Consider the following 288,358-nt stretch of genomic DNA (forward strand, 5'->3'; position numbering starts at 1 on the left):
GATATGTGGGCATTTGTTTATGACCAGCAATGTTGCACTGAAAAAGTTAGTTTACCTTTTGGGCTTCAATATTCTCATTTGTGAAGATGAGAGGGTCTCTAAGTTCTTTTCTAATATTGCAAGAATTATAATGTTCTCCTCCAGTGTAGACACAATCCATAATGGTCTAGGTTGTCCTAGTGAGTGTAAATGTGTGAAGCACAGGGTCTCTATCCAGTGCCTAGAATATGGTCAGAGCTATATTAATAATCATTGAGTTCTTATGCAATTATACCTCAACTTTGAAACAGCTGAAGGGGTGTGCCTTGGGCCTACTCTTTACATAGGTATTCTTTGCCACCCTCGTTGCCAGAAAATTATGTATAAATTGACCCATTACCAAGAACCAGCTTAGCCTGAAGAAGCAGGCCCTGCTGGGAGTGTCAGCGTGGGTGCCGATGCTTTGCCTGCTTGCTCTTGGACACCCTCATCTGGAAGCAGATTTCCCAGCTACCTTCTAGGCAACACTGTCTGAATGCAGAATGCTGGGTAGGGAGGGATCTTGAATCATAGCTCACAGAGTTGAAAGAAGATCTATAACGCCCCTTGTTTTAAGAACTACCTCTGGGAAGTGGTTTGGGGAGATGGTACCTCAGCCTCATTGTGGTGATCATTTCACAAAGTAATCATATATCAAAAGACCACATTGTATACTTCAAACAATTACATCTCAATGAAGCTGAAAAATATATAAATGAACCAGACCACATATTAGAATATAAAAGCGCTACATTACATATAATATCTTAAAGAATATATTTAATTGGTTAAACATTTTAAAAGGTTTGTAAATAATAAAAATAGCAGGGGACGAGCAAGACCATTCTGCAAATACATCATAGAGGCCACCACCCCTCTGTTCTTGAAAAGTCCAGGAGAAACCCTCAAAATTTTTGCCTTTTAAAACGATGGGATAATTAAAGTAGGAAAGTAAAGTTTAACTTTTCCTATAAACTAAAGCATAGAAAATTTTTTTAAGAAAATAATCATTGTACATTTAGTCAGTAAAAAACTCTTCTGTGATCTAGAGATGGGAATAATGTAACATTTCTTCATTTCTCAAACCAAGATAGACCTGATCCCAGCTGCCAAATACCAGACAGCAGGAAGTCCAGCATTACTTCTGCTCCCTGGGTCTCCAAGAATAACGAGGGCTTGCGCCTTGCTGCTTTGACAGGTTACCACCAGGTGGGAGGCCTGGAGGTGGCACCCTGACTGGACATTATTGCAGACCCAGAGCAAATCTTCATACCAGACTCTGCACATGTCAGGCTGGCACTGAAGCTCCAGGCACATCCAGCCTCCTGCCTGGCCCCCTGCAGATGGCTTCATAGCGAGTACCATTGCCTCATAGCCTATACCACTCACAACTGTCTTGATGATTTATGCCAGACCCTTTAGACACTCTAGGATTTTTAACTGGAGCATTTCAAGGGAGTTGACAGGTCCGGAACCTCCCTTGTGTATAATGACACCATTGTAGAACCAGAATAACCAAAAAAAAAAAAAGAAAGAAAAAAAGAAAATCAGCTACCATGAACTTTGTCAAGATGATGCCAAGATGAACTATAAATGTTAAACAATCTCCTTGCATTCATTATATCTGTTATCATAGGTTCTAGCATTCAGGGTTGTGACCAAAATAAATTTTCTTCCTTTCATTCCATTCTTTGTTTTGTTCTTACTGAGCGAGTCATTCCAAAGTAAGTGGTGGGGGAGGGGAGACTTGAATTTGATTAGAACAAAAATATATAAAATAACATGAACAGAAAAAATAAATGCAAAATAACAGCAGAGAAAAGAAAGAGTAGGAGGTTAATGCAAACTAGTAAGAGGTGAAAATATAACTGTGTGGGCTATAACAACATAAAGCATTGTCATAGTTGTGCCCTGATTTGGTTTTAAGCTTCCTTTTGTTCAACTAAAAAGGGAGTTGTTTACAGTTTGATGAAGAGAGAACATGCTATTTTCCTAGTCCAAACAATAAAAACAAACGGTCTTTTCTAAGGTGTTTAAGTATGATCCCTATAGCCATCTTTCTCATACACTACTTTTCCTAGTAACTCTCTATGAAAATTAAGATGAAAACACCAGAAACTCAGGCAAATTCTTTCTGCAGATGGCCAAAATAACATGGCTGAACTACAAAGAGTTTTCTGATGGTCAATTTTGATCAAAAGAAGATTTTAGAATGTTTTTATAAATGAGACAGAAAAGAAAACATACAGTGGATACTTCAGATGTGAAGATAGCATTCAATCTCCCACCAAGTGAAAAGCTAGATTGGGGAATGAGGTAGAAGCATGCAGGAAATTCTTGAGTCTCTTTGCATAGGCAGCAAAATGGCAAGCAAGTTTAACATGGGCAGAAGCTTCATATCTGTTCTGAAGCATATTACAAAATAAGGACTCTGAGCCATAGAAAATACAAGTGAAGACCCTGGGGTCTTTTACTTCAGATGAGAATTTTCTCAAGGTATCTTTCTTGGAACGTTGGCACCATAAGATGAGCTCTGAAAATGGTTTTGGTGTCAACTTTGGAAAATATTGCAGACCAAGGTTTTCAGAAAATCACAATTTACATTAACACTGAAGATCTTTATAAAGGAAGCTGATTAACTATACATTGTCCAGTGTTTCCCAAACTTATCTGGTCACCAAATTCACATGTTGATATCTCATGTGACTAATATTCTATATAATACACATGAAAAAACATTTTATTTTAATTTGTTTCTGAAGACAGTGACTTAGCGTGCTACTGAGATTAAAAACCCTAAGAAAATGTTACTGGGAAGAATGTCAGGGAAAGAAAAACAGCAGTCATTAACTCAAAGTTCTTACACACCCATAGACAGAATGGAATCCTACTAGGCTGACTTTAAATAAGTATAAAATGAAAGTAAACCTTCCTCAATACTCCAAAGGCTGGTGAAAATTTACATATGTAATGTTAGCCATACAATGATATGCAGAAGGGAAAGCTCCTTTCTATATTATAAAATTTGGTAACTTCAGTTTTGCAATGAATTGTCAATTTAAGGAAAATATGGTAATCTTTTATACAAACATTCTAATAATTTTGTTTTAAACTGAAATAGTCTCGTAATTTCTTAAATGTCCAATTTGCAGGTAAGGGCTTTTCTTTGATACATATGCTAGTGTAAGAATAAATTTTGTGAATGGTCTTTGTGCAGAGACACATAAAGTGAAGTTTGTCATATGTATGTATGTATAAGAAACAGACAGCAAGAGAAACAATAAGAGAGGTAAATAGGGAGCCTACATCCTGGGAACAAATATTTACCCCTCACACTTCAGATAGAGCTTTAATCTCCAGAGTATACAAAGAACTCAAAAAATTAAGCAATGAGAAAACAAATAACTCAATCAACAAATGGGCCAAGGATCTGAACAGACACTTCTCAGAGGAGGATGTACAATCGATCAACCAATACACAAAAAAATGCTCACCATCTCTAGCAATCAGAGAAATGCAAATTAAAACCACTCTAAGATACCATCTCAATCCAGTAAGAATGGCAGCCATTATGAAGTCAAACAATAACAAGTGCTGGCAAGGATGTGGGGAAAAGTGTACACTTGTACATTGCTGGTGGGACTGCAAATTGGTTCAGCCAATGTGGAAAGCAGTATGGAGATTCCTTGGAAAGCTGGGAATGGAACCACCATTGGACCCAGCTATTCCCCTTCTCAGACTATACCCAAAAGACCTAAAAAGAGCATACAACAGGGACACAGCTACATCAATATTCATAGCAGCACAATTCACAATAGCTAGACTTCGGAACCAACCCAAATGCCCTTCAATAGATGAATGGATAAAAAAAAAAATGTGGCATTTATACACAATGTGATATTACTTAGCACTAAAAAATAACAAAATCATGGCATTTGCAGGGAAATGGATGGCATTAGAGCAGATTATGCTAAGTGAAACTAGCCAATCCCTATAAAACAAATGCAGAATGTCTTCTTTGATATAAGGGGGGTGACTCAAAACAGAGCAGGGAGGAAGAGCAGGAGAAGAAGATTCCATTAAATAGGGATGAGAGGTGCGTGGGAATGGGAGAAAGAAGGGGAATTGCACGGAAAATGGTAGGAGACCCTCATTGTTATGCAAAATTACATATAAGATGGTGTGAGGGGGAAGAAAAAAGAGAGAGAGAGAAACATGTCACAGTAGATTGGGTAGAAAGAGGTGACGGGTAGGGAGGGGAGGGGAGGGGGGATAGGAAGGGCAGCACAATACAATAGACACTAGTATGGCCCTATGTAAAACAGGCTGTATAACCAATGTGATCCTGCAATCTGTACACGTGGAAAAATAAGATTACGTACCCCATTTGAATCAAATGTATGATATGTCAAGATCATTGTAATGTTTTGAGCAACTAATAAAAAAATTTTTAAAAAGGCAAGCTTTCTAAATATGTAAGTAAAAAAATTCCAAGTTATGTTTCCCCTAGTAACTGTAATGAATTTCTTTGTGTAAATAATAAAGTAATAATATTAGTATGATGCACCATTGTGCAAAATAAATATAAATGTTGACTTACAAAAAAAGAAACAGACATGATATATATATAATATATATGTATATATACATATACATATATGTGTACATATATATCCACAGGTGTGTGTATGTGTGTGTATATATATATATATATATATATATATAATACACATTAAAAAATTATATATATATATTGCCTGTGATTTTAGGCATCCACTGGAAGTCTTAGAACATATTCCTGTGGATAAGTGGATCAAAATAGTTGGATTTGGAAATCAGATATCTTGAGTCTAATCTAATATTTGATACCACCAATTAATATTTGTGCAATGTTGAACAATCTTGGCTTCTTCCTTTTCAATAAAAACTCACCTTATAGTGTAGTGATAAAACCAATTCCAATAATAGATCTGAAGTTGCTGTGCAAATAAAGAATGACAAATATATGCTGTACTGTGTTCATATAAAAAGCATTCTGATAGTTTGGGTCACTTATGCTCATTTCATAGTCTTTTCTTAATCCTACTGGGTGTTATTATCCTGATATAGGTAAAAATTTAATATATATATTTTTTCATACACAAAGACCTGGGACACATATAAAGCATACCAAAAAACAGCTTTGTGCAGAAAAAAAACACATTTTTAATGGATAAATGACACTGCTTGTATATTGTCTAATCCACTGTAATAGAGTATTTTTCTTCTTGGATAGAACAATATTTTAGGTTTTTTTTTTTTTTTCACAAGAACCAGAGACATGGGGCTGGGGATGTGGCTCAAGCGGTAGCGCGCTCGCCTGGCATGCGTGCGGCCCGGGTTCGATCCTCAGCACCACATACCAACAAAGATGTTGTGTCCGCCGAGAACTAAAAAATAAATATTAAAAATTCTCTCTCTCTCTCTCTCTCTCTCTCTCTCTCTCTCTCTCTCTCTCTCTCTCTCTCTGTCTCTCCCCTCTCTCACTCTCTCTTTAAAAAAAAAAAAAAAAAAAGAACCAGAGACATTATCAGGGCCCTTCTTCAGAAACACATGTGAGGCTGTGAGCAACACATTTCCTGGTTGCTCACATGAGATAAATATCTGGGAAAGGCAAGATGGTAATGTGATTTTCCACATTTCTTTGCAATGCTAAAGCAAGGCTGGGGTGCATCAGGCACCACTGTCAATCTCATAGAATGGGGGCTCTTTTTCAGGTCCAGAGACATCTCAGGGCAAAGAGGAGAGACGGGAAGTACTGCCAAATTTTCCTGGATCTTTGCAGCATGATAGCAAAACTGTCATAGTCAAGTAGAAGCAAAGAACAACTTCCATTTTTCTTTAGTTATTATCTTAATGGAGTAGATGCTTTCTTTCCAAATGCATCTTTTGTGTTCTTAAAAATCTATCATCATTGAGTACTTTCCTATTGTTGCTGTAATAAGTTACCACAAACTTGGTGGCTTAAAACAATACAAAGGTATTACCTTAACAGCGCTGGAAGTCACAAGTCCGAAAGTCAAGGTGTCCCAGGGATGTGTTCCTTCTGGAGGCACTAAAGGAGAGTCGGTTTCCTTGTTTTCACTGGCTTCTAGGGGCTGCGTGATTTCCTTGTTGTGTGGTCCTCCATCTTCAACACCAGCATCATAGCTTTCTTTTTCTCACACCCTCTCTCTCTTCTCTGGGTCTGTCATCACACCTCTTTCTCTAACCCTCCCACCTGCCTCTTATAAGGACCACAGTGAGTACATTGGGTCCACCCAGATGATCCAATTAACTTCTGTGTTAGCTTTCCTTTACTTTCACAAAATACCTGAGGCAATAAACTTAATAAAGGAGAAGGTTTATTTTGGCTCTTGGTTTCATTCCACAGTTGCTAGTCTTCTCGGTGGAACATCATGCATGGGGGCAGAGTGGAAGAGTTCTGTTCACCTCATGGCTGCCGGGAAGTAAAGAGAAAAACAGGAAAGAGCCAGGGTTCCCTTATCCACCTTCAGGGGCACACCCCCATGACCTAACTTCCTTCCACTAGGCCCCACCTCCTATAGGTTCCACCACTTCCCAATAGTGCTGTAGACTTTGGTGGGTATTTAAGATCCATACGATAGCAACTTTCCATCTCAAGGTCCTTAATTTACTAACATCGGCAAAGTTCTTCTTGCCATCTAAATTAACACATTCAGAGGTTCTGGGCATTAGAGTATGAATGTATGTGGCAGGCCGTCGTTTTATTACTATAATCATCTTTGTCATTTTGATTGAATTTTAAAAATCTAGCTTACATATCTGTAAAACTGGAATTATTATATTTACCTCATGGAAATATAGGAAATAAAGGAAATAACCTGAATCAAGCAACAGGAAGAACAGCAGTCAGAGCAAAGCCTTTACACAGTGGCTGCCCAAAGATCTAGTCTTAGTTAGTAGAAATAAGCTTAGATCTGTTTCTATCAAGATCCGAGTGACTGGAGGTCCCTTTGTCTTTATGGTCTCAATGCTAGCCCCTGCAACTTTACTGAAATCCTATTTTAAAATAAAAAAATAAAAAGGACTGGATGTGAAACTTACTGATAGAGAGCCCCAGGGTTTAACCCCCAGTACCACAAAATTAAAAAAAAATTAACATATATATGCATATATATGTATATCTATATACAGAAAGAAAGAGGAAAACAGGGAATGAGCATGGGAACATGTCATATTATCTGAAGAGACAGACAGGATCCCACCCATTATTCATAAACTATTGTCTTTGTACCTTAGACACTACTTCTACGCTGAGCCAATTACCTCCTATACAGCCTGCTAAGTTCTATTGGCCAATAGTTTACCTAAAGATATTCATGAATAGTTTATTTCTCTTCCAATATTTTCTCTACTTCACTACATTTACTGACTGCATTTTTATATGGATAATACATATCCTACCTTAAAAGATTTTGTGGTGCTTCAAGATGGAAGAAATAAGAGGAGCAGTAATGCAGAAGCACAAATGCTTTTTCCTGAAATAACAGCAAGGGAAGCTGCTACGTGCAAGAACAAAGCTGAATTGTTGTGATTCCTAACAATGTGAAGAATTAAGTTAAATAAATGATACAGTACTTTTTCAGAAAAGACCAGCATTTTTCTAAGTGACCTAGTTATAGATTTTTCTAGTTTTTACTTAGAAGTCATTGAAAAAAACAATGAACAATGTAAACAGCCCTTAATAGAAGTTTTTTTGTTTTGCTGTTGTTTTCTTTCCTTTAGAGTAAGAATGATGATGGTGATGATGGTGATGGTGATGATGGTGATGATAGTGAAGTTTTGGACAGAAGAGTCTTTCTATTACTCAGATTTCCATGAGGAAGGATGAATGCTCCCAGCCTCTTCTTACTTTATGCCTTAAGTGGTAGAAGGGCAAGGTGGGTGGCACCCATGATCCGCAGCATTCCTCAACATGTCAGTCTGATAGAAGGAAATCTATCAATGGTCCTGGGCATAAGGAATTTGGTCTCTCCTCTCTCTCTCTCTCTCTCTCTCTCTCTCTCTCTCTCTCTCTCTGTGTGTGTGTGTGTGTGTGTGTGTCTGGAATTGTAGGAGACAGTGACATGAAGGCTGGCTTAGTCAAAGTATCCAGGTGTGGCTATGCTAAGGGTGGACTTTTAAGTTTAAACTCAATAATCCAGGAAGGCTCATGGGGCCTGCTTAAACTTGGGCTAAGTGAGTGTAGGGTCACTCAAAGCACAATGTGGTTTGGATCAGGCCTCCCTCGTCTAATAATTAAGATATGCTTGTGATTTTTAAGGATTGTAGAAGGACAAAGAGGTCCAAGAGTAAGCAGGAAAATAATTAAGAGTACAGTGTTACAGAAGCCCAGGTAAGAATGTATTAAGGAATGATTTCTTAATTTAATAGACCATTTGCACATGTGAAATTGGCATAGTTAAATCCAAACTGAAGGTTTGAAAGATGGAGGTTGGCAAGGAAGCAAAGAAAGCAAGTCTTAGCCAGCTGCTGGGTCAGATGTATAACAATTCTTTTAAAAATGTAAGGAAAAAAACAGTGGTGATTTTATTTATTTTCCTTTTTAGAAGAGGATTGTTATGCTCATATGCTGAAAAAACCAATGTAATCAATGACTAAAGATGTGGGAAGACGAGGGTAAGGAAAACCTGAGGGGAGAGCTGGTAGAAAGAAATGTGAAAGGCAAAAAAAGTAGAGAACTGGAGATTATGTCAGACTCTTCACTCAAGTTGGAGATAATGCCATTGTAGAGTGAGAAGACAGGGCCATGGTGGGACAGGTGGTGGGGTACAGAATCCATTTATTTCTATGGATCAGGGTTTGCCTGGTAGTTCTGTCAGAAGGGACTCTGGATCTTCCTCTTTTTGTTTGATCATCATAGTTGATGGCTTCTGTTACCTAGCTCAAGGTGGCTGCTGGATCTCTATTATCACATCCACAAGCACTGGCTAGAAAGACAAAAAGCAGAAAAAGCTCTTTCTGGTGTCAGCAGGTTTCTTTGAGCAGCCTTTCTGGAAATATTTGACAAAATTTATACTTTTATATATTTGGGTATGTAAGGTACATCTATCTACAAAGAAGGATGGCAAATGTTTCCCCCCACCTCCAGTGTAACCAGCAAAATGTCAGGGCTTTTGTGCTAAAGGAGGGTGAGATGCTATGTCTGTAGGCAATCATCAGTCTCTGCCACAGACATGGTAGGAATCTGGTGAGGTCAATTACTTTAGTATTGTGACTTTTGTCTAGTAAGACTGCTCATCGGGAAAACAAAGTGTTTTGGCCAGGCCCATGGGCTGAAGTGACTGTTATCAATAAGAAAATGAACAAATCCAGGATACAAGTAAAAATACTGCTCAAGTCCTGATACCAAGGCCCAGGCTGGACTAAAAGAGGGCAATGTAAATTTAAGGGTCTGTTGGTCACAGAGGCTAAAGAGTTGAACAAGATTGGGAAATGTTTGGGAAAATGATTAGAAAAGGAAATTTTGAGATGACAGAGGTTAGGCAATTACAAACAGCAGAAGTATGAGGTTGGCTGTACTTAGCTGGATGGAAAATAGGTTATTATAGTTGATGCTAGGAGATCTGAGAATCCAGCTAGAAGGGTCATCGATAAAGATGATATCTGGAGAGCAAAGTGGAAAAGAACATTTTAGGAATTGGAAACCACCTATTTATCAACTCAACTGTCAGCAGAATGAGAAGGACTAGTGGGGTACGGGTATACCTACAAATGAGAAGAGGCTTTTGCAATACCATAGGAAAATATCAAAGGCAGATGCTTATTGGGTACTTGCTATGTGGCGATTAAAAACATTTTTACATGAAAATTCTTAAACGATTGTGAAACAATTTTAAATTGTCAGAAAAGTTGGAAGGGTATGAAAAGAATTCCTTTACCCACCTCCCTCAGTTCCTCTGTTGTTGGTGTGTAATGTAACCATGGTCTTGGTGAAAACTAGAAAACTGACCAAGTGCAATAACTTCACTTAGACTTCTGAAGTTCTCACTAGTGTTCCTTTCCTATTGCCACATGCCACCCAGGGTATGCCTCTTTAGTCTCCTCTGATCTTTGACAATTTCTTGGCCTCTCTTTATCTCTTTCATGACCTTAACATTTTACAGGATGCTCTCAGGAATTTTGTGGAAGGTCCCTAAATTTGGCTTTGTCTGATTTTTTTTTATGCTTAGACTGTTTTTTTTTTTTTAAACTTGATCACTTGGTTAAAATAGTGTTAGATTTCAACAATGTAAAGTTTTTATTTTTTCCTCATCTGTACTCTTATGTTTTGGAAGCAAGTAACTGAGTCTAAGTTAACTTCAAGAAGTTGGTGGAACCAAGGTCCACATTTTGGAGGGTAGAGTAGCTAAAGATATTATTGGGGATTTTTCCAAGGGAATGATTTTTTTCTTTCCTATTTTTTTCCAGGCATTTAACTTAAATAAGGATGTATTAATGAACATTTTATTTTTTAGATTGTAATCTGATACTATCATGATGTTTTGTTGCTCAAATTAATATAGTTTTGGCCACTGAGAGCCAAGTATTTTTACATAAATTTGTTGAATCCTCCAACAATCTAGTGAAATAGGTATTAACTATTATTCTCCTTTTGTAAAAAAGGAAACTCAGGTTCAGGGAATTTAAGAAACTTTTCTACTGATTCATTTCTTGCATGTGTTGGAGCCTGGGTTTGCCTCTCACAGTCTCACTCCAGTCCATGTGATCAGCCTTGTTAAATACTCTGCAAGGAAAAGGATGCTCCACAAATGCCAGAGGTGAGACAGCTTATCACCTCCTTTTACAGGTAAGATAACATTTGAGGGTGTTCCTCTTAGAGATAGTAGCTGCAGAATAGATAAGTATGCATAGAAAGATCATGAATAGTCAAAACTAAGCCTCTTGCCAGATGGGAAGAGGGAAGAGAGACTAACAGAGGGGCAGGGAAGGAATGTTAGGAGTTTGAAGGACAAATAGTATCATGAAACCTAAAGGAAGAAAAATGTTCTTTAAAGTGAAGTCTGGTTGCAGGGCCATAGAAAATCAGCCTTTGGTAAAAAAAAAAGAAAATTTTAAAAAACCCACAAAATCAGATTTAAGGTGACCAAAACTGTTTCTCAGAAAGGAGTCATAAGGTAATTTAGTCAAGAAAAAGGATGGAGTCCCAAGTGTATTTTCCCCAGGAAGAGGGTGACCTGTACACACAGACTAGAAAGAAGTATGAAGAAACTATTTGCATGAGAATGAGAAAGGAAGGGAGAGCCAAAGAGATGAAGGAGTTTGGAGATGAACGTACAGACAGATTTTAGATGAACCTCTCCATGTTATTACCCAAACTGGAAGCACGGACATCTGCAGAGTATTAGAGAAGTATCACCCAGTCCTGTGGGTGGCCAACACTACTGGGTCAGTGTTTGGCGGACTTGGTGAGCTGGGGCCAAGCTGGATTTGTTCATGGTTGAGGGAAGCCACTGGGTTGAGGGCAAGCAGAGATCAGAAACAGATTATGGTGTTGCATTGCTCAAAATCAGGGATCCACTGTGAGAAATGAGATGTGAGATGATTTTGTTGTGTGAATACCACTAAGTATACTTATTTAGATGGTATAGCCCACTACACATGTGTAATAAATGCAATCTGTTGTTGACTGAAACACTGTTATGCAGTGCCTGTTTCTGGAATTTTTTTTTTTTTTTTTTTTTTTTTTTTTTTTACTTTTTCCCCCCTTCAGACCAAGTAGTTAAAAACAAATGGTTTTGCATGCATATGGCCTTGGGTCCAATTTCTAGTATCACAGAAACAAAACAAAATAAAACAAAAAGCCACCAAATGCCTGAAAACCCTGAATATTTTAGGTAATTCTTAAAAGACAGTGTTAGTCTTTCTAAAATGTTCTCCAGTGTGATGTTAACTTATGATCTGGTTTTTGAGAGAAATACCTGAAGGGACACACATAAAACTAAAGTAAAACTAATTGTTACTGGAATGAAAACTTTGCTTATCTCAGGAATTATTCTTCAATGAATTCTAATTTCAGAATTCTTGGAGACTATTTAGCAGTTATGAACTTAAGGTCAAGGTTTCTGTGTCATTTATATTCGTTAACAATAAAGCCCTAGGTTTGGGCAATATTTTTTCTAAAGCAAGCATAAAATATACTTAAAAAGGTTTATTTCAAATTTTTTAGAAGTATTCTTAAATTCTTATTTGTTAAAATGGGGTTTTGGATTTTAGTCTTAGATCCTAATGCCACTACATTTATAACAATGGCAATACAATGATTTTTTAAAACGCTGTCCATTTCACAGGCATTTTAACTTATGAAGTTATTGAAAGTTTGTTTTTTTTATTTTTAAGTAAAGATCAAAATATCTAGGGGAAGGATTGGATAAGAAATTTATGAATTACTGACTTAACACATCCTTAAATATTGTAGGCTACCTTTATCTAATGTAGTTATAACACAATACTACACTGTCTGTAATCATTTCCTTTATGAGAACCAGAAAGAAGAATTTACATAAAAACATTATTCATACTTGGTGACTGTTTTATTATCATATATATCATTATACACAACTTTGATAGGAAGGATAGTTATAAATCATACTCTAAACAAAAATCTATGCATGGCTTATGTAAGCAGTAATAGTTTGAAGGATAGAGAAAAGCCATGAAAATGTTCACCCAAAATTGATTAATAGTGAAAAATGCTAGTTTGTACATATAATGATTGAAAAGCTTCATAATACATTGGAACACTTATAAATCTTCAGGTACCATAAGAACAACCCGGTATAGGAAAGCTCAAATTTGACAGTCACATCCCTAGATGGGTAGGTACATCATCTCAATACAGCAGTTAGCATTCTTTCTTTCTTTGGCACTTAGCAATACAGACAAAGGTATATTTGGTTTAATGTGATTTTTATTATTCTTAAATTTTAGTTATTTTATATAGTTAAAAATATACAATATTGCTTTAAAAACTTTAAATTTTATAAGTGTATAGTTGATTACCATCATATTCACAATTTTAAAAGCCTATTTTTTTCAACTAAACAATTCATCCCATACATGTGAAAGAGACTAACAAAAAATAGTTTATAAGAAGACTTCAATGAGAAGTTTAAACATAAAAATAGAATATTAATCTAGAACACTGGTCTAAATCCTTAGTGATACCTCTGGCTGAAACAAATTATGAAATGTTTAGACGTATTTTTTAACATTTAAATTAATTCTATAAATTCAAAATTGTGACTTAAAAAGTTTAGAATTGAAGAGATTTTGTTTGAAGCCTTATTTATATACATTAATTTACTAAAAAAAGAGAAATGAAAAATAATGTATTCTAATACTACATTTAAGTTTGAGATTCCATCGGATTTTAAAATAATGTATGCACAATGTTTTTACAACCTTCAGGAGTTATATAAAAACAAAGCAAAAGAAGAGTGGCAGATAGTAGCATTTTTTCCTTTAAATCATTTGAGGACAGTAAAATTGGAAGGGTGATTAAATTTGCTTTATGGAATACAGGCCATGATAGCATAAAAACAACCTAATGTTTAAAGGTAAACAAACTGTGTGGCTTTTTCTTAATATCAACTTAAAAATTAAATTCATTATTTAATGTAAGAAGATACACTGATAAAATATGTAAAGCCCAAACAAATTATTTATGTGCATATATAAGGTATTCTTATATGAAAAGTATTTTACAAATAATTTTGTTCATCATATCTACACAATGCACCATTCATTTCACTCTTTACAATACTTTGCATCAAACATTGCTATCTTCAATCTTAACATTCCTCAAATATGAGGAAAAACAAACCATTTCCACTGTTCTAAAAGTGAAATTTATAAAGTCAATATATCATAAAGGATTACAGATCTAAGATAGTTTTTAAAGACATTTATACACATTGAAATGAGTGCTTTGCTTAATTTAATTAAAAAGCTAGACATAAAGCTCTTCTCTTCATTGCGATTCAATAAACATGGTTACATTTAACAGCAATTTTTTTCACACTGAGACATTAACTATCATTGTGGAGACTTTAGTAAAGGTATAAACAGTGATTATCTTTTTGGAAAACACTGTTGAAATATAAGTGCTACAGTCTTAATATTTATATAATAATTAAGAAATAATTTGAAAAGACATTTTACTTTCAAAATTTTTTAACATAAGGCACATAGCAATATTTAGTCTAGAAACAACTAGATTACATAATAAATAATTATCTTTTCAAACATTATTTACCCTTTACCTGAAAACAGAGGGTGAGTAGTGCAGTAAAACATGCCTGAATTACTTAAAATGATTTGATTTAGGAAACAAATAATATTTATGTGCCAAAAGAATGTAATTAGTTTAAAAAAGGAAAGGAACATTTATATAAAATATACATCCTACAGTGTTATAGGTAGGAAAAAATGTGAGGCACTTAGATTAACAGTGTAGGAGGAGAGCATTGAGATTACCTATTTGTAAAGCACCAAACCATTTATTTTAACATCTGAGATAAAAAAGCAGAGGCTAAAAATATAGGGAAATAGGTTAGTCTTGTAACTTTGTACTTAGTCTACTAATGAGAACCCAGAGTTCAAACTGAAAGTGTTTCATTTTTATTCTGACAAATAATTTACATAAAGTTTTCTAATTTGAGAATATCAAAGTTCCCCTGAATAAGTTTTGTGTCTTCTGTAGTGCTCAGGTGATATGAAACGTAGATGGCATCTCACTACTCTGTGGCACCACACTTTCTATTGTAATGATGATAATCTACCACATTGATATGTTTTTAAAACTCCTTTTGTAAAAACAAAGATTAAAATTTGGTTTGGAATATCAGTGCGAACAACATGCATCAGTGCCTCCATGTGAACTTGCTGATGCCCAACATTTACAGTTTTATTGTTCTTTGATCCTTCACAAATTAATCTGATCCAAAAATTCAGGTGAAAATTGGACTTGGCATTATAGGAATCCACCAGGTGGCAAGTCAGGGAAAGGTCTGGCTTCTAATGGATGATGAAGTGGCTGCAGATGAGTGGTGGTCTGAGCATTACTTAAGTTGTTTAATTCAGCTGGATATGTCTCATTTAAAACACCTCCATTCTGAAACTGAAAACAAAAACAATATTGCAACTTATTAGGCAAGATCTTCCAAATGTCTTAAGCCATTTATTAACACATTAATATGTATTAAAAAACAGTCCTGCATATTGTTAAACTTCAAATCCTTTACTACTGCTGAATTTTAAATCTTCCATTCAGTGAAGACATGCTGAGAATATATTGCATATATTAGTTATATTCATAACCTTTTGGTTTTCCCATTAATTTGACAAGAAATTTTGAAGGTGGTACAGATGAGTGATACAACTGTCTCACTTAGGATTGCCTGTGGGTTAGACAGGAATTGCTGGGTCAAAGATTAACAGTCATGAATCACATTAAATATTCTCTGTCACAGTAGGTTTGCATTGACCAGACTTCATCTCAGTAGACTATATGATCAATTAATTTATTATATTCAGGATTGCAGGTGACCTAGGGTTTTTCCAAAAATAGTTCTTGTGGAGAGTGGACAGGTCCCTGATCATTGGCTGATCCTGCGGTATTGGCAAAAGCCAAGCTTGGGAAACATTGCTTGCCAAAAGGCAAGGATAACAGCCCGGAGACTCTGCTCTGATACTTAACAGTTATCAGACATTCCAGTACAATGGGTTTCCTAGGTGCAGCAGGACAATAGCAGGATGTTCCTAACACTGTATGTAACAGGATAGCTGCAAAAATGTTTCTTGCTCTGTAACTTCTTAGTGCACAAAGAAGCCTTTTGATAACTCACAAGCCATGAGCAATTTATAATGTTAAAATGCCCCTATAGCTTAACTTCTGATTATGAGACCATATATACTTCTGGATCACTATTCCTCCATCAGAAGGATGATCTTAGCTTTGCTTAAAAACGTCTCTGTGTTTTCCTCCATCTCCCATCTCCCCTACTCAAGATCCTTTGTGGAAGCTGCACGGGGTGTGTCAAATTCTGATTTTCAAAAGCTTTTTCAATATTCTAAAAATAATACATCATGTGTATGATTTGCTTAACCATTGTTTCTGATTTGTAATATGTTTTTAATTAGTAAATACCACTAAAAGCATTATCCCAATTACAGATCAAGTTACCTATCAAACAGAAATGCTTTTTCCTCGTCTTTTTACACTAAAACTAGTCCCATGCCTAGAACTGCTATTACAAATTCAAAGAGAAAAAAGAAAGGAATGAAGGACATCGAACTACATAGTTCTCTACAGTTTTATAAACTCATATTTATAAGTTTCATATTTTGGGGGGGTTACATTTTAATACATTCATATAATGCATAATGATCAAATAAGGGCAATGAGGATATCCAGTACCTTAAAAAATATCATTTATTTATGATGAAAACATTTGAAGTCCTTCTAGCTATTTTGAAGTTTAGAATAAATTATTGTTAATTAAGTCACCCTTCTGTGCTACAGAACAACAGAACTTATTCCTCTAATCTGTCCATTTGTACATAATAACCTAGCCTCCTGTCCTGGCCTCTGGTAACCTCTACTCCACTCTCTACTTCTATGAAATCAATACTTTCAGTTTCCCTATGTCGTATGTGTCGTCCTATGTCTGGCTTTTTTCACTTAGCATAATGTCTTCCAGTTTCATTCATGTTGACACAAATGACAAAATTTTTTCCTTTTTATAGATGAAAAATATGCCATTGTGTATATAAACCACAGAGTAAGAACTAAAAAAATCTTTACTATCATTTTCTATTAAAAAGTTCATGTATAATTAAACTGAATGTATGAAAAAAGCCAGATAAAACAATTAGAGATAAAGATTCAAGTCACATTTATAAACTGTTGTACTCAAAATATGCAGTGAAGAGAGGTCAGTGAACTTAACTGTAGTCAAGATATTCTTCAAAACTAACTTAGATATACTTTTAAATGAACTAAATATTTTATACACACACACACATGTTGTAAATGGATATAATATTTTAATTTTATATATTTATTTTTATGTGGTGCTAAGGATCGAACCCAGGACCTCACATAATGCTAGGCAAGTGCTCTACCACCCCAGGCCCCATGAACCAAATATTTTGTAACAGAAAGGCATTAATGGAAACATATTCATGGATAGTCAGAGAGTAGATGTTATCATCAATATTAATTAATTTTTTTAAAAAATAACCATTTTTTAATTTAAAGTGTATTTGCTGCTAGAAGGGTTCTAATGACATATCTGAACTATGAATCAAACTTAATTCACATGACAAAAAGCCAACTGGTTTACTTTTTCAAGAATGTGGGCAGGGACAACAAGATAAAATTATATCACAGATATAATTAGAAATTCTATCTCCAAAAACATAGCAGATAATAGATTAAAATCAGGAATTGATGTAAAAAATGTTAACTTACATCTATTTATTTATAAGGTAGGGAGAATCATTGAAAGGGTTTATTTGGCTCTATAAAACCCTTACCTTGTTTAAAAATGACTGTGGGCCTGGAATTGTTGGATTGTATTGCATCTGATCCACATGGGTGTGCTGAGGATCTGGCTGGCACTGATACATTGACATGGCCCCAGCATAACATGTCTGAGGAGTTGTTATGGTTGACTGCAGATTCATTCCATGCTTTTGGTTTTCAGGAACTTGTAAACAAGTGACAAAATCTTCCAAATTAGAAGTAGAAGGGTATAGGGACGGCTCAAAATTTCCTACAGGAAAGTCCAACTGTGTACACTTGGAATGCTGTGGTAACACAGGCTGATTACAGGGAACAAAGTTCTGTGTATAAGGCATAGTGTCTATGTCAGATTTGTAGGAGAACTCTTGACTGGCCCCATGTAAATCTGAAAAGACATTGTATTGTTGTAGGTCTTGCTGAGGACAACTGCAAGGCACAGGCTGGTTAGAGTTCCAATTTGCAAACATGCCATTAACTTGCATATGCTTCATTTTCTGACACAGTTGTTGTTGTGGCTCTGCTACTACTTGCTTTTGGTGGTGCTGTAGATGCTGCTGCTGTTCTAACTGTAGGTGTTCCTGTACCATACAACTTGGGTTCAGAGCCACAGACTGTTGTTGTTGGTAACCAGAACTCAGGAAGGTAGGCTTATTTAAAGAATCTTGGACATATGTTAAGATTTCATCTGTTATGTCAATGTCTCTAAAGTCAACCTCACCAGAAGAGTCAGTTCTGAAAAATTCCTCATTCTGCATGCATTTGATATCTTCAAAATCAATGCCTAGGTTTTTCATAATACTGTATAATTCATTATTTTTATTATCTGGAAAGAGCCCTGTGTGAACTCCAGAAACTGTTGGGTTTATTTCCTGAGAATGTCCAATTTGCTCATGTTTTAGGATATTATCATTTCCCACTGTAATGATATTGCCTTGCGAATTACTGCATTCACTCACAGGTTCATTAAAAAAATTTCTTTCAAAAGGTACAGTACTTGAAGCAGGATAGTGATAAATAGATTCATCTTGTTGCATCATGGCATACAGGATGGAACTGGGATGCAGAGAATCCTTATTTGGAGTTGATGTGGTAGCACAGTCTTTTCCACTAGTGCTGTTTTTATTCCTTATTGGCAAGGCATCCATTATGGGAGGAACAGGGTTGGTAATCTCGTACAACATGGCTTCTCCAGTAGTAAACATAAAAGGCAGCGTCATATTTCGTTTTCGTAAGTGCTCCCTTCCTTCTTCTTCTCTAAAATTGTATATAAGAAAGTCTGCATATATTAGGAAGAGTTTTATCATAAACATTTTAATGAAGATATCAGAAAAGATTAATAGCAAGTAAAGCATACTATAACTGAGTTTAACAGGAGGTAACATGGACTTTATTATTTTGATCTAAATTATTCTCATGACTGATGCTATAATGTTGTTTCTTGGACAAATATATTTAAATAATTTATATTTCCCCCCAAAAATTAGTGTAGTAGTTAATTCCATGCTCATGTGACATGCCTAACCTGATATCCTGCAGAAAAAAATAAACTTTGGTATTAAAAAATGTAAACTGGAACAATTTAGAATCTGAGGACAGGCATGTCTAAATAAAACAAAACAAAGAAGCACTAAAGAAAAAGACTGGTACAACTGGCAATATGAAAACCAAAGATTTTCATATTTTTGCAAAACAATTCATAAATCAAGTTATATAGTTAGAGAAATATTTTAACATATACATGTATTTATAATTTAATATATAAATACAAAATATCATATTTAGCATAGAGAGCTTCAGTGTATCTGACAGGCAAACAATTCAGAAGAAAAACTGGCAAAAACTGGCAATTCATAAAATAAAAGAACTAGAAAAATATGAAGAGATGCCCTGCTCATTAGTAATAAGGAAATGAAAACAACTAATCTCTTAATAATTGATAGAACACACATACAAAATATTAACAAATGTACCAAAAGGCAAGATGAACAAACTAGATCACTGAAACATAAAGAGCACCATACTCCTAAACAGTGGACCATGGGTTGTTTACAAGAGCACATGGAATATTTCAGCAACTCGGACCATATTCTAGAGAACAGAGAATAAAGCCATAACATATTTCAAAGGACTGAAATCCACTCAGAGAATGTTCTGACTACATTGAATTAAGCTAAAAGTCAATTATAAAACAACAGCTAGAAAAGTCCCCTAATGCCAAATACCACAATAATACTATATTTTTAAATAACCCATGAATAAAAAAGTGAAAATTAGCAAAAATATTTTTCAATTTAACAATAAAAATAAGAAAAAAATAATAATGAGTAGACATAATGAAATGGAAAACAAATGTATAATAGGCCAAATCAACAATCAAAAGTTGAATCCTGGAAAAGGATGGTCTTCTAGCAATATTAATTGAGGGGCAAATATTAATTTGCATACAAATATTAATTTGTATAGGTATATACATACTCATGTATTTATATAAGTACATAAATACATTTATACATTCATCATGTTCATGGGATGGAAGACTAGTTCATAATCCACTTCAATCTAGTGAATGAAATATGATATGTCAAGAGCTTTGTAATGTTGTGAACAACCAATAAAAAAAATAAAGAATTAAAAAAAAAAGATATTAATTTTACCCAAAATGATCTATAGTTTCAATATCATCCTAAAGTTCCAACAGATTTTTTGGTGGGACTTGACAACTGATTTCCAAAATGTATATGAAAATAGAAAGGGTAAAGAAGAGCAAAGGCAATTTTGAAAAATAATAATAAAAGCTAAATAAGCAGGTATCAAAACTTATAATAAAGTTAGAATAATTAGGGCAATATCATGGCACAAATAGAAAACTAGACCAATGGAACTAGACCAAGAAATTTTAGAAATAGAACACAAATAAAATTCTCCGATTAATATGCAATGTAGTAGGGAAAAGTCAACCTGTTAATAACTGTCTTTTCAATAAATGTTACTTATCAATTTGATATACATAAAAGAACAAATCATCTTGATCATTACCTCAAGCATATACAGAAAGCAAGTCTACAGAGTGGGAGAAACATCTGCAATGTAAATATTTAACAAGGGACTCATTTATAGATTACATAAAAACTTTCAAATCACTGTTTAAAGAATACATTCTAAAGCAAGCATTGTATTTACAGAGGGCACTAGGTTTCACCTTTCCTTCATAAGCCCAGGAAAACTCAGGAGTTTGTTTTTTCTACAGTATTCCTTGTTCAGCTGTTCAATAAAGTGTATTGATCCTGTCTTCTCAATGTTTCTCACCTGTGCCCTCTTTTTTCTCTACATATTATTTTAGCTTTTCAATGATGATTTCCAGACTCATTTGTCTTAGAATTATTTTAAGTTTTCATTTAAGAGAACTTATAAACCAAGTTATTGTCAAAAAATAAAATTAGGAGATTTCTAAGTCTTTGTACTTACGTTAGAGGTCTCTGGGTTGAGATGATATAATCTGGTCTTCCATTTTTATAAACTAAGCGTGCGTTGGACTGGACCCATGTCCATCCATTGTGTTTTGTAAGAAGCCTGAAAACTGTCATGCCACTTTCTCCAGTCTTAATCACTTAAATAAGATTTAAAAATCAAGTTATCAAACTCCAAACCAATACATTAAAGATAATTTCTGAAACAAGGCCTCTCTGATGTCTTTCTGGATATATTTCATTTATCACTAATTCTGATACATATCTTGACAAATTTTAAAGGCTTTTTAGAAACAGTTCTTTAGACCATTTTGCTCTTGCTCCAGACTAAACATTTGAAATGTTGAAGGGAAGGGTAAGTACCAGTTGAAAGACTTCAGTACCACATGCAAGTCTAGAGAGTAGCTTGTTAGGGAAAAAAGATGAAAAAAATAATTTCATTTTAAATAAGGAATATTTTCCAATGGCTCAATACTTGACAATTTTTAAATTTAAATCTATATTAACATAGATTATGAATTATTAATGCCATTTAAAAATTCCTGAGCAAAACTTCATGGGCCAAATATGTCCGTTTTTGTAGTAATTAAACAGTGTTCCTGTACAGCAGCTGTACAGGAGTTAATAAACAAAAAGTGTAACTCTCATTAATCAAAATAATATTAAGCAGTAGTTTATTCAAATAGTTTCCTTAAATATGGTCCCTAATGTAATAGTTTAAACATGCACTATGATATATTTTTTTCAGGTTTATTGGTAAGGAATTACAACTTACTCCTAATATGTAATTCGGCACAATAAAGCATATCAGCAGCATGAATAAACTGATATCCTGATCCTCTTGAACACAGCTCTGCTTCAGTATAGCCTAAAACAATCTGTCCTCTGTTTAAAAAAAAATGTAGAATAAGAATGAGTTAAAATTTAATATAAGTAATCAGGATAAATTGGTTATATGCTCTTTTCTAGAATATTCTTTACTTGACATTTAGAATTTCACTTTAGTAGGTAGAAAAAATTAACCACATCTATCTAAATTTGCTCTCTTGCTTACAGTCATAAATTTAGGTTTAAGCCTGTTTTCTTCTGGATAAACAATGAAAACTAATACAGCTAAAAGTGAATCTAATAGATCAGACTGTAAAGGTAAAATAAAGTCTTCAGTAAAAATCTAGAATGCTAACACTGGAAGTGCTAACACTTCACTTTGGGGGCACAAGATTTGTCAAATTACCTCTCTGCATTTGCATACTAGAGGAGAAAAGCCCTGACAGTGTTGACATGATATCTGAATGCCTAATATCATTCTATTACATAATTTTTAGAAAAGTACTAAGCTTCTAGAGCTAAAAATTTAAAAGAAATGACAATGTCATCAGAGAATGAACCCTGCAAGTAAAGTACCTTACTTTAATAGGATACACACAAAAAAGTGTAATAATAATGGCTAATACAATAAACAAATAATATTATAACCTACATTGAAACAAAACATAAATTTGATGAAATAAAAGTAGAAAAGTTGTTTTACTCACTTGGCATCACAACCAGTAGGTGTAAAGTCTAGTTTGTGTTTGGTTCTAAAGATGAAATTTTTGGTTCGAATTTCAAGTATGGATGGCGGTTGAAGTGGAGTAGCTATTGCAAACAAAGCCAACTGAGGAGGAAGTATTGACCCGTCTTTCCCTTTCTTGTTCTGTCCATGAAGATATTTTAACCTTCCTTGGAAATTCATTGCCTTAAAAAAACAAAATAGTTCATTAAAATCTACAGTATAAAATGGTTGAAATTTCAGTTTCCAGCCTGGCAGTTATTAGGGTTCTTGAAATTGCATAAAAGTTCCTGAAGCTGAGAACTGCTACTTACTTTCACTGTTCTCTCCACAGAAAGCCAACTAAAACTATCCCAAAAGGTTGAGTGAGAAATATTCTAAAAACCACCCCATGCTTCTAATATCTGTATCATTTTCTAGGCTTGCAATTGCCCTATCATGTTCACCTACCACAGCTCCTTGCATATCATGCACTTGCTAAATGTTTTCTCAATGGAAAAAACATTAATAAGGTCATCAAGAAAAGATCAGTTCTCAAACACACATAAGCTATGTTTCATAGCTCACTGTAATCTTCCTCATGGAGATAAAACACAATTTTGTTAAAACATTAAAATGAATCATGAAATCACATGAAGAATGGAGAGTGCTATTAAAGAATAATTTTTAAAAACAAGAAATAAAGACAATTAAACAAGAAAAGATCAGTTAGTTGATTAAAACAATATCACCCCAGTGGATGATTCTGACATCAATTTGATAGCAGCTCAAGGCAGAATGTCTTTTGCACACAGACATTCCACCTCAAAAATAAATAATAATTAATCATGAGCATCAGTAATAGGAAACTGAAATCAAAGCACAATTCTAACACAGAGTAAGGAAAACTATCTTCAGATATACACTCATAAACACACACAAATCATTGTTTAGTAAAGGTTAATTTAAGATTTGATTATCTGATTTAAATTCTCAAGAATTCACAAAAGATGCAATTTGTTTTATATTCTCTTTTCCTGTATTTGTAGAGTGAACTGTTAAAGGATACAGTTAAGGAATAGACCACTTCCACTCTTGAGTATTCTGCCTAAGCCGTTTCCTACTGTTATTACACACAGGTGTTCAGACTACACAGTGAAACATCATTCCATGTTAGACATGAGTCTGCAATCATCAACATACAATCATTTTTCAGGTATGTAGAAAAGGACACAATATTCTTGTGTAGCAAGCATTAAACCCCAAGATGGTAAGCATTTTCTGATTAAAGAAAGGCTATTTAATTCTCTATGTCAAAACTAAAAAGCCCTAAAATAGCCAAAATACAAGGTTTCATGTTATTTCATTGGATTTTTATTATTAATTATTAATAATTGTTTTATTAAAGAACAGGATTTCTGAGTCAAACTCTGGAATAATGATGTTAAAAAATTACTTTTCTTAAATTATTGAGTAAACTTTTCAGACTGAATTCAATTATGACCAAAGAAGGGCTTCAATGAACTTTTATTTTGTATTTTTTATGCCTTCATAGAAAGAGTCAGTCTAAGATTTTGTACCATACCAGAAAACCAGATGAATTATCCAACAGACACCTTAGCCGACATATGAAGCACCTCTCCATAAAGGAAGAGTTTTCTGGAGGAAGCTGCTCTGGGCTATAATAAACTCCTGGCTGTGTGAGGCCATGAGTTTCTGTAGAAATAAAAGCAACACAAATTTTATTTTCCATTTTGTTGTAAAATCAAATGTTTGAACGGTTATAATTCATGTTAACATGTAAACTGAGTTTATATTCCGAATTTAAAAAATCATTTTCAGAAATGATTCTATTAGGAAAGTGCCTTCCCCCTCTTTCTAGTTAACCCAAACCTAACTTTAGAAACCTACCCTTCCCCAAATCATCTGACCCTCATCGTGAGCCATCTATGGGCTATGTGTGTGAGCTACGTGCACTTGAGTCTATGAGGGGACTGGTCTGGCACGATGCACTTTTGGGGGTGTGTGAAACATGTGTGCCTTTTTCTGTTGCTCTGCCTGTGATCCCACTCAGCACCTGAGATGGGTGTGGCTTTCCAAGATGTCAATCAACCTGCTGACCACAAGACATCACCAAGCAAGACTCCACCCTTTGAAACCCAATCCCTTCCCTTATCTGGGTGGAATATTCTATGAATGACTTTTCCCCAATAAATAAGGGGGTTTCAGATGTGCTCTCTCTTGCCTTGCCTTCCCTTGCCTTCCAGCATGGGAGCTGACATCTGAGTCCTCAGAACTGTCCCTGACCCCACGAAAGATATTTCTGTGTTTGTGTGGTTTTTTAGTTGCCAGCCCAGCCAGCTGGTGACAGACCCTTATAGCCCAACCAAGAATGTTAATCCTGCCCTTTGAAGAAGTGGCAGCAGTTGTTTCCACTAGAAGACGGTCTCCCCTTAAGAAACCCCTTGCAGATTTTCTATAGGTGCAGCACTCTACTCTCAGGGTGTCTACCTGGCAGTCTGCTCCAATTTAATCTTTTATTATATGCAGTGTGGTCTTTCTAGGCAGTTAACCTTATAGATTCAAAAAACCAAAAACTTATTTTAAAACATAGAACTTAATTTTTGTTTACATTTTTTATTGAGCTATCACTGTTAACAATTTCCATATTTTAATGTCTTGTTTTCTTAACATTTTGACAGATTTCTGAAAAAACTGCTTGCATCAAGAAAGGCTTTTCTAAACATACACTGGAGAAAAGATAGCCTCTTCAACAAGTGGTACTGGGAAAACTAGAAATCCATATGCAGTAGATTCAAACTGAACCCCTATATCTCATCTTCCACAAAACTCAACTCAAAGTGATCAAGGACCTTGGCATTAGACCAGAGACCCTGTGCTTACTAGAAGAAAAAGGTAAAGGTTCAACTCTATCATGTCGGCTCAAGAATGGACTTCCTCAATAAGACTTCTAAGCACAAGAAGTAAAATCCTCAATCAATAAATTGGACAATATCAAACTAAAAAGCTTCTTCACAGCAAAGGAAATAATCAAGAACATGAAGAGAGCCTACAGAATGGGAGAAAATCTTCGGCACCTGCACCTCAGATAGAGCATGAATTTCCAAGAAATATAAAAAACTCAAAAAAATTAACACCCCCCCCAAAAAAAATGCAATCAATAAATGGGCAAAGGAACTGAGCAGACACTTCACAGAAGTACAAACGGTCAACAAATTTGAAAAAAAATGTTCAACGGCACTAGCAAATAGAGAAATGTAAATTAAAACTGCACTAAGATTCCATCTCACTCTAGTCAGAATGGCAATTATCAAGAATATAAGTAACAAGTAATGTTGGTGAGGATGTGGAGAAAAGGGTACACTCACACATGGCTGGTGAGGTTGCAAATTGGTGTAACCACTCTGGAAAGCAGAATGGAGATTCCTTAGAAAACTTGGAATGGAACCACCATTTGATCCATTATCCCACTCCTGGGCATATACCCAAAGGACTTAAAGTTAGCATACTACAGTGATGCAACCACATAAATGTTTATAGTAATTCAATTCACAATAGCTAAGCTATGGAACCAACCTAGTTGCCCTTCAACAGATGAATGGATAAAGAAAATGTGGCATATATACACAGTGGAATATTACTCAACCATAAAGAAGAATGGAATTATGGCATTTGCATGTAAATACATGAAGCTGGAGACTATCATGCTAAGTAAAATAAGCGAGTTTCAAAAAACCAGATGCTGAATGTTCTGATATGTGGATGCTAACCCATAACAAGGAAGAGAGGGAGGGGAACTATAGAAGTTCACTGTATTAGACAAAGGGAAATGAAGGGAAGGGAAAGGGTATGTGAATAGAATAGACAGTAGAATGAATAGGACATAACTTTCCTAAGCTCATATATGAATAATTGACCAGTGTGATTCCACATCATGTACAACCACAAGCATAGAATTAAAATTGGATTGGATTGCATTCCATGTAGGGATAATTTTTGAAAATGCATCTTACTGCCATGTATTATCTAAAATCAACAAATAAAAAAAAATGATTAGGCATATACCCAATGGAAATGCCTATCTATGTTTACCATGTAAAAGAATGTTTACAACAGCATTATGTGCAAACTGGAAACAATTCAAATATGTATAAATAATTAAAGAATAAATAAATAAATAAAAGGTCTTTCTATATTTGCTTATGCTAGTTTACTTTTTATTTGGTGCATTTTAATCAGAACAATTTACATATACTCCAACTACAACTTTGTGCTTTCTTCTGATCTTTCATGATGTTGCCAGTTATTTTTATTAAAATGTTTTTATAAAATATATTGCTCTCTTACATGAAACTCCTCAATGGCTCTCATCTGTCAAATATTCCCTAAAGCCCCAGTCTGTGACCTGGCTCTTGCCTGTAGCTACGGCTTCACCTCTTTTACTATTTGCTACCTTTAGCATGGAGTTCTTTACCCTAAAAGTTCCTAGCCTCCTGTCACAGAAACATTCAAAACCACCAACACCATCCTTTGGTAAATATTCTTACCATCAAGTCCTTGTCCAACATCTGTATGCTGAGAAGTGTTCAATGCCCAGTGCAGCTGACGTTGAAATTCAGCTCGGTCTTCAGTATGGATAAGTTCATACACGCTCTGATGTATTACATCAGACTGAAGAAAAAGGACAAAGAAATTAATCAACAGCACTGACTAGGAAATTATATGGCCTATAGAAGTAATTTCAAAACCTATTTAGTGGTGATGAATGTAAATAAAATGATTACCAAAGCTCCCTGTCATCCAAAATAGGAAAAGCTGGAAAGAGAGACTAGCATGTAACTGATAAACTCAATGCTACCTGCCATCACTTTCCACCATGAACGCTTTTTTTCAAATAGATCACCTCCCCATTCCTTAACTGTACAATATTAAGATCTGCTTTTGTTCTTTATCCACTTATTGATCTTTTACATCTGACTTCTTCCATGAATACTTCCATTAACACCCAGGTCTCTTTGACTTCTTTACTCTTAATAGTATTCATTTTGTATTTCCTCCACTGTTCCCTAAAAGTTTTCTTTATATTAAGTTTTTGATACAAGCAGACTCCATTTGTGTAAAGGGATCATGTCTTTACCATATCACGTCCCTCATTCCTCTTGCCTCTCTGCATTTACATCAGTGCTGAGCTCCTTCCTTTAAATTAGTTTTTCCTAGTTTTTTTTTTTTTTAGTGCAACTCATGGTATGATACATATCTGCCATGAGATACAGGATCACACACACACAAAACTTTCATGAAACAATTTTGTGTGTGATGATATTGTGTGCTCTATATTATTATTCCATTTCATTCTAAAATAAAAGGTTGGATAATGATCTGCTATATAAACTGCATTATTATCCATTAATGGGTCACAAGTAGCAACTTTAAAAATGGTGGCTTAAGGGGCTGGAGTTGTGGCTCAGTGGTAGAGTGCTTGCCTCGAATGTGTGAGGTCCTGGGTTAGATCCTCAGCCACCGCATATAAATAAATGATAAAGATCCATTGACAACTAAAAAATATTTTTCAAAAAATGGTGGCTTAATCTACCACATGTTTCTCAGGTACTGAAGTTTTCTTAAATCCAGGCAATGTGAATGCCTGAGAAGTTAAAATGGAACACAAGTTAAGAGTTTCTCAATTGATATAAATCATGATGTCAAATCACGGTTAATATGATTATGTAATTCATTAAGTTTTAAACAAACTTTTTTATGAACATTAATATATTTCTTTTAAAATCACAGAAAACTAAAATTTAGGTTTTGACAGTAGCCAGATTCTATTGCTTTAGTCATTTAAATTTAAATCTCTCTAGGAACTTAATCTACTAGCATTAAATTGTCTCTATGCCATCCATTAGGCAATTGCCAGAATTATCACCTAAATTACAAATTAAAGCACACACATTCCTTTAAATAAAAATCTTTAGTCCATTGTGTTGATAATATAGAAAAAACCACAGTCTGTATAAGAACATTACATAGACAATGTTATTCAGTCCAGCAGTCTGTGAGAATATTAGAAATGCAAACTGAATTAGAATATCTGGGAATGGAGCACAAAGATTTTATCAACTTCTTTAGGTGATTCTTGTGCACATGTTAAGGTCTAGATACATAAGAACAGCTAAGAACAGCAAGCATTTGAATATACTTACAATTTGTTCTCAAATCATACCAGATGTTCTTGTCCATTAAATATGCAAAATACTTTACAACTCCATTTATTCACCCTTCCTTTCAGTGCTGTTAAATGAGCCAAATGTCGACTTCCTCCAATGACTTCCAGATTACTGCTTACAGTGCTTCTAATTCAGCTGGGTTCCCTTATACAGCCATCTGATCACTACACATTTTTTAGTTTGGCTTCAATCCATTTCCTTTAGAGTATTTTCCATAATCCACATAAATCATAATTAAAGGTACAAACCATGACATTTTACATGTACCTTTTCACAGCACCTCACTAATTTCACAGTTGTCATATGTCCTCCGCGAACCATGTTATTTGATGGCAAATATTTTCTTTTTTGCTCCAATAAACTCTACTTGCCTTAAAGTTTGTTATATGAGATTACCGATTAGTGAAACAAGAAACACAATATCCACTAGTCATACAAAATTTCAAGATATCACAGTGCTATAAATTATTAGTATTAAAAATATTGGCTGTAAATATAGCATTTTATTTTTATACCATCTATATATTTTAATTGATATTTTATGTATACAAATGGTTAACTCTGTCCCTGAACTGCAAAATATAAGCAGAAAGTTCATTTTCTTAAAAAGTAGTTTAAATAACAAAAATATACTTACTTGCTGAAAGCCCAGGTAATCTTGTATAGTAGAAGAAGCATAAAAGACCAAAGCATCTGTAGTGACAACCAGCACAAATCCATTCAGAGCCTACAAGGGAAAAATGTTGTAAAATTAGTAATGGAAATTTAAATTGTTATAAATACTGTCAGAGAAAGGCTATTATTTTATCTCTGAAAAATCTCTTCAAATGATTAAAATTATATCTCACAAACATAGACATACCACATAACTTGGTAAAAGAAATTTATACTTCTGATTTGGCAGAGAAAAAAGAGCTCAATTTAAAGCTAAGCCCCAGAAACTTTAATTGGTTTCCTATTTTTCCTCATATTTTAGCTTTTCTGAAATTTAAATATGTTAAACCTATCTTTTTTTTAAACACAAAGTGTACAGAAATCATTCACTATTATCTATCACACTACTTTTTTTTAGAGGAAAACAGCAAGTAAAGATGCAGACTTTGGGATTTTTTTCAAGATGGGAGAATAGAGGAAGTTGCTTTCCTGGCTGTTCTGTGGGTTGAAACAAAGAAAGCAGATAGGCAACTACTTCTCAGCAACGTGGGTGAATGGAAAATTAAAAAAAAAAAAAAAAAGTGGGGATGTTACTGGAGTTTAAAACTGGGCATTCAAAGCGGATCAGGGACTTAGGAGATTGAATATAATAAAACAGGGAAGAAAGCACCAGCACCAGCACCAGATGCACAGCCACTGCTGCTGCTGGGCCAGAAGTACCAGCCAGAGCTGCCCTTCTCTGAGCAAAGTGGAGCCATAAGGGAATTAAAGCAACCCACATTTTTAGGAGGCCTGAGGCGTGTCTGGGTACAGAGAATTTAGAAATCAAGGATTCTGCCCAACTAAACTGAAAGGTGCGCTGCACGATATCCTTGTGCAGGAAAGAAGCCACCATCTCTCCAGGCACCCAGTGAAGGACAAAGGAAGGACCCATTTTGCAGCCAGGATGCAGGGGATGGTAGAAGAAGGAGCTGATTCCTGGCAAAACCGAGTTTGGCCTAAAATACAGGCCCAATAAACACACACTGAACACCAAAGAGTGTGTTTAAGTGACCAGGAGAAAATCAAACACGCAGAGAGGTTTACACAGGAGAAAATGGATCATGGAAACCATCCAGCTATACCCCTCCCCCTCCAACTTAGGTGCTTGCAGGACCAGCCTAGAGACACACCTCTGGTTGGGGATTTGGAAGGCTGCAAGTGGGAGAGAATGAGTTTGGAGACTGAACCTAAGACCAGGAAATGTGGGGGCTGCATGTGTCACAGGGGACTAGGAAATGGCTCCTCCACCAAATGAACAGAACCCAGTAGAAATCCCTGGGTTACAGACTTCCAGTGTGGACTAGCAATTACTGCACCCTGGAGGTGAGCTGATTTAAAATCTCCAGATCCATTGGCATTCATTAAAGAGCCTGGAGCCCACCTAAGCCTAAACCCTGCCTCTAGGAATTCCACCTACAGGATAATCTCTCCTACTCCAGTAATCTGGAGGGTGGAGCATCATGCTCCAGATGACCCCACCTAAAACTGCTGAGAAGCAGCTGAGAATCTCTTGAACTCCAACAGAAAGAATTCTTTAACTTTTCATCAAGAATTATTTTTCTTTTTTTCCCTTTTTTTCCCTCTGTTTAATTGTAACCTTAATGGTACACAGACATTTATACAGCCTCATATTTGTGTTCTCATTTCTAGCATTTTTGAAGCCAGTTATGTTTCACAGATCAGTTTTTTGAGGACTAGAATGTTTGATTAGTATATTTTAGGTGTTTTTTTGTATTCTTTTATTTTTGTTTTAAATTTTAAAAAATTATTACTTCTTATATATTTTTTTCTCTTACCTATTTCCCTTGGTTCTCTCTCTTTTCTTCTGCTAACACCCAATCTCTATTGTCCTCTCTTTCACTCTTCTTTTAATTTTTTACTTCCATCTTCTTTCCTCCCTTATAATCATCACATCCTATATCATTTCTGCTCTCTCCCTATGCACCATTCGAAATTGTAAACCCTTTTGCAACTTACTGTTTTTATTATAGGCAATAACTGATCAGATCATTTATGTTTATTGTATAATTAACATTGTAGACATCATAGAAAGAACTATTTGGTTTAATGTTGATTAGTTGTTGCTATTATTTGTCTCCCCCTTAACAGTGAAGGACTGGAAAACTTCAGGGACACTATAAGTCCACAGGGTAGAATTTCTGACACCTCAGATCCATACTGTAAAATGGGTAGACACACAAACAGAATGAAAAAGCAAAATAACATAATAAAAAAAGTTATTTTATTATTTCATTTTGTTCCATACAAAATAGTAGTAATTTAAGCTAATCTAGAAAGTAAAATATTTAAATTTTTCTTTATTTGTCTTTATTAAAAACAAAGGAAAAGATTTCTAATCCAAAATTTCAGGCCATTTGGTATACTGCACCTCTGGTACTCTCCTTCACATTTTAGTGATTACTAGCTCATAACTACAGGTTGAAAATAAGAAGCAGATGGCTTTATGATAACTATATATATGAAATATGCTATTTTCTCATGTCTTCAATGTTTTCATTCATTTTCTTCACAGAGAGAACAGACAAGCATGGCCCTAATCAAATCACAGTGTGTGATGCTTCCTACTGACCAGCAGTTGAAAAATGGTACCAAACACAATCTGTAATGGGTGGGCTTATTTTAATGATGGAAGCTTTCCTATTTTAGGTAACAAACACATAGATTTCTAGCTTTGCATTAACATTATTCTTATTTATTATGTTTCATTGGTATAAGATATATCATACAGTTTGAATCATAATTTAAACCAATTTAACAACTGTTGTATTAATTAGTCCATATTTTCACTTGAAATAAAGAACTTCATTATCACCTTACTATATAACCGTAAATGTGTTATATCACATTAAGTGGCAATTATTGGAAGGTTTCCCTGTGACCTGAATAAAGAGTATATATTTTAGCTAAAGTAAACACAAAGATTCTCAGCTGGGTGTTGAGAGAGGAATTATGGTGAATATTTTCAATTTACTTAACATAATGGAAGCAGAGTTAATTTTTGCTATCAGCAATTTGGGCACAATTACAGAATAGTAATAAAAACATTACCCATTATTAGGCTATACTGCAGCATTCAATGAATGAATTTATAGAATTACCAAAACTTTTGGCAGCTTTTTGTTACAATAGTAAATTCAGTTCTTCCATTCAGTTCACTATATGGAAGTATAAATTATCATGTAATGGTGACAATTAGACATGGCACATAGTTCCATTCTATCTTCAACGAAATAAATATCTGAGAATGCTAAATGAGAATCTAGCATGCTCTCAGTTCTAAGAAAAAGAAACTACATTTAAAAAAATCTATTTAAAATACTTTTACAGACAGATCTATCAGAAACTCTCCCAGATCTAAAGCATAGAAAGAAGGCTTGCAGTTGTTGAGAAAAATCTATGTAACATATTAAGAAGCCACATACATTTGCTAAAACTAAATGTAAATTATAAGATAATATATTTAAAAACATAAAATTTGTGTTAAGAATAATTTTTAAATTTTAAGTAAATATAGTTAACTATTTTAATTGAGCCACATTCCTGAAAAAAGTGCTTATAAATCCAATGTCTTAAGTGAAAATCTTTAAAATAAGCTAGAGTTCTTCCTATTTGTAGAAACCTAACAGAGGGTGATTAGAGGGTGACCTCTAATTAATCTACTTCACATGATTCCATTTGGTCACATTCACACTACTGTTGCAATTCAGATGAAAGTGGCAGAGAGCACCAGCCAAGTACTACATGAGCTAGGAATCAATAAAGATTAATTGGTTAATCTTGCATTTTCAATTGCTTTTATTTTAAGATATTGTATTTACCTGTAATAAGAATTCTCCTTCTTGCAAGTTCAGGCCTTCTCTGAATTTTCCTCTACTGCTATCCTGGCTTCCATTTCTGTCAGTGGGAGAGGATTTTAATGCAACTGTAGGAAAAAAAAATGACAAAGTAAGTAGATTTTAAAATAATCACTATTAAAAGGTGTAACAGAAAACTTCTGAACACCAAAGAGACAATTTGAAATACTGGTGTCTACAGACACAATCATGATGTAAATAAACCTTTTCACAATGCATGATTTCCAATTCTATGCTCATAACAAAACTGAAGGAGCTAATCAAATTGTCAACAAGTTGACAGACTATTTAAAAATAGTTTTTCATGAACTTATTCTATATGATTTTTACCATACAATTTAGAAGTTCCAAAGAACTGCATGATGCTGCCGTAAGTACTCTCTTCCTGCCCTTGGTCCATTCCTATTCACTTATATTTATGAGACTAAATTTCCTCAGACTGTAACCTAAAAAAATGATTTTAACATCTAAATATCAGGGAAGTAGTGGCAGTGAGGATAAAGAATCAACCATCTCTTATTAGGAGATGTATCTCTAAGTAAAGTTTTGAATCCACTAGTCTAGTTTTGGGGTAAAAACTATTAACATTGTTATTAGCTTCATGTTATATTCATAAATCAACTCATGGAACAATCACATATGAAGGGAAGACTGATGGCATAAGGAAGGCAGAATGTTATAATGCTCTCTTGCTGTGTGTGTGTGTGTGTGTGTGTGTGTGTGTGTGTGTAGGGAGCATTTGTTTGGGAAGCAACACAGCTGAACAGAGATAATAATTATAACAACCATTCTACCAAACATTTTCAAGTATGATCTCATTTAAAAGCACATGACTATTGGTATCTGATGAGCACATATCTTAGCTCTGCTATTTACTAAGTGTGTAAGCTCTTTGAGGATGTTTCCTAAAACAAGTGGTCATTTTTTAAAAAGTCCATCCTATAGGGTTTTGGGGAGGAGGAATAATAATATGTGAGGTTCTTGATATATAGTTGATCAACAGTTCAGTAAATTGTAGCTTTAATTATTAGTATTTCCTGGTGCTTAACAGTCATCTTATTATAAAGCATAATCTTTTAAGTACTTCAAATTTTTATCTTTCTATTTTTCTGACTCTTTTGTAAACTGTGACATTTAAATAAAAGAAACCATTAAACAAAACCACCTTGGCAGTTCTCTGAAGACTCCTTATTTCATTAGATTTTTATATGCCAAAAGAGTCTGGCTCAGTGAAAAGCTCAATTTACTAATAACAAGGTTTTCCTCTCAGTTTCAGCAAATCATCACACAAAGTATTTTCATGTTTGCAGTGTATTTTCTGATAAATCAATGCATGTGTCATATGAGAATCTTAGGCCAAGTTCTTGCCTTTGCTGAAGTTGAAAGACATCTCACTGAAAGAAGAGACCAGAGCTTGGCCTCTGAATGTAACAATTTTGAAAAGGCCAGAGAACAGATTTCCTTAGGCCAAAAAAATGGTTGAACTAAACTGATCTAACAATCAATCAAGACCAAAGGAAATACTTAAACTTTTCTCCCTGAAAGGTAGCAGAGAGAATGGCTTTTCTCCCCTTTCTGTTCTGTAAGTTACATCGTTATTGTTGTTTCTTGCTTTATAATGGCCAAATTTGCTTGAATGTACTAAAACTTTACAATGCCATTAACTAAACTCAGTTCCTTTCCAGATGCTCTAGTATGGGGCATGATTTAAAGTCACACCAAATAGGAAATATTGTTAAAGAGAAAATAACAAAACCCACCCAAACCTTCACATACAAAATCAGCCTTAAAATGGACAGATGATAATTGCCAAATTTAAATGGCTAGATCAATAGGAATATCTTAAAATAATTTTTTTAAAAAAACTTTTTTTTTTTTTAGCGAGAAAGAGAATTTTTTAATATTTATTTTCTAGTTATCGGCGGACACAACATCTTTGTTTGTATGTGGTGGTGAGGATCAAACCCAGGCCTACCGCTTGAGCCACATCCCCAGACTTTAAAATAATTTTTAACCAATGGAATTGATGTCAGTTCCAAGTAGAGTTACTGATAGAAGACAACAACAGATAAACATTGGGAGATGACTTCTTGACCACTGAGAATCTGAATAAGAAATTAAAGAGACTATTTACCTCAGAGTAACTTACAATTTGTTTTGAGGCTTGTACTAAGGTATTTGTTAATGGAATTAGATGTGAGATCCTTTAAGAAGGACATATAAACTAAGAAAATGAAGAACTAGAAAAGAATGCTAAAAATATTAAGTGCTAGAATGGGATTTAAGTAAAGTGTTATGAGAACTTATGGGTGAAAAAAATAATAGGATCAAATTTTCTCTAAATAATTCTTAAAATTCTAAATGTTGAAAGGGTAATATTTACTACAGTACTATTTAATTAATATAACAATATAATAATTCTTATAATTCTAAATACTGAAAGGGCAATACACACACACACACACACACACACAGCTTAAGTAGGAAAAATGACCACAAGAAATAGATGAACTCTAGATAGGGCAGAGGGGTGGGAGGGGAAAGGAGGGTGCAGGGGGGTTAGTAATGATGGTGGAATGTGATAGAAATCATTATCCAAAGTACATGTATGAAGACATGAATTGGTGTCAACAACTTCATATACAGAGATACGAAAAAATTGTGCTCTATATGTGTAACAAGAATTGTAATGCATTGCGCTGTCATGTATTTAAAAAATAAAATCAATAATAAAATAAATAAGAATTGTAAAAAAAAGAAAAAAGAAAAGTGACCACAAGTGTATATAAATGCATTTGGGAATCATCATTGACAGGTTATATCAAAAAACACACAAATAAGTATTTCTGCTGTTCCTGTTAGTCATCAGTAAAGGCTTTAAGTAAATATGTGTAAAGATGAGTTCAGGAAGGGTGCCCTCCCTTGACAGCTCCATCTAAAAAACACTACTGTGACATTTTAGCAAACTGCGCTGGCTGCTCCACCAGATTATGCAATTTTTACCCTTCCATAAACTTTCCCCTCATGTTCTTGAGCTACTACTCTACTACTCTCCCTTCTTAAATCATCAAAAGCTATATTAATTAATACTAGTCACTTTCATGTATGTATTGGTTGCCTTGATTGTAAAGCAACGGAAGAGTAAGATGGTGACAGCACTATTTCTGACCATCAGAGTGACTTTAAATTTATTACTTCATAGCAATAAATGACACCAAGCACATACTCTATGCCCAGTACTTATGTTTTATTTAATTATTGATGCCTTATGATGCTGGCATTGTTTTATTGGAATATGTTAGGAAATCGAGACTTAGGGAAATTTAAGATCTTTTCCAGATTCTTAAACAGAGTTTTAAGTGGTAAAGCCTGGACAAAATCCCAGGTAGCCTGACCCCTGTGTGTGTGGTGGTTTTTCAACTTCCTGCCAGAGAGAGATAATGAACTATATACTGAGTTTACATACTCTGAAACCATCATGGAAAACTTAAAATAAATTGCACATCAGTGGGGTCACGATTTAACTGAGTACTTTCTCATCTCATAGGACTGCTATGATGACTGACTATGAGATACAAATTTGAAAGTACTTCATTCAAAACTGCAAACCATTATATAAATCATATGCCTAATAGGATATATAACACAATTTAAAAAGTACACCACTGAAATTAAATGTATGACAGTTCACATAAATAGAATATATCATCAGAAATCAAGTCATTAGCTAATTCTACTACTTGGGAAGCATCTGTTGTACTGTCACAGACATTTATTAAAATGTCCCCCATTAGTGAGATATGTGCAACCTTCCCAAGCGAAAGGAATACAGATACAATGAAATGCCAAGAAATTTCAACTATTTTCTCATTGAGAGGTCTCCAAAGGAATCACAAAATACAAATAGGAATTAAATCTAATCGATGATGGAATTTAGAATATAAATATATTATAGCATTAACAAATACATCATGTTCCAAATGATTAAAGTCTTATTCCTACATGCATTTAGTCATTTCCATGTTTCTTAATATACTACTTTCCTTCCTTATACATCTAGGTTCAGATGTCCATCTCCCCGTAAGCCAAATACTTTCTCTTAAAAAAAAAATATGTTTTGAATTGTTCAAAAAAGAAAATTCATGAGGAAGAAATATTGGTTTGTGGTAGATATATTTGTATTTTGTTATTATAGTTTGCATTTAAACAGAAAGATTTCATGATAAATTTTGCCAAGGAAAAGCATATGCCGTTTAAGTCCCTATTCACTGCTACAAATTCAATTCATTTTACAATAATATTTGTCATTCCTATTATTACTTTGACAGGGAAAATTAAATTCCATTCCCACGTTGATAGAAGAATAAAAGAGAGCAAAGCAATGACTAATTATAAAATTCAACTTACCACATAAACTTTTATACAAGAGAAAAGGTTAAGTACTGTTGTCTTTTTAGCAAATCTAAAAAATAACCACTATTTTCATTCTGAAAAACTACCTATATAAACAGAGATATGAAAAATTGTGGTATATATGTGTATTAAGAATTGTAAGGCAAATAAATGTATAATGGCATAATTTGGCATGAACATACTTTATATACAGAGTTATGAAAACTTGTGCTATAAATGGGTAATAATGAGCGGAATGCATTCCACTATTGTCATGTATGTAAAAAAAAGGGCCTATTACAACTCTCAAGTGAAAACTGACTTTCAAAAATGTTACTTTAATATTCCTCCAGTTTCATATTCAATTATATACAATTCCTCTGTAACTTGTTATGCCTCTGCATTAATGGAACCAATAAGATTAGTTAATTTAGCTTTTCAGTATGGGAATGAGTTGTATTTAACTTTTCACATATAGAAAAGCAGAATTCAAACTGCACTTTAACTAACATAATATAACTAATCATTTAGAACAGTGATTCTTAAACTTTGCAAGGCATCAGAATTACCTGAAAAGCTTATTAAAATATGTTGCTGGGTCCCTGCCCCCTATAATTTCTGATTCAGTAAGTTTAGGATGGATCCCCACATTCGTATGGATAACAACTCCCAGGTGATGCAGATGACCAGGTGCCACTCTTTATGGGAACAATGACTTAGAACATAAGAACTTAGGAAATAATTTAGAAATATTCTGGATACAACATCTCCATATTTCCTAAATTAAAATTAACATTTAAAGAAAACACTTATTAATATTACTATTGGGAAATAATAACTCTAAAAACAATTTTACAAAGACAGAGACCAAAGTATATAACTTAAGACTGAAGCAGGGCAATAACACAATAGCACATTATGTGACAATAACAATTTTAATTATAAAATTTACTTCACAGATCTAGTATGTCTAGGACTAGTCCACTACAAACCTAAAACAGCAGGCAAGAATTATTATCATCCATGCTGAAAGGATGAAGAGTGTGGAACAGTGAGGTTAAAGATCTTACTGGAACCCACAAAATCAGTGAGCTGGACACTGGCATCTCCTATGCACCAGTGTTCTCACTAAAAGACACTCTTTCCCTCTGACCTCCTGAGGCAAGAGATGGGATGCTGCCTCAGAACACAGAAAGCAGGCACTTGTCACCAGACATGATCAAGAATCCAACTGACAACAGGATATTCTGTGAAACAGACAATAAAAGGTGGCCCCACATCACGTGGGAAAACTTCAGGACAGGAATAAAACACAATGAACAGGAAGAAGTCAGTATGGACAGTTTTAGGTTCATTAAGTCAACCAATCCAATTTGACTGCTTGCCTTTCATCCTCTCGATGAGGTCAACAGAATGATTTTATGACAACCAAGGACCAGAAAATACCCCCTCTTGTATTTACTCTTCAGCATGACTTTCATTTCATTTTGGTTACATTTTCAGGTACAATTTTTCTCTTTGGCCCTGTAACTTAAGAACTTGACACACCAAATGACAGCATCTTAAATGAACTCACCTTAGCACAGTTTCTTACTCCCAAATTTGCTTTCTCCACCTCTGCCCATGCTTAGAACATCTTAGCTTTGACATTTTCCCTCTTACTCTACATGATCTTCACTTAGAATAATCTACTTACTTTCAAGGTTAAAATATTAATAAAACTATTTTACAATAACTCCAAAATCTAAATCTCCAGCTCTGAACAAACAAATGAGTCTGAGCTACTAACTAAAATAAATTGATCAGAAAATCGAAGGCTGTAAGGCAGAATTTAAAAATAATGCATAAATACTATTAACAAAAAGTGACTAGTGTAATGTACCTGTTTGCTTTTGAACTTTAAAATGATTAACTTAATGTTATATGTGAATACAATTTCTAAAATATTAAACAGTTCACAATGCGTCACAAAAGGTCAAAAGGTTAAATGTCTGTATTTGAAAATTTAAGAAAAATAAAAACTGCTTAAAGTTGGCTGGCTTTTCCATGTCAATGGTGCTGCCTAAAAAAAATGAAAAATGTAAAGGCAAAAATTCATGACTAACTCAACCTCTTCATGGCCAATCAAGGACCTCAGAGACATATAACATGAATTAACAATCAAAGGGAACATATCAATAATTAAATTTAAAAGAAAAGAAAAAAATGTACAACACACAAATATAACCCATTTAAGTTCAGTCTGAATCTCAGACAGGGATTTGTCACTTTTAAGTATGCATAAAATTACACCAGCAAGCAAACAAACAAGACACAATCAGGAATGAAAGTGTCCTATATGAAATTATATCATGAAACACTATACTCATTCATAGAATATAATGAACTATATAATGTAAATTGGGATATTTGAAGAAAAAAGAGATTAAGTTCCTGATCCAAAGAGGTCATAATGTTAAATATAAAAGCCAATATTTGAATGTGCTCACTCAATAAGAATGTGTTACTATTCTTTTTATTCATTCATGTTTTGGATTATGTTAAAGTCCATAAATTAAAATCTTAAACAACTTCTAGATTTATAAACTTTAATTATGGAAGTTATCACGAATCTTAGAATTAGACTGCCATGTCTTAGAATGGGCATATATGGTCAAATCACTATCTCAGAACGATAATGCTATTGGTAAATGAAACTCAACAAACATTTAATAATTTCAAATATGTCAAACTGTTATACAAACAAACCTACTTTGGACATCCCTAGAATTAAGAAACCACGTTTGTTGTGACACTGACTTCTTCAAATTACTTAGCATACTACTGCAGATGACTATTGTATAACTTAAAAATTATAGCAAAGCATGTGAAATACAGAATTTCCATGAATGAAAAAGCAGATATATAAATCCATTAGACTTAATGAAACATCAATCCTTGAGAGCAATTTATTATTTAATTCATTTTTACTGATTATTCAAGCTTCTTGGTACACACATACACACACACAAACAGAGTTTTTCAAGAATACTGTTGTAGTTTAAAACAATACAGGACTGAAATTCACATAAATGCACAAGCTGAAGATGAATAAACACAACTGCTCTTTTGTCAAAACCTAATGAACTGGGAATAAACAAAGAATCTGAAAAAGAATGACAAAGAAAAGAGAATTTGTGGGCTTTAACTTAAAATAAATTTCACGAAGATCCATGATAGACAATGAAGTTAAAAAAAAAAAAAATGTTAGGCCAGGCACAGTGGTGCATGCCTGTAATCCCAGTGGCTTAGGAGGGTGAGACAGGAGAGGGCAAGTTCAAAGCCAGCCTTAGCAATGGAAAGGCACTAAGCATCTCAGTGAGATCCTGTCTCTAAATAAAATACAAATAGGGCTGGGGATGTGGCTCAGTGATTAAATGCCCCTGAGTTCAATCCCCAATACCAAAACGAAAAAAAAGGTTAGATAATTACATCTAATATCAAATCTAATAAATGTTAAATCATCACCTCTAATAAGTTAACTGTATCTTCCCTCCCTTTTGCATTTTAAGATTTCATTAATTTAAAATATTCTAGCATATTAATAACTACACTATAAAATGGTGATTTTTTTTAAAAGAGTGAGAGAGAGTAAGAAAGAGGGAGAGAGAGAGAGAACTTTAATATTTATTTTTCAGTATTTGGCGGACACAGCATCTTTGTCTGTATGTGGTGCTGAGGATCGAACCCGGGCCGCACGCATGCCAGGCGAGCGCACTACCACTTGAGCCACATCCCCAGCCCTAAAATGGTGATTATTTTAAGCATGCATAATAAATCAAGACTCAGATGTTCTTCTGCAATACATAGTTCTTAAGCAGAAAACTATTTCTTATGACAATTACAAACGTAGGACTTTAGAATTATACAATCAGATCCTCAAACTCAGTCTGTCAGACTTAAAGGTAACCTAGACAGGAAATCACCTTCTTGTTTGTAAGTTCCTTTTTACAAAGTAAATTTATACATATGAATTACAAGGATGTCATAAAAATAGCCCATGACTCAGGTATAATGGGGGATGTAAAAGATTTCATAATGATTACATTTTAATTTTTACTATGAATATTTTACTGAATTAATAAATGCTGCATGACAGGTAACCTCTACTATTGTAGAAATAAACATTTTTCTGCCTTTTTTAAAACCTCATTAGATATTTGTTTTTAAAAAGATAAGATAGGAATTTCCAAGTGTTTACTTTGTTTTCCAAAATTTAATTTGGGGGGTTGCTATTAAAAAAGCAGAACAATTAGAACATAATACCTACATGATAATGAGCATTTAAAAAGGTAATAAGAAAACCTAACTTTTAAAAAATTAATATATACCAAAATTCCTCTAAGAATAAAACATTGCCATACTCATTAGACAGGTCAATAAGCCCAATGTCTACTGGTCTACTGTTTGACAACTGTTAAGAGACACAATATAATAGGAAACAATTCTTTCCATTGACATCAACAATTTCAAAGGATAGGTTGAAACCACCAAAATCACAGTCTCTGTAAATAAACCTCTACTGATCATAGTCTTATTTAAACTTTTAAAATACTTTCTACCTCAGAGATAATGTGATAATTGAGCTTAACATACAAATAGTTATCAAACTACTTTGAACTTTGCCATAATGATAAATGACTAAGTCCAGTTCAAGTACTTAAAAGTTATATTTTAGAATTTTCAATTAATTAAAAGTACATAAACATTAATGTTATACTCAAATATTAAGTGTTGCTTTTTAGACAGTAACAGCAATACAGTCATGGCTTCAGAGATTAAGAAGATCCATCCAAGTTGGATTATTTAAACGTGCAATAAATAGATGTATTTTCTTGGAAAAATATCTATTGTTGTAGTAAAACTTGAGTTTCCTTTCTAACAAGATTGTATGATTACTCGTTTATATTGTTCTTTCCGCAGGAATTTACACACCCCCTGTTTGCATCCTGTTATTCATTTTGAATTTCCTTCACTTCAATATACTGTTTCCCTAACAGTGGGAGAGTGGATCCAACTGGGCACAAAATCCCATGCAATGTCAGCATGCGCAAGTCTCCTAGTTTGTATTTAGTATTTATTCAGTTTGTAAGGGTGACCTTCAAAATTTTATTCTCTTTGTGCTCTAAAATGTTGTGCTGTCTTCCCTGACCATTAGTGATCTGGAGAAGACTTTGGGATCTCTTGATTTTAATCAATATTTTTTCCCCTTGTTTTCCATCTCATTCTACATTCCTGGACTGAACAACCTAAGATACTAAATCAGATGTGTGCACATCATTAAAATCCAAAGAAATACATTTAGATTCTTCCTAAAATTTTGTATGTTTAAATTTTTCCTTCTACAAGGAAAGCAAATAATTATTTAAAACTAAAAAATAAGGGATAATCAAGGCCAAACTAAGACACTGTCAAAGACTCTGTAACATGCTCATCAAAATACTGATTCCTGAGTTTTACATAAAACCTATTGAATCAGCATATAAGACATCTACCCTAGGATGTGCACTTTAATAAGCTTTCCAGGTAATTTTTAATGCACAGTGAAGTTTGAAACTATTATTATTAAAGATCTAAAATTAAAAGATAATATAATGAATAAAGGAATTAAATGAATAGGTAATGAGATCCTACTGTCAAATGCACTGAACGAAAATTAAAAAAAAAACTCATTGAGAGCTGAGAAAATACTTTTTAACAAATGCTGTAACATTCTTTTGAAGATTAATTCTGGAATCTCCTCTGAGGCATTAAATAACAGGACACCTGGCTATTCGTGTGTGTGTGTGCGTGTGTGTCTTTACACACATACACATATAACATGCTTTAAATGTACATGTGTGTATATCTACATGTTCACATACACACATCTGCCTTGAGGGCAGTAATGATATTAGTATTTAAATGGCTTGCTGGTTACTCCAAGCAGCTTCAGTTCTGGTCCTCTGCTTCGAAATAGGAAAAAACTTGCTAGTTTTTTTTTTTTTTTCCTCTTTTCCATATATGTAGTCTGATTCCTTATTATAAAGGTAAAGAAAAATGATTCAAGTCAGTAAATATTTACCAGAGTCTAAGGACTAAAGCCTTCCATCCTAGTTGAAATACTTAAATTTGCAATACATATATTTTCTTAGCAAAATATCTACTGATAGTAAAAAACAAAACAAAACCAAAAACCTGAAGTCCCTTTCTAACAAGACTGTATGATTACTCATTACTCAAACATTAAAACTCTCTAGTGACAGATGATGTCTTATATGGCATGGAATTCCCCTCTACACAATGAAGCAGTAGGCTCAGCATATTAATAAATGCTAAAGATCAGGACAGAATTCCATGAAGCTGGGCCTGGCTGCAAGGTTAAAATCTATAACAGTGACTCCCAAAATTCAATATGCATCTGGCCCCACAAGCAATGTATGATTCCATGGGTATGTGTGTGTAAGGAGAATTAGCATTTCTAAAAAGTTCCCAGATGATGCTGATACTGCCTGTATGGGTACTACTCTTGTGAACCAGAGATCTAGGGGAAAAGTCCTCAGAGCTTTGCTATATAAGGGTTCCCAGAAAAAAAGAAACAACTGAGAAATGATCAGGAAAAACAATGTAAGGAATCCAGAGACCTGAGTTCTAGTTTCAGATGTATCACAAAAAGACTAGATAACTAAAACACACACTCATGGACACACTACCGAATGTTGCGTAAGTAACCTTCAAGATGAAGGGTTTGATAAGATGAAACTGAAAATTCTAAGACTTTTTATTCAAATCTGAGAAAACCATAGTGTCTACTATGAAACTTTTGAATACATAATCCTTCCTGAAATCACTACTTGTAAATTGGCATATATTAATAGCCCAGACCACAAGTATTATACTATACAGCTTTTGTCCAAAACAAAAAACAAGCAAGCAAACAAGCAAGCAAAAAGATGCTCAGATTAAACACATCAAATCACAGAAATACATACGAATCTAAAGGGAAACTGTTTTACAATATTCTAAACACAAATAACAAATTCAAGTATTTGTAAATGTGTTGTCTAGATACTGCCTAGTGACCTAGACCAGCACTCTCAAATCATCTGGGAGCCTATTAGAAATGCAGAATCTCTGGCCACAGAGAATAAGGATCTGCACCTGCACATGATCCCTGGGTGACTGTAAGTACACAGAAATTTGAGAAGCATAGGTACAGGCCACTTGGAAATTCCCATTAATTCATTTACTATAGTTTGTAAAATAACATTTTAAAAAGATAATTTCCTTGAAAAAAATCTATTTTAAATTTATAAACAGATAAAAGAAATTAAGGAATTATTTTATAGGAGAAAGTCCACTGGATTAGACACAAGAGAATGAAGGGAAGGGGTAAGGAGAGAATAGGAAGAATAGTAGAATTAATCAGATATAACTTTCCTAGCCCTGTATTTGAATACATGACCAAGGTTATGACCACATCATGTACAACCACAAGAATAGGATCCTAATTAGAATAAGTAATACTCCATGTATGTATAATATGCCAAAACACATTCCCTGTCACATATATCTAAAAAAGAGAAAATAAAATAAAAAATTTAAAAAATTTTAAAAATAGACAATTTAATATATATTCAAGACATAAAAAAATCACATTGAAAATAACTGTTTCACATTGAAACACTATTTTCAACAAAAACTTCCATATAAAACACTCTATGATGACAAAATACTGTATTATTAAAAAGACACAAATATCACGTAGGCCCTTATCTCCAAACCCTAACTTTCATGGTTGAGTAAATTGAGATACAGGGATGATACCTGTTTTGGTTAAAGTCAAATAGTTTGTCAGTGGCAAAATGGAGAATGAAATCCAATTCTATTAATTCCTATGCTGAAGAGCTCTTTCCAATGAAGAAAAAAAATTATATTTTCTTGCAGTAAACACATAAAGGAGTAGAAATACATATATAATTTTGAAAGGATAAATGAAATAACATACAAAAAATCCAACAATAATATATCTTTGCCTTCTAAAAAAGAGAGAGTAACTTTAAAAATTAAACTGGAAGATAGAGAACTTGAACATATAATCAGAGCATAACTTCTAGATACATGAATTTCAAAGACTGACAGCATACATCATTCAAGTGGCTGTACCTGTTTAATGAATGAAACTGGAAAACTGATTTTAGAAATAATAAAATTTGGGTTTGTCACCTAAGTTTTTCTACATAGTAGTAAACAAAACTTTCTTTCACAGATGGCTACTTTTTACAGTTATCAACATAGAAATATCCATATTTAATATAAGTATTTTATGTTGTTACAGAAAAATTAAATCCTGCTGTCATACCATCAAAGAAGCTCTTGGCTCGCAGGTAACTGACACTAAGCCTCAGAACTGAAAGTTTGTCCAGCTTATTAATAACATCTTGGGGAAAAGGCAGCAGGCTAGCCAAACGGTCCAATTCTGTATTAAGTCGGTCTCTATGTCGCTTGGAAGGATTTGACTTGATTCCTTCAGCCGGGATTGGCTTTACTCTGAAAAACAAACAAAATACCATAAAAATCCTTTAAAAAATATAAACCAAAAAATTCTATTGCATTATAACATCTCTCAAATATTTCTCTAATAAAACAAACTTTAAAAATCTACTTCAAGTTTACATAAATCTTGCCCAAATCTTCCTTTCATATCTTAATTAAGAAAAACAAGGGAAAGAGTAAGATTCTTCATAATATTTTATTAAAAAGCTTATGAACTCATCATAGGAAAAATGTTAAATATATTGTATGAATACACTTACTTACTAAACTTCATACATATGAAGTGTTGTAATTCCCAACTGACAACTCTACTAGGATATTTTTTCCCTCACCCAAACACAGCCATTGTTAGAGGAAAGAAAATAAATGTATAATAAATTATGTAAAAATTATACTTCCTTTGCTATCTTCCATAAGTATCTTAGCATCATTTATGTTATAGATGAATAGAAAAACCCTATTTAAAAAGTTTATCTTCACCATTCCCAGCTTCCTCTATTTATACATTTCATAATCATTCCAATACTAATGATTTCCCAAGCCCTCTTGGTATTTAGAGATGTTCCTGTAGCCATTGAATGTGGTTCTCAAATATTAAAACAGTAATAAATTCAACCACAGTTATTTATATTTGTTTAATTAAAATTAATAGAGGTTAACTGTGATTACTGGAAACTTTTGCTTTCATTACTAGGCAATAACTCCACTTAATAATAATTAAGCTTTCATGTTTGTAATCTGAATTAGAAAGTTCAATGAAACCTCACTTCAACTTAATCTAGAGATCATCTGACACCCAGAGTGAAATATAGAGAAGACAATAGAAAACCAAAGTGATTTTTAGACTCTATCTCTTTACACCTTTCCAAAGAATTCTTAAAGACATTTTTACAAGCCAAATGGAATTATATTATGTTAAAAAGTGTAAAATAACCTGGGTAGAGTGCTATTAATCTGATTCAATCAAAACATTTTTAGATAATTCATATTTAAAATGATATACATGGAAAATAAATATTTTACATAGAAAGACGATGAAAAAGTAAATATGGAATTTTAACATGTTAATTACTCAACCCTAGCAAGTAATATCTTCAGCGCCTTATTTCTGTTTTTCTCTATAATAGTTCATGTTATTTCTATTTTTAAAATATCAAATTGGTATCAAATTGGCAAAGTAGTATATAGATAAAAGTCAATACTTTCTCTAGACTATTTTCCTATAATCATGCTGTATCGAATCAAATCAGTTTGTAATCAAATTCAAATCACATTTAGTGTATTTCTTTAATTAACCAACTGAATTTCAACCTTTACATAATTCTTGTCTACAGCATTGTATAGTTCTCTACTGTTTAATAACTACTTAACAAATACTTATTCCCACTTATAATATCCTAGATAGCCCAGGAAAACACTCTTCTACATATTCAAAAAATGTGATGGAAGCTATGTAGAAGGAACAAGTACCTTAAGAAAAAGATTTTACAGAAAAAGGTAGCATGAGGGCGGAATCTTGAAAAATGAAAAGGATTTCATAAGGAGGTATAACTGGGGGATGGAACTGTGGGAAGTCTCTATCTGCAATGGGAAGCACAGATTGAAAGTGAGAAGGGGAAAACTGTTGCGGCCACTTTCTTTCAACAATCCTTGAACATCTACCATATACCAGGTGCAGAACACGTAGTAGTGAACAAAACAGAAAACTCCTGTCCTCATGGAGCGTACATTTCAGCTGGAGGACAGGGAAACAGACGAACAAACATAGTTTTTCCAGGTGGTGACTGCTAAGAAAAATAAAGCTGGATAAGGAGTTAAGGAGAGATGGAGGTGCTGGTTTTGACAGCCAGGGAAAGACTCCCAGATGGGACGTTTCAGCAGGGGTATGTATGAAATGAAGGAGGAGCACATGGATATCTGATGAAAACATTTTCGAAATGGAGAAGACACCAGGTTTCCTCAAAGTCCAGGCAGGTAGAAACCTGGATTTTGATGTCTGAGAGTCATCCTAAGCTTTGAGTTGGGGTCTGCATAATCAGCCCTGTTTTGTCCATCTGTCTTTGATGATAGAGAATATGGAAAGCAGGGTAGGGGATTGCTAAAGTTAGGATTTCATCACCAGGAATTTCTTTCCAAAACATACATCTGCTTACGTTTTCCTCCGATTAAAACCTTTTGGTAGCTCTGAACTGTCTTTACTCTCTTCACAAAACCCTTCACAATCTTTCTAGCCTTTGTCTACCCTCTGGCTTCATTTCCTCCATCAGACTTCCTTATCCATTACATCCCAGAACTAAGAAATTTCTTAAGAGTTATCAACATTCACTTTGGTACGTTCAGGCAACCTGTTTTGTCTTACCTACTTTGAGTCTTTGCTCAAGACTTTTATAAAAAGTTATCCCTGGGCTGGGGCTGTAGCTCAGTGGTAGAGCGCCCGCCTCGCATGTGTGGGGCACTGGGTTCGATCCTTAGCACCACATAAAAATAAATAAAGATTTTTTTTTTTTTAAAAAAGTCTTCCCTGACCCGCTTTACAGTGGATTAGATACTCCCAAATGGCTTCTGTATCTTGAACAAATGTTTTACAGAGCCATTACATTAAGGAATACTCTTTACAAATAACTTCACATAAATTGAAAATGTGTACACAGTCTAGTCCTGAACTCTTGGTAACTTTCCAGTGATGATTACAAAACACTGGGGAGAAGAGAGTAACACAAACACTGAATCAAGACAAGTTATATGACACAGGGGAAACAACAGTAGCTCTAAAGCAGTCTCCATGTGTTACTGCTGCCCGTTGAGTGCTGGCTCTTTGTGGTAGTCAACCCTGCACTAGATTCTGAGGCTGTTTCTTTACACAATGCAAAACTGCCCACATCTCTGATGTACTGCTGTATACCTTATGAAATATTTAGCATGAGAATCTAATTTCCAAAAGTCAAGTATTGAGCAACTTCGCTCCATATACTCATCTGTCGCTCACATTACAGCGGAAGCATCCATTTTTTGTAGCCCCAGGGCCCAGCATAGTAGTAGATTTCTCTATTTATACAGGGTAGATTTCTCTATTTATGTTTGCCAGCCAGAGGTGTTGAGAAAAGAAAGGATCAGAGTCTGCCCAGAGGCAGTGATGGTATGGATGGTAAGAAAGGAGTGGCTTGAAGAAAGGTTTAACCCAGACTCAAATGTGCACTGAACTAAGCCTAGTTGGTAAGGGAAGTAAAGGAGAGGAAAGCACTGAGGGAGGAGAGGTATCAAGTGACTCTGGGCTTTGGAGCTTAGAAAAATAACTGTTTCCCAATGGGAGATACATTAAAAAAGAAGAAAAATGGCTTGAGTGATACTTGCGTTTAGGTATAGGCCTGAGGAAGATGTACAGGCAGCAATATCTGCCTTATCACTCCTTATCACCCAGGAGGAATATAAGACAGACTAGAGAAGAACCAGGAAATCTGGAAGCCACAGAAGAAAGTAAAATACACAGAAGAATTAAGTAAGGTCAGGGTAGAGAAGTACTCAGCACTTCAAATCTGCTGTGTTTCCACTAGATTTCAAGCTTTTAAACAGATTGTTAAAGTACTACATTTGGCCCTTATTTGTAAGAAATATTCAGAATCATTTTGTGGAAATATTTCATATATGCTCACACAAATAAAAGCTGCACAGAATAAATGTAAATAACCAACTATAGTTATCATAGGTAATACTAATGTTTTTATTTTTATAATGTCCTTAAACCTATACCATAATACAATGGCAACTAATGTTTAAATAATAGGTTACATTTTAAATATAAATAAACATCACTGGGAGATCTGGAGATCAGAAATCTGAAATAAGAGAGACAATGTAAGATGTTGATGAGGCAAAGAAGCAATTTATTATTTTTTTAAACCTTAACCTCAAAAATTCTGTCCCAACTTGTAAAACAAAACTGTTGTGAAATCAAGGCCCTAGCTGACTGCATGTCATGCTTCTGTTTTACAAGCCCTGCACACAGTAACTACTGGTGGTAACAGGCCCCACAGTATGTCCAATAACAGTCTGAATCTTATCTTAAAGTCTTCATAACCTCCCAATCTAAATGTTAGTCATCATTTATGCCCAGTGTTTGAAGCAAAACCCTCAAAATTGACAATCCAGTTTAATAACAAAATTAGTTGAAGTTTTTTTATATATTTATTATAAAGCATCAAAATGACAATGCAAAGATATAGTTTCAGTGATCCTATAAACTTAAAGTGATGTTTTCTAACTAGAAATTAGCTCTCAGTACTGAGGAGCTTCTTCTGTCACTTCTTTTCTCTGGGCAATTTAATCTACTAACACTGCTTCAATCTACCTGCCAATAACTGAAAATATTTTTATTGTCAGTCCGTGTCCTATATGTACTCATTCATGTTTTCTAGAACTTGGGCCCACTCTTCTCAGCATCTATGATGGTCCTACTTTCCATCCACCAGCTAGGAAATGTGAAATATTCCTCAATACATCCCTCTACCAAACAAACTACACCCAACAAAGCCCAACCTCAACCCACAGTTATTCTTTACTTTCTCCTCTTAGCTCCAGTGTGTATGTACTCATCTCTGAATAAAAAGCTCAAGTGCTTATAAATTATGTGCTTATTATAGTATTACAGTCAAATTTCATTTATATGGTGGATACTGCTGGGTGTTTTCTTCCCTATATGAAGAAAAAATAATTCACAAAAATTTCTGAGATTTCTGGTTGGAAGTCACTTTGAATATGTCGGAATTCTGCCACTATCCTATTGCCGCTTTCTAGTTATGACGGGTTCTTTGCTTTCCCCGTGAGATATAAAAAGCATAATTTCTAGCACAACACATTAAAAATAAGAACCAAGAAAATGAAATATGCCCTAGGAATTGCTAATCTTCCCATAATATTTTAAAAAATCATTATGAATGTTCTCTTAATTTTTCTATGCATGTTTATTTTTTTTTTAAAAAAAATCAATACCCCTTGATCCTACATAAATCTGGATCTTTCATACTAGAATCACTGAAACATGGCCAGAAAAAATTCAAGTGATGGAAACTTGTTAAATTCGTGAATCTCAAATACCTACTATGTGCATGGTACTACATGCACTAGTTCTGACAGCTACAAAGATGAAAGAAGATTCTCTCTTTAAAGGGCTTACTTTTCCTTCTAGGAGGAAATATATACTATACCAAGACAAATCAAGCATAATATATTGCTCAAAAATTTATATGCCATAAAAGTGATGTACCAGATGCTTAGATGAAGATGTGGACATCTAAATCAAGTGTTAAATTCAAGCAAGACATTTCTGGTTTCATGATAGTAGAAAATATAACTTCTACAACTATCTTGCTCTTTCAGAAAAATCACACCAAAATAAGGAAAACAAAGAGAAATACAAACTATCTCCAATAAACCTAAGAAACAGCTAAACCTAGATGTAAATAAATAAAAAGATGGAAAACAGGTAGAAAAGGAATCAACAGTAGCACACAACTAGAAGAAGAATGTAATCATAGCATATGATAATAAGCATAATACTTATTTCAGCAGTAAATAATATTTGTATAATTGAAAATAATGAAATATTGAAAGTGAATGTAATTCAAAATTGCCAGGATGGAGACAGATGAAAAAGGTTAAGGAGAGCTGAAAGAGTCTAAAATCCTTAACTACCACAATAAGACATCAAAGGATAAAGCCTAAATTGCTAAATTTAAGAGAGTACCATAAACACACACATGTATATGCATGCAGGCATATGCACACTACATACATATATATATGTATATATGTGTATATATATATATATGTATATATGTATATATATATACACACATACACACACATATAATTGACTTTTTAAATGTGCATGTATATTATAAATAATAGGAATACATTTTAAAACAATATTTCAATAAAAAGGAGGACCAATTGAAAAACAAAAATGAGATAAAACACATTGATATGTAAAGGACACTTCAAGTAGAATTATATGGAAACCTAAATATTCCTATTATCACACACAAGTGCAATCCCAACATATAAGTGCAATTACCTTCTCAACCTTTATTTGCTTATGAAATTGACAATATTTTTAAAGCAAAATTAAAAGTATATAATCATGTCCACAGACTGCCAATGTAAATATAATTAGCAATCTTTTTGGAACTAATTTGACACTACCTCTTTGAGTGTAATATTTGGTTCAACCCTAAAGGTTCTACCCCCAAATTCCCCTTATAGGAATTTTTCCTAAGGAAATAACTAATAACTAATATAAGAATTTACATATCACAAGGATATTCTCTAAAATACTAGTTAAAATATTGACAGATTGGAGAAACAGAACTTCCCCCCAAATGAAAACAGTGAAAATTATGGAATACATGGCTATGTAGCCATTAAAAAAACAATGTTTTAAACGAAGGAGGTAGGTAACAAATTAGCAAGATAGAAAAAAGAGATTCCAAGAGGAAAGGACATGAATGCAAGCATGGGATGAGCAAGTATAAATCATGATGGGAAATGGGAAATAATTTACTTCAGCCACAATGCTATCTGAGGAGAAACAGTGGACAACAGGAAATCCTTAGGATATGGGTGTACCATATGTATCACTGAACTTTTTCACTAGACAGTACTGTGAAGCTGGTTAAGAACATAAGTTTTAGAACCAAAAGACCTGGGGATCCATCATCCAAACTCAGGTTTTTTATGTACTACCCAAATAATTCTGTACCTAAACTTTGGTATCTATCCATAAAACTTAATATTGTTTCCTTAGTACTACTATAAAAATAAAATAAGGTGGTATATGTAAAACATTGTTTTGTATCAGAGTAAATGCTAATAAACAGTTGATTGTTATATTAAACCACTATGCAAAAAGAAGTGTGGAAGTACAAACGAACTATTGTTAAAGATTTGCATGGTTTTGCCAGGTGCTTTGACAACCTCCATTAGTCCAGTAGTCCCAGAGACTCAGGAAGCTGAGGCAGGAGAATCACAAATTCAATGCCAGCCTCAGCAACTTTGCAAGGCCCTAAGAAACCCTGTCTCAAAATTTTAAAAAGGGCTGGGATGGCATGTAGTTTAGTGTTAAAGGGCCCCTGAGCTCAATCCCCAGTATCAAAATAAATAAATACGTAAATAAAAGATTTGCCTGGTTTTATTTCTATGTAATTGTTTTAATTAAATTCAGGAATAAGCATGTGCTACGTAAGTTTATTCTCAATGAAGTGACACATTTCAGTCGCATCTGAAACTGAGAACACAATCATCTACTGCCTCTCACTGTTTCATAGGAGAATTGATTGTTCTGTGATAATGTAAGCTATAATTATTTAAAGAAAAGGACTTATGTTCCTGTCTCATCTGTATCTTTAATAGTCTTCACAATTTATAAAATGCTCATTGTTCTATTAGTTTTAATTGTGATAGTGGCAGTGTAGGAGTAGACTGTCGTGTTTTAGTCATAAAACTTGACTAGATCTATAACAGTCAGGAAATTCGATCTCAACTTTTACTTCAGATCCAGTGCTTTCAATTTGTACAGTAAACTTTCTTTCTTCTTTTTGTCTTTTAACGTTACCTCTAAACATTTTTACTCACTACAGTTCATAGTCCAAAGTGTGAGAGTATTGATAGCCACAACATATAAACTTTCTGAATAAAGCAATTTGAGAGAAATGATGGAGAAATAGTTATATAATTGAAAAGACCCACCTTTATATTTCAAATGCTTGTTAGAAAATGGCATCACACTACATCTATATGAAACATTTAATGAGGATAATATATTGAAAATAATAATACATAAATAAATGTATTATATAAATGAGGCTCATGATGTTTAAGGAAATGGAACTGCAAGTTAGCAAGAATAGCAAGAAAGACAATGCTTTTATATCAATCTTATTAGTATGTTAATGAAGTCAAAGATTTCATCAGTGTGCATTTTAACAGAGGACCCTCCAATGCTCAGAATATTTCCAGTCCTGACACCTCACCTCACTCTTTCTGGCTTAATCCCCACTACTGCTAGAATCATCTTTCAGTGTGGCTGTCATCAACTCCACAGCTATTCTTTGTAAATATTCAGTACTAACTTCCTAGAAATATGGTAAATTGAAATGCCATTAATTTTTTTCTGTATTAGTGAAACTTCAAAAATATATTCAAATTTATTGTCGCTGAAAGAAAAACAGATTCGATTTAATCCTACAGTGGGCTTTTCAACTCTCTTCATGAGACAACATAGACAAGTACACAGAAACTCTTTCGTCTCCAAAGAGAATAAAAGAACAGGATGTAAATAAAAATGTCTGTTCTCTCTTTTAGAAGGTTTACTAAGCATGGAACAATATTCGAAGAAGAGTTAGTGGATTCTACTCCTAATATTGTCTTTGAGATTTTCTTCTTGAAGGTAGGAACATGGGATTGTATGCAAGGTGGTTACAGATTCTATAAATTCCTAACATTCATTGCTCCAAAAAGAAGGGGAACATCTATTCAGAGTCTACTTTGTACAAGACACTTCAGTGAAATTAAATTTAACACATTTAAAATGTATTTCCTACTAATAAAGATAATTTTCAATGTGACACCTACCACTAGAGGGAGTTTATTTTGCTCAATAAATTCAAATGACTAAAAGAGCTTCAGGTTAAAATTATGTCACCTACTTTATTCCAAAATTTTATGGAATTGTATAAGCAAATGACCACCCTTTTAAACAGTTCTATAATAAATGCCATAAAATAAAATAAAATTGGCTATAATTTAAAGAGTCCAAGTAAAGTAAATCAGAATAGCATAGCATTTTCCAAGTCAATATGTCTTTTTCCCAAGGTTATCATGTTTTAGGCCTCATTAGCTACAAAATAGTAGTTTAATTTAAAAATTCATATTAAATTTACTAGAAAGTTTAATGGTCTCATTCTTTGAGCAAACTTTGATTAACTGCATTTTAATTTTTATTCAGGTAAAAATAACTTCAACACTTTCACTTGCTCATCTAACTGTCAGCACTAGACTTTTCTTATAGAAGAAACTGGTGACACTTAAAACATCTATATGATTAGAAGCAATGCATGGTGATTGGTAAATGTTTGATAAACATCTATAATAACTATTAATATCTATAATAAAGTGTGGATGAATGAGAATACTTATAGTAGAAGAAAGTATTAAACACAAGGATATTAAAGTCTAAGGAAGTATCAAAATGCATTCTACTGCTATGTATAACTAATTAGAACAAATAAAATAAAATAAAATGCATTAAAAAAAGTCTAAGGAAGTACATTAAAATATGAAAATAATATAATAAAAGAACATCTCATTCAAAAGGAAAATGTAGTATATTAAAAGGGAAAATCTTTTATAAAATATTAACTAGAAAACCCCAAATGTTAAAACTTTATAATGAATATAAAATTAAGGTACTTGATTTTGTTTATAAAGCAATCTATGTCCTTTTATAACCTACTGACTGAAACTTAATATCTTTAAAACCATTCAGGGCTTCAAATTTTCTTACCAAACACATAAAAGCCTATTATAAATTATGCTAAGTATATCATTATATTAATAAATACATAGAATAGGCATTATAGAATGCCTCTCAGTTTTAACCATCAAGAACAAAATCAAATTAGAAAAAATGCTTTACTTTACAAAACCTTTCTACAAAATAAAAATATTATAAATCAATGTCTCAGAATTGTCAAGACAGAAAATTGCTGACTAGACAATATTGCTAGATACACTGTATTATAAAACCTCTTTCTATATTATAACCAGTCTATCTACAGAGGGAAATCCTCTGTTAATGCAAAACTATTAAGTCAAAGATCTAAAGACCTATGAGAACTGAAATTTTTAAAGGAAATTAAAGTTCCAGAAATGAAACTTTAGGTAACTAACTTTAAATACTGTATAAATATGAAACTGCTATTTTTCTGGGTTCTCATATAGGGACAGTTAAGTTTTAAGTGAAAAGTACACTTCTGATTTCTTCTGACTAAAAGTTTAAGTGTTTTTAAAATTGTTCACGAAAATTTGAAAAATGCTGATGAAACTCAAAAGACAATAATACATCAATAAGACTCACAAAAGAAAATCTGTCTGAAGCGCTGATTTTTTTTCCTGAAAACATTTTTTTGATGTATTTATTTGTCATCTCATACAAACATTCCACCAAAACAAACACCCCCAACACCACCAAAAAAAAAAAAAAAAGGAAGAAATTCCAGTGTAGTTACACTATTACAATTGACAAAACTTTGAAGTAGGGGAAAAGGGAATTACAGGTAGATATTAAGAATGAAAACTTCTCTCTCAATAAAAACTGTTCTAAATCTTTTACTTTACAGACCCTAAAACCAACCCAAAAGTGATAAGAAAGCTGCTTCTAAAGATAGCTAAGAATACAATCCCCTGTGGAACCTGCCCACTGCACACTCCTACCTGCTCCCATCCCTGTAACTCTTTTTAATGATATTGTCACTACAAAATTACTGCCTAGTAATTAAATAACGTGGCACAATATTAAGCCAACTGCTGTGGAGGAAAAAAAAATGCCTTTAACAGCATTCTGCATCTTCCTTCAAGACAGCACGTGTTTGGCTCTTTAAAACATCTCACCCCACAAAGCTTTCTACCAAGAATCAGAATTAAGACTGTCCTCTAACCTAACCCATGAGGATATTTAGAGTGGAGAGGGATTTCAAGACAGGTTTAGGCTAACTAATCCAGGAACACCACAAAGCAGGTCAGAGCTGTCAACAAATTAGTACCAAATAAAAGATTACAGAGTTGCAAATGTCAGAGGGCGCGTTTGCTCTGGTAACCCGGGGTGCAATTATTTTAAATGCAAAAACTGGAAATAAGAGAATCCAAGTCCCGGGTTTCTCCTCTGGCCTTCAACTCTCCATTGGGCGGGCTGTGTGGAGAATGGACCTAATCCCCCCCGGATCGCGGGGATTTGGGGGCGGGGTAGGGCCGCCTCCCGCACTGGTGAGCCTGAGCGCCCAGCCCCCGTGCTGAGGACGCGCTTCGGACACTCACGTTTTCTGCACCGGCTTCCGCCGTTTGCGACTGGCATAGGTGATGTTGGCGCTGCTGCTGTTCATGGTGCCCAGCCGGTTGCAGCTCCTTACCGACACAAACAGCCCGGTCCCCCCGACTCTGGCGACCGGGAAGGCGGCGACCGCCTGCACGTTCCACGAAACCGCGCTCGCTCCACCTGCGTCCTCCTGGGACAGTGACTAGGGCGCCGCGCCCCTCGCGCCTAGCTCCCGCAGCCTGCGCTGGTCCAGGTGAGCTGCCCGGGCCTGGCAGTCGAGGAAGGGGGGGTTGTGGGGGGAAGGGCGAGGGGCGGAGACCCGTAGCGAGGAGGCGCAGGTGTCGTCTACACCCGCGGAGGCTAGGCGGTGCTGCCCGAAGGTGAGGTGGCCCGATCGAAGGAGGAGCCTGGGCGTCTGTTTAGAATCCTGGCCTGGGTCGCGCGCGGTGGCGCCGCGCCCCGTGACCGTCACTGCTGCCCCTAGGGTGAGGGAGGCGCCGCAGCGCAGCTCCCAGGGCTTCCCCGATCCTGGGTGCTTCCCGCCCGCGGAGCTCAGGCTCCGGCCACCAGTCCTTGCTGCCACTTGCTTCCGATCGGCTACACGCCTGATTCTGGACTAAGCTGGCGGTTCAGGGCACGCTCCCGGGACTAAGCGTCGAGTGGACTCCCCTGACGCAGCCTCCCGCAGTCGCGCGCACCGGCTGAATAGCAGAAGCGTCCCCGACCCCACACCGGCCTCGCCCCGCCCTGCCCTGATCCCTGGTAGCCCCGCCCACCTGCTGGGTCCCGCCCCACCACCGTCTCCCTTAGGGTCACACCCTCATCCCAGCACGTGATGACGTAGGACGTAACGACGCCCTCCAGTAGCCATCTTCATGAGGTCCAAAGGAGGGTTTTTTGTTTGTTTGTTTATTTGTTTTTTGGTTTTTTTTCCTGTAGACCTATTTTTCACCTAAGAGGTGTCAACGAATTATGCTTAAAATTTTTTAGGTATATATCTTTGATTATATCAAGATATGCCAAGTGTGAGCTTAATTCCACTTATTTGATACTGAGTTGGCTAGTCAGCTAACTTAGAGCTAAGATTTTCAGTGAGCTACAGATAACCAGTGGAACTGTAAGTCTTCTAGTGGGGAACGCTTCCAAAAGACACATTTGAGTTGAGACTTGAAGAATAGGAGGAATCTTCTTGGCTATTATTATTATTAGGAAGAAAGCATGAGAGCATTTAGGATATTTGGGTGATATTAAGTAGTCTTGTATGATTGGAGAAGAGGAGCTGGAATAAGAGTCTGATACAGAGTTGAAGAGAAAAACTGGAGATAATATTCAGAAATTCTAGAAAAAAAATGATGAAGCCTTGATGAAAAGTTCTGATTTTATTCTATGGGTAATGGAAGTCGTTTAAAGATATTAATCAGGAAAGTGACATTACCATTACAGGGTCTTGGAAAGTCACTCTCAGAGGAATTTGCAAACTGGATTACTGGAGAGCAAGAATGCTTGCAAAGAGAGTAGTTAAGAAGTTGATGAAGTAGTCCAGGTGAAAGCGCAAGGAAATAGCAGTGGTTAAAGATGAGTGAAGAAAACATTGATCATTTTAGAAAAGTGTAAGGGAAGAGGAGATGAGAGAAAACAATCCGGGATGGATCCAAGAGTTCTGACACTTCATGTTAACCACAATAGTGAATAGAGACAGGAAAATGTTTGCTCACAGAGACCAGAGGGCACCAATTTAAGATGAAGATTCCTAGATAATTTTTCACACCATACTTATTCCTACATTTTAAAATATCTTCAAGTCGGTCTACTCTCTGAATTTGTCACCTAAAATTCAGTGCAACAAATTGAACTCATTGACCCTGAAGATCTCCATGTTCATTCTTCACTCCATCTAGGAATCATCTCTTAAATTCCTCTACATTGTATGTGGATCTAGAAAATACTACTGACTATTGTTGGTTGCATTATCCACAATTCAATTCCCTCCACCTGTCCTCAATAATAATAGAAAAATAGTACCCTGATTAAATGCCAATTCATTCAGGATTCCTTAGCTTATTACAATATCATTCCCTTCCATACATTAATGCATTCAAAAGATATTGTGAGAATACCTACTATGTGCCAGGAATCATACTAGTACTGGAAAATTAGTAGCAAACAAATGCCCTCAGGAGTTAAGAACATATGGAATGTCATGAATGTATTGGGGAAGTACATGATTCTGTATTATGTTCTAGTGGATAAATTTTACCTAGTCATTGAGGCAAATAAAGGTTTTCCCAATAATTGAGTTGATGTCTGAATAGGATTACTTAGGAGAAGAGCATTCTGTGTAAGTAATGACCCTTTGGTGAGAAGGAACCTGGCAAGTATGAAGGACTAAAAGAAGTTTAGGATGAGCAGAGGGGAGAGGAAATAATCAAATTGCATTTCAGAAAAATCACTATATCTGTACGCTGTGGAGCAGATTAAAGATGGAAAAGTAAAGTGAAATGGATGGTGGCTTCTTAAGAAATCACTGCAGTAGCCCAGCCAAGAAATGAAAATGCCAAAACTAGAGTGGCAATGATGATGGAGATAAAGAAAATATAAAAGATTTGGTAGATACCTGGGAGATGTCAGATAAGAGGATACATGGCAGTGAAGAAAAAGGATATGTCAAGAATGCAATTCATGGTTTTCTGGACTTGTGCATCTGGTGGAGTTAAAAATTATTAATTAACCTTCAAGCCTCATGTTTGAGGTATCTTTGAGACATCTAAGAGAAGATGTTGAGTAGACCAGCTCAAAGAAGAGGTATAAGCTGGAGACATAAATTCAGAAGTTACTGCACTTAGGCAAGAGAATATGGAGGTGTCATGTATGTTCATTAAAATGTCAAGAATGTATACTAGAAAAGAATGAGTAGAACCGAGCCCTAAAGAATTAAAGAGCCCCATATTAGAACTCTGTATCTAATGGTACATAAAAGATTATGATCCTGCAAAACACATTGGAGAAAGAATTCCTAGAATGATAACAGGAAAGTAAGATAACTATATAGTGTCATGAGGGACAATAAGCACAAATGTTGGTAGATGTTAACAGTAATGAATACTGTTGTTTTAAATAAAATGAGAAATGAAAATGTCATTTTTAGCTCTTTGACCTGAGGTCATGGATGACTTTAGTGAATGCTGTGTTAGGTTATCATATTGAAGTGGGCACATTGATGATATTCAGAATGTCAGAAAATGGTACCTACAAGCAGATGATTTCTTTTGTGTATGTGTGTGGTGGGGAGGAGGTGGTACTAGGGATTGAGCTCTCATGCATGCTGGGCAAATGTTCTATCAGAGAGCTGTATTCCCAAACCTTTTTATTTTAAGCTAATCTAAGTAGGTTGCCCAGGCCAGCCTTGATTATACTATCCTCTTGCCTCAGCCTCCAGTATAGAAGGGATTTCAGGCATGCACCAATAGGTTTTGTCAAATGGTTCTTCTTTATTAAATTTTTAAAAAATATTTTGCTTTAGTTGTACTTGGACACAATACATTTATTTTATTTCTTTGTAGTGCTGAGGATTGAACCCAGTGCCCTGCATGTGCTAGGTGAGTGCTCTGCTGCTGAGCCACAACCTCAACCCCTCAAATGGTTCTTTTTAAAAGGTTAGTGGTTAGTGGTGAATAGGAAAAACACGAGACAGGAATTGAGGTTTTGTTTTGTTTTGAAGCCAGGCATGCTGGCATACACCTATAATCCCAATCACATGAGAAGAGGAGGCAGAAGAATCCTGAGTTTGGAAACAAGCTTGGGCAACATGATGTTGTTGTTATTGTTGGTGGTGGTGTTTTGTTTTATTCCAGGTTTTCAGGGGGTGATACTTTAGCAGGTGAGAGAGATGGAGAGATTTACTATGTAAGAAGGACAAGGAGCAATGAAGGAATAATAGAGATTATTGATAATAAAAGCAGGAGGGAATGAGTATCAAAGTGTAAATGGGAGATTAGGACTATAACAGATTAGAAGATATAGCTTCCTAAATGCTTTCTATTAAAAGTGGTCCACAACTTCTCATGGGGAATTATAGGAAGTGCAGAATCTGTGTGTCCTTCGTAAGTCAAAATCTGAATCTAACAAGTACTTCCAGGTGAATCAACTGTGTATAAAGTTCAAGGAACCATCCTCTACAGCCACTAGAAGAAAGGATAATGAGTGAGATATACTAGACCAGTAAAATTTATATCAGAAAGATGAAGATGTAATGGGAGAATATTTTAGCATGTGCTACAAAGGAAGTGTATATATTGTAGTTTATAGTTTTTGTTTTAATTTTAGAAGAGCATAAAGTAAAAATAATCTGGGTAGGGGCAACAGGAAGGTGAACATCAACCCTATATCTGAGCTATGTCATAAGGGAAAATAATTACATACCATCTGGGAAGGCTTGTAGGGAATAATATCCTCCTGGAGAGCCAGCTTTCAGTTTAAGGCAAAAAAAAAAAAAAAAAAAAAAAAAAAAAAAAAAAAAAGAAAGAAAGAAAGAAAAAAAAATCCCCAAAAGACAGTGCATGTAGCAGGAATTTACTATTTATGGATTAGTGGATTAGCAATTCCAGGGGCACAGAGTCAACTATCTTACCTTCTTTTCCATTTCTTTATCTCTGAATAAGTATACAGAGCTATTCTATCTGAACTTTATAAAGTATAAAAGAATAATTTCTTCCCAGCATAGTAAAAATGCACATCAAAACATAATTTATTGATTCTGAAGCTTATAGCTCCTCATTAGAAAAATGGTGTATTCAATGTACTATATTCGATGAATTGATCTTCATTCAGTTTTTTTAATGTCTACCCTTTTCAGAGTTGTTAGCATTCGATTCAGTCAATATCTATCTTATCTTTACCTGCTTTCATGCTCTTATTTTCTGTTTGACTTTAAAACTGTTTTCATTATCCAGAAGTAATATTATGCTATCTTCTATGACATAGCCTCAGTTAAGTAATAGATCTTTGGACAGCCAGGATTAAAATAAAATGTCAGACAAGTTTCCAGAATTCACTTCATTTGAGTAGTGACCCCATGAACTTCCCTTTAACATTGTGCTTAGCTTGTTAATAAAGCCAGTTTTTAGTGTAAAGATATTTAAAGAAAAAATACAAACTGATACTTTCTAGAAACTATTGCTTTTTATGTTATTTTAAGGGAAAATAATTACATACCATCTGGGAAGGCTTGTAGGGAATAATATCCTCCTGGAGAGCCAGCTTTCAGTTTAAGGCAAAAAAAAAAAAAAAAGAACCAGAACATGGTTCTCAAAATATAGTTGTGGCATAAAAATCTGCTAAGTTTTCCCTGATCAATTTTTAGTAGCAATATAATTGTTTCCTTTTAACAATTTGCTGATAAGGGTTCATGCACACTTGACTGCCTTACCCAGAGAATGCCATTCTTTTAATTAGTGAAATGAGTTTAACTTCTGAAGTTTCAGATGCAGCTATATGTCTATAGGTTTCTAAATGTTTTAGGACTTGTATCAGCTTATAAGTATACTTATAAGTCTAGAATAAAGGAAAACAACTGCTAAACCTTTTCTGTCCCAATATATATGCATTCATTCATTTTGATGAGCAAAATATTTTAGCACCTGTAATATACCAGACATTGTGTGATACATGGTGATATCAGACATGTTCTTGTCATTTTAGAACTCACATTGTAATAAGAGAGATGAGAATAGCTACATAAATAAGTGTATAATTGCAATTGTACTAGCTGCTGCAAGATGAATTATCTGAGCATGCTTAATAGGTAGATTTGAAATAGGGGAAGTTCTCTGAAGAAGCTTGAGCTGAGACCTAAAGCAGGGGTAGGCATTTTGTAGATGAAGCGGGGAAGGAAGGTTATTGGAAGATAACATAAAATGTATCACTTTTTCGTCCTCTTCAGTCCTACAGCTCCTTACCCCTGGGTCTCAGAATTCTTTTGTAACTCATGCTCTAGATTACATGCTCATGTCTTAGATCACACATTATAATTATATTAAGTGTTTATTTATTTATTTATTTATTTATTTATTTATTTATTGGTACTGGGATATTTAACCCAGGGGCATTTTACCACTGAGCCACATTCCCCTCATAGTAGTTTACATTTACTTAATTTTTCTTTTTATTTTGAGACAGAGGCTCACTAAGTTACTTAGGGCCTTGCTAAATCACTGAAGCTGGTATTGAACTTGGAGTCCTCCTGTCTTAGCCTCCTGAGGCACTGGGGTTACAGGCATGTACCACTACATGCTGTCAAATATTTTAAAAATCATAGCCATGCATTCCTTTAGATATTCATGAAGCTGGGTTTCTGTAAGTTGTGAGGAAGTACAAGTACCAGGAGAAATTACTATGAAAGAGGAAATGAAATGCTGGTTTCAAATCTGATTTGAAGATTTGAAACCTTGTACGGAGTCCAGTGTAGGTGTACATCACATTAAGAATGAAATAAAATTAAATATATGTGTATTATTGTTTAAAATAACTACGATATTGTTAGGATGGACATACATGAGTTTGCACCTATCTATGTAGTAAATGAAACTAATTAGGTAATTTTTTAAGCCTGTATCCATTAAAAAATTACTGAGACATTAAGAATACCACAAACCAAGACAGTTTTGCAACCTTGAAATAGCTAATTCCCTCATTTAACAGGTGAGATACTTCCGGCCCAGGGAGATAAAGCCTATAATCCAGATCTTCTGACTTCTATTCCAGTCTAAATGATATTATTTCACTGTGAGCTGTTTTAATTCATTCCTTAAAAACAACCACTTTACTTATCAGTTGTTTTGTCTCTAGCACTGATGACTCTAACATAGACAAATATATCTAAGAGCTAGTTCTAAATGCTTAATGCAGTCTTGCTTAGATATTCTACAATAATATCATCATCAGAAGCCACAAGTAAGTAATTAACAGATGTTGAAGAATTTTGTAAAGATGTTTTAGACTGATTTTAGTCTTAATCGTGACAGGGATATGCAATAAAATATAGAAATAGTCAAAAATATTTTCATTTACTTAGGGAATATTTTCTTAAATATCAATATGCAATAAGTTTAAATTTTGATTTTCACTTTCTGGAACTCTTTTTCTAGTAAATGTGATTTTTGATTATGGGAAAGTTTATAAAGAAAACTTTGTTCATATGCTAAGATTCATATCTGATTTATTAGCATTTTGTTAAGATATATAAATATAATTTATATTAAAGTCATTTAACTATAGAGAAAATGTATTTTGGTAGATATAACAATATTTTCTGCATTTTAAAGTAAGCTAAATGAAGATCAAATGCAATTATTTTTAAAAGAGCAAATATATTAATTTGATTTCTTCAAATTTTAAATAAATGTAAACTACTATGAAAGGCTGATCTCAAATCTATATTTTAAATTTGCTAAACTTTAAAGGACTAGTGCATTTGTATGCGTATTAAAACTGCCCAACAATGTGTTCTTTCTTGAAAAATGTTTAACTTAAATTTAATCAATCTGTAGACAGTAGTTCTCCTCCTGTGTTGCATACTGTAATCACATAGAAGCTTTATAAAATAGAGTTGCCCAGACTCTATATATGTCATGATTTGATTTGTCTGGGTTGTAGCCTGGGAATTAGGATTCTTAAGCTGATAGTGGTATCATGGTTATTTTGGAGAAGATCCTTATTCTCAGGAAATGCAGAAAAGAGATCGAAGATAAATAAAAGAATACACAAATGAAGTTTCTGTACTTACCCAAACTGAGAACAAAGTTAGAAGCCACACTTTCCATTTTGTAGGATTTGTGGGATGAATAATATATGTCTAGTTGTACATTTCAAGAATTTGCCTGGCATGTGCTGATTATTTTCCTGTATTATACAGTCAGTTACAAATAATAAAATACCAATAGTTTCTAATAACTTACAATTTTTTGGCTTATTCTTATACATGGGAAATTTCCCCTTTATCCAATATTTTTGTATATAATCATCATTGACCTTTTCTGTGACTTTATAATACCTAAATAGTCAGGATTTATCAGATTTATATACTAAAATAATATTTTTTAACCTTTTGGGAAAAAAATGTTAACTTGCACTACAAGTTCAATATTTTCACTTTAGAGTTTTGCAAAACAGGTACTATAAGTAATATCTTTAGAACCTCCTCAGTCCAACTGTTTACCAAGCATCAGAAAAATCTGCCATTACCTGATTGGTAAATTGATAATGATAAAGGAGATCTGGTTACATATTTAATCAAGGGGATGTAGTTGAGGGTGGAGTGTCCTGTAAAACAACATGTTCTCCACCCTTCCCTCCTAAAGCAAGCTGTAAGAATTTCCCTTGTAAAACTTAAGACTTTAGTTAGTTGAGTGACTTTCCTGCCTGATCATAGATAGAATTCCCATCTGCCTTTACAGAAGTAAGGAGTTCTAATGGAGATGTATTAAAAGCATTCAATTTATTCCAAGTTCTTGGACAACTCTCTTACATTCTTTTAGTCACTGCTTCGGGTTAAATCCATTCTGGTTATCCAAGTCTCTATATTAAGCATCTCATAGGGTAGCAGATGGAGTTTAGTGGCAGAGTTCTTGCCTAGTCTGTATGAGACCCTGGGTTCAATTCCCAGCACAGCAATGACTGCAGTAATAATAATAATAATTTTTAAAAGAATCACATAAAGCAAATATGTTTCAAGGAAAAGTCATGTAAATAAAATAATTATTTTGCAGTACAGTAGTATCTGAAGAAATAAGTAGACTATTTTATAATTCCTGTCTAAACTCCAGAAACCAGTTTTTTTAAATATTTCATTTTTTAGCTATTTGTATATCATTTTTTTTCTTTATTATTTAATTATTTAAATACACGTTGTTAAAGCTCATATCTATGCCGAACTTTGTATATGACATTTTAAAGCAAAGCACCAGAAAAAAAAGCCAAGATACCTGCTTTTAGAAAAACACCAATCCAAATGCTTAAGTGCTTTGACTGTATATATAAAATATACAAAAGAAATAAAATGCAAACTTTGACTCTTTTGAGTTACTCTCGAAGAGCAGAAACAAATGTTAACTTCAGCAAAAACTACATTAACAAAATGATGAGAAAATGGAAGTCAGTATAGGATAACACAATCCCCCAAACCATTTTGTTTCAATTATAGAATTTGTCTATTTTAGGGCATGAAATGTTGACATTGAAAGAATTTCCTGAAGTATCTATAAACATGCCCTGCATGAAAAATTAATAAAGGAAACAGACTTAGATACAGCAGATTAAAAAGTCAGTTTGTTCATATTCAAGGTATTAAACAATAATAAAGGAGGTTGTGGTTTTCAGACACAGAAGCTTTCAGTCTTTATTACTAAGTATCGTCATTATCCATCTATCTAAGGAAGGCATTTTTTTCCAGCAGTGCATGAAACAGTACTGAATAGATGAAAATTAATAGCTCTTTCCTCACCTTTTAACAAACTCCCAAAGAGGAGAAAAATATATCAGTACTAAAAGTAAAATATTATATTATTTAAAGCTCTCGATGTCATTACATTTTAAGGGTCAAGTCTCTAGCAATTTGTTTAAATATTATTGGGAAACTATATAGTTTAGTGACTAAAATAATAAGGGATAATTTTGTTATAAGTAATAGCAATGGCTTGTTTTATAAAAAAAAATTATTTTAGTTGTAGGTGGACACAATACCTTTATTTTATTTATGTGGTGCTGAGGATCGAACCCAGGGCCCCCCCACACATGTGAGATGATCGCTCTACTGTTGAGCCACAATCCCAGCCCCACAATGACTTTTTAAGCAAGTAATGCCCAAATTCTGCATTGCTAATTTCTATATTAATTGTGCTCAGGAAAAGAAATAAGTGGCAAATATATTATCACTACAGAACTTTAATATTTGATTTTCCATATTTTCTAAATTTATTCTTAGTGTATACTGAATAAGAAAAAAAAGTACAGAAGGAATGTCAAATGTTATAAATTTTAATTAGTTCTACAATTGATAAGAGGTAGTATAGTATCTGAAGAAGTAAATATTTTATAATATAAAGAATCCCAACCTAAACTTCATCTACTTAAAGCATAATAAAAGTAATGTTTTTGACACTTAAGTATAACAGACCATCTTAAAGCAAATTTATAAAGCATGTAGAAAGATCTTATATGTGTGTGTGTGTGTATGTGTGTGTGTGTATAAATATATATATTCACATATAGGTAAAATCATGTATATACACATATATAAAAATCATCATCATCAAGTTTTCTTTAGCTTCTATGAATTTACAGCTTATGGTTTCTGATCAGTTTTGATAGAATACTGACCTATTTGTAAAATGATACTATCCAGACCATTTACCAAATAATAGAGTAGACTTGACTGTGAAAAATTTTCAAAGAAAAAAATTAATGTTATGCTATTGTAATATTTATTTATTTATTTTCTAATTCAAATTTAAAAGTTAAATTGAACTTATGGTTGTATTACCTACATAAAAAAATAGGAAAACTTCTTATGTCTTGTGATCTCTTTAACACATTTCCACATTTATGTGTGTGCATATTAACACACAAATGCACACATGTATAATGTATATAATATCTTTTAGGAATGAAAACACTAGTTCCTTATAAAAAAGGTGAGGTCCTGGGCTGGGTTTGTAGGTCAGAGATAGAGTACCCATCTATCATATGTGAGGCACTGGATTCGATCCTCAGCACCAGATAAAAATAAAATAAAGATACTGTGTCCACCTATAAGTAAAAAAAAAAAAAAAAAAAAAAAGGTGAGCTCCTGAAATAGGAATGTTCAGATTTTCCTCAGGCTGAATTGTTTTTTCTTGCAATTTCCCTAAACTTCTCTCTGGGATAATCACAATCTTCACTATTTATATGCAGAATAGAAAAAGTTCCTTTTGACTTAAAAATGTATCCAAATGTTATAAACTTAAAATTCTCTATCTAAAATATGTAGAGAGAACTATCTATGATATTGATATAACCTAAACTATACAAGACTTAGGTAATTTGATCTTCATCATTTGATCCTTAAGAACAATATATTGTTTATTGTGTATTCTTTTCTGTATACTCTTAATACAAAACTACTATCTTTACTTCTGCCAACAACTCTCATTATTTCGTTTTTTAAAAAGAGCAAATGAATCTTTCATAACTACTTATAGTGGTTGTATCTGCCCTTCTTTTATTCCTTTATATGAATTTAATCACCTCTTGAATTTTTAACCTAGAACTGTTACTTAAGTCTAAAAAGAAAAGTATGCAATAATTTACATTTTTATTTTAAGGTATAGATTAGGAATGTTTATATTTGATCATTAAATGTACATGTAAAAGATTTCCCCAAAGTTATTTGAAATCACATTTGAAATGGAAATTATTATGTAATTGAGCATGAATCAGATATTACTGATGCGTTAAATTTTCCATTTTATTCAAGTATTTTCTTTGCATATGCTGTGTTTTTTATTTCAGCATGAAACTAAATATCTAGGAAGATTTGCTTGAAAGAGCCTCCATTCTGGTTTTCTTTTATGTATGATTAAAATTCAAGATAATTTGACATCTCAGATCTTTACATTTAAATATTTTTTCTGTATATGCTTAGCAGAAAAGATAAATTAAGATAAAGAAAAGGGTACAAATATTGCCATATTGGTAGCTTTACCCAGGAGAAGGAAAGCCACTAATGCAGCCTCTAATAATGTCCTTTCCCCCATTTTAATAAGAAGGTTTGTGTTGTGCTGACATTAAATGGATTAAGCAGCAATCCTGCTGAGAAAAATACTCAAAGGTATTAAACCCTAGCAGTGTTGGTTTAACTGTAAGTACTGTAAAATAAGATTAAGTCTGAGTTTGGAAGAAGAAGTAGGTTTGACATGAGACTAAAAGGTAACAATATTCACAGATGCCTGAATTAATGCTTCAGTGAAAAATATAATTAGCACAAGATTTGAAAATATGTCTCCTTTGGCAAATGTCTTCAGAGAGTAATCAGTGCTGTAGACTGATGTAGTGGAAAGAGCACTGGGCAAGTGGCCAACATCTTTGAATCCCGGATTGTTGCTCTAGCACTTGCAAGTTCTGTGACCTTGAATAAGAAATTTCCAAAATCTTTGAATCTTCCTGTGATGGATAAGGCCAATTGGTAACCATTCTCACATCTTTACAGTGTGTATTTCTGTGCTGCAGAGGCTGGAAAACATTTCCCAGATTTCCATGTCATTAAACTATCAAATGCAAATTAGGCTCAGCCAATTAGAGACATTTGTTAAGATTCCAAGGCAAAAGTCAAGTGGCTGTCATCTCCTGCTGTTTCCATTGTTTTCTGCTGAGATTGTAGAAGCATGGTAAGTGCTTTTGTGATATGTTCCATCATGGAAGTGCTAATTGCAGGGTTTTGAGAAGATCTTGGGGTGACAGCAGTGATGATTCCCTGTGTTTTCCAGTAAATACCATAGTGACTTCTGGATTTTTCACCCTTCTGATGGAAGCAGAAATAATAGTTTCCCTAATAAATTCTACAGGGTTGTGGAAACATTCCTGGATGCCCAGACTAGAGCCTCTATCTATAGCCTTTCTAATTATTTTATAAGCTTTTAATTCCCTGTAGTAAATCTCTGTCTACTTAAAATACCTGGAGCTTATTCTGTTTCCTACTGAACCCTGGTTGACACACATAAGCAAATTTCTGTCTTACCTTACAAGGGCTTTGAGAAGAGCAAATAACTATATTTAATTTTGCTTGCTCTTTTGAAAGATGGATATTCGTGAGTTTGTATTCATTAGGATATACTTCTTATCACTGAAATGGACAGTTTCCAGTTCGACTTTATATTTTACTCTTATTGTTTACTTTTTGGGGATGGTTATAATTAGAAGTACCATGGCTAATTCTTTAAATGGAAGTGAATTGACATACTTCAAGGTTTTCAACAGATTGAGAAGTTTTGTTCTGTGTTCTACTTCATACTTTATAAAGAAATAAATTAACCTCCTTTTCCTTCTATCACTTTCTTATTTCTAAGTATTTGTTGTTGTGTCAATGGAACCAATAGACATTTTACTTTTACAACAGCCCATGTGCCCAGTCACCACTAAGACACCAAAACTCTTCCAATCAATTATTTTTGACTTGCTTTTCCGTTTTGACCTGGCTCCTGACTCCTGTCTCCATTCTTCCTGTGGCTTCTTCTATGCACTTTAGATGTGAAAAGACTCTTTTATTCTGCCTCTCCTAAAAGGGTCCATCCTTTCCCCCTCCCCCAGGAGACTCTCTGGTGATTTATGTATATAATTAGATATCTAACTTTCTAACTTTTGATATCTCAGGACTTCAATTTACTTAAATTCACTTTAATCTCCAATTCTCAGTAGGTGAATTTAGAAAGTAAGAAAATTACATGGATTACTCATTACTTTCTAATATCATTGTACATGTATACGTGTGTGTATGTGTATGTGTGTATATATATATGTGTGTGTGTGTACATATATATGTATGTGTATATATATATGTGTATATATATATATGTGTGTATATATATATATATATATATGAATAAACCACATTGAATCTTCCAGTGCTCTGTATATGAAAGCTTATTTACTTCCATATGTACAAAGTTCCATCATATAACTCTATTTCATGATTTCATCTGTTATTACTGACAAATTCTAACTTTAATGAAATAGCTCCTAACTTTCAGATTTACCTCCAATTTCCCCATCTCATTTTAAATACTAGCAGAACCACTGTTCTGAAACTTTGTTCTCAGTAAACATGCCACTTTTATCTCAACAATGTCCTTTCTTCCTAACTTTATTTGTCTAATTTTTATCTTTTCCATCCCCTAACCCATGTCCTCCACTTAAATGAGACCAATTTTCTTATGATTTACTACATATGTCAAATCCATACTTCACTCTTTCTCATGTTTAATGAGAAAACTTATGCTCCATTTATTCAAATTGCACACATCCTATAAGATCCATCTCAAAAAATACTTGCATGTGCCATATATTTTTCACATTAATTTAGATTTTATCTTATATCATTTATGACTTTTTTCATTAATAATCCATGTTTCACAGGTAATTGAAAAATGTGCTGGTGAAATATGAAGTTCTTAATCAATATGTGTTGCTTTAAGTTTATATACTTACTCCAAACATAGCCTGAATATTTTATTCTTGATGTTAAATGTCCTAAAAATTACATTCATGTTATTTTATTTTGTGCTATGGTCACTCCCAAGTTTTCTCAACAATAGTGTCTCTTTTTCAGGTGTCAATAGCAAGTTATATAACTTATAATTCAAAATGGGAAAACATTTTATTTCTTTGATCTATGTAATTTTGTTTATAGACTCAAACCAGAATATTACATTAAGTATACAGTATAATATTCACTTTATAGACATAAAGGAAGCATTCATTCAACAAATATTTCAGTACCTACAGTGTGTAGGCACTATGCTGAAAATGGAGATAGCATAGAAAAAAGATCTAGTCTTTGCCTAGCTTTCAGAAAATATTTTTATACCAGTTTTTTTTTTAAACCTGGTAAATTTTATTTTTTATCCAACTAAAACTTTTTTTCTTTTCTTTTCTTTTTTTTTTTTTTTTTGCAAAGGATGGGATGAGGGAGCTCAGAATCACCAGGAAGTGTGACAGTCCAGCATGATGTAAGTAGGAGGCACTCTGTAAGCCCCTAAGAAGGATGTCCTAGCTAACTTCAGGGGTCCAGAAGTGAAAACCAATCCCTGAAGGGTAAGCATTTCCCCAGCCAACAAGGCTTGAGAAGGTGAGAGGAAATTAGGGAAAGTTCTAAAGGCAGTGAAAGCAAGTCTTGATCAACATGTTTAAAGGTACAAGAAAACATTATTTAATTACTTAAATTTTTCTGCTGGTATATTTAGTTCTGATTCAGATTTCATGTGATTTTAGCTCATATCTTAGAAGCCAACAAAGCTACTTCAAACCCAAAGAATATGCTGAGATGAATACATTTTAAAAACATATTTTCCAGAAACAATTACAATTTCTAAAGTGTCTGTGACAGGAACATTATTTTCTTGGTGTTTTAGGACAGATTCCTAAAAGCTTGGTTGAGGTAGTGCTTTTGGAAAGAGGGAAACAGGATAGGATAGAGCAAAGAGCCCAGCAGGAGTGTGGTGACAGCTGGATCCTGCAGGCAATCTGGAACTACATCAGAGAGAGTCCCACCAACTCCCAAAGAAAGAAAGCTAGTACCTGCTATGGAGGACAGAAGGGAAGATCACATCCTCGACACAGCAGCTTCCCCGAATCACAAGGAAATCTTATGAAGGAAGAAATGATGAGTCTTGCCCCCAAACACACAGAGAACCAGGAGGATGGGCCAACTTGTGTGCCATAGTTGGAGTAGGGAATGTGGGTGGCAAATGCCTATGGGACCCTCTCAATCTTATTTCTTACATTTTAGGGATTTTTAGTTCCACAAAAATTAAAAAAAAAAAAACTCCCTTTAAATGTCTATTATACTCATTATTGTAAAAGTACTTTTAGAGTAGTGTCTAAAGAATGAAGGAGAATAAAGAAGTTGTATACTATATATCTAGCTGCATCTCAGTCTTGGAGAGAATACAGACCTTTCTATCCAGCTTGGTTATATACTGGAAACCTGCCAAAACAGACATTAGCTATTGGATTGGGAAGGAAAAGTCACCTGTGAACTATTTTACATTTGCTAATGCTGTTTTTTAATACACTGCCTCAGTCTGTTTCCTTTAGTTTTTCCTCATATGGTTTTTGTTTTATTTCTTCTGTTCTTTTTTTCCTCTTTTATTGTTTTTTTCTCTCTTCTTCCCTCTCTTCCTTCATTCCTTCTTTCTTTTTGTTTCTTTTCCTTGTATTGTGACTGCCCAACATAAGAGAACCAAATTTAAACCTGGAAATGTGAATGAGACAGATTGTTTCAGGAGATTGGATGTGCTTATATTTTATTTCTCATTTTTTATAAAACTAAAACTTTGTGGATCATTGTGTGATAATAGTCTTCTATGATTTTGGCATTTACAGAATATGCCCCCCCCAATAAACTGTATAACACTGGTTTTTCTTCTTCATCATTATACTTTGATGAACTTATTAAATACCCTTTGAACTGATATTCTTGAGAAAGATTTATTCCTTAGAAATGCATAACATAGGGAACAGGATCTCCTAAAACTATTGCACCTAAGTTACCTTTGTTTGCAATGAATCAACTTGTCATCAGAATGATATTAATATTGTATTCTCTTTTGGACAAGGGCACATTAAACCTTTAGGGCAACATGTACATTTTTCAAGAATGCAGCTGCCTACACTCCTTATGACATAAGGTGACTTTAACAGTGTGCTGTACTACATTTAAATTTAAAAGCTCACTAGTACTTATTGCATTTGTGAAAAGATCATAAGCTGCCATAATTTAATTCTAATAACACTAAACTTTTTTTTTTTTTGCTTCAGGTAGTGGCTCCACTAATGATGATACAAAACACTGACATTATTATTGTGCTTGCATTGTATTTTTTAAATATCTGTTATGTGGCATAGCAACCAACATAGTCATAACAGAAATTTAGTAATTAGTTTACTCAACTGTTGGATAGGGTGCTGTGTCCATCTCTAGGTGTGTTATGGTAGTGATGCTTAAAATGAATATAATCAGCTTGGTGTAATAACATTAGCAGCAATTGTCCTAGTCAGGAAAATGTGACTAATGTGGTCCAATATCTTTCTTTTGTGTCATTAGCCCTATAGGAAGTATTCAAAAAAAGTTTTATTACATTTTCAACCACTTTCCATATACTATTAACTAATAAAATTAATTATTTAAAATTTTCGAAACTAAATAAAAGCCGTCTTTTATACTTGGTTCTTTAAATATTTGAGGATTGATGTTTATCAAAGGTTCTCTGCCTCTCAGCTTGTGTTACATTAACCCTATGAAACAGGTATTTTTTAAAAAATGTAAATAAAATTCCTGTGCCACAAAAATTTGCCATTTTAAAAGAGACAATTCAGTTGTTTTCAGTATATTCACAAAGTTATAAAATAATTGATATTATTTAATTCCATAATACTTTCATCATGTCCAAAAGAAATGCCATAGAAATTATCAATCAGTCCACATTCCCCCTCTGTCATTTCTTGGAAACTGCCGAATCTACTTTTTGCTCACATGGATTTGCCTGTGTAGGAAATTTCATATAAGTGGAATCATACAATATTTGACTTTTGTGATTAGCTTCTTTTACTTATGATAATGTTTTCAAAGTTCAACCATGTCATAGCACATATCAGGACTTCATTCTTTTGTTATATGACTGAATAATATTTCATTGTGTTGATAGTTTACATACTGTCTATTAAATCAGTTAATGGATAATTGAGTCATTTCTTCTTTGAGCTATTATGATAATGCTGTTATGAGTCTTAATCTTCAAGTTTTATGGATTTTTGTTTTCATTTTCATAAATATATATCTAGGAGTGAAGTTGCTGGGTTATATGACAACTCTATGTCTAACTTTTTGAGGAACTGTCAAACTGTTTTCCAAGTAGCTGCTCCATTTTACATTCCCATCAATGATATATGAGGGTTTTGATTTATCTACATCCTTGCCAAGATTTCATCATTGTTTTTCTTTTGTATTGAAGTCATTTTAATGAGTATGAAGTGATATTTTATTAGGATTTTGAATTTCATCTCCCTAATGACTAATGACCTAAGCATCTATTCATATTTATTGCCCATTCTTACATCTTCTTTGGAGAAGAGCTTTTTCAAATCCTTTGCCCATGTTTAAGTAGAGTTATTTTATTATTCAGTAGTAGGAATCTTCAATATATTTGGGGTACTAGACTTTCTAAAAAAATATCTTTATTTGTTTGTTAATTAACTAATTTATTTCTATGTGGTGCTGAGGATTGAACCCAGTGCCTCATACATGCTAGACAAGCACCGTATCACTAAGTTACAACCCCAGCCCCTATACTTTTAAATATATCATTTGAAATATTTCCTTCCATTCTGTAGTTTATCTTTTCACTTTCTGGATAGTATCTTTTGAAGCACAGAAATTTTAAATTTTAACAAAAGCCAAATTATCTAGTTTATCTTTTGTTGCTTATACTTTTATTATAATATCTTAGAAAGCATGTCAAATCTGAGATCAGTATATTTTCTTCCAAGGGCTGTATAGTTCTAGTTTTTACATTTAGATATTTTATCTACCTTGTGTTAATTTTTGTAAATTTTGTGAGGTAAGGGTCTAATTTTATTTTTTTTTTGTGTGTGTACAGCTATCCAGTTTTCCCAAAACTTCCATTGAAAAGATCATTTTTTTTCTTCCATTGAGGTGCATTGGCACCCTCCAATATTAATTGTTGTCATCTTTTATTTCAAACATATTGTCACTAGTTTTCACATACTTATTCCAGCTGTTTTCCTGAATTTTGTTATGTCTTTTCTGAAATTTCATTTCTGTACAAATTAATTCTTATGCCAAGCAAGCAAACTAGAAAATATCACCTTAACCATTTCCTCCATAGAACAATTTTCCTTTGTATTGTATAACTAGATGTTAAAATGAGATGGGGAATGTGCTGGCAACTGGGGACTGAGAGGTATGTTGAGGCCTAATTATAAGTAGGACTAAAGATATCATAGAGGGTTTCCAAGTAGGACACGATCCTGTGTTTACCATAGTGTGTATATCATTGCAATGAGCTGCTTCCAACTGTGAATTGCTATTATGAGAGAGGCAGTGAAACCTCTCAGACCCTAGAGACAGACAAAATCAATTCAAATTCAGTCCTTCTGACTGAGTAAGTAGGTAATAAGGTTATATAATCTCCCTGAAACTTAGCTTCCTCATCTGTAAAACTCACAGATGTTGTAAGGATGACATAATGCAGGTAAAATCTTTAGCACAATTCCTAGCATATGTTATGTGACCAGAAATCATAGTTACATAAAAATGTCTTTTTAGGCAGAGACTGCCTTGTCTCTCGAGTGTCAAATGCAGTGAGGGCCTTCAATCAATATTTGGGGATTTCATTATGTACTTAAGGAGTCAGTTCAGTAACATTTGGAAATATAGACCTGGAACCCAAGAGTGAGTTTGTGTATGACAGCTGTTGGCTCTGTGTCAGGATATCATCCAAATGTAAATGGGAAATTAAACTCTCAGAGTTGTAGAGGTTGTACATACAGAGCAGATAAAAAAAAGAACATTATTCAGGAGGGAATACTGAGAGGAAGACAACTTTTATTGGAGCAGTTTCTCATGTTTTTTAACATAAAATCTTTTTAAAAATTAATAAAACTGCATCATTTCCCAAGGAAATGTGCACATATGTAGAATATTTTACATGCAGTTCTAGGGGTACATGAACACAACTTCTGGTTTAAGAAAAGTGGGAATAATATAGAATAAAATGTATGAGTCTTAGAAGGAGAATAGAAATAGGGAAAGACCATATTGTAATATATGTAAACATAGGATGTGTTACTGGTTAATACCTAAGAATATTGTTGTCAGTGATGTAGGACAGGAAATCAAAGACAATAATCATTCTGAATATGGACAGAGCTCTTCATTTGTCCACATAGCCAAGTTTAAACCCATTATCTGGCAACCTTAAATTGGGTGAGGAAAATCCTCTTGCTGTGTTGACAACTTTATGGTCTAACATTACATGGATTTCCTCCAAGCACACTAGTCACATTCTGAGAGGAGACATTAGAGAAAGCATATTGTACCCATATTGTTTTTCAAATGTATGTTTCTCATCACTATTAAAATAGTAATTATATAAAATACTCAGAATGATGTTTTATAATTCTCAAGTTTATGAGAAAATTCTATGTTGACATAGCATTATACATACATATTATATATACCTTCCCAGGATTCATATATTTTTTTTCTTATCTAAAAATGTTTTCCATATCATGTTACCTTTTTTTTAAAGACATGAAAAGAAAGAATAAAGGGATTTAGGGTTATATTTCTAACTAGTTCCTATTGTTATTGAGCAAGGACAGTCTTATTGACAGATTGGATTCCACTCATCTTTTGGGGCTTGAAAGCTTTGGTAATTAACCAGTTTTTAATTCATTGTAGGACGTACTGAACTATTTATCTTTTTTTAAACTGGTGGTAAAGTCATCATGGGGACTGAAGTTGGAACTGGCTTTTGTTCTCCTCTTTAACAAATCTAAAACTAATTGGTCTGAGGAGCTGAATTGGGAGTAGAGGGATATGCTAGTGGCAGGTTTTTAAGTATGCTTTTTTGTATTTTAATAATTTTAGAATCATTTTTTATGAACTTCTGTGCCCTAAGGAGTACATTAAGTGCTAGGAAAATAGAGTTCATTTTGAAACTTTTTCTTTGAGCAAAATTTCCCTTATAGTCTAGTTAAGTAGTTAGCATGTAAACAATTACAATGCACAAAGGAGAAAGAGTTTAGTTTCCTTGGGGTGGAAGAGGTATGACATAAAGTCATGGAAATGTCAAAGAAAAAGCGAGACATGAGAAAAAAAACATTGAAAGATAAAATATCAATTTACCTGAATAGCAGGAAAGGAAATTAGAAAAGGAGAAGAGAATTCAGGTAACGGGAACAACATGTTCAAAGGCAGGATGGCATAAACACACTCAGTGTGTTCCTGAAATTATAAGTATGGTTATAGTGAGATAAAGTATAAATGGTCTGTCACACACAGTATGCTTCATTTCATGAACAAATTCCCATGAGGTAGCTGCTTGAAAGCTATGACCGATTGATGAGAATTCTGAATCTATATTCTTATTCCATGTGAAAAGTTCGTGGGTAATTTGCAATGTCTGCCTTGAGCTGTGGCTGAGAAGGGGCAGACTCATGTTTTTTTGGTTTTTTTTTTTTAAACATCTTTACTTATGCTGGAGGAAGCATTTTCAGATGAAAATTGAAATACTAGGCTGTGAACAGAGCATAAAGAGCCATACAAACTATGGCAATAAGGTGAAATTCTGACAAGATACCTTATAGGATTTTTGAGGTCCATGTGTTTACCTTGAGTAGTTATCAATGACTGTGATGTTATACAAACTATATTTGGTAAAATAACTCATAAAATCCTGGAAATAAATAGCAAAAATGTATATAAACAATAAGAATATTACTACAATACAAACTTGAAAGCCTGAATTAAAGACATACAAATAAGGAAATAGAAAATAGGATTTATTTGACAAGTATTGTGTGGATAAATTGGTAGTATTTGATACTCAGCAGTTATGGGAGAGGAGACATCTTATAGGATAATTCACATGTTTATCTTGGTGTTATCTTCTTCATGGTTGGGCAGAAAATGATTCCATTCATGAGACAGGGAATTCAGAAATGTATGTGTTTCAGGACAGGGCAGGATGAACTTGGTGTTGGATTTATTAAGCATAAATCCCTGCTGAACATAAAAGATATCCAATGGGTAATTGGAAAATGATTCTAAAGGCCAAGAAGAGAGACAGTTAAGCCAGAGATAGACACTTGGAGCCATTAGCATTTCTAGATTGTGCAGCCCTTATCCAAAATGTTTGAGATCAAAAGTGTTTTGAATTTCAGATTTTTTTCAGATTTTGTAATATTTGCATATACATAATGAGATATCTTAGGGATGGGATTCCAAGTCTAAACAAGAAATTCTTTTAAGTGTTACATAGGAATGGATAATATACATATAATGAAGGTAATCTTTTTAAAATTTTTAATTTTATTCTTTATTTGTTCTTTTTAGATAAACATGCCAGTAGAGTATATTTTGACATATTATACATACATGGAATATAGCTTATTCTAATTAGGATCCCATTCTTGTGGTTGTACATGATTTATACTGGTCATGTATTCATACATGAACATAGGAAAGTTATGTCTGATACATTCTACTGTCTTTCCCATTCCCATAACCCTCCCTTCCCTTTATTCCCCTTTGTCTAATACAATTAACTTCGTGTGTTAGTATCCACCTATCAAGGAGAATATTCAGCCTTTGGTTTTGGGGGATTGACTTATTTCACTTAGCATGATAATCTCCAGTTCCATCCATTTACCAGGAAATGCTATAATTTTATTCTTCTTTATGGCTGAGTAATATTGTATTATGTATATATACATTTTCTTTATCCATTCATCTGTTGAAGGGCACCTTCATTGGTTTCATAGTTTAGTTATTGTTACTTGATCTGCTATAAACATTGATGTGGCAGCATCACTATAATATGTTAATTTTAAGTCCTTTGGGTATATACTAAGGAAATGGATAATGGGTCAAATGGTAATTCCATTCCAAGGAATCTCTATACTTCTGTCCAAATTAATCACACCAATTTGCAGTCCCATCAGCAATGTATGAGTGAACATTTTCCCCCACATCCTTGCCAACATTTACTGTTACTTGTATTCTTGATAATTGTCATTCTGACTGGAGTGAGATAGAATCTCAGTGTATTTTTAATTTACATTTCTTTAAATACTAGAAATATTGAACATTTTTTCATATATTTGTTAACCATTCATATTTCTTCTTCTGTGAAGTGCCTGTTCAGTTCCTTTGTCCATTTATTGATTGGGTTATTTGTTTTTATTTTGATATTAATTTTTTGAGTTCTTCATATATCCTGGAGATTAATGCTCTATCTGAAGTGCAGGTGGCAAAGACTTCCTCCCATTCTGTAGGCTCTCTCTCTCCATGTTCTTGATTGTTTCCTTTGCTGTGAAGAAGTTTTTTAATGAATGTAATTTTATATGACATTTTTAATAATTGTGGACATTAAAGTTTTCAGCAGCTGAGGGGACTGAGAGGTTTTTTGTTGTTGTTGTTTGTTTGTTTGTTTGTTTTTCTCTCTTGGGGAGGCTAAGTAAACTGTACATTATGCCCTTATATTTTGACTGCAACCCATCACAAATCAGGTGTGAAATTTTCCTTTTGTGGCACCATGTCACCACTCAAAAAGTTTTAGACTTTAGAGCATTTAGGATTTCAAGTGTTTGGATTAGCAATGTTCTATCTGTTGCTGATAATAAATTGTATTTTGCATAACAAATGCAGTAAAGAAGCCAACTGGTCATCCAGACAGGTATTTAGAGTGACTTTAGTTTGCATTTACAAAAACGGGTCAGTATTTTGTTTCCAACTTTGAATAACCAGAAAATGTGTGGCTTCATAGTTTTCTCAGACTCCTAGGAATAAATAATCTCTATATGTCAAATAATTATATCCTCTTTTCAGGGGATATTTTTCCCTTTTCTTTCTTTTTTTTTTTAGTATTATAAGCAAGTCATTTTTTAAAAAAATTACACAGTGATCACTACTTTCTAGGATAGTGCTTAAAATGCAATAATAAACAAGGAAAAAACCAAAAACCAGTTTGTGGCTTTAGGTACTTTTTTAGGCAGAGGGTAACAGATAAAAAATGAAACTGTTCTGGTTGATTGAGGCTGTTATTACCCAATATAGCTACCAAGTGGCTTCCTATAACATTCAGGTCTCAATGTGATGTATTTTGGAAATACTGACCTATATGGAGGTGCACCAGTCCCACCTGTTATGGTTTGGATATAAGGTGTCCCCCAGAAGCTCATGTGTGAGACAATGCAAAAAGGTTTAGGTGTGAAATGATTAGGTTATGAGAACCTTAACACAATCATTGAATTAATTTCCTGATAGGGATTAACTGAGTGGTAATTGAAATCAGGTAGGGTATGGCTGGAAGAGGTAGGTCCCTGTTTCATGTTGCACTGTCCTGAGTCACCTTGCTTCACCACACTCTTCTACAGTGATGTTCTGCCTCACCTCATACCCCAGAGGAATGGAGTCAGGCTTCTATGGACCGAGACCTCTGAAACTATGAGCCCCCAAATAAACTTTTCCTCCTCTGATTGTTCTTGTCAGATCTTTGAGCCACAGCAGTGAAAAAGCTGACTAAAACACCCATCCTACTGCCAAAAAACACCACTAACATTCCCAAAGCACTCAAGTCTTCACACTTCAGTATTTCCTCCTCCCTGGGTGTGCTGGAACTGGCTTGGATCTGTTCATGAGACCAACTGTGCACATCTCTTCTCAGCTCTGTGTTCAGGTATGTCATGTTGATAGCTAATAGGTATAGTGTGTATATTTATAATATACCCACTATAGGGCATAGTGAGTATATTTATATCACAGAAATCAGCAGACAGTATAAACTACCGCTTCCCCTCCTCTCACTCCTGACCTGTTAAGTGTTTACCAACCACTCTCTCCCATCTCTGTGTTGGCTGTCTCTCTCTCCAATTTAGCAAATTTGTATCTCTGTGCCCTTGATTTGACCTTATAACTTATCTATATTCATTTTTTTCTACCATTGGATAGTACTATTACTAGTTAGTTAATCATCATGTCTTACTCGTTTTGCTTTTGACCCAGAAGAACTTCTTTCTGTTGTTAAATAATTTCTGCAGATTACCTGCATTTTTTGTAAGGAAGGATTAAGGAATTTCCTTTCTGCTCATCTCATGTTTCCACAAAGAAGGAACACTGTCTTAGGAACACATCTGGCCTCACCTCTTTCTTATTCTTAATGAAAGATAGAAAATGAGTTATATGACAATATATAACGTCTATCGATCTGTGTTCTCAACCAGATTAAATAATAGGTAATCCTACCCCTTTATCCTTGTTTCTGTGCCCTAGATTCAAAAAAGATGTCCTTTCTGGGACAATGTGCTCTGTAGACTCAACTTATAGCTCCTGAGGCTGTCCTAAAACAAAACTGGGAAAGGGAGTTGAGGGGGAGAGAATTTGTAAACTGTTTTACTGTAAAAGTAAAAAACATTTTCTCTAATTGTTTTATCAGGCATATAACTGATACATATCTGTGTCTGATGTCTCAATTCTCTATAAAATCTGAAAATTGGAGGGAAAATTTTAAATTTCTAAACTCCCTATAAGTCCAAAAACTTTCAATATACTGCAAAATTAGTTCAAATATGATCTCCCTGCACGGGCTTCCCTAAGCAAACTAGCGAAAACTTCTCTAGTCCTTTTGAGCTACTAAAATACTTGTTGAAATCACTCACCCAACACTCATTTACTGTTTATACATGCATGCCTCTTACCCCAAAAGTGGAAATATATCAAATGTTTCCTTTCATAGCTCTGGAAGGTACATGAGTAGCTAGTTAATAGTGACTGTGTTAAGAAAAACTAAAGGACACAGTGGAGACAGAGACCTTTACCATCCATTTTGTAGATTTTATCGCATATATTGTCTTTTCAAAAATCAATAAAACATTAATAAAATAAATCTTCAAATAATAAAACTAACATAAAATAAAACTTTATTCTAATTACTCTTCTAAATCTATAAACTACATGTTGATCACTAGAAATGACACACCTATATCATATCAATGCACCTCCATGTGTAATTATTTTACAGGATCATACTTCAGTGTTGTGCCCTGGACTTGAGACAATTAGAGACGACTATGGAAATAGGTAGGTGTCACTGTATATGCCTTTGCATTTGCTAAACAATTTTTTTTATTCTATAGCTTTAAAATTACTCTCAGTACTCTAAGCTAGGGGAAAAAATATTGTTTTAACATTGAAACTCTGAGTCTTCAGATTAGATCAATCATTTTATCATATTACAAAACAATAATAACCAAGACCTAGAGACTGTGGTCTCTCTAAAGCTTGAATATTCTCCCAAAATAAAAAACAGGTTTATGCAGAGCTGCTTTGATTAACTGAGAGCTAAGACTTGCCCAGGTCCTGACTGCTTTTCCTTATTCTTCCCTAAGGAGTACTAAACTGGGAGTCATTGCTCTTGTGAACTAGGAGTTCACAGCTTAGTGCCTTCTTACATTTCCTGTGTCAAATCATTTTAATATGACTTTTCTCCTCTTTTTACACTTTGTTTTCTATATTTATTTCAAGTTAGCATATCTGTGTTTATAGTGCTTTGAATAAATTAAATTGATTGCACATACGTTAATCTCTCATTTTGACAGAAATACAGATTCCCCAGTAGTTTAAGGCTTTCTATACTTCCACTGAAAATCTCCAGGAAGCATACCCTCAGAGGCAACTAAGGAAGGATGTGAGGCCAAAACACCTCTTCTACATTTCTAACTATCATGAGTAGACTCTGAAATATGAAATGAAAATAAAATAAATGAACTATATAATTAAAACAAATTATTTGTGGATTCTGAATTTGTGAAATGATATTAATACACAAGTAATTGCATGTGTTTTAAAATATATATTTTGAGAAGAACATTTGCCCACACCAGTTTCCACATCCAAAACCAACAGATGACACATATAGCTCGAAGCTAATAAAACTGATGACAGATACATCTATTTAAGACTATGGATTGTGACTCCCAGACAGCTGGGGAATGCTTTACTGGAACAGTTGCTGAATACAGTAGTTGCTTTTTCCATATCAACATTACAACAATTGGCAATAACTATGTCCATAGTGAAACTGGCTATGTCATATCCTAGTGCTAGTTGTAAAGGGTGCATAAGTGGTGTTAGAGTAGTTAGAGTGAATAAATGCCAACCATAAATAACATATCACATAAATGAAAATCCATCTGTGTGACAGATAAGACTGGAAACTTCCAATTCTCTTTAAATCAATCTGTAAATTTGCAATAGGTACTGTTTTTGTAAAGACAAAAAATTAAAATTAAAAAAATCTCTTCTGCCTTAATGAATATTCAATTCAACAATTTTGTTGTTTGCCAAACATCATATTAAGTTGCAAGGTTTACAAGATAAGCAAACATTTAGATATCATATAGAGCTCACACAGAAAGAATAAGGGAGAAAACAAGAATATTAAAGTTTAGGAATGACTTATTGTGATCCTTTATTTGTCATAAAGAGTTCTTCATTGGTCCCCAAGACTCAAAGAAAGGTCTGCCTGCAGTAAAACCCCCAGTTGTAGGCAAATTAGAAGGCCAAATAGTCTTAAATAGTTCATTTTTTCTTTCATTTTTCTTTGTTTAAACTTAAGAGTCTGGGTTCTCAGCGTGTGCCACATTCTCTTCTAACCATATGAGGTAGATATTGTTACTAACCCTACTGTAGTAATGAAGAACCTGGGTTCTGAAAGTAAGTAGCCACAAATCTCACATCTAAGATAGATTCCAGAGTTCACATCCTTAATCACTCTGCACTAAGACCTAGAAATAAATGAACTAAATCATAAGTGTATTTATTACTGTGCCTGCTTTCCTTCATAGACAAAGCACAGAAACACCATATTGTGATTTATGTGGTTAGACTGAAAATAGAAGAATATTCCTAATGTTAATTGAGTACCTAGCATAACTTGCATTCTGAAAGATGTGACTGATTTAAATTGCTATGTATATAATGTAGCCTATCACAAAACTGTAATTAATAGTAGATTTTGCCAGCTACTTCACAGAACAAGGGAGAGGGCTATTAGAAACAGATTCTAAATTTTAATATTAATCTTTGTTCTTTTCTTATTTTAGGATTTGGAGCTCTGGAAGGAAGCATAACATTTCCCTGATATTGGGACTAGTTTGTTTCAATTCTATAACTTAAACCTTATTGTTTTTTGCTGTGATAAATAACATTTTTTTCTTTAAATGTATTTATGAAGATCCTGAGACCATTTGTGATCCTGTACTTCTTCCTGTGATGATTTGTTTAATATCTGTCTCATTAGACTGAATCAGAAGTGAAAAATATAGCTTCTGAGAAATAGAAAAAAGAATTTTAAGAAGTGAAAATCAATATAATAAAATGGTTTGTAGCATAAAATTATTACTATAGCAATTAACAGTTAATTACATTTGCTGTGTATCAAATGCTGTACTAAACAGTTGGTAAAATTTTAATTCACATAATAAATATTTGAATCAGATCTTGATATTGACCAGAATTTATATCTGAGGAAATGCGCCTTTGAAAAGTTAAGCAACTTAAAAGTTAAGAAGAGCAAGAAGCAGATCTCATTGCCAACAGGTAGCAGAAGGGAGCTCATGATAGCAAGGCCACATGCCTGTGAAATACTCTATACTTCTCTCATTTTTATGCTCCCCAAATTTCTTTGTAATTTCTGTTTCTGGCAGAGTCTGAGTCTAGCATATTTAACATTTTATTCTCAGAACCAAACTAAGTGTTTGGCGTCCAATAGTAGTAGCTCAACAATATTTGCCAAATGAATGAATCTGTGAGTCAAAGAATCAGTAAACTTATGAAGCAACAGGATTTAAAAATTAAGGAGAAAAATAATAGATTGCTAACATTCCTTAAGGATTACATCACAGATTCCTATTCTTTGACATGATTATCCACACTTGGCTTTTCAAAGAGGCTGCAGTTATAAAGCCCACAGAATGATACATGTATTTGGCATGGAGCTGGCTTCTCTAAGTAGGGCACTCAAGTGTTCTCTGTTGACAAGAAGCTGTGTAACTCTTTGGCCAGAATCTAGAAATGACAACTGGAGATTATGAGTTAATGCTTCTTAAGAGTGAGGATGACCCTGGCATCAGGACATTCTTAAATAAACTGTCACTGTGGTGGGCCATTTTTTTTCCACCTTCTTTATTTTTTAGGGAGTTGCTCCCAACCCAAATAAGAACAAACAAAAGATTCAGTGCAGCTGGTTTAGGATAAACTGATCCCACACTCTCACCCTTGATTAACAGAGCACAACCTTGGGAGCACTATGTTGGATTTATTAGAGTGAAGTAAGGGTAAAAACAGGGGAGGACTAGTGATTCAACCAGTTAGAAGAGCTCAATATACTCAAAACCACTTGGTATATTTAACCAAGTGAAAATTGACACTGAGGTTTTTTTATACAGCCCATTTATAAAATTTATCTGGAAGAATGAAATGATGGAGGATGGATGGAGGGATAGATGGAGGGATAGACTCAGTAATGGCAAACAGGCTAGAAAAAAAGGCTTTCACTAAGAAAACCCAGAAAAAGCATATAATGTTTTAATTCTTCAAATATATTTTTAAAGTAAGAGCAAAATTTACTACATGTTTGACATATAAAACAATTTATAGTTTTTTTTAAATGGTGTCTTGGGGATGAGTATGATTTAGTTAGTGTGATGACAAGTTTGTTTTTACTTATCAATTAGCACTTGGCAAGAGATTTAAAAGAGCAGCTGGAATTACAAGATTAGAAAGTTCATGAGACATCAGGACTAAAGATCAAGATTTGGGGGGTCATTAACATTGACAAGATGATTAAAGGCATCAAAACAGTTACATTTGCTAAGAGAAGAACAAGAAGCTGATTAAGATTTAGGAACACACACAGAAAAGGGACAGGTGGACGGAACTGTAATTACAGGGATGATCACAAAGTTTATGTTCAGAACTATAGAAGTCAAAGGATTGAAATGGGACAATAGTTAAACTTGTTTCCTAGGACAATAGAATTCAAAAGGGAGATTAAGAAAATATTTGAATTTGTCTAGAAGGAAAGTCCCTGCTATGCAGAATTCTGACATGGGCAGAAGGTGATGAAGCAGTGGTTGAGGTTAAGGAAGGTGATAAAAGTGTGCATGGCTCCTATAAGGACTGTGGGTTTAAGGAGAAGGAAAGAAGCATAATAGTGGGAAATGTTAAGGGCATTAGGTTAACAAAATTTAAAAGGCGGAGATATAATAAAGAAGAATCTAATCTTCCTGAATTCTAAACTACTCCCTTATGATAAATTAGTAGCCTTGGGGCGCTCATTAACCCTGCTGGGGCACTAGGGTATTGTTCCATGTGTTGTAGCTGCAGTGCCTGCCTGACAAAGCATAGAGGTGATTATTCATAGCACTAGGAAAAATCACTTCCTGTCATACTGGAGAAACTCCCTAGGAAAAAAAAGACAGCACTTTAAGTAACAGAAGCAGCGGCATCTGCTTTTCTAGGGGAACAGATATTTGGAAATAACTGTCGAATCTTTAAGCAAAATGTTAATCTGCCAATTTCATATTTTAAACCACTGAGCCATTCTTGTATCATCTTTAAGCCTCAATCTCTTCATTTGTAAAATAAGGAGTTTGGAGTTGATGGCCTAAAAGGAAACTTTTAGTCCTCAAACCTCTGTATTCTCTGATTCTTCCCTTCTAACATCATTGCCCATGAAGAAAGGAAAGGTAACTATGACACAGAATGCAGTGGTGCAATTAAGAAGACAAAGGAAATGTCTGTCTTTTTTCCTCTATTTCCCTTCAGATTCTACCCTTCAGTCTGAAAAATGCACCTTGAAAACCTCCTCATGAATCCTATGAACGTTAAAACTCCATATAGATCTTATGAATGCTAAAGTTATGAAAATATCTACATAGCAATCCTTGACTTTTTATATATCATGTAGCTCCTAGTGTCCATTGTATGGGGGGGTTCAAGATTCCCAGAAACAAAGGAGACCTCTATTTGAAACTTCCAGGTTCTTGACTCCATCAGAGAAAAGAGTTTAAGGACGAGTCAGTCTAACAAAGAAATGCTGGAGCACTAGGGTAGGAAGGAGAAAATCTACCCTGTCAGTGTGTGGGCAATCTCAAGAGTAAGATGTGCAGCCATGGCCTAAGGTCAAGTTTTTACTAAATTAGGGTACATTATTAGGTTGAATATGTAAACTGTGAAGGGCTGGGAATCTCACAGCTGGTAAATATTGATTGAAACCATGTTCTCCACTAGAGGATCTGGTCTGGTATGAAAGTTTCAGCTTATATCACTGCCTGTGGCAATTGGGTGGTCAATCAGATGGCTGGGAAAAAGTGTCATGATTCAATCAAATGCTAGCCTCAAGATTCACAAGGTTAATAGTCTCTTTCTAATTGTCTTGTTCCTGTTTTGCTATATTCCAAAAAACTTATAAAGAACCAGAAAGTTACAAAGTAATTTATGGTTTTTTTAGTGTACCCTTACATTTTTTTAGCTGCCTTTGCCTGGATCGTGAGTTGTTTGTTCTATAACTTAATGGCAATATTTTTTCCTTCAGAGACTTAGTGCTCTTTGTGTATCCCAAAATTTCTATCTCATTAAGATCTCATTAGGATACTTGTAAATAGGATTATTATCAGTAACAATATTATAAAAGAAGTAATAATAAAACTTACACTAAAATTATTTCCTTTGTCTAATATAACTGTATTTATATGGGTTTGTCTCTGTTTCCTCTACTTTGTACCATTGGTCTACCAATCTATTTTGATGCCAGTACCATACTGTTTTTGTTACTATTGCCTTGTAGTATGATTTAAGATCTGGTATAATAATGCCACCTGCTTCGCTCTTCTTGCTAAGGATTGCTTTAGCTATTCTGGGTCTCTGATTTTTCCAGATGAATTTCACGACTTTTTTTATTTCTAAATGTCATTGGGATTTTGATTGGAATAATTAAATATAGTGCTTTTGGTAGTATGGTCATTTTGACAATAGTAATTCTGCCTATCCAAGAACAAGGGAGATCTAAGGTCTTCTTTAATTTCTTTCTTTGGCATGCTGTAGTTTTCATTGTACATGACTTTCACTTATTTGGTAAGTTGATTACCAAGTTTTTTTTTGTTGTTGTTGTTTGTTTTGTTTTGTTTTGAGGCTATTGTAAATGGGGTAGTTTTCCTTGTTTCACTTTCAGAAGATTTGTCACTAATATATAGAAATGCCTTTGATTTATGGGTGTTGATTTTTATATACTGCTACTTTGCTGAATTCATGTACTAGTTCTAGAAGTTTTCTGGTGAAATTTTTTGGGTTTTTTTATGTGTAAAATCATATCATTAGCAAATAGTGCTAATTTGGGTTCTTCTCTTTCTATCCTTATCCCTTTAATTTCTTTTGTCCCTCTAATTGCTCTGGCTAGAGTTTAAAGAACTATGTTAAATAGAAATGGTGAAAAGAGGGTATCCCTGTATTATTCCAGTTTTTAGAGGGAATGCTTTCAATTTTTCTCCTTTTAGAATGATGTTGGCCTGGAGCTTAGCATAGATAGCTTTTACAATGTTGAGATATGCTCCTATTATCCCTCGTTTTTCTAATGTTTTGAACATGAAGGGGTGCTGTATTTTATCGAATGTTCTTTCCACATCTATTGACATGATCTTATCTGTAAGTTTATTAATTTGATGAATTACATTTATTGATTTACGAAAGGCTCCAAAAACATATATTGGAGAAAAGATAGCCTCTTCAACAAATGGTGCTGGGAAAACTGGAAATCTCTATACAACAAAATGAAATTAACCCCTATCTCTCAGCGTGCACAAAACTCAAAGAGGATCAAGGATCTATGAATTAAATCAGAGACCCTGCACCTAATAGAAGAAAAAGTAGGCCCAAATATCCATCATGTCAGATTAGGCCCTGACTTCCTTAATAAGATTCCTATGGTGCAAGAATTAAAATCAAGTATCAATAAATGGGATGGATTCAAACTCAAAAGCTTCTTCTCAGCAAAGAAACAGAGAAGCGAATAGAGAGCCTACAAAATGGGAGCAAATTTTTATAGATCACTAATCTCTAGGATACATAAAGAACTCAAAAATCTTAACACCAAAAAATCAAATAACCCAATCAATAAATAGGCCAAGGAACTGAACAGACACTTCTCAGAAGAGGACATACAATCAATCAACAAATATATGAAAAAAATGTTCAACATCTCTTGCAATTAGAGAAATACAAATCAAAACTACCCTAAGATTTCATCTCACTCCAGTTAGAATGGCAATCATCAACAATACAAACAACAATAAGTATTAGTGAGGCTGTGGGTCAAAGGGCACACTCCTACATTGCTGGTGGGACTGCAAATTGGTGCAACCAGTTTAGAAAATAGTATGGATATTCCTTGGAAAACTGGGAATTGAACTACCATTTGACCCAGCTATCCCTCTCCTCCGTTTATACCCAAAGGACATAAAAACAGCATACTGTAGGGATACAGCCACATCAATGTTTATAGCAGCACAATTTACAATAGCTAAACTATGGGACCAACCTAGATGCCCTTCAGTTGATAAATGGATAAAGAAAATGTGGTATATATACACAATGGATTACTATTCAGCATTAAAAGAGAATAAAATCATAGCAGGTAAATGGATGGAGTTGGAGAATATAATACTAAGTGAAGTTAGCCAATCCCAAAAAAAACAAATGCTGAATGTTTTCTCTGATATAAGAATGCTGATTCATAATGGGGATAGGGGATGCCTGGGAGGAATAGACGAACTTTAGATAGGACAAAGGGGAGGGAGGGCAAAGGAGGGGGCAAGTGGAATGAGACGGGCATCATTACACTAAGTACATGAAGACATGAATGGTGTGACTACTTTGTGTACTGAGACATGAAAAATTGTGATCTGTTTGTGTAATATGAATTGAATTGCATTCTGCTATCATATATAACAAATTAGAATAAATAAAATAAAATTTAAAAAAGAAAAATACTCATATCAAATTAGGACTTTATATTAATCAGAAACATGGAAAGTAAAAAGATAAAAAAAAAATTATTTCCTTTGATCCAATAAATTTTGAAAACAGGATGTATGTGGAATTTCTCATCTGTAGAATTCTTCCTTTCAGATTTACTTGAAGGGTGTGAGAATTTTATTGTCCTCTATAATCCTATATTATGTAATCCTTTAATGCTGCGTACTCAGTAATTAATCATTGGAACCTAAATTTTGGGATGTTTTGATTCAATTCTGCACACATTTATTAATGATCTACTATTGTGAGATTTCTGAGACATCAAAATGAAGGCAAGGCAATTATTTCTAGTAGCTAAATATATAACAGGGGAGAAGAATGGTCATATTCATAATACCTACTGTCAAGATGCTAATTTATAGTTTAAAATGTACTTTCATACTTATTCTCATTTGACCCTGACAGTTGTCTTATAAAGTAAGCAAAGTAAGCCATGCATCTTAGTTCCCTGTTTTAAAGAGCATGGAATCAAGGGAGAGAAGGAAAATTACTTGTCATAAGTCAAAGATAGTGGATGATGGACTAAAATTTGAATCTCCCATAAAAAAATATCAAATTTGGATCAAGGATATAGCTATGGGATAGAGTACTTTCCTTGCATCTGCAAGGCCCTGAATTTGATCTCAAACATTACAGAATTAAATTAAATTTTAAAAAGTAAAACATTAAGCTTTTATATATGGAATCAGTAGGGTATAAAAATATTTGAACATTTATAGGTAGAATAGGTATACTAGTGGCAAAGTTGGGTGTCAAGGGACATTACAGCAGGAAACAAGTCTGGAAAGCAGAACAGGTACCACTTGCTAGATAAGTTCATCATAACCATTAGCGTTTAGGAGTTATTATTTATGGATTATAGCAGTGTCCCTTACAAACAGGGGAATATATTCATGTTCCAAGACCTCCAGTAGATGCCTGAAACAACAGGTTGTATCAAAAAACTCTTTATACTGTGTTTTTCCTACATAATATATACCTTGATAGAGTTTAATTTATAAATTAGCCACACTAAGAGATTAACAATAACCAATAATAAAATGGAACAATTATAAAAATATACTATAATAAAAGTTATATTAATGTTTTCTCTCAAAATACCTTATTGCACTGCACTTATCCTTCTTGTGATTATGTGAGATGATACAATAACTACATGATTAAATGAAGTGTGGTGAGCAACGTAAGCCTTGTGACTTAGCACTAGACTACTATGCAAAGATCACTTGACTGAGATACCATGACAGTTGATCAGATAACAGATTTCCGCTAAGTATCTAATGGATGGGTAGCATATACAATGTGATTACTCTGGTTAAAGGGATGATTCATGTCCCAAGTGGGATAAAGTAGGACAGATTTCATCATGAAGTCTGTAATCTCTGGTAATCTGTGATGAAATCCAGAGATTTCATCCTGATGAAACTGCTCATTGTCCCACTTTATCCCACTTAGGACATGAATCATCCCTTTGACCAGTGTAATCACACTGTATATGCTACCTACCCATTAGATTCCTATAACCTTATTATAGTATATTTTTATAATTGTTTCATTTTATTATTAGTTATGGTTGTTAATCTCTTATTGTGACTAATTTTTAAATTAAACTCTATCAAGTTTATACACACACACACACACACACACACACACACACACACAGGAAAAACATAGTATATATAGGGCTTGGTACAAACTGTGGTTTTAGGTCTTAGAATATGGATCAGTTCACCTGTGGGTAAATAACACTGCTATAATAAAAGACATCCAAAGAGGAAATGTCTCTGTTTTCAGATTACATACTCCTATATACAGAAAACACTAGAGACCCCACCAAAAATAAATAAAACTAATAAATGAATTCAATAGAACTGCAGAATACAAAATTAACATATAGAAATGAATTGCATTTGTATACACTACCAATAGACTATCCAAAAAAGAAGAAAAATATTTACAGTTATATTAAAAAAGTAAAATATATAGGAGTGAATTTAATCAATGAAGTGAAAAATCCGTACATTGGAAACTAAAACACTGCTAAAAATTTTGAAGAAGACACAAATAAGTAGAAATATACTCCATGTTCATGGATTGAAAGAATTAATATTGTTAAAATTGTTTATACTATCCAAATCTGTCTACAAACCTAATGTAATCCATATCAAAATTCCAATGTTTTTTCACAAAAATAGAAAATACAATTCTGAAATTCATGCAGAATCCCAAAAGACCCTGAATAACGAAAGCAACGCTGAGCAATAGCATATCAAAAGGAATCCTTCTTCCTTTTTAAAATTATATTTCAAAGCTATATCAACCAAAGTATGGTACTGGCATAAAAGCAGACCAAAACCAATGGAGCAGAATAGAAAGCCAAGAAATAAGTTGTCACATATATGGTCAAGTAATTTGCAATAAAGTTAGAAAAACAATATTCACATGGAAAAGAGCAAAAATTGGATTCTTATCTTACATGAAAATCAATTCAAAATGGATTAAAGGATGAAATGTAAGACCAAAATAATAAAACTCCTAAAAGTAATAGGGAAATGGTTCCTTGATCTTGAACTTGATAATGATTTTCTAGACATGATATCCAGAGTGCAGGCAACAAAAGCAAAAATAACCATCTGGGAGTATATCACAGTAAGAATAATAACTGCACAGCCAAGGAAACAACAACAACAAACGAAAGACAACCTATGAAATAGCTGAAAATATTTGCAATCCATGTATAAAATAAGATATTAGTATCCAAAGTATACAAACAACTAATACAACATCTTTGAAAACAATGTGGAGGCTCCTCAAAACAGGAAGTATAGATCCACCATATGATCTAGTAATTCCAATTCTAAATATATATTGAAAGGATATAAAATCAGTATCTCAAAGAGACATCTGCCTGCTTTTTTGTTCATCATTTGGGAAGTTTGATAGTTCTTTTACTAGTTTTCTATTGCTGCTGTATGAAATTGCAACATACTTAATGGCTTAAGCAAAAGATATTCATTATAGGTCTACAGGTTAGAAGTCCAATACAAGTTTTGCTGGACTAAACTTAAGCTGCCAGCAGAATGCATTCCTTCTGGGGACACTAATGGAAATGCATTTCCTTTCCTGTCTCATATTCTTCAGTTCATGGTTCCCTTTCCCCATCATTAAAACCACCAACAGTAATGTCTTAGTCCCTTGCTGTTACTATAACAAAATACAACAAACTAGGTAAAATTTTTCTCTCAGTTCACTAAATTAGGTAGTCCAAGATCAAGTTGCCAGCAGACTGATGGTCTGGTGACAGCCTGCACTTCCTGCTTCCAAGATGGTATCTTCTTGCTACATCCTCACACGAACAAAAGGGACAAAAAAGGACAGATACTGTGTCTTCTCATGGCAGAAGAGATTGAAGGACCATGAAGCTTCTGAAGCCTCTTTAAAAAGGCATTCATTCTGGAGCTTCTTTATAAGGGATCCTTATATCATCATTTAATCACTTCCCAAAGGTTCTATTCAATACCAACACAATGGGGATTAAGTTTCAACTTGAACTTTGTAGGGACAGGAACATTTAAACCACAGCAGGTGGGTCAACTCCTTCTCGAGTTACATTTTCTGGACCTTCTTCTATCATCATATCTCTCTTTCTTAGCCAAGAGGATTCTCTGCTTTTAAGGAATGTAATTAGATTGGACCCATGCATGTAATTTAAGATAATCTCCCTATCTTAAATCCAGATGATAAGCATCCTTAATTCTATCCACAACTTTCATTATCTTTAGCCACACAACATGATGCATTCACAGGTTCCAGGGTTTAGGATACGGATCTCTTTGGACATTTTTTTCCCCTGATACATTTGGTTAAATATAAGATACTAAAAGTCAGGAAAAAAGATGCTATAACAAAAAGTTGGAATAGGGGGAAAATAGCTATAGATTCTGAAGTTATCGATCTAGATGAAAGTTGACAAAGGTTAAATAGAGGATTTAACAAAAAAAAAAAATTCCCACAAATGAGAGCATGATTATTTGTTTGACAATAGTTTTAAGTGAAGTTCAGGAAGAAATAAGGTATCTTAATTGTTCACAGTTTACTGATACTTTTGTGTGTTTGAGGGAGTAGTCCAGACTGGCTTGTTCCTATATGGTGCCCTGCCTATCAAAGGGTGGCTGTGATGGGTAAGACTGGCCCTGCAAGCTGTAGGCCAAGTTACCAGCAATATTTACTCTTGGATGTCTGTTGACCTCTTCCCAGCATTATGCATAGTGGAATGTTTCCCAAACAGTCCCCTCAGCTTTTTAGGTTGAAGATCTGTCTTCTCCCTGTAGCTTTGAAAGGGAGTGCTTAGACCATGAGGATTTGGCTGTGGTGAACCAATTCCACGTACATGGATTTGATGCAAGTGGCTCCAAAACATATGGCAGCTGTGTCTGAGGAAGTAGCTCTGATTTGGGCTCAACAAAGCACTGGGAGTTTTTCTTTTCAATATTCAAAACTCAGAGGGCATTCTTTTTCTCGTCTTCCTAGATAAATAGAAGCGTCCCATCCTATTTCTACCCTTCCAAATGCTACCCTTCATGATTACAAAAGGATTTTTCTGTTCTTATCCCATAGAATGTTAGTCCTTTGTTTTTAATCTAAAGAGGAAAAATATTTAGTTATGTTTTCTCTATAATGCTCATCAAAATCATTCTTGAGTAGTATACTGGATTCACAATGTATTTACAAGGTTGGTTCCAAACTCTTAAAACCTTCTAAAGATTCAGGCCCCAAAGAGTAATGTGGGGTAAAATTGACATACAGTTTTCCAAACTTCCATGCTCATTGCTATGGCCATCATTAGCAAATTTAGTCATTCTAAATTGACCGATGTTCCCAAAGATACTGCCCAAAAATTTAAGTAGTAATTTGTATTTAAGTTTGATTCTCCTATAAATCAAAAAGATGACAACAGTAACATTTATGTGATCATTCCTAACTATGATCATATCTGCTGAACGACCAACACGGGAACGTTGTGCAAGTGAATGACAAATACCTAGAAGCTGAAGAAAATACTGAGAAGAAGAATTGTTAGATAAAAGCATTGGACATGCATATAAGATGTCTCTCCCCTGAGGCTCTTGAACTCAGTGTTCATTCAGCAGATTTTTTTTTTATAGAAACTATTAAAGCAGGCATCACAGAACATGCTGGAAATACCAATAGGACAGGCAGAGATTATTCTAGAGATATGAGGTTTACTGATGAGCAGTTGCTGAAACAGTGATAATACAAATGAGGGAATGGAAAGGTTTAGCAGAGGAAATGACTAGTCAAGATTTTGTGGGTTTAAGTGTATAATGTTTGTATTTGCACAGAATCATCCTACACCTACACCATCTTTCTAATGCATAATCTTATGCCAAGGCTGGGTATCAGTTACTAAGATTAAAATGTCTAGACTCGACTGATAGTCTGAAGGGTTTCAGCAGAGTGACTCATTTAGGTATGAAACCACATTCACACAAAATGATCACACTCTGGAGTCCAAAGTGATAGTCGGGCATTTCTCGACATTTACAGTCTTAGAAATGAGTAACCACAGACTGGCAAGTTGCTATACATGGTAATCTGGTAAATCAGTAAAGGCAGAAGGACAAAAATTAAAATGAGTTTGTGTCTACACCTTCTTGTTCGAATATCCTTTCCCACTGATATGACTGGTACTTTTAGTCAAAACTGTGTCTACTGTTTCTTAAAATGAGGAAATCACATAGTGAATTTTTGGTCTACTTTCTCGGAAGCTTTTGGTGTATATCTCCAATTAGAGAGTTTCCCTTTGCAAAAAAAAAAAAAATGTATCCAGATTTCAAGTGTTTAAAAATAACTGGAGTAGAACCAAGTCTATTAAAAGGAGTTCAGAAAAAAAATTGAAACATGCAGACTATAATTCATAGGCCTTGTCTTATAATTAAATACTCAATAGGTAAATAAAATTCAATAACATAAGAAAAATAAAATTCTTTATATCTTTGAAGATAGCACCAAGCCACATTCTATGAAGAGATAGGGTTTGGTTTGTATTTACCTTCCAGCATCTTGATTAAAGTCAGCATAATGAACTGAAGTGATAAAAAGGAGAATAAACAAACACAATGAAACTCATAGGCAATGTGAATGCTGGTACATTTGATTTTAAAGTTTCACAAACTCAATTACATTTTATCTTTGATATGCAGAAATTAATTTGAACTACTTATTATAAGTAAACATGTTTTTAGAACACTGGAAAACTAAGGAATTTATATTTACATTAGTTACCTAGAAGAACATGTAAACATAGAAAAGTTAATGAAAAGAAAGGGCATTGGAAATTCAGAAATTTAATGAATTTCATTTGTTTCTTAATAAAAATTTATAGAGCATAGAAGTATTATACATATATATAAAATAAATATATATAAATAAAGAATAGAATTTTAGTAGGCTAGGCATAATAGACACGATATTTTGAAAAATATAATGAGCTTCTGCTTTTTGCATTCCTTGTGAATGATTGTTTCATTGTCAGACTTGGAAATTTAGGGGAAATTAGGAGAGTTGCAGCAGAAAGGCAAAGCAAAAGGAAGATATTCCCAAAGGCAATGTGCAGGCAGAGAACAGTCTTTAAAGCCAAACCTCTTGGAGAACATTTTCTCAGTTCCTCAGTTTCTTCCTTTAAAAATTCTAGAAGCTGGAGTAGCAAACTTGATCACAGAGTTTTGTGTGAAAGTCAGAAAAGAAGAGGAAGAATAAAAAATATGGCCCTTTTGGCCGCAAAGGTTATGAGAAGAAAAAGAGGGGCAGGGAAAGGAAGCCAGAGATAGACAAATCTGGATCTCTCCTTTCCAGGCTAAATCCTAATGGGAGTTATATGACATGGAACGGATGTTCCCAAGGCTCTCATATCAATCTGGGCTCGACGTAGCAGATCAATTTGGTGCTAGAGAGTGTATCAGGCAGAGAGAAGACCCAAGCCTAGATTCTTCCTATGATCTGCTTCTTATATGTCAGAGAAGTAGAACTTATAAGGCCTTAGTGTACAGAGGGGATAGGCAGAAATAAGTGGACTGGTCTAAGAATTTAGAAGTCATGGCTCAGAGACTATGTAAATGCATGGCTGTGAGGTGCTGGGTCAGCAGTCAATGACTATGCTCTGACCAAGTCCAGAGCATCCAGACCCCGAGATCTACCAACCTGTGGTTACTCCACAGACACCTGAATGCTAGGCAGATGCTCCAGGTATCCTTCTACTGCCACTTAGCACAGGCAGCAGACCAGGAGAACTGCTTCATGACAAAGGCCAGTGACCCCTTCCCATATCTCTATATGATATCAAATAAACTACACAATCCCAAACTATCAAAACCCATTTAATAAAAGGATGGAGAGGAGGGTCTTTTAGGTATTACTCATTTTAGCAGAAATTAATGTAATTATAGTTTTAGATTTTGGATAAATTTTGGATACTTTAAATTTTAGGCTTTTCTTCCTTTTCATTTTTTTATACTTTTTCACGAAGGTGACTTTCATAAAGATGGTCCAATTATGAAAATATGAAGATGATCCATTTTGTTTCCAAATATGAGGGAGAATGTTGAGTAAATCTGCAACTTCATAACATGCCATTGGTCTCTATTCACTTCTTTGAAGCTTTCTAATCTTTTCCTGGGGATCAAGATTATCTTTATACAGTTTCCCTAATAAGAATCTCCATGACACTGACCTCCCTTTGTCTTTTCCTTAACTATGCAGGATGTCCCATTTCCCTTCTCTTTATCCACATCTCAATCTCAATTTTTGGTACCATACATTGATTTATTCTATTTGATGTTTTGGCATATGGAAAACAGATCAATATATTCATAGGAAAATTATTTTATAGATAATTGTGTTATAACTTAATCTATTTCCAATTTATTTTTTTTTTGGTCAGGACTAGCAATACATTTACATTTTGCCACTTACAAATAATTTGTTAAATGATCTCTTTAGGCATGCTTTTCAGAATATTTAAATTTTAAACACACATTTTAAAGTAAGGCAATAGGAAATACCACTAACAAAATGTAAGCATTCCCCCATATAGTATGCTTGCTAAAAGCCATTGCCATAGAAGTGACTTATTGCGTGTTTGTTTTGAATTACAAAATTCAAGATATTGCTGAAAATACTACACTAATCTTTTGAAAATAATGTTAGCAATTTTTTTGTTAAGCTACCTGTTTAGTCAATGTTCAGATTTTTTTTCTTAATGATAAAAATGCTTTATATAGTTTAAGTCAAAATTCCTATATGGCATGCAGATAGAAGCTGGGAAAAATGTGAACTTCAATGAAGGGAATAGCAGGCTAGAAGCTCTGGGATTCATCTTGACTTGCAAAGCAAAACCTATCACCTAAGCCTCTCAGAGAGCCAGGTTTGATCATAGCAGATGAGCTCTCTAAAGAATATGTGTGATGCTAATTACTCTATAAATATGAGGTAATAGAATCCCCACACACAAAAAAAAGAGAAAGACCCTTCTTTAATCTACATTCAGAATCTTACCTAGTAAAATCTTAATGAACAATGTGACCTTTACTCTCAATTAAACCGTGTCCAGAATCCAGCCATTTCTCACCATCTCCAGTGCCACTGACCTACAAGGCACCTGTATCTCCTGTCTGGATCTTGCCAGAAGATATTGATAAGTGAAGTTAGCCAATCGCAAAAAAACAAATGCCGAATGTTCTCTCTAATATAAAGAGGCTGATTCATAGTGGGGTAGGGAGGGGGAGCCTGGGAAGAATAGATGAACTCTAGATAGGGCAGAGGGAAGGGAGGGGGCATGGGGTTAGAAATGATGGTGGAATGAGATGGACATCATTATCCAAAGAACATGTATGAAGACATGAATTGGTATGAATATACTTTGTATACAACCAGAGATATGAACAATTGTGCTCTATACGTGTAATAGGAATTGTAATGCATTCTGCTGTCATATGTAAATTTTAAAAAAAAGTTAAAAAAAGAACAATACTTTTAGAAAAGTTAAGGTTTTAGCCCTAGATGAATTTAGGCAGTGGAGCCAAATAAACTTAAATATAAATTTTTATTTATAAGCAAATCATTATTTCACCCTACTACAAAATTACTTGGAAATATGGTCCTGAAGCCAAGAAAACTGAAAGTATGTATTCTTGAGTCATGAACGTGAAGATACTGATGATTATCTGATGTGTTCTTTCTAGGAGTTAAATTCATGTCAACACATTCCCATTTGCATTTATAAGCCATTTCATTGCAAAAAAAAAAAAGAAAAGAAAAGAAAGAAAGAAAGAAAGAGGGTATTGTCCTGAGAGATCTTATGACTTACATATTTCTGAGAATCGTTAATATCAATTTATTCTTTGACTCAAGAAATATTTATTGATTACTTTTTGTTTTAACTCTGGGACTTTTATAGAAGCCAAGGAGACAAAAGTAAAGGAACAAATTCTATGCTCACAGTAAACACATAATTAATCTAGTGGCCATAATACTAAAAAGATTTTAAAAAATGAATGTTGGAATGTTGGAAGTTGGGTATGACAATTTTTGCAGGGCTATCAGGAAAGAACTCTGTAAGGAAGCATTTGAGCTGAGCTTTGAATGAAAGGTAATGGGAGGAACATGAACAGCCAAAGAGTTTTCCAGACCAGGGAAAATGTGTGGAATTTTATTAGGATAATCCAGGAAGAGTAAAAGGCCATTATAGTGGAAAGAGTATGCAAATGAAGACAGTGGACAGTGTTGGGATATACAGTGAGGGATATACATGGGGAGCCCTGACGGGCCATGGTTAAGATTTAGGATTTTGTTGTGGGATGGGAAGTTACTGGAGAACTTGTGCAGTGGACATAGCTTTAAACTGTCCTCTTTAAAATGTCCTGCTTCTGTGTGAGGAGAAGGTTAGGCTGCAGTCATGGTACTTAGGGAAGGTGAAGCATGGAGACAACTTAGGAAGTATGGCAATGATCCAATAATTTTTTTATAATTTTACATTGGAAAATTATTCTGCCTTTGTTCATAAATGACTTCATGTATGTATAGTTGTTCTGTATTGATTATATCTATATCTTTCAGGGACAATGACTATCATCAAAAGGATATTGCTCAGTGAATGTTCTATATAATATAGTGTTAAGAAATTGAACTGATTTACTTATGATGAGTAGATTAAGGAGACAAAAGAAGTCAAGGGGCACTTGACCACTAAGCTACATCTCTAACCCTATTTTGTGTTTTATTTAGAGACAGGGTCTCACTGAGTTGCTTAGGGCCTCATTTTTGCTGAGGCTGGCTTTGAACTCATGATCCTCCTGCCTCAGCTTCCCCAGCTGCTAGGATTATAGGAATGTGCCACTGCACCTGACTATTTTGTTTTTAATTAAGAAAAAAAATGATTAGCCACTAAACTCAGAGTATAGAATTAAGAAGTCTTAAGGAAAGATACTGACAAAGGAATATCTATCCAACTATAATAACTTCATGAAATTGCCAGGTCCAATTTTAAGTTTCAGTGTCTAGTTTCTTTCTTTCAGATGAATGGAACATTCAAGAAAAAAAAATATAATGAACCAATGTTTAGCAAAGCCAGCAATCAAGAAAAATCAATTTTAATAAATTTGAATCAATGAATTTCTATATAACTGCATTGACTGAGCGTATACTAAGAGCATGAGAGCATGATCCTGACCTGAAGGAACCTTCAGGTCAGCAGGGAGAATAGACATTTACCACCAGGTAGAACCCATGTGCTATAACAGAGGCACCAAAAAGGAAAATTTTTATTGTTAGGTGACAGGGAAGTCTGCCTAAGAAAATGGCAAATGAGCTAAGCTTTGCAGGATGGGTAGATTTCGAGAAATATTCTGAGCAGAGAGAATCGTATGTGCAAAGGCATTTCCAGAGAAGTTATTTCCTTTGTCTCTGTTTTTATGAATAATAATTAACTAATATTAAATTAACCCTTTCTTATCTGTATTATATCAACATTGGTTAACAACACATGTGATATGACATTTGTGGTAAAAAAAAAAAATACAATCTCCCCTTCCCCGAAAAAATAAATAAATAAATAAATACAATCCCAATGCAAGTGTACTGGTTTACACAGGGTTGTCATTCCCAAGAATTTTCCACTTGAATAGCTTCTTCTACCATTCATATGCTTTTTTAAAAACAAATATTTATTTTTTAGTTGTAGTTGGACAGAGTACCTTTATTTTATCTATTTATTTTTATGTGATGCTGAGGATGGAACCCAGGGCTTCGCACATGTTAGGTGAAAGCTCTTCCGCTGAGCCACAACCTAAGCCCCATTCATATGCTTTGAACACAAACCTGCATCTTTAGCCTAGAGTTTTCTCCTAAACTACCACAACCAGACACTTGATCCTTTTTAGATTTCCCATATGCACCTTATCTCACACTCAAATTCTTCAAACCTGAATGGCTTTTTTTTCTTATATTTTCTTTTCTATCTTATCTTTCTTATAAATAAAGATGACAAATTCAATAGAAGTTATTCATACCTGAGAAAATATAAAGTTTTTTCCATAAGTATGCATTGTTTTTATAATTCCCCAACCAAAATATTCTTAATCGACTCCTATTTCTGCACTCTCAATTTCACATGCAGACAAAATAAGACTTTAAAATTTCATTTGACATTCTGTCTGCAAGCTCCAGATTAGGATAATTGATTTATATGTTTTTCCAAGCACTAACCATTTTGCATTTCAATGAGACCATGATAAGAAATCATTTGATAAATATGGTCTACGCATGAGTTTTGTCTATCTGAAACGGAAATCATGATAAAATGCTGACACCCAGACATGAGTAGCCTTTAGAAACAAACTGGTCCCAGGAAAAGGGTTTTTTTGTTTTTAAATAGCTGAGCTTTATTCTTGGAATTGTTTTGCTTACCACAATTAGCACCAAATAGCAACCAGGAGAAATGGTGACTACTATGTATCAAATGTTTCTTGTAACAATCTTACTTACATTTTCAATGACCTTTTCTCCATATGTCAGATGATGCTTATAAGAAGTTGAATAGCACAGTAGAAGATGTGCTGATCTGTGAAACAAACTACTGAATTCTAAGGTAGGTTTTTTTTTTTTCCTGAAAAGCTTTTGTTTTTTTCCTTTAAATTAACAGGTATGATTTTTTTTTTCTTTTTTTGTGGTGCTGGGGATTGAACCCGGGGGCCTTGTGCATGTGAGGCAAGTACTCTACCAACTGAATTATATCCCCAGCCCAGGTATGATGATTTTTTAACATATGATATGGGGTTTTGAAGCATGCATACATTGTGGTATAGTTAAACCTAGTTAATTACCAAATACATGAACTCACAGGGTTATTTTGGGATAAGGCCTTGAGTCAAAGTCTTAAACCACGAGTTGCCCTTTGCCCCGTGAAGCATGAGTTCTGTGTTCAGTATCTTGGTTCTGAAAGTCTCATTATCTACCCTGAGTTGTCACTAGAAAGGTAAAATCAGAGCTGTGAGCAGCAATTCAAGAGAGATGTTTGACTAATTAATATGAATATCTCACATCATTATATTTTCATTTTATTTTTTCGTTTGTGTTTTGGGAGCTGCCTATAGGCTTTGAACTTATCTGCTCTGATTATGAACAGTGAATATGTTCAGCATGGAATGTTGAAAAAATTCTCACCAAACAAGTGCAGCAGTTTTATTCAGAATTAGCTAAAGGGCATAACACTGTAAAAGAGAAAATGAACCACTCATTTGCTGTCATCAGAAATGAGGAAATGGCTCTAGGCAATAGCTGAAAGTCCTTTTGAACTTGAGAAGTTACTGATTTGGCAATGAGGAGGATCTTGTTTGTCTTCCTTGTTCTAAAGAACTATTTATCCTCCAATAATTCCAGTAGTAAGACACAAGGGGAAAATCACCAATCTCTTTTCTTCTAAATCTCTCTCCTGATAAACATCACTTCCAAAATATGGCCGTGGTTGTCTACATAGATCTTAATATGTGCTGCATCTTTCCATTTAAAATAGATTATCTCTTTAACCTAATAATGCAAATAACACAATAATTTCATAAAAAATCAAAATGGAAAAAAAAATGAATGTCATTTTTGGAATGGCAACTAAGCTATCAAGGAACAAAAAATTAGCATTTTAATATTTTTATTACATGAAAAAATATTTCTTTAATGTAAGTCTTTATATTAATGCATTTTATAATCTGATTATTTGTTGATTCTTCTATTTCCACACTGAATTAAAACACTGTTATCTTTCAGTCTATTTTAATAACACCCTATCTCTCTGCCACCCTAAGGTCTGATCTCTGACTTCCAAAACAAGTGTTTTTAATACAAATTTAGATCACGTCTCTCTTCTGCTAAGAACTTTCCACTGGTTTGACTTCTCATTCACTCTTCAAATGGACTAGAAGGCTGGTGTGACCTGGCCCACAGCCACCGAACCCGGACTCTACTTTGGCTGCCCTTGTCTCCCTGCTGTTCTGTGAACTCCCAGGAGTCCTCAGATCTTGTCCTGACTCTCTCCTCTGTCTGGAACATCTTGACCAATCCAATCCCTCACTCAGGCAGGTCTCCACCCCAATAAATATCATAACAGTTTTTCACTACCCCAAAAACTTCCTCCTGCCTTTGCTTTATGGTCATACACTCCGGCCCCCTCTTCTCCCTTCCTTTCCTCTGGCAAGCACAGACCTGTTCCCCAGCAACCCAGGGTTTTATGATTTTGTGTTTTGGAGAATGTCATAAAAATATAATCATATAACTTTTGGACAGGGTTTAATGCCTTTGAGATTGAACCATGCTGTTGCATATTCATTCCTTTGTATTGCTAAGTACTATTCCATTATATTCATAAACCATGGATTGCTTATCTTATTCACCCAATGAATGATGTTTTGGCTGACTCTAGTTTGGTCAATTATTAAAAACAACTGCTATAAATATTCACATGCCAGGTTTTTATGAGATTATAAGACTTCAGTTTTCTATGAATTCAGTATTGAGTAAATAGCTATGAGTAGAATTACTAAAATGCATGCTTAATGTGATAAGAAAACTTCAAATGGTTTTCCAGAGAGGAAGCACCACTTTGCTTTTCTACCAGCAATGTATGATCTGTTCCACATCCTCACCAGCATTTGATGATGTCATTAACTATTTTTAGCATTTTTACATGTGTAGTAGTGAACTACCTTATTTAATATGTATTTCCCCAATGGCTATTGATGCTGAATACCTTTTCATGTGCTTCTTTGCCTTCCAAATATCCTCTTTAATGAAGTGTCTGGTAAGGTTTTTAAAAGAAATTTTTTAACTAGGTTGTTTCCTTACTATTGTAGTTTGAGTGTTACTTTTCAAATTTTGTATGCAAGTCACTTTTCACATATGTGACTAGCAAATATTTTCTCTCTGTTGAAAATTTGTCTTTTTATTCTTTTAGACAATTGTTTTTTGTTGGCATTTCAAAGGTAATGTAGTGGAGAAAAGATAATCTTGTTCAAAAATAGTGCTGAAATAATTGAATATCCATATGCAAATAGAAACTTCATTTTATCTCTCTCACCATACACAAAAATTAACCCCAAAGTAGGCAATAAATATAAATGTTAACTTGAAAAACTTCTTGAAGGCAATATTGGAGAAAATCTTTGTGATCTTGACTTAGGCAAAGATTTCTTAAATGCAATACCAAACACATATAGCATAAAAGAAAAATATGATAAGCTTCATAAAAATGTAAATAGTGTGCTGTTCTAAAGACATTGTTAAAATGTTGGTGAGGATGTGGGGAAAAGAGTACAATCATACATTGCTATGTGAGACTACAAATTGGTGAAACTGTTCTGAAAAGTAGTATGGAGATTCTTCCAAAAACTAGCAATGGAACCACCATTTTTCCCGGTTATACCACTCCTTGGTATATATATTCAAGGGAGTTAAAATCAGCATACAGCCACATCAATATTTATAGCAGCCCAATTCACAATAGCTAAGCTATGGAACCAACCTAGATGCTCTTTGACAAATGAATGGATAAAGAAATTGTGATATTTGTGTGTGTGTGTGTGTGTGTGTGTGTGTGTGTGTATAAAATAGAATATTACTCAGTCATAAAAAAAGAATGGCTTTATGACATTTGCAAGTAAATGGATGGATCTAGAGACCATCATGCTAAGTGAAATAAGCCAACTTCCAAAACTCAAGGGTGAAATGTTCTATCTGACATGTGGATGCTAACACATCAAGGGAGGGGAGGGGAAAAATAGAAGTTCAATGGATTTGACAAAGGGAAATGAGGGAAGGGACAGAAAACAAGAGTAGGAAAGACAATAGAATGAACTGTATACGGCTTTCCTATATGAGTACACCACAGTGGATCTCCACATCATGTACAACCACAGGAGGACTGGGATCCTAACTGAAATAAGATATACTCCATGTTTGAATAAACATGTCAAAATGTGCTGTATTGTTATGTGTATCCAGAAAAGTACAAATAAAGTGAAAAAAAAAAAACAAATAAATTTTGGGTATCAACCCCTAAAAAATAAATAAATAAAATAAAAACATTGTTAAAAGTATGAAAAAATGAGCAGTTGGGAAGAAAAGAAGGACTTTTCTTAGCAAAGGAGACTGCATGAGTGAACAGTGCAATAGCAAAAACCCACGAGAATGTTCTGTGCTGGAAGCCAAGTCAAGAAATTGTGTCAAGGAAGGAGTGATCTGCTCTGTCAAAACTGCTGACAGGGAGTGATCATTTTGTTTTGAGTCAGGGGATAAACAGACAAATGACTCTAGGTCCTCCCAGCTCTGGTCACAGTTGCCTTTCTAGCCGTGACTCAGCCATTCCACAGGACAGGGATAATAGTACCACAGTGGCCCATCTGCTGGTGAGCTGGACTTACACTTGGTGTCTTGGGCTTTAAATCTGGTGTACAAAGGGTGGAATTCAGACTTCCATGCACTTAAATGTCAATAATTATTATATCTATATTTTTTATTTACTCATTTAATATTTATTGAGATCCTTCTCTGTGTCCAACATTGAACACACACTAGTGATTTAAAATAAGCCTAGTACCTATTTTACCTGTATGCACTAGTGATTTTAAACAGACCAGGTCCCTGATAACATGGAATTTACAGAACCAAGGTGATAACAGACATAAATCAAGTAGTCACACTGGGTAAAACTACTCTCTGGTCCTCTCAACTGCATAATGACAATGACTCATTCATTACTGATCCTGTAGACACAGTGTCATGGAGACTATGTTTGGAATTACTTTGTTGTCATCAATGGCATATTTATATCAATTAGCACTTCACACTGTGAATGTGATCCTGGGTGTGGACAGACTGGGTATTTGAATTCATGTTTCTGTTTGTTTTTTTCCTTCCTCAAATTGAAGTTGCCATCCACTTTAATTCCATTCTTAGTCCTTAAATATAATCTCCTCTTTTTATTTGATTCCTCTTTAGAATAAATAATCCAAATATAAACGTAAGGACTAGCAAAGTCATTAATCATGATCTGAAACCCATTTAGAATTTGCACAGCACCAATGTTCACAGGTTTTGCCAGCTTTGGAAAATTGCCAATTGAAAAGAATTAGAAATAGAAATAAAAAATAAAGATACTTTTGAACATTAACCAAAAAATCCCTCTATTCTATTCCTACAATATGTCTTCACTAGATAGATTTTTATTACTAGAAATGGCATGTTTTTGCTACAAGTGGTTTTCAACAGAGAGAGAATCGGTGATTAAAAGCAGTCTGTAGCTAAATGCTTGGATTCCCAGTTCCTCTACCAGGCAAAACTTGAGCAAGCTAATTAACTTCTCTGTGTCTCAGTTTCCTTCTCCATATAGAACACACATTTGTACTTATTGTGAACATCATTATGATTGTCAAATAAAGTACTATATAATATATATATGTGTGGGTACACATCATGTACGGAGAGGGAGACAGTACCAGTGAGAGGGAGCACATTTGAGTGTGTGGTCTTTGGAGTTAGATACCTGGGATGAATCTTGGTTTTCGCCACTTACCATTTGTGTGACTTTGGTAGTTGAAGCTCTCCATGCCTATTTCCAAAACAGAACTCATAATTATAGCATCTATTCCTTATAGACTTGTTTTGAAATAGTGTGTGTAAAACGATTACACATGCTATTACTTTAGCTAGTATTTAACGACTGATGGTGATAAATTTCCAGCAATATGGATGAAATTTATATTGTAAAACATGTAAAGGCAATTCAGTCATTATTTATTTCATGTGAAAACATTAAAATAAAAAGAAAGAAAGAAAGAAAAATATAGGGACATAACTTTGCTTGATTCTATCAATTTTAGGTTTACTTGGCCTCATGTAAATCTGATGTCAATCTTGACAGAAAGAAACAATACTTTTCCCATGTTATTTTCTATGGGTAGGGTTTTTGATATATTTATAGTAAAGCTACCAAGGTGGGAGAAGGGAAGATAGGCTGAAGTTTTAGTTTAATTATAAAGGGGTTTTGTTGCTGTTTTAAAATAATTTTTATTGGTGCATTATAATTATACATAATAGTGGGGTTTGTTATTACATACTCATACATGCACTTTATATAATGATATAATTTGGTCAATTTTATTCTCTAATAATTCCTCATTCACTCCCTTGGGTCCCCCCTCATCTACTTTACTGGTACTAAGGTTTTTTGAAAGAGAAAAAAAAAGTCTACCTCTATTAGTAAATGGATAGCAGAAAAGTAGGAGGAAGTGTTTACATTAAGGAAGCAATTTTAATCCACACCTACAAGTTTCCTTCGACGCCACTGCGACCTTTTTCTTCAAAACAAGGTTATTAAACCATAGAGGATATGACTGTGCTTAAGATAATTTTCTTTCACACTAAAAATTCACCTGAAGATAAAGATCATGTTCTTTGACTTTGGTGGAAGAAATTATATTTTCATTTTGGTATTCAGTCATTGTCTTGACTAAAACTTAAGGCAGCAAAATATTTTACAGAAGTGGAAATTTAAAAAAAAAACACTTTTTAACTTGGTAAAAAACAAACAAACACATAACATTAATTAAAAATAAAAGACAGGGGTTTCTGTTTAAATAAAAACTCACAGAGTTGTTTACTTAGAGCTTTTAATATTTATTGACAGGGATTTATTATTTGCCAGCTGATGGCTACTGCTTCTAATCTAGGATTTACTCTTAAAATGAAAGTCCTTTGTTTAGAACAACCATTAATAGTTACAAATTAAGCCTGATACTTATGCTTAATTTGTATAAGCTAGCACAAAACCATAGGGTCAAGGGTTAAGTAGAGAATCCAGCAGTTATCTAATTAAAATCAATAAACAGAGTCACAATCTACCTCCACTACTCAGAACGCAAAAAATTCTTTAGAGGCATGGTGAATTATTTGCAAAATGTTCTCTTTCATTAAAGACAATGTCACATCAGTAACTCATGTGTCACATTTACTTTACCAGTTCTTATGTAGGGTACAATGATTGGTAAGTTCTAAGTGGGAAATAGCCAGACCAGTGTAGCTTCGCAGCAGCTAAGGTTAAAAAGTGAGTGTCCAATCCAAATAAAGTAAAAAGTTTCTGAACCTTCACAAACTTTTGAACTTCCTGAGCTTGCCAAATTTAGTTAAATCTTCATTGAAATGTAAATACCACTTATCTTAGAATGAAAGGAAGAATTAATCCAACTACTTCAAAGCAGGTAGAAAGTATTCTATGCAATGTTTTGTTATATACATATCAATAGGGAAAGAATACTGTTCTGCCTATGAGTTTATATATTTCATATATTTTACTTGCTTGTGATATTATGCAGTAGTCTGACAGGTAGTTCTTAAAATTCAGTGGTGAAAAAGTCATGGTGTTAACATGAATTGATTCATAGCCAATCATCTCTAGAACGGTGTATGGAAAGGAGAAACAGAAAGTCTGTGCACTGTGAAAATGAAATTTCTAGCTCTGATAACCTTTGAGCTGAAAGGTGATCATCAAAAAAGTAAAATGTCTGCTAGATTGGGTTTTGTGTGAAACACCGTTGTCAGTAACAATAACAGAATTTTGAGTTAAGGTGGTGAAAGAGAGGATATGAGTATGCACAAATGTTTTTGTTAGAAGCAGCATAACCTGCCAATGATTATGAATCCCACGATTGAACTTCACACCATCTGACCAACTCTTCCTTTCCCAGACACTGAGAAATATTTCCTATATTTCCAGTCCAATAGACTTCCTTACCAAGTTAGGGCTTCATATTTGACAAGGTCTACAGGAGGAAACCATTCACCTTAAAAAAACAAACAAACAAAAAGAAAACAAAATAAGTGAAATGGGTTTTACTGGACTTTGAGAATAATTAAAAGCAGCATTTTATGGAGCCTAGAAATAAAGTATTAATAATGGCAGCCTGCTTGGTGCCACCCCTTTGAATTCAATTTGTTTCAAGTAACCCTTGTTCTCTTTTCTCAAGTGTCACATCTTTTTGGAAGAACAGAGGCTGTGAAATGTATAACATTTGCTCCAGGTACCAGCACAAGCATCAGTGTTTATAGGAAAGAAATACTAGTCACATTGTATGATCACACTAGGCTGCCTGGCTTTTTTATTTTCAGGGAATAAATATTCCAGCTCTCCTGAGTATCCAGGGAATGAAAAGAATAATAAAGCTGTAGCCTATTAGGTTACTGAAGAAAATGAACAGTATTATTAGCAAAGACTGAAAAAAGTATGTTAAGAGTTGATTTGAAATAAGAGCATTAAATATCAAAACCTGTGATAGGCAGCCAAAGCTGTGCCCAGAGGAAAAATTGTCATCTTAAATGCATTCATTAGAAAGATTCAAAATAAAAGAACTAAACTATTAATCCAACAATCCAAAAGAAACCAAAAATATATTTAAGAAAAAAATTAAGAAAGGTAAATATATAAGTATAATGAATAAAACAAAATAACTCATGATGTGAAAAATGAGAGCTAATTCATTGAAAGGTCATATACAGTAGTCAACCTTTGAAAATTATTATTAAGAAAAAACAGACTTTTAAAAATAGATGCAAAAAGGACTATAGCTACATAAAATTTAAAACCTACTAAAATTGTTGAAAGAACAGGAAACCTAAGTAAACTGCCCCCCACTAAGAGTACAGATATTGATACCCTAATGAAATAGTGACTTGTCTCCCACTAGCCCCTATCAAAGTTTCCAGACTCAGATTATTTTATGAGCAAGTATTAACAAACCTTCTTGAATAGGAAATTTCTGTCTTAAGTAGGCAGACTATGAATATAAAATGTTTAAATTAAACAACACACGAAAACTAGAAATTCACTATAAAAATAATACAGCATTCCCAAGTAGGAATTTATCTTGTGAATGCAAAGATGGCGCAACATCAGAAATCTTTCAGCGGAAAAGAAAGATCTTTCACTGTATTATTATATAAAAGAAGGAATAACTATTTGATAATCTCATTTGTTTTTGAAAAAGTATTCTATATGAATTCAATATGTTTATAATAATAAAAATGCTATTTTTATAGTAACAGTGCTATCTTGTTTTCATTAAAAAAAAAGAAAAAAAACTATGGAGTAACTTCCTTGACTCTATAAAAGGATCTACTAAAAACCATAATAAATACTACTAGCCTTAATGTACAATTAGAAGAAGGCCCATTTTTTTTTTCTTATTAGTTGTTCAAAAACATTACAACATAATACACTAGTTTGGCAGTATGTAAAAAAGTGGATGTGTAACTGATGTGATTCTGCAATCTGTATACGGAGTAAAAATGGGAGTTCATAATCCACTTGAATCAAATGTATGAAATATGATATGTCAAGAGCTTTGTAATGTTTTTGAACAACTAATAATAGAAGGCCCATTTTTGACAGGCAGAAGAGAACCTATCAGTTCTTAACTCGAGGTCCAGTGTCATAAGACAAGAAAAACAGTTCAATATTGGAAAGGGAATTATGAAACTGCCACAATTGCCAGATAGTATAATGAATTATCAGATAATTTCAAACTGATAAATTTTAAAACCGAAAAGGGAGTTTCATCAAGATGGCCAAATATAAGCTCAACATAATAACCTTTGGCTTTTATTTATCAGTAACAACCTATACAAAAATAAAATAGAACAAGATGTCTATATACAATAACCATAATCATATCAAATATTTAGAATAATCCTAATAAAACTTAACTGAAAACACAAATGAATGGAGAATAACACTTTGCACATAAATGGGAAGTTTCCGGTTTTAAAGATGCCCTCTCCAAAATGATTTATAAATTATAGAAAATGCTAATTAAAAAATAAGAAGTAATTTTATGGAAACTTAAAACCTATTTGAAAATTCATGAGTTAATATACAAAAAAGATGCAAGATAAATCTATAAAAGAAAAACTAGGGTGACCTTGCCTACTACATATCAAACATTTTAGAATATATACTAGTAAAAATCATGTAGTATGTAGTACTGGATCAGGAATTGGTATCTAATACCTAGACAAATGGAACTGAATAGGAATAGAAAGACTGAAGCATATATGATTAATTAATATGTGATAAAATTACATTTTAAATAAAGAGGTAAATAGTATATTATTAAACAAAAAGTCTAGAAAGAATTATCTACTTATTTAATATCTACTTATTTAAAATACATAGTTCTTATCCCATATTGTTCATAAAAATAAATTTCAGATGGGTATTATAATCTAAGTATAGATATAACATCATAAAGTATCACACTAAATTATAGTATAATTTGTTTTTGATGTTGAGTTTGAAATATTCATCAGTAAAAATTAGAAAGACACAGAGTACTAGACTAAGCAAATTCGAATTTATCAACATTTAAAACTCATAATAAGAAAACATGGCATAAACAAAATTTTTAAGAAACACCAGAAGAAAACACTGCAGCGTACATAACAAAGAATTATTAGCCAGAATATGTATAAACTTCCACAGAGAAATAAAATGTGTTACACTATTAGGTGGAAGACTAGGCAAAGAAAATGAACCAATAATAATAATATAATTATAAATTATATATATTATATATATAATATACAATTATAAATTATGTATATAATATATAATTATAAATTATATAAATTATATATATAATATATATTATATATAAATTATATTATTATTATTGGTTCATTTTCTTTGTCTAGTCTTCCACCTAACAGAATTATTATTATTATTATTATTATTATTATTATTATTATTATTATTTTGGTGCTGGGAATTGAACCCAGGGCATTGTGCATGCAAGGCAAGCACTCTACCAACTGAGCTATATCCCCAGCCCTAAACCAATAATTTACAAAAGAAAAAAATCACTGACCAGTAAACATATTCAATGATGTCTAACATCATGGCTTTTAACCCTTTTGATTGTTTAGAAAAAATTTTAAAATCTGATAAAATCTAGCAAGTACAAAGGTATTAGGAAATGGGCGCAGGCACAGTCAACTGATGAGAACAAAAATAGTACAAGCATTTTAGAAATCATTTTATAGAATGTTTATTAAAATATAAAGACTAAAGGGGCTAAAAGCATGCAATGGAGGAAGGATAGTATCTTCAACAAATGGTGTTGGGAAAACTGGAAATCCATATGCAACAAAATGAAACTGAATCCCTTCCTCTCGCCATGCACAAAAGTTAACTCTAAATGGATCAAGGAGCTTGATATCAAATCAGAGACTCTGCGTCTGATAGAAGAAAAAGTTGGCTCCAATCTACATATTGTGGGGTCAGGCTCCAAATTCCTTAATAGGACACCCATAGCACAAGAGTTAATAACAAGAATCAACAAATGGGACTTACTTAAACTAAAAAGATTTTTCTCAGCAAGAGAAACAATAAGAGAGGTAAATAGGGAGCCTACATCATGGGAACAAATTTTTAATCCTCACACTTCAGATAGAGCCCTAATATCCAGAGTATACAAAGAACTCAAAAAATTAGACAATAAGATAACAAATAACCCAATCAACAAATGGGCCAAGGACCTGAACAGACACTTCTCAGAGGAGGATATACAATCAATCAACAAGTACATGAAAAAATGCTCACCATCTCTAGCAGTCAGAGAAATGCAAATCAAAACCACCCTAAGATACCATCTCACTCCAGTAAGATTGGCAGCCACTATGAAGTCAAACAACTACAAGTGCTGGCGAGGATGTGGAGAAAAGGGTACTCTTGTACATTGCTGGTGGGACTGCAAATTGGTTCGGCCAATTTGGAAAGCAGTTTGGAGATTCCTGGGAAAGCTGGGAATGGAACCACCATTTGACCCTGCTATTGCCCTTCTTGGACTATTCCCTGAAGACCTTAAAAGAGCATGCTACAGGGATGCTGCCATAACGATGTTCACAGCAGCACAATTCACAATAGCTAGACTGTGGAACCAACCCAGATGCCCTTCAATAGATGAATGGATAAAAAAAAAATGTGGCATCTATACACAATGGAGTACTATGCAGCAATAAAAAATGACAAAATCATAGAATTTTCAGGGAAATGGATGGCACTAGAGCAGATTATGCTTATTGAAGCTAGTCAATCCCTAAAAAACAAATACCAAATGTCTTCTTTGATATAATGAGAACAACTATGAACAGAGCAGGGAGGAAGAGCAGGAAGAAAAGACTAACATTAAACAGAGACATGAGATGGGAGGGAAAGGGAAATTGCATGGAAATGAAGGGAGACCCTCATTGCTATACAAAATTTCATATAAGAGGTTGTGAGGGGAATGGGAAAATAAACAAGGAGAGTAATGAATTATAGTAGATGGGGTAGAGAGAGAAGATGGGAGGGGAGGAGAGGGGGAATAGTAGGGGATAGGAAAGGTAGCAGAATACAACAGTTACTAATTGGGCATTATGTAAAATTGTGGATGTATAACCGACGTGATTCTGCAATCTGCATTTGGGGTAAAATTGGGAGTTCATAACCCACTTCAATCTAATGTATGAAATATGATATGTCAAGAGCTTTGTAATGTTGTGAACAACCAATAAAAAAAAATGTTAAAAAAAAAAGACTACCCATATCATATGGTCCAGAATTTTCACTTTATATTATCCATCTTCAGTTCCACTTGTCTAGGTGCAAAAAGAGGCTGTGCCAATGGCAGAGCAGTGCAGCCCCTGGGAATGCCCTCCTCAGGACACCTCCTGCACAGGGGGCATGTTTGGTGACTGCTCCCATGAAGACGGCTTCTACTGAAATTTTCCCATCAAAATAGGGATTCCCATAAACATGGCTTGAATGAATTCTAAACTCTCCTCTGAGAAGGCCACGACTTTTCTGACACTAGGACCTGGTCCTAGAGAGCTGGAAGTGCTTCCTGAGCCACAAAGTGCTCTAAGATGGGAAGACTCCACCCAAGCCTTCTGTCTTCAACACCAAGACAGAATTTTTGATTAAGGGCCATCCATGTTTCCCAGGAATTCAACTCCCACAGGGTCACCCTGTTCAAGAGGCTTCACCTCCTGTGATGGGTCCGCACCAGACCCTCCTATCCAGAAGGTAGAACAGTCCAGCAGAGCACCTTGGACACTGACCCTTGGGACACTTACTGAAAGTGACTCTAGTCTGCTTTTTCATTTAGAACTGAAACATATGTCTTTAGGATAATGCAGAAGTAATGCTCATTCAACATGGATAAATTTTGAAGTTACAGAAAAGCACAAAGAAAATGAATACTTCCTTTCATTCCACCATTCAGAAATAATGTTGTCTGAATCTCTGTTAATGTTGTCTGAATCTCTGTTAATATTTCAGTATTTTTTGGTAACCAGTATCTAGTCTTCTGAGCATATCTGTATTTTTATTTGTTAAATGTCTGAAGGCTTCCTGTGTTATAACCTGCCTTTTCACTTCATGTATCACAAATAGCTTTCTAGGTCATTAACTATGTGACCAAAAAAAAAAAAAAAAAAAAAAAAAAAGGCTGTGCAAGTTTGTTTGTGGTACCACCTTGTTTTTAACAAAATATCCATGTAGAGTGGGAAGATACATGACCTGTGGTATAAGATATGCAGTAGTTAAAAGGAAAGAGGCCCTGAAAGGAAAACAGAAATCAGTTTTCATGGTAGGCATACTATACCAGTCTTATAAAGGAGGAGGAACAAAGAGCATTAAACATTTTCTTTCTAACTATGGATTTTTACAAATGCATAGCATAGTCTAGAAGTATCCACAGTAACTTGATGGCAATGATTGCCTCTATGAAGGGGTACTGGAATGAAGGATTGTCATTAAGACTACATTAACCTTGTTTGTAATATTTGAATTTTAAATGAAGAGCATGTATACAATAAATTACAGGTAGGCAGATGGGTAATAAGGAAAATAAGCATTGTGAGGAAAGGCGGTTCAATCTGTCTTGTGATTTCTACAAAGGAAATGACCAACATGAAAAGGATAACACAGTATTAGAAGTAAAACAACTGATTTGTCAGCTATGAGGGAAAAAAATATATTTATTTATTTGTTTTGTCAATTCAGCTGAAATTCCACAGAATGGAGGCAGTTTTAATTCCATATTTCAGTATCATGAAATCTTTCCAAAATATTCCAAAGAGTAAATAATTTCATTTAAAAATAGTTAACTGAAAGAAACATAGTTCATATTGTAAGTCGAAGTGTTTAAGCCATGCCTAAAGCAAACTCTTCACCCAAATATTCTTCTTCATAGCTTAAATGCATAATGTTAATCCACAGTTCATGTTATTTTAAGTATATTAGGTGCCTAAATAAGTTCTAAGAATTTCTCTGCTCAAAAATAGTCAAGAGTTGACCATATGGGATTCAAAAGCAGCATTAGTCCATGGTCACTGGAAAGACCTAAGGAAGCAGCACCTGAAAATAAACACATGGACCAATCTGTTTTCTTTTTTAGAACTACATGTTCCTATTTTTTAAACTGTGATTGATTATTTTGGGTACTTTATAACTCTACCAGGAATCCTATTTTTGATTTTTTTCTTTAGAAATAATAAAAAAATAGAAAGAAAAATAAAAAGTAGCTCTGACATATATCCTAAACTTTATAAAAATTAATGCCAGCAAGTATTTTTAAGATAGTTAATACGCTGAATTTAGTGAAGGGTATTCTTAAACACTGTGAATGGGAGAACAGTTGGATAATGTGAATCATGAACCCTAACAAATATCCAGAAGATTGATCTTACTAGGTCTATGCCTAGGGAATTATCTTAAATAAAAATAGAAACTGGAAAAACATTAACACCCTACCTAACATGTTCATTATAGCATCATGTTTAATATTGGAGGCCCAGTGCAAGTCCAGCAATAGGGTAAGATGGGGGAAGAGGGGATGCCAGGGATTGAATTCTGGGACACTCAGCCACTGAGCCACATCCCCAGCCCTATTTTGTATTTAATTTAGAGACAGGGTCTCACTGAATTGTGTAGTACCTCACTTTTGCAGAGGCTGGCTTTGAACTCATGATCCTTCTGTCTTAACCTCCCAAGCTTCTGGGATTAAAGGCAATAGGATAGTTTTAATTAAATAATAATTGGTTCTTGGACACGAGGCACTGAAAAAGGGAAAAGTCACATTATTGAATAAAGTGAAAAACAAGAGAGCAGTCAAGGTGACCTAATTTTCCCCATATTGAATTTCCCATCCCTGGTTGCCAATAGGTTTCTTTGAATTAGCATGTTCTCATTTAATAAGTGAATGTGGATAGAGTCCTTTTATTCAAAGACTTGGCTAAGGCTGGGCCTTTATGGTGAACGTCTTTGCTCATTCCTAGTGTCAGTGAAGAAGGATGTTATTTTCTTAGTTCCTGGAGTTTGAGTCTGATGCTGCCTAACAGAAAGTGGCTCTCAGGTCTGCAGGTTCTGTACTATCTCACAAAGCATAATGAAACCTGCAGGCTCCTGAGTCTGAGAGTTGGAGAGGGAGAACCAGAGAGGAGGAAAATATAATGTTGATAGTTATGGAACACTGGATCTAACTGATGTGTATGAGTACCATGGTTTTGTCCTCTACTGGGGCTTAGCTGGGGACCCAGTCAGGCCCTGAAACATGACCACCAATTCTATTGCCACCACTGTCACCTACTGTCACAACAAAACAAGGTAAATTTTTCAAGGATACCTCTCTCTCAAGGCTATTGCTTCCAAAGTGAAACAGGACTTTATGTCTTTTTGATACAGCTGTCCATGGAGACAAGATTAAGCAATATTTGAAACTAAAACATTTCTCTGATCATATTGTTCTGCCCACTATCTTTTTTTTTCTTTTGATCAATTGTACCTTTTAAACCAAAACATGCTCAATTCCATCTGAACTCATCTAACTTGACTACTGGTATGACCTTGCTACTTCTGTTTTTGTAAACTGAATCTGTTGCCTCTTTTATTTAACTTCAGTTCACAAAGGTTAGATAACCACAAACAGAACTTAAAAAAAAAAAAAAAGAGTTGGCTTCAGGAATAGATTAACATATTAATTAGTAACATTTGCAGTTAAATTTTTGGTTGTGGGTGAATTATGTTTTATTTTAAATCTTTTATTTTTATTTTCCAACCATTTTTTAAATATAATGAGTAGTATTACTTTTATCCTAAAAGGAAAGAATGTCACATAAAACCACACATATCTTGGATCATTGATTTAAGCTATTTTAACTTCATGTGAACCAAATCAGGAATTTTACTGAGAGAAACAAAAAGTGAGCAAAAACAAAAAGTGAGTTGTTGATAATTTACCTCTTTACAGTTGGTGTTTCTTCCCTCTGTTTTTCATAATACAGTTTCACCAAATTCTGTGCCATAGCTTACAAGGATTTGCATAAATGAGACTTCTAATTTTGCCCCCAGCCTCAGCTTTTCTGCTCCCTCTGCTTGCTAAATCCTTCGCTGGTACCTTCTTTCTCATCTGCACTTTGGCCACAATTGCTTAGATCACATGGCCTTTGTACCCACTCTTCTGGAAATACTCTTCTCTAGGGTAGCTGGGTTCTGTGGTCTTGCAAGTTTTTGCTCAAACCATACCCTAGTGAAGAAGTAGAGGGTAAATCACCTTTCTACCCTCACAATTTAGCAGGTCATGTTGCTGTGGACATTTCGTCCACACTATTATTTGTTTACTTGTTTATTTTCTGTCTCCTTATATTAATCTGTGTGTCCCATGTTTAGAGGCCAGGGATTGTGTGCCTTTTCTAGTACATAAAGTACACAAAGTACTCAGCAGATTTTTATAGACTGAATCGTTAAGTTATATATCACTTTTACATCTTTGTTGCTTTATCTCTTATTACCAGACATCAGTGTAGCTCCCAATATATTTCCCTGTTATTGAGGTGGTTGGTTCATATTCTAATGATATCAAGTAAATGTCAATCTTTGTTTTCTTTCCACATGTCAACCAACACTGATTTTCCTGAAAATAAATTAAGGTTGGATTTTGTCATTTTCACATAACTACAAATTTCTGCATACAAAGTAATTTAAATTCCAACTGGAATGGAACTGGAAGTACAGAAATATTATGAGAAAAGCTATTTCTGTATAATGTCCAACCTGATTTTGCAAACTAAGAATGTTTGGAAAGATAGTAGAGAATCGGAAAGATATTTTAGATACTAATGCCATGAAGATCTTAGAACTAGTCTCAAAAAATGATCCCTAAAAACTGCTGAATAGTCCTTCCTTTCTGAATATACAAAATGTGTTGCATTTGCTTTATTTTAAAACAATGATAAATAAAAAGTAATAAAAGCAAACCACTGCGTAAAGCGCTGAGTGCAAGGCACTGTTCTAAATGCTTTTTGTAGATCAGCTCATCTAACCCTTGTATAGCCTGTAGACAGAGGTTATTACTTTCTCCTTAATTTTACAATTAAGGAACCTTAGGCATAGAGTGAGCGCATTAGACATCAACCCTCCACAGTGGCCACCTATGCTTCCTTCATTAATTCCATTGCTTCAGTTCACAAAATGATTTTTTTTTCCTTCTCCAGAAAGGTTGTTGATGGGGTTTGAATATGTCCTCCAAAGTACATGTGCTGGAAATTTAATCCACAACTCAACAATGTTGCCAGGTCGGGGGCGGGGGGCTTTCTGCAATTAGTCATGAGGGCTCCTTCACCAATGGATTAACGTCACTACTGAGGGAATGAATTTGTTGAGAGGGTGACCTCCGCCTTCTCTCTTGTTTTTCTCTCCCCCATGTGACACCTTCTGACATGTAATGATGCAGCAAGAAGGCCTTTACCAGAGAGGACCCTGGGTTTTGGACTTCTCAGCCTCCAGAACTGTTCATTATAAATTTCTTAGCCTCTGGTATTCTGTCATCATAGCACTAAACGGACTGAGACTTCCAGGGTCATGTGGCTAGGAAGAGCCAGGATTTGAACACTGACTTCAGGAGAGGTCTAATCCATGGTGTTATCACATCCCTCTAAAATACCTGCATTGGGTAAGTCTTAGATAAGTCCATTATCTATTTACACATGGGCAGCTGTATTACAAGAAGGTCAGACAATGGTATTTGATTCAGAAGGCTTGGGATATTCTCAGCTCTGTCTCTTAAATTGTTCCTTAAATGTAGCTTGTTTCTTCAACTCTAAACTGGAGGTTCAAATCTTCAATTATCGTGGCTTTATGAGCATTAGCTGACTAAATGATTGAAGTATAATTCTGGAAACCTTAAAGTACACATGAACACCTGCAATAGGAAGGAAGGTGGCCTGTTCAGGCCTCTTTATTCCCTCTAAAAATAATGGAGCTTACAAATCTATTTATGCAAATCATGGACATTTTAAATATTCAGTATTGCTGGTCATGCATAATTTTTTAAATTTTGTAAAAGACTTCTTAAGTCTTTTACACTCAAGTATTCAATTCAATGCATTTATCAAGTGTGCTCAGAAACCGTGGAGTGTAGAGGGGAAACCATATGGTCATTGTCTTTACAAGTCTGGGACAGCAAAGGAGATAGGATGCACATCACCAAAATCAAAGCAGACCATGGTGTGTGCTCTGGAAGGACAAAGACCTCTGCATTCAGAGGCAGACGAAGCACTTTTGGATGGAGGAGATCAGGAAAGAAGACTTCCAAAGTACAGTATTGGCAGTGGCAGACACAAGGAACAATATATAAAAAGAAATTACATTCTATCTGATTCAGTTTTCAGAATTTCATGGAGCATCTACTTTTCTTCAACATAGTATGCTAATTGGGGAATCAAGGAGAGGAAAATGGTCCCGGAAAGCAGAGCTTAGGGTTTGTGGGAATATGATCTAAATGAATCCTCTAAGCATAGTAGCTCTATGCTGAAACACACATAAAGTAATAACTATGTTCCACGCTGATTAAAAAAAAAGGAAGTGGGCATAAAGTCTTAAATGAACACTGATGAAGCAGCATTTCATTCTGCCTAAGAGAGACTACTAGAATGCTATAAAAAGAGGAAGGCTAGCAGAGTCTCCAGTGAAACTGAAGTAGAGAGGAGGGAAAAGTGGTTCAAACAAAGAACAGAACATGAGCAGGGATTTGGGGTTTCTCTTGTCTTGTTTTTAGAGAATCATGAAATTAGGAATGTTGTAGGGTAAAGGTGCAACTCTCAGCTCTCTAGTTTTCCTTTAAAAATACAAATGATCTCTTTTTTTGCTTTCAAATAAAATTTTTTAAAAATTACTTGGCCTGGCACCAGGATCATCTTGGTTATTCCTGAGCCAATGGACTGACTCATCTTCACATGTCAATCTCTTTCCTCCTAGACAGTGTCCCAGAAAGTTGGGTCTGTGGGAACAATGATGCATTTAAGCAAAGGAGGGACAGGTGTGAGTGGAAGAAGGTGATGATAGAGGAAAACCATGAAGGTATTTTAAAACATGTATTATGAAAAACTTCAGACTTGTGCACTACCAGGTAGAAGAACATGTCCCCTTCCTCTCATCATCTTCCACATTATTTTGAAGTAAATCTGAGACAACAAATCATTTAATCCATAAATAGTTTGACATATATCTATAAATAAAAAGACTCCTCATAACAAAAATAATAGAATTAAAATGCCTTAAAAATTTGAGAATATGATCTAATTTTTTAACATTTTGGAGCCTGAGGACTTGTGAAACTGAGCTAGAGATGCAGGAGTTTGGTGGCCTGAACATACAGGAGATGTCACTAAGTAAATATATAAAATTAACCAGGAATTTAAAAGAAGGCAAACAATAGAAGAATGAGTCATGAGAGTTATTTGAGTAAAGGCCATAGACCCAAGGAACATGAAGGACATCGAAATCTGTGAGGGCTGGAGAAGTCAAAAAGTCTGCCCATTTGTGGACAGAATGAAACTTATGCTAGGCTTTGAAGGAGGTAGAACTTATGTAGTGGGTAATTCATAGCAATGAAATGGTATAAATGATTGCATGGAGCTTGAATGGTATACAGGCTCACTTCACAGAAAGGAAGGTCATGGTGGGAAGTGACTTCACATGGACCAGGGAGGTTAAACATGCATGCAGGAGTCCAGGATTTAAGTTTCATTCACCATTTCAATGAATGTTGATTGGATGTGCACAACATAACAGATACCATGCTAGAAGCCAGGGAGGCAAAGACCTGTTCAGTAAGCCTTCTGCTCCAAGTAGTCAAAGAGGTAAAAGACCTAGTGGTGGGGGAAGCACATAAATAAAACTTCCACTTTCAGCAAACATGTACTGAACATAGTTTGTGGCCAAGCACTGTAAGTGATGCTCCAGATAAAATAAGTTAAAAATAAGCTGTGATCCTCGAGAAGTCCTTAAAATCATTAAAGAGTTTTGATCAGAATGCATGAAAGCAAGTATTTTTAGGGGAAGTTGTTTTTTTTCTGTGTATATAGAGGCAAAGAACAATCTGAGTTAGAAACACAAAGCAGTAAACCTTAAAATAAGGTGGTAGCCACATTTGCAGAGATAAAGTGTTTTTATGAGAGACAAATCTGTGGAAAAATACTAGAAGAAACTGAGTAACTTCTGTCCATAAGCCTCAGACAGGGTTGACCTGCATATTTGTGTGTGTGTGTGTGTGTGTGTGTGTGTGTAAGCATGCTTCATAGTATGAAGTCCTATCAGTTGTTTTTTTAGATGTCCAAAAATTTGCTGTGACCAACATTGAGATTTATAGAGATACTTTACTTTGACACTTAGAAAATTTTAGTTCAAACATGACAATGTCCTTCCTGAAACATCTTTCTGGAGACATTAGATTTCTTTGTAGAAAGGGGACTTCCCCATTGCTGATACCCTGGAGCACCAATTTGTTCCTCCTTATATGTGAGTGGTGTCTTAATACATAAAGCATAGACATTTTTAAAATACCAATTTTATGGTCCAGTGGAGCATTTGGAAGTTTTCTTAAATGATTGACCAAAGGGACCAAAGACCTTATACTTTCTGACATCCTCACTTGAAGTTAGCAAACATTGCACAAGTAAAAAAAAAAAAAAAAACAATCGATAAATTATTTCCAAGGATTGGAAACAGAAATCCTCAGATGATTCACCGATGATTCAGATTTCTGTGTATCGCTTCTACTCTACTTGTTGCCAAGGGAACTTGGGGCCTACTTCCTTCCACACCACAACTATAAAAAGTACCAGCAAAAGCCACAGTAGAGTAACTTCTCTACTTTTTTTATTAAAAATGTCCAACAGACTAAATGTCAGTTAAGATTTAGATTTTATCTGTGAAAATCATATTCACCAGAATTGTAAAAGACTGAAAAGCCAAATTATTCTCTCAAATGCTCTAAACTCTGTGGCCCTCCTACTTCAGGGCATTTTATATAAAGTACCTAAAAGGCCAACATTAATTCTATTTTTCTGCATACATCTGTTTTTGCAGTGATAGTAATGGCCTGTGAAATCAGCGGTAACTTCAAGCTAGAGTACGAACCCCAGTCCTGTTTGCAGCCTGCCTGCTTCTCTGGACCTTTGCAGCAGGGGAAGGATGTGAGGTGGGGAAGGATGTGAGGTGGGGAAGAGAGAGAAGTTGACTAACATGAGTCCTGTGCACCTTTACTCTTGTAGCCACCATCTGTGGATCTTTTTATGACAATCATCTTCATGAAGCAACCTGAACATATTACTTCAATTATCCATGAGGAGAAACCAGTTGTGAGTGGATAGTCTCTATGGTTTTGTTTTTCCTTTCAGTATTGCTTTGAGCTCAATTTTCATATGAAAGTGAAGAGTGGAAGCTGTCCTCCTGGAGAGTTGTCAGGAAGGCATATACAGCTACAAGTCAGCAGTAAAGACATGTGTGCTCTGTGCTCACTGGCAGTGAGAAGGCTTGGAGGTGGGGGGGGGGAATTGAAAGCATTCTGGGAATCATTTTTTTTTTTATTTGTCTGTATTTCTTACTAAAGAAGTTGTAAATAAAGTTTCCTGTACTAAGATGACATCTTCTCTCCTTACAGTTTTTTCCGTAAGAGCCAGGGGGAAGCTCTCAGCTATTCTTACATAAAGCCTCATCTGAAAGATAGGAGATGCCTAATTTTTATGCTTAAATTTATATAACATTAGAGCCCTTCTGCTCTTTGAAGGGGTAATACAATCAAATATGAGTTTATAAACTTAAATTTATTATTTAATAAATCAGTATGTTAAGTATTGCTTGGAATAAACAGTGGTTTTTCTAAAATGTAAATCTGAGCACATGTTTCTTTCCACCTTAAAACTTATTGTATGTAGGGCTGGGGCTGGAGCTTAGTGGTAGAGTGCTTGCCTAGCATGTGCGAGGCACTGGGTTAGATCCTCAGCACCACATAAAAATAAATAAATAAAATAAAGGCATGCTGTCCATCTACAACTAAATTTTTTTTTTAAAAAAATTATTGTATATTGCCTATTTCTTAGAGGATAAAAATCCAAGCTCCGTATTATGGGATGCAAAACCCTCTATGACCTCATACCATACCCATTCTTTGTACTTGAACAACCCAGAGTTACTTTTAGTTCTCAACTCATTATTGTTCTGCACCTCTGTGACTTGGCATATGGACCTTTCCAGGCCTGTAATGCCTTCCTTGTTTTCCTGTGATTGATTCCAGTGTATCTTCAGTTCAAAATTCAAATGTAACCTGCTTAGCTGAACCTTCCTTGATTCAACTGCCTTTCAAAATCAATTCTTATGTAGGATATCTGGTCTTATCCATATTTATAATGCTTCACTTAAGCTATACTTTATTTGTTCATCTGAACATGTAATGTTTCTTTTATTACACAGAATGATTTTAAGAGCTAGGTCTATCTATATTTTTAATCTTTGTATCTGTAGTACTTTGCCCAGTGCCTGATGTATAGTAAGTTGTCCATAACTTTTTGTTGAAATCTTCTGTTTTCAAACCTTATGATAATTACTGGAAGAAAATCTACCTAAAAAAATGCACCACTAAAAAATGTTAGCAATATAGTAACTGAACATTGCATTTCTGTGCTTTATAATGACTTATAGAAGATAATAATGGACAACATTCTTCATTGAATAAACAATCAAAGGGTCAAAGTATCCTACATCTAGTAAATGTAAATGAAAAGGCTATTTGTTCAACAAAGAACAGCAAATTGTCTTTTCAATTTCTGATGGAAGTACTAACAGATGTAAAAATTAACATGAGATTTTTCTGAATGGCAGCAATGTAAATGTCTTCTTCTAAGGCAATTACTGCAGAAGCTTTGCAACAGGTCTGGCAGCTAAGAATTATGAGAGAGGAATTCATTCTACCCTCTGTGGAATCAGACTATGAATCTATGCCTTTGAGAAGCTCCCTTCCCTAGGAGTGAAAGGTAAGGCTGAATTGGTAAGGACAAAAGTAGAAGGGGTATCATTTTTAAAACAACTGATCACAGTTCACTCCTTCTATAAGATCCTAGATATCAGCAGTATATACTTGCTATAAAGGAAACCAGAAATAGTAGAGGGAGCTATGACTTTGCATCAGCAATTTGGTCCTTGCCTGGCCAAGGCTGTATTGACAGAGGGTTGAGGTTGGACCTAACCTCAACCCTCTGTCAATACAGAGTCACATTCACTACAACGAGAGATGCCAGGACATACTGAGAAAGCTAAGATGAAAATAGCACAATGGAGCCAAGTTCAAGAGTAGGGTCAGAAAATGAAGAAAAACCAGGATGAGTGGAAAGATCACTGGACCATTCTGAAATATCAACCAGTTTTTGAGTGGTGGGTAGACAGGTAATCTGGGTGTAAAGTGTTTGTAAATAATGGAGAAAACCTGTAGAGGTGAAAATATTCCTCAAAAAGAAGGAGCAAAGAGCTTCTCGTTGCCAGGATTTCTGAGGTCTCAGTGGAGTTTCTGCCTGCTTCCCCGACAGTAGGACTCCTGGACCAAATCCAAGAATCCCAGGTTCTTATAAAGTTAGAACTTTACAGAGAGTCCAAGAAAAATGAGACACACAAGCCAGATTTCAGGAAATTTGAGTACATGAAAATCTCCATTGATACAGGGCTCCCCTTGTCTTCCAAACATTGATAAATGACTCCTGCTTCCCACTTGTCTTTCCCTCTGTTGTAAGATGGCACTGGGTGTTCCTTTATTTGGATCTTTTCTGGAGAATATCCTTGTGCATTTGGCAGAGTTCTCAAGAACTCTCAAAGAGATGGTTAAACATCTGGGCTGGCTTCCAGTTCCGAAACAAGATGGCATATGCCCACTTTTCCTTGTCCCTCAGCAGCTTCTTCATAATAACACACTCTCTCTCTCTCTCTCTCTCTCTCTCTCTCTCTCTCTCTCTCTCTATATATATATATATATATATATATATATATATATATATATGTATATATTTATATGTACATATCTTCTTATGATAGGAGATTTTTAAAAATATATTCTTTATATATAAATAAATATATATGTATTATTAATAAACAAAAAATTATCTATCATAACAAGAATCAGGAAAATCACAATCTGAATGAGAAAAGACAATCAACTAGTGTCACTAACCATATATATTAGATTTGGGGATTTTTGACAAGAACTTTAAAGCAGCTGTCATGAAATTGTGTCAAAAACCAAATGTAAATCCTGTTGAAATAAACAAAAAGCAGATAATCTTAGCACAGAAAGAGAATTTTTGAGAAAGACTTAAGCTAGCTTGTATAGTACCATTTTCAGATCAACTTCCACAATGGATTATATTTCAATTCATCATAATTATAAGCTATGGTATTATAATTATAGCCCCTGGGACAAAGAAGGACATAGTGGTTCCTAAATTTCCTTAGTAATAATCAGTATTTCACCCCTCTCCCTTTTTCTACCCATCTGTCTTGGTAAATGGAGCTCTCAGGAAATCAGGTTCACCAGTCTCTGGACAGATGATGATAGTACTCTAAGAACTTAAAAAAAAAACAACAACACTCCTCCTGCCCCCTTCTGGGATCATCCATCCCAACTTGACTTATTACTGTTATCCCTGTAACACTGAGGAGGAATAGGCCATTCTTTGGTAAAAAGCTCCTGGCTTCCCTGTCCTCAAGCCTATACCTATTTTCAAGACAGATGTTTTATAGATGTCACCTTTGACCTGTGAATGGAAACAGAAGTGACAGCTTATGATCAAGATTGAAACACTATCTTTAATGGACCCACCCTAAGCCCCTAATTTAGCTTGCGGTAGGTAAAGTGAATTTTATTCTTAGAACATTTTAAATTTGCAACTGTTAGTTAATAAGCAATCAAAACTGACAGGTAGACACCCAGAATGTTTGCAAGATCTGGCAAAGACAATTTGCCCAGAAGGATCCTTGGGATAAGCCAGTTTCAGCCATGCTAAGGTAGTTGCAAGTAAGCAAGGCCAATGAGTACTAGGACCTGCCTCCCTGGTTGTTATGAGGATTATATGAGGTGGTACATTAGTTACAATTGTCATGGTGATGGAGCTTGTCATAAATTTCACCTTGGCAAAAGTCATAAAGGGGTACTATTCCGTAGGAGCACAACCCCCTTCTCCCAAATAGCAAAGGAAGCCAGAGATGAAGGGATGAATTAAGACAGAATTCATCATGTCCAAAAGCCAATGTTCAAACTGAAGAAGAAAATATTTGTTTTATTTTACACATAACAGTTTTGAGTAAGAAGTTTCTTTTTCTTTGAAACAGTGAATGCTTAAAATAACCAGAAAGTGTATTTGAATTCATGTTCCTAATAGAACTCTGTAGGCTTTTATTTCATTGGAACTCTACATTTAAGCTACCTTGTTTGATAAAGTTCAACATGAAGAAATTTGTTATTTGTTCTTTCTCCTTAAAAAGATGGCTATTTGATAAATAATTTTGGCTCTTATTCTGGCCTATAATCCTAAGTGTTGATTAGGACAGATAAAGTCTCTGGGGTTTTCATTTAGAGATGACTTTAAGAGTACAAAGTGTACTCTACCTCATACATCGAACATCATCAATAAAAGGTGAAATAGCAATTTACTTTGATGGTTTCATTTAAAAGCCTTTTTTCCCTTTTATCCTTTCATGCTTTTACTATCTTCAGTACCCACCATGCAGTGTACCATAGGCGGCTAAAGAATAACCAGTAGCCGAATGCTGTTTCATTTAGATTTTCCAATTTTAAAGAAAACTTGCATTTTTAGCATACTTTCAAAATGACTGCTAAGGAGATTCATTTCTGATATTTGAAGACATCTTCTTGTAAAATTTGAAATCTCAAATGTTATCGATTTTAATTTTTATCATTATTTTCTCTGTGGTCCGTTACATAGGATAAGCCTTATTCAATAAAAATGATTTAATGGATGAATTGTTTAATCCTAAAGATATAAGAATACAAAAGTTCTTAAAATGATTTAAAATCAAACATACATACAAGTCTACTTCTAAATAACATTAATCTTCAGCTCATCTGACCAGGACCATCGAAGTGGAAAGAGAGTGACCTTTATGGTCTTACAGAACTAATCCTGGCTCTGCTTCTACTAGCTGTGTGACATGCAACAAGTTACTCAGTCTTTCTGCATCTACACTGTTTTTATAGAATTAGAAACAGCACATATAAAGTAAAACCACATTTATTAAATAAATTGTAGCTATTATTATAATTAATAAAGACCTTCACTTTCAAAGCTACTTGTTGAAGCTATTTTTGAAACACTTTATTCTCACACATATTTACATATTCTCACCTAAACTATTCAAATATCAGAGACACGAAAATTAATGGATGGATATGAACAAATCATAGTGAAAAATAAACATGTCAGACAGAGGAAAGCTTATTTGTTTTAAAACCAGAAATTATTTTTCTGGCTCCTTCATGTTATTGGTTTCTAAATTTATGGCAGTATAGTCAGAAAATTTAGACAACAGGATATTATACTTCTTAGAATATATCATAGCTTTCTTTGAAGCTTATTGCATAGTTTTTATGAATGTCTCATGCTTGATACCTTGTGCTACCATGAAAATAATGTGCCTCAGGAATTACTATTGTATTCATTGGCAAATTAAAAAAGAAAATGTTGGGAAGTGGTGATGATAACCCACTAGATCCGGAGCAATCTCCAAGAGGAAACACGGCAAAGCAAAAAAAAAAAAAAAAAAAAAATCCAATGTTCCTTTTCCTGCCATCCTTATTTCCACAAGCTCCTTCCTCTTGCTGGGCACAGTACTGATGACATTCCTTGGATAACAGGTGGCTTTGGAGAATTGACTAGTCTGTCTCACAAAAAGGGACATGAAAGAATCCCAAGCTGTTTTGCCAGCCACTTTGCCACAGTGGCACCCGAGTCCCTGCAACCCTTTTCGCTGCCTGTCACCTTTACACAAGCGACGCCTGCCCTCCCTCCTCAAAGCTTTTCTTACAAGTTTTCATGTCAGTTCAAAGGGCCCAATCTTCCGGCTCTCACTCTTAGGCAGTGTCTGTACTGTTGAGGTTGGAGAGGAAGCCCGTATCCTCTGTAGTTTAGCTGCCTTGTCAACAATGGAAAGTCTCAGGGTAATTCCCCAGAGCCTATGCCAATCCTTAGAAGAGATCCTGCTAATCCTCTGTGAAGGTTGCTATGAAGAGTTTGGAGTGAGACGTCATGTCTGACATTGGATGGAACATGAATCTTTCTGTTAGAATAAAATAGCCACTGACTCTCAGGATACTTAATGTGAATTTTAAAGTTGTTTCAAACACTACCTCAAAATTCTTCAAAAAGCATTTTCTTTACTGCTCAATACACCTCTCTTCCTGAAAAAGGACAATATTTTTAAAATAAAAAGTTGTGTTTAATAATTTGCTGGCAGGGTCCCTATTATATGTACAATGCAGCACATTATTTTAAACACACGTTGAAACAGCTTTCTGTGAAACTGCCTACTAGGGATTGACCTGGGGGTGCCAGGAGGGCAGGGAAGGGGAAGTGGTAGGTGAGTTTAGGGTAAAAAGCAGAGGAATAGCTACTTGGTAGTGGAATAAATGCCATCAAGTCAATATATGCGTGAATCATTGACTGCTGTTGCTGTTTTGATGGTGTAAGAGCATGGAACATAAGGTAAGCAAACACAGAAGGACAAATATGGTGCCACTTATACAAGGAATCTAAAGCAGTCCTGCTTATAGAAGCAGAGAATAGAATGATGGTTACCAGAGTCTGGAGAGAGAGGAAACAGGGAGGTATTAGTCAAAGGCTACAAATTTTTATTTAGGCAAGATGGATAAATCCTAGCCTAGGACTGCTACCAAAAGCATAGCAACTATAGTCAACAATAATGTACTGTATACTTACAAATGTGCTAAGATGTTGGATCTTGTTGAGCTATCCCTCCCCAAAATCACAAAGGGGTTCAGAGGGTACTTTGGGAAGTAATAGACACATTTATGGCATAGATTTTGTTGATGACTTCATGGGTATACACTTATATCAAAACTGACTAAATTATAGCCTTAAATATGTATAACTTTTTACATATATTATACATATATGTCAATCATACCTGAAAAAAAGTTGTTTATAAAGAAGAAAGAATTCAGATGGCTAAAATGGCAGATATCAAGAAGGCAAATTCCCTTTGTCTCTCTACCAATATGAAATAGGCATCCCCAGTGGCATAGGAGACTCCTCAAAACCGAAACAGGAGATGTAGGACTTTCAGAGTGACCATTTTCTGTCATGTCCAGTAATGTTTGGCTGTGTCCTCTAATTCTATCAGATGTAAAAAGACTGTAAAACCTGAAAGCCTAGCAGCAAATAAGTTAGCAGAGTTACTAGGAAAATAGCCTTGATAACATCCGACTCTCTTTCAAAAACACCACATCAGGAGGACATCAGGAAGATAAAACTTTCCCCATTGTCTAATTTGTTTTAAAATAATTATAGTTTATAAGGATTAAACTAAGGACTCATATAATTAATGAACAAAATAATAGTTCATAAGAAACACTCATAAAAAGCCTTGCATAAACACTGTCATGGCATCCACATTTTCAGAGTCCAAACACGGAGGGGGAATTTTATACAATTCAGTAGTAATGCTAATAGGCCATAAAATAACTGCACTAAAGCATTACAATTTGTCTTTGCAGCTCATATTCTGATAGCAGTGGTTTCTGAAGAAGGACATTTGGCTGATAAGTTCATAGATTTGCAAAGCTCATTAGTTTGATGGATTATAGGGGAAAGTAGGCCTAGAAATGATGTTTGCAAATTAAGTCCAAGTGATAAAGCCTACACACACATACACACACACACACACACACACACACACACACAAATATATGCTTTAAATATATATATTTTAGATTTAATAATGTTATATATTCTTTTGGCCTTATCACTTTGATTTAATTTGTATATTATATATATAGTACATATAATTTATATATGTATTTGCCTATATAAGTGTATGCATACATTTATACAGAACACATTTTATAATATTGCAATCCTGTCATTTATACTATTATGAAACCTATTATTTTCATGGAAGAAATCATGAGTAATAGTTTCAAATACAAACCTTGGATACAATTAATTTTACTTGTCTAAGTCATCATTATTGAATATTTAAGTCATTTTCAAAATGTCACATTATAAATAATCTTCTGGTTAATTTTTAATAAGCAAATATTTGAGCATAGCTATCATGATTTTTGTTTGTCACGTTACTGGCAGGGCAAATGCTGGGTCAAAGGTTGAAAGCTTTTTGAAACTTTTTGCCAAAATTCTGGGTTTTTTTTTTTTTTTGGTTCTATCAATGAATACTCTCATATTCAGTACATAAGTGTATACTTGAGTGTTCCTTATAAATATTTTCATACTTTGTAATATCATCTACCTAATTCCATGTGGTATCTTTATAGAAAAAAATTCTTTGGCTGCTAATAAAAATGTTACTATGATGACATTTGCAGAAGTCAATAATCAAATTAATTATGCACCCTCAAACACAGATGTATGAAAGAAGCCAATTCATTATTGCCATGCAGAAGGTTATCAAAACTCTAAGATCCAAAACCATTATTTTTTCTTCTGAGGGGATAAACTGGATAAATATTGAAACCTACATGCTTTCTGAAGTTCTTTTTAGATTCTATTACCTAAGACATGCAGATGTCATGAATCATCATATCATATTAGCACATGTAATAAACTGAATGTCAAACAAAAGAATTCAGAGGAATGAAAATGATCATCAGGGCCAAAATATAAGTACTATGTTGGCAAAATCATACTTTGAGATGTGTCAGAAGCATAATAAGACATTTTAATAACCTTAAGAGAAGGTTCATTCCAGTTGCAGATTCTCAAAATCATAGGAAATCAATTGCTCTAAAGTTATTTGGCTTCAAAGACATTCAGATTCTTTCTTGGTATAGTAATTTAACATTTGTTGACCTCTGATGTAATGGGAAGAGCATAAGCGAAGTCAGAAAATCCGATTTTTCATAGCCCAGGTCCATCACACATATGAGATAACATGTAGCCTTTTATAACTGCCTTCTTTCACCTCATATACGATTGTCAAGGCTCATTCATGTCATAGCACATATCAGTACTCTTTCCTTTTTTATGACTAGATAATATTTCATTGTATTCATATATCACCCTTGTTATTTATATATCAGTGGGTAGACATTTAGGATTTTTCCACTTTTTAACTATTATGAATACTGCTCCTAAGAATACTCGTGTGCGATTTTGTGTAGACATATTTTGTTTATCTCAGTATGTATTCAGGAATGAGATACTGGGTCACATGTAACTCTATATTTAACACTTGATAAATGGCCAAACTCTCCCAAAGCTGCCGCACCATTTTATATTCTCAATAATGGTTTGAGGATTCTAATTTGTCCATCTCTTTATCAACACTTGTTATCACCTATCTTTTTTAGTATAGGCATGGAGTGTATGAAGTGGCATCTCATTGTAGTTTTGATTTGCATTTACTTGATAGCAAATGATGTTGAGCATTCTTTCATGTGCTTGTCTACCATTTGTTTATCTTCTTTGGAGAAATACTTATTCAGCTCATTTGCCCATTTAAAAAAATTTGATTGTTTTGATACTATTGAATAGGAAGTGCTCTTTTTATATTCTAGAGATAAGTCCCTTAGGATGTACTTTTTTTTCCTCCAATTCTGTCAGTTGTCTTTCACTGTATTGATAATGTCCTTTGAAACACATTTTTAAAAATTTTTGGTGAATTCAAATTTATTTTTCTTTTGGTTTTTTTTTTATGATTATTGTGTTTTATCATAGTAACCACTGCTTTATCCCAGGTCACAAAGTTTAACCCATTTATTTTAACAGGTTTGTAGTTTTAGCTCTTACATTTAGGTGTTTGATCTATTTTGAATTAATTATTGTAGATGGTGCTTGATGGAAATCCAAATTCCTTCTCTTGAATGTGCATGTACTTTATTCCAAACAGACTATTTTTTCTTAATCAAATCATTTTGGCACTCTCACTATTTACCTTGTTTTTGATTGATTTCCATGTCCATTTGTTTTCTTTGTTTCTTGAATCATTTATAACTGTAAATTCCTTGAATTGAGTGACTACCTGTTATGCATGCCCCACCTTCATCATTTAGCAGAGGACTGAGTCTGTAGTAGATGCTTAATAAATACTTCATTAATTCATTGATTGATCAATAGAATTGAAGGTTTCAAAGGGCTAAAGGAAATTTGTGAGGAGTTATTATAAAGTTTGTCAATTTCACCTTACAGAAGCTGTATCTCAGCTAATAGTTTTGAGAACTGATGAAATAACTAATATTTGCAAAATAATTCAAGCTAATCTTCTATTGCATATCATTTCAAAATAAATATATTCAAATTACTATTGTTACTAACATTTGCTGTTGTGGGAATTCCTTTAATCTTTAAAATTCCTTTAAGACATGGAATCAATTTTCTTTCTTTACATTCTTGTTTTAAGATAGTGAATACAGTTAGTTAGTTTTTCCCCTATTATATCTTTTCATGTATATCCACTAATTAAATAGCCAATTGAAAGTTTTTACTAATCATTAAATATTACATTAAGCCAAATAAACTACCTACAGACATCAGTCCAAAGAAAAAGGAACTAGTTTTAAAACGTGGTGTACCTTTTCTCATTGTAAACATAACTCTTTTCTAGATAGTATATTCATGTTGCCACATTCAGAGAATTTGAGAAGTAGAAAAGAGAAAAACAGGCTTCCGCCTGACCTACAAACATGAAACCTTAAAAAAAAAAAAAGTTCTGTTTTTCTGCCATTAAATGAATATTAAGTTAATCTAATCTAAGACTTATTTTTTTAGTTAAGGTTTGCAAATAAGTCTCTAAAAATGCAAATTATATAATTGGCTATTGGGTTTTTCCTGTCCTTTTCCTTCATCTCATTAATCTTGCAGGAAATATCACATATATCTTTCAGAGCATTGAATTTAAGTGGAGATGTTCCCAAATAAAGAAAACAAAACTTTACATAAGGATTTAATATGATTGTTATGGAGAAAATTCAGAAGAAGATTGAGGAATCAAGGCTTCTGTTTTGTTATTTTCACTACATAATTGTCAAACTTGAAACTTTGACTCTCATTATTATGTAGTATTTTAAACGTTAAAAGCATGCAAAGGTGCAGTTCTATAAAATTCTACAGGTTAAAAAAATACAGAAAAATACAACATATTTATAGAGTAAGACCCAAAATCCCAATTGGCCCAGTTAGTCTACTTAGTTTCTTTTTGTAAGATATATATATATATATGAACACAAGAAGACAAATGAGGACATTATGATGAGATATTTGACCTATATCAGGAAATATAAATAAAAATAAGGTCAATGACCTAAATATTTGTCAATAAGTTCTGTTTAAAAACTTAGATTTGTAATGCAGCTCATGATTCTTTGGTTAGTAATTTAATTACCCTTGCAACCAGCTTAACTATATCAAGTAATGTCAACATCAGCACATAGTAGCAAGTAGCTAAGGAAGATCTTGTCCAGGGTAACTGAACCTTCTGGATAGCAGAGACATTACAGTGGGATTTAGGAAAGATTAAACTCTTTGAACTCTGCCAAAAGCAATAATTAAAATGAATGGAATCTGCTTATATAAACAGCTGTCATCCCTTCTTCAACAAAGAAGTTTGCCTTTTACCAGTGTCAAAAAGGCTAATCTTCTAAGAGGGCTGAGTTTTTACCATTTCCTTATTTATTTTTTTTTTAAGGGAAGATTCCTGAAACAACAATCAAAAGAAACTATGAACACTGAGGATGTGTCCAGCGGCAGCATTGTGATCTAGCTACACCCCAAACTCAGGGAAATTTCAGTAAGAACCTGTTCAGTACTTCTTCTGGTTTTTATCTGTTTCAGTATCTAATCATGATGAGGATTTATCATCTTCCCCTAGCATTTTCACATCAATCTTCAGGTTTTAGAAGAAAAGTTAAGAGGCTCCAATCTTTAAACAGCCGGTCTCTCATTTTTATCTAAATAACTAAATAATGAAAGGGTCAAAGGAATTTATCCTTGTTGCTGGTCTTTGAGGTCCGATACTCCCTTTCTACTTAAATGGTCATTTCTAGAAACATTATCCTACAAACTGAACATCTAAAAATCACGAAAAGTTCTATTTCAGATGTCATGATGCCTTTAAGTTGTAAAATACAGACTCTAAATGTTAGGAGAGAGGAGAGAAAAAATATTTAATGTGAAAATAGATTATTGAGTGATGGGGAAGAATTGAGTACAAATTATGCTGCTATCATGTTGCTATACTGTATTTATTTAATCATGAAGAACACTGTGAGTAGTAGAAGGAAACTGGGGTTCAGAGAAGCTTTCAGAGAAGCTTTGGGTTTTTTTTTTTTTTTGAGAAGCAAGACCAGTGAATTGAGAAGTCATGATAGATTCTGAGTCTTGTAACTTCTAGGACAGTGTTTAATTTCATTTTTCTAACAATGTCTTAAAAGACATGAACAGATAATAAAGCAATTATACAGAAAGTAATACAAATAAACCATACAAATATAAAGACATATTTGACTTTAGTATGACAAAAAAAATTCATGCAAGTATCATTTATCACCCGTCAGACCAACAAAATGACAAAAGTATAACAACATATTCTGTTAGTAAGCACATAGGGAAATGCACTTTCATGCACTGTTGGCAAGATTATAATATGGTACAATCCCTGTGAAAGAGCATTTGTCAACACAATAAAGAGTGGGGGTCAGGGAGGAATAGAAGTACTTTGGATTAGACAAAGGGGAAATGAGGGAAATAGAAGGGGAATGGGAATAGGAAAGATAGTAGAATGAATTGGACGTTGTTACCCTATGTGCATATATGATTACACAACCAATGTAATTTGACATCATGTACAACCAGAAGAATGAGAAGCTATACTCCATAAATGTATAATATGTCAAATACATTCTACTATCATGTATAACCAATAAGAACAAATAAAAAAAGAACATTTGTCAAATCTAACCAAAGTACAGATGCTTTTACACGTTATAAAACAGCAATCCTGTGTCTAGGAATCTAACTTATAAATAAATATACAGGTGCAAAATGACTTATAAACAAAGGTGTTCATTTTGCTCTTATGTTATTAGCAAAAAGTAGAAGTGATGAAGTTTTAACACTGTAGAGTGGCCTCAATTAATTTTGGTTTCATTCACACATCTCCGTGCACTGGCATGGAGAGATCTTTGGCATTTATTAGTGAAATGTCATATATAGCGTAGTAGATACAGAATACTATCTTTTATACAAGAAATAGGGAAATACGTGTGTTACAAGAAGAACTTCAGATAGGTAAACAAAAAGAAGAATTAGAGGTTGGTGAGCTGATCCAGATTTTAGATAGCAGGAAGCCATTCTATGCTTAGATTAGAGGGACAAAAAGTAATAATTTGATCCTGAAACCTGAAGGACCAGATCACTGGTGGCAGCTGGAACCAAAGTGGGCCTGTCCTGGATAACTAGAACCACAGAAAAGCACTATATCCAGAAACATCTCCCAAAGCAGACAGAAAAGGGTCAAAATACTCTGACTTCTTTTTTCCTCCCACCTCCAATCCCACCAGGGTCACTATCTTCTCTTCCTTAAGCTAGGACAATTAGACTCAAGACAAGAACAGTAACAGGTGATAAATGTTATTAAGTTTATACGAAAGATCAAGATTTTCAGTATTAGGAGGAAAAAATGTACAATTTTAAAATCAAAGTCATTATATAAAATTGTTATTATTAACATTGAATTTAAAACCTGAAAACAAGATTAAAAAAATACAAAATTAATGAAATCAAAATTAATCGAGGCCTCTCTACAGTGTTAAAACTTCATCACTTATACTTTTTGCTATCAAAGTAGCCTAGATGAAATTTCACCTCAATGTCCATAAAACACATAGACTAACATTTTGGTTTCTAATATTGTTCTCTAGTAAAAGGAAGAACTAGTTTATCTGTAATGGGACAGTCTGAGACTGGCACAATTTGAGCCCTGGATAGTTTTTGAAATCTAATGGAATCATCTTAAAAGCAGACAATAGCCTCAGGCCACCCACTAGCCAATGTTTCAACATATTGACATTGAAAAGAATAATTCTTCTACTTGATTTAAAACTGATTTTATAAAAATTCTTCAATGATCACTCAAACTAAAGAACAAGTTCAAAAAAATGCATGTTATCATTTGAGTTAATATTAAGCCAAATCTTGTCTTAGAGAATAAATAATTTAAAAATTAGGTATTTATTTTTTTACTCTCAACAGAAAACTCATTTTCCTTGTATCCAATTATACATCCTAAGAGAAAAACACCAGATAATTACTGTGAAAGGAATGTTCAATTAGAGAAACCACACTTTTGCAATAATTAATTCAAGTATTCTCATTTACTGTTAATCAGATAGCTATCAAAAGAGAATTGAATCTCAGAACAATGCTATAGTTGCACTACATAGATTGCTTTTTGATAAGGGGGAAGTAGAACAGGACAAGGGAGGGCTCAGATTGTGACCACACAATTCAGTGGCCATTCTCAGCAGCTGTAATGGAAGACAGCAGATCATCTCCACCTCTCATTGTGCTTCAGGTCAACAAACATCAGGCATGAAGCATTCAAGCCCAGGATGGCTAATTTGATTACCACGCTTTTAGATTCCAATTTGTAAGAAAGTTGAAGTTTATATTTCATAAACATTAAAAAGATATCAGATACAGAGATCTGCTTTCTCAAATGACATAAAAATGATCTAGATTGTTCTAGATTAAATGCAGCTTAAAGGACACAATCAGATGCAATGCACAATTCTAGTTGAATCCGTATTTTTGACAAAGTAGGGGAAAATTGGAGAAATATGATTTTCGATTTATTTTATTTTTTAAAATAAAATTAAGAAATTATTCATTTTTCTGGGTGCAAAATGGTTTTTAAGCTATGTAGCAAAACATTTGTTTCTAATAGATGAATACTGAAGTAACTAGGTATATAATGTAATGCCTAAAATCCTTTAAAAATTCTTCTGCATAAAAATAATTTTAAAGAGAATTAACATGATCCTTCATGATCTAACTCTAGCATATTTCTTCAATTTCATCTAGTAATATGGTAAAATAATAAATATCAACTATATCTTTACTTCTATGTTTAATATAGCTCTCTTTGAAACCTTCTGTATAAGCAAACTTATTTTACCATGTGATAAATATCTTATTCCAGAGCAAGGATTGTTTTTAAACTGAAGTTCTTAAATGGACCTTGAGGTACTTGATGGTATGGTTATGGGAAGATGTATTTATTTTGGAAGAGTTTTTATGGCTTTCATCAGGTTTTCAGAGAGACATGTAACTCAGATGTATTAGGAATAACAAGAGTTTGCCAATTTTATTTGTATAATTCACTGAACTGAAGCCTTTAAAAGAACCATGCTTAACAAGTCTATGTGTCGTTAAACTAATTGAATTGAATAATATAGCCTATGTAAAGCTCATGGTTCCCTTGTTGACGTTGGTCTTCTCCACTGCATTCTGAGGATTAAGTAACTCCTGAGGATTATTCTTTCCTATATGTGATAAACTATGTCTGTCAAGAGTCTTTGAGAGTTTAGAAAACAAGGGTCATTTAATCCTAAACCATTATCTATATCATGTATCTGGCATGAAAGCCTCAATATTTACTTGATTTTGGATTAAGGTAAGCCTTCTTGGATATGCTGAAGACTGGGCAGCCAAACATGGTTTCTGTACAGACAGGACTAGTGTTAAGATAGGGAGGAAAGAAGCCAGGCATGGTAGTGCACACTTGAAATCCTAGTGACTTGGGAGGTTGAGGTAGAACTGCATGTTTGAGGCCACCCTTAGCCATTTAGTAAGAACCTGTCTCAAAAGAAAAAATAACAAGGGCTCGGGATTTAGGTCAATGGTAGAGTTCCCCTGGGTTCAATCCCTAGTAATACAAAACAAATAGGGGTGTGTGTGTGTGTGTGTGTGTGAGGAGAGAGAGAGAGAGAGAGAGAGAGAGAGAGAGAGAGAGAGAGAGAGAGAGATATGTTGGTGGTGGCAGGGAAGAACGAAAGAGAAACATGTAGGACTGGCCTCCTGGGTATCCAACCTAATAAGCTGCATGAAATCCCATGCTTAAAAGGTTTTTTTTTTTTTTTTTGCAAATTTAGTTTATTTTTTTTATTAGCTGTTCAAGACAATACAATGATCTCGACATATCATACATTTGATTCAAATAGGGTATGAATTCTCATTTTAAAGGGTTTGGCACATGATTTAATGATTGGTTTCACTGCTTTGAAATTCTGAATCATTTTTTTATTGGTTGTTCAAAACATCACAAAGCTCTTGACATATCATATTTCATACATTAGATTCAGTGGGTTAAGAACTCCCATTTTTACCCCAAATACAGATTGCAGAATCACATCAGTTACACATCCACATTTTTACATAATGCCATACTAGTGTCTGTTGTGTTCTGCTACCTTTCCTATCCTCTACTATCCCCCCTCCCCTCCCTTCCCATCTTCTCTCTCTACCCTATCTACTGTAATTCATTTCTCTCCTTGTTTATTTTCCCATTCCCCTCACAACCTCTTATATGTAATTTTGTATAACAATAAGGGTCTCTTTCCATTTCCATGCAATCTGAATCATTTTTTAATAAGAGACATCCCTGTTTTCATGTTGCACTGGGTTCCACATATTATGTAGGCTACCCTGCATATGTGGCTTGGCTCCAGGCTTATCTGTGTCATTGGCTATAGTTGTGTTCAACTTGGTTCTTGCACAGCTATTACCACCCCCGGTTTCCTTCCTGAGATAACGGTTGAGGTTGGACTGCTGGTTACTGAAAAAGCACAAAAGCCATGAACGAACATGTGTTGGGATTGGGGAATATAGAGGTAGGATAGGGAGGAAGACCTAAATTGAGCAGGAAATCTATCTAAATGATAAATTATTAATATCGCAGTAATATTGTTTAATTCATCTCAATTTCACTGATTATCCTCCTGTAAATCTACAGTGATTCTCATCCTTCTAGTGCCTCTGGCATCCATATGTTAGAAGGGAACAAATCTGTTAGGGTAAATCTGCTCAGGGCTCCCTTATGATCTGTAAGTGATAATGAATGATGCTGAATTTGGCATTTCAGATATTTTCTATAAAAATTTAAAAGTGTTATTTTTCAAAATATTATGGAAAACCACTAGTGGCAACATTTTAATAAGACAACATTCAAATGTGTATGCCAGAAATGTTATTTTTTCTCTTTTGCTACAAATTTGCAGCTTGCTTCTGTGTGGACTTGTACAGTGAGTACAAGCTCAGGGGAGCTCAGAGTATCAGGCTATCTGTGGAGGTTCACTGGCCTCTTATCTGATCCTAGCTTCTTTGTGACGAATTCTACTGAGTTTTGCACCAGAGGAAGTATTCACAATTAGGGAAATAATCTTTTTCTCCCCCAAAGGTGGTCAAAGAGTAGCAACATAGTAGCAGTAATTATTATTATTACAATGCTCATAATGATTATCATGTTGGAGGCCCTGTGCTAAACATCATATGCCTCATTTGATTAATTGTTCCAGCAACTTAAGGAGTAGTAACTACTTATGAAAGAGAACTGAGACTCAGAAAAGTGCATTGCCCAAGGTTGTGTACCTAGTAAACAACAAAACAGAAATTTGAATCCTTGCCAGAGAATGTAGAGACCATGACCTCAAGCACTGGGGTACCCCTTCTCCAGCAGAGATACCATTTGATTTTCCATCATTAAGAATGGGAAGTTGGTTATGTCATTTTTGAAGACTGAGCAAACAAAACTAACAAAAGAAAAGCGATTTTACGCTGGTAGTACTTAACTATATTCTAAACAGCAACCATTGCTTTCATGTATGTTATTTTAGCTTTGAAAACTGAGTTGGTAGTCATTCACCAAGTGGGATTTCAGAGGATCATAAATCATAGACCCCTGCTGTTGGGTGTCATGAAAAAAGGGACGAATTGAGGAAGTACACACAGATAAAACTGGGAAATAGACTCTCTTTCTGAGAAAATTATTTAAAGCATCATCACCCTGATTTCAACTGTTTACATATGTATGGAACTTAAAATATGGTATTTAATAAAAACCCAAACATCTGTTTTGTTCTGTGCTTCATTACCTGGTTGTTTTACATAAATGGCTGATTGAAGAAAGCACTGAAATTCTGATACTAAAAATTACTCAAACAATTTTGAAAGGAACAATAAAAGATAATAAAGTACTACATAATTAAAAGAATGCCTAATCATTTTTCAAATGCAATTTGAAATTCTCTAAACAAGATTCTCTTTCAAAGCTCGTTTTATGCAAAAGAGAGAGAGAGAGAGAGAGAGAGAGAGAGAGAGAGAATGAGATAAAATTTTAAGGAAATTCCCTAGGAGGAAGTTTTGATTTCAGAATTTTATTGTAATTACAGGGTATACTTGGTAAGTAAAGATGGGAGTTTGAAGTTGCTATAGTTTTCTACCTCTTTGTTCAATTACTACCTGCTAGGGGGAAAAAAAATCATCATCAAACCTGAATATCGATGACAGAACAGATTTTGTTTCTTTTATTTCCAGAGGTACCTCTAAATACATGCTTCTAAAAATTGCCAGAGGAAAAGACTATGGGTTTCCTGGTAGATATTACCAGAGTGAGCAAATTTCATAACTTTTCAGGTAATGGAGAAAAAATTTGCAATAGAAGAATTCCTAAAAAGACATTCTCAAGAAGAATAAGAATGATGTCAGTAGAATCTCATATCACCAGAGAAAGATATGAATAAAGCATTGTATTTTTGATCAGGTTCTCAAAAAAATTACAAATGATCTTTGTATACTGTGCAAAATGTATAAAGTGTAAAAGTGTTTTGTGAGTTAAATGGAGGCAAATATTGGAAGTAACTAATTAAATTTAACTCATTTATGATTGACATATTAATGTACTATAAAAGTGTCACTTCCTATTTTCATATCTTACTTGATTTAGAAAGATTTTTGCAGAGATTCATGACAGGCATCTTGAGAATTCTTTTTTGTACACAATTAGAATCATTTCATGATTGTTAAGAAACCTGTCTAGGAATGTTTGTCTTGCTGCTCTGTCTTCCTTAAAAACCTCTTCCATGAGAATAGGCATCAGAGAAATTTCTTGACCTTCCATGAGTCTGATGTTGTGATGTCAGTCCAAATGGCATCTTGACTTTAATAAGTGTGAGTATCAGAGTCCATCATGTGGATATGGACATAAGTGGAACTGCTGTGGATAGAAGGGTGCATGGATTCACATTACACATTTTGATGCTGAAATACTTTAAAATTAGTTAGATGACACTGGATACAAATTTAAGACAAACTTAAGACAACTTGAAACATGGGTCTGATTAGATCATGTGATTGCCATCATCTTGATACTTTAAATTTTCCAAGACCTGTGATTTTCTCTGATTTTATAAAGAGCCAGAGAACATGAAGAAAAGAAAGTGTATGGGTCAGGGTCCCAGGACAGAAATTCCCAAAGATGGAAGCGCTCCCCAGCATACGGGCAACACAGCTTGGCCGTGCTAACCTGATCATTCTTTCTGAAAATTAATTCTGTATTATCCATGGCTCATCCCTGGAGGCAGCCCTTGGATTCAAGGTTATGTATTTCCTCTTGATCCTCATTAATTCTCAGCTTAAGAGGACAATCTTTACCAGTGCTCAAGCCACAAACCCCTTTCCTTTGCCTGACCTATCAAGGACCAGTTAATCACTGGATCCTGTACCCAGAATGCCTTTCATCTTCATCCCATGATGAACACCTCTTTCTAAGCTTTAGAATTTTTTGCTGAACTATTTCAAACCTATCTAGTGCTTTCCTAATTTTTAATACATTCTCCCCCATCTTTACCAAGGTGAATTTTCTGAAGCCTAAGTTTTATCATCTCTTTCATAACTTCCTTTTGCTTTTGAATTCCTTAGTAAAAAAAAAAAAAAACTAGTAATTCCTATACAGTTCAAACAGACAGGAGAAACCCTTGGTCCCGGCATAATGTTGCATTTCCTGTTTTCCTTCCATGTAATGCTGAGAACTGGGATTTCCTCATCTTCCCCTCACCCCTGGTCTTCCCTTCATACTTCAGACTCCCCCAAGACTTGGCTCAGGTATCGCCCCCCCCTGCAGTGTCTGTCTCTGATTCAGGTGTTCCCTTTTCTCTATTCCCATAGTCCTTTGCTAATTGCTCAAATCTTGATTGTTTTTTTTATTTGTGTACACCTCTAAAAGTAAAGAAACTAGAAGTTTCTGGACTGTGTCTTGACTCCAGCTTTCTTGGAGCATACAACAAACCTGACACATACTTTCTGAATGAAGGTATAAATTTATGACTCCCACTGTTTTTCCCCACTCCTGGTTTCTACATTCTACAGTAAGGACAAGGTGCAACAGGAAAAGAGGAAGTAAAGGGAAGAAATCCTTTGCAACAAGCATCCTTAGGTATTATTTACATATTCTCTTTAGCACTGTCAACATCCTATGAGGTAAGTATTATCCTGAAGAGCAGGACAAAGAAATATGTTCAGAGACATGAAGTTATGCACCTGAGGTCACAGAACTGGGACTTGAACCCTGATTTATATGTCTCAAAATCCCACCTGTTTCTCTACACTATTTTGCTGAAATACTTTTTTTTTCCAATGGACAGAAAAACACATTTTACAAATATGGCTGAAGCTATTAGAAACAGTCTTTTCTCACTAAACAATGTGTAGATAAAGCCTCTTTGCAAGATTGTTTGAATGATGGTTGTCATGAGATAATCAGAGAGACATGGGAAATGATGTAATCATGCTGACATTTGTAGTTGCACTGAGTGAGATTAGAAAGGCAATACCAAATGGAGGAGCAGAGGGAGAGCTAATGAAACACTCCTACATTGCTGACAGGAACATAAATTGGTGCAAATTTTTGAAAATGTATTTGCCAATATCTACTAAACCTGAACATATTCCTACCTTTTATTAGGAATTCTCCTCCTAGATTTATGTCCAACAGAAATCTATGTGTGACCAAAAGATGTGTACAAAAAGTTCTTATGAGCAGCACTAGTAATGGCCAAAAGCTAGAAAACAAGTCTAATTTCTATCAAGAACAGAATGGGTAAATAAATAATATACATTTTTCCAATGAAATATCACACTACAATATGAAGTAATAAACTTCTGCTGGATGCAGAAGCATAGGTAAATGCTTAAAAATAGGATTGCTAGATAAAATACAGGCTGCTCAGCTCAATATTTTATGGCATATACCTATCTGTTTATTACACACTGAAATTTAACTGGGTGTCCTATATTTTTATTTCCTCTGTCTGGCTGCCCTACTTACAATGTTGAGTAAAAGAAGCAAGACACACAAGAGCGTATACAAAAACAGCATTTTGGTGCTGTGAGCCTGACTGGTGGTTATTTTTGGAGAGGGGATAGTGATTGGAGGAGACACTAGGGTGATTTGCAAATGGGTAATGCTCTATTTCTTGACCCAGGTGGTGGTTACTTGTATTCACACTGTAAAAAAATGGAACTGCACACTTGGATTTCTTTACGTTGTTTACCTTTTGTAGTATATATTATACTAGTTTGTTTTTTGGTGTGATTATCATATTTGTGTTCCACAGAAAAGAAAGAAAGAAAATCACTCTAGATGTAGTGCTAAGCATGAATTTAAAAAGAGTCGAGCTGGTGTTAAGAATCTGATGTACTAATGTGGGGGTGGAAATGATAAGGGTTTGAAACTAGGGCATAAAGGGCCGAATATAGTATTAATATAGTGTTATTGACAAGCATTCTTTTTCATTGGTTGCATAATAGTAATAACAAAGGAGTCTGAGAATATTTCCAAGTATTTGGTAGGGAATAGTGGATGGTGGTGGTCAGGGTCTCCATTTAAGACTGAACACTTTGTGCACTGCACAATTCTGAAGGGCTACATTCAAATCTTGAACCTTTATATTACTTAAAATGTCTGGTGGATTATATTAAAGTGTTTATTTCAACAAAATCTATATTAAAAGTTTTTTTTTTCCTGAGAGAGAAGAAAATAGAGTAAAAGTAAAAGCGAAGTAAAGTAGAAAAGATATATTTGTTTAATTTCCACACATGTTCCATATGGTTAGTGACAGTCCTCCTGAGGACTAGCTTGACATCTAGAATAAAGAAACAGAAGAGGGATACATTTGCATCGGTGAGTGAGGAGGAGCTAAAGAACAATTACCTCAGTTTTCAACTATTTACCTGAAGTTTATGGAATATTCAAATAGGAATGTTCAGTAGAAAACTGAATAAATGAGTATGAGTTGATGGAGTTTGATCTTAGCTGACGATATCAGTTTGGAAGTTGTCGGTGTGTGAGTTAATTGACACCCTCACCAAGAATAATAGCAAGTAAAAAGGAAAGAGAACCAGGGAAAAATCTGTCATGTAGAGGAAGAAATATGAAGACAAGAGGTGGTGCAGTTAAACAGTTATGAGATGACAACTAGGAAATAATGAAGGCAAACAATAGAAGAGGGATTGAAAATGCTCTCTGGCCGTGGCAAGTAAAAATATCTTAGAGCAATTTCGGAGATGTGGGAAAGAAACAATTTAACAGGTTGAAAAACAGTAGGAGATAGAAAAGTGAAATGTCTTTTTTTTTTCTAGGACTTTAGGAATGAACTGAAAGGAAAAAAATAGAATAATAGAGAGCTCAACAAATGTAGTCATTTTAAGATGGGAGAAAATTAAATATGCTTACATATTGAGTAGAACCAGTTACTGAAAGTTTTGAAAAGAGAGAATTAGAGAGCTGGATCAAGATTGTGAGAGAAATGGAAATATCTGGAGCCCCAAACATAAGTAAAAAGAATCCCTCTGATTATGAGATCGAAGGCTTCATCTTCTGATATTTCTTCTAAGGCAAACACATTTGATAATTTGTATGGTTTAAAACAAGAAAAATGGAAAGAATTCATTCCTACAATCTCTATTATCTCTGTGAAATTGTGCAGAAGGTCATGTGCTAGGAGTGGGAAATACAACAGAAAATGACTGGGTAGTGAATTTGGGTGGTAAAACAGTAGAGGTGCAATGGAGAGAAGTAGGAGACTTAACAGAGCAAAATAAAAACTGCTGAGGAACATTGGCAAACATCTAATGTTGGAGGTCACCTATTTTCATGAGGACCAAACTCCAAAATGGCATCTATGTTTATAATTGCTTGGCAGCTCTAAAGATAAGAAAGTCTGTTGTGATTCAGTGTATACACGGCACAATTTGGAGAAGGGGGAATGAATCATCTTTAAGAGAATGATCAAAAAGAAGCCCATTAGAAACAAATGGAGGTGAAATCAGTAAGAACCTTTTGGGCCTATAGAAGGGGTCATGGAGGGGGACTGGGGAGCAAGATGTGATCAGAGGAAGCACCTTGGGAGTAAGTTATATGAGAGCTCAGAAAGCAAAGGGTGCTTGGTCAAAGTGTCAGTTCATGTAGTCATAGATGATGGAGGCAGAACTTTTCTATGTCTTGTGTTCCAAGCCAATGGCCCTGAGAATTATTGTCGAAGTGAGGAAAACAATTCAGAATGAATCACACACATTTCCAGTGAGGAAATGATAATCCTCAGGATGTTTAGACTTCTCAAAATGATGGCTGCAGCTGTGGTAGAGAGGAAGATTATGACTGAATTGTTAGAGTCTGATAAATGCTCAAAATAACAATATTGGGACAGAATGAAGAACACGATTCACACAGTAGGTGGACTAATGGATGGATGGATGGATGGAGGGTGTGTGGGTGTGTGTGTGTGTGTGTGTGTGTGTGTGTGTGTGTGTGTGTATGTGTGTATCAAAGAGGGTGGCACAGAAAAGTTGAAAGGGCAGAGCCTGGAATCCATGCTTTGGAGCAAGGAGAACAAGGTTCTTTGAGCATTTTAGGAGAGCAGATTTATTTCAAGAGAGTTAACAAAGAATGTACTACCTTCTAGGAGGAATCAGACTTCAAAGAAGGCTAAATCAACTGGAAAGACTATTCTGCAGAGAGATGAGTAGAACAGAGAGGTGGATAGCACAGATCTTGGAACGAGGGCTTACAAGATCTTGTAATTGAGGGATATTTGCAATGTGAAGATATGTCCTAGAAAGAGTATAAAACAGTAATGGCAGAGCATAAGAGAAAGTAGATTGAAGGAGACATCTCCTCCCAAATGCCTGGTAGCCTTTGACCATCATATCCCACTGAGACCTGGTGTTATTCAAGGGATGAGAAGATATGGTCTGTAGGACACCAGGTTCTGGAATGTTCTGATGTCTAACTATGGTTGATGGTTCCTAATGGAAGAACCAGAATTAAAGCAGCTGTTCATAATGGTTTAGGACTCCAACATCCTCCCTTCTATATCTATAGTCATGAAAAATTAAGACTGATGTTCAAAACAATACCCTAAAACTAGAGAAAAATCCTCAGTGATCAAAGAAAAATTCAGTAATATTCTCTAACAGCAAACATTCGTGGATCATGATTTGGGTACTCTAGGAATTCAGTGGTAGACATTATTTCATCCCAAAAGAGATGTCTAGCAGATGATATACAAAATACTACCCTATATTTGTTAAATAGAAAAGTAGAAAAAAAGATTATTTTTAAAATTGGTTTTCAAAAATAAATCTCAAAATATTTGGTAATCATTGGATATTCAGAAAATTCATCTAGTTAAAAAGACCATTCTATTTAAGAAGCTCAACTATACATGATATTTCTCTTTTTAAGATATCTTTATTTATTTTTATGTGGAACTGATGATTGAACCCAGTGCCTCACATGTATGAGGCAAGTGCTCTACCGCTGAGCTATATAATCCAGCCCCTATACATGATATTTCTTCATGGTAAAATAAAAATATGTGAGAGGATAAAAATTTGAATAAACTTTGATATGCCAAGGAAGGGAATCACCTCTTTTACAATAGCTATTGGTATTATAATAGAATCTGCCACAATCTCATCAAGAAAAACTGGTGAATGTTTTCTTGAACTCATGGGAATCAGGGGCTGGAAGACAAAGCTCCCTGAGAGTTTAGAAGATGATTTTAAAAATGAATGTGGCATAAAATTTCCCCCCCAGTAGTCACTCTCTCATTCTCAGGACAGAGCACTTCAAAAATTTTCCACTGATGTGGTAGAATGCCTGCCATAAAGGTACTCAGAATGAAATGAGCTGTAGGGGTTCTTCCACAAAGGTTTTGCCTCTTTTTTGTACACATACACATATACACATGCACAAACACAAGCTCACTCATACATTCATGAACTAAAAATTTCTTCAATCATTCCTCATTAATATCACCTAAACCATATGTTACATAATTGGGAGACTTGTTTGGAAAAATAGTTGTCTGAAGGCCAACCTAATAGCTACAAATCAACATTGACACGAGTAGCTGTGAGTCCCAGGGAGGAGGGAGGATGGAATTTATAAAGTCGGTGTAAGTGTATTTAAGGTCACCAAAATGTTTATCACTAATTCTGAAGAGAATTACTTTCCACTGAGTATATTTTCAAATTCAGTTTGCCTAAACTTTGCACCTATCACCAATGCATCAGTTTTAAAATATTAGTCCTAAAAGGAACTTCCAAAATATTTTGTGCACGCACACACTCTCTATCTCTCTCGACATATTAAGAAAGTGAAGACTAGAAAAGTTTAGCAACATAGAAAGATCAGGTTATGACATGAGTTAGAACTGACTTAGTGTATGAGAAAATTTCAATGTAAAAATAAGAATTACTTTGGTGTTAATAAAAAAAAAACAAGGTTGTTTATAGTATCTTGAAAAGAAGTGGATAAATATACAAGGAAAATTGGTGACTGGGTTTGAAATGTCTTCTTTATTTGTGCCACAAAATCTCCATTGAAATGCTGTGACATTAGAGTGTGTTGGTTCTGTTTGACCAAGTGTTTGACCCAAATCACCCTTTGCTTCAATCTTTTGTACTGAAAAGATTTTCTTCCACAGGCTAGGACACTTTCCAGCATTCAAAAGAAAAATATGTTGTATCCAAACAAACCATTTCCTTATGTGTGAAGCTGGAAACTTTCTTTTTGTGCCCTGTGTGCACTTTTCATAATTTTTCTCATTTTGTATTTGCTTTCTCATCCCAAACAATGCACAGATAATGCCCTGGGGTCCCCATCTAGATGGAATTTTGCTATGTGAGCCCATGCTCTATGAGGGCATTGTGAATCTAGCTGCTACACATTGCAATGAAGAGTGTATCAGAAAAAAAATTCCTGGGAGTGGGAATCCATGAGTACAATACTTGGCCCAAATGCTTGGTGTTTCTTGTGTAGTCAGGTCTTGTACTCAGCAATTCGAACACAGTGTTGGATTAATCTCTCCTTCTTCAATTCAAGGCACGTGCAGTACTTGGGTTGTATGGCTTTTTAATTAAATGTGTGTGTGTGTGTGTGTGTGTGTGTGTGTGTGTTTAATTTTTGAGGTATCAGCTAGAGAGAACTCAATAAAATTAATTAATGCTAAGGTTTTTATAATAATTGAATTATTCAGTATTTAGCCACTCTGGGATAATTTGCAACTCAGAAGTTCATCTGTGAAAGGCAAATATTTAATTTGAAGAAATAAATCCACTATATAGAATTTTGGGCACCATGGCAGCCAGAAGGGTTGTTACTAAAAAAAAGGAAGATTTTACAACCAGCTTTGACTTTGGCAATCCTCGGGGTGATCATTCCAAATGGTAGTTAATATTCACTAACAGTTTAATCCACTTATTTATTCCCACCCTTATCATTGAAGGAATTAAGAACATTTAAAAATATATAAAATATTGTTTAAAATATATGATTGAGAAGTGAGGAGGAAAAGGGGACATAATGAAGTCAAGAGTAAGATAGAAATGAAAGCAATAATTCTGAGTGGTATGATTTCTTAAATTTACTCATTCATTTCTTCACAAAGAATAAGTACCCACCATTGTTCTGGCACCCATTTGCGTGGCTATTTGGTAGCATAGTCCTCCTACTGGCTGTTTACTTGAAATATCTATTCTAATTGATTTGTGGTTACAAGGTTTTGCCTTATGGTTAATTAAATATTCTGAATATTATTCCCTAGCATTGGGACTATAACAGAAAGCAAGCACAGATTCCCCTTATAAGGTTCTAGTCTTTCACAGACAGACCTGTATACACGCAACTACAATAGAGTATGGCAAAATCAATTTCATGGATTAAAAAAAATAAAACTAAAATAAAAATAGCAAGAAAATAACTAAGCAAAACAGTATGAAGTAGAGAGTCATGCACAAACCATGTCATCATGACCGTCTTTCATTTACAAGAAAGTTTGAACTTGATCCTTACTGTGTTTTAAACAGGAAAATGAATCCTATAGTATGTTAGAAAGGTAAATGGCTGAAGCTTAAAGCATCTCCTGCTGCCCCCACCTGGTCAATTTCCACTAGTCAAGCCCTTCTTCAGAAATCCTCTGTGTACCAAGGCCAGTTCAAAGCAGTAGTTAATGGAGTTGGAGTGTTTGGATTCAAATCCTGCTTAACAACCAGTAGCCCTCTGACTAAAGGTAAGAAATTGAAACTTCTCTGTGCCTCAGTTTCCACATCTGTAAAATGGGGATAAGAACCTACCTTGTGAATGGTTGAAAGGAATAAAAGGGTAATACATGTAAGTGATACAAATAAAGTACTTAGAACCTTTCCTAGCACATATTAACACTCTCTGGATGCTTTACATACAACCTTTCTCACCCTTATGACAACCCTGTAAGGAACAGATTATCGTCACTGCATTACAAAATTCATAATCTTTCAAGATACCTTTCACAGTGTCAGACAACAAAACCAAGTCTTAGATTTAATTTTTTTTGCAATTTTTCTCTATTACTCTATGTTCTGATTGTGTTTGATAATCAACAATTTTAACTATCCTTTTTATTTTTTTTGTTGTCAGCAGGAACTTGAAACTTTCAGTGACTAAACTGTGGTTTTTGTCAACTTTCTGGACTAAGTTTTAACATGTCATTTCCCAAGAGATGAGGCCTTTTTTTTTTTTTTTCGGTTGAAAAATTAAAAGATGTGAGCTTCTCCTACGTATTTCAAGCAAGGGACGTAAGATGAGCTCTGTGCAGGATGGTGTAGAGTATTTCAGGCCACTAAAGTAGAAGGAAGTGCTGCTGAGACCCACCAGTATGTTGCCCTTCTCTGACCTGAAGTTTTATGCAACTTCTGCAGAAGGGAAGGAAAACCATGACCTGGTTGAGCTAAAACTTGCCAAACTCCAAATGACTTTGAAATAAATATTTCAGCAGACAGAATTGGAGATTATTTGTCTATGAAACTTGGAAAACATCTATGGGAAAGGGACGAGTGAAGTCCCCATATTTTCCTGTATTTTTCCTAGGTGGAAACAGAGCTGTGGACAGGTGTCAGATCCTTCCCCAAATGGGAGTCGGCGTGCATAAGTTACCGTGGTTGGACATGAAGAGGTTATACACACTTTATGGAGCATTTTAGGAAACAGAAAATGTAATTTCATGACCTTCATTTCCCCTGTGACAAGCAGCACAGGCACAGTCACCTGTGCTTAAAGATTGCTTCCTTAGAGCATCCCAAACCAACCAGTGCCCTACATAAAATCACAGCACCTCAGAAATCCTTCCAAACTTCCTCCAGTGAAAAGCCAGAGCGTCCATTCTGTTTTCCTTTCTGTGTTTTAGGTCCTCTGGCCCTGTCAGTTTTCACCTTTCTGATTAGTCTTTTTGATTTGAAGCTTCTCTTCTCTCTTTATCTACTTTGCCTTTGGGGGGGATGGCTTGTTTCTTGGACTCTATTTTCTTTCCTTCTTCCCTTTTCTTTTTTGAGGTGCACTGGGGGACAACTGAATTCAGAACCAAAAGTTAGCTGCATTGCTCTTCCACTGTCCAGCCCAGGGTCATGGAGTTTGGGGTCCAATTCAGTGCACTTGACCCAGATTTATGATGCATGAGAAACCTCAGGCTCACTTTTGGGTGCCAGTCATTACTCTTTGACAACCTCTGAGGCCCCTGGAATCTAGTCCTGGTTCCCGTTGTAGTGACTGCTACCACTATCTCAGTTTCCGCTTCCTCTTTTCTAAAGTCCATCGTAAGTCTTTCTCCTGTATTGATTGTTTGCCTAACTTGACCCCATGAATCAGGTACAGTCTGGTTCCCTGAAGAGGATCAGAGAGCAATAGTCCATGTTTTAGGAGATTCGGACCCATATTCTTTACATTTTTTAGCACACACTGGAGCTATAAAAATAAAAAGGCAGTGTAGTGTGCGCAATCTAAATACTTAAGCTCTGGAGGCAGATGTTCTATTTCAAGGTCTCACTCTTCCACTGAGACCTTGAACAGATTACTTTTTAAAAGTCATTAGGGTTTTGTAAATTAAAATATTTATTGAAGCATAACATAAAGACATGTAATATTTGATGAAATTTCTGGGTGACTATTCCTAAACACCCAGATCAAGAAAGATACAGCACCACCCTAGGAGGTCTTCTCGTGTCATTTTCTCCAGGCCCTACTCTGATAGGGAATCAAAGCTCAAAGCACCATGCTATCACAATGCCATTTTGATTCTTATTTATATACTTGTTCTGGATTGGTCTACCATCTGCCTCTCTGAAAATAGAGCAAACTTCATTCTTTTACAAGGATCGAAAGCTTCTTCTTCTCCTTCCTCCTCCTTTTCCTCCTTCTCCTTCTCCTCCTCCTCCTTTCCTGGCACTATTCCGTGTTTTGAATCTGACTAGGAAAGGTAAAAAAGAGGAAAAGAAGTGAACATGAACACCAGGGATCCCTCTCAGAGAAACATGGGAAACTGTCAAAATTAATTTGATTGGCAGAACAAAGATGATGCATGGAGTTGGGACAAAGGAGATTTTACTAGTATGAAGTAAGGGGAAAGGGTCAGATGATGTTTCCCAAGCCAGAAACACTATGTCCAAGAACCATAGTCATGAAGTGTTCTGATACTGGACATGGGTAGAGAATCAGAGCATAGGAAACTTGGTGGGTCCCTCATATTGACTTATTATTTTAGCAATGGAGTTTATTCAGCATAGTACTCCTTTGGAGGGCTAGCTCCATACCTCCTTGAAGTTAATATCAATTTAGAGGTATAGATCAGTTTCTAATAGGCTGTCTAGAGACACCATACCTGGTAGACTTTTTTTTTTTTCATAAATCCTTTCCTGGGTTAGGATGCTAGTTTGATTAAAATTTGAGAAGCAACACAAGCTAATAGAAGTGTACAAACCTGCAGCGAACAAGCATCTAATAAAAGTTTTTTCCCTTAACTTTCTCTTCCATTAGTCTGAACTTCAGCATAGAAAAGTGAAGAGTGCTGGCATACCAAGAACCTAACATACTTGCATTTGAAACCTGCCTATGTACTATCTCCTCCGTGATCTTGAGCAAATTTTGCAACTTCTGAGTCTTAATTTCCTCTTTTATAAAATAGGGTTCAGCGAGTTCAACATATTCACATTGTGAAGGATAATGAAATTATTCACCTTGAATATCTTGCTCAGCACCTGGCAGAGGTGAAAAATCAGCATAACAGGTCTTACTAATAATTAGTTAACAAATCAACTCAATGTTCTAATGTGATGGCATTGACACTAATATTCCTTTATGTAGAATTAATCATCATCATTAGCATCATCATCATCACAGCAAATATCTGACACATGTTAGACACTGTTCAGAAAATTGCTATTTCAGCTTCACAATTGTTCTTTGAATTTGTGATTATTGTCATCTCAAATTCCAGATGAGAAAAGAGAGAACTCGCACAAGTCCTGTAGCAGTAAGGGGTGGAATGAGCTCTGAAATAAAAACGTTTGACTGCAGACCTCACAATCTTAACCACATCTCTGCACACCATGTTGCTCTTCCATTTGTTCTATTTACAGAACCAATTTTAGAGCTTGTCCAATACATCTGTAGCTGTTTATTTAATAAATCATATACATCTGGTTTTGCAACGTTCTTGGGTTCAAGGCTATGAGTCCTGCGGGTTTGCCAAACACATGTGTATTGGATATGTGAGGAGGGTACTTGGGGTTAAATGGTTCACATTTAATGTCATTTCTATTTTCTTAAAACTTCATGCTTATTCTTTTGAATTTCCAAATAGTAACTGACATTTTAAACTGCCTGCCTAATACAGTCTTTCATGAGATAGCATAGTCATTGAGCAGGTTCAGTGTTCAGAATTGTTTCAAATTCTTAATTCATTCTTAATTTCATGCTGATCAATTCAGAACCAATTAAAATTGTGGTTCATGATTGTTGCATCTCAATATTTAAAACAATGCTAATGGAGTTTTTGGTATATGAGTGGGAAGCTAGAGAGAGAGAATGTCCTCCATATGTATTTGTTAGTACATATTCAAATGTTAGGCTCATTACAAATAAAATAATTCTTATCATGTTTGTTATACTAACAAAATTTACTAGATTATGCTTTCCATATGCTTATCATATGGTGTCTTTGCTCTCAATCTCCTTATGTTTGACATTAGCATTATTCAATACAACTTTCCATATGAATTTTCATATCTCTGGATCATTCCATTGCATGTGGCACTGCCTACAAGTCCCTCTTTTATTTATTTTTTAAAATTTGTTATTTTTAGAAATACATGAAAATAGAGTGCACTTTGACATTCTATACATACATGGAATATAACTTTCCATTCTTGTGGTTGTACATGATGTGGAGTTATATTGATTGTGCATTCATAGGAACGTAAGAAAATTATGTCTCATTTATTCCACTCTCTTTCCTACTCCTATTCTCCCTTCCTTCCCTTCATTCCCCTTTCTCTAATCCAGTGAACTTCTATTCTTCCCTCGTCCCCACCTTATTATGTGTTAGCATCCTCATATCAAAGAGAAAATTTGACTTTTGGTATTTGGGGACTGGCCAATTTCCTTAGCATGACAGTCTCCAATTCCATCCATTTACTGGCAAATGCCATGATTTCATTCTTCTTTTTAAGCCTCTTAATACTGACCTCTGTTGTCTTCTATATGCTGCAACTTCTGATTGTTGGAGCACTGATGGGTTCCAGGCTCCCTGTGAGCTGTAGAAAATAAAGAGTAATAAACCTTGGATCTTTCCCTTGGAATTTGTACAATAAAATTGTGATGTATGTATAGTCAAGGAAAGTACAGAGAAATCAGAGAAGCAAGCACAAAGTGAAAACATGGATCAGAGAAGAGGAAGCCCAACTCTAGGGAGGGAAAGTACAGTAAGGCTCCATAGAGGAGTTGGACTTTCAGCTGCTTACTAATGGATGCATAGAAAATTGCTATTTATACTAAGTAGATAAAAACATTCTAGGTAAATGAATGGGATAGCTTGAGCACATTCATAAAGGCATGTTTAGGGACAAAAAAACCAGTTTCTTATTTCTTATGTGGGTAAAACAAGCTCCAAAATCTCAGACTAGAGAGGTACTTAAAACTTATAAAACTTTTTGTCTATGGAAAAATCATCAAATTATTTGTCAATTTACCCATGCATACTTGCATCCAGTCAAAATCATTTTTTTGAACATTTACTATGTGTCCATCTTTGTAACAGGGTCTGTAGATGATACCAAGCATGATAGTGATAGTGTTCAGTCTAAGCAGGGCAAGCGGGAGAAGTTAACCCTCTAAGGCTAGCATTTCCTGATATCAAAATCAGACAAAGACATTGCAAGAACACTACAGACCATTATCCTTCATGAATATTAATGTCAAATGTCCTTACAAAAATACAAGAAAACTCTATTCAGCAGAATATATTAAGAAGGTTTTCTTGGGTCACAAATCAATAGTAACAACTAAATGAGTGAAACCTCAAAATAACACAGTTCCTTATTTTGCAACTGAACTTCTTCTAATGGAACAACCTTATTGTTGATCTTTATGTTTGAACTCTTTTTTAAAACATAGAAATATGCTATCAAAGTTTCTGAACCCTCATAAAGAGTCGTGTTTATTAGATATTCAACTGCATGAGGAAATTGATGTGAAAATCTTCTAAGTTTTAATGCTTTGTCATTTTGATTAATTGTAATGAATACCCAATGAGTTTATTATACTTGGGGAGTTTGTTGTGAAGATGTGAAAATCCCATGATTTACTCACCAAAGTATTGTGGCAAACTAGTGAGAAATTGTCTTTATTTTTCTGATCCTATGTAGGTTTTCACTAGCAAATGTTCAGGATTTATGTAATGGACAGCTCAGTTGCCTTCTCCCTCCTAATACCATTTCAGGCATGATGCTCCTAACAAGACCTTTTGACATATTTGATAAGAGCCAATCAGATGACTTTTATTTGGTGACTCTGAACAGAGTAACAGATATGCAATACAGAGTAACAAACAATGTAAGACATGAGAGATTTCTCTTCTCTCAGAAAACATGGCTGAAACTGATAACCTAACTAGAACAGAGACCCTGCACCTAACAGAAGAAAAAGTAGATTCAGATCTCCACCATGTGGTCTTACTTCCTTAACAAGACTCCGAAAGTGCAGAAGTAAAATCAAGAATCAATAAAAGGGATGGAATCAAATGTAAAAGCTTCTTCACAACAAAGGAAATAATCAATTATGTGAAGAGAGAGCCTACAAAATGGGAGAAAACCTTTACCACATGCACCTCAAATAGAGCATTAATCTCTAGGATATATAAAGAACTCAAAAAACTTAATACCAAAAAAAAAACCCCACAAATAACCCAATCAATAAAGGGGCTAAGGAAATGAAGAGACACTTCACAGAAGAAGAAATACAATTGATCAACAAATATATGAAAAAAGTTCAATATCTCTAGCAATTAGAGAAATGCATACTGAAACTGCACTGAGATTTCATTTCACTCCATTCAGAATGGCAATTATTGAGAATACAATAATTGTGTAAGTGTTGGCAAGGATGTCGGGGGAAAGGTACACTCATACATTGCTATGTGGGACCAAAAATTGGTGAAATTGCTCTGGAAAACTGTACAGAGATTCCTCAGAAAACTTGGAATGGAACCACTGTTTGACCCAGTTATCCCTCTCCTCGGTCTATACCCAAAGGTCTTAAAATCAGCATACTACAGTGACACAGTCACATCAATGTTTATAGCAGCTCAATTCACAATAGCTAAACTATGCAATCAACCTAGATGCCCTTCAATAGATGAATGGATAAAGAAAATGTGGTATATATACACAATGGAATATTACTCAGCCTTAAAGAAGAATGAAATTATGGCATTTTTTCAGGCAAATGGATGGAACTAGATAATGTCATGCTAAGCAAAATAAACCAATCCAAAAAACCAAAAGCCAAGTATTTTCTCTGACATGCGGATGCTAATTCACAATAAAGGGCATATCTAGGGAAGAATAGATGTCCTTTGGATTAGACAGAGGAGAGTAAAGGGAGGGAAGGGGCTATGGGGGTAGAAAGATAGTAGAATGAATCAAACATTATTACCTTATGATTATACAACCAGTTTAATTCTATATCATGTATAACCAGAAGAATGGGAAGTTATACTCCACTTGTGTATGATGCATCAAAATGCATTCTACTGTCATGTATAACTAATTAGAACACTACCACCACCAACAACAACAAAAAAGACTGAGAGCCTAAAGTTAAGTCGAAAACATATTAGCCAGGGAACAGTGGCACACATCTGTAATGCCAGCAATTCCAGAGACTGAGGCAGTAGGATTCCAAGTTGTAGGCTAACCTCAGAAACTTAGCAAGATCCTGACTCAAAATTTTAAATATTAAATAAAAAGGGCTGGGAATGTTAGGTTCAATCCCCAGTTAAAGAAAAGAAAGAAATACAAAAGAAAAAGAGAGAAAGAGAAATAAAAATTATTAAATATGAATCTTTGGGGCCCAAACTTTGTAAAATGATATTGTTGAATCATAAGACTTGACTTTTCTACCATCTTTATTAAACACCCATGATTTAATAACTTAGGGTCAAAATTTCAATATAAACAGAAATTAAATAATCAACTAAAAATAACCCCACTGGACTATATTTTGCCCAGAAATATTTTAAATTCAGAATTTCCCAGGTGATGGCAGTGTGGTCCTGACCAGGGGAAGTCAGGGCTGGGGTTTGGGGTAGGGTCTGGAGAGATCCCTGAAACTGGTGGAACTTGGAAGTTGAACAAAGTAAAAGCTAAGTCGAGGGATCCATGGAGCCAAGTGTCCAGAATGCAGATCCCAGAAAGAGATGTAACAGTGGTCCTTCCACCTTGTGAATAGATTTCTCATTGCTCTAAGGCTTATTAAAAAAAAAAAAAAAAAGTTTTTCTTTTTCCTCTCTTCTCCCCTCTCTTCTTAACAAGATTAGGGAGACAGTGTTATCTTTTCTTCTCCTTATTAACTGCCTTTGAACACACCCACTACAGGAAGGAGATGCCTGTGAGGATCTGGGAATTAAATATCTCCCAAATTAACAAGTCAATCCTAATAAGCCCTTAGGGTGCTCTGGGGCCCCCTACCAGAGCACACCGGGAATGTAACCCTTGAAAAGTTCCTTTAAAAGCCCCTCTGTCCCTCCTGATGGGGAGAGTCACAGCCTTTGGGACAGGAGTCTCCTGTGATCCTTCCTTGCCAGCAGAGAAATAAACCTTCCTTTTTCTCAAAACCATGTCCTCTTTATTAAGTTGGCATTAATTGTCACTGGGGACAAGGTCCAAACTTCTGGTTGCAGAGACACAATCATGGGGATGTCTGAACTGTATAAACAGCAAGACAGTCAAGTTGGGAGCAAGACATGAAAGAAAGTCTAAATGAGTAGGCACTGGTGTCAGATCCACCAGCAGTTTTCAAGGACCTGCTGCAGAGTCACACTAGTCAGAGGCCAAGTGCAAGGGGAAGAAGCAGATGAAGACAGAAGCTGAGATTCAATGATGGGATTCCAGTCCTGGAGACTCAAGGGTCAACAGGACCAAGGCTGAATCCATGAAAATGAACTATGTAAGGCTGTATGTGAAAGCTATTGAATATGTTCTCACTGTCTCCCCAGTGCCCAGCAACTAGTTATTGAAATGGGACATGCAGGCCTGTGTTGAACAGTCATTTGAGGAATTAGGGACAATTCTGGAGAGGTCAAATGTCAACTGATGACCTTGAATACCACATCTGAGGACCCTTTTTAGAGAGTGTGCCTTTCTTTAAAAGTATAAACCCTTAAAAAAAATTTATAAATCTTGTGAAAATTTGCAGCTTCAAGAGAGCAATATAAAACAAAGCTTTTCTCTTTCTTTTGGTTACAAGTGAAGTCAATGCAGAGTGAAGCTGTGAATCTACAAAGTTTGTCTTCTGAGTTTCTCAATTATGTAGCATTTTCTCCCATCTGGTACAATTACTTAGTGTTTCCTTGTTGTTACATTTACCGTTAAAACAGGATGCAAGTAAAAGTCCCACTATTTATTCTTTTAATTGAGTAACTATGGTCTAAAGTTTGTTCTTAATGTGTTACCTCAGATATCAGTTGCATTTTAAATAGAAATTTTTTTGCCAATTATTGAAGATATGAATTTTACTCTTGAGAAGAGGAAGTGGGAAAGTGAATGAGGAAAAGATAGCCCAGAAGAGGCCAGGAATATTAAATATGTTAGATATGTCCTCCTGGAAAACGAAGGCATGAAGAAGGTAATAAGCTATATTTACAACTGTGATGAAATTTGAAAGTTTTTTTTTAATTCAAGTATTAAAAAACTTTAGAAACACATGCTAATGATCAAATTATCATATGAAGTATGAAAATCAAAAAAATTATCTAATGCAGAGAGCATTGTTACTCTAAGTGGTAAGTTCTTTTTATAAGTAAAGGGTCAGTTCCCGAAACATTAGACAACTGTAGTTTTTAAATGAGTAATCTAATTACACTGTAGTGGCAGAGGTTTAGCTCTTTGAAAAGTAGAGTCATTTTTAACCTTATTGTTTATTGTTTTGCATCTGACAATGGGATTTAACTTTTAGATATTTAGGCCTTTTCCTTATGCAATGACACCCCAAAGGCAGTCATTTCCGAAGGCATTTGGAATCCCAAGTCTTAATTCTTTTCTAGGAACAATAGAAATAAACAACCCATGTTAGGCCTTTCCCCAGCTCCTTCTTTAATACAGTCTTTTCACTTTCCAGGTTTAAGATCTCCCAGTGGATTCTGGTTGTCTTTATCATTCTAAGCAGTGGCCAGGGAAGTTCTCAGTATTCCGTATAATTGCATTACTTTACAAAGATCAGAAATTTTAATTTGTCACCTTAACACACACACACACCCACCCACCCACACACACACACACACACTCACTGCTTCTAACTGGGTAACCTGAAGCTTTGAAGTTCTTACACTGAAAAGTAATATCAAAGGAAGAAGCATTACTTTAATCTTTGGAATATTTGAAAATAAACTACTACCAGAGACTTCCAAACACCCCTCTGACTCCACAACTCCACAATGATATTTTACTAACCATCAAGTTGGCATCTCTAGGAGGATAATGTGCTCCAAGCTGTCTCTAGGGTACCCAATGTGGGATAGTGGTTTATTATTTCTGTCTGTGGAGACAATGTATATGATTTTATATTGTTAGAAATCTGTATCATTTGGAAAAATAAGTTTCAGATATCCTTTTTTCCTGTTGCTGTCTTGTTATTTTTATTCTGAAGTGTATTAGAAATTGAGTTTACATTAGAATTTTTCTAAAATACATGAAACTTTGCATCTCCAAACTGACTTCAAGTTTACTTTTAAGTTGAATCTAGAAATGTGTACATTTTCAAAATAGGCTTAATGTTGCCCATGAAAATTTAACTGCTAAATTCACTTTTAATCTGCCAATATTTGCTTTATATTTATCTTCAAAGGCTATTATTTTAATGACAAATTACATTAAAACAACTCATAATTTATTCTTTTTTAGCATGAAGAATTTCCTTTTTAGCATATTTTTGTTGATGTATAATTGATCCTATCCCAAAGACATTTTTATTGAATGGAATTGCAAGAACTCATAGATCTAATTTCTGAGTGTGATATGCAGATCTGTTCCAATTTAACTTGCTTTCTTGTTCTCAAAAAAATTATTTTTTGGCCTAACTTTTCTTGGAGTAGTGCTTTTTATCATTATGCTTAGGTTGTCATATTGAAAGAATATTATAAATGCCATATTTAAACTGACAAAGTTGGCAAGCCCAGAAAGAAACAATAGTGCTAAGAGCAAACAGATGTCTGCAACTGGGTGAGAGCTCCCTCTCCAGAGGCAAATAAAATAGATAATAATCGTAAGCCGCCAGAATCTGTCAGGACAGGCCAAAACCATCAGGTGATGGGGAAATAAATTTATAGAAGTTAGAGGACTTTGAATGTGTAAGAACTCTTTGGTATTAACTCTAGTGCCTTCCTAATCACTGTTTGAATTGTTTCTGGCACTCTCCCTGACAAAGTTCTTCCAGCTGATCAACTGTTAGCAATTGGGTAAATGTTCTGAATTGTTCATCTTTGGTAAATGTCTTGTGTTCATCTACTTTGTCATGTGCATTCTGTTTGTGATTTACTGAGAAATTCTGTAAGAACTTTATAGCTTTTAAGAGGCAGCGTGTCATTTCTCAAAGCACTATATTTCAGGAGCACTAGCACAAGCTTCCCCAGTTATATTCTTCTGGCCTGTCACCAAACTAGACTGTGACTATACATAGTTTCTCACCAGCAAAAGTGTATACCTCATTTCTGCATGAAGCCTCTTTCACTAAACTTTTCAACATCTGCAGTCATTCCCTCCTACAGAATATAGAAAGAGGGAGATGAGTTTAGCACTGCTGAAGGCAATGAGAATTCTACCTGTGGTCCCTACTCCTTAGTATCATGTATCCTCAAATAGGAAAAGCAAACATGAAACTTCATAAACTTTATAAAGGGGAGCACTCCTAAGGAATACACATTAATAAATCATGAAAAGACAGAATTCTATGCAAGTTTTATATCTGAGAGTTGCTGAAAATTTGTTTCTCAAATGAAAACTAGTCAAATTAAAAAGAATGATCAAACTCAAACATAGAAAGATCTCATAGGAATTCCTTGTTCATTTGTTTTGTTTTGTTTTTTTCAGAGGGTGCTATACATTCCATCCCACCTCTGGTCTAAAATAATTTTAGGGGTTACAATAAGTATTCTATTCATTTGAATTAAGTTTTCCAATGGCTAATCCTGTCTACTTGATTTTTGTACACAGGTGTTTTGTCTTCTTTCTCATTTTCTGTCATAAATATTTTGTTTTCATTCATTCATTCATTCATTCATTCACAGCATGTTATAAATGATACAAAGAAATATTAAGTACAGATCATGAAAGTATCAGGTAGGAAAGAAAAGATAAATGTTTACAAAAATAAAAAGATAAAATAATGAATAAAAATATGAAACAAATGTTACAAAAAGCACCTTAAGAAGGGAGAGTAAAGGGAGATCTATTTGAGAAATAAATGAATGACTCAGGAGCACAGAGAACCAAGAGGTTAATTATTAAACTAAAAGGGGTGAACATACAGTCAAAGAAAAACTGAAGGAGAGACCATATGAGGTGGGTAGAGGCAAAGTTTGCAAACATGTCTTCTGTGGCATACTTATCATGCTTGAGGCAAGTGTGTTACTTTCATTCATTTGCAAAGAGTATTAATAGACCGTATAATTCCATTTTGGCACTGTGTCAGACACCAGGGATCTAGAGCTGAAGAAATGTGATCTATACCATCATGGATTTGACTATCTTATGGCAGATATAGGTTGCTGGGTTAGGAAAGTGTCCTTAAATAAAATTTCCAAAGGGAAGTTTGTTTGTTTGTCTTCCCCTCATTCATCTATTCAACAAATATTTCTGAAGTGTCTACTTTGTATCTGGTATTCAGTGAGGTACTGGAATGAAAAAAATAACAGGCAGTCTGCTTATTACCCTCAAGAACCTTCTACTTTAATAGGAGCTGGGGAAGACAGTCAACAAAAAATAAAATGAATACATAGTTTGTTAAGTTAGAGACATTTTATACTGAGAAATAAAGAAGAATAAAGGTGTTAGGAAAGGAAAGGAATGCTTTATGGTGCAAGATGTATATGAAAGCCCCCAAGAGAGCAAGGATAAAGTCAGTTGGCTCCCAGAGGAGGAGTATCTCAGGTAAAAGGAGCCAAAGCAACTAGAGTTGAGCTGGGAAAGGGATTGCTCTGGGACAGCAATGAGGCACCCCATTAGAGAAGGAAGAAAGTGGTTGGGGATGGGTCAGAGAGGGGCTGAGCAAGGAGTCAAGTCATCACATTCCTTTAGGTAGCACAGCATGGCAGGTGTAGAACCAGGCAGCTTAGCAAAGACACAGACTTCCTTGCTTACCAGTTGGGTACCCTGGACAAGTTGCATAAATTCTTTGAAACTAACATGCATATTGGGGTAGAACTTTTTCTTATGGTTATTCTGAAATAATGGTTGATGAAACAATATTATGAATAAGAACTCCTTATGATTATGAAAAATTAAATGAAATAATATACTTTGCTCTGAAACACACAGACGTGTTCCCACACAGAGTGTGTACTGGATAAATATTGTTAATTTTTACTATTACAATAACTGATTGATATCGAATTTATGCCATTATCACCATTTTTATGTCCATGTCATACCTTGGACTAGATTATATAAAATAGCTTTCTCTCTCGTTCATTTCCACTGAGCCCTCAGATTTCTTTTAAATACTCACTGGATTATCATGTCATTTATGGCTTCTTACAATTTGGTCCAAACACAGTTTCAAAAGTATGTCTCATGACTTTGCAGCTGAGAACATCCATCCAGTCTGTTGGTCTGTCTGCTCACTGGCCCTCCAGACATCTCTGAGTTGGCCAAGTCATGGGAACCCTTTGATCATCATCCATTTTGAACTCACCTTTCGCAAGCACTCAGATCCTACCAGAATTTCTAGGTCTGCTCTCTTCTTCACAAAGACATTCAAAACCTACTCAACCTCCCCTCTCCCTTAAACCTGTCCCCTACTATTGGTACTCATGGTGTTTTCATGCTGTTTTTACTTTAATGGTATTGTTTAAAAAATGCTAAGTTACAACATGTCCAATGCTCAGCTGAAAATGTCTCCGAATGAAAGAAAGTTCTTGTAGGTGGAAATATCAGCAGTCTTACTCCATAAAAACGTTTTGGATATATCACATTTTATAGGTACCCCAAATTTTGTGATGGGTGCAGTCGTATTGGATGCAATGTGAAAACATATAATAAACTGTCAAATAGGAATCAGTGAGTTCTCAGAGCTTTCCCAGGAAGAGATCACAGTATAATACAAAACATATTTCCTTTAATAAAAAGAAAAAGCAAATATGTAACATTACCCACACTTTTTTGGGTTGATTTTCCATTTTGGTATTTATGCCAATGTAATTACAGCAATATTTTTCATTTTGGCATGGTATTCCTGAAAGTTTTAAAGGCAAAATTATTTCAAAGAAATCGAAAAAATTGAAATAAAAATTCACAGAAATGTTGAGCGATTTCCTTACTAAATAAAATTTTCAGACTTCAGGCATCTTGTGCTGTTCATGGTGTGTGTAACACATACACACCACACACATACACATTCTCTCTCTCTCTCTCTCTCTCTCTCTCTCTCTCTCTCTCTCTCTCTCTCAAGTGAGTAATTTCCAAAACAATCTTATTTCTAATTTGAAATTGTCCTTCACTGTGTATGGCTGTGTGTGTGTGTGTGTGTGTGTGTGTGTGTATGTATTTGTGTTTGTGTGCATTTGTGTTAATTCCATGTTAACCTGATAATAAAGTTCCAGGGAAGGACCTGGTGGGTCTGTCTACTCTTCTGTCTGGGAACCATGGCCAAAAAGATGTAGTCAGGTAACAACTCCCAACTCCTACTGGGCATGCATGTCCATAAGAGGAATTCCCAGAGGAAAAAAGTTTATAAGAAAAGAAAGGTGCTAGGCAGATAATATATGACAGGTTCAATGCATTTCTGCCAAACTCCATTGCTATTATTATTGATCTCCCAGACCTAGAATTGGGGCATGGAGATTATTACTCCATGATCTCCCTTATAGAGAGGATGGCCAAAACCTTAATTTTTGTCCAGTTGACTTATTGGGAGATTTTATCCTTAGTAATACATAATTTATGACAAAAATATTGGACTTATTCTAGCATTATCTTCTAATGTGTGTGTGTAATATATATATATATATATGTATGTGTATGTGTGTGTGTGTATGTATGTATATACATATATATAAATAATTTATGAACATAGAAGTTTGTGACAGTACAAAATAATAATAAATATAATGAAATATCTATTATTTTTCCATTTTAGTCTTCAGTTTCCTATGCACTGTTCCAGAAATACTTCATGGATATATTGCATAGAAAAGAACATAAATGATATTTACATGAATGTGGATATACATATGTGTATTGTATTATATATACACTTATATATATACATATAATATATATGTAATACATATACATATATATTCCTATTTTTGCCCAAATGATAAATAGCATTTATACTGTTATATAATTTTTCTGCTAGGTGGTATTATGTTGTTTGGATAAATCATTATAAGATCAATTAACTTACGTTAATACCACCTAGTGGAACCATGATAATGTTCTTAAATTAGACCTTCTACCAGTCCCATATTAGTTAAATATATAAATCGCTTATTTTGTTACAATAGTACTGCAATAAATGTTGAGGTCTCCATGTCTTTGCAACTATATTGACATGATAAACTCCCTAGAAGTAGCATGGCTGCCAAAACTATTTTTAGCCAGGTATTGTGGTGCACACCTGAGTCTCCAGTGGTGGAGACAGAAGGATGAAAGTTCAAGGCCAGCCTCAGCAACTAGCAACTCTCTAACCCTGTCTCAAAATAAAAAACAAAAAGGGCTTGGATTTGCCTCAGAGGTTAAGTGCCCCTGGCTTTAATCTCTGGTTTAAAAAAATAGGCAGCTATTTTTATTGCTTTATTATCAAATTGTTCCTTCAAAAGTGCATCGATACTTCATATTCCTCTGAACTAAGTACAAAAATGCTATTTCTCACAGAGATTTGTCAACTATACGGCATATCAATTGTTTTGTAGTCTTGGCAACCAATAGAATATATTTTATAATTGTATGGCAGTATTTATCCACCTTTATAAAGCCACAATCAATGATAACCTCTCAGGAGCACAATAACTACTTCCATAGAGCAATACCTACTGTTCCTCTTATAAATGTTAACTTTTCTTTATGTCTGTAGTGTGAAACTTTTGTCACACTCACCTAGGTGTTATCCTTATTTATAAGGAAAAATTTAAAAACTTGGTATGGTCCTTACACTATGGCATAGATCAGTAACTTGTATTAATACCACCCAACACTCCAATGAAAACAAGAAAATGGTTCTTACGTTGGACCCTTTGCCATTTAGAATTAACCAGTCCTCCTGGCAGAGCTACAGAATCCAAAGTGGCAGGCCTGTAATGTGATGATGTTAAAGAACCTCGCAGTGAGCTTTGTCTTTTGGATGAGACTTGGGAAAAATTGAATTTCCTGATTTCAAATGGCAAACTCTGCTATTACATACTTTGTAATTTAAAAGAGCATCTGTCACCACAGAAATATATTTCTAAAAAAAAAAAAAATAAGAAAAGAAAAAAACCATCTGGTACTTTTTTAAACAAGCCTCAGGCCAGCTCTGCACAATGAATGAATGAAAATCATGCTATAGATAGACTGTTATTTCATGTTGCTTTTTATTTAATAAGTATGGAATGTTTGTATTAAGTTAAACATCTCTTCAAGTCTGCTGTCATAAGGGCATAGAGAAGTGTAGAGGTATCTTTATGTTTGTTAATATCTATTTCTTCATATAATAATTTAAAAATGATTAAATAAATGTAGGTCATATTAGTTGTTGAAAGAATAAATAAATTATTTGATGGGATAACTTTGGCTAGGGATGGGGTTTAAATGCTTGGAGACTTATTTTTCTTTTGTGCTGGTTTGTGTTAAAAGATGATCCATTCTCCATGAGAATGCTTTTAATCCAACAACTATCAATATTGACTCAGATAAGGGCTCTAACAGTTTTTGTCATCTAAAACACATTTTAAATATTAAATAACATATGGAGACAAGTCAGGGAAATATGATAGATTTGGAAAAAAAATCTATTACAAACTCAAAGCACAGGCCAGGAACCAGTTTTATAAAGATTTTCTTCCAAAGCTGTACAACTTCTCAGTGGGGCAGAATCTTAAAGCATTCATCATCATATAGTTACTCCGTATTGACAGATAGAATGTAGTACACTGGCTAGAGTATCTAAGATAAAATACATCATTCATAAATAGTGAAATGGGACCTCTTTCTAAAATTGAAAATTGGGGCAGTGCTGCCACTTTATTAGATATTTAAAGTCTGAATCTCAGAGAAAAGAGACTCAAAGAGACAGAAAGAGATAGTGGTCAATGCCTGGCTCTTCAGTGTCAAGTTCAAACTGTGAAGTGCAAAGTACTATGTTTTTGATGATGTTTAGCATCATTTGAGCAGTATTGAGAATATTGTGAGAAAACAATATGATCCTGTATATGAAATTATTTTTGATGTTTTTTTTCCCATGCAACATGTCTCAACTAAAAGTAACATGCATTCCATCATCCTTGAATGAATTTAGAAATCGTGTAAAACACCACCAGCAACAGCCTCAATGGGAGGTGGGAAACAGAGCTTCTAGCTTCCCTGGGAGAGTTTTGTAATTTTGCAGTGTATGGTTAGACTCTAATTGTTTGAAAATCTCTTCAGGAGGCTCTGTTTCAGTTAAGATTTTCTGCAGCCTGTTTTTTCACCTTAGTAGTAGACATTTGCTGATCGGTAGCTGTGTTTTGATGCTCAAATGCCACTATTTCAGCAAAACAAAGCCTTTCCTATTTATTACACCCGATGCCCTCTTTTGTTCTATTTAGTTGGGGGAATCCAGACTTTATCTATCTGTCTGATTTCCCACTTGTTACCAAGGTAGGCCCCCACTGCATTCTGCCCCCAGGTGACCAGGGTACTGTATTGGGGGAATGAAGGGACATCCCAGGCTCAGCTCTTCTCTGCTTAAGTAGAACATGATAAAAATGGAAGAACATAAAAGTTATGATGTGTTCTGGTATAGGCTGAGCAAAAACAGCTTTCTTTCTGAGATTGTCTTTGTGGAGTAAGGTATCGACTAGAAAAACTGTCAGTGCTTTCCCCAGTTTTAGGTGTTGGGAGGAGAACACTACTACAATCGCCTTGCCTATACCTGAGAGATCTGATCTGCTCTGCTCTTTCCCCCAGCAGGCCCTGCCTCATTCACCTTCTGGTGTGGTGCCAGCCAAGCAGTTCTTCTTGATGGATTTTCTCCGGGAATTACACCCCCCTACAACTTCCATAACTAAACCCTGGTTCTGTTCACATCCTGGCATCTACTCCTACAGTGCAAACACGGCTCCTGTTCCAACTGCAGACAGCAATGCCAACCTGCACATCATCAGCCATTTCAAAGAGATATGAAATATCCCACTTTGTTCCTATAAATCTTCCAGGCACAACTGCATTTACTCTGTTTTTTTCCATTCCAACATTATTTAAGTGTCCTTGGGTGTTCCCTAAAAGTGTTTTCACTTATGTTATATTCCTTCTTTGGTGTTTCTTCATCAATTTTATAGCACAGTGTACATTTAAGAAACTTTATATGAAGCGTTCTAAGACCTCATTTTTCCACTGCTTCAGGCAAAAGCAGATGCCTGTTTTGCATTCAAAGTTATGCTCCAGTTTAGATCTTCAGAGCAAAAGCTGGAAAATAACCTTAATCTAAAAAGCAGCACAAATACCTCTGACCTCAATTGCTAAATTAAATTCACCCCCCAGCTAAGCAACAGCTACCTTATTAAGGAATCTTGGAACCACTCTATAATATACTCTGATGACAATTCAGAAATAAATTTTAAGATATAGATGTAACTTCTGGATTGAATTAAAAGATATTAATATTTTCATATAGCCTTTCCCCATATGTAACTGTTAAAAAAAAGTAACCTAGTCCCTTTGAAAGGATTATTTTTTAAAAAGCTTGGTTGTGCTTTAAAATGACAATATCCTTTATGATATCCAGGATTAGCCCAAGATGTAAGGGGAAGCTGACAGTCACCTACATGCACAGAGCTTACAAGCACTAAAAGACCCACCTGACCAAAATAACTTCCCCTGGGACTTAAATGCAGGGCTTAAAACACTTAGTTTTCTGTTTAAAGCATCAGCTGAGGCCCAGGCTAAGCCCTGATATTCATTGCAGTTCAGTTGTAAAAAACAAATACTCATAAAGCAATTACTACTTGTCAAGCACGGTGCTAAGGGGAAATAAGAAAATGGTACAAGATGAATAAGCAAATGGCACAACCTCCAGAGTTAATAGCCCTCGGGAGGAAACATCAGAATAAAGGTCTCTCAACACTTGTGATGCTTCAGTGGCCCTCGAAGGCTGAGTGGACTTCTTTCTGAGAAAGGAGGAAGGAAAGCAAAAGACATTTGAGGAACAAAGTAGAACATGATTAAAATGGAAGAACATAAAAGTTATGATGTGTTCTGGAAAAAAAAAATATTTAAAAGTCCATTTCCTTGAAACAGTTTTGGAAAAACTTGACCTTTGGGTGTATGTGGAAATAAAATGCAGCCAGAGTAAGAGGCTGTGACCAAAACATGAAGGACCTTTGTTTCATGTCAAGGAGTTTGGGGTTTTCCCCATAAGTCATGGGGGATCACTGAGGGGTTTGAAGGGGTGAAGCAACATCACAAGGCCTAAGTTTCAGACAGTTACTTCAGACAAAGCACAGTAAATAAAGAAGCAAAAAGAGCCTAGTGCTCAAGACAGGAAGAGACTTAAAGGCTCATTTTGCTGTAATGGAAGGATGCACTAAGCTTTCAGATAGTGCAAAGGAATTAGTATTGACGATATGGGATAATGACTGCTGAAGTTTGAAGAGAGAAAAGGAAGCTTAAAAGGGATCCTAAGCAAGGGGAGAAGCTTGAGAGGAGCTATGCTAAACTAGAAACTCCACTGAGCTGACTGCAACTCGAGCAGGAGAAAGGGCCCTGAGAAGTCAGAGTGTGAATTTTACTATTTGGATTTCTTCAGTTTAGAGAAATCAAATTTTACCAATGCCTCAGGATCTAGGACTAGTTCTGCATTACAGAAGGAGAAGAGGGAACACTTACTGTCACTGGAAGAGGAACTTTACAGGTATTACTTTACAATAGAGATCCTATGACACTTTCCATTTCTGGGTAATGGAGTTTGTACAAATTATTCTCCATGCTGAGAATAAAGATATAAACTGGATAAACTACAAAAACCAGCTCTTGGAAATTACCAGAGAACAATGATGACAGCCAGAATTTGAAGGGGAAAGATCAAGGGGCCAGGGGATTTAGAGAAGTGAGCCCCTTGAAACTTGCATGGAACAACAATAACAAAGGCAAAAAATGTCAAGGTAGCCATGGGGTTTCATTCATATCATGGGACCATGGACAGCTGAGACAAAAATGGAGTTCAGTCCCAGCAACTATTCAGATGAGAGCCATGAGGATCTATGCCCCACAAATAAAAGTAAACCAAAAAAAGAACCATGAAAACTAAAAACCCAGATACAACTTTTTATCACATCAAATAGTTGTCTTCTTCTACCTACTAGAGGAGAAGAATGTCTGCCCTAGAGACCAAATGAACAGCCTCTAGAGCTACACTGACCAACACAGCAGTCACTGGCCATATGTGACTATGTAATCTGAATTAAAACTGGTGGAAAGGATTTCAACTAACAATGCAGTCACTCAGTTAAAATACCACATTTCAAATGCTCATCAGTCATAAGTGACAAGCCACTTACACACTGGAATCAAAGCTAAAGGATTTTCCCTTCACTGTAGTAATAACATTGGATACTCTAAAGCCTATAGAAGAGATTAAAATTCTCTCCAAGGGAAGATGAAAACGGGAAAAAATTGTATATTTTCTAAAAGATGCTTTTGTTTCCAATGTTTTAACCACCATATTTGTTTTTCTTTTTATAACTCTATCAAGGTATAATTTACACATACTAAATGCTGCTACCCTTAAAACATATCTGGGCTTTTGTTTATTCAGGCATAGTGAGGACAACAGATCAGGAGAGGATTGCCATCAAAAAGACTGTTACCTGCAGTTCCCAAGAGGAAGGGCATGCCAAGCCATGCCAAGTCCCATGGGAAAGCTGTCCAGGTCAGGGAGGAGGCGAAGGAACAGGGGGAAGGCATGCAGGGACCTTTATTATGGTTTCCCTGAAACAGGGAAGGCAGGCCAAAGAAGAGCCGACTGGTGACTGGCTATCGTGGATAATTTCAGTAGGTGCTGGGGCATAGTGGCCATTACTGATTTACCTAATACCTGGTCCTTGGGGATTTGGGAAGTGGAATATGGCATCCTGGAGTCTAAGTGTCAGATAGAGGAGGAAATTTGGAGCTTGGGCTTTGGATTGGTTAATTTGCCTATGAAAAGGGTGCTCTCAGGCAAGTCTTTTGCTATTTCTAAGACTTGCCTTGCTTTGGGAGAAGTAGTCTCTCTCTAGTCAGCAAGGATCCAGATGCCAAGCCATCAAGAATACAGAAATTAAGAATATACAATTAATACAGATGCATAAAATGTGCAACTTTTTAAAGTTTCAACACATTTTTTTAAGTTTTTAAAAGGTTTGGTACATTTTTAAAATCATGACCACAATCAAGTTACTGAATATAATACTGCTTCTGAGAGTTTCCTTAAGCCCTTTTATAATTCCTTCTTCCCTTCCATTGTCCTCCTTTGACCCAGGAAACTGCTGATCTGTTTTCTGTCACTATAGATTAGTTCAGATTTTCTAGAATTTTATGTAATTATAATTGTAAAATATGTATTCTTTTTGTCTCCATAATCAATCAACAAAATAAAAAGGAACATAAAATTGCAAAAAAATTATTTACAAACATTATCCCTTATAAGGGACTTCTATTTAAAATTCAAAATTCTTTTACTTCAGAAAAATATTAACCAGTTCAAAAATCAGCAAGGGACCCAAATAGTTATTTCTCCAAAGATGACATACAAATTGCCAAGAGGGATATAAAAAGGTACTCAATATAGCCAATCATCAGGAAAATGCAAACCAAAACCACAGTGAAAGGTCATCTCCCATCTGTTTGGATGGCTATTTTGAAAAAAAATACAAGGATGACAAGTGTTGGCAAGTATGCAGAGAAAACAGAACCCATGTACACCATGTGCAAGGAATATAAATGGTTACTGCAAGGAAAACATAATGGGTTTCCCCAAAGAATAAATAAAAAGTGGAAGTTTCATCTGATTCAACAATCATAGTTATGGGTATACATCAAAAGGAATTAAAATAAGGCTCTTGGAAAGATATCTGCGCTCCCATGTTCCTTGAAGCATTATTCACAATTGATATAGAGCCATCCAGACAGATGACTGGAGAAGAAAAATGTGATATACACCTATAATGGCATATTACTCAGACTTTTAAAAAGAGCAGGAAATCCTGGCATTCGATACAACATAAATGGACCTGGTGAACATTGTACTAAATGAAATAAGCCATGCACACAAGGACAAATCCTTCATGATCCCACTTTCCAGATAGTTCATTCCCCCCGCCCATCATATTGGTTTTGATAATTTAATTGTATAGGGGGAGAATATTTTTCTCTTGGCCATTTTAGGGTCTCTAGCTCAATCTGAAAATAAAACTGACAAAGATATATTACCATACAAATGTATTTACTAAGTTTTATGACTCAAGAGCCTTCAGGGAAAAAGTCTGAAAGAAACAGGAAAGTCTATATACATTTTTACCCAAAGGTTGATAAAGAAGTGGATAGTTGTGGAGAATGATGTTTAGACAGAAGAGGGATGACCTAATAGGAATAAAAAGCGAGGAACATAGTGAGACATACTTGCTCAGATTTTTTTTTCTGTCACTGTGTCATCAGAGATAAGAATATTCCTTTTCTCCTAGTACAAGATGGTGTATCAGCTCATTTGCTATTGCTAAAACAAGATACCTGAGCCTGTGAAGACTAGGAAGGTCCATCTGTTTTGGTTCTGGTGAAAGTTTCTTTGAATGCAATGTAATAATGTACATTCTGCAAAGGGAGGAGAAAGTCAGAGGCTTTCCAGCTTCCGAAGTTTTCTCCAAAACTATGGCAGGAGTGTGTGCAAGAGGGAAAGACCCAATAACAAGGTAGTAAGGCAAATACCAAGTAGAAGCCAGCCTTTCTTTTATATTACAACTTTTTCTTAAGAGAACTTTTTCTTAACATGCTATATGAGACCAGGATTTACATTCCTTCAGAGGATGATGTTTCCAGTGTCCTAATTAATTTTCACTAGATGCTATCTCTTTAATGACTCCACCACCTCTCTCCTTGCCACACTGGGGACTAAGCAGCACCTGAACCCTTGGGGGACATATTCCATCCATGTCCAAACTATGGCATATGCATGACTCTCATATGAGGGTCCTACAACCCCACAGAAGAAGGTCAGAAAATTCTAAGTTCTATGATCTGCTGCAGAGGAGAAAGTCAAGAGAATTTTTTTTCCTATATTTTATGGCTGTTCAGGAGAAAAAGTCAGGAGCAGATCAAAGGCTTTCAGCTTCTGAAGTTCTCCATTTCCTTCGACTTAAGATACTTGTATTTTGGAGTAGTGTGTTCTGAGCCCCATTGATTGCCACATCTTCAATTTTACTAATCTATGGTGTCTAATGTTTTCCAGAAAATGTTTCATCTCAAGACATTATAGTTTTCATCTCTTGAAATTTGATTTTGAAGGCATTTTGACCTTATATATTTCTAATTAACATGCTAAATCTTTACCTTCCTGAACACATGCAAGTTATAATAACCATTTTCAAATTGTAATCTGCTAACTCTACCATCTATATCATTTCTTTTTTTAATTTTTATTTATTTTTTTTAGTCATACATGACAGTAGAATGCATTTTGATATATAATATATACATGGAATGTACATACATCAATCATTTTATCTATTCTATTCTGCTGCCCTTCTTATCCTCCCTACTCCTCCCCTCCTCTCCCATCCTTTCTCTCTATCCAATCTAATGTGACACACTTTTTTTTTTAATCTATATCATTTCTTAATCTGTTTTGATTTTCTTCCTCAGTGGAGATGGAGATTACACAATGTTCTGAGTTGTGTCTTCCTGCTTCATTGCATGCCTACTAGTTTTTTTTTTTTTAAATTGGATGCCAGGCATTGTGAATTTTACCTTGTTGAGTGATAATTTTGTAATCCTATATTCTTGAACTTTGTCCTAAGATGTAGTTTTGTTACAGAGAAACAGTTTGATCTTTTGTAGGCTTATTATATTTGTTCAGCAAGATTGGAGCAATCTTTAATCTAGAGCTAATTTTACCCACTACTGATGCAACACCCTTCCAAATATCAATCTCATAATTCAAGGAACATTGGGTAATCTCCATTCTGGCTGCTGGGAACATATATTATTGCTGTCCTGTTCGTGTTCTGAGGATAGTTTTCAGTAACCTCTTTAGGTGGTTTTTTCCCCCAACCTGGGTGAATTTCTTCTCACATGTGCACTGATCTGTATTCAATCGAAGATTGACCTGCTTCTGCAGGTCTCCAGAACTGTCCCTGCTCCGTGTGTGTGTGTGTGTGTGTGTGTGTGTGTGTGTGTGTGTGTGTGTCCTCTCTGGGACTCTTCCCTGAAAATTCGAGCTGCTTTGTCCTCTCTGGACTCCTATCTCTTATTTTCTCCCCAGCTGATATGGCTAGGCTCCAACTGGGTTTCCATTCCCTGTGTGCTACTGTAAGCTTTTCACATCCAGTTAGAGAAATTATGGGATTCTCCTCCTTACCTTCCCCCAAAATCATTATCTTGTGTTGCCTGATGGTCAGTATCTGAAAACCAGTGTTTCTGATATTTTTTTTCCTGTTTTCGATTATTTTCAGTTAGAGGAACTCCATCCAGGCTAACAATAGATGTTGCCTTTTACAAATTTTCATACACAGTAAAATCAGCAGGTGTGTCAGTCTGCACTCTCTAACAGGAGGCAGAAATAGCACAGTAAATATAAAAAGAGAAATCTAAATGAAATATGGGGAGTACGAGTACTCAATGGTGATCTTTGGAGTGGGGATCAGACTTCATTGAAGATGATGTGGTTGCCGTCCACTCCGTGGTGCAGAAATGATCTGGAGTTCCCAGCCAGAGTTAATCTTCAAGAGTGAGACAAGAAGGAATGAAAACCTGGGTTGCAGACAAGTTCAATATTGTAGGCAGGTGTGAAGAGAGAGATAGGGTGGCCATGAGATCTGAAACTCATGGTATCTGCACAGATTCATAGGAAAGAAAGAAATTATAGGGTACAGATAAACTGAGGCTGATGAGCAGATAGAGGGATTTGGGTTTATAGAGGGAGTAGGTGCTGCTGGATGGAGAAGCTGGGTAGGCCTCCCTTTGCAGGAATATAGCCCACTTTTCTATATGACTTGAGCCTAAGTCATGATTATTACATACCACATATTTAATTGATAGATAACTTGATGGAAATTTGCATATATCTGAAATATGTACATTTCTCAGTTGTAGAACATTATGCATTTCCTATTGGGCTGAGTATGTGTGTATGTACATGTACTCGTGATTATTAAATATTAAAATATATTTTATTACTGTTATTTCATAGTTTAGTTTTCCAGGAAGAAAATTTCTGGGAGACCAATATAAGCATGAAAACTACTCATTTCATTTTGAACTGTTCTTTAACATTTCTATCAGTCTTTAGGATAATATTGGTAAAGTTCTTATAATACTATATTTTATTTAATCCCCAATATCTAAAGGATTATTCTCATCAGTAATCAATATTAAAAATCAATGACATATTTATATTATTTCATACATGTTTTAAATTCAGTGTACTTTTATACTTAAAACACATCTCAATTTGTTCTAGCTATATTTTAAGTACTTAAATAACAACATATAAGCAATGGCTACTTTATTGGATAATGTAGCCCAGTACTATGTTGGGCTACCTTGTCACTATATTTCGAAGTAACAACCTGTTTATTTCATTTATTAAATATTGTTTCATGTGCAGAATTTAACTGAAACAACATATTGTCTGATGAAGTGTTTCCTTATTTTTCCAAATGAACCAACAGACATAATATTTTTTCAGTTTGTAATTTTGTTTTATTTTATAAGATTTACTTTCCAGAAGTTTATGTCATGTGGTTTGGAGGAATATTTAAAAATCATGGAGTCTTTAACATGTTGATTCTTTTCAAGGCATTGGAATATATATAAGTAATAATATTACCACAAGTATAATAGGAAGGAGGGGCTCACAGACAGAATAGAGGAGCAAAGGGAAGAGTTTCAGAAAGAACCAATGAAATATTTTACTTTTGAGGACACGTTGTCTTGTGAACAGAATAATCAGAAACAGCAAACCTTACTCTACATAGTTAATTAACTTTCAAACAAAACCAGATCATTATTAGGCCCCAAACAAATTACAAACATGAACTAGCATTGTCAGATAAATTCTGAGCTACCCTATAATTCACTACATGCCTTTAGGTAATCCCTCAATGATAATAAATGTGAAATATTGAGGGTGAGGTGGGGAAGCACCCTTCAAAGTGTAAGTCAAAACCACTGATCTCTTGGAAACATTATATAAACAGCGTTTCAACTCTAAGAAAATCCCCAGCCAAGCAAACATTTTACCTGGTTAAAAGTATTTTAAAACTAATATTAATTAGCATCTCATCAAATTTATATGAGATTCTTCTTGTGGCAAACTGTTATTTATCTTCTGTAGGTTTAAATTCAGGTTCAGATGTAGTTCAAGCAAATCAAATTATGTAAACAAGTTACAAACTAATTTAATTTCCTCATGTCATCTCCCTGATATAAACTTATCAAAATGAGAGTAGCCCAAGGTTGAAGAGGGTAAACTAATCAGGTTGAGTTAGAGAAGACTTTCTAGATAGGTTTGAAATAAACCACAAGATAAACATTGAAACAATCTATGATAATGAAAGCCACATAGTAAAACCAGTTCAGTATGAATTTATTTATATTTCTCTTGTCATAAGGATTTTGAGTTCTGAGAGTCAAATAAAACAATATAGCACAAATTAGAACTAGGTGTAAAAATAAAAGAAAAAAAATCAAGAGTAGGAATATAAAATTGCAAAGTCCCCTCTACATTAATAAAACCAAGGCCACATATTTGCTGTTAGCTTTCGGGCAGCCAGTGAGAAAAGGGAAACTTGATCAGTTATGTAATTCAGTGTTGCTAAGATTGAATCAAGTCATTTCAAATAAAACAGCATACTTTGATTCAAAGGTAGTCATCTTTTTCTTATTGTCTTCATAAGGTGGGCACCATCTAATAAAATAAATAACAACATCACTACTACAGGTGATGTAGAATTTTGTGGATCTCATTTCAAGCTAATAGATCAAACAGCCAACTGGATTTTGTTGTTGTTTCATTTTTTCTTTTTCTGTATGTTGTTTGGGTGTGGTTATGTGTAAAAGAGGGTTGTGCATGATAGAAAAACAACACAGGAGACAGCATAAGGCAAACATAGACTCCCATTCTGGCTTGGCCACTTCTGTTACCTTGAAAAGGTGTTTACATATTTCGGTTCAAGTTTCCTCATCTATGGAATCATGGGGTTGATCTCAAAGGTGTTTTCCAGCTCATAATGTCTTTGTTTCAAAGAAAGGAATCATGTGATTTACTGCAAACTTGAGAGTCAATAAGACAAAAACACCTTTCACTCTCACTGTTGGCAAAGTCATCTTGAAACAGAATGAGTAAAAGTGTTTTCTCTAAAATAAAGCAGAAACTGTCCCCATGTATCACTGGTAAAATATGAATGTATTTTAGATTTCTCTGTTCCTGCGTACAGAGTGATGAATGGTTCTTACTAGCTTCAGTACACAAATACCCAACAAATTTTTCAATGTTGAGGTTTCTGTCACTTTCTTAAAGGCAGACTGAAGTTCAGCGAAGGATTGGAAAGAATTTGAATCATCTATTAAAAATAATCAATATATTAGCACAAACTATATAAAATACACTATTCTGTGCATTGTGGAAAATATCAAGAAACACATATGAAGCAATGGGGAGCTTTGACATCTATTTTACCATTCCTTCACTTGTCACATATTTAAAAAAAATATTTATTAGGTTCTCCATTTACATAGTGATGTGCTCTTTAATAGAGTAATGTGCTTTTTAATAGTGCTTTTCAAAGCCTGGCAAGAGAGCACATCACTATATAAATGAACTATATCTCAAAAATTATAATTAGTACAAAATAACAAAATAATTTCAATTGTAGTTTTTACAGTGAAGGGTAAACCAATAAAAGGAAAATTTTTTTGAGTGACATTAGTCTGAGTTTCTTTTTTTAAAATTTTTAATCCCAGAAACTACATTGCAGTTGCATTGTACATGCTTGAGAAAATAGTTGGTCAGATGAAATATTTGAAAGGAGAGCAGCATTTTACACTTGTCTATAAGATCTGTATCTTCACTTACTCCAGATATCTAAGCAAACAAATGCTTGGAGTTTTTCAAAGCTAGTATTCCTATAATTTATGTGGTCTCTGGCTACAGATTCCAGAAAGCAACAATACAGGCTACCAGTACCCAAGAGGAAATTGTCTATGTCCTACACATGCGGCCAAAGAGCACATATTCCAAACACAGCAAACTCTGGTGGTCCCAATCCCTTGTATTTCACCTACAGCTCAGAGTGCTTGCCTTTTAGTTTCTAGAACTTGAAAAGGGAGAAGCAGAAAACATTTGATTTTGTAGTCAGATTGAATAACACTAAAATCTTTCCATTTATTCTATATAGTAGGTTTTATTCTAGGAAAATGCTGGTTAACATTCATCTTTTTGACCCAGATTTAAGTTCCCTTTTTCCTGTATACTGGTCTTCTCTTACCTAAGTTGATGTACATCTTTGATTTTTTTTTTTAAGACAGTATTCTACAGCTTTGGCCTTCTGACCAGCTTTCCCGGCTGTCTCCAAATTTTCTCATTTTGTCTATGTTCTTCCTAATCTTATACTTTGGGACACCTATTATAATAGCAAGAAACTAGAATTTCTCCAGCAAACAGAACAATTATCCATTTTTACATGCATCTGGTCATAGCCCACCCAAAATAAGTCTACAAAAGTTCAATCAAAATTGTACAATAGAATTTTTGACTGAAATAAGGGTAAAGGTCTGGATCAGGAAGAGATAAACAGAAAAAAAACCCCATAGACTAAAGGATGCTTTCACCAGAAAAATACTCCTCCTCTTAAGAAACTTTCACATATCTCTGAGGCAAGATGATGTATGCATTCATGAACATGGATGGGCTCTTGGTCTAGAATTGCTCTACCACTATTAATGAAATATTGGAGAATGATATTTAACTGCTCTGAGCCCAAATTTGCTGATTTCTAAAATGGGAAATATAATAGTACATTTTTCATAAGGTTGGTGAGATAAATAAAGTCATGTATTTAAAGCACAAAGCCTGGCAAAATAGACATTAGCTTTTGTACCTCATGTATAAGATATATCCATATTTCTAAGAAAGCTACTCTTCAATATTTCTACTTCTTTGGAATACCATCCATTAATTAAAACAAAATCAACTTCATTTTATAAGCATCTTATTCAACTCATATGGGCAAGGTGAGCTTTCATATTCTTATAGACCAAAACTGCAGGAAAAAGTTTATAGTGGTGAGTACAGCTTACCTCTTCAGTTCCTTACAATGATTCGGGGCTTACATAAACATTGAGAAGGAAGGGAGGAGCTTGATATGAACTGATCTTTAGGGCAGGATTACATACATTTCTCCATGCATGAAATTTATTCCTTCATTTCAGGAGAGCAAGCAGTCAGGGCACCTAGTCAAGAAACAATCTCTTATTTCTAAAATGTACTTAGTATAGAATTCCCCCAGACAATTCTTGAGTCCAAGCATGAACTCCACCACTTAATCAGAATTTAGGAAAATTCTCTGTTACCTCTTTGTAAAATGAAAATGATCATTTTTTTCCCCATGAAGTTTTCTGAGATTTAAGCACCTGGTACATACTAGGCTAGATCAATGCTAGCTCCATTTCTACAATAAGTGATTTATGAATAGGTAATCTAAGATGCTCCATCAGATAGAAATGTACCTTAAACATAACTTCTTTATGTTTTGATTATTATCTATTCTGTACCAGACAGTGAGGTGTGCACTTATATAATTTTAAGAAAATTCTTGGCATTTCTTTTATGGCAGGATATTTTCTGATATCTTTGCTTCATCTCTTAGTTAACTGGGGAAAGTTTGTTAATATCTCTACCATGATGGTGGTTTGTCAATATCTTCTAATAATTATGTTAACTTTTATCTTATATATTTGGCAGATTTGTTTAGAATTATTACATCTTCCTGGTAATATTGTCTACTACTATATAGAGATCTACTTAATGTCGAATATTATTGATTTCTTAAAGAATATTTTTCTTTGATGTCATTAGAACAGAATTATTTTTACTCTGTTTAATATATACTTGCTATATACTTTGTTGTTTTTTACTTCCAAACTATTTCCTTAGGTTTTAGGTGTCTCCAGCAAATATTATATGACTACTATCTTCAAATCAGTGTAACAATCTGTTCATGAGCATAGTTCATTTACTAGTACATTAATTATTATGATGTTTACGTTGATTTCTATTATCCTATTCTATACATTTTGTTTCCCATTTTCTTCTGTTTGTTTTATTCCCTTTTGATTTCTGTTGGATTGTTTGAGGCATTGTCCCCTCTAATAGTTTGGAAGTTGCATACTCATTATTTGGATTTTTTAGTGGTTATTCTATTTTTATATATTTATTTTATATGTTCTTAATCAAAATATAATTCATATACCATAAAAATTACCCACTTTAACAACTTGGTAACTTTTAGTAGAGTCACAGAGTTGTATAACCATCACAACAATTTAAGTTTAGTAGTTTTGTTACCTCCCAAAAGATACCTGTAGTCACTCCACAGTTCTAGGTAACCACTAACATCTTCTCTTTCACTAAGATTTGCTTGTACTTGACCTTTCGTATAAAAAGAATCTTACAATATGCAGTCTTTTGTGAATATTTTCTTTCACCTGATATACTGTTCTAAAAGACACAATGAACAAAGTTTATCCATGTTGCAGAATATTTAATACTTCATTCCTTTTTACATCCAAATAATATCCTATTGTATATACACATCTATACACATAAAGTCATTTTATCTGTATATAGTAATGATTATGTTTGTACACATATGTTTAGTGTATCTACAATTTTCATCAATTAATAGACATTTAGATTATTTCCACTTTTTAGCAGTTATAAATAATACTGCAGTGACCATTTGCACAATTTTTTATGTGTGTATGTGTTTTTATTTCTACAGTTGCTAGATCACTTAGAAACACTGTTTAACATCTTCAGGAACTCAAAAAATGTTTTTCAAAGAGCATACACCAATTTAAAATCCACATTTTTGTAACACTAGTTATTATATGTTATAGTAATAATGATCATCAAGATAGGCAGAAGGGGTATCTTACAGTAGTTTGACTTGCATTGCTTGATGATTAATGATGTTAAATATCTTTTCATGTGCTTGTGGGCTATGTATACATTTTCTTTAGAGATGTCTCTTCATATCCTTTGCCCATTTTTCACTGGATTATCTTATGACTGATGAGCTGTAAGAACTATTACATATTCTTGGGGCTGGGATTGTGGCTCAATGGTAGAGTGCTTGTCTAGCATGTGTGAGGCACTGAGTTCAATCCTCAGCACCACATTAATAAATATAAATAAATAAATAAATAAATGGAATAAAGGCATTGTGTCCATCAATAACTAAAAAAGAAATGAAAGAACTATTACATATTCTGGATATAAGTCCCTAATCACATATTTGATAGGTAACTTATTTTCACCCATTCTGTGAGATGTTCTTTTGCTTTCAGTGGTATCATTTGAATCACAAGTTTCAATTTTGAAAATTCCAAGCTTATTTTCTTATTTTGTCAATGGCATCTATTGAAATAATTAAGAGATCCTTATCAAAATCAAGATCATGAAGATTTACTCCTAAATTTCATTGTAAGATTTTAAAATTTTAGGGGCTGGGGTTGTGTGGCTCAGTGGTAGAAAGATCTCCTAGCACATGCAGGCCCCGAGTTTGATCCTCAGCCGCACATAAAAATAAATGAATGGAATAAAGGTATTGTGACCAACTAAATATACATATATATATGCATATATATATGTAATATATTTGTATATATATTTATATATAAATAAAGAACTAAAATTGTAAATCATATGATTTACAATTTTAGTTCTTATACTTAGGTCTATGATCCCTTTTGATAGGTGTTGGTGTAGAGTGTGGTTAGTGTATAGTATTTGTGTAGCCACATTCTATGTGGCTATCCAGTTGTTTCCAAACATTTTGTCAAAAACACTGTCTTCTTTCCTAATTGAGTTGTTGTGACAACCTTGTCAACACTAAAATCAACTGTAAATATGTGAATTTCTATATTCTAAACTCACAATTCTATTCCATTCACCTATGTCTGTCTTTATTCCAGTACCATGCTGACTTGATTATTGTAACTTTATAATAAAGTTTGAAATTAGGAAGCATAGGTCTTCCAAATTGATTCTGCTACTTCAAGATTATTCTAGATAGTCTGAGTCCCAAGTTTTCCTTTTGAAATTTAGAGTGAACTTGTCAAGTTTCTGCAAATGATCTAGCTAGATCTTTTTTATTTTAAACTAATGAATTAATGGTAATTTGTGATATTAGCCCCAGAAATTAATAGAGTATTCATATCTATCTATGAGCAGAGAATGTCTTTCCATTTATTTATATGTTCTTTAGTTTCTTAACAATGGTTTGTGGTAGTTTTCCGTTTGCAAGTCCTGAATCTCTTTTACTTTTAAAATTTAATTATAGATATTTTATTCTTTTGGATGCCATTATAAATTGAACTTTTTTCTTAATTTCCTTTTTGTTTATTACTTATATATAACTGTTTTATATATTGATTTCATATCCTACAACCTTGTTGAAATATTTATGTAGTTCTTAGAGTTGTTTTATTATATTCCTTAAAATTGAATATGTACAAGAATATCTACAAGATCATTTCAGCTGTGAGATGATTAAATTATTTCCTTTCCTATCTAGATTTTTAAAAACGTGTGTAGAGCATTCAGTAATGTCATAAATAGAAATGAAGAGAATGCATGTTTCTGAACTGAGGGGAAAGTTTTCTTTTATCATTAAATATCATGCCATCTCTAGGTTTTTCATACACTTTTTTAAGATTAGAGGAATTTCCTTTTTAATTTGCATGTTTGCATCTTGAAAGGATGTTTGGTTTTTCCAAGTCTTTTTTTTTGGATTCATGGAGGTGATCATGTGACCTTTATAATATATTCTATTGATATGGTATATTACATTGTTTTGTTTTGGGGTATTAAACCAACCATGAATTTTTGGAATAACTCCTACTTGATCTTGAAATGTAACCCTTTGTGCAATTTGCTGCTCGCTTTGTTTGATAGTGTTCTCTTGGGGATTTTGCATCTATTTTAGGAGATACCAGTCTGTTATTTGATATTATTGGCCTCAGGCAAAATTGGGAAACATGCCTCCTCCTATTTGGAAAAATTTTGGAGGGGTTAGTATTAATTTTTCTTTAAACATCTGGTTAAAGTCACTCCAGGCCAAAATCTTATGTGTGTCCTCTCAGGCTATTACACAATCGCTTGACACAATTAGAAAGATAGTGAAACATGGCAAAATGTTCTGTGAAGGTCCTTTGCTTGCATACTATTGACTATTTTTATTTTTATTTAAATTTTATTCAGGAGATATTTACAGAGAGCTTCTCATAACCCCCTCTTCCTACTCACCCCTACCCCAGTTTCTGATATTATATACATCTTGCATTAGTGTAGCATATTTGTTAGAACAAATGAGCCAATATTGATATGTTATTATTAACTGAAGCCTGTGGTTTACCTTAAAAACTTCAGAGTTTTTTTCTTCATGTTGTACATTTCTGTGGGTTTTTGACTAATGTTAAATATCACATATCTACCATGACAGTACCATCTAAATAAGTTTTAACATCCTAAAAATTTCACATTCTCTACCTATTCATCCCTCACCCTGAACTTCTAGAAAATACTAATATTTTTACAATGTCTACAGTTTAACCTTTCCTTCAATGTCATGTAGTTGGAATGGTACATTATGTGGAGACTTTTCATACTAGTGACCTATCTCTCATAGAAAAACCATTGACCTAGGCTTCAAGATAGTGTGTGGGGTTGGGGGGTGGCGGGACCCTTATTCTTGGTTACAACCTTCCCAGAGTAGAGGTTCCAGACTATCAACTCAAAAGCTATAGACTCGCTAGTCTTACTAAAGATTAAAGATTCACATTGTCTTGATTAAACATTAAACATTTTTCATTTGGTGTTTGCTCTTAGAATAATTTATGGAGATTTTAACTGGTTGCTGTTTATAGTTTTTTTTTTTTAAAACCAATAATGATTATTTCCCTGGGGAGTGGGTCTAGAGAGCTTCTAATACCAATATTCCTAAAGTGCTTCATTTTTATACAAATAATTACAAACCAAGATATATAAATTTATATATTACATTTATAAATTTGAGGATATGAAAGTGTTTTATTATTTCTGTAATTATGGTCTCTGGGGAGAGAGCAGGGCAAACCTCCCAAGCCAGTTATGGATATGGAGACTACATGTGTGTGTATATGTATATTTATATACACACCATCACAATTTTTATTGAACTTGAATACTAATTGACCAAGTGTAAGGAAAGACATAATAATTACATTATACTAAGGTCTCCTCTTAAATCAGTTTTTTTTTCCTCCTAAAGGAACATGAACTTGCTTACCAAGTTACGCTTCCTGGTCAAATTCTAGACACTTACTCAAATCGCTTCTACTACAACCACCCGAGTACTCCTCTTGGGGTTTAGTCATGTGAAAAGATTCACACTGTAAAAGCTGAAGTTTGTACTTTATTTTTCCATTCCCATATCATGACTTCTTTAAATATCTCTACAAACAGATGATATTTCTGGAAATACTGTTTCTTTTCATACAATTAAATCTGTATGAGGTAAAACCGACAAAAAAATGAAATGAGAGAGTGACTAATTGCTTTGTTTCACTTCCCTCTTGAGTGTACCAATTTCAGGGTGGAAGAGACCCTGGTTAGCAGCTTAAGAAGGTAGATAAAGGAAGGTGGGAAAGAGTAAAGATATGAGTGACTAATTGTGGAAGTACCTTTCTAGAGGCAGCAATTCAGAATGGAATCAGGTCATTGTTCTCAGGAAAGGTGTGCACTTACACAAGACTTTCATGTGGGGATAGTTCATTTTGAATGTTCTTGGATACGTCAATAAATTTAATATCCTATGAGAAGATGGGAGAAGGAAATGGGACATTCACAATAAATAGGTCAAATGTCTCAATGCAGGATGAATAAGTTCTTGATCTTCTATATGACATTGTATAGTGACCAATACTATATTGTATGCTTAAAACTTTGTTAAGAGGGTATATCTCACATGAAGTGATTTTCCATAATTTTTTTTTAAAAAAAGAAATGAAATGATAAAATGGAACTTGGTTTTGAGAGAATAAAATATTTGCAATCATTGCTGATAAAATGTTATATATATATAACAGGTGCAAAGGATACCAGATATATATAGTGTCCTTCTGAGATGAAGTAAAGGGATGGCAATGAAGATATGGCTACATTTATGTTAGTATGGATTTACATGGCATTCTTTCACACACTCTCTTGTAAATTTGTACAGCATACTTGGCAATCCAGATGTAGGAACAGACAGCATATAAGTACTGGAGACTTCCTGAATTGTAGGCTAGACCTTTAAACAAAAGCAACCTATATTGGTCAACTGGGTAATAATGCAAGGAAGACCAAAGGGGACCTGACACCATAGAGGATGTGAAATCATGGTGCTTGCTGCTAAAGATTAAAGGCTAGGTGTCAGGAGCAAGGTTAGGAGTATGTCACCTAGACGTGAGAGACCAAATATTTAGAAGATTGTGACCAAAGAGAGTTTATGGAAATTGGAGGAACTGAACATTTAAAGTTCAAAGGGTATGTTTCTGAGAATGACTTGAAGTTGAGTAAAGTTGATGATAACTGGAGTTGGTGGTTTTGTATATAAACTGTGCACATACTCAGATTCCCTCAATGGCCTATTTCTGAACAATCCACCCTCCTTGTAGACTACCAGTGATGTTGAGCCATATTTAAAATACTGAAGCTGTGTAGTCCTCATTTTTTACATGTTGAGCTTATCCTTGCTAAGTCACTTCTCCTGCTTCCTCTGTAGCCAGAAAATGCTATGAAGAAGTGAAAGAAAGTTAACTCTGGGGCAAACTAACCAATTGGCAGTGAGAATCAGAAGGTTCCAGGCAGACCCAGTTCCCTATCTTTGTTCATTTGGTTGACTACCTAGAACTATGGACTTCCTTTGCAATCCTTACAAAGAAATTCCTGTACCCTAGAGCATGCCTACTGTGTTCCCTACTGCTTCTTTTTGCAGCTTGTTAAGAAGGGAAGCTAGTGGCGTTGCCCACTGTTTTGCATTGCTCTTTCCTTTTCTTCCTGTCATTTTTCTACCATATCACTGTCCCAAACTTGCACTTCCTCAATAAAGTATTAGCCTTGCAATCCTTGCCTCAGGCTTTGCTTTCAAAAGAACCTAGCTTAAGACACGAAGTTTGAGGGAGGAAAGTTATCATAAATGTAGATAGGATCAAAATTTAGGACAAGTCTATTCATAAAATGGTAGATTAACTGAAGAAGATAAAAGCAGTGGACATTGACTCTCAATCTTTTTACTAATGTCCCTCCAAAGGAGTCTTTAGACCTTTCCTTCCTAATCCTAAACCCCTATGAAATTGAAGTTCCCAGATACAGTGTATAATTGTATGTGTATTTATGCACAGATCTAGAATATACAAATTGGAGGCCACGAGCCATCGATAACTAAAATTTTGCCCACTGAGAACCAATGCTCATCACCTACCCCCATACCTATTGAGGCAATATTGTCCCTTGAGAATGGGCTAACTTATTTAATACTGACATCCTTCAAAGCTTTCTCTAAAATGCCTTAGTTGCTGGGGGTGAGTGGTAAAAGGGTATTAGAGGGTGGATTACAAAAATACTGCTAACAAAACCAAATTTTGAGCATTTTCTCTTGCTTTTGCTATACTTGTTTTCCTCTATGTTGAACAAATTTGTGAAACAGAAACAGAAGAAGAAGGAGGAAAAAAAAGCCACTTTCAGGTTAAGTATCTCAATTTTTAGAAAATGTGTATTAAAATGTTGGGGAAAATAGATGTCAAAGAAAAAAAAAATTCCAAAGAAATATTCCCATCATGTGACTGTTAGAATTAATGCCACATCTAAAGGATAAGCTGTTACTTCCACTTTCTAAAGCATAACCATCTTTCAAAACCTTTTGACTGGCAAGATCTGTTTTGATGAAATAGTCTGATCATTTTAGCATCTCAGTTTCTATATCTCAAGCTGATCTTGAATTGGGACTTCAAGATATAAAACCACTACAGGAAACTGCTGGTAAAACAGCCTTTGATCTGTCTGAATTACTATTATCTGAAATTCATGAAGCACTCAGTCTTCATAGAAGAGATATCGGATAATTTTAAGGCAACCCTACAGCTTAACTGAGGCCCTTCTCCATCTGTCCACATTCTGTTTGGGCGGTAGAGGTGCAGACAAGGGAGGGCAGTTTCCCAGGGCTGAAGATGGTATCATGATTCATAGCATCTGTGTAAGCCCCATCGTGAATTCTGAGAAAGAGAAATGAGTAACATTCTGAATGTGTTTCTATAAAAATAAGTTATTACTATCACCATGGCAAATTCTGATTACTTAGTTCTTTTCACCATTTATATCTTGTGGCCAAGTAACATTTCTGTGTGCACTGTATAGTACTTAGTGTTATCTGATTAAAGAAGATTATGTGGGAAAGTTCCCTTTTAATGAAAATAAAGGGCATGTTTCATCCTCAGAGACTTTTATGCCCAATCATGCCTTTTGAACATCCAAAGAATTTTCTGCAGAAAGACAACTCCAAAGACAGAACTGCCTCTCTTTTTAACCCAGAAGGAAAAAGCCCGTATAAGAAACTGGAGAAAGAAATACATGAGACTGATAATGGAGATTTTTCTAATTAGATGGTTTTCCCATCACCCACCAGCTGCATTTCTGGTCTGTGACTTCTTTAGAAGTTTAGTGTAAACCTGTCATATCTCTGAACAATGTTCCCTGTTTTTAAAAAAAGTGAATAGTTGATAGATAATAAGCATGAATTGTAACTTTGAACTAAACTCCACCATTGAAAAGACCATGCTCAATTTTTAATTTCTGAGGACAGGCAGATGTTTAACGGGACATTTCCATAATAATCTTTAAGTCAATCAGTTCATTGACCCAAATTCTCATACAGCCATCCATCTAAGACCTATTCATCTTATCACCTTTCTAAAGAACATATTATTTTCTCTTCAAGACAAAATCCGAATCACTCTTTGGCTTGGCAGAAGATATAACTTCCCAATCTAATTTTAATAGCACTCTTCATTTGACCCTAAGCTCTGCCCAGTGTCAATTTTTTGGGGGGTGGGGGTCTCTGCCCAGTGCCAACTTGTTTGGGGATGGGGGGAGTACTCTGGTAGAACAGCCTGCTAAGGTAATTTTTTTTCATTTTTTTATCTGAGAGCTCTAGAAAGATTTCCTTCTAAGGGAAAGGTGTGTAAGGTAGAAATTGACCTAAAAGAGTATTTCAATTGTGAGTATATCCTCAGATCTATTAGTCAGCATCATTCACAGTCTAGATTGACTTATGAGTGTTAGGGAAGATGGGGCTGAAAGTAGAATTGGAAGGAAATGTCTTCTCTAACGACTCAAGCTCTAGAAAAGCACTGTATTGTTATCATTAGGCAGAAGAACAAAGATTCTCTTTGAATCTCCTGAGCTCAATGTATAACAAGTATTGAATAAGTGTTGAAATAAATGACGAATGAATGATGAGATGACTGAGTGAACAACCTCCAGGAAATATGCTCATAAAATCTGTCATGTAATCATGTCCTCAAAATGCTAGTAGCATTCTTATTTTCCTTCTCATAAAACTCAGTACTATTTTGACATTTCAGGAACAAATATCAATATAAACTAAAAATCCCCACATCTTAAAGAAGCAACTTTTCTTTTTAAGACACGGATACTTGGATTGGTTCCATAGAGTGTTTTGGTACTTTTCCATTAAGTTAGTATGAAAATTCCATTCAGCAGCTGTGGCTTCAAGAATCGTCCTTCTCTTAGAATTTCTAGTTTTGCTTGTGTTAGGAAGTGCCACAACTTCAACCTTTCTCACAGTCCTTCAAGGTATTCACTTGAAGTACCGTCTAGAATATGAAGGTCAAAATATTTCTAAACCAATAAGTAAGGAACTTCAATTGAAGTTAGAAAATTCCTAACAAACACTAAAATATAAAATATTAGTTGCTGCTCAATATAAATTCCATGTTTGAAGAGTATTTTATATTTCTGGCTTAAATCTTATGCTTGTCCCTTCCTCCACACATACATACATCATAATCAGAGATTGGAAAGCTATCTCCTTAGCTTTTGTTACAAGATTGGAGCCTGTAGTTAGTTGCTGTATTTAATATAATGTTAGGCTTATATTCATTTTGTCAGACTTCCAAAATTCCAGCGAGTTCTAAGTACATTTCTAAACAAATCTAATAAATACATTTAAACAAATCTAATAAATGCATTATATTCTATTCTTACTCTTTTTATTAAATGCATGTACAATACTGTAGTTATAAGCTTGGATAATAAACACATGGTTAATATTGTTATCTCAAAAAAATCATTGGCATTTATTTTACCAAATATATCTTTCATTATAATTTGCTAGTGCCTAAACTATTAATTTTCCTTTGGAGTAGATTAGAATGTTGAAATAGTTCAATATGAAATATCTTTTCCCCAAAATTACTTTTAAATGGAATTAACAGTAATAATTGAATATTATTAAAATGGGATATGATGCATAATTTTAAAATCTGCCTCATTCCATAAGAAAGACCATCTAATATAGTTTCTGATTTGCTATCTAATTATTACTTGACAGCAAAGTTGATAATGCCCGTCAATATGAAATTTAAGTATAAATTTTATTTCTAATCACTAATTATACATTTCTATACACTATAGTGGAGTTTGACACCAAGGTTTCTAAAATTCCATGTGATTTTCATTGCAATTAGTAATTATATTTGCTATGACATGAGGATGACCCAGGATCCTCAGACAACAGTTTCTTTGTCTGTCTTTAGTGGCTGCATTGTTTCTTTTAAATAGCAATCTACAGTGTGCAATGAAATAGATGCAATGATATTGTGGTTAGAAGTACATTTGTTCTATCAGAGTAGGCAATTCTCTTCTGTAGAAGAGAACTATCATTTTAAAATTCCAGTAAAAGCCAAATAAATAGAATCAAATTCAAATCATTTAATAAAATAATGTTAATATTCTGCTATAACAAAACAGGAATTATTTTCCTTCAGTTATAAATTAAATACATGCCAGAGTCCCTTTTGAATTTTTCAATTTAAAACACTACAGTGTACATGATATTTTAGAAACTAGATCATTAGCTATTAAAATTCTTATGGCATATATTTCTCTTCTAAGTGACAGATCTTGAGTCTCAAACACATTAAAAATACTATATAGATATTAATCTAAAGTGATGCTGTATCTTTTATTATTGGCCTCTTGTTCTCTCAATGAAAGAGATGACATCAGCAGCTATTGAACTAAAGGCATTCTCGGCTATAAAATGCTCCATGATTAATTATACCTTTAAAATAAAGTTCTAGTAAATGGCCCAGAAAAAAAGTTCCTTTCCAGAATTTAGCACTGTTGAGCAAGACAGATTCTTATCAGCATCCAAGACTTTTTTCCCAATTAAGTGAAGGAGTTTTTATAAGTCATGTTCATGCAGAGTTTATTCACAACTATATTTCTTAAGCTGAGTATTTTGCTTTGTCCTCTTATACCAATCTTTTCCTTGTACCTATCTTCTGAGAGCACTTAATGTCATCTTTGCTGAGTTTTCTAAGAATAAGTAGGAGAATATGGTACCTATTATGAATATTGCCCCCCAAAACAAACAGACCTTCCTCAGGAACATTCTTGTCTAAAATACACTCTATACTGCTGTTACCAAGTAGAAAACTCCAGGGGAAGAAGTCTTTCTGGAAATAGGGCCCCATAATAAAGGAAAAGAAGTTCCTGTGTTTTGTTTTATTTTGCTTCCAGTTGTGGTAGGAAATTAAGAAGCCTTCCTGAAACTCTATTTGTAGTCTTTAAAAATGCTTGTCACTAGGACATTGTGTATAGTAGTTTTATTGCTGCTATTGGAATTGCTACCCTATCAACCTTCAACAAAAGTCATTTTCCCTATTTATTCATTCACTTGCTCATTCCTTTATGCATTACACACACTCACACAAAATCGGTCCTTCAGAGAGATGAATTAGTTAATACCACTGCCCTAGAAGAACTCAATCTCAACCCTCTTCTTTTCCTATAATCTCTCACCAGCTTCACCAGACTCTGGAGGATGTTAAAAAGACAAGAAGTAATGATGACAACCTAGTTCTCTTATTCTAATCTCAGTGTGGTAGATTCAACCACCAGCCCTGTATGTTAAATCATCTTAAGGAAGCAATTCTAAAAAATAGCACTGTAGCTAGGGAATAGAGTTGTTGTGGCTCAGTGCTAGAGCACTTGCCTAGCATGTGTGAGGCACTGGTTTGATTCTCAGCACTGCATATAAATAAATAAAGACCCATTGACAACTAAAAAATATTTTTTAAAAAATTTATATCTTGTCACAGTTGATATTCAATGTATTCACTTGAACTAATGTTCTTTTAGGCTTTGACCTTAGCAGAAATCATTTGTAGAGTCTGCTGAGATTAATCACTAAAATAGTATTAATTGCTGTACATCTCAAGTCAGTATATATTGAGTAATAAATGTGCTTACAGTTTTACTCTTTTTTCCCTATTTTATCATTTGTCTCATATTCAGGTATATTATCTTTTTTATATATTTTTTAGTTGTTGATGGATCTCTACTTTATTTGCTTATTTATATGTGGTGCTAGGAATTGAACCCAGTGCCTCACACATATGAGGCAAGCACTCTACCACTGAGCTACAACTCCATCCCCATGTATATCGTCTTTTATAGAATGTTTGCATTGTTCTTTTTCTCCAATAAACTTAAATATTGATAGAGAGACTTGGTTATATTTTTTTTTACTAAGGTGTTTTATATAAATGCTTCTGCAAACCTAAAGGAGATTCATAAAAGGATGGGGGACAAAAAAATTAGAATGTTAAAAAGAAAAAAAAATCATAGTAATATGCCTGTAGAATTTATATGGCATACTTCTCAAATAGGTTCAAGTATCTATTTTTAAAAAGAGAGGTATATTATTAGTTTTTCTAATGAATTGGAGTAAAAACCTTCATTTGTATAAATGCTGAGTGAAAATACTCTAGCATGGCTATTTTATGTGGCTATTTTATTTTTATTTAAATAGGTTGTGAAAGACTAAAGTCAAAAGGGAATGTACATAAGAACTGCATTCTAGTTGATAAAATTGTTACCGCTGGGGGTATAGGTTAACAATTCTGCTATACACATAGACTGGAATTGAACAATTAAATAAATTGATGGTGAATGATGGAAGCCAGTTTTCATGCTGTTGAACTTGAAGGTTACAGATAAGGGGAAGAACATAGAATGACCCATGTGGTGATGAATTAGAGCTGGAGACAATTGTCTGAGGTCTTCTGCTTTATATGGCCACGCATAAAATTATGTATAGATGTGCATCCACTTAGGTTAGTACACAAACATTTATTTCTTTGCCTTGCTAGCTGAGCAGGCCTAGAAGCAATGATTCCCCAGTAGTAATGAACGTACCTAACACCCAGATCTTAATTTCTAATACCATTCACCACTAGTAACAGGAACTTCTTGAACAAAATAGTGATCAATTCTAGAACTGAGACTGGCAATATACAAGATGAATTTGGAGCATCTTGTCATGCTGGAAAAAAGGAAGTTCTGAAGACAAAAAACACACTGATGAAGGTATGTTAAAGGAACATAGGAGCCAGGCAAAAGCACACCAAATAAAATAAAGTAGTTTCTGATCATGACCAAAAGTAGTAATACTCACCAATCCATACTGCTATAAATAATTGCATAAATAAATGTAGAATAGACAAACTTTTCATGTTAAAGAATTCTAAATAATATTTGTGGATATTCCATACTCAAGAATATAGAACATAAGTCCAGAGTTCTTACTTGTAAGCTACATATAATGACTTCCTTCCAAAGATTATTTATGGGAAGAAAGTGGGGGTAACTTTACAGTGGAGAAAACTGACAATGTTGTCTCAGCCAGTTGATCAAAGGTAAAATCTGCAGTAATAAGACATGTTGTGTATGCACTGTCCTTGATGTTAGGAAATCTTGTCTTTCACTCCCAACTCCTTAATCCCTTTCTAATCATGAGAAAACATTGGGACACAGCTGTTTACAGATGTTTACAGATGATACTTGTTACAGCTACCACCACTCTGGTCTTGTAGGATACTCCTTTTGGCCCTTTTCTGATTCTCCACACTTGAGACCATATTTTAATGTTCAACAAGGAGGATAAAAAAATGGAAAAGAAAAATGTACAACTTATAAAATTGGTTCTACACATGGCAATGCTCAGACATCTGCTAGGCCAGACTCCCACAGATGTAGCTCACCTGGCTTCTCAGGAAGCCGCCTTATGAGTTTTCCTACTGATGGGGAAAACCCAAACTACTAGTAAGTAAAAATGGGAACTGAGGCACAGAGTATGAATTTCTCTCTCAAAAAGGCTCGCTTTTACCCTGTGACCAGGGGCCAAAGGATCTCATTTTTTTCTATTATGTACTAAAGCATACGTCACTCTGATAGTTTACTCAGTAGCTTCAGAAGGATTGAAAAATGTCATTGAAAACTCAGACGAAAGACCAACAATTAAGGAAATGTCTTTCAGACTGACAGGGAATTGAAGCAGAGTTTTTCCTCCTTTCTTGGCTCTGGAGAATGACACTTATATTCAGCAAGTGCCATAAACTTTTACATATAGTGGGTAGGAGATAGTTGGTATTCTATTGCTGTTTCTGGTCTTTTCTTTAGGTGACATTCATTGACTCATAACTACCTTTCCCCATCTTCAAAGTCAGCAACAATAAATTGTATCTTTCTCATGCTGCCATCTGATTCTCTTTGGCAAAAACTTGCCTTTAAATATGTCGTGCGATTTGATTGGGCTTACCTATAAACTCTGGCTATGCTCTCCACTTAAGGTCCTTAAACTTAATCACACATGCAAAGACTCTTCTGCCATTTAAGGCAACACAGGTTCTGGAAATCAGAGCACCTTTGGGGGCATTATTCATCACACATGAAGAACTGTACAATTATATGCATTTGTGATAACTCCTTCTTATTTTCTCCTGTAGACATCTCAAACACATGATCTTCAAGAGTAAGTTAATCTTCCACCAAATGTGCTTCTTTTGTAGTCGGGGAACATAATCTTTACCCAACAACTGAACTTAAAGATCGAGAATGCTTCTCAACAAGCTCAACAGATTGAAATATATAGCAATTGAAGAGAGCAGATTTACTGACTTATTCCTGCCTACATTTATCCTACCACTAACTGCCCTTGCATGGTTTCCGTTTTCCTCAAAAGTATGCCTTGTTCAATTGCCTGGTGCTTGCCAGCTGGCAGAACTGCTAACATGAATAATGCATCCTTGTTGGCTGCCTAACAAAAGTTACAATCCAGCATGGAAAACACACATTAAACAAACAAAGACATGTGAGAAATGCCCTGGAAGAGGACCTTCTTGATTTTTTGATCATATATCATTGAGTCACTTGTCAAACTAAAGTTCAAAATTTGTGAGTTTTTCACTGGGTGCAGGGCAAAAGCCTTAATCTCAGTTGTTCTGGAGGCTGAGGCAGAATTGTGAGTTCAAAGCCAGCCTCTGCAACTTATTGAGAGACCCTATCTCAAAATATAAAAAGGGATGGGGATGTGGCTCAAGGTTAAGAGCCCCTGGGTTCAGTTCCTGGAACAACAACAACAACAACAACAACAAATTTTTCTAAGGAGAGGCTATTAAGTCACCTAATTTAGATCAGTTGAGATAAAAAAAAAATAAACTTTTTTGTCACCTTTATAGGATTCTGGGAAGGTTGGTTCTGATAAACATGGAAATGGAGACTGATAAATTATATGTTAAATATGGCAATTCACTTTTAACAAAATCAAGCAGAAGGGATCTTTGGGTCCCATCTTGATTACTCGTTGTTTAATGGAGTTAGACTGCAGATTCTAAGGCTCCACATTGGGTTTAATGAATCACAATGTCTGACATGGGGTCTAGAAATATGAATCTTAAATGAACATGAGGTTGTTGTGCACAATAATAGGAAATTATTAAACGCATTTCGACTTACCAACACTCTCTTCCCTGCATTGTCCAGCTTCCGAGGCCTCCCCACATTTTTTTGGCTCTCAGTCTTTTCCATTTTCAGAGCCAGCAATGGCAGATAGAATCCTCAAGTCACAGAACTCTGCTGGGCTTCATGTTAACACAGCTCTCTAACGACAGCCAGGACTGTTTCTCTGCTTTTAAGAACTCCAGTGACTAGATTGGATCCACCTGGAAAATCAGGTTAATCTCCTTGTTCCAACATTCTTCATTACCTCTGCCAAATCCCTTGTTCATGTAAAGTAAGTAACAATATTCTCAGGTTCCAGGGAATCAGAGATGGGCAACTTGGATAGAGTGGATATTACTTTTCCTACCAAGATGCATGCTGATTTGGAGAGCCAGAACTTGAAGCCACTAAGCTCATTAGCGTATGCCTTTATCCAGGTGAAAACAACAGTGGAGAGAAAATTCAGGAGACAGACTTTTCACCACTAAACAAATGGAACCTTCAGGCTCAAAGGAACTTGTGCCTTCCAAGACTGCACATAGCTCCCCATTTGACTTCTAATCCATGTGTGTTTCATTTGATATAAAAGTGAAGCAGCCAACAGCTTGAGCGTTGATTCTTACAAATGCCTCATGTGACTATAAGACCTTAGAGTCTTTATATTAGTATCCAATGTCTCTAGTGTGTTGGATGACATATAGAGAACAGGAGATGGACATGGATTTGGATTATCAACTTCGTATTTATGCTATCATCAACACAGAATCAGGCATTATAATGTCCACAGTCCTTATTTTAACAAATTTCTTCACATACTTGCCATCAACTTTTCATTGCCTGAGACTTATTTGCTTGTGTGCTGTTTGTGTTGAATGCATTTTTTGCTTTGTGGCAATTTCAGGAAATCACAGAGGAGTCGCAGGTTGAAGCATAAGAGATGCTAAAATTGAAATGTTGAAATTTCTCATGATGTATTCTGACAGCAGAATACATCAGACACTAGAAAGGCAATATGTCAATCAATGGAAGGGTAACTGATGTGATACAGCAATCTGTATACGGGGTAAAGTTGGGAGTTCATAACCCGCTTGAATCAAACTGTGAAATATGATGTATTAAGAACTGTGTAAGGTTTTGAACGACCAACAATAAAAAAAAAAGAAAAAAAAAGAAATTTCTCATGAGAGGATGGTTAGTAGGATAGAACAAGGTAAGACCAATGAAAGCTATGGATAAAGATCTACTTTATTCTCAAACTAACCACAGTTCTTTTAGCAATAACTCTGGCATCTGGAGTGGAAGATGCTGTTATCAAAGTTATACAAATGGCAATGCAGCAGGGTAAGAGTCCAGCAGCAGGACACACCTCTTGTTCTGCAGAGTATCCAGCCCAACACTCAGAAACCCTACCCAAATTACTGTTTTCAGCTCATGTGTCTGCTCAAGAGATAAAGAAATGAAGTCCAGATGTGCATTCATGGGAAGATCTTCATATTTTTAATTTGAACTTTTCTGCTCAGTGGTAAGATTAATGAAATGTGTGTTGGCTGGTTTCAGGTGGAAGTTTTGAGAGTTGGGAATTATATTTCCTATAATCCTGGTGCACCAATGCCAATTAAATTTGTATCATCAAAGACATTTTTCTAAATAAAGTACTTTGAAATAACACAATCATATTTTTAAAATGATGATGTGGACCCCAGAATCAGACATTTTACTACACAAATAACTCTGCTACTGAGAAACATGAATTCCACTGTCATACCTGTCCCATTTTGTTATAAATCTCTCTAAGTGTCATCTGGAACATATTGGAAGACAGGGATATGTTATCCTTGTCTATTAAATAAGATACTGGAAATTTTTCCTTGCATACATTCCTTGATTAAAGCTCAGATGTCTTTCCTGGGGCTGATTGTATGATAAGTGAATACTTTTAGTGGATTCTCTCACACTACAAGCAGGAATCTAGATGCTAAGGTAGATGTGATGTAAAGTAGCAACAGAAAGTGTCAAATGTCAGACACAATTAAACAGGGGATGTAAATCATGTGACAAAAGGGTTTCTATTTGCACAGTAATTCATGAGGTGAGTTGTCACCCTAGCACCTCACAGCCATCCTTTCTCCAGATTTATTTATTTTATTCCTTCCTTCCTTTTTTGATAGTTATACAATTATTCACTTAGTGCATTAAAAAACTTACTTGTTTTAAAGATCCTATGAATAAAGGTCATCCTCTCAGCATGCTGTTTTTTTAAAAGCAGTACTTTAGGAATCTTATTGATCACACGGTAGTTACAATAATATCAGATATAATGATGTATACAATCTAAGCATAGCAGGCTGAGAATTTTCATAATGTAAAAATGTACACATTAAAAGTAGCCAGATGCATGCAGCAGCCAGAGTGGTGGGGGACCCCTCATGAGAAGCCTGAAGAACAGGTATGGCCATGTTGCTTTCCTCCCATTACTGTCCATGACTCTGAGAATGACTCCAGACACAAATACAAGGGCTATACTGTGTTGTTGTATCTGTGACCCAGTACAATCCACAGTGGTGTAATTGATCTTTCTGTGACACTCCCAAGAAAAGAAGTCAATAGAGAGCCCTGTGCGGGTAGCAGAGAGCAATGGTAGTTTTACCTAGGTTGGATCTGGAGGATGTTTAACTCTGGGTGTGAATGTTTGTGAAGACCATAAGTCTCCTTTTGCTGTTTTCTTCACAGTTGGCATGCATGTGATACAAATTTAGGACAGTTCTGAGTGGTGTCTGACTGAACTACTTTTAAAAACATGAGAATTTGTGTCTGTGTGTGGTGCTGGGGATTGGAAAAAATGAGAATTTTTAATAACAAATTTTAGCAACATAACATTTAAAAAATGTATCCATGGATTTTAATGAAAGGCAAAGGAGGGCATTTGAGTGCTAGTGCTATCTGGCTCTAACATATTGATTGGTCCTTTGTTTTTGCCACATCTTAATGGTGCACAGGTACATTAATCTCTTACCAGAGCAGGCAACATTTGAAATCTCAGACCAGAGAAAATCCAAAACAGAAAAAAAAAATGCCACTTTTCTTTGCAACCTCTAAGAAATTAAACCAAAATTATACATAGTTCAAGGTTCCTTTTTCCTACTGAGCAGTGGTGCTTTTTTGTGTTCATTGTTCATAGAAGAAACTAAGGCAGTACCTTCCAGCACTGCTGGAGTGTGGACTCTTGGCATGCTGCAGCTGGGAAGAAAAGACCTTGAGTCATGCACACTGGTTTCCTGCACACCCCCTTGACCCTGTTCTGTGCAAAAGCAAAGGCTTTGGGGGACTTTTTCTTGACAATTCAGCTTAGAGATCCCCTTAGGGAAATTTCTCTGAGTAGAAATGCTTCTACAAAGAGTCAGCAGATTCTCTGAAGCTAGAGGAGAGACTTGCTGTCTCTGAATGCCCTGAAGTTGCTGCTCAGATTGCAAGCTCCTATTAGAGGAGAAAAGAGCATTAAAATAACTTGAACATCTATTTTATTGGCAATTTAGGATGCAAAGTATTTTATTTTTAAACTTCTAAAATTTGAAAACAATATGCTTATGTTAAATAATACAGGTGCCCAAAGCTGGGTGTGCTCACTTGGACCTCAGTTTTTCTGCTCTAAATACAAAAACAAACTCCCAAAATTCCTAGGTGAAACACAAGTGTTCTGATGACATGTTACTGATGAACTGATCAGTCCAGTTGTTAGAATCTCTTTTTTCCCTTAATAAGGACATTCAAAACTTAAGATGCATTGTTCTATTCTTAATTCCAACAACTTCATTCTGAACATCTTCTGGGAGTCATACACCACACACAGGAAGAATCCAGCTTCATCCTTCTCACTCTCGTGCCCCTTGGAGATGGGCAAGGACACACTCACCATGTTTCTTGGTTTACCAAAAGGAAGAAGCCTTGATGAACATTGAGCTGTAAGCACCTTCTAGTTATCCTGATGAGCTTGCCCATGTTGATATGGTCAAATACCAGGAACTTGGTTTTATCCAGGATGGGCAGCTGCCTCTCACCTTGTGTTGTTCTGTTATCATAGGGATTGGGATCTGAATGGAATCTGCTCTTGGACGAATCTCACATCTTCTACTCTTTGTTGGAAGGCCTTCTCAGGAGGCATTGTGGGGAGGTCCTGGGGGCAGATCCTATTCTGGTGGTGGTGACTTCCCTGTTTACCATGATTAGTGTCTGATACCCAGATGAGTGGTAGAAAGAAACAAAAGCCTCTTCTTTTCCTGTCTCCCCAATCTCTGCCTCTGATGTTGTGTACAGCTACAAAAGAATGATATACTATATTAGAAAGGGGAAAAATGAAAATCCCAAGAAGAGAAATTGATTGAGCAGAGCTGGGTAGATGCCAGGGAACAAGAGATCTAAGGAAATATACCTATTTAAAACAGATACCTGTTAAGTTGTCATCTCTACTCCCAACTCTTGACTTGTATCCAAAATACTTCCCAACATCATTGAACACCTATAGTTAGATATGCTGCATGGGTCATTTGTCCACAGCTGCAATCATCATTTTTCTCCTATTATTTTTTTCTACTTGTACTTGTTTTAACACTTTCAGTATTTTTCATTTCAGACCAGACATCTTTTCCATAAAGGCCAAATAATCACTAGATTTTCAATGTATTCTAGACGTTGTTCAATTTTTTTATAATTTAGGTTCATTCCAGGAGCTTAATAACTTCATAGCAAATTTTGATATAGTGGCCCAAACTGGGAAAATCTCTAATTTTTTAAAGAAACCATTTAAAACCATAAAAATGTTTTAAAATAAACATTTTAAACTTTTAGAACTCTTTAGAAATGGCAGAGAAGTGAAAATTAAAATTATCAATACCAATTATATTGAAACAGTTTAACAATGTCAATATTCTTCATCCCTTGAATAGCTTTTTCCTTCTTTTTAATGATTTATACTTTTCTGAACACTTAGAAGTTTTTAAAATATAATTGGTATAATGAAGCTGTCTTAGGGTAGCTATTTATATTCTTTTCTTACTTAAATGCCTGTTCTTTGATGATTTGGACCCCTCTGGGTGCTGCCTCCATGGTCAAGAAAGCAGCAGGAAGGGAATAACTGTGTCCTTTTAGCACTATGCTCATTGACTTCTCTGCCAATTTCCCTCTCCTAGGAGATTGAGATCCATTCAGAGGACTCAGTTTTTATTCAAAGAAGGGTGGGCATTTTGCTGCACTACCCTCAAGAATAAAGCACTAGAAAATAGCCTAAACTTTGAAATGGCAATGTAGAAATCTATCTGTAAAATGCGAATAAAATCTCCACTTTTAAGTGTGGTATAACAGAAAGCAAAAAGATGGACAAATCACTCTCGTTGTTCCTCTCTGCTAATTGCATACAACTGCTGATGTGGTCAAGGATGTTTAATATCAAATGATACCATGATGCCTATAGAAATCACTAAAAATATTAGTTTACTAAGGACAGACTCAATAATTCTGCTTATTTACAGCAAATAGGCATATTTCTCCTACTTTGGAGAAAGCAAGTGCAATCTACCACATAAACAAACATGTTGTCTTGACATAGAGAAGATCATAAGCCTATGGTGAGGCAAAAGGCTGCCCATGAAGGGAAGCACCTAATCCGTAGCCTCATAGACAAACACAGGAAGAGACAAGGGCTGGAAATGGAGAGTGGCTGAATGGATTTGCAATTTAATATCTTGATTTCATCTATTCTCCATACCCAACCCTTACTCCAATGATCTACTTTCTGTCTTCTCAGAGCATAAGAATATGTCATAGCCAATAAAGCTACACAGTAAACAGCACTTTTCTAAGACATGCCAATGCTTATTCTTTCAAGACAATTTAGCACTGTGTGGGGAAGAAAGGGCATTTCTTTTTAATTCTCTTCATTCAGAAAGACACACTAAGCCAAAATGGTTCCATGATGCCCAAAAGGAGACAACACAAATGTTTCCTGGAATACATGTCAGTGCCTCTGTGCATGTCCTCTTTCAGCTGCGACATTGAGTGGCTTTGTACACTACACAATAGAATTCATGAGCCACATACAATTTCATCAAGATTCTAGGATAGTAGAAAATGTGATGTGTACTCCTTATCATCATTGTCATACGTAACCATATCCAAATCCACATATATCTCTTAATTCCAGAATAACCCAAATGCATTAGTGTTACCAGACTCAGCATGTAGAGCATATGGAAAAATTTGCTTCCAAATCTGCCCCAAACACATGATTCTCTAATTCTGAATCTGAACCAATGAAGACTAGGTATATTCAAATGGCATCAGTGGAACACAAACAGCTTAATTCAATTCAAGCTTTAGCTTTTTTTTGTTGTTGTTCTGGTCTTTTAGTTCTTATTTCCTGACGACTACTGACCTTTCTACACTTGGCCATGAACTAAATCTGAACTTCCACCCACTCACATTGTTTTTCCTTCTTCACTTTGATATCCAATAAATGATCCCCCCTTCCTCTTTAGTATCAGCAACTTCTGCTTTGCTTAGTGCTTCATGAAATATTACTATATTTGTAGTAAGATTTGTAGTCTGTCAAATCAGTTGTCATTAGCAATATGTGAGGCTGTGCCAATGGAGAAATGAATCATGAAACACAAAATGACTATAATTTGTTTAGAACCATGTTTGACTTGGTGATGCCATAATGATTGATTCCTCCACTCGGGGAGTTTTGGGATCTGGTTGGAAAGTCTAGATTAGCAAATAAAAAAGGGTAAAACAAAGCAGCATATTCATGAGTCAAGTGGCATGGCCCAGAGTTATTATGCAACTGAAGTTCATAGAAAGGGTGTCAGTGGAGTCTAAAACTATCGGGAAAACATAACAGTGGATCAGCCTAAGCCAGAAATGAAGAAAGGGCAGGATTGGGGTAGGTAAGATGCAGAAACACAATGACTATTCCAAGCAACATGAATCTTACGAGTGAAGGCAAAAAGGTAAAAACAATGATGTTGAGCTCTTAGGGCACTGAGAAGACACATGTGCATCTCTCAGTAGGGCCAGAGCAGGGTGGGGTTCCGGAAGGTGGTTACATGTGAACTTGAATGCATAAGGAAAACCCTGACTCTTCAGGGAAGTTTTAGTTTGGGAAGAATGCAAGGTTATTTTAGGCTAATGAACAGATGTATTTGTTAGGGTAACAGAAGCCTTTATTACAGATAAGCCTATAATCTTAGGGACTTAATAGGCATTTGTTTCTTGTTTATGTAAAGACTAAATCAGTTATTTCTGATTGGAGACAAGTTTTCATTTGGGTGGATTAAATAAATTACATCATAGCTTATATATAGCATTCTTCCAACATACATTTACTATAACCTCATGTAGCAAACATCTTCTAAGCACCTACTATTTATTACTAACCATTCTTGGCTGATTTTTGCAGATAGTGACTGAGGCAAAAAGCATTGTCCTTGACCTTGAGAAACTTCTGCTGGTGAGGAAGCCAGATACAAGACATTTATCTGCTGTGGAGCACAAAGGAAGTATTTTACAGAAATATGGAGGATGAGAGATCAAATGAGGATCTTTTAATGAGAATGAAGTTTATATCCAATGGGAACAGTTGCTCTACTAAGAATAATCACTGGAAATTGCAAGTTCAAATGTGAAATACCTGATCATTAATGTAAAGAGTATTACCTTCTACCAAGATTTTTACCATGACACTGTTCTTCAAGCTCAGGTATTTATCTATCTGTGTCCCCTGATGTTATTGTAGGTACCTATATTTTGGTGGCCTTCCCCAGTTATAACATGGGGATATTTCCTAGCAGACCTTCCCCAGTTATAACATGGGGACATCAGGAATTAGGACAGAGAGTGACTGACTCTGCTTGTGACCAAGTGTGTTTGTCTCTGAGACTTATCAAGACTATAGTATTTTCCTTTTATGATGATTTATAAAAGTTTCTTCCAGAGGAACAAAGGACTAATGGCTGCATGAGAAAAAGGTTCGAATCTTTAGCCATCAGGAAAATGCAAATCAAAACTACACTTGAGATTCCATCTCACTCTAGTTAAAACGGCAATCATCAAAAATACAAAAAAAAAACAATAAATGCTGAAGAAGATGAAGGGAAAAGAAAAACCCTTACACACCTTTGGTGGGATTGCAAGTGAGCACAGTCACTATGGAAATCAGCATAGTGGTTTCTCAAAAGCTAAAAACAGAACTATCATATAATCCAGCCATACCATTTATTTACATAAAAGAACTAAAATCAACCTACTTTAGAGATACATGCACACCATGTTTATGCCAGCACAATTCATAAGAACCAAGTTATGGAACCTGCCTAGATGCCCATCAACAGGTGAATAAATAAAGAAATGTGGTATATATATATGTATACAATGGAGTTTTGTTCAGCCATAAATAAGAATGAAATTATGTCATTTGCAGGAAATTGAATATAACTAGAGACCATAATTTTGAGCAAAATAAGTCAGGCTCAGAAAAGATACTGTATTTTTTTCTCATATGTAGAAGCTAGAAGGAAAAAAATAATCATAAAAAAGGACACCATGAAAGTAGAAGGGAAAACATTAGAGTAGAGGGGGAGGATAGAGATGGAAGGGTGGGGGAATATCAAGGAGTGAAACTGATCAATTGTTTTTATATAATAGTGAATATGCCGCAATGAAACCTACCATTCTATATAATTGATAAGTACCAATAAAAGTGTTTTCTAGGTCCAGCTTAAAATTATGTACTTTTAATACTTTGATCGAGATTGTAGTTCTCCTCAGGACATGTCTCTTTAGTGTAGTTTATTTGATACTGTCATACTATGCACAGATTCAGATACATGGAAGCAGTACATATACTAATTTGGATGTCAGCTTTGGTGTACATTGTACAGGCTTTAAAGGATGTCACCTTTAAAGCCTGTACAATACTCTTTTTAGCTATGTGGATAAGATAGTAAACCTCTCTGTGCCTCAGTTTATGTAAGATGGAGATAATAATATGGCTTACCTCCTTTGGTTGATATGAAGATTAAACAGGCTAATTCAGGGAGTTCAAACCTTTTCTATTTGCAGTGCACACAGTGTCTCAGCAATTCTCTTCTCTAGGCCACCCTAGTGAAGAGAAAAAGAAACACCTAATAGTACCACTTACCAAGTATGTCCGAACAACTTAAGTATTTATGTCCCAGCAGCTTGCAGTACCAGCCACTTGAAAATACAGTACACATAAATTATATAAATAATAGTAATAATAGTATTTTAATCTTATTCTTAAACATTGTTACTTATTAATAAGATGCATGTGTTTTCTGGGCATCACATAATTTCTCCAACCTTGCAGTCACAGTGGGTACTACCACCCTCACTTCCTTCCCTGTATGAATTTTCACCTGGGCATTATGTTTTATATCAGCAACTGCCAAAGACAATGCATAGAACACAATCACAAGGAATACTGTGATTGAGACTGTGAAACAGCTTGAGCTGTTCAATAGTGTCTAACAGGTATCAGGTATCACAGTATATATTGTAGGATTTGCAATATTCCACAGAGACCCTGTGAGTTCACAGCAATGCTTCAGCAGCACAGTTTGGGAATCACAAAGTTAATTTACTTAAAGTACTAAAAACACTGCCGGCCATGTACCAGTATTCAGTTAATCTTAACCGTTTGTCTACTTTACCTCTGATACCAACAAAAGCCCACAGAGCTAAGTTTGTTTTATCACCACTATCTTTGGATTAGGGAACAACTTCCAGAAGGTCAAGTGTGTCACCCACTGGCACCAGGAAGTGGGAAAAACAGAATTTTTATTCAAGTTTATCTGTAGCATACTGCCTCCTTTTGGTTCAAGACTCAGCTCTACCAATACATTTTAAACGTGAAGTTTCTATCCAAGTATCATGTTAAGAAAGGCATTTCCCCAACAACTAAAGACTGGCCACTATGTTATAATGGTATTAATTGATTTAATTTTTCTTTTAAAACTGACTCAACATTTCAAACATACTGAAAAACACAGAACATAATGTATAATTGCCGCCAAAATTTTATAAAAATGAACATTTTACTATATTTGTTTCAAATAAATAAAACATAAGTAAAGACCACTTATTCTTTCTGCTTTTCTCCCTCTTTCAAAGAAACCACTATCCCAAAGATGTATCATTGCTATGAACAATTTTGTTCTTTGACTATGCACATATATGCACATGGTATCTGCCAACCATGTAAACTGTGGAGGACCAAGATCAATATGTTCATCTCTTTATTTTCTTTTCACTGTTGTATCACCAGTGCCTAAAATATAGAATGACACTTGGTTAGACATGCTACAGATTTTATGAATGATTAAATAGAGATATTGTTTATATTTCTAAGTGTATATAAATATCACTATACTATATATTCTCTTGCAATGTGCTTTTTTGAACATTATGTCTCTAAGATTAATCATATTAATATGTACAACTGTTTAAAAAGGTATGTACAGCTGTAGCTCATTCATCTTAAATGCTATACAGTTGTCTCTTTATACAAAAATAGCACATTATCAGTTTCCCTTAGGATATTTATATTTTGATGTACTAAATTCAGCTGCACTAGACATTATTGTACAAATTATAATAATATTCAGTGTTTATCATGTTTTTCAGATTCATAAAATTTACCATTATAATAAATATAAATGTTGGTAGCATACATTGCTCAGGGAGCTTGACAATAATTAGCAACACTTAGAATACTCTGAACCCATGATCTAGCAATACTCTTTCTAGGGGTAGGTTAATAAGGATATGACTATAAGCATGTTCAATGTCAACACTTTTAGCAATAAAAACAATTGCCATTTTCTCTTGTCAGTCATTTATGAATGCATAATAAATGTACCTAAAAACTTTGTGGCTCAAAATAATCATTTTATGACAATCATGAATTTCATGGGTCAGCAACTTATAAAGAATATAGTTGGGGACCTTCGTTTCTGCTTCATGATGGCTGAAGTGTCAGCTGGAGGAACCTGAAGGCTTGGAGAGGGAATCTTCTGTACACATCTTTATTCACACATCTGACAGCTGGTGCTGACTGTTGGCAGGCACCTCAGCTGGAGCTGATAACTGGATAATCCACATTTGACGTAGGGTTGCTCACAGCATGGTGACCTAAAACCACTATGGCAGCTCAGAGCCCCATAGCAGTGACCAAAGAGAGCCAGATCAAAACTATCATTTTTTATGACCTACATTAGGGAATCACATCATAAATTCCTTTTAACATAGACACAGATCCTTCTAGATAAAAGTGGAAGAAAAATAGTCTCCATCTCTTAAGAAGGAGTGTTAAAAACATATAGGATGGAAAATGTAAGTCCTCTTGGGAAAAAAAAATAACATCTACATTTGTCCTGTCTTCCTCTTTACTTCCTCTTTCTCTTTTTTAAATCTCCACTTAATTCCATGAAATTATTTGCATTAGGGCCTCTTTATGAATGCTGTCCCATATATGTGTGATGTCACATATCTAGTGTGTGTGACATCACACTTGTATATGGCAATACACATTCCATACCCCTGCATTCTTAACTTTCTCTCTAATTCGTTCTATGTTTTCTTATTATATACATGCATACAATAATATTTTATCAGCCTTTGCCACTACATATTATTGTGTCAACATGTTCCCTAACTGGCTTTGCTCCTGAATGGTAAACAAACAAAGCAAGTACTCACTTGCCTGTTCCCGTGGTGTTCCTGCAGGCCTTCACTTGTGCTTATGTGTTTATCTTTCATGCTTTGGCCTCCTTACTTCTCTAGCAGGTTTTTCTCTTTCTGGAAAAGGTAAGGAATAAAAACAGTGTTTATTCCGTCATTATTTTGCTGTTCTTTGGTAAGAAACATACCTCATGAGGCACATTTCATCCTTTTCTCATTTATAGTCAATGCTTCACATGTCTTCATAAATTGCTCCATATACTCTAGAGAATTTTAGCATTTTCTTTTGTATTCTATTTTAATTAGACGTTTAATTTTGCTACATTGCCTTCTGAAATAAATTATCATACTCTTTACCTAAAACGTTACATTAGCAACAAATAAAATTTAAAAAAAATTTTACATTAACATTTTTAAACATTAGCTCAGAGAGCCTATTTATTTATTTATTTTAAGTAAACTTGCTTTTCTTTAGGGGTTTCCCTATGGTGTATTTCAAATGCCCTAAATAACCTTAGGGATTTTCCAATTTCATGAGTGTACTTTATACCAAGAAATAAGACTTTTAAATTATGTGTGTAGCTCAATCTTTTTCCTCTTTTTTCCTAGTTTATCTCAGATATTCAAGCTTTATGAATATTTAATTTTGGAAACTACTTTTTGACCTAATGAATAAAGTAATATCTCTTTTCCCTTTCTTACCACCTCTTCAAGTTCCTGAGTCTATTATACAGCATTGTTCATGTATTTCACCTCAATTGTTCTATTTTATTATATTATATATAGATTATATATATAACAAATTATATATAATAATTATATATATACTAAGACATTTTCTTTTCCATCTCCCCACTCATTCACACCAGCCTCATATACTCAGCAGCATTTCCCAATGCCCTGTATCCTCTCATGCCTCTCTTTTGCCACTGACAAAGGTTAAGATGCCTCAAATGACCTTCCCCTTTCTTCAAATGGAATCTTAACTTTCAGCTCAAATGTTATTTTCTTGGTATGAAGTCACAGTCCCTATTTCATGTATGCAGTGCTTTTCATGTCATACTGAATTGCTGTTTACATGTCTGTCTCTCCCACAAAGTTCCTCAAGGACTGGGCCCATGTTTTACTCATGTCTGTAAACTCTTGTGCCAGAAAAATATTTGTTCAATTCACTTATAATCAATGACCAAATCTCTGACCTTGAACAAGTTACCTACACTCTCTGGGTGATTCACTTTGTTATTTATATATTTATATTTATTAAAATAATACTATCTAATTTAAAGAGTTATTTTGAAGATTACATGAAATAACTCATGCAGAACACAATACCTGACACATTATTCACATTCAGTAAACATTTGACTGTTGCTGTTATGTATACATATATTTTTAAATATTGAATTTGATTACCCAGATCCTACCATTTTAAGTAGTGGTCATGAAGATGAATGCTTTATTGTCTAAGCTTTTCTTTAAAAGACTACTTTGTCAAATGGTCTGAAAAATGTTGAACAGATAGATTTGTTTACTATGACAATGAAATATCTTTCTGTAAAAAGACTGCATGAAGCATATTCTCTCTGAAACAGAAAAACCAGTTTGCAATGTGACATCATGAAGTGCCTACAGGAAGAAATACAGAAGGATTGCCAATACCCCCAGCCATCAATATGAGTTCTGTTTGACTCTGGAATGTTATACATCTTTCTCAGCCGCTATTCTATCACCTCTCTTTCATCATCTAAATTACCATATATGTTTCAGGCTTTAACTTTGTCATAATAGAAAGTTCAGACTAAATTCATTTATCAACATAAGATTATAATCCTTGGGTGTAAAAGAAATAAATTTCAACATCAGTCAAGTTTATGTGAAGTGTTCTCTAAATAATAGATATGTTCAAATAAATATTAAATACCATATCATACATACAATATATTCATAATGTTTTGTTAAAATATTCAATATCTCAACAATAATATTCCATAAGGATTGTTTAGTGTTCTTATGTGAATATTTGTACTTACATCTTTCTTTTTGTTCCAATATAGTTAACTAAATATAGCTTTAAACAAAAGTATTTTTGAGGATTATCTAGCTGGGGGATTCTAGTGAGAAAACATATTTTACTATCTATTTATATGACTTGTAGCATGAATTATCAGACTTCCCATAATGAATGCTTTGGCTAAAAATATACTTCTAACCAATTTCATTAAAAAAAAAAAGATATAGTGTTTAAAAGATTTGGTCTCTAGTACCATGCAAATGATCCAATCATTGAATTACTTCTTAAATTATCTAGGCCAACTTGTAGTGTACATATTTTACTAATTTTGACAATTGTTGTTAGTTAACTAACTGTAATTTACTTATGTTCAGTAATATTTTGCCAAACCATTCTACGCAAATACGGACATTTTTTCAGAACATGCCAGCTAACATAGAAGAGAACAGGAAAAAAAAACAGTAATGAAACTAAAAGAAGATTTCATCAGGGCAAAGTTTTCTAGTTTGTAGACTACAGCAAAATCCTTCATTATGTTACTACGAGTTTTTGTCAAATGGGGAACCACAAGGGCTGTTTTCGTTAGTGAGGGTAGGTTAGTACAGTTGACACTGTCTTAACAAACAATACCCAAATCTCAATGGCTTAACTGCAGAAAAGAGTGTTTCTCATTTTCTCATTTATGCACCATCTACGGTGGGTCTGAGAAACCCAAGAGAACCTGTCCTTGGTGTGATGCAGGTACCTCAACCATTGATCCCACCATCTGCCCTCAAGTTCTCTTCTACACCTCCTGCAACACAGAGGTGATAGCATGAAAGAATCTTACATGTACAACTAAACACTTCAACCCAGAAATAACCTAGTAGTTAAATATTCCATTCCATAGGTTATTTCCACTTATAGCTTATTGAATGATTTTCATTTGCCTAGAAGGATAGGAAACCCAAACATTGTTGAAAGTACTAGAAATGATATCATAGGATTCTGCACAGACCTTAACACAGTGTTTCTATGTAACAATTACTGCATCTTAAATTAATTCCAGTTTCAACAATACAAACAAGTTAGTCTTAAAGTGAGTTTTGCATAGGTAGCTTGGAGTCATGGCTGTGACACTACTGGCATTTGGCTACCTTCAGTCAGCCTGGAGCTTTGTTGGCACATACCAAGCCAAAACAGTCCACCTACCAGAGGGATTGAGAGACAAATGAGGAGTGGTCTCAGTCCAAGGGAACAGAGAGTTGGGAAGATCATAGTGTTTCAATAACAGAACAGTAGGCATTGGAAAAGAGGGAAGTCTGAGTAGTGATTAGTCGGGTGGTGCTTTAAATATGAAGTGAAAAAGTTACTCTATAATTAACTCTCAAAAGCACTGGAGTACATTCTTCCCTGCTTTGGGTATTCATTAAACAATTGCAAGGCAAGGCAGTACAAGGATTGATCTCCATCTCCCTCTCTAGCTTGGATGGTAAACTGAAGTTAATAAAACTTGTTACCCAGAAAGCTGTGAAATCAGCAGCAGAGCTAACATTGCCTGCAAATAAATAAAAGATAGTAGAAGTGGCCATAATGCCAAGCAGTGGCCTCAGTGATCAGAAGACACAGTGATACCCAGGAAATCAAGAGTAACTTGCAAATGATAGTATGCAGCAAAAGTTGAATCAGTAGCTTAGAAGAGGGGCAGTGACACAGCACCCACTCAGGGCACGGGGTGGGGGGTGTGCCAAAGCAGAAAAGTGGAGAAAATATTGTTACTATAGGATAACTGAGCAAAAATTTTGTCTTGTTTAGACCCACCTAAGCAACAGGGGCACCCATTCCACAGCTGCTGGGGATGGGCTCATAGCTCACAGCTGTCCCTCTCTAGAGAATTGCTGTTAGCCAAATGAGAGTTGTTTTGTCCAGGAGCTAGCGCTCTCTCTCTCTCTCTCTCCCTCTCTCTCTCTCTCTCTCTCTCTCTCTCTCTCTCTCTCACTCTCTCTCTCTCTCTCTCTCTCTCTCTCTCTTTTTTAGAGAGAGAGAGAATTTTTTAATATTTATTTTTTAGTTTCGGTGGGCACAACATCTTTCTTTGTATGTGGTGCTGAGGATTGAAGCCCGGCCGCACGCATGCCAGGCGAGCCCGCTACTGCTTGAGCCACATCCCCAGCCCCCCAAGGAGTTCTCTTGTCCCTTCCTGGATATAGCCCAGCCTGTTTTCAATAACAGACTGATCTGGCTGTTTTGCCTCAAGGTAGGATCAACTCTAGGTGTTACTCACCCCCATGTTGCAGGAGATGTAGAAGAGACCTTGTGAGCAGATGGTGGGATCAATGGTTGAGGTACCTGCATCACACCAAGGACAGGTTCTCTTGGGTTTCTCAGACCCACAGTGGATGGTGCATAAATGAGAAAACGAGAAAAACTCTTTTCTGGAGTTAAGCCATTGAGATTTGGGTATTGTTTACCAAGACAATGTCAACTGTACTAACCTACCTGCACTAATGAAAACAGCCCTTATCATTCTCCATTTGACAAAAACTTGTGGTAACATAATGAAAGATTTTGCTGTAGTCTACAAACTAGAAAACTTTGCCCTGATGAAATCTTCTTTTAGTTTCATTACTGTTTTTCCCTGCTGTCTCTGTCTTAGTGTCATTCACTGCTGTGCAATATTCTGTTCTGTTAATACAGTGTGATTTATCTCTTCTCTTTTGACATATATTTAATTTGCTGCAAGTTTAACCACTATTAAATACTACCATTATGAACACCCTTATACATGTTATTTTGTACGTTCGTGGGATAAAGATATATAAGTATAAATGAAATTGCAGGGTCATTTGATATGCATATTTATAGATGGTATGGTTTAGATAATGGGAAAAAAACAAGGAGAGAAATTAATTACAGTAGATGGAGTAGAGAGAGAAGATGGGAGGGGAGGGGAGGGGGGATAGTAGAGGATAGGAAAGGTAGCAGAATACAACAGTTACTAATATGGCATTATGTAAAAATGTGGATGTGTAACCAATGTGATTCTGCAATCTGTATTTGGGGTAAATACTTGAATCTAATGTATGAAATATGATATGTCAAGAGCTTTGTAATGTTTTGAAAAACCAATAAAAAAATTAAAATAAAAAAAATAGATATGGCTTGAATGTGTCACCCAAAAGTTCTGTGCTAGAGTCTTGGTTCTCACTGTGGTGATGTTGGGAGAGGTACTGGGCCTTTAAGAGGTGCATCCTTGTACAGAGTACCTAGGTCATAGTGGCCTCATCCTTGGAAGAGATAAATATAGTTTTCCTGGGATGCTGATTAGTTCCTATGAGAATATGTTATTATAAAAAGAGCCACCCTGGCCCATGAATATCTTTCTGACTTTTTCCATGGGATCTCTTGTGTATATGATTGTTTTTACAATCCACCATGAGGCCCTTCCAGAGGCCAAACTGGCCTCAGACATTTTGTTATAGCAACAGAAAACATACTGAGAGAACAGCTCTACTTAATATTATCATCTAAAGCAATTATATATTTCCATTAAAGTGTTCTCATTGTTTCTCATTTTTTTTTCAGTACAGTGTTCTATACACTTGATATTTTTAGTATCTCATTTTGGGACTAGTTTTCATTTTTGTGACTTTTCTATCCTTTGGCTATTAATTTATTGGGTTGTCTTTGTTTTTTGATTTATAGAAGTCCTCTGTCAGATACCTCACTACAAATTTTTATTTCAATCTGAGACATTGTTTTGGAGGTTTATATCTGATAACCAGATATTTTCATTTTAATGGTCAAATTCATGTTAGTTGCTTGTTCGTGTGAGTGTGTGCTTTCTTGCTAATGAAACCTGTCTATATTCAAGTTAAAAAATTGTTCTTTATTTTCACCTATATACTTAAATATTATTTTTTCATTTAGGTCTTACTAAATTTTAAATTTGTTTTTATATGATGTGAAGTACTGACCTTTTTCTTTTTATGTGGAGTCCATGAGGAGCACTAAACAATAGATCCTTTTTTTTCTTTTTGAAACCAACTGAGTAATAAAAGCTAAATTCAGACCAATAGAATTTTTTTAAAGCATCATTACTGAAAAAGATTAAGTAGAGAGGAGAAATTTAGATCTGAAGCCAAATAATCCCTCTAAGAGTTGACTCCTAAATTGGAAATAAAATTATTCACCCAGCCACTGGTGCAGGTGGAACTCTGACTCCTATATTGTGGAGATGTGCATGGATAAGAGCAGGTAAGATGCCTCTCCATAGACAGCCATATCTGAATAGAGCAAGGGGAATTGTGGAGCAGAGCATGCTCAGCAAGTTCTCTCAAAATCACCAACCAAAATAATCTCCCTCCTTTCAAGATGGCCACAAAGACAAGAGGGCAGAAGAGTGATTTTAGCTATAAGTCTTTATGAGACATAGAAATGCAAGAAGTGAAGAGTCTTCCTCTCTTAATATCTGAAATAACAATGATCATATGAACTTTTAAGTCACATTAATAAGGGAGGGAGGCTCATTTGTGCTGGATCATGTATAACACTATACAAACAGAAATGAGATTGAGAAAACAGAAACACGCCTTTTCAAGGTAGAACCAGTGAACTCATTTTCGAATTTCCAGTTCCAGTTCCAGTTCCACTGTAGCCTATCAGTACTCTATTTCTCAGTTTTGGATGGCTGAGTTTTCTTATTGTGTCCTTACTATGACTTGCTCTCTGTTTCCTAAAGTGAATTTATATTTCTTGAAACCCTATCATTCATATGTGTTTGCTTGTTTACAAAACTCTTCTGAATTCAAATAGGTTACAGAAAGAGAAAGAAAAAAAAAACAGAAGAAAGTGAAAAATTCTTATATTCATGAAGTATAATTATTAGTCTTTTCCAGAAGATTCTAGACTATGGATAGCTCTTCCAGTTGCAGACAGTGGTAGCTTACATTATTTATATAAGCTTGTCTGCTATAACAATAGGCAGAATAAATGGATATTTCCTAATTTTACTTCTGGAAAGAGTTAAAAAGTGAAAAACATTTGAGATGCCACAAATAATTAAATTTATTTTAAAAGGTGGATAAGAATAACTTACCAGTGACTTTGAAACTCATGAGTAAGTTGCCATATAGGAATGCATTAGATTAAGAAGAGTTAATACATCACAAACAAGTACATTTATTCTAGGAGTGCCAGAGTGTTTACTGAAAAATCAATTAATGTTGATACAAATTGGCAGAAAAAAAGAAGAAAAATTGCATGGTTATTTTGAAATATAGAAAGAAAACATGCCACTTTTTGCAACATCAATTGAAAATAAAAACAACAAATTAGATATGGAACTTCCGGAACTTTCTTAAAAGTAGTTATGGAATTCTTATAACAAACTTCACACTTTATGGATATTGAAAAGTTTCCTCCAAGATCAATAATAAACTTTTACTATTATTGATTCTTACCATTTTTATTCAATAATATATTGGAGGAGTAGCCAATACAACAAAGATGAAAATGAAGATATAAAACTGTGAATATTTTTGGATGACTTGATCGAATAGATAGAAAATGGCAGGAAAACACTACTAATATGTACTCAAACAATTTGAAATAACTGAATTGGGCAACCTCCGTAGATACAAGGTCAATAGTCAGAATCAATCATCTTATCTTTCAAATGGAAAATAAAAATATTAAAACAAAACCTAAAAATAAATTAACTAGAAGTAAATCTTACCAAAACAAAACAAAACAAAAACACCTCATGCAATTTACAAAGTATTACTGAGAGAAATAAAAGATGATGTAAATAATAAGCTCATAAACCATAAAACTATAAATTCTCTCTAATCAATCAATCAATATATATTTCAGTAATTTTATATATTGATAAATGAATTCTAAAATTTATATGAAAATGTAAAAACTGAGAATAGTCAACACAAACTGAAAGAACAAGAAAGCTGGAGAAATTGTACTACCAGGTTTCTACACTTAATATAAAACTTTAATACTTATGACAACACAGTTTTAGAACAAAGGTAGGCAAATGGACCATGAAGAACTGAAAATCCACAATGTATGTATCAGACTCAAATGATAAACTGATTTATTACAGTGATACTATAGTACAGAGGGAACAAAATGATAATCTTTTTCAGAAAAGATGAACTTTTCAATATGGGGGCTAAGTCATTTGACTATTCATATAAAAATAGATAAATTTTGCCTCACACTAAACACAACAATCAATGCAGAGGGCTCGAACATTTAAATGTGAAGCATAAAACACTAAAACTTTCAAAAGGAAATATAGGAAAGTATCTTCGTAACTTTAAGGTAGAAAAGTATTAAATAAGATTCTCAAAAGGAGAAAGAAAATAAAAATGATAACTTAAACTATAGTAAAAAAGCAGTCTGTTCTTCAAAAGACACCATTAAGAAATAAAAGGGAGCTGAGCATGGTGGTGCACGCTTGTAATCCCAGTGGCTTGGGAGGCTGAGGCTGGAATGTCGTGAGTTCAAAGCCAGCCTAAGCAAAAATGAGGCACTAAGCAACTCAGTGAGACCCTGTCTCTAAATAAAATACAAAATAGGGCTGGGGATGTGACTCAAGGGTTGAGTGCCTTTGAGTTCAATTCTTGGTACAACAACAACAACAACAAAACCTCCTATAAAACAATAGCAAAATGAAAATTATAACTAAAATAAGGACATACTGCATATTCACCAATATAATAAATTTTTTTAAAAAAAAACAAGCAGTGCCAAATATTGAAGAGAATATGAATCAAATGGAACTCCTATCGCTTGGCATAAATAATGAAAGCTATAGAGACATATTCAATAATTCTGCAATTCCACTCTTAGACATGTGTCCAACAGAAAGTCACATATGTTCACCAAAAGATGATTACAATGTTTGTGGCCACACTATTTACAATAGCTCCAAACTAGAACTATCAAAGTGTCTAAATAGAAGAGTAGATATGCAAATTATGATAAATTGATTCAATAGATGACCACCAATGAGAATAAAAGTGAATGTAACTGTAGCAACAACATGGATGAATTTCACACACAGACTTGAAATAGAAGAAATGAATGCTAAATAGTACAGCCTGTGTGATCCACATAAATTTAAAAAATTCAAAATAGTGACTATTTTGGGGGGTTAATGATTCAAAGTGAGGGAAGGAATTTTCTGGGTGCAGATGGTCTGTTTCCTTGATTTGGTTGCTGGCTCCAAACAGATGTCCTCACTTTGTTAAAAAAAATAATAATAATAAGTTATAACACATGATTTGTTTATATTCCAGTATCTATTTTATACTCCAATAATAAGTTAACTTAAAAGTATTTCCCAAAGATCCATATTCAAGTGATTCTGTATACTTATATTCACAATGATTCACCACTGAAAATTTCTTTTGGAAAAATCCTTTGGAAATATCACAACTTTCAATGAGGAATAGAAACAATTCCTGCAGTTAGCATTCTTTTTGGTCAAGTATACCACAGTTAAAAAAAAAAAAAAGTCAATCCACATCTGAATTCAATATAACTGAGTGATAATGGACTGTATGCACTGATAAAGTTCAAGAGTGTTGTTTCTTTCTTTTTTTTTTTTTTTAAAGAGAGAGTGAGAGAGGGGGGAGAGAGACAGAGAATTTTTTTTTTAATATTTATTTTTTAGTTCTCGGGGGACACAACATCTTTGTTGGTATGTGGTGCTGAGGATCGAACCCGGGCCGCACGCATGCCAGGCGAGCGCGCTACCACTTGAGCCACATCCCCAGCCCAAGAGTGTTGTTTCTTATCTGAAGGTCTTAAGGTTAATTTCTAGCTTACCATTTTCTAAGTGGAAATTGTTAAGTGCACATTCATGCCCTGGAGCATACTCAGCACTGTGTTTTACCATAACCAGATTCCCCTGAAGAGACAACATCATTGACCAACAGAGCTCTTCTCAGAGTCTCATGTTCCTGCCTAGATCTTTCCCTGGGTGATTTTTCATTGTCTATTAATATAGCTCCTTACAAATGTAGAATTTAGGTAAACAAATTATTTCTTCCTTTCATTGTATTGACACATTTATTATAAGGAGCTGTATGTGAAAGATTTAAAAGTACAGCTAGTTCTTCTTGAACCCTATTTAAATGAAAATGGTATGGAGAGGATTTGGACCAATATTCTCCTAACTAAAGGGAGGCATCAAAGTTCTTGTTCATTATACCTAAGATTAACTTGCCATTTTTAAACTGACTGTACCTTGTTATTATGGTCTGGATTTAGAATATCCCCCCAGATCTCATGTGTTCAGAGGTGGGACTTTGACTCTGAGCTTGTCAGTGAATTAAACCACTGATGGCTGAATGGACTGCTTACTGGGAGGCGGGTCCTAGATGAATTCACTGGAGCCATATCCTGGGCCATATCTTATCTCTAACCCCCTTCTTCCCAACCTTTCCTTTCCATATCCTTCCTCTGCCATATCCTTCCCACCATGATGTTCTACCTTACCTCAGGCCCAAAGTGATAGAACTAGCCAGTCATGGACCGAAACCTCTGAAACCATGAGTCAAAATAAATCCTTCCTCCTCTATGTTGTTCCTGTCAGGTATTGGAGTCACAGTGATGAAAAGCTGACTGCTATACTTGTGATGGAGAGATAATATCATATCAAGGATGGTAAGTTAAGGTTGGGGCACTCTAGGGAAAGTCCAACCTGATTTTATTTCAGGCACAATGTAATTAAGCACAGTTCATTCAAAACTAGCAAGAATGGTCTCCGGAAAAAAATGAAGATTTTTTTCCTTTCATGTCATTACTTGGCTCTAGGTTAAATCCACATGAAGGTTTTCAGGATTTTGTAAAATCTTTACAAAGTAGATAAACTTCAAGATAACATTTATAAAAATGTCTCCAAATTTTATTTATTTTGTTAAAATGCTATTATCATTATAGTAGCTCTTGTCTACATATTTGGAGTATAACATTAATAGAAAGCACTGACAAATTTTTCCATAATTATGAGCCAAATTATCCTTAAACCTAATATGAATAAATCTGAAACTATCATAAAATATTTTTATGGCCTTTTGTGATTTGAAACCTGTTCTTCAGTGCAAAGTAGAAAAACAAAATATATTTTTACATATGTTTACTTTATAAACACATCACATCATAATTTTCTTTTCTGTGATGCTAAAACACCACTGTGTAAAATATTTCATTAACTTTACAGTTACAAATGGAACCAATTTAATCTTTTATATTTAGCCACAACATTTATAAAAGTATGCACAGAAAACTAACACAGAACTATTCTGTCTAGGCGTTGAATATATTGCTATGAATAGATATTTATTTATTCACTTATTTAAGGCTTGAGAGTATCCTATACATAGGTGGGAATTGAGAAAACTGCAATCTCTATCTACAGTGGGAGACAAATGTGCAAAGAGTCAAGGCCAGTGTGTTAACATAAGGCTATGGAGTTGCAAAGATCAAGTGCCCTAGGGGAATTCCAGGAGTATCAGTCTCCAGGGCACCAGGAAATCTGCTCACAGGGCATTTTCAATGTAACCCCAAGCCAGCAACCTCTCAGGGAGTCTAACCTGATGTGTGGGTTCTCCTCAGGATTCTCTCTGGTACTCTTCAGAGTGCAACGAAGTGCACATCCACCTCTCAGCAGCTCCTCAGCACAACCAATAAGCTGGTACTTGTACCCATATTTGCAGCAGGAATTCCAGGAGGCCTCAACGCAGATTAATGTACAGGTATTAAGTACCTGAGTCATCACTTCAGTTGGCTCTTACTGGAAATTAACAAAAAAACTACAGTGGAGCTACAGAGCCAGGAAGAATTGAGGCTTTTGTTCTTGTATTATAATTCAGGGCAATGGAGTGTATTAAATTATATTTTTGCTTTAACTACTTTTGTCTACCATAACACTAAAGAAAGCCTTTGATCTGTTTCAGAAGTAAATGACACCTTCAGATACCATATTCTCACTAGATGGAGAGTTTCAAGGTTCTACCTGGGAGTAACCACACAGGAATTGAGCTGACCCTGTAGTTGAACATTACTCACAGCACATTCACAATACAATTCCTTATTAGAATTAAAAGTTAGCTGCTACATTTAAAAGGGCACAAGAGGTAAATAAATATTTATATATTTATATGTATCATAATATATGCATAAATATATAATTGCCATTCAGTGAATACTTTCTGGTATATAAAATGCTCATTTATTTTACCTGTGTGGTAAGAAGTATCCAACTTTATTGGTGGAAGCTGAGGTTCAAGGATGTTTTAAAATTCCTATAGCAAACAGTGCATCTAGAATTTGAATGGAGCTCTGTTTGGCTATAAAAACCACATACTCTCCCTAAGTATTGACCACTGTCCAGTCTACGACAGGATTTCTCTTACGGAGATCAATGGAGTAATAAAATTAGAATCACCTGGAATGCTCCTCAAAATATAGTTTCCTGATCTCTGTCCCAGAATGACCATAATTTTAATAAATTGCTGAACTGATTCTTACCCAAAGTTAAAATTTGAGGCCTAAGCTAAACATTTTTTCTTTAAAATTGCTCAATACATTTAAATTTAGCTCACTATATTTATTTAGATGTCTGTCAATTTGACTTCTCTTCTTTCCAGAAATACAAATATTATTAAAAATTTCAAAACATCAAACCACTTAATCACTATTTTCATTGTGATTCTCAGATATACAAGTAAAGCCTTAGAAGTTTTCCTTCAAAATATTTTAAAAAGCTGTTATTGAAAAAGATTAAAATGGATGACCTAAGGAACACAAATAGTTTTCTTGGACATCTGCCAGTTATATTTGCCCTTAATAGCAGAACTTGGCATTGGGTTAGCCAGGACATACTTCTGTCGAGTTTTCATATATTGATACTTAATTTTAAACATATCCTTGTATGTGATTGTCACTTTCTGGTAAGTCTGGCTCCCTTAAAGCAATAGGGAAAAACCTAAAATATCCCAAACTGGCTCTCTTCTCATGAATTTTATTAGAAGATTAATGAGACAAAATTTATTGATATGTAATCATTACAAAATAACTCTTCAATTTAATGATAATGCGTAAAAGTATTGAAAGAGAGAAATTTAGTATGTTTTGAATGTTGGGCATTTTAGTGAGTAAGATATATATGTGTGCGTTTGTGTGTGTATCCTCTTGTATTAGCTTTCCTAAAATTGTGTTATATGGATATTATAATCAATATTTTTAAAATAAATTTTGTGTTTGAGTTTTACAACATGAAGTAGTGGGAGATACACACACACACATACACACACACACACACACACACACATATATATTTATATCTTTCATCTCACATAGTTACTTTTTTGTGCAAAAGCAGCAACAATCTATTTATTTAACAAAAATTCCTAATGTAATACAATTTTATAATTGGTGTTTTGAAGGCAATGAAATCTCATGAAGTAGTAGTGAGGAATATGTATATTTATATAAAATCATTACTCAGTTGTAGCAGTAATGGTCCTTTTCCAAATACCCAGTCAAATAAAATGTGATGGGGTTTCAAATCCAGTTTGTTCATATCCAATTACACCTTTGTTCCTTCTGCCAAAACACAGGGTTTCCTCTTCCTCTCAAAAAAGAAAGAAAAATCCTGCAGAGCTGCCCCTTTAGCTCCCATTCTCAGTGCCCTGAATCCACAAACTGAAGATGGGGGAGGAATTGTAGCTTAAAATAAAGTAAATTTTTTTCTTAAAAAAAATGAGAAAAGAAAAGAAAGAAAGCAAAGATGAGAAAGAAATCCAGAATGGACTGATTACTCAGTAATCGAGAAACAGGAAAGGTAAATGGAATATTAAATTGAACTTTGGGGCTCTAATGAATAGTAAATCTCTTTTCCCACCAAACTAAAAAAGAATTTTAAAAACTCCATTTCAATATCAGAATAGAATGAGTCTTCATTTAATTCTTCAATAAGACAAATCACCACAAATTTTCACTGAGCTACTCTAAGAGGAGAATTACCTGAGGGCAGGGTGAGATGAAACAGGAAAACCCCAGGTGTGGGGCACTCTGAAGCACTGCTCCCAGCAGTAGGGAGAACTGTAAGCCTCTGGAAAACAATAGGGCAATAAAGTCCAGTGGCATGTGTATTGAGTGATGAGGGTAAGGAGGATTTGGCAAGGATGCCAACAGCTTCTGCAATGAGTGACTTCGGGCAGAAATTCAGGAAGAGGGTTGTTGTAGGCACAGGTATAAAGAAATGTTCCAAATTCCTTGTTTGTGGAGTCATCCACAGAACTTCCCATAAAATAGTTACTACCCTGCTGCCCTCTATTTTAGTAAAAACACAGAAGTGGGTGGAAAAGTCACAGAATGATGGAAATGTTAAACATTTACAACTTACAAAAAAAAAAAAATCTTGAAAGACCATGATATACAGGAGAAGAAACTGAGGCCCAGAGAAACTAAATGTGCTGCCCACAGTTATAAGGATGGTTAGTGGTCACTCAGCCTAGAACCCAAGTCTCAACTCCATTTTAGACCTTTTTATGCTATACATGGCATTGTTATCCTAGGTACCTAGAATGACCACAACTCTAATTTTCAAAATAAAAGAACAAGGTTACACTGAATTCTAGAATTTCCCTGAGCAAAACTGAAGTTGTTAGGATCTTCGAGAAAGACCCTAAGAGTGATCATAGGTCCATAGCAGTCTGTACACATCTTTCTCATTTATTATCTGATAGAACCAATTATTCTCACATTGCCATTTTAAAATAAGTACTTACAAAGGATTTTAACTTCTCTTAACAGGAAGTGAAAGTAAATAATATTTTTCTACCTATTTGGTTGCTTCCTTTGGTTTTTGCTCAGATGGCCCTTTGGCGGTGAAGCTTTCCTCCAACACCCACTTTAAAGTCATAAATAACACCCCAAATCCCTGCCTCCCCTGGCACTTGCTGCTCCCTCTACCCACCTTCCTTTTTTTCCCCTCCAAGGCAAGTATTTCAACCTGACACAGGATAATGTACTCTTTGTTATTCCTTGAACCAGAGTAGAAGCTCTGTGAGGGCAGGCATTGCTGTGCCCTGAATGACTAAGTGCATGGCACATTGGAACTCGGCAAAGATTTGTTGAACGATTATACAAATACAAAAAACCAAATGAGTTTTTAAACTATCTCTAAATAAATATTAGATAAACATTTGAATTTTTCACTTTCCTTCAGTATATTTATTTTAATGTAAGGTACAAACAAAAATAAAGATAGTACTTAAGAACAAATCCCAAAGAGCATTTTGATATGGTTTTTCAAAGAAATTAGCTGTTATAACACTTGAGTGATGTTAAATGTATCACTTGTGCTTCCTTTAAAATTTGAGTTTTATTTCAATTTTTCTTCATGGATGTACCAGAGACGTTGTTTATCCTAAGATGGGATTATTAAACTTTTCAGAAATAACCAGAAACTTCTCAAAGTCTAAATATTTTTAAATACCTTACTGATTTACTACTTTCCTTTACAAAAGTTGTTGATCTTCTGCCAGTTATAAAAGGGGATTATCTAACCATCTAGAAAGATCTAGTTATAGTCACTCCAAGTGAATCTATATAGAAATTGCATCGTTAAAACAATGACAAAGATAACACTATCTGAACGCTTTGAAAAGATAACCAGGTCTGTCAAAAGGAAAAAAAATGAGGGAGAGAAAGAGAAGAAGGAAGAAAGGAAGAAAGGAAGGAAGGAAGGAAGGAAGGAAGGAAGGAAGGAAGGAAGGAAGGAAGGAAAGAAGGGAGGGAGGGAAGGAAAGATAAGTAAGGTGCATTATGTGTATAAGCAAAAATAACCAAAATGGTTTTGGCACCATAACTAAAATACAAATAACCAGGACAAAGCAGACCTCAAACAGATCAGCAAGCTCTCCTTTATTCTGAATTAATTAGGCACAAGAGGGCTCATTTGCTGGGTATGGAAATGGCCTTCAGGTTACAGAATGAATCTGAGTTTTATAGTTTACAACGAGGATGCATTAATCATTGGAGTGTAGATGTGCTGTTCAGACAGTCAGGAACCTAGTTGTGCAGGTTAAAATTTCAACTCAGAAAGGCAGTTGTAAAAAGTTTGAAATTCTTTGTCACTGGGAAAAGCTCAGAACTTGGTGTTGACTGCTTATCTTCCTTCCTTTGGGACCCATTCATCACCTAGAGCTTCACTATTTGCTTTTCTCCTTCCAGGACTCATCAGCAATGGGAAAGGGTAAAAGCCCAGCACCCAGTGTTTCAGTATCTACCTCCTCCCTCAGGATCCACTGTGGTTGGGAAGGGATGAATGTTTGCTTTTGGTGGAGATGCTGGGGATGAACCCTGGAAAGGATGAAAGTTTGCTTTTTCCCTTGAGGCTGCTTTATAGGAATATTATTTTCCATAACACTTCACTGTGACCTTGTGGTCCACATGATCTAGGTTGCATGGTATGTTTCTCAGTTTGCCCCATCTTCTACCCATGACCTCTGTACCAGTTTTACTATCCATCTGTTTACTCTCAAAAAACTTATTTTGGTGCCTTGTACAGAGGCACATGCCTGTGGTTCCAGCAACTCAGGAGGTAGAGGTAGGAGGAACTCAAGTTTGCCTCAGCAACTTATCAAGATCCTGTCAAAAAGTGCTGGGAATATAGATTATGGTAACTCATCCCTGGGTTCAATCCCTAGTACTATTTAAAAAACAAACAAACAAACAAACAAACAAAAAACCCTGATTTTTGAGTTGAGGCTGGGGTCTGCTATAGCTCAGTGGTAGAGTGCTTGCCTAGGCATTGGGTTCAATTCCCAACACCACCCCCCCCAAAAAAAAAGTCTAGCTTAATGTAATTCCCTCAATTTGAAGAACTTGAGAAGTTAACTGAAAAGTCAGCTAGGAGAAGTATATCCTTGTCAGGAATCAGAAATGAAGCAATTTACTCAGTGTGAGTATTGAATTGATCATGTTTTTAACATTCTTTTCAGAAGCCGTATTCTAGCCATACACTAGTATTGGCAATATGTAAAACAGTGGATGTGTAACTGATGTGATTCTGTAATCTGTCTATGGGGTAAAAATGGGAGTTCATAACCCACTTGAATCAAATGTGTGAAATATGATATGTCAAGAACTATGTAATGTTTTGAACAACCAATAATAAAAATTTAAAAAAAACAAGCAAAACTTAACAGAGAAGGTAAAGTTGGTGCACCCTTTCATCTAACTAGTTACCAAGTGACTCCAGTTGTAAATATCTCTAAAATCCATCCAATCCTAGATCTATAGTGGTTCATCTATTGATCTCCTCCCTAAAACCAATTACCTCCCCACTGCTTTCCTCCACCCACCCAAATGTAGCTAAACCAACTTTATAAATGGAAATCTGCGTGTTTTCCCTTCTGATTAAAATACTTGACAGCTTTCCCATTCTCTTAAAGTTCAAATTCCTTAAATTGGCTTTAAAATGTGCTCAAGATTTTGTTCTCTTATTATCTGGACTTACTCTTAAAATATTGTTTTAATCTTATGTTCTTTAAACCAATAAATACTCTGTTTGTGTATAAATAAAAGAAGCCATTTCAAATGAAAAATGACCGTGTGTTAAAGTTCTCATAAATGGCTGAGTGCTAAACCGCTGCTCCTAGAAACATGCTGGGGAATCAAAGTTTTAAAAGGCCAAGGTTAAGCCCAACAGTTATCTATGAATCACTGACTAGGTATATAGTGAATTAATTCATTAATTCAGTCTCCCCTCAAGAGAACTTTAAAATTCATTTTTAGTCAGGTGGGAATTTGATCTGAAAAGGAATCTTGGTGACAGGGACTGGTGACACGGGTGGGCATTAGGGAGCGTCCCTCTGCCCATTTGCCTTGTCCTAGAGACCTGCTAAGTCAGGGAAGGCAGAGGCGGTCACCAGGACAGCCTCTTTTGTGGACCAGGTTCACTTTGCATTCTGGATCTCTGACTTCAGCGGCTACTGAACTGTCTACTGAGGAGTTTGGTGGCACAAAGGCAACAGAGCCACCAGTGTGACAAGCACTAAACGGGTGTCCCTAGATGGATGTGCTTAGCAGTGCTGCCTTTTAGCAATAATAGAATATCTTAGTTAAAAAAAAAAGAAAAAGAAAAAGAAAAAAGGAAAGATTCCTTTTGGTCCAGTGTGATTTTCTCCTGTTTCCTTACTATAATGATAAGCAGGAGCTGCAGTTTGGAGTCTTCAAGCACTGTTGGGAGTTATGTATGAGCAGAAAGAAAGACATCATCAGAAAAATGAATCAAGAGCCCACATCACTGATTTTGATTTTTGAAAAGAATGAAATCTAGAGTCTCTTGAATTATCTAGTTATTCAATTAGAGCATTATATTTTAAAAAAAAACAACTTTCATATCTTCATTACCAATATATAGACCAAGTTTTTCGTTTTCTTCCACTGTTATCTACATTCTTTTATGATACTTGAATAATAAAAATAGTGAAAATCCTTATCTAGTTCCTGGTTTTACTGAAACAGTTTTAGTATGTTATCACATAATATAATATTAATCATTAGCATTTGGAATTTTGTGCTTCTAAGTTTGTTTATGACAAAATACAAGATTAAATTTATACAAGTTCAATGGCCTTAAGAAAAAAAGGTATGAGCTTTATTGGTTCTATCAGGCTTACTGACTGTTTTAGTAAATTTTATATTATTTTTTATTCTTTACTTACTAATTATTCTTCAATTTAAGGCACTCACAGAGAAAGATATGGTAAAACTTTGTTATTCAACACTTGTATCTATTCAACAAACCACTGAAGAATTGAAAGCCCTACTTACCTTCTGACACATGGATGCTTTAATCTTAGTTACAAGGTTTGGCCACAGAATCAATTAGTCAGTGCAGACTAAAGAGAGAAGCTCAAGATAGAACTCAGACAAGAAAAGATAGTTATAGCTTTTACCTTAAAATGAAGAAAACGTCAGGAATGATGTTTAGAAAGATAATTGCTGATATTTCACATTTAGATATTTGCTTCCAAAATCACTTCGGATGCTATGGCTTTTATTTTATATCTTGGAGGGGCCGTGGGTACCTTAACTATGGAGTAGCATTTTCACAGTGTAGTATTTTCTTAGAATATGTTATAGTCTCATTATTGATACTCAGTGTTGGTCAGAAAAGCTGAATGGAAAGCCGCTCCTGCGGCCAAGAGCGCCCCCCAAGGACATTTCAGAAACAGCAGGCCTACAGCCCACCACATGGGTTTGCAAATTGCAGCTGACTACTTCACCCCAAGAGAGAGTGCTTTGAAAACTCGGGCATTCCACTCAACATTCCGTCTTCTTTTAAAATAACTGAAGGCTCAGCCACCTAGGCTGTCATTTTTGTATCCTTTTTCATATATATTTATCTTGTCTCTGCAATGAAACTGCAGCTCATCAAAGGTCAGGATGTTGTCCTTGACGTCTTTCTGATCCACCATGCTGTTTCTTATACTGCAGTAATGCCATAAATGCATACCCACTTATTACATCCTATTATGAAGCAGAAACATCCCAACATCCTTCAACCTACACGATGTCACAGTGTCTGAGACCATCTTCCCCTGCCTTCTCCTCCATTATGGGAATAATCCAAGGCTGAACTGCAAGCAGCAAAACCGACTACATTTTCTAGATGTGTCTTCTTTTGGCGTCTTTCCCTCAAATCACAAGAAAGGTTCCTTTGAAGCAGGCCTTACCAGACATGATAATGATCAGGCTATGATCACAATGAGTACACAGCACTGGAACACAGTGGTGGTTACTGGCACTTACATGTTCACACCAGGCCCTGCCAAACCACATGTACTTCAGTCCAAGGAGCCTCCTCTTAAACACAGGGTAGGCCTGCAGGCGACTCATGAGATGAATCAAGAGCCTAAAGGCAAGGAATACACTTCCTTCTTCTTGACATAGTCCATAGGCCAAGATGGTTCAAATTAATTCTACAAACAGATCATTATCTAAAGTGAACATCCCCAGATTCTCCTCATTGTAAAAGGAGCCATTAATAGATTAAGGTAGACTAGACTGAAATGGAAACATTACTAGTGGTTCCATGGGATTAGGTGGTATATGGCTATAGTACCGTAAATATGACATGATGAGGTGGGCAAGTAGGTATGAGAAATCGGACTTTTCCTGATACTTCAGTTATATTTGTACCTCAACTTGTGCTACTATATTATGTAGCATATTGCAAATGCCCAAGGACTGTTAAACAAATGATTAATAGGACTTAAATGGAATCCAAATCTTCATAGTAAAAAAAAAAATGCTTTAGAAAATACAAATGGTGACTGGTAAAAAAAAATTATAACTACATTCATAAATTATTTAGATGACTATGACTTTATAATCAAAGTGGCATTATTTAATCATCAGTGAAGCAGAGGCACATTATATTTGACATTCTCTCCTTTAGTGCATAGATCTGTTGGGAATACTACTGATATTAGCAAATCTGTTTGAATGTGATTTGGTCATGTCCAGTTTTCACTTGAAGTGATCATCAATTCCGTCTATTAGAAACAAACAAATCTTCACAAATTGGTGTGAATATACTTTGTATACAACCAGAGATATGAAAAATTGTGCTGTATATAATAGGAATTGTAATGCATTCTGCTGTCATATATAAATAAAAATTTTTAAAAAGAAACAAACAAAGCAGGAAGTGTTTATGTGGACCCACTTGTGATCCAATAAGATGTGTTATATGGAACAGAAATAAGGAGAGATGAGACTTTATGTGTAATTGTCCAATCAGTTATATGGATTGCTAATCAGCATTAGCTAACAGTAGAAATTCTATTCCTTAATTTCCTATAAAATAGGTTTTTATTTTATCCCACATTATACCTCCTATCCTTCCACCTAAATACTGTCCTTTTACCTGCCCACTCATGCTCTTAATCACCCTATTTTAATATTCCCCAGTACACTAACCCACTGAACATTTTCTGTAATATTCACCACACAGTAGGTACTCAATACAAATTTACTAAAAATCAATGAATAAATGAGCATGTAGTATTTTCAAGTTATCAAAGCAACCACTTCAAAGGCAAAAATCATGCTCTTTATTTCCAAGTATTTTTGCTTGAAGCATCTTTGAATATAAGCCCATCCCTGATTTCATTTCTGAGCATTGATTCATTTCTTAGCTTAGATCAGGTAGAGATAGTGGAGGTCAGGGGTAGGACAGAGTGAATCTAAAGGAAAAAATACAGATTGGTTCTTCAAAAAATTTGTTTTGTTTATGTTACAAAAAAGGAGAATATCACAAGAAACTATTGATGACTCAGTTTAAAGTTTACATTTTCCTGACTCCCTTGGAGTAGCCAAGCAGTAGTCACTGTGTGTTTCTTCCAGGAATGTCCTTGGCAGTGGCTGCCTCAGTTGGAAGAGAATCCCTTTTACCCTTTGCACCTTCCTTTCTTGCCCTTCAGGGAAGACAGATTCAACAGCTAGAACTCACATGGGCATGTCAGCAAGAGAAGCTACACAAAGATGAGAGAAATGAGGAATGGAAGTCTGGTCCTTCCCAAGGCCGACGACCTTCCGGCCCCATGGCTAACTCTGAGATTTGTTTTTTTTTTTTTTTTTTTCCTGAGAGATAAAGACATTGCTTAAACAGCCATTTTAAATTGATATCATATTCATCTGAATTTATACTAACTGATACATCATTAAAAGAGTTACTGCCCAATTGTATCAAAATTATCAACAAAGTTCAAAATATCAGATTAAAACAGAATGTATCTAAATATCATAGACTTTTTACAAAGCTTTCACCACTTTTGACATTTAAATCTTAAAAATGTACCTCAAGAGTTTATTAAAGAATGTATGGTCACGTCTATTTACCGATGAGAAAATAAGAGTAAGGTGGTGAAGTCACTCACCCAACGTCTAGCTGGTAAATTAGAACACAAATCATCTGAGTCTTAGCCCAGGGATGTTTCCAGGGGAGTATGCTGCCAGTTGACAAAATATGTGTCACAGTTTCAAGAATTCCTTCATGTGACTTCTACTGAGATTCATGATCTATTTCCAGATTTTTCTCTTTAAGAATGAAAATTTTAAACAGGGATCAGAAAAGTGTTGAGTCTATTGATTAGCCCTTGAGTCTGTAGCCTTCCCTCAGCCCACGTCAGAACAAAGGAGTTGACATTTGGAACATTTGGATGTTTCCACAGGTTAATTTCATGGAGTAGCCTCTTTTGTGGCGTGGGAGAGCATTTCCTTAACTGTCTGCCTGTTTTACTATCTATCTTATTCATTTCCCAGCTCTGAAGAAGTGCCCCTAACTGCCCTTTAGGAGAAAGAGGCAATGACTATTCTGTCTACTTCAAGCTGAAAAGGGGCATTTTTCTAATACCAGGTTAGCATAGATATTGACAAATGCCCCTACCTAGTAACGATATAAATGCCTAGACTAGTATGCTGCAGCAGGAACCCCTTTGGGGTCTCTTCTTGCCCTACAGGTGCTCTCTCTTTTCTTCTTACTTGAATAAATCTACTTTTACACACACACACACACACACACACACACACACAGAGCTTAAATATGCATAATGTATGCATAATGAAGATGATCTAAAAGTTTCCATCATGATAAATAATTTTTTAAAAATTTTCTATAAATTCTGACATTTTCTCCCCAGGGAAAAAAAAATAGATTCTCTAGCCAAAGAACATATTTTTTTTTTCTGTTTTGATCATTAGGTAGAAAAGAATGTTGGCCTATTTGATTGAATGATATGGGCCAATTACCTCAGATGGAAGATAAGAAAATGTACAGGGAGGCAAAGTTGGGGTTCCAGCAGGACTCTGCCTGCCAGATAGCTGAGATTGGGTATGTCATGGTGGTATGGCCATTGACACTGCCAACCACTTAGAACCACAATTAAATGTTGATACTTTATCACCAGCTATGTATGGGCCATTTGCGAGTACTGAAAAACAATCAGACTGCTGTACAACTCATCAGATATATTTAGGGCAAACAGATTATTTAATATGTATCAATTGGAGTTGTCTACCTAATCAAGTTGCATTAATACTATATAAAATCCATTCATTAATCTTTTTTTACATGTAAAAGGAAGAAGTTTGTCATAGATAAGATATGTATATTATATCAAATGTATTTTCCTTATATTGTATTAGTATGTTCATAATTGCATGAACTAATAGATTTAAACTACTAAATTGTGGGCATTTTTTTTTAACTTGTGTAGAATGGTTTTTACATATGAATTAAAATCCCCACACTTTAGGTGAATTATATCATAAAAAAAGAAAATCTACTTTTCTGAGTAACTCCTGAGGGATTTTGAACATCTTGACCACCAACTCACTGGCTCTCCTGATTGTAAGACTTTTTAATCAGAGTCATTACTTTTTCTGGAGATAAGATAATCAATATCACACAAGTTCTTTGCACCAAAGAAAAAATTGTTAAGCAATCTACAGATCCCTATTTACAATCTTTTAGAATACAACTCTTGTGAGTTTATCCCATTTTGGAAACATTAGTTTAATAAAGAAAAGGAGCAGTTATTTTGTAAGGCTTATCTAATCTGATCAGTACTGAGATTGTAAATACCAAATGAATTCTTAAACACAGTTCTCTTAAGGTTGTTTCCAGACTTAGACATACTCCCTGAGATATACTTGGGTGTGCTCTGGGAAACTTCCTGGTTGTTCTAAGGTCTGGCTTCTTCGGTAGTCCACATATCTGATATCAGAACTTCCTGTTGTCATAACCCATTAAACATTTCTGAGCTGCCCTCAATTCTACCTTACACTGATGTCCTAATTCTGTGTGTGCTTTGGGTGTTGTTTCATTTGACTTCTCAAGGAACCATGTAATAATTCACAACTAAAAAGCCAACTTCTTCTTGCCTACCATATAGTTTTTGATAACTGAGACATTTGGGTAACATTTATTGAGTAGATTAAAAAATGTAAGATTGATTCTTGTGCTTTGAAAGAATTACTAAAAATGCAGATAAGTCTTACTTATCTTAATCTTATTCCCAAGTACAACTCATTCATTCTTTAAATCTAATATTTTCCATATGCTCAAAGATGATTGATAAAATAAAAGATATATGTTGCATTTTTATGATTAAATTTGCTTCAAGTGGAAAAAGAAAATTTGAAGGTTAGTTAGAAAAATATTCACCATCACCAGTATGATCCCTGAGTTACATTTTTTACACAGCCAGCTTTGCATAAACTACTTACATGGGTTAAATGGTTTAGGCTACAAATAAAAGAAAATCCAACCCGATACAGTGTCAACAATAGGTAATATATTATCTCACAAGATCAGAAATCGAGAAAGTGGGGTATTTCCAGACTTGATCTACTAAGAAAATCAGTCTCATTATTAAGAACACAGGTGTTTTCCATGATTTGATTCTGCTATCTTCCAATATTGGTCTTTGTTCTTAGCATAACCGACATATAAAACAACATTGCTGAGAAATGTCTTTTCATTAAGTCGTTTTTTCCCCCCAGAAAAATCTTCCCCCAGAGATCCCAGCAGGCTTCCCCTTGTTATTGCAACATGCAAACAAAAGAAGGTGATAGAATTATCATGTCTCACCTGGAGGAATTGACTCATGTGCTGTGCCCTGATGTTTCCAAGGAACCCAGACTCCCTTGAAGCCTAGGACTTCCTCTTACCTGAAACAATTATCAAGAAATTTTATTAGAGATGATTATCCTTGGCCAGATGGCCAAAAACAGTTAGACACCACTGTTCGGGTATGAAATGATTTACCCTCAGTTTCTTAGCTTTATCCTTAATTTATCTTCCTCTTATAAGAATATCAGAGCTCACTTTAAAATACCTTAATCTTATTCCCAAGTACAACTCATTCTTTAAATCTAATATTTTAATTTGCAAATTGACTGGCTTTCCAGCTATAATAAACGAGTCAAGAATTTTATTAAGTTTATTATTTGGGAATGCTTATAATTCCTTCTGTAAAGAATACAATTAAAATATAATAAAGAATTCAAATCAGATCTCTTCATATAGGTAATTTTTTTCATCTTTCAAGACTTTTTGAGCCTTATGCTGACCATTACTTTGTTCTGATATACTCCACTTTGCCACTGGTTACATGTGATTCAATCTGAGGGAAAACTGTACACATATTATCACACAAGACTTGGGAGGGTCTGGTGAAAGCTGTGGCAGTGTGACAGTAATTTCTTCCTAAAGACATAATGATACACCATATGCACAGTTCAAGCACAGACATGGGTGGATTTCTAGCCTTACAAGGGCTTTGACAACTGCCTGTTTTTCATTGGGAAAAGAAAGGATGAAATGTATCTAATCCATATGTTATGAGCTTAACATAAAATAAAATTTTATTTCTGTTGATAGAAAGGCATGTGGGTATACATGTGTGCATGTGTATGCATACAAACAGGCATATATATAAATATAAACACACACATGTACATATAAAGAGATACATACTGTTAGGAAGATTTATGCAAATGGAGAAAAACATGCAATATGCATTTAATACATGTCAAAATGAACCAAATATTATGTGTAACTATTATGTGCTAAAAATAAAAACTAAAGATGTTTATATACACATACACACACACTGCACTTATTCATATATATATATATATATATATATATATATATATTTTGTAAGCTATGAAACATAAATTGTAACATGTTATATACTCATAAAAATACTCCACATTTAATTATGATGGTACAGATGACATCTATCTTTGTGAGACAGAATTGAAAAGATCAAAGCAGAGTAACATCCACTGTATTAATGACATTTTAAAAAATATTTATTATTTACTTGTATTTGGACACAATACTTCATTTTAATTACTTTTTTTACATGGTGCTAAAGATGGAACCCAGGGCCTCTCCCAGGCTAGGCAAGTGCTCTACCACTGAGCCACAATTCCAACCCTTATTAATGACATTTTTAAAACATCCCCTGATTTGAGACTTTAAGCAGATTCTTGGTGTCTCTGTTATATCAGATTTGGCCTTTAGGGGAGTTACTGCATCTTTAACTCTTAAAAGTAAATTTATCACTTGAATCCTATAACCCAATGGGAAAAACAGTCAGTTGGCCAGGGTATGATGTTTTGTCCCAGAAAGAAAGTACTGATAGAGAGGTCTTGGAAGCCTTTGGGGAAGTATAGAAACTGTTTGTTTTAGAATTTAGAAACCTTTATTTTTTTACTTTAGGTTTGCCATACAGTTTCCCTTCTCATCACTAATTAAGGATCTCTTATGTCTAGTAGAAGTATTAAGGGGAATCGATGTTTTTAAAGTCATCAATTGTAATTGTTTTTAATATGTATGTTTCTGAAGTTCTAATTTTAAGTTTGATATCTGCTCTAAATTTTAGAGGTAGAATGCAAAAGGGCTATGGGGCAGTGAAAAACATTTGTACTGTAGAGAAGTTGAAGGGAAAACATAAACAAACCAATTTCTGCTTATGTAGTAAATCCCCCGAAGCAAGTAGGGGTATGTTAATCAGATTTGTTTGTAAGGAAGTTGTTTGGAGACCAGATTTTGTTTTTCTACAAAAAGTTGTTGTAAATGATTATAAAGTTTCCATTTAGCTCTATGGACAATAGAAACAATGCTGCTATAAAAATCAACCACTGATTTGTTCAATTCTTGATAGGCAAAATTCACATTGAGCTTTAATATTTGATGGCAATTCTCCAGTATAGTAGGACGATAGTCTTATCAATTCTAGCAGCAAGTAGAACAGGAATTGCCCTACTTTTCACAGATGTTTGCTCCAGGGACAGCATCAGTACAGTATCTGTTTTTCAAATGGATGGGGAGAGTAATTATAGTTTCAGGGAACTCAACATATGTTAGGATACATTTTCTTTGGCAGTCACTCATTGATAAACTTGTTCAATATTTCTCAAGTGTCAACCACACAGTAAACACTATGCCAATATTGAAGAAAATAATGGCAACCAAAAAGCAAACAGGGTCTTTTCTTTCTAAGAACCTAAAGACTAATTTGAGGTGTTGAGACATGCAATTAATGAAATAATCACATACTAAATATAAAATTACAACTGGGATCAATGCTAGAAAAAGTACTTGATCAATTGAATAGCAGAATAGGAGACTTTATCCTGGAAAGCTACAAAGATTTTTTTTTTCCCTCAGGGAAGAACATCTTCTGAAGGGTGTATTAAAAGGAATCAGTCCAAGGGAGGGCCTAGATAAGACAGTAGAAAAGCCTGAGAGAAGACCAGGGCTAAGAGTGAGAAACTGTGTTAGATAAGACCTGCAAAGCAGATTGATTCCCAGACCTCAGAGAACCTTACAGCCCTCATTAAATACTGTGGTCTCTAACCCCAGTGTATTAGCAAGTCATTGATTATTTTATAAAAAATAGAGAAATGTAACTTTTATTTTATTAATATGTAAATATTAATCTCAGTACAGAGAAAAGAATGGAAGGAAACCAGAGTTTGGAAGCTACTGTGGTAACCAAGATAGATGGCAATGTCACCTTTCTCTAGGAAAGTGGTTCTCCAATTTTAGTGTGCATCGCACCTGGCATGGTTAAAACGCAGATTGCTGCATCCCAGCCTTGAACTTCTAATAGCATGTCTGCAACACGGGGCACAAAGTTTACATTAAAAGAAGAGCAGATAAAGCAGTCATGAAAAAAAGAAATAATAAAAAAAGAATAGAAAGCAGTGGAGTTGAAAATAGAAACAATGGAGAAAAATCAATGAAATAAAGAGCTGTTTCTCTGAAAGATCAGCATAACACACAAACTTCTGGTAAGACTTATTAATGGAGGTGTCTCATTGGAGGCTTCCTCTTCCTGCCCACGAGGATGAAAACCACCCGAAAACTTAAAGTCTCAAATAATTAGTGAATAATAAAACACAAATAGTCATAAATATATTTACAAAAGCAAAACCCCTGATAGATCTAGTCCACATGGGTGCTGGAACTAGACAAAGGAAAGATGGTTCCAATGGTTTAATTAAGGGGGTACATCAAAGGCAGGAATAAGGTTTCAAGGGCAGAATCTTGCTTCCTGATGTCTAGTAGTCAGCAGGTTGATTGGCATCTTCTCAGGTCACATCCATCTCAGGTGCTTGTGTGGGATCTTTGGCAGAGCTTGCAGGGAAAGCTCACCTGTATCAGGCAGTCAATCCCTGTGGGGGTGCCACAGAAAGTTCCCAATGCCAGACTTATCCCCTCACTAGGCTACGATAAGCAACATAGTCCACACACAGCCCATGGACAGCTTATAACAACTTATGAATAGCAAAACAGTGATGATTAAAATGACTGACATCGGGAGTAAAACAGGCCCTGAGACATCAAAAGATTAGTAAGTTCATTTTACAAATAACTCTGCATATCTAAATTCGAATTTACCAATTCCTCAAAATCACATAATTACCACAATTGATCCAATATGAGATGCATCATCTGAGCAGATCTTTAACCATTATGTAAATGGAATAGATAATTTAAATGCCTCCCCCCAAAATTGTTCTCCAATAAAGTAGTTTTTCTAGAGAATTCTACCAAACTTTATAGAAAATTTAAAACCAATTCCATATATTTTGCCTCAAACTATTATCTCTATTGAATATGATGCAAAACTCTAACAAATTATTAGGAAATAGAATTCAAAAATATATAAAATATATTGTACATCATGACCAAGTGGGGTTTAAGTCTAATTTAATATTGAATAACAATTCAATATAGTAAAGTATGGTAAATATGACAAAATCTATCATTAACAGGCTAAAGAAGAAAATTATATGCTCATATAGTTCCTGAAGAAAAAGAATTTGAAAAAGTTCAACACTGATTTATATTTAAAAAAGAAACTTGAAGAAACAGAAATTGAAGAGAATTTCTTAACTTGATAAAAAGAATCTACAATAAACCTAAGCTTGGAACTAAGGATGTGGCTCAGTAGCTTAGCTTTTGCCTGGAATGTGAGAGACCCAGGGTTTAATACACAGTTCCTAAATAAATAAATAAATAATATATGTATGAATATTTATATTATATATATATATATATATCCACTGTAGTTTATATATATAGCTAAAATTGTATTTAAGGATGAGAGACTAAATGTTTGCTCTGAGACGGGACAAGCAAAATTATCTGCTCTCACCATTCTTATTCAAATAGTGCATTATATTAAAAAAAAGCTATAAAGGTTAAAAGAAATATTCAAATATACCCAGCTTTCTTTGACAAAGATAGAAAAGTAATTCTATGAATGAAGGAGAAATGGTGCTGGAGTAATTAAATATATGCCAAATAAGTAACTGGACAGATGAAAAGTGAATGTTGACCTAAAATTTACCCTTTATTTTATAAAAATTAACTCATAAAACATCTATAAAACTTTTAGGAGAAAACAGATCTCTGGGATCTAGGAGTAGGTAAAGAATTTTTAAACTTGAAATCAAAAGCATGAGCCATAAAAGAAAAAATAATTAGTTAATAATAAGTTGAGCCAATATTAAAAATTTTTTATTTGTATCAGACCCTGTTAACAGGATGAAAAGATGCAAACTGAGAAAATATTTGAAAACCACAAAACAGTAAAAAGGATTAATATCTAGCATATGTAAAGAGTTCTTCAAACTCAAAATGAAAAACTCCAAATAATTTAATTATAAAATTATCAAAAGGCATCAATGGATTTTTTCACTAAAGTAGCTTTATAGAAGACAAGCATACAACAAAATATCACTAGCCATTAAGATGGTGCAGATTAAAACTACAATGAAATTTTAAAACATACTTATCAGAATTAATAAAGTTTTTTTTAAAGGGGCAACACTAAATGTTGGTGAAATATGGAGAAACTCATGTATTTCCATTGGGAATGTATAATTGTACAGTTATTCTGAAAAATAGTACCTTCAGAGTTTCTTTTAAAAAATGCAACTGTTCTGTGAAATGGTGACTGCATTTCTGGGCATTTATCCCCCAAAATGAAAACTTGTACACAAATGTTTACAATAGCATTATTTGTAATAGCCTCAAACTGGAAATAACCCAGATGACCTTCAATGGGTAAATGGTTGAACTGTGGAATAATAGGAATAACAAGGAATATATTATTAATACATGCAACAGTTTGCATAAATCTTCAGAAATGTATGTTGAGTGAAAAAATCCTAAAACAATGCTTATATGATTCAGTTTAAATGACATTGTTTAATGACAAAGTTATAGAAATGAAGAGTAGATAGTGAAACAAAGAGTAGTGATTTCAAAGATTTACAGAGCAGTTTGCATAGATGGTACAAAAGATAAGTCTCCATAAGAGACTGGATAAAAGATTGAGAGAATGAATCTGGGAGCAGACATAGGATTATGCATCAACTCAAGTAATAGTTCAAAGGAAGAAATGACAGGACCTGAAAAAAGAGATGGACAAACTGTTGAAATTGTGTGCTTAAAGTGATGGACAGAAGTTAACAAAAACTAGAAAAACTCTGCATAGCGCTAAAATTGAAGATCTCTGGCATGTGTTAAAAGAGTAAAACCTTGAACATCACAGTAACCACATGCTCCTTTATGGTTTGCTAATCATGAAATAAGCAAAGATCTGTTGTGATGAACTGAAACTTAAAGGAAACAATATCAAAGAGGTAGGTTGCAGAAATTTATGAGAAGGTATGGTGATAAAGCATATGCTGGTCACAAAGCAGTGGGGAAATTGATTGACAAGTTTTCCAAGGTCATCGCTGAAGAAAATCTAATGCCAAAACAAGCCTGTAATGCTGATGAAACATCACTGTTTGGGCAATAATGTCCCCAAAAGACATTAACTACAGCTGATAAGAAAGCCCCTACAGGAATTAAAGATGCCAGAGAGAATGACTGTGTTGGCATGTGGTGATACAGAGGCAGGCATACATATAAACTTGCTGAGATAGGCAAGAGCTTGCATCACAGCTGTTTTTAAATAATGAACTTAACCAGTCCAGTACTATGCTAATGAACAAGCATGAATTCCAGACATCTCTTCTGATTGTTTCCACATCTTCTCTCATTGGTTTGTGCTTACTGCAGGGAAGTCGAACAATATGAAGACTTAGAGATTTTGTATTCCTTGACCACTGTTCTGCTCATCCTCCAGCTGAAATTCTCATTTAAAAAAAAAAAATGTTGTTTATGCATGTACTTTCTCTGAAATGTGACTTCATTAATTCAGCCATGTGACCAACGTATCCTCAGACTATCACGCTGGCAGCAATGAACAGAGGCACAGGTGTGGAAGATGTTCAAAAGGAGGTTAGTGTGAAAGATGTCGCATGTTCTATGGCCAATGTTTAGACCAGTGGCTGAGGTCACAGATGTGCATACCTGGCACAACTTTGACCTATAACTATGTTGTGATGGTGATGAACAAACTGGTGACCTTGAAGGATTCCATATGCCAAGTGAGAAAAGAAAATGATGCCTGACCTTCTTAAATATGCAAAATATAGATATAAAATGTGTACCTATATTATATAATATAAAAATTATTATTACCTTCAGAGTCTATCAATAGACTAGAAGTAGATATTAAGATGTTTTAAACATCAACATAATACTCAAGTTGTTCATTCATTGGCAGATGGTAAAAGCATTTTTGGTTGTGGATCAAGATGACTGTGATGATAGTGACAATGAAAGTGATGTTGGCAACACTTCAGGAAAAGAGGCTATGGAGGACGTGGTGAAGTGCTTATTGAAGGACTACAGCAGCACTGCATTCATGACAGAATGGGAATCATGTCAGTTTATAAAATCAAAGACACTTTCAGGACAAAAACCAAGATTAATGAGGCAAATGACTCTGGAGGGAACATTCTTAAAATGTCATTCAGTAGAGGGCCTCCTCACCCCTAGAGAATTCTGCTTCCACAGCTACTTCACTTGTGTCTTCCCACCTAAAAAAAAAAAAAAAAAAAAAAAAATCACACTCTAGGACAGCTTTTAAAACACAGCAGTGCAGGGGAGACATCAGGCGACACTGTTAGTTGCTGCTAATGTTCTTGTAGTGATAACCTGCCCTGGGCACACTATCGGTGGCACTGCATACATGGTGTGTCATATTTTCGGCTGTTAAATATTTATGTGTGAACAAATGTAAGAAAATGACTGCTGATCGATAGTATATATGTACAGAATCAGGAAGGATGTGAATGCCAAAGAACCACAGATTGTTTACAAGGGATGGCTGAGATGGTGACCCCTTTGCTTTCTGATGGGTTCAATAAATACAAACTTTGTTGCATATACAAAATTATTAACAGTACTGTACAAAATTACCTTCAGTCTATATGTCAAAGATAAATAGCAAACATAAATGAATTTCTTGTTTAGCTCCACCCCCAAGACGTCTCCTGTGTATATAAGTATTTCAAAACTTGAAAAAATTCAAACTGCAAAACGCTGCTGGTCGCAGGCATTTCAGATGAGCTATATGCAACTCATATGGGTATGTTTCATTTACAAGATGTGAAAGAATCTTCTTTCAGAAATATCTTTTATTCTAGGGAATAAGTAATCTTTTACAGTAAGAAGGGATGGAGGCTAGTGTTGACAAATAATTCTAAAAATATATCTCAGATTCATCTCTGACCTCTACTCGTTTCTGCTCTCACTTTCCCTTAAGGCAACAACATTTCATATGAATCTTAAAATGACAGGCTTTAAAGTTAGGAATAAATTTGTATACGTGGTAGATATACAGAGTGATATAGAAATTGAGTACTTTTGAGCTCTGAAAAATATGCCCCAAAGAACTGCATCTTCTATTTTTATACACCAGCAGGATGCGTTATTGCTCACAAGAAGACCTTCAATAGGAGTCAGTCATTCAAAATGAATCCGATATGACAACTATGCTATTTGTTTCCACTAGTAAAACCTAAAGTCTGTGTTTACTTCTAAATGAATTGCTCAATCAATAGAACACTATAAAAAACCTTTTGAGGAAAAGCCAGTTTATTATAATACAAAAAAGCTAATAAATAGCTGCAGTATCTGAATATGTCACTACTCAAGTCAAGTTACCAGTTGCTCAATATAATTGGTGAAATAATAATATTTCACTTTTGTGTCCATAAATTGTACTAAAAGCACACGTATTTGCTTTGAGTTTCTATTAGAATGCCATAGCTTCCTAATTTCAACAGAAGATTAAAAAGTTATATTTAAACTATTTGAACACATATATAACTGTTAACAAACAAGCCCAAACCAAAAATTTCTTTTATCACAGAAAACTAACAAAAATGCCTCTTCTATTCAGGGCTGTGTAATTTACCAAGAAATCTGAGAATTTGAAGTCAGTTTAGGAAAGAGCACTAAGTATGATTAAAAGATTAAAAAATGGAGTCTGATAATAAAAATTTTTAAAAAATTTAGACAAAGGGAGATAAAAAAGGGATTTAAATATTGGAGATATTTGAGCAGCTGTTTTCTATTGCTTTATATCCAAACCTTCTATGACTCTATAGTATCCAGAATAAGAATAACATATCCTTTATATTATTTGCACTTTTGTGAAAGTAGGCAATAATTTTATTTTAAATAATAGGAATACAAAGAGTCTTCTAAGCACTATGGAATACACAAATATCCTTGTGAGACGCTTTTTATTCATTATCCAAAATTTTTTTTTCTAAAAGATCGTCTCCATGGAGCATTGGATTTCAAGATTTCAATCTAAAGCCCCCATGGAGACAGATTACTAGAGACTGTCATAACTTATAGAATGTTAGAGATTTATTTTTGTTTTCTTACTTGACACTCAGGAGACTTAAATCATTATTGTATCTTAATCATGTGTTCCAATGAAAACTCACTGTACCATCTTGACATTTGTGATTTCCATTGCTGAAGTAGTTCTGTTTGTTCCTATTTCCAATAAACTGTATGTTTTATCTTTTAAAAAATGGAAATTCTGTATTGCTATCTATGGTTTATAGCCTCAAACCCTATCTTCTGATTTTTGAAGACTCCCTAATAGTATGGGTCTTTCCCAAAGTGTTGTTTTAAAGTAAGACTGAAATGTTCAATTATTTACAAATGTATGTTTTCACTTAAAGAATATGGAAGTAGATCTCTCCTACATAAATGCTAGTAGGACTATCACCATTTATGAGCTATATAGTGTAGTTATTCTCCAATTAATAACAAGCTTCTCAAATTCCACAGCATATATGAATATTAAGTTTCTCGCCACCTGTTTTCTTTTCATAAATTGGTACATGGCATTTCTTGTATTTGGAACCCTGGTTTGCCTAGAACTCCAGAGAATGGGGTTTGGGCTAAAGCTTAACTACAAGTTTAAAAGCCACATTTTATAAAACACACACACACACACACACACACACACATTCCAAATTGCTTGCCAACTTTCATTGCTGTTAGCTTCCCACAATATTCTAAAAAATATCAGACAAACAGGCGTCAGTATGATTAATTCTGATGATTACTTAATTTTTTTCCTCTTCACAGTGACCTCTGAGAGCTCAGAGTTCAGCTAACTATGCACAGTCTCCTCAGTTAACTGAAGTGTTTGTAAATAAATGATATCTTTTATCCATTAACATGTCTCCATCTTGACCTCCAAGAGTGGATCATATGGGTAATCTCAGATAACGAATTTGTTATTTTCTTTAACTCACTGCAGAGCACAAAAAAAGTTCAGAGAAACTCAGAAATATTTAAAATAGATTCACATTCAGGCACTACTGTAGAAAGTGAATTTCTGCTGACTTTAAGCCAAGTTTTCTTCTATTTTTTTTTAATGAAGCTCAAAGTGCCATAAATAATGACAGCAAATAACATTTGAATTTTGATGCACAGAAGACAGTTTTACGAGTATTATTTCATTTTGCCTTCACAAAAATCTTATAGCTTAGGTGATGGTGTTCTTATATTGTAAATGTGGAAACTGAGACTCAGGGAGGTAAAGTACATTGTCCTAAGTCTCACAGACAGGAAATGCTTAGCCAGATCTTCATCTCTATTCTGGCTCTGGGCCACAATGACTGAGAATGTTTACACAAATGCTTCTAACATGAGTCCATTCACAAACAAATGCAGAGACTGCTTTTACATGTGATTAGGAATCCCAAAATCACAGACGACAAAAATAAAAATAGACAAACAGGATTGCATCAAACTTTTGCACAGCTATGGAAACAATCAACAAAATGAAGAGACAACCTATATAATGGGATAAAATATTTCCAAAGCACACATCTGATAAGTGGTTAATATTCAAAATATAGAAGAACTCAAACAACTCAATATCAAGAAAATAAAGAAACTTATTTAAAAAATGGACAAAGGACCTGAATGGACACTTCTCAAAAGAAGACATAAAAAGATCAACAGGTATATGAAAAAGTCCTCAATGTCACTAATCTTCAGGGAAATGCAAATTAAAACCACAATGAGATAGCACCTCACATCTGTATAAATGGCTTTTATCACACACATACACACACCAAAAAACTCTAAAATTATAGTTAATATTGATAAGGATATGGAGAATGAGGAACCCTAATACATTACTGGTAGAAATCCAAATTAGCACAATCATTATGGAAAAACAGTATGTTGAAGAGATGTTTGTACTGGCATGTTCATAAAGCATTATCCATAACACTCAAGATATGAAAACAACCTAAATGTTCATACATGGATAAATTAGTAAGCAGAATATGCATATATACACAATAGAATACTATTCACCTTTTAAAAAGAAGGAAATTCTACCATTTACGATAATATGAATGAACCTGGAGGGCACAAAGCTTAGTAAAATTAGCCAGACACAGAAAGACAAATACAGCCTATTCTCACATATGTGTAGAGCCTAAAAACTTGAACACATAGAAGGAGAGTAAAACAGTTGTTACCAGGGGCTATGAGTATAGTGGTCAGACAGGAAATGGGAAGATGTTTGTTGAAAATACAAGTTTCATTCAGTTAGGCAGAAGGAATAAGTTTTGGAGATCTGTTATACAGCATGGTGACTATAACTAATAATATATAGTTACTTAAAAATTTCTGAGAGTGGGTTTTAAATGTTTTTACCTCCAAAATGAGGAGTATGTGAGTTGATGGATATGTTAATTGGCTTGATTTAGTCATCAAAACATTACTATTATATACAATTTTTCACTTGCCAATAACATGATTATTTAATTATTTATTGAATTTCAATTTGCTTAAAGATCATATCTCTTGTTAATGATATGCTGAACAAATGCTGTTTGTATATATCAGAACAAAACGAAATAATACCTACATAATTATAGAGTTCCACCTGTAAATTATACCAAAGATAAAGGTAACCTTGTTATCTATTATTTCTTTAAAAAGTGATATAATACTTGTATAACTAATTAGAGAGTCCCATTTATAAACTATATTTGCAAGTAAAAAGTAATCTTTTTATCTACCTCTCTGAAAAAAAAATGCATTTAGTTGATGACATTAAGTAATTTACTTTTAATTTCTTTCATAGCTATAACTTAGTGTACAGTTTTACCTATTGCATAATGATAAGTCTTTAATTGAAATATGTGTTCAATTTTGCATTGTTAGATAATATTAGCTGTTGTAATCAACTTCAAAATTTCAATAGCTGCGACTGAAGATTATTTCTTGGTTATACAGCCATCTGGCCTGGGCATCTCTGGCAGTCTGCTTTTCTTCCTACTTTTTGGTCAGGTTTCTGTGTCTACAATAAAATACCTACATCAATTAACTTATAAAGGGAAAAAACTTGTTTGGGCTCATGGTTCTTGAGATTCAAGTTCATGATTAGGTGGTGCTATGTGTTTGGGCCTCTGGAAAGCAGTACATCAGGGCAGGAGAGTGTGATGCAGCAAACTGGTTACCTCAAGAGCTAGGAAGCAAAAAAAGAGAAGAGACAGAGGTCCCCCAATCTTGTTTGAGGGTGTACCCAATGACCTAAGGACCTCCCACTAGGCTCTACTTCATAAAGGTCTCACCACCTCCCGTTAGTGCTATATTGGGGAACAAGTTTTTAACAAATAGACCTTTGAGGGACACTCATCTGAACTACAGCAACAGGGTTACTCCGTGATCCAGGTGACTTTGATCTTATGGTTCTTCCATTAGCTGTTGTAATTGCTTGGGACTTCATTCTCCTCTAAGTTAGCAGGACGGAAAGAAAGCTTAGTAAAAACAAAACAAAACACCTTTGACCATGCTCTGTTCATGGTTCCTTTGGCAAGAACCATCCTGACACCTCACCACCTCATCTAAATGTAAAAAGAGCTGTACTTCCTGACTCAGCAGCTGCTTCTCAACTTCTGTCTTATGGTCTTGAATTTTAGTGGCTAGCTAGCACTTCTAGATAGCTATTAAAGGACATTTTATCTCCCTGCCTTTGTTTTATCACAATCATTTTTACAACATTTTTTGTTACATACTCATTTATTATTTTTTAATTATATATGACAGCAGAATGCATTACGATTCTTTTTTTAAATTCTTGTTTTTATTTTTTTATTATTTTTTTAAATTTATATGTAACAGCAGAATGCATAATTCTTATTACACATATAGAGCACAGAGCACAGTTTTTCATATCTCTGGTTGTATACAAAGTATATTCACACCAATTCATGTCTTCATACCTGTACTTTAAATAATAATGATCATCACATACAACCATCATTAATAATCCCATGCCTCTTCCCTTCCCCTTCCAACCATCTGCCCTATCTAGAGTTTGTCTATTCTTCCCATGCTCCCTCTCCCTATCCCACTATGAATCACACTTCTTATATCAGAGAAAACATTTGGCATTTGGTTTTTTGAGGATTGGCTAAATTCACTTAGCATTATCTTCTCTAACCCCATCCATTTACCAGCAAATGCCATGATTTTATTCTCTTTTATTGCTGAGTAATATCCCATGGTGTATATATCCCACATTTGTTTTCCATTTATCTACTGAAGGGCATCTAGGTTGGTTCCACAGTTTAGCTATTGTGAATTGTGCTGCTATAAACACTGATGTGGCTATGTCCCTATAGAATGCTGTTTTTAAGTCCTTTGGATATAGACTAAGGAGAGGGATAGCTGGGTCAAATGGTGGTTCCATTACCAGTTTTCCAAGAAATCCCCATATTGCTTTCCATATCAGCTGCACCAATTTGCAGTCCCACCAACAGTATATAAGTATACCTTTTCTCCACATCCTTGCCAACACTAATTGTTGTTTGTATTCATAATAGCTGCCATTCTGACTGGAGTGGTATTATTTGCATTTCTCTAATTGCTAGTGATGATGAACATTTTTTCATATATTTGTTGATTAATTGTATGTCCTCTTCTGAGAAGTGTCTTTCACATCCTTGACCCATTTTTTGATTGGGTTATACTACTATTGAGAAACTCAATGGTTTATATTTTGGTGACTCTTTCACTTTATATAAAAATTTCCCAGCTTTAACATCCTTCTGAGAGAAGATCTCTCTAATGATGCTTTATCTGCAAAAATCATCTGTGAAGTAGATATGTGATGTCCAATGTAAAAAGTGTATGAACTAGTGAGGACACAAAGAATGAAAATGTTACACAGCAGATCCAAGAATCCTGTACGTGTGGCTAAGTAATGTATATGGTGTTGTTGGGGTGGAGGAGGCAAAAGGAGGTGGATTGGCAGTTTGTCACTACATCAAGAAGATACATTTACATATGTGTATATTTATGTACATATGTGTATTCAGTTCAAAAATATTTTGTAGATTTTTAATCCATAACATGCTATTGCTCATTTTGGAATCAAGTTCATGATCCCAACCTTTAGCATTTTAGCAAATACTTTGACATTTTTGATGCAATCTCTCCCATACTCATATAGTTTCTAGTTCTCAAATAGCTTATTGTGTAGAAGTAAGCACCAGGAAAAGGGGAAACTAATGAATATCTCAAGATATTTATTAGCTTGTCCACCTGGAGCATAGTCAGAGAAAAGACCTATAAGTTTATTTGAATAAGTGATTTGTATTAAGGAGTCTCAGACCACCCATATGAAACATTTATTTGACTGCTAAACTACCTGTGCCTGTGTGTGTGAGCACTTTGAGAGACACACCTAACGTCACATACAACATGAAATTGGAGACAGGTAGAGCGCTTTCTTGGCTTTGTTTTTTAATAATGGCTTTGTTTTTTTGCAATGAATTGTTATTTCATTGAGACATACATGCTTACATAATTTAATAACCCTCTGTCAAACTTAGTGTTTAATTGTTCATTGAAAGGAAGTAGAAATATTTTCAACTTTTTGTTCAATTTTAAAAATCTGTCAGAGTTGTTTAGAAAATCGTACTATAATCCAGAGGCTTAAAACAACAACTTCTGTGAAATAGGATGTGAAATTTTTCAAATGAAATTGCCACATGGTTTTTTTTCCTCAAAAATGAAAAGGGATGTGAAAAACTTTGCCAGAACTCATATTGGACATATTATAAGGATTCTTTTTTTTAAAAGAGAGAGAGAGAGAGAGAGAGAGAGAGAGAGAGAGAGAGAGAGAGAGAGAGAGAATTTTTAATATTTATTTTTTAGTTTTAGGTGGACACAACATCTTTGTTTGTATGTGGTGCTGAGGATCAAACCCGGGCTGCACACATGCCAGGCAAGCACGCTAACCTTGAGCCACATCCCCAGCCCTATAAGGATTCTTTTAAAGAGAAAAATATCTATATATTTCATTCAGTAAATCAATAAACTGATAGTAAGTCTGAGATGCTATATATTTATATTTATGATTTTAATTCTAATATCTGAATGAACACAGACACATACATGCACACACAAATTGCCCAAGCAAATTTGAAAAGGTTTTGAAGCAAAATTGAAAAGGTTTTCAAATGTTTGCTTTCTGGTTTTGTTTTTCTCTTTTGTGGCAGTGTGGTATAATGGAAGAATCAAAAGCCCTTGGAAACTTACAGTTCCTGATGTTTCCTCTCACTTAGCTGGTTGTGACCCTCAGCAAGCTAACCACATCTGTAAAATGTTACACCACAAAATTAGATGATCTGCCTGTTGTATCTAGTACAGGTTACATTCAACAGAACATGTCATTTTCTGCCTTTTCAACTCCCTGTGCCCATTTTTTCGCAGTATACCTTTCTACTCCAAGTACCCATAGACTAGATAGAAAAATGGTTAAGAAATCACTGCACAGGTATGTATTCTGTTTCTGGAAAGTTATGCTAAGAGTTCTAGGGCCTCCATTTAACACATTTCACATAGACTTTTATGGAAGTTAAATGAGTTTAAGTCATGTACTTAGAAGAGTGACTGCTTTATAGAAAGGATGTTAACATGTAAGCTCTATCCCCAGGACATAGGAAAAGTACCCAGAACAAGTAGGTACACAGCAAATATTTGTAATAAGTGAATAAATGCTTCCTTTCACCCGACCCAAACTAGCCCTTTGCAGACTGCAGTACCCTCATGAGTGTGTGCAAGAAAAGTGTTCAGAGATTGTACCCTAAATGGGAACAATGAAGCTTCTGTGTGCCTTCCGGTATCCCGACTGTGTTTTCCATAATACTCACTGGTACATACCTCCACAGTAAATAAAGCCTGCCCACCTTGTGCAGGGCACAGACTTTGACTGGATACTTGAGAGCTACCTGTGTGCCAGCGTGCCTCTATGCTGCCTTCTGTCCAGGCTCACTGAGGTTGGAGTGAGCTAAAGAGCTGTTTAGTTCCTATAGCACCTTGGGTCAGGACTCAATTATGAATGAAGTGAATCAATTTCCATAGTGCCTTGTCAATAAATATTTCTATTATAATGAGTTCTCTTTTAGAGACAAGCTTTCAATATTTTCTAGTCCCTTAACAATAATGCTGTAAATGTTAGAGTTAGGCCAGGTGCTACTAGAGCACGCTATCTGTCCTGACGGTCTCTGGTGACTGCTAGCATGCTAACAGAAACAGTTTACTATATACAACTGTTGGTTATGCACTAGGTAATCCAGGCTCAGTGTAATTAAGCTGCTTTAAGAGCAAATACAGATTCAACACGGTATTGTTAGGTGGCTCTTCATTTTGTCCTATGAAAAAAAAATGAGGTTCTATATGACCTGAGTTATATTATTTTTTCCATATGCTTTTAAGCACAGTCTGTTAGTACTTAATCTTGAGCAAACCAAACTATATTAAAAATGGTCCTCACAAATCCTCTGCATGCTAGGACTTGAGAAGGCTGAATCAATGAGTGGACTATGAGGGTCATGTGATGTTTTCACTAAGACAAACCAAAGAAAACTACCCCTTTCAGCCTCAGTGTCCTGCTTTGTTTTCTACTCTTCCCTTGTGATGAGCCAGCAAGAAGTTTATTATGGGAAGTGTCAAGCTTGCTGTATGAAAAGAGTCAGATCAGCAGCCAGGAGGATGTAGATGCCCAACATGTGTACAGACTTGGAGTTTTGCATTTAATATTCCATTCCACCTCACCCCTAAGCTAAACATGGGGATACAATTACTTGGGAAAATGACTCCCTATTTTAAGAATATTTATTTTTAGAAAATTCAATTAGTTGGTCTCATTGCTTTGATCCCTCCATACTACAAAATGCCTAATGACGGCTTCTCAGGATAATCATTTTCTTCTTAGAGCTGACCAAAGAAAGGAGATTTTATACTTCCTCATCTTAACAATCAAAGAGGCCTATTATAATTCAAGCATGAATCACACTCTCCATCTCTGTAATAACTGTGTCTAATAGTTGCTGGATACTCAAGAAGAGCAAATAGGAGAATGTAGCTCTGTGGTAGAGGGCCTTGTTAGCATGAACTAGGCCCTGGGGTCAATTGCCAGGACAGGAAAAAAAATTAGCAAATAGAGCAAACAATCAATCTGATTTGTGACTGTGGCATTTTAACACACATGTGCACAAGCATACACAATCTAAACGTTTTTGGTTGCTCTTAGTGATAGCTTGAGACTGATGATCTCAAAAATACTCTAAAACCTTTTGACATAGTTCCTTCTCTTCAAATAATCTCAGAACTATTAACCTTTCAGTTAAGAAAATTCAAATGCCAGTTTGTAAATACTAAAAATAAATGAACAGAGGCATTCCTTCCCAGGATGTGTCCTTTAACTCTAGTTTGTCCAGTTTTACCAAAGGGCCCATTGTGAGATTCACTGCTGCAAACATACACATATGTAGGAATGTACATACCCACACATACCCCCCACCCACACACACACAACCAGTCAGCTGGGAAGGAACACAGGTGTAATGAGTGACATGTGGACTTTATTAACTGTATTTGAATAAGTTTTCACATCTTATTTAAAAGATCACAAGATGGTTGAAATAACAGGGATTAATCCTCCAAACTCTTTTAAAATCTTGGTAATGGCTGTACTAATTAAATTCTCACCAGTGTTATGAAATTAATTTTATCATAATATGTTTTTACCAAAGTTGTAACTATATCTTTTGTGTCATGTTCTCACACAACTAGACTTCAACACAGCCTGAGTCTTCACTGGGCTGAAGGACCATTGGTTTCTCATGATTTACATTGACTTTTTGACCTTTCAGAGAATTAAGATCATTTATTATTTATGAGCTTTATAAATTCATTTATATTCACATGAAAAATAAAAAAATTATCTTATATATAATTTAGGAGACTCTGGAATCCAATACTGTGAGTCAATGCTCCACCATTTACTCTGTGACCATTAAAGTTAACATTTTTGCCTTTGCTGTTCTAATGCTAAAAATGGTACTAATACTAATGTAGTCCTCCATAGGACTGCTGAGGTGGTGAAAGGAAATAATAACTTCAAAGGATCTGCAATATTATCCAGAGCATGGCCAGTGCTTAACCAATGCTAGCTCTTGCTACTTTGGTGAAGCTGGTATAAATAATACAAAAGTCACAGACCTCAATATCCAACTGAAAATCCTCTCTCTTCCTCTACTCTTCTAGAACCTGAATGTCCAGAATGGCAAGAAGTTGACTCAGAACTAGAAGAAAGCAAAGCATTTGTCCCAGCACATAATTAGGCAGCGATAACATAAAAGTCATTTGAATTGGCTATGATAATAGACATTAAAGAGATGCAAATGTACACATATCGAGAGACAGGAAATTATCAGCTCCCATGAGGACCTGAGTAACTTATCCACAATCTTGGTATCAGTAAGCATGTTTTGACTGCAAATACCATGGGAGAAAAATTCAATAGGACATTTTATTCTCTCACAACTTGCTGTCTTTGATAACATGTCATCTGCTCAGTTTATCCTTTCCTGATGACTGTGTACATCTGCTACACCCTCTCCAACTCCAAGAACATTTTATTCCCTTAATTTTTTTATTTGTGTTCATCACCTTCTTACACACTGTATAGTTTATAGATTTATTCTGTAAAATGTCTGGCTTTTTCAATTTGAATGCAAGCTTCATTGAATAGGAATTTTTCCTATTTTCTCAAATCTAAATCCCCAGCACTCAGACTCTTGGTATATAGTAGGACCTCAGTGAATATTTGGTGAATGAATGAACAGGTCCAGAAGTAGGAAAGATACATTCTTAAGTTAGTAACAAATATTATCAAATTCCAGGCCCATTTCTCTACTTTGCCACTGTTAGTATGGCTTCATCCTGAAGAAAAAAATTCCTGGTTACATTATGGCTACAGGAGTATTAAGCTTCATGTCCTGACAAGACAGTGTCCAAAAAAAAAGAAAAACAGAAATCTCTCTTTTAAAATCTAGAAAACATTCACAGAAACTCTAAACAGATTTACCCTTGTACCTCAGGACACAGAACTTAGTCATGTAAACAAATTAGTGTTAAAGAGAAAGAAATTTCCTTAAATATTAGACAAATTAGGATTTTCTCCCATAATGGAAAAAAAATCACATTTCTCCAAATAGCATTCTTCCTCCTAAATACTTGAACCATGTTGGGTTCCACAGGCAAAGAAGAAAGCCCACATTAGTCAATGGAGAGCGAGCAAATAACTGTGTTACATCCTCAGATCTCTGCTGCTATGCACTACTGAAGTGAGCTTTAGTGAGACAAAGCTTCTAAAACAACTTCAAATAATGCTGTCCTTGAATATAAACAACAACAGCAAAGCAGATCCACATCCAACTAGAGTTAATTTGAGCTGATTTAGGGAGCATCGTTCAACAACTAACTACAATCAAAACGAGTTTTTATTTGCATCCTGCTCTCTGGATGCTAACTGCTTTCAGCAAGAGTGCAAGGGACAGTGACCTAAATAAATCCATCTGTGATCTAATCTATTCCAGGAACGTCCACTCAGATTTCAAAATGTGTTTGATATGTTCATGTTACAAAGTACTTGCTTTTTATTTACCATAAATGATCCCATTTCTGTTGGCTCTTCAAGTGACCAAGATAAAAAATTAAAAATGAGTATTTTTATGGATGTGAGAAGTGATGTGTTGAAACATTTTATTGGTTTAGATTCAGTTTGGTACATTTCTGCCTTTTTTTTTTTTTAGTTGCACAGCCAAAAATGGAAAACTAAGGTTTATAAAATATTTTCTAGAAAATACAACAGCTTGATTATATATTTGCTCAAATATGCAAGTAAAAATTGAATTTCGAGTCAAAATGACTGACCTTTACAGTTTAAAATAAGATTAATTTAAAATAATACGGCTTAATTGTGAAACTCTTGGTATTCTAGCAATGATTATGTACTTACTTAACCTCCATCTGTTACTGGGTTTTATTTATTTTACCTCACTACTGGCATCTACAAAAGAAAACAGTTGCCCCCAAAATAATAAAAAGTGCTTGGCACAGTGGTACATACCTATAATCCCAATGCTGGGGAGGCTGAGGCAGGAGGATTGTGAGTTCATAGAAAGCCTCTGCTATTTAGCAAGTCCCTAAGCAAAAATTTAGCAAGACCTTGTCTCTAAATAAAAATATAAAAAGAACTGGGGATGTTGCTCAGTGGTTAAGCATCCCTTGGTTCAATCCTTGGTAAATATAAAAAAATAAAAGACAAAAAGTTAAATTAACCCACTTTACTAAAATTTACTATTCTGATACAATACCAATGGAGTCAGGATAATGCTGATGAATGACTGTGAACATACTGTTCCTCCTAAGGCAACAAGATTTGTGTTAAACCTACCTCCTGAAGAAATACTGAGTGCTTTCCTAGGCAACTGTGGCCTTTTTTATGCACCTAATCAGAATCTGTGAGTAACAGAAATTATACAGGAATCTATCCCCTAGTATTTTATTTGTAATACCTCCATGTTAGTTACCTTTTATGCATTTGATTGCCAAACTCCTCATGACTCCATTATTAAGTACTCTAGCGTTCCTCCTACCCCCAGAATGCCCATCTCCCTCATCCATTTCCCTTTTTCCATCACACCTATTATGCTATATATGAATTATTGATTTATTCTAATTTAAATTTTTTTGACTGTTGATGAACCTTTATTTTATTTTTATGTGATACTGAGAATCGAACCCAGTACCTCACACATACTGGACAAGCACTCTACCACTGAGCTACAACACCAGCCCTATTCTACTAATTTTTTAGAAGCTAAAACTGAATTAATTAATCTCTGACAGAAAGCTGTAAATATAACACAAATTTAGCCTGCAACATATTTTATTTTTTATTTTTTTAAGAGAGAGAGAGAGAGAATTTTAATATTTATTTTTTAGTTTTCGGCAGACACAACACTTTGTATGTGGTGCTGAGGATCAAACCGGGGCCGCACGCATGCCAGGCGAGTGGGCTACCACTTGAGCCACATCCCCAACCTTAGCCAGCAACATATTTAAGTAACAGATTATGGTCATCCCTGCTTTTTTTTTTATTAGTTGTTCAAAACATTACAAAGCTCTTGACATATCATATTTCATACATTTGATTCAAGTGGATTATGAACTCCCGTTTTTACCCCGTATACAGATTGCAGAATCATCCCTGCTTTTATTTGCAACACAAAGACAATAACATTATTTTTGAGGTCATAACTATTGTGATTTATATGATAGGCTCAATAAATAAATCAGGTAGGAACAAATTTCTATATTCTGCTGTGTATGTCCTGAGGGTTTTCTGGTTTAAACATAAGAGTACTTCCTTGACCGACTTACTGAGGAAATTTTTCAAATGAATGCTCAAAGTCTACAGAAGGCCGAGGTGTGAGGACCTCTCTGATCAAGGGAAAGATGATAGTCACGCTTTCCCAGGTGTCCCACCCAGGCCACTTTCTGGAGAACTCCAGCCCAGCCAACACATCTGTGAGGGAAGCTCTTGAAAAATCTTTCCAAAAAGAGTGAGTCTTTTTGTGAATATAATAACAGTCAGGAATCACATTCAAGTTTATGTTCAACATAACAAATGAAAGATAGAAGAGAATGAGTATTCCACTCATGTTGTAGGATGAATATGGTGTTAAATGAGATGTCACGCACAAAGCCTGAGTTGGGACAGAACATAAGATTATAGTTCTCAAAAAGAAAAGTTATTGTAGTAAGAAATGAACAAATTAAGAGGATGCAAACTAAGAATCCACTTATTTTAGACTAAAAGCTCAAAAACAAGCTGAGGCTACATCACTGTGTATGACTTAACTGAAACACAGTGAGTGCATGGACTGTAGGGACATCCTAAAGCCTTAGCATGGACTTCACTGGTGGCACCAGGATTAAGTTATCAGGTTCAGCATGATCTGAAAGCACAAGGTATGTTCACAAGGGCCCTTTTAGTTAGTGCGTTTTTATTATGTAGGTCCTTTTTAATTTTAATCATTCTGAATAACAAATTACCTAACATGCCCATTCCTTCAAACATTCATTTACAAACAGAATGGGAGTAAATTTTACCTGGGGAAATAGCATCTTCTTCCTACAGCAAAACACCTAAGGTCGAAGCTTATCTTCTTTTATATTAATCTCCAAATGGACTAAGAAACTCTCTATAACAAAAAATAGAAGAAAAAAGGCAGAAAGAGGAAGTAATTAAAATTGACTTCTCTGCATGGTAGTCAGATGTTATTTTATTTAGTCAGATGTATTCCAAAATATGTTAATTGTATTTTACCTCTAGGTAATTTCATTTTGGTGTTAAACACAAAAGGTCCACATGTGTGGGGAGCCAGTAAGTGTACCATGACCTGGTCAAACTGTATTGAGTCATCCCAATTGAAATAAGAATGGTCCAGTGACAATCAGTGAGGAATTATTTCTCACATCCACGCTAGACGGTACCCCAAACCAGAGGACCAGCTAATACTTCAGATATATGTATGTGATCCCACCTTCAGGAAGTGTTCTTCCTTAAGTATTTCTGACACCATTACATCTGATGGAGAAGAGTCAGACACACTGTGAAGTGAAACAAGTAAAGGGATACCATTGGTAGGCAGCCTTAAAATAATCTCTCAAAATAAAGTAACCCACTATGTGAAAACACAATGACAGCCTTCAAACTAAAAACACAACCTCCTAAGATATAATAAGATTTCTGTCATTAGAAATAGTGAATAATAGGCCAGGCCACCACTCAGCAGCTATAAAAACAGTCTCAAGTATAATTTAATGGCTGAGCATCAGGGATAAGCAGACTTTAATGTCCCTCTCTCAAGGGTTATGATATCATAATTTTTCATATTATTTATCAATAATCGCTAAGAACCACAACCTAAATTTGAATAGACTATTTTCCCCAAAATATAGCCATGAAATAAAACAGCAAAATGGGACCCATTAGATACATAGCACTCTGGCTTATGAAAAATTAATATGTGTATCTTTATTTCTTTGATGATTGTTTCAGTTCCCCTAAAGCAGCTTCTCTTTCTGAATTTCCTCTGTGACTTTTTGGTTAGAGTCAGTTGGTGACTCATCTCCCCATTCTTGGGGAGGAAAAAGTGGTTTATTGTTGTGTGGCTGATATCACAATTTTTCCCTCTACTTTCTTTGTGCCTCTTTATTTTAAACATTTGAGATTTCCCTAGTTGAAATCTTATTTTGTTTAACCTATTCAAGAACATCAAACCAATTGTTCTCCAAAGTTCTCCCTTATAACCTCAAGACATTCTAACATGAATTGTTTATAAGATTCTGAACTTTTGTTCTGGGATCCTTTTATAATACAGTATTTTTAAATTCATAGAATATTAGAACTAAAAATAGAATTCAGCCCCAACACTACATTTAACATATGGAGAACTCAATATATGCAAAGAAAGATTAGAACTGAGACTTTCCAGGACACATTAGCCACAATATGACACCATGAGGAAAGCAGGCTCATAGTAATCAGATGGTCAGAATAGATTTTGTGGAGGAGTAGATTTTATAGGACATTTATGGGATTTAAAAAAATCTTTTATTGTTAAATATAACTCAGAGACAAAAAAATGCTTCAAATGAAAACCATAAAGCATATTTTCATGTAACCATCATCCTACCTGCCTCAGAATTCAACAGTATGTTTGTTAACTATGATAGCAATCATACCCTGGCTTTGCTTGAATTTATGCTATTTAACTATGAATTCCTAAATAATATAGTTTTGCCTATTTTTAAATTTTCTAAAATTGGACACTGGCTATCTGACTTTCTTCTGTACCTAACTTCCTGTGCTCAGTGTTGTGCTTTTAGTATTCACCATGAGATCCTTAGAGCTGTAGTTTGGTACTATTGTCTGTTCTATGAATATATAAGTCATTCATTCTTAGACTGATGTGCTGCCGAGTTATTTCAGGATTTTTGACTGTTAGGAACAATGCTACTTCAAACATTTTTTTGTTTGTATCTTGGCCTATAATTTCCTATAAGGATTTGATTGCTGGATCATAGTTTATGCATATGTTTAATCATATGAGATCATGTCAGTTTTACCTAGTATCTGTAATAATATTCATTCCTACGTGATGGGTGTTTCTGTGGTTCTTCTACATCCTTGCTGATATTTTTAAATTTTAAACAATGTAGTGAGTGGTATATAGCCCTTTTTCATGGTGCATTTCATTTGAATTTCTGGGATTGTTAAGAACATTAAGGACTTTTTCATATTTTTATTGGCAATTTGGGTTCCATTTTTATGAAATGGTTGCTTAAGCATTTTTCCATAATTTTTCTTTTAAATTTGACTGCTTTTTTTTCTTTTAATTTGTAGGAGTTCTTTACATATAGTGAAAAGTAGTCCTCTATTGGATAAATCTGTATGCATGTTTTCAGGGTCTGTGAGTTATATTTTACTCTTTTAATGGTGTCTTTTGATGAGGAGATGGTGTTGATTTTAACATGGTCTCCTTTATCAATATTTTCTCTTTGGATTTATGGGTTTTGGAAGCATGAATTTTGTAGGTAGAAATGAGGATATTCTAGCCTGGGTGCAAGAAATAGATAAAATTCATAGAACTTGGAAATTTCAAGTTATACTTGTATGGAAGAATTGTAGAAGAAAAATCTGGGACTGGTCTGAAAGTCTTTGAATGTCAAGTTAAAATGTCTGAACTTCGTCCCTTAGGCCTCTGACTGTAGAAGTGATGGGGAAAGTTCTGAGCGAGGAAGTTCCATAATCAAAAGAGTGCTTTCCAAATATAAATCATGTGGTGAGTCTTAATTGGAGGGAAGAGCCATTAGGGAAAGGGATAACAGCTCACCTAATTAGGGCTGGGAAAAGGCAGAAGACAGAGGCTGTGTGGATGGAACTCTCCAGGCTTGGCCCACAAAGCAACTGGGACTCGCCTTTAGGCTGTTTACACTTAGGCTCAAAATTGTTTGACATGTAACTATGAGACACAGAAAGCTTGAGCTCTGACATACAGGTGACAGTCAGTGCAGGTAGACATGAGGGAGGAGAAACATGAGCAAACACACAAAGGCATGAACAAATGAGAGAACTGTGAGCAAAGACAGATTGCATAAAATTCAAGAGAAAAATATGATCAAATATTTATGATGAAGTCAGACAGTGGCAAGCTTCCACAGTTTTAATAGGATAGATAAGACATGCAGTGATAATAAAGGATCCTGAAATTCCAGCAGCATAATGTAACAAAAGTTTATTTGTTGCCCACATAAAATATGCTACAGATGCAAGAGATACACAAGGGCAAACCCCCATGCATGACTCAGTGACTTATTCAGCTTTGATCTTGTGGGGTTACCATCAAGACAAGAGGGCTCTTCCTCAGTACTCACACTAGGGGAAGAGGCTGTTAGAGAATTTTATCCCAGCAACTAAATGTCCTGGCTCAAAAGTAACACAACCAATCGGTCTTGCTAACTACAAAGGGACATAAAGTGTAATCCACTGAAGTGCGTAAGTGAAGAAGGGAATCATGAAAGCAAATTGAAAGAAAATGTAGATTTCACTTAATAGACCAAAGGAAACCAAATTGGAACTTGATTCTTTGGGCAGAAGTATATAAGAAAGGCTAGCCAGTCATGGTGGTACAAACCTCTAATCCCAGCAATTTGGGAGGCTGAGACAGGAGAATCGCAAATTCAAGGCCAGGCTGGGCAAATTAGTGAAACCCTTTCACAAAATAAAATAAAAATTTCCTGCATCAAATCCTGGTTGGGAAGTGTAGCTCAGTGTTAGAGCAACCCTGGGTTCCTTCCCAAGGATATCTCTGGGAAGGCTGTGGAGTTTTCTACCTGTAATATGATACAATATAAAGTTATGTAATGGGAATTAAAAATGTTCAAAATATGACTATTTAGGGGAAAAGCAGATATTCAGTATCTGAATAAATGGAACTGGAAGAGTGATAATATAAAGATGGGACATTAGTGAAACCAAAAAAGGGAAAAGGAAGTTGGAAAATGAACATCTTTTAGAAAACATAAGTTTGGTTTCAGATATTTGAGAAAACAATGAAACATCTAAATATAAGTATCTAAGGATATAGACCTGGATTTTTGAAGACAAATATTGAAAACATTAATTTAGGCCTTTCTTTATAATACCATATGTAAAAATCAGTTTCATTTTCAAAAATGAAATTATTTCTTAAAATCACTATAATTACTTATTACATTGTCCTCCGTTTTCACAGGATACTTCTTACGTATAAAAATATCCTCCTAATTTCCTGAATCAAATCCTGTCAAACTCTAACTCCAAAGGCTTTTGTAACTCCCACTGCTTACAGAATAAAAACCAAACTTCTAACCAGGACATTTAGCCTTCCAACATCTACCATCTTCTCTTTCTTTTCCTTACAACACTGTCTTCCCAGCACCTTCCCAGCTGGTTCAACTGCCTTTCTCTTAGGGTGAATGTGCCCTGGAGCATATGAGTCGTATAAGATCCTTCATTATTTTCAAATTGACAAATCACAAATTTAGTTACAATATTTTATTTTTACCTTAATGACTATAAAATATTAGCAGTCACATATAAATAGCTTATGAAAATTTACTATCGGTCACATCCAAATTCCTTTTATGTGAATTCACAAGCTTTAAGTAATGATGACTATTTCTAACACATTCAGATTGGAAATGTGTATGTAGATGCCAACAGGCATCACTACCTCATCTCTCTCAAGGCCAACCCCAGTGCCGTGGCAGAGACTTGATGGCTCTTATTATCAGTCAAAACTCTTTTAATTCCTGGCCTCAGTCTAGTGGACAAAAGTCTTTAGTTGATGATAATCTCTTCTGTGATCCAGGAATCCTGTGTTGTCTTATGGGAAAAACCTATATTTCTCCTGCATGTGCTCATGTGCTTATCCTAAAAAGTGACTTTTACTTTCTTCTGGCATGTGCGGGGAGCTTTGGAGTTGGTTTGAGTAGTGACAGTAGTTCTTTGTCCATTTGCTACTTTGCTTTTCCTTGAGTGATAGGAATAGCACTGAGACTACAGAGAACATAGTCTACTCTAAAATTAATAACCAATTTAAAAGACAAGTGAACAGTCCTTTTCTAAAATACTAGCCACTCAGTCCTTTGGGTGATCTGTTAAAACAATTCTCCTTCCTTGAGGTAAAAGTATTCGCTACTGGGCTTATATTTATTTGTTTTTAAGATAAGTAATAAGCTTTCTAAGTTTCCATTCTTTTATCATGGATACTCACATAGCCACACACCTGGATGTCTGACAAATGTCCACGTACTAGCTGTCTTGTACTCCTGAAGTTCTCTTGAAATCTGCTCCAATTTGCCTCAGGTATGGCAACTCCATACTGTAGTGGCTTTGGCCAAAAATCTTAAAACTGTCTTGACTCGCTTTCTCTCAGTAACTTCAAATCCAGTTTGTCAGGAGGTCCTGTGACCTTCACCTTCAGAAGAGATGCATAATTTTACCACTTCAAGTCTGGCCTTTTTTTTTTTTTTTTTTTTGCTTACAATTGGTCTCCTCTTTCCACCTTGTCCTCCCTTACAGTTCTATTCTAAAATAAACAACCAATGTGACCCATGCTGCTTTATAAAACATAAATGAGATCATGTCAGCCTCCCTCCCTGCAATAGCCCCCCAGTTCACTCTAAGTGAAGTCAAGGTCTATACTGTGACCTATACCATCTAGCCCTTGTTCTCTCTTGCCACTATTTCCTATTTCCTTTCCCTCCTCTGCTCTGACCCATGAGCCTCCTACTGTTTATACCAGGCTTGGCTTCCCCTTAGAATATTGGCAGTAACTCTTCTCTCTGCCTGGAATGTCTTTCCCCCAGTAAACACATGGCTTTTGAGGACTACACAATAGTATGCAAGGACAAATGCTACAATGGATATAAGGTCCCTAATAAACATGAGTCTTTCCTCTTATGATCTTAATTAAAAAAATATTTGTTGTCATTATTCCTTATTTCTTTAGAATGAATTTGTCTTTCCTATATGTTTGAATATTGCTAAAACAGCACAAGTAATACACAGCTTTACTCATACCCCTGGTGACATCACAATCTCAGAAACATTCATATTTCAAGCATATATCATTCCTCTCGATTAGGTAATAACAGCAATTTGTTTAGTGCTCACTATAAGCCAGGCAATAGCTAATTAAATGATCACCTCAACCATGTATGATAGAAAACATTTTCCCCAATTTAACAGATGAGGAAATTGAGCCCCAAAGATTAAATGAGATGAGGAAATTGAGCCCCAAAGATTAAATGAGATATTAAATGAGATATTGAAGTTCATACTCAGTTTTCAAACTAAGGACCATCTTTCTTTGAAGCCTCACATAGTCTTTCTTGTTGCACATCAGAATTAGAAAAACATCACTCTGAATTTATACAGTTTTATCCAGTATGTAAAGCACTCGAAATATCTTGGATGCCAAAGTAAAAGATGGAAATGATTCCATGCTCTAAACTCAATTGTTACCCTATTTTTATTTAGCAATCAAGCAAACATGTAAAACTTCTGATATCCAGTACAGTTGTTCATTTTCATTTTTTAAAATAAATTAAAAGTGCAATTTGAGGAAAGAAAGAAATGTGAAGTATTTTTGAGAAAACCAGGAAGAGTTCATTTAAGGGTAAGCAGTACAGGCTGTTATTTTTTTAAAAATCAAGACAAAAAAGTACCAGGTATTTCATTCTGTAACAAATGAGCTCTAATGAACTTGGGTCATGTGATGGCAAATCCCAGCATATGAACCATCTAAAGGCACATAGATCCATTCTGATGTGTTTCTTCTAGTTGCCAAGAAAACAAATGGCCACAATGCAGTTCCACATGAGAAGTGCCTGACATTTGAAAAGACAATGAGTTACTTCAGAGTCATATGGGAGCTACAAATGTGTAGCTTTGCCATCTGTGCTTTTCTATTTCTGGTCAAGAGAAGGCACATGCTGATTGAGAAGATACCAAGAGATACAGTTGTTAATAGTTACCTAAATTAGTGTTTGTTAAGACCAAAGAATAGATGTTGTCATCTGGCTTAAGAGCTAAGCCTCTTGCAGATGAAGGAAAAGGGTACAATATGCCCATGACCTCTTCTGGGAAACACTGTTAACCAACTACCAACAACAAACACATTTATTCCACTTGGTTAAAGACTTTTTGAAAATCATTAACTCAGAAATTCTTTGTGATTGATACACATCTGCAGACCATAAAGTAGTTGGGGCACACTGGTTAATGAAAGGCTGATCAAGTGTCAGAATGGAAATATACACTTTAAGAATCTATACAGAAAAACACATCTATCTATTCACCAAATACACAGAAAATTTTGTTAAAGTATTTTGCATAAAAGAACTCTCATGATAGCAAAATATTAAAAGATAATTAAAATTATGGTTATTATCCATCCACACAGAAGAAAACTGTTCATAGTACTAATGGGAAGAAAAGAGCATACTATGAGTGGCTAAAATTTCTTACAAATTTGTGAAGTAATATTTAATCTTTCTTGATGATCAGAATCCTAACAGTATCTTTTCTTTTTTAAGCATGCCAAAGTCTGTCTTGAAACCTGGGGACAACCATTTTGTAAAGGGAAGAAGCTGTCTCAGTCTAGATTTCAAAGTGTATGCCAAAATCTTCCCTTCATTTCTTTCACTTATTCAACAAATACTCTAGAAGGACCTGCTGAGGACCCAACAGTATTACAGGCACTGGGGATACAACAATGAATACAACAGACAAAGCCCTACTTTCAAGGGGCTTACGTTTTACTGAGGGGAAAATAAGTTGAATTTATATAATTAAAGAAGCTCAGAAGAAAGTAAAACAAAAATATTAATATTATTTAAAGGGAAAAGGAACCTGTGTATTATTCTGGACATATTATGTTTGCTGTACTAAAAACCAACAACAGAGTCTGAATGGTGTACAAAAACAAAGGATTTATTTATTTTTCCTACAGAACATGTCCATGGTGGTTCAGTAGGGGTTCAGTTCCACATCCTTTCTCAGGGAGTTTTCAATATCACCAAATACAATGGAATCAGTGAGGATGTGTGAGAAATTATAGATCAGTTTTTAAAGACCTTCACCTAGCTGCATCAGATCATATAGTTTCACATGTTACTGGGCAAAGCAAGTCACATAGCCATGACTGATTTCAAGGTGGAAGGTAAATGTAATCGTGATTACGCCTAGCAGGAGGAGAACCAGGAAAATTCATGAAGAGCAATAATGGTTATCACTGCTTTCTTTAGTTAATTTTGTGGTGGAATGATAAAAATAAGTATCTAAAATAATGCTACCTAAGGGAAAACCCAAATGATAAGAAGCTAGTCATAAATAGATAGATGAGCACAGGAGTACTCACAAAGTCTTATACGGTGTATTTGGGAGGAGTAAGGTTGGTGGAAAGAAACAAGGATGGGGAGGCTGGAAAACAGTTAACGAGAGCAGTTGAGACTACAAGATTGATGGTTGGGAATAGAGAGGCAGATGGCAACCATAATATGTAGAATCTTACAGGTACTCTAATAACAATAAGTACATATTTTATTTTACTTGTGATGGAAGTCTACCTATAACTTAAGAAGACTAAAATAACAAGAAGTTAAACATAATTTTTAATCCACAGAAGGATATACATAATTATATACTTATTTGAACTCTTCAGGTAATAGTGCTACTATTTCTTTCCTACAAATTAACCAAAGTCATCATGTTATGGGATAATAATATATATTCCTCCCCTGTTTTAGTCAGCTACTTCACTGCTGTGACTAAATTATCTGGCCAGAACCATTTTAGGGAAAGAAAATTTTACTTAAGTTCTCATGGTTTCAAAGGTCTCAATCTATCGACTGCCGCCTCCATTCCTTGGGGCTCAAGGTGAGGCAGAACATCATGGCAGAGAGTGTGGCAGAGGAAAGCAGCTCACATGATGGTCAGAAAGCAGAAAGAGAGACTCCACTCTGCAAATGTAAGATACATACCCCAAAGCCACGCCCCCAATGCCCTACCTCCTGCAGCCACACCCCACCTGCCTTCATTTACCCTCAATTAATTCCATTAGGTGATTAATTCACTATTTGGGTTAAGACTCTTGTAACCCAATCATTTCTTCTCTGAATCTTCTTGCATAGTCTCACACATGAGCTTTTTGGGAACACCTCACATCCAAAAGATAATATCCCTCAAACACCTCTATTTAAAATTTCCCTCAAAAATATTCATAAATAAATGCAGAGATTTAGTAATAAACTATGTGTCATTGTGTTGCTTTGTAAAATGTAATACACTCAAGCCTTTTAAATTACATCATTAAGATGCCTACACATTTGATTTTGTTATATGACAAAATAATTAATCTATATATTTTTTAAACTACTTTAAAAGAAGAATACTTATTTTTATAAGAATGCATGCTCATATCTTATTTATAATTTTAAATTGGTGCAACATTCTGGAGTACAATTTTGTTATCCAAAGATATAAAAATACATATAACTACATGGCACTAATAATTACTTTGGGAATTTGGCTAAAGGAAATAATTAAGGATATTTTTTAATATTAAACTATTAGGATGTTCATTGAAGTATTGCTTGTTTTACATAAAGCAAAAAAAAAGTTCACCATTTTAGTATTTTTGAAAATCAATTGTATACATCTGCAAAGTAGAATTCTATATAGTCCTTGACCATGATGGTGCAGAAATATAATGATTAATATGAAAAGATGATTATAATCTATTGTTATGCTTTAAAAGTAGGCTGGAAAATATTCTAGAAAGTGAAAAGGAAATGACTTCATTTGCAGGAAAGTGGATAGAGCTTGAGAACATATGTTAAGTGAAATAAGCCAAACTCAGAAGAAGGTCAAGGGTTGTACATTTTCTCTCATATGTGGAAGGAAAAGAAAAGGGATCTCATGAAAACTGAAGGAAGACCAAAGGAATAGAATAAAGAAACAAAGGGAAGGAAGAGAGCAGGGAATGAGGAAATACTGGGGAATGATATTGGCCAAATTATATTATTATATTGTGTGCACATACAAATATGTAGCAACAAATACCACCATTATGTACAACTATGATGTACCAATAAAAATGTTAAAATAAAAAAATCTACAGAGTAGATTATATATATATATATAAATGTATATGATAAATATATATATATTTGTGCATATAACAAGAAAAGATTTTGAAAGATCATACAGCAGGATATCAAGAATAGTAATTTCTGGGTTGCTGAGATTTTACATGTTTTACACTCTTTTTATCATATTTCCTGGATTTTTTGTAGAAACATCTATTTCTTTTATGACAAAATCTTTAAGAAAATAATTACAAAGCATATTAATAAATGCTGTATATGAGAGCACAGTTTTTTAATGATTATGTTTGCATTGATGTAGTTGTTATAAATTTGTTGTTCTAAATACACATGCATCACACATAAATATTCACATATAAAAAAATATATAAAGGGGCTGTGTTTTGGCTCAGAGGAATATTGCTCATCTATCATGCATGAGGCACCGGCTTCAATCCTCAGTGCCACATAAAAATATAACAAAGATATTGTGTCCACCTGTAACTAAAAAAATAAATATTAAAAATATATATATATGTGTGTACACACACACACACCCACACATATTCCCAAATGTGGTGACTAGCATTAGGAAAGATTCTTTTCTTTTGGGTTTATGTTTTTCTATGTCTTAAAATTTTACTAAAATAGTCATATGTTGTTATTACACTAAGAATTTTGGTGGGGGCTGAGGTTGTGGCTCAGAGGTAGAGCACTCGCCTGGCATGCATAAGGCACTGGGTTCAATCCTCAGCACCACATAAAGTAAAATAAAGACATTGTGTTCACCTATAACTAAAAAATAAATATTAAAAAATTTTTTAAAAAAGAATTTTTTGAAATAATATTTATAGGTCTTATTTTCCCCCTACTCTGATTTTCCACCATAATTTTCCCAAAAAATACTGTACACAATAGAGGATTTAATTGTCTTAGAAGTGCTAAATATTTCATTTTTACTCTCTGCCCTGCAGGATATTAATGAATAAACATATCTCTTTAACTTGAAAAGTTATCCTAGTCCTCTCTTACCATATATCATCACAATTTTGGCATCTGTACTTCACTTCTACACTATAATAAGTCTCATTACTCGTTGACTTATTAAACTCTAAGTGGGGCATAATAAGCAATAAAACCTGAAAATAAATCTGTCGAACTTTAAACTATCTATTAACATGAATTCACTGAGGACCTACTCTATGATGAAAACCATGATTCAGGTTCTTCTTTCAAAGACTTTATATTCCAATCTGAAAACAGTCATAGAACAACAAAGGGTGTCACTGTTGGTCTATGTGTTAACTGCTCATATCTGAACCCTGACCTATCAGAGAAACTCCTCCTTTTGAGAGACTTGGTGGAAGTCAAGGGAATACAATCTTTTCTCTCCTTAGCCCCTGGCATCTACATCTTGGGTGCATGGTAGAGATTTGGTGAATATTTCCATACAGAACTTTATCATTGAACTACAGATATAAAAGAAAAAGAAAATGAAGGGAAGGGAGAAAGGAAGAAAAAGAAGAAGGGAGAAAGGAAGGAAGAAAAACACTTATAATTCACTAATGCTGACAGCACACCATGTCCAGGCACAATAGAGTCCAGCCATGATGTTCTAATGCAAGTTTTCCTGCTGAACCTCACCTGTGCTTACACTATCTAGCCTTTTAATTGTTTTTACCCAATTTTTAACACTCTTGTTATTGTCCTGTTGATTCTGTAATCAACTCAAAATGGTTATTCATAAATTAGCTAGAATCTATTTTTTTATTGCTTGTGATCAGCAACCTTGACTGGACAGCAGTATATTTATATAGGCCCTGTAATGATGATACTAGTTAACATGGAAGGCTCAATATAATGTCTGGTACTTGACAGTTAATGTTCCCTAGAAACCTGTGAAATTGATATTTTAATTTCCATTTTGTAAAGAAAAATGTAAAGTTAAAATTGGTTAATTAACCTGTTAAGCATAGTTAACAACTGACCAAAATGAGATCTGAACCCAGAAAGTTTGAATTCAAAGTTTGGACACTTGGCCACTAAACAATACCCACCCATCTCCTTTATGTACTTGGAATCATCCACATGTTGTAAATTTGAGAATTGGTCAAGAAAGCCTTGGATTTATGTCATAGTGGGTAATGGAAGAATTTTACTTTATAAGAGAACAAAATTTCTGAGGCAAAGACCAGGATGTGTCTGTAAGTCATAAAGGCAGAAGTTTTCTATTAAAAAAAATTAAACTGAATTGGTGTGTAAAATCAAATCATGCTGTGAACATTAATCCGGAATTTAGGTTGAAAGCGGTTGCTTAATAGAATGATGGAAAGTGTCTAAGCTATGAAAATGGCACCCCAAAGGTATTTCTTTTATTTGAGCTTGAAATGTCTAAAGGGAGTTATTTTTAAGTGTTGCATTACCATGATTTTGTCGATTTTAAAAGAAAACCAAACTGCATAGGACTTTTGTTTTTAATTATCTGTGATAGACATAGAAAGTCATAATTTTATCTGTTCATGGGTGAAAACAAAGGAACACACACTATCACAACTATAGAGCACAGAGATCCAACAAATCCTTGTACCTCATGTTGCCATTAACTTCTTCCTGCACAGTCATTTTAAAGGGCTGGCTGCATGCCTTTGATAGGCTTTTGAGCTTATTTCTAATTATATTACAGTTAATTGACTATTGCAGAGAATGCTTAGTTCATCATCATCAATATTTATTGAAGCTTCCCCTCTGGACTTCCAAGTGTATGATGATACACTTTCCTACAACACAGAAAAGAGAGAACTCATTTTATTTCTTCATTGCATCTTATACACAAATATATCCAGACCACTACTACTGTGAGGCTTATATCTCTTTTAGAAAAAAAAAGAATGAAAACTATATTCAGTGAAAAAAATGTTTTCATCACGTTGTAAAAGAGAGAAGGTACTCTGGCAAAACGACACCACTGCATGAGTCCTCTTTGGCTCATACACCATCTAGTTTCAAAACCTACTGGGCCTGCGGTCCACGGTAGCACCAGCCTATAATCCCAGTGTTTCAAGAGGTTGAGACAGGAGGATTGTGAGTTAAAAGCCAGCCTCAGCATCAGCGAGGTGCTAAGAACTCAGTGAGACCCTGTCTCTAAGAAAAATAAAAATAAAAAAAGTAGGGCTGGGGATGTGGTGAAGTGGTGGACTGCTCCTGAGTTCAATCCCTGGTAACAAATAAACAACTTATTGGTAGATAAGCTATTGAAATAATCCAACCCTATATTCTAAAATGTAGAGGAAACTTTGTTCATCTCTGACTTGCTCTAAAGAGTTTGTAGGTATATTGAAGAGATCTCATACTTAAGAAAGGGTCTCTCTGGAAGGGCAGATATGATCAAACCATGATACATGTATGTATGAAATGTCACAGAGAAACCTGTTAATTTGTACTATCAATATGCATTGATAATTATAATGAAAAGCAGGGGTCTCTACAGGTTTCCAAATCATCCTAATAAACAAGGAGTAATCTTATACAGTCATATTCATACAAATAAAGTATGTAAATCTGGAATTCAGAGTGATAGATTAATTTGCCAAACTTTACTGGGAACTGATGATAACATGTACTATGTTGAATTGTCATCAAGGAAAAAAATGTCCACATAAGGGTCATAAACTTATCAATTTCCTGACAGGAAACCATCAGTAATGAAAATGAATTGAGCAGGCTGAGAAGGAATTGTGGCAAAGCCCTGTAAAAAGGGCAGGTACACAGCATCAGCTGACTGTTGCCACAGGGGGAAAAACAGTGCCAATGTCACCAGACCTGTGATCTCTCAAGAGAAGCCAGAAATCCAGATTTTCACATTTAAAAGTTACCAATCAATTAATCTTTTTAATATCATGAGCCAAACTAAATTCATTGTGGAATCTGGAATCGGGCTGATGCCATTCATTTACCACCACTACTCCACGCACATGCATCAAGTCAGACCTAGCATTTCTTTTCACATCACTTTAAGTCATCCCCAGTAGTTTCTCTTTTTCATGGATATCAGTCTTCACCTACCTATATAGTACATTAAGGGAAACTGCACGTACTTTAGAGTCATCTCTTAAAGCACACGGGATGAATTGGTCCCAACCAATCTATTAGCAATAGATACATACAGCTGGGGAAGGATCTTAAACCGGAATATCAAGGAGTCAATGTTAATTATCAGAAAAAGTTCAGAAAAGCTTGCAGTTGGGTAGATTTGTGTTCAAATTCAAGACTTGAAATTCGGTTCCTGGTTTTTCCTCTGACAGCATATTCTATTCTTATTCATACTTTGAATCCGGTGCTATCTATGAAGATTAAGTGGAGAAAAGCATATAAAAGTACTTAGAATGTGTGATTCAGAGAACACCCTGAAAACCCATCTGTGCTTTGCCTACTAGAGATGTTGAGGGACAGATGGAAAATTTGAGAGAATTAGAAACCATCTGTCTTTAGCATGCCTGTATGGTGTACACTATATTGGGATTACGTCTGGTTATCAATTATTTTGTAAACAACATTACTAAAAGAAGACAAGTGTAAAGAAGGCAATCAGATTTCTATAATAATTCTATTTATTCTGTGATCTCCTCAACTCCTTCCTGCCACCACTCTGCCATAACTGCAGTATGACCCTTGTCCCCACAGTCCAGAGTGACAGCATCTGCAGTGCACGTGGCACAATATACGAGAGACAAAAGATAGGAGAGTTAAAAGGCATATACCGACTGTCTCTTAAGGAAGTTTCTCCAAAACTGTCATGGCTAGAACTTAGACACATGGCAATATTTGGTCACAAAAGACTCCACTCTGAGTGATCATATACTGGAGTAAAAATTTCTGTTAACATGGGCAAAGGTGAGTTGTGTTATTTGGTGACAACTTGCAGCCTGTGCTTCAGAGGTTCTTTTTGTCTATGGAGGGCAAAGGAGTAACTTGCTGTTTCCATCTTTATCCTATTGATTGTCCCCTCCCCCACCCACACATAAAAGTTGTTTACTCTATCTTCTATTCTATTTCCATTTATTCATTTTGTTATTGAAAAGATCATGTTTATTGTGCATCATAATTATTCATAATAGTGGACCTTGTTGTTATACATTTGTACTGCATGTAATGTCATTTGATCCATTCCATTCTGCGTTACCTTCCCCTTCCCTCCCATTTAGAGATATAAATGGAGAGGATGGCTGGAGAGGGTGTTCAGATTCCAATGTGTTTTCCCACTTACACTGTCCATCTTTTATTGATTCTGTGGGCCCCTAGTTACATCCAGGAACAAATTATGATGTGTGTCAGTCAGAAAAAAAAATTTAGTTTTTTTAAAAAATTTGTTTTTGAAGCAGCATTGCTAGTTTTCTCAGCTTTAATGTGCTCTAAAATTCTCAATGTTCGTGTGAAAGATATCAAGGAAAGCCCTTCTCAGGAGAAGTCTGGAGCACTGGCTGTTTCTTTCCTTATATAATGACTATTTTCTTCTCAATTACAGATTTTTAGATGAAGAAGCAAAGTTTGTGAAGCATGATTAGAATTTTTAAAATTTTTATTATTAGTTGTTCAAAACATTACATAGTTCTTGACATATCATATTTCATACATTTGATTCAAGTGGGTTATGAACTCCCATTTTTACCCCGTATACAGATTGCAGAATCATATCGGTTACACATCCACTTTTTTACATATTGCCATACTAGTGTCTGTTGTGTTCTGTTGCCTTTAGAATTTAATAGGTGTGTGATGACTGAGTGGGAGGAGGAAAGGAGAGAAGGAACAAACAACAGAGAAAATAGAAGGCAGGAAAGAAAAGAAGGCTTCTCACAACAGAATGGTTTCTCCTTTGTCACCCACAAATCTCTTCAAGTAACAGGGAGCTCTTTGTCATGCAGCTAGAATGTGGCCACTTATTAATGAGATGTTCCTCAGATGCAGCTAAAATGTGCATTCACATAATTTCACCTCACTTATTCTATTCTGCCCTCTCCAGAATAAAACATTTTAACTTCCGTATCTGGGTATATCCACTTTAGGCAAGAACTTCATTACTAATATGAGGATCACCTCATTGGTATGAATCTGGTTACAAAGTGGTGGTAATGTTTGTGCATTTTACAAATAAAGACAATGCTGGTTGCCCAAGTTGCTGAGTTAGGTTCAAAGAACGAAAATGGGTCATAGGAGAGCTCCCCACCTACTCAGAAGAGTCAGGCTGTATTAAGAAAGGAAAAAAAAAATAAAGAAAGAGGAAGATGGTAGAGGGAGAAAGAAAGAGAGGAAAATGTTAGTTTATGAAAAAATTCAAAAAAGAAAGTAAATAAAAATAAATTAATTTTGGTTAAGGGGCTCCTAAAGTTGACATGCTTCACTGAAATATATAGGTCAATGTTTAGATCTTAATCACTATTCTCCAAGCCTCTAATGACTCAAAATTAAGTCAGAGATTTCCATCATGCAGTCTCCGGTAAGCACTTACATTGCCAGTGAAGGATCAAGGGAAGTGGGATCGGAAGAACTATTTCAGGAATATGTATGAATGTAGATGTCACTCCACATTTGTTTTAACAATAACAACAACAAAAAGACATCATAAAACTATGCACTATTTACATACAGTATAACTAAGAGTAAATTACACTGACTGAGCAACATGCAGTGGTGGCCAGAGCTATTTATTGCTTTGTCATGATGAGATATTAAAACAGTTGCTGTAAGTTTGGACAAAGCAGCTAATGCCCCAGTGAACTGGAAGTTTCTGTATGCTTCTCTAATTTGTATAATCAAAGTAGATCCCCCCAAAATTATAAATTAATTTCTGAAATTTCTTAAAATTTAGAAACTATTATTTTATTATTCTTTCTTGATTTGCTAAGTATGTGTGTTCTTTCTGGAAGTACTTTCTATTCATATGAATTTCATTTTAATTAAACTTTTTAGAGTATTGTATTTTCTAGACATTTAAACTAACTATGGGAAGAAAAAAATGTTTTTTCACCCCAGTTAGAAAAAAGAATCATAGCTAGATTATTTCATACAGACAAATTTCACATCATCAAAAGAAATCATTAATAGTCTGCTGAAAAAAATCCAAGATTTGCAAGGAACCAAACTTTCACCTGCTCCCTACCTCTACATCTTAGGAAAATAGAGCTTACTATGAGTTGGCAGAGAGATTTTTAACTGTCATTCACCTTTTTTTTTTCCCCAAAGAACAAACAAAATCTGAATATTCCAGGAACAAATATTCAAGTAGTCTAACTTTATTGAAACTATTGTATGCTTAAATTTTCAGGGAATTGTCAGAGTTTTATTCTTTCTCTCAATATTTGTGTATTTTTTTTTATTGATCTGTACTTCTGACCACTCCATGTCTGTACCCAATATATCCACACATAAAGAGTCATATACAACAGTTGCTTACACATACACAGAGTCATACAATTAAAGCTTTATCTCACATACAAAAAAGAATTTGGGAACAATCCTTCATCTTTCTTGTGATTGTAATTTAACTCTCCCTTTCTGAACTCCATATAAGAAAGTTTTAAAGATGAGTAAATGAACCAAGAATATGATCCCAGTCTCTATCATAGGTAGTAATAGAATGGCCCAAGGTACCTAACACATTTGGTATTGTTTGAAAAATGTATTTTTGAATTAAAATCCATGGTGAAAAATGGATGGAACTTTGTTTTAAAGTTCATCATACAAATTATTTTTCCAGCCTATCTGTTCACATTCTCCAAATTAATCTATTTTTGAAAAATTATTGAGATATTCAAAATAAGATATTTAAATTGATTCATTCATAAAATTGAGGGTGACTATACCATTGGTTGTTTTGCTTTGATTTTCCTTGGCTGATAGATAGCAAAGAATTGATTTTCACCTTCTTTTACAATAAAATTAAAGAGCTGGTTTTTATTTGGATTATGAAGCTCCCTATCTGTAATTGCTGAACTACCTTCCTTTTCTCCTTTTTCTTTTTCTTTCTTTCTTTCTTTCTTTTTCTTTTTTTTTTTTTTTTTTTTTTTTTTTTTTTTTTTTTTTGCTGAGCTACCTTTTCTAGCTCAGCAGGGATGTGTGTGTGTCTCCTCTCCACCCTGAAGGGCACTCTCCATTGACAGCACAGTTTACTTTATGTAACTTATTTTATGTTCTGTGCCAAAAAATCTACTTGAAACAGAGCCAACATGTCATTCCAGGAAGAGGAAAGGATATTAAGAGTTTCCATGGCAATCAGTTGATAGAATTAAATTAGGCAGGAAACCTCTTCAGAATGCAAAATAGTCTTGCGAAACAGAATGGTTTGAAATATCCAGGAAATGTGTCACAGCAAAATGAAAGAAATGGAGATATGAATACCTCCATAATGTAAACTCTCCAACCTTAAAATAAACAATTGAAAGCTAGCCTTTGTCCTATAAAAATAAATTCCCAAACAACTATCATTTCTAATCAAATCCTTGTTCCAGTTGGTTTTAGGGTTTTCTTTTTTTTTTTATTCTCATTTCTTGTGATCAACATCATGTAAGAATATAAATTCAAATGTTTATGTAGGTAGAAAAAAATTCTTTCACATGTTGTTGTTAAATTTAGTTTGAAATTGTGTAAACTTCTAAGCTATTTCTTTACCTGGAAGATTAAAAAAAACTGATTTTGATGCAGGAAGAAAGAAAAAACATATTTCTTAATTTAGAAAAAGGAATTGGACTGTTGAAATAGAATTCTTTGTGAAAATTTAGATTATTGTTGGTTTTTAAAATATTTCATTTTCTAGAGTAGAATAAAAAGGAATGAATGTTGAAATTTCAGGAAATAGAAGAGTAAGAATAAACCAAAGGTTTCTCACCTTCTTGTTAATTGCTAAAACTTCATAATAATTTGCTTAAAAATATTGTTCCTGGCTTCTGAGAATAAGAGTAATTATTTCCCTTAGGTCTTTATACGACCTAACTACATGCTCTTCCTCTACCCTCTACCCCCAAGAGGGTTCTTGGAGGAAACATTTCTAAAGCAGATGGATTTACAATAAGAAACATTTAAACCATTCTCAAAAAATCCATGAATCATTGTCTACCCCAACTTTTTAAGTTAGATCATTGTACTTGTTGTAAGTAAAATTATAGGATTCATTTTGATAATGAAAACATAAAATAAACCAAGACATACAACTTAGAAGAGGAAGAATTTTACATTTTTCCTTAAGATATTTTGACATTAATTTCAACGTGAACTTTAAAGCATGATCTCAATGCTGGGTGTAATGTAGACATTAATAAGGGGCACAGTTATCACAAAAGTGCCTGATATAACTTTCCTGTCATCATTGTGCTAAGCTTTTCCCATATTTTCTGGACTACTAACAACTTTGTTTAGATACAGTTCAAGCACAAGACATCATTAAATCTCTCTTTTGCCCTCTCTTACACACACACACACACACACACACACACACACACACACACACCACTCTATGTACAGCATCAGCATACAGCATGTGCCACAGAGGCTCACCTGGGAATAGGTTCTCCCATCACTGGCCATCACCCTAGCCCCAGTTCCACAATCTCCTAACATTGCACTTTAACTTGGGAAAGTGTTTTCTTCTACCACACTGGCTAGGAAAAAAAAAAAAAAGCAAGTAGTTTTTTTAGTCTGTGTCAGGAGATCTTAAGACAAATATCCAGTGGGAAGTGATCCCAGGAAGAACAGTGGGAAACAAAGAAGGAAAGAAACTCATCCAGCTAACACCTATATTGTTAATGCACTTATCACCACAGTGGGAACCTGGCTAAGTTCTACTGGGATCCTTTAAAAAGCTGTGCAAAATATTCCTCAGAACTGTCCAGAAATGGCAAGAAAGCAGAGATGTTTACTCACCAGCTCCCACCCTTCACTGGTTGAGGGTCACTCCTGAAGTATTAATTCCCTCACATCCCTGGCTGACAATTCTTGGACCTACCACATTGTTAGAGAATGTTCTCAAGCATAGAGACTCATTTATTCTAAACAGTTGAGTGATTCAGAGTCTGATAACTTAATGATCCCAGTGTTTTCTGGTGCCATAATGGAGTATCTAGGAAAATCTAGCAAAGCAGATTCAGTGTTATTCCTGCAGTACTCCATAAAGAGCATTTTTATTTATCCGGTTGCTGGAGACGAAAAAGTTTTGCCTATAATAATGAATAAAAATCCACCTTACCCAAATAACTGTGTATGTCTAAAGGTAGTTTTTTTAGAGTTATACATATATAAAGGCAACAAAAATGGTAGGAGACACAACATAGAATGAGAGCTATATAATTTATCCTGTATGGTTAATTTAGACAGGGATGTGCATTTAAAAAAAAAACAAAACTAGTGCTGAATCATCGTATTAATTTCTCTACTCTTCTCTTTAAAGGAACTGGTGCAACCAGTTTGACTGAGCATCCTTTTCTATATCTCTCAGTTCTTGCTTTCTAATTCTGTCCTCTTCTGAGCTGCTACATTCTATGACATTTATGTTCCTCCAGGGGACATCAGAATGATTGCTTCCTTGGAGCAAGGCTCATTTAATAATAACTCCAGAGAAAGTCATCTCCATCTGTTACAAGGTCTTGTTGCAACCTATAGGCTGAACATCCCTTATTCAAAAACTTGGGACCACAAAGTTTGGGCTTTAAATTTTTTTTTTTTTTGGATTTTGGAATATTTGCTAATACACAGTGAAATATTTTGAGGGGATTCAAGTCTAAATATGAAATTTATTTCTAAATATATACCTCATGCACATAGCCTAAATGTAATTTTATACAACATTCTTAGTGTGTTCTAAGTTTACTGTGATCTGTCTTGTCACAAGAGGTCAAGTATTTAATTTTCTTCCTGCAGGGTCATGTCAGCACTCAGAAATTTTCAGATATTGGGGTATTTTGCATTTTCAAATTTTTGCTTTCTCCGATCACATTTTTTCAAAATGTGCTATGCTTTTCTTACCTAAGAATGTCAACCCTTTGATCATGCAGCACAGTAAATCCCAATTGTTTTTCTGACATGCCCCAAAATGTATCAATGAGAATAGTTATTTCCTATTTTGGCTAGTTTTTTTTTTTTTGAGTTGATTGACAGAGGATTTATTGTTTGAAAACTTTGTGCTCATTAGTATGTAGGTTAGGCTAGCATTAAAGAAAAAAAAAGATAGGTTGAAGATGTGTAATAATTTATTTCAGCCCACGTAAAAACAGGACTTTATTAAAAAAAAAAATACCTGAGGGGGAGGGGACAGACATCGAACAGTACTGGTAAAGAAGGAAGGGTTGAGGCTTGAGTCTTCAGCTGAATAGCAAGTTGACCCAAGGCAAGTAGCTAACTTCTCTGACCACTATGCCTTGTCTATCAAGCAGAATCATTGCATTTCTGTCACAAGGAGGGTGGTGTTTCTAAATTAGATAACCTAGACCAAGTGTCCCCCACTGCTTCTCATCGGGGGCTCTCTTCCCATTCTGCCAAAGTAGGAGAAAAGTATGAGCTCAAGGAGAAGATAAATGTTCAGTTGAATAGGAATGTTGTGGCAAATATTTACTGAAAATTTATCTTAATACCACATTCTAGAGAGTAATGTATGTTTCCCTTTCTAAATACTATGAATCAGTACATCTTTTCTTGTTCCCAAGTGTATCCTAAGTTGTGGATACTGAAATCTGTAGATGCCCAAGTCCCTCATATATGATGTATATACAGCTCTGTATATTTTAAGTCATCTCTAAATTACTTATAATACCTAGTACAAGGTAAATTCTTGTACTATATTGCTAGGGGAATAACAACAAGGGAAAATCTCTACATGTTCAGTATGGATGCAATTTTTCAAAAAATACTTTCCATCAGTGTTGGTTAAATGCACAAATGTAGAACCCACAGATATGGAGGGCCTACTGTGAAAACAACATATATTTTTATCTGAAATTTATTCTGAGTCCCTCCTGGTAGAAAGGGTAATCAAAGGTTAATTGTGACCAAATAATGACAGAAATCCTGCCTTTATATTAAAATAATATGAATTATGAAGCCTACTAAGGTTCTTAGTAATGGATGATGAATATGACACAATCCACAAAAAGTGAAAAAGCAATTCTATACATGGACAGTTTTTTAAAATGGAAAAACATCTCCGAGATCACAGAAAGAGAAATGGATGCCTACAAAAGACAATGTAGAATAAGAATAAGTAAAAGAAATGCAAATTGCCAGCTCTGTGACCTACTACGGTCAAGTAGGTTGTTTAGAAAAAGTGTGACTTGGGACTAAAACATTAGAAGAAAATGCAAAACCGACAAAATTCTCACAATGTAATGACAGCGACACTACATAGTGACATGGTTCATTTCAAAGTATTGGCTCCGTCCTCTGGGTGAACTTGAAGGATAAAGACAGGGATAAATTGATTGAATTGTTCATGCTCAATAACCTCATAGAAACAGTTTCACTATAACAGTCTCCCTTTTCTGTGGGGAATACCTAAAAATGGATGCTTGAAACCATGGATAGTACTGAACCCTATAAAGAGTATAATTTTTCCTAAACATACACACTATGATAAAAGTTTAATTTATAAATTAGGCACAATAGGAAATAACAATAATTAATGATAAAATAGAACATTATATGAATATGCTTTTTATACTCTCTCAAAATATTGTACTGTAATCACCCTTTTTCTTGTGTCACAAAATAATAAAGATAATACTTTAATGAAGTGCTTTATGACTTCTCTTTGATATATCCAAACTGTAAGCATCAAAACTTTCGTACCTTGGAGCTGTTACTCAGTAAAATAAGAGTTTGAAGACAAGCACTGAAATATCCTTATAGTCGATCTGATAAATGAGACATCCAGTAAGTGATTAGTAGGTGGGTAGCATATACCCTGTGGATATATATGTACAAAGGGATGATTCATTTCTCAAGTGGGAGGAAATGAAATGGTGCATATTTCACCACACTACTCAGAATGGTGCACAATTTAAAACTTGGAAATTGTTTATTCCTGAAATTTTCCATTTAACATTTTCAGACTGAGGTTGACTGTGGATAATTGAAACTACATAAGCATGGATGTGGGGAGACAACTGTACTAACATTAAAACAGAAAATCAGAGTCAGCAAGCTGTGACACTCTTGTTTACCACTAGACAGTAGGAGTGCAATGAGACGAATATTATCCAATCCCAATATTCCATTTGTCTAAGACTGTTTTATCATCAAATATACATGCAGAATTAATTTGTTCCTGTAAAGAACTGTATTAATAAGTTTGTTATAAGATTTTAAATTCATTAATTTTTTCTCCATTGTATGCTTTATTATTTTCTCCAAAATTTTGATTATTCCTCTTTCTAAGACCATTCTGTTATTGAATAGTTAACATTATTTTTAAAATAAGTATAACTTTTTTGCTATGAAATGAATACATTTCTGCTAATCTAAATGGCAGCTTGGTAAAGTTAAAAAAGATTTGAAGTTTTCATTATAAGCTCTTCATTTTATATTCAGAAGCTCATTTAAATACATCTTTTACTAATATTTCCCAGAAGCCCAAACTTTACCATTAAACAAAAAAAAAAAAAAAAAAAAAAAACGATGGTAAGCAATATTTTCTCATCTTTGAGGTTTCATAAGGATTTGAAAAGATAAATGAGTAAACCTGTAGCCACATTCAGAAGTCCAATTAATGTCTTCTCCACTAGGAGTAAAGCAGAATTGATTTAGCACCACACCAAGGATAAACAGCCACCCTCTTGGTAAACTTAAATTTGTCTCTTGTGTTTTTTATAGTGTTTTAGAGATTCAAACATATTTTTCCATGTTCTATTTTTAAAATTTCATTTTATCTTCAAAACAATTTAATGAAGTAAGGACTATTATTTCTATTTTATTATGGAGAAATTGGCATCCACACAAAGTACATGTCTTGCCTGATTTTCAGTGAATTGAATTTTTATCCAACATCTGCCCTTAAGTTATCATCTTTTTTCTCTAATAATATTTTATAGAAAGAACTCCTACCATAGGTTGGAACAGAAAAACTACTTGAAGCCCCATTCAAGGCTAATACTCTTATTATTTTAGATAACAGGTAAACCATAGGGAAACCATTGCTTACGGTTTGCAACCTGATAGCCCAATAACATTAATATTAGAAATCTGGTATAAAGCCTCAAAGAAAAAGTAAAAATAATTTAATACCCCCTGCAAAAAAAGTGTGTAACTCAAACATGTAATATAACCCTATCTCAATTGTAACTAGAGAACAAATTGAGTTGAAAAGCACACAGCTTCCTATGAGGGGTATTAGGTGTTAAAAATTGTTGTCAACTCTCTGTCATTAGGCACTTATTGCATCTTTCACATAACCATATTATTTCAAATTTATTCTTGGTTATTTTGATGCAGAATAGGGGGCCTGGAGTTGTGGTTCAATGGCAGAGAGCTTGCCTCTCACATGTGAGGCACTGGATTTGATACTCAGTACCACATAAAATAAATAAACAAAATAAAGATATCGTGTCCATGTATAACTAAAAATGTTTTTTTTTAAAAAAGGTTTATAAACTTTGAACCATCAACTTACCTAAGACTCAATTTGAATTTGTACCTTATAGATTTGGAACAGCAAAGAGGGGTGTTGTGTGTATAAAAATGAAATGTAAATAACCTTCATGTATTTGTTATCAGTTAGCATAATCTTGAACATAATAAGACTAATATGTTTTGAGTGATGAAAGCAGTAGTGTTCGAGAATGAGTATTTATAGAAATAAAAGAAAAAGCTATGAAACCTACTTGCTCCGGGGCACTGATAGAACTGATGACTCCGTCACCTGTGTTTTACCTGATGTTACCCAAGTACATAGCTCCTTCTACAACTCTAGATTAGTTCTGGTGAGGCCAGAGCCAACAACCAGACCACTGTCTTTCAAGTTTTCCCACCGTCACTAGAATCCATAAACCCTTGAACCAATGACTTCTCATTGAAAACAGAAAACAAAACAAAACAAAATTTCAATTAATGACTTACCACATCAAAAGAGTATTGTACAAGATAAGAAGAATCAAATAAAATCATGGCATTTGCAGGTAAATGGATGGAGTTAGAGAAGATAATGCTAAGTGAAGTTAGCCAATCCCCAAAAAACAAATGCCAAATGTTTTCTTTGATATAAGGAGGCTGATTCATAGTGGGATAGGGAGGGGGAGCATGGGAGGAATAGACAAATTATAGATAGGGCAGAGGGGTGGGAGGGGAAGGGAGGGGACATGGGGTAATTAATGATGGCTGAATGTGATAATCATTGTTATCCAAAGTACAGGTATGAAGACATGAATTGATATGAGTATACTATATATACAACCAGAGATATGAAAAATTGAGCTCTATATAATAAGAATTGTAATGTATTCCACTGTTATATATTAATAATAATAATAATAACAACAACAACCAATGCAAACAATATATAGCCTTAAACAAAATAGTTTCTACTATGACATTCACAATGTTAATTGTCCCAATAAACATAAATGATATGATCAGTTATTGTCTACAATAAAAACATTCAGTTTGCAAAAGACTTTATAATTTTAAATGGTGGACAGGGAGAGAACAGAAGTGATTTAGGATGTGATGAGTATGAGAGAGGAGAGAAGATGGAAGTAAAAAATTTAAAAAAGAGTGAAAGAGAATAGAGATTGGCTATTAGCAAAAGTAAAGAAAAAAAGAGAATCAAGGGAAACAGGTAATAGAATAAATATATGTAAAGTAAAAATTGAAAACTTAAAAGTAAGAGAATACAAAACTGAAATATACTAATAAAACATCCTAGTTCAAAAAAAAAACACAAAAAACAAAACTAATCCATGAAAATTAACTGGCTTCAAAAGTGCCAGAAATGAGAGAAAATACAAATATGAATAAGTACAAATGTCCACGAAGCTGGGCGCAGAGGTACACACCTGTAATCCCAGCTGCTCAGGAGGCTGAGGCAGGAGGATCACGGGTTCAAAGCCAGCCTCACCAAAAAGCAAGGCACTAAGTAACTCAATGAGACCCTATCTCTAAATAAAATACAAAATAGGGCTGAGGATGTGGCTCAGTGGCTGAGTGTCCCTGTGTTTAATCCAAGGAGGAGGAGGAGGAGGAGGAGGAGGAGGAGGAGGAGGAGGAGGAGGAGGAGGAGGAGGAGGAGGAGGAGGAGGAGGACGAGGAGAAGGAGAAAAAAATTTTCCATGAACCATTAAGGTCAAAATTAAACAGAAAAACATTTAAAAAAAAAAAAGGGGGGGGGGAATCTCAATGTAAAGTTGAAGAGTCCTTTCCATTGGAATTCAAACGATTTTCAGCTTCTCAGCAGTGTTAGGTGGCATCATCTGGATCATGATGCCCACTCTCTGTTGGATTGCTGTAGTAAGATGGGTAATCCCACAGGAGGAAATCCTGGAAGTGGGGTTTAAGCTTAGGTATGCTCCAGACTCTTTGCTAAATTCCAATTGGTCTGGAGACTTTAAATTAGTGCACCTCCAGGGCCCAGAAATTGCTGGTCCACACTGGAAGACTGGACCCTAGGGATCTTCACTGGATGCCACTTGGTGGAGGAGCCAATTCTTAGTCCACTATATTACTTGCAGACCCCATATTTCCTGGTTTGGGGTTCAATCTCCAAAGTCAATGTCTCCTGCTCCCCACCTTTCAAATTTCCATCTAGGGGCATCTCTCCCAGTCAGTCTGCAAGCAGTCAGATTGGAGGGGTAGGGTAGAGCCAGGTGAGTTTCCAAGACCAACATTCCCCCGTGTAAATCTCTCTCCGCATTTGATTTTCTCCTAATCACTCAGGCACACTCTATATCATGCAATTTGGATTTTCCAGGCCTGTATTTTAGACAAAACTCAGGTTTGCCAGGAATTAGCTCACTCAGCTGTCAGCTCTCATGAAAAAGCCGTAAAATGGTTTCTTTCTCTGTCCTCTGCATGCATCCTGGAGAGATGGTGGCTTCTTTCCCACACAAGGATATTGTGCAACATGCCTTTCCATTTAGTAGAGCAGTGTCTTTGATCTCTGAACTCTCTGTGCCCAGATACACCTCAGGCCTCTTAAAAATGTGGGTTCCTTTAATTCCCTTATCCCTCCACTTTGCTTGGGGACCGCTCTGGCTGATGCCTCTGGCCACTGCAGCAGATGTGGAACTGGGGCTTTCTTATTTTATTAGAGCCAACCTCCAGAGTCCCTGATCTGCTTTGAATGTCCAGTATTACATTCCAGTAAAGTCCCCCAACTTTTTTTTTTCTCACTCACCTTGCCGAGATTCATATACTTTCAAGTGAAAATAAATTATACCTTTCTGAGGACTTTTTGGCAATTAACACAATGTAATGATCTATACACTGGTTTTATAATTTCCCTTTGAGGAATTTATCCTAAGATAATTCTTAGAGGTATGTGCCAAATTAACTATGAAATGTTCATTTCATCATTTCTTATGATAACAGAAGATTTCTAAACAGTATAAATATCCAAAATTATATTGGTAAATGAGTACTACAATTTTCATAAAATGGAGAGTATCTTGCAATAGAAAATTATAGTATAAAAATGATAGTATAAACTGGGCATGGTGGCGGCCCAGGCCTGTGATCCCAGCAACTTGGAAGGTTGAGGCAGAAGGATCATAAGTTCAAGGCCAGCTAGGGAATTTAGTGAGAACCTTGCTCAAAAAAAAAAAATAAAATAAAATAAAAAAGTCCTGGAGATGTAGGTCAGTGGTAGAATGCCTCTGGGTTCAATTCCCAGTACTGCAAAAGAAAAAAAAAAAAAAATTATAGAAGTTCCTATTTACCTGAGAAATGCTATCATATACTGTTAAAAATGTGCAGAATGATTCCAATTTTGCTAAACCTATACACTAGTACATACATATGCATAGAAAAACCACAAAGAAAATGTCAAAGATACTTTTCTGAACAGTAGGATTATAGGTATTTTACTTTATAATTTCAAAACTGAATATACTTTATGTATAAAACTTCAAAAAGAGTGAAAAGGGAACATGGAAGAGGAAGGAGGCCGACAGAAAGCCTAGAATGGGAGTCAGACAGTGGAGAGAACAGTGAAAATGTGAGTGGGGATAGTCAATATGCAGAGCTGGGAAGACACTCCTTCTACTGGTTTTCTAGTCGCCAAAGCTCCATCCAGTAACTTGTGGATCTTCACGGCTATTATGCTGAAACTGGACAGTTGCCACCCAGTAAGTCTCTTGCAGTTTCTAGTTGTTTCCATTGAAAATTTGAGGAAAGGGAAGTGGCTGACACAGCTACTCTTCCCATGAGCAGCCTCATCAGTTAGGGGCTGTGGAAGGGGAGCGAGGGAAGTTTTCTGATTTTTCCTGAGAAAGAGACTTAGTGTCAGCAGATTTCTAATTTCATTTTCTTAGCAAATTCCTCTGTCTGTTCCTATCCTCTTTGGGACACTATATACTGAAGGAAATATTTGCAGTCCCTGCTCTAAAATTTAATAACTTACCTACCATACAAATAATAGGTATTAATTTATGTAAAAATCAATTCAATTTTTTACCTCAGCTCAACTTGTCAAAATTATAACAAATGTTACAGAAGAGACATTGTGGGTGGAAAACAAGAAATGGAAGCATAGACAGAACACAGGATGTGGAATAAATACTACTAGATTCCTAGAAGTTCAAATATGTGATCAAGATCTTAATATCAATGTGATCAATACCCACTGGCTGAGGGAAGTCACTAGAAACCTCTTTCACTGGAAATCTCAGAATTCTTAAAAATCCTACCAGCATGCTGGTGTCTGTCCCTACACAGGGATAGAAGTTGTAGTCTCACCTCTGCCCTTCATCAAGAGAGCCAGGCAGCCTCCTTCCTGTCTGTGACATGAAGGGGCATTGTTTTCTGCAGGAGACAAGTCACAACTGAGAACTAGGATCTCAAAGTCAGAACTGCCTCTATAGCTATCATAATATCTCATAGAAAACCTAAAATGCCAAGTTAGGCTGCATTCTTTCTCCCTAACTGGGTTCCAGAGAAAGATTCTGTCGTACATTGAAGAGAAAGCAACTCTAGGGTTCGGTTGATTAAGACTTCCCTCTCAGTCATATTTCATACTTCCTTTTGGAGACATGGAAGCCTTCAGGATAATACTCTATTTACAATATAAATCTAATTATCCTTATTAGCTATTCTGTTTTTCTTGACAAATTAACATTTGATAGACGTGATAATTCTATTTGGAGACTTTGTTATGGGAAAAACAACCCTCAACAAATGACTAAATTTCCTAAGCTTACCTCAGACATAATTAATTATGTGATATAAGGTGCAGATTGCTTTGGTATTTTGGTAAATGGGATTAAGGTTTCTAGGATTCTCTTCCCCACACCCATCACATTAACAAGCAAATAGCTGAGGCCAAATGGGTTAAATCTAAAGTCCTTTGATTTAACTAGCATTGAGTGCTAGGAGAATAGTCACCCTGAGTGACCAACAAGTTGCTTTTGGCTTTTCTTTAAAAACCTCAGCTCTACAGGGAAGATGTATTCTGATAAAGAAAAAAATGCACTGTTTTCTTTATCTTGGGCTACATCTCTAAGCAGGGCTAGAGCAGAAAGAATTCTAATGCCTCTTCCTGTCTCCTGGGTTAGCTCTAATACTTTAGCAATGACCACAACATAGATGGTGTAGATTGTAAAGCACTTGCTAGTGCAGGCCAATCGGTCCTATTTTGGTTTGAAACAGAAAATACCACTAATCCCATTAAGAGAGTTTAGCTTCCCAGGTCACTCAAGAAAAATGTCTCGCAGGCAAGGTTCAGATGTGATAGAATTAAGGCATCATTCTCTCCAGCACAATGTTTTGTGGGACAGTCAGAAGAATGATGAGAGATCAGCAGAAATCCATAAACATGCACACACATACACACATACACACACACACACACACACACACACACACATTTACAAATACACAGACACACATATAGGAACAAGCTTAAACAGAAATTTGATTCAGCATTGGTTTTTCCACCATCTTTAGAACACACTAAGAGCCTTTGCATACATGTGTCTTTCCTTGCTTGGCTTTTCTGCCTGGAGTGTCCCTATTCTCTTTGTTTTACTTATTAAAACTAGATGCCAAGGCCCAACCAAGAAAGTTTTTTTTCTCTCTTTTTTGAACATACCCCAAGTGATTGAAGAGTGTTTTAATCTCTGTGATAACCACCTATATCATTGTCATCATATGCTATCTGGTATTCCTTTATTCATTCCTCTATCCATCCAATCAACAAATATTTATCCACACTTACATGATGCTGGGCATGGTATTAGATCCTGAGTGTACAATGGTAATCAAAACCATTGAGTACTACCCTCCTGAAGCTTAAACTGTGACAATTTCTAGGAAAAAAAAGTGATGATTTCTAGGAGGCTGTGGAGTGGATCACATGGGAGATGTACATCAACTGGGTGGCCAGATGTGTCAGATAACAATAGATTCTGTCATGAGTGGCTGCCCAATATCTTTTGAACACTCTCCTTACATTATGATCACTTTCTACTTTGTGAAAAACAGCATTCTTAAGATAGAAACAAACAAACAAAAAAAACCCTTATTATATAGGACAAAGACCTGTGGTGCATCTTTGGATTCCTTCAATTGCCTCCTTCCTTCTGAAGGTGCTACTTAGTCCTGATGAACTACCTAGTCCACAGGCTGGCTGGAGGCTGACATGGAGCACAGGGCCACGTGGTCCACATTGCCCAGATGTTAAAGCTATTGACCCTAGCCTTTCCCTTTGCCTCCAGGTTTAGATGCAATGCCACAGTATCAGGAGTGGGATCTGGGTTCCCGAATGGCTACCAGTGTATGAATGATACAACTTTAAAGCATGAGGGATCTAGTCCTTGTGAACTGACCTTGACAGACAGGAAATGAACATTGGAGGAAGTTCCATGGAAAAATTTCTGCTCCTTTCTCCTGTTTCAGGATCACTCTGAATCAGTTCCTTTTTTTTTTTTAATATATGTTTTTTTTTAGTTGTTGATGGACCTCTATTTTGTTCATTTATATCCCAGTGCCTCACACATGTGAGGTAAACACTTTACCACTGAGCCACAACCCCAGCACTGAATCAGTTCCTCCTTTAACTGCTCTGGAGAAATATAACCTGTCAATGGACACATACCCAGAGCTAATACTACAGCAGGAACCCACACAAAAATGCATTACAGTACCTTGTCCCACCTCTGCTTTCTTCTCACTTTACCCTTACTCTTTGACACCTCTTGAGGTCTCAGCATTTTAATCCTTAACTCAGGCTCTGCTTTCTGGATAGCCTAGTCCAAGGGATTTTCATTCCAAGATCCCTTTGCAGTTATGGGTGGACACACGCACAGGTTTTGTTAGTTAGAGACTTGGCTGCAAATAGAAGCAATATGAGTGGCCACTATGGGGACATCTTTTGACAGGTGCTATCATGAAGATAGGATGGTGGAGCTCCTGGAATCCATATACGACATTTACAAATGACCTGCCAGGGACAGTAGCTACTATGATGTTTATGCTAGAAAAGTTCTGTGCCATATTGGTATGATCCTCCTTATATCATTAGATTTTGTTATCAATAAGCTTAGTCCTCTATTCTTTGCAGAGATTCTGTGATCTAAAATTACATTGAAAATCTTTCTGTTAAAATTAAATACTGTGAATTCTACTGTTCACATCTAGGGATTCTAATAGGAGGTTGACTCATTGAAAACTCATTTTTAATCTTCTTTGTCCCCTGCGGTCCTCAAAAAGAAAGACTAAGATGTGAAATATTTGCATTCCTATTCTCCCTGACAGCTAAGGTGACCCCTCTGAGAGTGCTGGCCTATGAGACAGAGGGAGAACCTCATGAGCAGGCCTTCACTTCCTGAATGAAAAGGAAGGACCTGCTTTTGCCTTTCCGTTCTTTTCCTA

General features: G+C 34.8%; 1 protein-coding gene and 4 long non-coding RNA genes across 9 annotated transcripts; 2 read left to right on the top strand and 3 right to left on the bottom strand.

Annotated features, from left to right (window-relative positions):
- Window positions 1–12,973: 12,973 nt before the first annotated feature.
- Ahr (aryl hydrocarbon receptor) lies at window positions 12,974–57,614 on the bottom strand. The gene is made up of 11 exons (XM_005328781.5): window positions 57,480–57,614; window positions 46,201–46,388; window positions 33,393–33,496; window positions 29,495–29,584; window positions 27,178–27,301; window positions 24,195–24,325; window positions 22,614–22,816; window positions 21,854–21,963; window positions 21,077–21,218; window positions 17,623–18,865; window positions 12,974–15,202 (listed from the first exon to the last, which is right to left on the bottom strand). Exons 1-11 carry the CDS (start codon window positions 57,542–57,544, stop codon window positions 15,056–15,058), a joined length of 2,547 nt encoding a protein of 848 aa, XP_005328838.1. The 5' UTR covers window positions 57,545–57,614; the 3' UTR covers window positions 12,974–15,055.
- On the top strand, window positions 57,590–85,523 carry LOC110598488 (uncharacterized). 5 transcript variants are annotated; one of them, XR_002484326.3, is made up of 6 exons: window positions 57,600–57,730; window positions 61,038–61,073; window positions 72,179–72,230; window positions 81,518–81,704; window positions 83,046–83,104; window positions 85,129–85,523. It is a non-coding gene; the product is annotated as an uncharacterized LOC110598488 (long non-coding RNA). The 5 variants fall into 5 exon arrangements; XR_002484324.3 differs by lacking the exon at window positions 61,038–61,073 and having other exon boundaries at window positions 57,592–57,730; XR_002484325.3 differs by lacking the exons at window positions 57,600–57,730; window positions 61,038–61,073 and adding an exon at window positions 64,262–64,425.
- LOC144375382 (uncharacterized) lies at window positions 78,820–119,178 on the bottom strand. The gene is made up of 3 exons (XR_013435120.1): window positions 119,010–119,178; window positions 110,469–110,517; window positions 78,820–80,336 (listed from the first exon to the last, which is right to left on the bottom strand). It is a non-coding gene; the product is annotated as an uncharacterized LOC144375382 (long non-coding RNA).
- A 1,548-nt stretch (window positions 119,179–120,726) lies between these two features.
- On the top strand, window positions 120,727–124,692 carry LOC144375383 (uncharacterized). The gene is made up of 2 exons (XR_013435121.1): window positions 120,727–122,126; window positions 124,322–124,692. It is a non-coding gene; the product is annotated as an uncharacterized LOC144375383 (long non-coding RNA).
- Window positions 124,693–200,936: 76,244 nt separating this feature from the next.
- Window positions 200,937–241,225, bottom strand: LOC120891923 (uncharacterized). Its single transcript, XR_005736513.2, has 5 exons — window positions 241,178–241,225; window positions 233,852–233,931; window positions 209,178–209,276; window positions 206,455–206,558; window positions 200,937–201,719 (listed from the first exon to the last, which is right to left on the bottom strand). It is a non-coding gene; the product is annotated as an uncharacterized LOC120891923 (long non-coding RNA).
- Between the last annotated feature and the right edge of the window lie 47,133 nt (window positions 241,226–288,358).

Source organism: Ictidomys tridecemlineatus, chromosome 2, assembly GCF_052094955.1.
Source record: "Ictidomys tridecemlineatus isolate mIctTri1 chromosome 2, mIctTri1.hap1, whole genome shotgun sequence".
NCBI lineage: Eukaryota > Metazoa > Chordata > Mammalia > Rodentia > Sciuridae > Ictidomys > Ictidomys tridecemlineatus.

Coding starts and splice junctions, on each gene's coding strand:
- Ahr (XM_005328781.5), bottom strand. CDS start 57,544: ATGAACAGCAGCAGCGCCAACATCACCTATGCCAGTCGCAAACGGCGG. Junction 46,389..57,479: donor CGGAAGCCGGTGCAGAAAAC/GTGAGTGTCCGA, acceptor TTTGTTTTTCAG/AGTAAAGCCAATCCCGGCTG. Junction 15,203..17,622: donor CACAGTCATTTTTAAACAAG/GTAAGGGTTTTA, acceptor TTTTGTTTTCAG/TTTCAGAATGGAGGTGTTTT.